We start from the raw sequence: 288,358 nt of genomic DNA on the forward strand, positions 1-288,358 counted from the left end.
TGCAGTCATTCCTATCTAAGCCCACTGAACATTGTTACTTTGCATAGGATTTTATTACTGAAGAATGAAATAAGGGATCTTTGGAACTGCTGTTAAGAAGGTAGTTTACTCTGTGCTTTTCTGCAACCATTTGTGGGTTCAAGAAGATATTAGATGCAGGGCCGGATTGACGGGGGGGCAGAGGGGGGTAGTCTGCCCCTGGCGCTGTCAAAGAGGGGGCACCGGGCGCAGCTGCCAGCCGCTGGGAGCATGAGGGCGGCTGAGCAGAGTGCTGGGAGCCCGCCTGCGCCATTTGCCTGCCCCAAGGGCAGGGGGTGTGCGGCAAGCGTGCCGCCCCATCAGCGTGTTGCCCGTGCAGCAAGCTGGCTGCCCCCTCAGTGGGGTAGTCAAATGGCGCAGGCAGCCTCCCCGCCACCCGCGCTGCTGCCGCCAGCTCTGGGGCACACCAGCTTGCCGTGGGGCGGCGCGCTCTGCCCTGCATGATGATGTCACGGAAGTGACATCATCACGCAGCACCAGGAGTGCACACTCACTGTACACATGTGGGAGGGGAGCAGACTTGAGTTGTCCTGGACGCTGGCAACCCTAGATCCGGCCCTGATTAGATGAATCCACACATACCGGCATAGCACTAAACTGTTGTAATGCCAGCATCTTCCTAGCGCGATTTCTGACGTCATCACACCACGATACTGCTCTTGTGGCACGATGACGTCAGTTTAGAGCTATGCGGGTACGTGTGGATTCAGCCATTATATATTTGCCAGACTTTGAAGTTGAGAAGAAATGGGGAGAAGATCCTGGATAACACATGAGGTTTCCTGTTCTTGCATGAAAATCCTTTATGTTCCCTGTGCCTTACGAAAGACTTTGTTAAATAATTCAGCTGACCCAAGAACTGGATGGGCAATATTCCACAAAGGACTTTCGGTCCTGGAGGAACATTAAAGCATATTAACTCATGAGCTAATATGAACTTTGCATCTTAGGAAGTAGGACAGTTCGTGCTCTAATGCAGCACAGAGATTTCTTTCTACTTCTTAATGTTACAAGGATACTAGAGAATCAAGAACCTCTCTAAATATCAGAGATATGGTGCTTAATAAATTTGTAAAGCGGTTAGGAGTTTGTTTGTTTTTAGATATCTCTTTGGTTTTTTTTTTGTTATACAGGTATGTAAACAGGACACAGATTTTTCATGCACTAATTTAAAAATCTACATACCTCATGTGATTATATATAACTTAAGTATCAAAGCAATAATACACGGAAGTTTCGCACTCATTTCAAACAGGGACAATTGGTCATTTTTAAATAATCTTCTTGTTTAAATAATCTTGATTAACACCCAGTTAAAATTCATGATGTTCTCACTTGCACTTGGGTTCTGCAAACACTATATCTAAATTTATCTCTTTGGGAACTCCTGTTTTTACTAAGTTTCTAAGAAATCTCTTTTGAGGCCTGACTGGGCAGAGAAGCCTGAACCAAAGTCTGACCAAGAAACAGGCTAGGAATAGGACAGTTTCTTGACACCTACCTCGCAGGGTTGTTGTGAGGAGGATAATAAGGAGGAGACCAATGTAAGCCACTTTGGGTCCCCATTGGGGGGGAAAGAGGGGTCTAGATGAAGTAAATAAAATAATTACCCATCCCATCCTCCACATCTTTTTTAAAATAACGTACTTGTAATATCAATATAGAACGTATCATTTTATATTTATTTGTTTTTTTCCCATCCAGTAGCTTTTCTTCTTTTAAAGTAAAACTTGGCCACCGCTCCTTCATAAATCAAGACAAACTATTTAAAATCAGCTAAGCTACTTAGGTGCTGCTTTTGTGTCTTTGTAGTTGCTGACATTTATCAGCTGGCATCATTCATCCTGCTGGGGATGGTCAGAAACTACAATTCCCAGGTGGCAGTATAAGAATGTGGAAATACAACTTCTCAGGGCTTTTTTTTGTGGAAAAAGAGGTGGTGGAACTCAGTGGGTTGCCCTTGGAGAAAATGGTCACATGGCTGGTGGCCCCGCCCCCTGATCTCCAGACAGAGGGGAGTTGAGATCACCCTCCGTTCCACCACGTTCCAGCTGAAAAAAAGCCCTGCAACTTATACAAATGAATATGCTCGGCTTTGGGAAAGGCAGGGAGGCAAAATGGGCAAGATTGGAGCACTAGACAGACAATTAGGGTTGCCAGCCTCCACGTAGTGGCTGGATATCTCCCAGAATTACAGCTGGTCTCCTAGGGTTGCCAGTCTCCAGGTAGTGGCTGGAGGTCTCCCGGAATTACAACTGGTCTCCAGGCCACAGAGATCAGTTCACCTGGAGAAAATGGCTACTTTGGGGGGTGGACTCTATGGAATTATGCCATACCAAGGTCCTTTCCCTCCCCAAACCCCACTTTCTCCAGGTTTCTCCAGATTTCACCCCCCAGATCTCCAGGAATTTCCTAACTTGGAGCTGGCAACCCTACAGACAATCCATGCAGCCCCCACTGTTCAGGTGGACCTAGGCTTCTTCCTGCTCCAAAGCCTCAGGCAAGTCACATAGCCTGACTTCGCAGGGCTGTTGTGAGGATAAAATGAAGGAGAGGTGAACCATGTAAGCTGCTTTGGGTCCCCATTGGCGAGAAAGGCAGGCCCACAGCCCACCCTGGCAAAATCTAATCAGTAACCAGATGGGCCACATGAGAAGGCAAGAAGAGCCCTGCTGGATCACCCCAGTGGTCCATCCTGTCTAGCATCCTGTCTCACAGTGGCCAACCAATTATTCTGGCCAACAACAGAACATAGAAGCTGAAGCCTTCCCCCAGTGTTTCCTCCTGGGCCTGGTATTCAGAGGTTGACTGCCTCTGAATGTGGAGGTTCCCTTTAGTCACCATGGCTACTAGCTGCTGATAGATCTCTCCGCCATGAATTTGTCTAACCCCCATTTAAAGCCATCTGTACAGTCACACACACCTTAAAATATTTATTGTATTTTAATATGTTGCTTTTATTGTATTTTGCATTTTAATATGTTGTTATCCACCCTGAACCTGCTTGCGGAGAGGGCGGAATAGAAATTTGAAATAAATAAATAAATAAATACATCTTCTGATGTATATAAAATATCCTTTCAGTATCTGTTTCAGGATCACTTTAAAAAATGCAGTGGCACATGCCAACTGGGTTCCTGGCCGTTTTCACACGGCCAGGCGCCGGGAAGATGGCGCAAAACTCACGCCATAAAAGCGTCTTCCTAGCGCAATTTCTCAGCACGTTCCCATTTAATGGCCCTTTTTCTGACATCATTGGGCCATTAAAGGGGATTGTGCCGGGAGATGTTGTTAGGAAGACACTTCATGCTGTGAGTTTGTGCGATCTCCCAGGGCACGTGTGAAAACAGCCCTTGTTTACTTATCTGTGGAATTCCATGTATGCTAATTATTATAGTTGCAGTCAAAACACTGACCAATGTGACCCACGGAACATCTCAGCTGAGATCACAATGCATCACATAAAGCATGTTGCTTACCCAATATCTAATTTTTAATATATTATTAGGAGCCAGCATTGTGTAGTGGTTTGAGTGTGGGAACTGGGTGGCCTTGGGTCAGTCACACATTCTTGCCAACATCCAGGTGGGTTATCCTATCACAACATGCTCCATGGAATCAACACAAACAGAAGAAGGACTCAAATCCTCCGTGGATTACGGATCAGTAGAATGTGAATCGTATATCTTCATTTTTAAAAATCTATATATATTTATAATTTATAAAGTGCTGAGTGGTCAATGGTGAATAATATGCCACACATTATATTACAAACAAAATGCAATAAATATGCATACAATATTAGCTATTCCAGCTAATAAGCAAGTTAGCAATAAATATACACTATCACATGAATAAATATACTCTATATTAGGGGTGTGCACCTGAAAAAGATTCAGGATAACCCAATTTGGTTTGGGATTCGGATGTTTAAACGCTTTGGTGTGCTCCATACGGAGCACACTGATGCTCAAGGCAGCACTTTTTTTGCCGTTTGCATACGGCAAGAAAAGTATTGCTTTCAGATTTCCCGCCCCACCACTTTTTTCAGCAGATGGGAGGTGGAGGAGGGACCCTGTTCCTCCCCCTCCCATTGGATGACAAAAGCGGTGGGATGGGAAGTTTGACACTTTGAAAGCAACACTTTTCTTGCTGCTTGCAAGCAGCAAGAAAAGTGTTGCTTGATGGGAGGAGGAGGAGAGACCCCCCTCCTCCCCATCCTATCGGCAGAAAAAAGCAACGGGCATTTGAAAGCAGCAACCCTTTTCTTACCGCAGTTAAAAACCTGAATTGGGACGCAAAGCGCACATCCCTACTCTATATAATACTCCGGGACCAACATGTTCATAAAAGCACTTGTCTTCCAGCACTCTTAAAGATATACAGATGGGGCCTGGAGATCTCCTGTATTACTGAACTCCAGATGACAGAGATCAGTTCCTCTGAAGAAAATGGCTGCTTTGGAGGGGGGATTCTATGGCATTATACCGTACTGAGGTCTCTCCCCACCCCAAAACCCACCCTCCTCAGACTCCATCTCTGAAATCTACAGAATTTTCTTAACCTGGAGTTGGCAACCCTACACGCTCAACGTAATTTCCCTCACAAAATAGTTGTGAGGACAAAATGGAGAAGAATGATGTCAGCTGCTTTGGGTCCCCAGTAGGAAGAAAGGAGCAGTATAAATGAAGCAAATAAAAATGTTTTATTTTATTTAAACATATATGTAAGAAAAATCATGATGCTCTTTTTTTCTTCCTCATAAAGTAAAAAGAAAAAGAATGCAATTCATCCTTGTCCGCTGTCAAGCCTCTTGAAGTTAGTAGTGCTGTACTGGTAATCAGAAGCCTAAACAAGCATTTTGCCACTGACACGTGAATTGCTACGCTCTGGATCAAAGCAGGTATAGATAAAGGACGCTGTGCCATTTGCTCAAAGTGTACAGCTCCTGACACCTTTCCAGGAATTACAAAGAACCAGGTATTACCAGATAAAACACGTTTTTAAAAATGAAAAGGACCTAATAGCTTTCAAGATAACATATGATTTTGCAAAAAGCAATAAATAAGGTTAATCTTAACCTGAAGAAGGTACTGGTCCAAAGTTTATATGTAGGACATTGGAGTCTGTGAATCTAGGTGCTTCACAAATTATGTGAAGGGGAGGGGCAGAAACAGTGCTTTGGACCTATGCTTTTTCCTGCTCCAAAACCCATTTCTTGCTGGGTGACCTCAGGCTGGTCATACATGTTCAGCCTAAACTACCCCACAGGGTTGTTGAGTATAAAATGGAGGAAAATTGTATGGCCTCCCCACTTCCTGTCTGTGTAGCTCTCTTGGGGGCAACCCACTTTGGAGCAGCTGGCACAAGAACTGGGCTTTGGTGCCAGAAGCATCATAGGTCCACCTGCAGGGCTGAGTCCCCCAACCTGTGGGGGTGTATGATATGTGGTGGAGTAAGCCTCATTTGGGGGGGCAGAGGGCATGTAGCTGTTCCAGTTTCTTATTCACACCTCTTTCCAATACAACCTTTTTGGAGGCAGCTCACATAAAGCATCCAGTAGCATCTTTAAGACTAACCAACTTTATTGTAGCATGAGCTTTCGAGAACCACAGCTTTTTTCGTCTCTGCATCAGACAAAGAGAGCTGTGGTTCTCAAAAGTTTATGCTACAATAAAGTTGGTTAGTCTTAAAGGTGCTACTGGATGCTTTACTATTTTGCAACTACAGATGAACACGGCTAACTCCTCTGGATCTAAGCTCACATAAAAGCTCTTTGCACCAGAAACAGTGTTTGGGGCAACACCTGTCTTCTTGTAAGAGACAGTCTCTGGAGTGCAGAGCTATGTAATTTGGAACAATCTAAAGATTGATTTGGGGTGCAGCTTCCTCCCCCTTTCTGCCTGTGCACCCTACTTTGAAGCAGTTAACACTAGACATGGGCACGAACCGCAAAAAACTCGAACCTGTGGTTCATGGTTCATAGCATTTTCATGAACCAGGAACCACGAACTCCCACGAACTGCAGTAAGTTCACAAACCAGTTCGTGGTTCGTTGGGTTTAAATGCCCCTTTCTGGCTGCTTAGAAGCAGCAGGGAAAGGGGCATTTAAACCCCCAGATCAGCTGCTTGTCGGAAAGATTAAACAGGGGCTGTTTAAATGGCCGCTCCCAGCAGTGGGGAAATGGCAATTTAAACAGCGGGTGGGGCTTGGCTGGCTGGCTGGCTGGCTGGGAGTCCCCGGCCGGCCAGCCAAACCCCACCTGCTCTTTAAATGGCCATTTCCCTGCCGCTTGGAGTGGCGGTTAAATGGCCATTTAAACTACGGGTGGGGCTTGGCATGCCCGTCGGGAACTCCTGGCCGGGCAGCCAAGCCCCGGTGTTTAAATGATCGTCTGCTTGTCGGGGATCTCCCCGACAAGCAGCGGATCCACGGGGAAGCGGCAGGGAAAGGGGCATTGCTGTTTTGAACCAAATGAACCAGTAGACCAGTTCGTGGAAATTCATGGAAATGAGCTTCCACGAACCAGGCTAGTTCATGGGTTTTTTTGGTTCGTATTCAGGTTTGTGCCCATCTCTAGTTAACACAAGAACTAGGCTTTGCAGCAGGACCCAGCATAGGTCCACTGGGAGGGCAGAGTCCCCTGAACATGGAAGTATATAATACGTGCCCCTCCAGACCTTGTTTTGGAGTACAGAGCTTTTCAATTTTCCTCAATATTTGTGTTTGGATTTGTGAATAAGGAACTGGGAACTACGAATAAGGAACTTGGAACCAACTTCAGATTCATCATGAGGAAGCAGTATGAAAACATGTATGTACCAAGGATTTGCAACGCTTTTGAAACATCTGTTTTTATTGCATTAACTTCTTAACACAAACGTGACAGATGAGAGACGGGAATGGGGAAAGCGGTTTGCCATTTGTGATCAAACTGCAATCCAAACAGAGGGTGCCAGGGTATCCTTGCTTTTGAGTTGTGTTCCTAATTTGTGCTGCTATCCTAAACAAATTGCTGTATAAAGAAAAGTCTGTTCTATTAACCACCTCCAGTGTGGTAGCTGCTCTGCATGCTGATTTCCGGACACTGGGGCCTCGTGCAGAAGGGGCTGTGCGAAAGCTGCGGATGTCCTGTGTAGAACTCGGAGTGCTTAGCTTTTTATAACCCCACTGCAAGAGTGGCCTTTTGAGTGCCGTCAGCAATGGTGTAATAAAAACAAAAGCATTGTGTGTGTTGAGCCAGTTTTTAGAGCACCGCCTCCCCGTATGGCAGTGGTAGCTATGTTGCAGAAGCCAGTAGACTTAGAAGGCTGTAACTCTGCTTGGGATTTCACTATAGATTCCAACTTTGGAAATATCGGCTGATGGTATTTAGGAACACTGGCTTAAGGCTATGAACCCAAATCTGCTGTGCTGATCGATGTGTTGGCTTTGGGCATGCAGCCATGAACCAAAAAATGTCTAGTCTCAAGGAAGTCTCTCTGGCCTGGATCCAAAGAGCTTAGAAACTAGTGATGCATTGCTAGGGGAGCTTGAGTTCTGTCTTTTGGAGGAGGACCCCGCGTGGCCCCAGGCAAAGAGGAGAATGCCACCAGCAGTTTGGAAGAGGGCATGGAGGAAGGTCTGCCATTCAAAGGCAAAAGAAGTAAAATATTTACTAGGCATGGATTTGGGGTCCTTGCTGCTGTGTTCATGGGGGCTTAAGAATGCACCTTTAATCCATTGCTTGACCATCTTGATCATGAAATGAAATCTACCTACCGAAGTGTACACTCAGTACCACGCTCATTTTAGGTTCCTAACATGCAACCTCATGCGTCACATTAAAGTTAAAAAAAAAACCTCACTATCATCCCCATACAAATTAATATGCAAAATTATTTTAAAAAAATCAAATTTGAGGTTGTAGAGAGAATAATACCACAAAGGATTTTTTTGGCAAATATTTTTCTCGATTGTTATATTACGTTTGTGTCATCATATGTCACTTATGATTTTATTATTTGTAGGCTAATGGAAACACAGTTAAGGGAAACCATATCCTGACGACAGAACATCTTGTAACTTGTCACTGCCAGTTTTCTATATGCCTTATATTTTTGTCACTCAAGCTCCACTGAGGTACTGCAATGATTAATAGTAAATGGGGCGGGGAAATATTTTTAATGGACCTCTTTCTGAGATCCTGTGTTACAAAAAAGGAAAAGTTCCCATGGGTGTAGTGTAAGTTAGCTTTTTTCAGGAGAAAGAAAAGGAATGAATTACATTTTTCTTCTTGTCCTTTAAGTGAATAGCATAGTTTGGGTGAAATTATCAGGCAATTGCATGCCTTTTATGCAGATAATGCTATTTGATGAAAGCAGTGTTTTGATCTGCTAAGGATAATACAGATCCAGGGTTGGATTCATTGGTAAGAGTAAAGCTGTCTTCTGTGATAACTTCATCTCAGCATGAGGTCAGACGGGGAAAACTGGGATGGGGGATTAAAAAATGACACAGTCGGAGCAGTATTCAGTTCCCTGCTGTGCTCCTGGCTGCACACTATAGCTTATGTTTCTGATCTGTTATGGTATTGTCTGCTTTTCTCTCCCAGAGCAGAAAGAGATTGCTTAAAACTTTTCTTTTTTCAGCTAGAGGGATTAGTTCAGTGCAGCTTTTTTAATTAAAGAAACTGTATCTTTTTCAAGGCAATTTAAGGCTGCAGTGGAAGGCCATCAGCATTCATAACTTAGTACTATTAAGTATAACAAAGAGTTGCCATATGTTTTAACTTTTAAAATAGGAGCCAATCTGTAGAAATTTAGGATTCATAATTGCTCATACCCAAATAAGGAGGACTGAATGAATTTTTGTCTGCAGCTAGCAGCTTCACATACGGTGTGTTCCATTTAGCTAAGCTTCCTTTATTAAGTCCCCATAATGCAAGCAGAATATTTTAATTGTATAAATAAGCGACAATAGTTCTGAATATTTTTCTCCTTTTGTTCAAAGTTTTAAGAAAAAATTCTGCATGTTAAAAAATGCACATAGAACAAACCTGCAAAAATTATGCAATATCAGGAAATATAATTTGAAATGAATTTGCAGCTCAATTTAACAGAGGTTAATAGCTGGAAACCTCAGATATTTCAAATAAGGTCCATATGGCGATCATCTTACAAAACATACAGGGATGGTGCTTAGGTTGCAACATACACATCTCCAACTAAATTCCATGTCAGATCAATTAGAAATGGTTCTCCTAGACAGACAGAAACAGTACATGTTGCCACTATACTGAGAGAGTATAGACATAAAAGCAACAAGACTAACGGTGCAATCCTAAGCAGAGTTACACCAGTCTAAGCCCATTGATTTCAATGGGCTTAGACCGGTGTAACTCTTCTTAGGATTGCTCTGTTAGTCCTACGTATTTTATAATAAAATCTCTCAAGAAATTAGGAACACAATTATGTATTAATGTTGCATGTAGCCAATCACTCTATAATCACTTGAACTCTACTCAGAATAGTTTAGTCAGAATGGTATGTTTTGTGTGGGATGCAACAACTTGAAACCAGAGTGTTACACTTTGTTTACATGATTAGCAATGCAATCCTAAGCAGAGTTAGGCCTTTCTAAGCTCATTGACTTCAGTTGACTTAGAAAGGTGTAACTGTGTTTAGGATTGCCCTGGTACTACCTCACACTGAGCTGGTGCCTGAAAAGTCAAAGGGCTTATAGGAATATTGGAAACTTTGACAAATCTGGTCAGATCAAAGAAGAAATTAAATGTTAAGTAGGTCTATAAGCATCTTTAGGCTACAATTTCAACCCTATTTTTAATACAAACCAAGTAAAAATTAAAAGATCGTAATAACTTTATGAATTAGATATATACCAAACTGATTAGATACTAATTATGTATATTGATGTTAATATTACATTTTAAGTTGGAAAATATTTTTACAATTATTGTATGAAAACTTGCTAAATTTCTGGAATGAAATTCTTCCCCAGATGTACTTTTTGAAAGCACAATGCTTAGATAAGTGGCTCTATAACTTCTTCTTTTAGGACATGTTGTCATCTCTACCTACAGGGGCCCCAAAGCACAACCACTCAAAATGTACAGATTCCGCCCCCCCAACCCAAAACTGTACCCGGGATATAAAAACCACCCCAGAAAAAAAGATTAAACTGTTTTGCAATTGTTTTCTTTTTTAAAAAAACAAAAACCGGACAATGTAAACATATTGGGGACACTGGGATTTAAAAAATACCCCATATTTTTTTCCCAGAGAAGTGAGAAGCATTGTTTAGTGCTCTGGAGAGATACAGCCCCTGTTTCAGTTCACAGAAAGATGACTAACAACATTCCACAGAACTGGTATGAATTTTCAAATGTGCAAAAAGATGGCTGAACAAAAAAAAGTGTGTATCAAAGTGTGTATCTGGGTGTTCAAAACAGGCTTTGAAAGATGTGAAGCATCCTTTCTTTGGCCACCAAAACCAGACTTTTTTCGTTTGGGGGCACTTTTTCATACATTGGGATTGGGTATGAGGTAGTGAATGCACCCCAGATACAATTTGTGTAATTTTTTCATCCCACTGTCATAGGATTTACAACAACCACTGAACCACGGTGGCCATATAAGTATCGATATATTATATATATTTCAACACAGCCCCATTTTAGATATTGAAATCTAGATGCTGGAGCCATGGACAGACAAGACAGATCTTTCTACTAACCTGAAAGAAGCCACAGGTTTGCAGAAAAAATTCATATATTTAAAAGTATATTGGGGGTTAGTACCCCCCAAATAATAGAAGCAGTGCCTGTAGCAGGCCTTTGTTAACATCCATATTGCTAGCCTTTCAGCCTCAATAAGAAGCAGGGGGAGGGGGCAGGGCCTTTTCCTAGGGAAGTCTCATTGTGGCCAGACCTGGCAGCCACCACTGGGCAATTTGCTGCCACCTGACTTGCATGACTCAGCCAGGCCTGGCTGCTTGCTACTATTCAAAAGTAGCCACCCCCCAAAAGCCCATGCTGTGCAGTGGTTAGAATTTTGGATTTGGATCTGGGAGATCCCGATTCAAATAATCACACTCCCAGGGAAGCTCAGTGAGTGATCTCAGGTCAGTTACGCAGTCTCAGCCTAACCTACCTTACACAGTTGTGGTGAGGATAAAATGGAGAAGAATGCTGTAAGTTGCATATTGTGAACAAAGGTTGGGTATAAATGAAGCAAATAAGCAATAAAAATAGCTGAAGATGTGGGGGGGGGGCAGATTCAGTCCTCTGATTCCCAGTGTAGACTTTTTGGTGGCCTTGCCTTTTTCAGCCCTGGAAAAATTGGTTGGATCCTACCCGAAGTGTGTAGCTATATGCATCTTTTCTGAGGTCATTGCACCCATGCCTGTTTTACAATGGTTTGATATGCACCTGAAGAAAAGAACTGTGGTTCTCAAAAGCTTATGCTAAAATAACGTTGGTTAGTCTTAAAGGTGCTACTGGACTCTTTACTATTTTTGTGACTACAGATTAACACAGCTAACTCCTCTGGATCTAAGAAAATGTACATTTTCAGTGAAATCCTAAGCAGAGTTACTCCAGTTTAAGCCCTTTGAAATCAATGGGCTTAGAATTTCACTATTTATGCTAAAGGGAAGCTATAAGTACACTATGAAGGAAAGAATTCACAAATAAGTCTACTATGTCTGAAGTCATTGGATTAATCTAAAGAAACTTGGATTTTATTAAGGGCCAGATGCTTGTGCTCCTCCAGGGCCTGGATTCCAGGGTAGCCAATGTCCATTCAAAACGGAAAGTCGTTTCTGTCCATTGCTGCATTATCTGACAAAACCTTTTTTGCACTTCGCAGACCTTAAACCACAGCCTCATCGTCAGCGCTAATAATGTTTCATGTAGATAAGCGGAAGGTTGTCATTCTGAATTTGTTTTCAAAAGTAACCTCTGAGATCTCAGGTTTCAGTTAATGGGGATGAAAGGAAGAGGATGGCAAGTTCAGAGATCAACATTATACAAGAGTGAATCATCCAATTTCATGTTATTCCATCCCTAATTCTGCTTGCTGTCCTTGGGAACTTTATCTCATGTTTTACTAGCATTTTTTTTATTTTAAAATTCTTTCAAAAATCAGCAATTGTATAATAATAGTGTGTTAGAAGACTGAGAACAATATAGCTTTGAAGCATCTAAAATGGAAATGGCAGAATCTCCCCCCCCCCATATTTATGTGTAAACCCATAGGTGTGGTAATTAATTCTTTTTTGCCGAGACACTATAATCACTGCTAATTACTGCAGCGTGCTCAATGAATGATGCTGAGGCACAAAACCTAGCCAGTTGTTTCAGTTGACTGCCACAAGTAAAACAGTGCTGCCATCTGCAAGCAAGAAGAGCGTTTAGGATCCGTCCCACTTCCAAGCTTTGTGCAGACTCTTGTCAAGTTGGCTCCTTTATGAGCCAACAGTCAAGAGGGTCAGTGATTGGGTGAAACTAAAGTACCTCACTTTCACCAAAGGTTGACCTCTTACAAAGCATTGGTTTATGCGGTGGAACACAAACTAATGTAGCAGAAAAACATGACCCCCATTTAAAAGTTGATTTGTATGATAATTAGTACATTCAGTGGTTCCAAATAGATATATGTAGGACCCTAGTTTGCTTTAATGAAGGTAATTAAGACATATTTCCCAATGCAGACGGCTATTGAATTTTACAGCTGTGTCAGTGATCAAATAAGAATATTAGTTTTACAGTTCTACCATAATTCAGCTGCCAATCAGAACTAAGTCCCATTGTGTTTGATGGACTTACTCCCAAGTAAGTGTGTTTAGGATTACATTTTAAGATTACCCCTCTCTTCTCCTTATGGACTGCAGGGAAGGGTGAAGGGAACCCCGTCCTGGGGTACTGGGAACTTGTAGAGCTTATTTTTATGCCGCTGAATCTGATTTTTACAGTTATCCAATGTTACTGTTTCATCAATGTATTTTTATCTGTATGTTCGCGGGGAGGGCAGACTATAAATTTAAATAATAATAATAATAAACTCAAAGAATCACTTCCGACAATTGTAGATGTAAATTCATGTCTGGTTTGGTTGGTTACTTTTTAACTTTTTAGGCAGGACATCCCGACACCCTGAAATCCACCAGGGTAATTCTGCTGTGTTTGAGGTGAACACCAAAAACTTATTTTACTGGAGCAGGGATACAAACTATGTGTCTAACTTACTGATGAGTTTCTCACACTTCAGAATCCAGGTTAGGTGGTTTGTATTTAAAGTAATTTTTTCCCAAATTAACTGGCTTAAGTCTAAATACTTCGGTTTCGTGAGGTTGTGGATTAGTTCGCTTTGTTCGTGCTTCTCTTTATCGGTTGTGTCTGGTGACGTGGACATTCTTTCCCATTCATGAGTGTTCAAGTCGCCCCAACTCATTCTTCCTCTTCCCTCCTTTAAGCAGAGGCAAGTAGTTTTCTTTTCCGATTGTTTCCCTAGAATTTTGGGTCGGTGGGTGGGAGGGGGAGCCCAGTCAACAGCACCTATTGTCCATAGCAAGATCTTCTGGCAGCCTGAAAGATTTTTCAGCTGCTAGGAACCTTTCTGTCATTAGGTGTAAGTGGGTACCCATGCGGTCTCACAAATATTTTTTTAAAGTAACACTGAAGTACAATTAGAAAGTCGAAGGGGGTATCTTTGGAGAGCCTTTGAGAAACCTGATACTATGCTGATCTGAAGGAATGCTCTCAGACAGGCCTGGCAAACATGCCCAGAGAGGGTAAAAGGGGAGCTGGGGGGGGGGGGAAAGACTCAACTCGGCTATATTTTCCAAAGGAAGTCCTAAATAGCTGTTAACTCTTATCCAGCTCAGAGATGAAAACCATGAAGCTAATTGTACCAAGAACAAATGGGAATTGTAACTGTCACATTACGGTCAGCGAATAAGATGGATGGAGCAACTGAAACAAGCTCCCCCTCTTTCTCTCTTTTTTTTATGGTGCTTTATCCTTATCCACAGTAATGCACATCGCCTGCTCTCTCGACCCACCCAGGCAATCTCTTATCTAACTGTTCTCAACCACAATCTTGACGCATACCCCCAAAGCAAACTTAGTGGTTAGAAACAATTTCCTCCGATACCAGTTGTATTTCAGTGCCATTTGACAAGCGATGGGATCTGTTGCAGGCACTTCAGTACCTTTAGAAACACAGAGAGCAGCCAGCGCAGCACGGCTTTCAAGCACACAAGAGGAAGCAGCATTAACATGCACATCAAAAAGGACACATTAGGGCAACTTTACAAGTCTGGAAAGTGCATGCCACTGCCTGGAATTTTCCTCACCTCCCCGGTTTTATGAGTTGCTTCCAGCAGGCAGGAGCCAAAATGTCTTGCGTCCAGGTACAATCCTGCTGTTTGCTTTCAATTATCCCTCGGATACACAGAGAAGCCAAAAGGACCGGGAGGCTTATGGCCATTTTAGTGTTCCAACACATGCAACTTTCCCCCTAGTCTGGCACTACAAAATAAAAGTTTATTATCTCAAGGGGGGGGGGCGGTCTTAATGTGTAGGCTAGACTGTAAGGGTTCTTTTTAAAATCATTGTTATTGCTATTATTTTAAGTTCAGTCACGTCCCGTGGCAGCCTTTGCAAAGCGATGAGGACATTAGCCAGATCGGATTTGAAAGGAACGTGACTTAACGCACTTCAAATTAGCTTAAAGGCTAAAGCGTAATTAAACCGCGGTAAGCTCCATCCTCCAGGATTCGGCTCACCCTTCCATCCCCAACGCGTTGCTTCGGAGCGAGCCCCAGAGACAAGTCTGCGACGGGGGGGCGCGCCCCGCAGTGCGCTTATCACCAGTTTCCACGGACTGAACGTGTCCTGTGGACTCTTAAGCCAGGAGACCGGCGAGGGCAGGTGTGCCGGAGGGAGAGGGCAGCTCTGGTCCCTTCGCCCCTTTGTCGCCTGTCCCCCGGCACGTCTGGCCGTCGGTGCCTCTTCTATCACATCCCTCGTCTTCTGCCTCCAAACGTCGCCTCCCCCTCCATCTCCTGGACTCCCCCCCCCCATCTCACTGTCGCAGGCGAGCCTTGCTCTGCCCCGCGTGGCCTTGCAGGGCAGCCCGTCAAACACTCGCCCGCGTCGAGTATTTGGCTGCGCCGAGGGCGCGCCCAGCCGCTTCCGGAGAGGGCCCGGAGAGGCCTCGCCAGCCAAGCGGCCCCCGTTTCTTCCCCTGCCGGTTCAACGGGCCGCTCTGCTTTGCTCCAGCCGCCCCAGTTCACGGCCGTCCTTCCACGGCCCGGGGCCCGACGAGACTTTCTTAAGCCTGCCTCCGCTCCCGCCCCACACCACAGAGGGCCGCGGGGCTTTTCGAACGGGCCTTTCTCTTGCAGGTGTCTCTTCCCTCGCGATCCTTTCAGGAAAGAGACACAGGGGCACGGTGGGGCCTCCGGCACTGGAGGGAGAGCGAAGCGACTGGCCGCAACAGCCGGACTGTGTGCCAAAAAAGGGGCATTTTTAGTTAGGGGCAGAACAAGGCCGAGGCGGGGCTCGAACATTTGGCCAAGGGGCTTCCTCGACGGAGCGGTTTCCCACCCCGCCCCCTTTCTTCTGGAACGTCCAACCGGGCGCTCCGGGACCCTGGAAGCGCCTGCCTCGCGAGGCCACGTGACAAGTGATGCTTCTTAGCGGGGTCCAATCGGATCCCGTTCTTCTTTGCCCCCTTGACAGGTGGGCGCTTCCCCTGTTGGCTTTCGAGTCGGGAAAGTCAGGAGAAAGCCAAGGAGGGCTCTCGGTTCGGGGGCTGGGAAGGTGCCGGGATCTCAGGCAGCAAATCCCGCCCTGCCTTCAGGTGCAGCGGGACTGTTCACAGCCTCCCTCGGAATAATAATGATGATGATGATGATTTTTGATTGATACCACCCCCCCCCTTTCAGGACAACTTAACGCCCACTCAGAGCGGTTTACGAAGTATGCTATTATTATTCCTGCAACAATCACCCTGTGAGGTGCGTGGGGCTGCGAGAGCTCTGAGAGAGCTGTGGCAGACCCAAGGGCTCCCAGCTGGCATCAAAGAGGAGGGGACTCCAACCCGGCTCTCCAGATTAGAGTCCTGCCGCTCTTAGCCACCACGCCGAACAGTTCCAACTAAGCAGGTCTACTCAGACTCCTACTCCTGTCTACTATTCAGGGGGGCTCAGTCACTAGCAGGGAAATGTCCTTTGGATGGCACTGACACGCTTTAGTCCAGGCGGCTCTAGAGTAAAGCGGACAGTCGGCGTCCTTTCCCCAAGTCCAGCTGCAAGCGCTGAGAGCCGGCAGACGGACCGGGGCGACGAGAAGCCAGACAAGCGCGCCTGCTTGCAAAGGACTGCCGCCTCGTCCGGCCTACAGGTGCCTGTCCACACGCGGTTTCCCGCTCGCCGCCGCTTCCCGGGCCAGCTTGCCTAACGCGGAGTGGGCCGTTTGCCTTGCGGCAGACGACCCGTCCAAGGCGGGCGTGAATTACGCGCGCGTGGAAGAGCGTCCGCTTGCTCCGCAGCCTGCTCTCGCCTAAGTTGGAGAGTGACCCAAACCTGCCGGTCACTCCGAGGCCGGCTTGGGAAGCCCCGCAGTCGGCTCCTGTCACCGGCAGGGGCTGACTCGCAAGCATCCCCGCGTCTGACTCTGCAGGCTGAATTACAGCCCTCGCGGCTCGAGCCCGTCACCAGCCTCGCCTCTCACCCACCCGCGCGCCAGGGACTCAGCTGCCCTGGCACGCCTGCCCCGACGGGGTGGAAGTGGGTCTTTTAAGCCCCCCAAAGGAGCAGCCCCAGCCTCTCTCTCCCCTGGGTGTCGCGGGCCCCTATCAAGCGCCCGGCCGCCCCTCGGAGGAGTCCCAAGCCAAGGCAGCCCCCCGGCCCCGGCGAGCGCGCCACGCGGCCCCGTAAGTTCATTAGTGTTTGCAATCAGCGCCGCGCCGCGCAGGCCCCCTCATCAGGGCAGAAAGCCGCCGAGAGCCATTCATCAGCGCCAAGTGTCGTTCACGGCTGACCCCTAAATCACGGCGCTCGTAGTAGATGCACTGATTGGACACAGCATGGGAGCCTCGGCACTTTACATTCGCCGGCGGAGGCGGCGGGGGAGAGGAAAGGGGGCGAGGCGGAGGTGGTTCAGTCCGGCTGGCGGCCGAAGGCGGCGGAAGGGGCGCCCCGGGGGCAGCAGCGCCGCGCGGGAGAGCGCCCGCCGGTCGTCCGATGCCGCAGCAAGGGGGCCGGGCAGTAGCGATGCCCAAGCCCCTGCCCCGCGCCCGGGCCGGCCGAGCGGCTCTCCCCGCGTTGCATGGTAGGCGCCTCTCTCCTGCGTGTGCGCCCCCTCGCTTCCCTTCTTTAGCCAGGGGAGGCAGGCACGGAAACGGCTGCCGCCGCCGCTGCGCCAACTAGTCCTTTGGGGTCCCCCCGTCCCACCATTAGACCCCCCCCCCGGCTGCGGCTGCCCCTCCCCCCTCCTCCTCCTTGTCGGGGGCTTCTCTCTCGCGTTTCCCTCAGCAAAGGGGGGCGAAAATTAACCGCCCGCCCCCTGCGCGCGCTCCTCGCCAAGGGAAGGCGCCGCCGAGAAAGTGAACTCCGCGGGGCTGGCTGCGCGCCCCCCCCCCCACCTCAGGACGAGGGAAGGAACTTGGCGCACTCCCCCCCTTCCCTCCTCCCCCCCCCCCCCCGCGGTTTCGTTGGCCAAGTGCGCGGAGCCGCGGCCGCTCTTCTCGGCGCTGCTGGGCTAACTGAGGAGCGGAGGAGAGTCCGGGCTGAGGCGCCCCGGGTGAGTCGCTTCGCTTCGCGCTCCATGCCGGTCCTAGCGCCCGCGGGTGAGGCCGGCGGTGTGGAGGGGGGTTTGGCAGGCGGGGGGAGCAGCAGAGCCCCCTTCATCCCCCCCCCGGCTGTCTGTGAGGGGAAAGTCTTTCGCTTCGGCCCCGACCTCCCTCGGGCGGCGCTTCTCTCCCCCTGGAGTCGGCTGGAAACTTTTGGGGGGTTTCCCTGGGGCTTTTGTTCTTTCTCTCGGCCGGCGGGCCCCGGAGTTTGGCTCTCGGAAGAGGACGCCGGGGGCGGGGGGGGGGGGTGAGTGCCTCTGCTGCTGCTGCCTCGCGATGGCACCCGAAGTGCCCCGTGGAAACGCTGCTCCGCTGCTAAATATAGGCTGCGAGTTGGAGGCGAGGGGGAAGGAGACGGAACTTGAGAAGGGCGGCCGGGAAGGCGCGGGGAATAGGCGGTGCGCGCTTGGGCGCAGCTCTCCCGCTTGAGCTCGCAACTCCTTTTGAGTTCGGAGCGCCCAGCTCGCCTTGCAGGCGGTGTTGCAGGCTTCTTCCCGCATCCTTTCCTTTCTAAGAGCAACCGGGGCTCAGTTGGCCTCTTAAGATTCAGCAGGTTGCGCTTTGCTGGTTTATCGACCTTTTCCAGTCACGCAAGGTGTACGGAGGTATCACTTATCCGAAAGACTTGCCTCCTAAACTAGCAAAAGTCGAGCCATCCCGTATGTTGGACGCATTTGGGGGGGGGGGGGCGAGATTAGTGCAACAGGATTTCATTCTTCCTCCTCTTTTGAAGTCGCTGCATTAGTCCGGATCTCTCTTTGTAAGTCTAATGGAACCTGAAGGAGTGCCTTTCCTAGGATAACCTGGTAGACTTCTGCATGGTTTTTGTTTGTGTTAACTGTGGTGTGTGATCTGTTAAGCTCGTTTCTTTTCATAACACTGTACTTCTGACAATGCATTTGACAAACCTGTGTAGGCAGTGAGAGAAGCCACTGGGTGGTCTGTTCACTCTGGAAGTAGACCTTCAGACTTCACCTAGTTCTTCTGTTACTCTGCAGAAAGGAAAGGACAGGACACATTTGAACCACTAATTTTGATCAATGCTAAAAACTGCAGAAAATAAACAAGGAATGCATGCTGGCTGAAGGTCTAGAGGATAGTGGATTTTTATTTCTTAGCACAACTGTAACATTTTCAGCAGGAAGTTACTCTCTTTTTTACATTATGCAATCTAAACAGTGTTATAATAATTTTTAAATTAACAAAACAATCTAGATCTTTTATGTTGCCATGGTAGAACAAAATACCAACGTTGTGATCGCATTGTGATTTTCAGGATTTAAGCAGTTCGTATAATGATTTAAACATATCATGATAAGGCATTTTGTTTTGGGACCAAGAATGTTTGTGTTTTATTCTAGGAGTCTGTTTATACTAGGTGTCTTACTTACAGCATGTCCTAATGATTTATAGTCAGGGGACTTATTTCCCTGATACAATTTTATGATTTTGGATGCTTAATTTTATTTATTTATATGAAGATGTATATATCCTTACATTATTGTGTTATGGAGATACCTTAGTGTATTTGCATGTCATAATAAGGAGAAAAATGGTCAGGCCACTATAGGAACTCTTGACAACATGTGCAAAGCTTATATAACTGCCTAGGTAATCTCATGAGTTCTGTTATGAACATTGCTATTTCTATTAAGGTAGGCATCCTAGACAGTATGTTTGATAGTCCAAATCTAATCTTCCGGTTGACTGTGGCTACTGGTTCTAAGATAGTGGAGACCCAATGGAATTTAGGGAATGCCAGTTAGCTTAAATAGGCTTAACTGTGAAGCAGATTAAGTAGTAGCTTTCATAAACCGGAAAAATGAAAGTGTCTTCTGTATGCTACATTAAAGTTATTTGGGAACCAAATAAGTATTTTCCTATACCTGAAGAAATAGTGAAGCTACTCTTGGACAACTGATAGATTGCCGTAGTTAGAAGTGGGATGTGAATGTCCTGAAGAAATTCTGTGCACCCCAGAGAATGCCGCAATCACAGTTTAATGCTGTTAGCAAGTTCACGCAACTACTTCATCTAAGCTCTTTTATGCAAATAGCAGATACTTGCGGCTCAAATACCAGTAACATAGTACCTCTCTGAACAAAATGGAGCCAAGTGTTGAACCACCATGATTTTTTTAAAAAACCTGTACACATAGAAAGAAATAATACAAACATCAAAAAGATTTCTGGGCACTGGATTTAGCACCGCCCCTAACAGAGTTGACGCATAGTGATGTTTCATATCCTTGAAAATGAATGCATCAGAATATAGCATCCCTTATCCATCACATTATTTTCTTCTTGTAGCCCAATGCAAGATCCCAGTAGTGTTAATGAACTACTTTTTCTGATTTAAATAATCTTTGGATTAAGTGTCATAAATGTTGAGAGATCACAGTTCCTGGAAACATCAGGCGTTGCTTTTTAAGGGGTAGTTCACAAAGAAAGGAAAATTATGGCAGTGGTTTGGACCAATGTTACCTTTCCTATGTCCATCATGAAGACATAAACTTAAGCTTTTTAAAAAAAATTGAGAGAAAATTGTCTTTAACTTAATATCAGGTGGTCACATTGATTTAAACAACTATCATGGAGAAGATCCCTTTCATATTATGGTGGAATAATATAAAAATGTTTTTAAAGGTCTTTCTGTAACCAACTATTATATTTCAATTTCTGGAAGTAAGTAGAAGATCAACTGAATTCTCAGGCTTAACACTTTTATGGAAAAGGCATTACTTTTTAAAAAATTAGGTGTGTTACTATGTATGTGTTTTGTTTTAGCAGGTATAGCTATATTGAGGATCTTAACATTTGTTATGCAAAACACAGAGCTTCTGTTACTTGACTGTGTTGTTTGTTTAACGAGAGCTCCACCATGTCATGTGTTTGATATACTGAGAGATGCTCTCTTTTTCCAGACAACCTCTATACATGGGAGGCTGCAGTTTTATGTTTCTCATTTTCGTAGCTTGAAAGTGGCAAGTGGCAGACATACAGTGGCAGACTTTTAGCTTTATACTGCATTTTGGTGTTAGAAATAATCATTTAAATGTTATTTTCTCCAGCCTTTAGGTAAGTTGCCTGTTAATATAAACTTGGTATTGTCAGATACCAGTTTTTGAGACATTGGACTTTGAAAGTAACATTTTTTTTAAAAAAATCACAGAACATCAGAAGCCTTCAACCCCCCCCCCCTTTTCTTTCTTTTTGTCTGTTTTGGTACTTGATTATGTCTTATAAAATTTGATTTATTTCATACTTTCTTCATAGCAGGCATTACCACTATGAAGCTTTTCTGATAATTGAGATTAATGTTTCTGAGCAAAGTAGTGGTTTGGAGGGCTGCATTCATTTTGAGCGCTGTTCTAATCAATTTTAGATATACAGCATTTCACAATGTATCAGTCTGCATCCAAACCTGCCTTATTATGTAGAATTAACTTGTTGATGATTGATAGCAGCAGTGCTGCATCTTGAGAAGTCATTTGTTTCAAAACAAGTGTTAGGGGTGCTAAGGTTTTTCAGAGAGCTGGGTCACACAATTCTGACCTCATTGTGGCCTGAATGAAGCATGCTTGAAGAGCGAGAGAGGAAACAAGACTCTCTTTGAAGAAGTTGAAGCATGTGCATGCTTAACATTTATACTTAAGCTGAAGCACAGGAGAGAGTTGTACATTTATCTGAACCCAAAAATGATAAGAGAAATTTCTGAACATACTATTTTTCCAGTTTGTATCTTCAAGAATTTCCAAGATTTATTTTCTTTTAAGAAAATCAATCTCAAGATGAGTTGAATTAACTTGATTTTAATATGTAACTTGATAACTGAGTAGTAGTTCATTGCATGATATTAGGAATTACTCTAAAAATTGAAGGTTTTAAATTTTTTTAAACCAGTAAGGATAGTGGATATGCTAAACTGCTGTGAAATTTGCATTATGTCTCTATATCAGCTCTGTCAGTATTTTTTTTCCTAGCAAAAGGTAAATGTTTGTATTTTACTATGGGCGTGATACGTAAGCACACTTGAAAGTGCTATTTGGCAAGAAAGACTGAAACTTGTAAAAATGTTTTAAAAAGTAGAATATTTTACTTCCAAGTAAAACAAGGGGCATTAAACTACACTTTAATTTGGCAATGCCATTTGTGTGAGACTGTTTATATGCCTGGTTCTAAATATCTTACTGTTCATTTTCCAGTTAAAAATGTTGGAGAATATTGTTGGAATATTCATTTTGAACAATTGAGTATAAATATTTTCAGAAGTGATGTTTGAATCAATCATGAAAATTTCTAAGTTGTAAAATTCTTGCTGAAGAACTTTAGCATTCCATGTCACTTTATAAAAAAGACCGTGTTCTACAGATCTGTGGCATTGCTTTGTTTCCATACTCCCTGTGTGCATACTGTATTGAAGCAGAAGCACTTGAATCCCTTCTGTTTTTTTAAAAAATGTGCATGAAAATATTTAGTCATTCTGTAAACAAGACTCTTAATATAAGAGAGATTTTTTAATGCAAAACATTAATGTTGACAAATTTTATCTTTTTATCTCTTACTTACTCACACACACTCATACACACGGGATTGGTCCAGAAAAGAATTTTCAGAGTGAAGAGAAAAATTGCTTAGTTGTTGATTGAGTTCATGCTATGGTGAAAAGTAAGGAATATTTGTTCCTATTATGTATATTTGATATGAACTCTTCAGACAAGGCAGGTTGATAGCTTAGTTTAAAATACTGTGGATTTCATTCATGTAACACTGTTCATCAGTGCCGATATACTATTAGTTTATGGCCTGAAGAATTTATAGGTATTAATTTTTAAGTTGAACTCAAACATTTTTAAAAAACAAAGTACAAGTGATTGGAAGTGCTTGGACTTTGAACTTCCCCTATCTGGACTCAAGATTATGAGTGGAATCAGATGGATATAAGAAATTTCTGCGCTTCCTAGGTTACAATTTGTAAAGATCACTATATGATGTGGTATGTTTTTTAGAGTTGTGTTGTGTTACGCTAAACTTGCTTCTATAAATGAGGAAGGAAACGCGGTATAGAAAGTATATCTACCAAATCAAAACCTTTCATTTTTATAATAGTCCAAAGGCAAAACATCCTTTTAGTAAGTTCTCTTTAAAAATGCTATTTTGTAGAGTAAGTGAGCGCTATTTCTTTGCGGCATAACTGTACTTGCATAGTTTGGAATCTGTACAGTAAATACTGTGTTTCTTTTTTTCTTCCATCCTTCTGTACTTGAAACATAAGAAGAAATTTCAACTTTCAGAAATATACCTGCATTATTCTGATGTTTTAATGGAAAATAGAGATAGGATTCATCTTCTCTTGGCACAGACTTAGAAAAGAGTTGCATCAAATCACTTTGTCACAAACAGTTTTTGTTAGAAGAAACAGGGCTAGGCTAGAGGCACAACTGTTTGATTGTAATATAACATTTCTGAATATTGTAATGGTACAATACGGCTACCAAATAGTAACACAGTATTCACTTAAAATTACTCTTAAGAGTTCTATACGTGTTCACCAGGGATGGAAATATTTTGTGTATGTAGAGAAAGAGCTGTGTATATGAACTAGTACCATTTTCTGTTTTAATGTAGATTAACAAATAGCCATACTGGAATATTAATATATACAGGTTATATATTTTCTCCCAAATATTAGATGAGATGTAACATTTGTCATCTTAAGGCAAACTTCATTAAAAAAAATAAGCCCCACTGAACTTAATGAGTGTTGTTGTTGGCAACAGAAGTGTTGAGTGTTGTTGTTTGGAGTTTTGCAAGTAAGTTCAATCACGATTGATGGGATTCCCCCCTAGTGAATGCAATGAAGTGTTTAAATTTCCATTGATTTTTTAAAATGGGAATTGAGAATGCTAAACTGTGTGTAGGATTGCAGCCACATGTGATAGAAATGGCCTGTTAAGACACAGCTGGATTGTAACAAATCATTTTGCTTTGTGCAATGCAATTTGGATTGACAATCATAAATTATAAAGAAAGGAGCACTGTATTTTATTGAAGCTTTTGCAGATCCTGTCCCCTTGAGAAAATTGTCATGGGTTGTACCTGACAGTGATATTTTTAAAGCTGATTATCTCCTGATAAGAAAAAGGGGGAAAAACTGATATAATCAACATTTCCTAAAATAATTCACAGTTGGGAATTATTTGGGGCCACAAAACTGAAAGTTAATGTAACATGGTGGTTAATGGTGAGCAGTGAGTTATGAAATGCTTGGTTCAGCTCTTAGCTTATCCAGTTACTGTAATAGAGAGAGGAGTGTTGCATTGGTCCTCTAAAGCCTGGAATTACTAGTAGAGCCTGCTGACATTGGCAGGGCATCCCCCTCAGTCTTGGGTCCCTTTCAGATGGGCTCTTTAACCTGCTTTGGCTTCTGAGGTTTCTGCAGTTTTAAGATTTCACACACCTTAATGGTACAACCTGCTTTGACCTCCGCAGTCAGTACTTTATTCCAGGTTTTCTCAAACCTGTTTTGATCCAACTTTTGTTGTTGTTGTTTATCCTTAAGTTGTGATTCCTTTTTTAAAAAATCTGTTTGCCTCCAAAAGCCAAAGCAGGTTAAAGCGTCTGTATGAAAGGGGCATTAGAGTAAATGCCAAAGACAGGTCACCTAATGTGCTTTATAGGTATTTGGATTTTCAGCTTCTGGTGCCAAAATGCCATGTGCTGGTCCTGACTATTGAGGAATACATATGAACTGTTGTCCTGAGTACTTGCAACAGTGTCATCTGAACGTTAAGCATTTTGTGAATGTTAGTACCACTTCATCAGAAGAAATAGTGACATTTCATGTGAATTGTTCAACCAACAATATTTCTGGTTTAGTTCTAATAGTTGCTGTTTTAAAATTAGATATTTGCTTTTGTGTGAAGCACTATGGAAAGATACATAGTGCTTTCTAAATTAAATTGATGGATTTTACCTGCAGATGTAGTATATTAATCTGAAGTTACTGGCAAAACTAGTGACATTTACTTCAGCTGTGATAGTTTTTTCTTTGAGTGTGTTATCTAATAAGAGGAGGCTTAAAAACTGAAAAACAAGAGTAATAATGAAATCCTAAGCAAAGTTACTGGCTGAAATCAATGGGCTTAGATTAGAGTAACTTTGTTTAAGATTTTAATATGTCACTCACTATTTCTCCGAAGTGTCATTGAGCTGCATTTACTTAAATCTCCTATGAATTAGCACACATGGAAACTTTTTCATATATGAATTCTATTACTAACAGTTTTGAGGCTTAAATTAGTATCAATTCTATGCACAATTTTGGGATGGTGCTGATTTGTTGGAATACAGATTCTACTACTAGAGTGTTTTCTCAGGTTATTATTACTTGCTATAAATTTGGTTTGCAGATCTAACCAGATATCTCTGATTTTTCTAAATAGTGTTTCAGTAATTACTGAGGCCAAGGGGTGACATTTAACTTCAGGAGTAATTCAGCATAGTAGTAGAAATTGTTTATTGCATGTGCTTTGACCTGCTGAATGTCAGTGAAATGTACATACCTGGAACTTGTGTTAAGTGAGACAGCAATTCTTACATTTAATAGAGCACTTCCCTCTTTTCCGATTTTTCTAATTTTTGTTTTGTATGAGAGTGCATTTACAAACAGTTTTTATAACTCTTGAAGCAAAATTCAACAGACAAGTTCATTTTTTATATCACTGCGTGTATATAATATAAGATCTCTTCACACAACTGAAAGCTGTTAGTCTCCTGTGTGTTGCTTTTCAGGCTCAGTATTACCTGAAGTGTAACTGCCTAACTGGCAAAGAAATAACAGTATTTGTAGTGTAGTAGCTGAACACAGGAGTAAGATTCTAATGAGAGGGGGTGAGGAGGCGGAGAAAATGGTGTTGAAGCTCCATTGTTCAGTGACCAGCCAACCACATTGCGAGCATCCAGCTGTTTGTTTTTTAGTTCATAAGGCAAGTACGTAACCCCACTACTTGAAAAAAGCGGGGGCCATTGTAAAAGATTGCATCCATTCTGAGAGCACTTTTTGTAACGGAATGTGGGAGAATAAAGCTGAAATTTTACAAGATGGTCTGTAAAGCTTCAGGTGAGGTTTCTGTTTTGATTTTCTTTCTTTCATAATTGGTTAGAAAATCAAAAATTTGAGGCAGTTAGCATCCTTAAGAGTACAATCTACTAATAGCTTTATTGCGCCTTTCTGTTATTTCAGTAATGATATGAAGTCTCAATTTTTGAAAAGTTGTCCTAGAAAGTGTTAAGATCTTGATTATATTAATAATAGCCAAGGACATGCAGTATTCAGCTGGGGTAAAGTTTATGCTGTTGCTTGATTGGATCTGATGAAAAAAGTTAATAAGCTTAATAATACCTTATGAACACAACTATGTATTGAGCCTGTCAGCAATAATGGATATGAGCTGTTTTTATCAATTAAGTGACTTGGTTGAATATCTTGCTTCCCAAAAAAAGGCTTTTTAGAAAAAAATTCAGAACTGCTTTTATCTGATAAAATATCTTTCAACAAAAGAAGTAATAGAAAATGTTGTGATATTATATACTTGAATTCAACTTTGAGTGAAAAGGAATTTAGGCATGTTATGGCTCTATCCAAAGTAAATAGCAGTGCAATCCTGTGAAGAGTTATTTCAGTCTAAGCCCATTGACTTCAGTGGGCTTAGACTGGAGTGTCTTTGCATAGGATTGCACAGTAAAATATGTTGGACATTGTCTTCTGTACAACTGTGTTCCAGACATATTCAGATAATAGCAGTGCAGCATTTTAAAATATAAAACAGCCATCTGAAATTATAAAGCGAGCCTCTCTCTTTTTTTAAAGGCTGCTGAAGTACAGTGTGGAAACCACAGGTAAATACAATGCTTGGGTTGCACTCCTGTTTCCAGCGTGCTTAAGAGTAAGTCCCATTGAGTTAAGTGAGACTTCATTGTGAATAAATATGCATAGGGTTGGTCTTAAACCAAGTGAGTTCCAGCCAGGCTGCATATAGTATGGATCTTATTTCTAAAACTGAATTTTGATTACATACTGTAGACCAATATATATTTGTCTTGGTTATTTGCAGAAGGTGTCTTAGTAGTGTTTATTTAAAATTATCTGCTTTTTAATGTTCACTTCTCATTATGTAGACACTCAGTGATGTTAGAAATGAGACGTTTAAAGGTAGTAAAGCAGAGGACTTTTTAAATACACCATCAGTTCAGTACACAATAGATGGTGGCAATGGCTTTATCTGTTTCTAATATGTCCCAATCTGAGGAAATAAATAATGTCCTAAATAATGTATTCTTTGTGAGTAGATTGTTTATTTGATGATAAAATCTTAGTACATTTTATCGCATCAGGCTTTCATTTGTAATTGTAAAGATGTTAATTGTATATAATATTTATTGAGCTGAAGTTCAATTTATTGTAAAGGAGTTAGCAGTACAATTAGAACTGTGCCCTTCTAAGCCCATTGACTTCAGTAGATTCAGAAGATTGTATTTGTTTATAACTGCACTTAGCATGCTAAATTATTTGCTACCGCTGTCCCTCTTATTATACAAATAATTTCAAGAAAAATGAAGCTTGGAAGTTGCTCATTCTAATAATGTATGTACTTGCTCTTTAAAGGTTTATAGGAAGACAGATGTTCTTGAGTTATGGATGATAGCTTTGCAGGAAGCACGCTTGTGAGTACTTATGTGGCTTATTCTTGAGCTGCTAATATTCCTATGTTATGGCATTCTTCAGCGTATTATTTTGAAATATTTACTGTAGAGTTACTTTTGCACTTTAGGGCGCATTCTGATTTAGGCAAAGGGGTAAATGTGGTCTTGGTCCTACACTAGAGTTATTTCTAGACTGTCATGGCTAGGCTGCAATGACTGCAATGGCAGATAGTTTCAGGTGGGTAGCCGTGCTGGTCTGCAATAGAAGAGCAAGATTCAAGTCCAGTGGCACCTTGAATACCATCAAGATTTCTAAGATACAAGCTTTTGAAAGACAGATTCTGACAAAGAGCGTTCTGATTCTTGAAAGCTTATACCCTGAAAACCTTCTTGGTTTTTAAAGTGCCACTAGACTGAAATCCTTCTGAATAGTGGCAGAATTTGTGTCCTGTGTTTTAGGAACAAGTGCTTCATGGGTTGGGAGGGGCATGGAGACATTGTCTACATAGCTGAGTTCACTGAGTGAGATTTTTCAAGAAAGCAAAAAATAGAAGTACCAATACCACTGCTTTTAAAAGATGCTGCACTGTTCACAGGAGCGCTGCAGGGGGCTCTTTTTGTGTGGGTTAGGCTGTCCATGCAGGGAGAATTGTGGGTATTGGCTTATCACATAATTTGTTCTTTTGCACATAGTTTGTCTCTATACTATTACCAACATTTTGAGGCAGTGTCTTGCAACCATATGAATGCAAGTCATATGGTGGATTTTGTGTTGTAAGAAGTATTTTGGTGCTTCTGTCTTTGCTGGTTCATACATTACAGAGTACACAGGTATCTCCTTTAACGTGCAAGTTTTGGGTTCTTATCAGAGTGTCTGAATTTGTGGATTGCCCCAATTTGGATCACAACCGTGGTGTGCATGGAGTGCCTGATTCAGGTCATAACTGTGGTGTGCAAGAAGGCACTTAACCCCCCCCCCCCCCCCCCGCATTTTCCTGACCTGAAACTGTACTGCGGAACACTTCTTGTTGTGTTGGGGAAACCCACAAGTATACATATGAGTTTTCCCAGTGGGTCAAATAGCACATCCCTGGGAACATTAAAGATTGGGAAAGCAGCATTTGAGGCAGAACTGGAGCTACTTTTCCATGCACTGCACATTTGTGATCTAAACTGGGAACAGTGCATACAGAAATGGAGAACAACCTGCTACTGGTATGTGATAGTGACACAGGGCACAGGGTGGGAACCCTGGACCCAACCTGTGTTGTCTGTAATGTGTAAATTGGCCCAAATTATGACAGACTGCTTGTATCCACAGTAAAATAACCTAGAAAACCTGTATTTTTTTGTAATTTTATCTGTCTTCCAGCATATGGGGACTTTTACAGGTTTGAAATGAAAGTTTTAATTTACACGTAGTATTTCAAATACACTTGTAATTGCATAATCTATAGAAAAGACAGTATTTGATTATATAAGAAAAGTTTATAACCAAAGGTAAGCTGTCTTCATTTTGCCCCGATCAGTTTTTTTTAAATCTAGCCCATTAGTTATTTATTGCTAATCCTTGTACTTTATGTATTTGGTATGTATAAGGCAATATTTTAAAAGGATTTTCTGTGCAGCACAGACTTTTTTTGTGGTGAGTGCAGTCTTCTGGACGTACCAGACCCGGTACAGCAGATGCCCTCACTGACTGCATTTGAGAAGGTATGTAAAGTTGTGAAGGATAGAGTTCCTTGGCAGATTTGGTTGTCTGCATAATTTTAATCTGTATGTTTTTAGACCTTGCATTGCTTTGATCTGTTAATGGGCTATGTTCAATCAATCATTTATTACCTCATTTATGTGCTAGAAATAATATTACGGCTTTTATTAGTTGCCCTCTATCTAAGGAGATAAGGGAGGTTATAATATTTTACATAAATAAATATACATAGTAATTTTGTGATTGTACCAGTAGACTTACAGGCAGAACAGCTTCTTGAGTACCTACATATTGGTTTATAGAGTTGTGTCTTGAAATTCCAGTTTTATTTTTGTGGTTAAAACTTAAATGATGTCAACCCCCCCCCCCCAAATCTTTTCACCATATCTCAGTTTTATAGCAAATGGAGCTGAATGATAGTGAATGTGTATCCTTAGATATAAAACCTATATGCATGTTATTTTGTACTCCTTAATGATGTCACTAGGATCGAAGCCCTCAAAACCAGTACCACAATGCCACTGTTTTCTTTGGCTAGAGATCAGAGAGCTATTTAGGTGTGTCTTAAGAATTTGGGTGTGTCCAGGGGGATTCCCCCACTCCTATAATGGTATACCATCATTTAAAATTGAGTTTTAAAATTGCTTTATGTAGCAAGAGGCTGTTGCTGTTTGAGAAATAAAAGTCTAAAGCACCTTGGGAACATTGAACATAATTACTCATAGAACTGGATATAAAAAATGTGTACTACCAAGTATTTTGCTCACATACACACAAACAATATGATTTGATAGGTAGGCATGATTTGGAATCCAGTCCTATACTGTTTAGAAAATGGAATTGGTTCATTTCCCTTTGATCCAACCTTAAGAGTTCTGTGCTAAGTGCTCTGTTGGTTGGTGTGTAGAGCTTGCAAGGCTGCAGTCAGTACTTTGCACTTTATGCTAAGGCTCGCAAAATGTGCCACAAGTTGGTCCATTGCTATTAGATATACATGAGGCCACCTTATACTGAGTCAGAGCTCTGGTTTGCCAAGGTCAGTGTACTGTTCACTCTGGCAGTGCCTCCTCAGGCTCTCAGGAAGATCTTTTTCACAGCACCTACTACCTGATTGGTTTTGCTTCAGATGCCAGGGATTGAATTTATGATCTTCAACATTCAAAGCAGTTACTCTGTTCCTGAGCCATGGCTTCTCTCTATTTTCATATAGTCTCTCAAAAGAATTGGTGATGGTGATGGTTGCATCCAATTATCTAATGATGAACTTGGTTTCCGTGTATATCAATAGACTCCGAGAATGGGGCCAGGTTTCAATAGGGGTATTCATCTGCAAGTCTTCAGAAAAATTGAAAACTCTCCCCAAATGGGGAGGATGTGGCAGCTGGAGCTGCTACCGCATGCGCTAGAAAGGTGGACACTCAGAGAAGCAGGAGCGACTGCCATGCCAGCTAGCTAGGTGGGCAGTCAAGAAAGGAGGAACAGGAAACAAGTGCTTCTTCTTCCCTGCTGTTGACGCAGCCAGGTGGGTGGCGGTGGCACTGGTGTTGGGGGAGAGAGAGGGGAGCAGGAGCTGCCACTGTGGGAGCCAGCCAGGTGGGCATGGTGGCACTGCAGGTAGGTGAGCTGTCCAGTGAGTGGCCAGCTGAGCAAGCCAGGGGGAAGAATGGGATTCTCCCTCAATTCTCACAAGTCCACACTTATAAATTGCTGTTGCTGATATCAGACACCTCTGATCCTTAATAGATTAAGCTGCCCATCAGTTGGGCATGCATTTTTTCACCATGCTGCAAAATTTTGTATGTATGTTTGAGCTGTTTTATTAACAATTTTGGGACATATGATGGAAAAACTTTTGTAGATTCTAGTGATGAGCTTCCTTATGAGCCTTTCTTTTACTGAGCACAAAGCGACAAGTGCCAAGACTAGGTGGTGGGGCTGCCTTTTAAGGCACCTAGCCCCGTCTCCATCACATGACCCCCCCCCCAATGAGGCCAGGGAAACGCTGCCGCTTATCCTCCGTGGTGGCAAATGCAACCCCTGGCTTCAAGCCTTCGCCTGCCAGCCGGGAGGGCTGGCTTGGCTCATGGATAGTATTGGATATCAGATAAGACAACTTCTGTTAGTATAAAGGGGACTGTAGCAATTTAGGCTAGCCCTAGTGTATTACTGTGAAGTCTCTTCAAGGCAAGAAACTAAAGTGCTATTGAGGGATCACAAAGGCACTGAAAGGTGGACTTCATGTATCCCATATACTAAAAATGGACTGTAAAGATTATTTCTTTTGGACAGTCATTCTGGAACATGAACCTTCTACTGCTGAGTATAATATTTTAATACACGGTGACAAAGTTGTCAAGTAAAAAGGGTTTTTTTTAATTAGAGATAGACACATGTCTGTGTAACCTCCATGAGTTAGTTGGTTTAGCCAAGTAGGGTGGAGTGAGTGTCTGGAGCTGAGCTGCTAAGAAGGCTGGTTAATGGGGAGCTTGATAAAATTTTACAAGCTCTTGTCACCTTAAATTTGAATAAGATTAACTGGAAAGACATTGTATGTGAAAATAATGAATAAAAGGGGGAAGGTATTAAATTTAGTCTGGTATTATTACTGGAATCAAGTTGTTATTGCAGGGCTGTAGTTTCTAAGTGGAAGACTGAAGCCTGAGTTCCAGTTTTTTCCTTAATCAAGAGGACTGTATCAAGGGGCTCTGGAAGTTGGTGGATCCTAAAAGTTGGACTTTACTCAACATGAAGTGGTGTCAAGAGACAACCAGTTACTTGGCTGAATTCAGAGACAGTGTTTGCTGCAGTGTTTCTGTTTTGTTACACCTATGCGTTCAGTTATAAAAATCTAGTTGTATTGTTCTAACTGGCCAAAGGTTTTTAACTTAAAAATTTCTTAATTCCTTGTATTGCAAGTTCAGTTCCTTATCTGCATAATAGATAGTTCTATTATGTTCAGTTCTATTATCTGCATAATAGACTGATAGATGAATTTTGGGGGAAATGGAAGGATTTCTTTGACTATTTGGGAAGAAATTAACATTAATTAAGGTAAGTTAGTATAAAGACAAGAAGATAAAATATAGAGACTTGAGGGAAGGAAAATAGAAGCTGATATTATAGTTTGTATAAGTACAATTATCTAAGGAGAGAGATGGAGAGCTGTTACACAATTATATTTAGTTATGGCAAATTTTGAATGTATTCTTCTACTAGTTCAATGTAATTTTAAATGCAGTGCTTGTATAAGTTTCCAACTAATTCCAAATATACTGTTTATATAAGACTGTATAAGTCTCAACTTCATTTCCAATGTAGTGTTTGTATAATCTTTTACTATGCACTTTCTATTTTTTAACATCGTTTCTTTTAAAATAAAAATTCTTATTAAATTTTTTAAAAAGTTTAGTTCCTTATTTAGTGCCACAGAATCCATATAGAAAGAGGTTATATCTGCAATGTACATGACAGGCAAACAAGCATGTTTTAAGTAAGACAGCATCAAAAATGACCCAAGCCCACAGGGATGTTACAGGGCAAGCTGTAGAGAGGTCCTCTTGTTTGCTGTATAAAATGGTGTGTATTTGGTGCAGTGTTCCCATTTTCAATATTCTTCCCATCTTCCACATTGTATCGTAACATTTATTTTAGAAAAAAATAATGATTTTAAAATCAGAATCTAAAAAGGTGGTCATTTTAAGAACAGATTGTTGGAAAAATTTAAATAATGATTTATTGCAAAAATGTTCTTATATAGAAGCAAACTATTAAAGTTTGTATTTTAAAGAGTTTCTATGAATTATTTACATCTTGAAAAATACTTAAACTGTTTCCGTATTCATATTATTACTGTGTTACGGTATATATAGAATGGTGTTCAGAAGGTTTTTTTAAACTTTTTAAAAAGATGCTAATATTGAGTCGTGAACTCTGGCGAATGTATAAAAGAACAGATATATGAAATGAGTTCTGCGGGTTCACATTTTGTCATAGCAGTAAAGCTCTAAAGAGTATTTTGCCATAGGGCAGCCTAGTTTCAAGAGCTGTGCCTTAGGTAGCTTAGCTGCCTTGTATAAGTGGGTGAGAGAAGTGACTGAACACCCTGTTCATGCTGATGTGCTTTTGGATCAAATTCAGTAACTGTTTTCATTAATGTAGTGAGAGTGAAAATACACTAAAATTAAGCATTATTTATTCCTTCAGTCTTTATTGTTCTTAATTCAGTGAGTAATATAGCACCAAGCCTTTATGGTATGCAAGTGTTTTAATGGTTTGCTGAAACAATGAGAGAAACAAAAGGTCAGAATCTTTGAAACCATTCCAAGTTTACAACTTGTCAAATACACAGTTCTTATTGTCTCATATTCATTTCATTAGGCATGACAAAATTGGCGAAATGGTGTCACCAGAAGCAAAATAGGACAGAGCTTGTATAAAGTGGTATGAAAGGCAATTTTCACTGGTGTTTTTTTCTTTTATTTCCCCAACCGTTGCGGCAAAGAAAAAAACTTAACTGGCTTTTAAAAATATAGGAACCTTATCTTCCACCTATTTGGCCACATAGTGTAAAAACAAAATAGAAAGGGCTTGCATGCATCTGACGAAGGGAGCTGTGGCTCTCGAAAGCTTATTCTACAATGAAGTTGGTTAGTCTTAAAGGTGCTACTGGATTCTTTACTATTTCACACCATTCTTAACATTTCTGCGCAAGTCACAATGCTGTATTAGTCACAAAAAAGGAAAGGTTAGATGAAATTATATATTACAACTTTATGGTGATATATTGTATGCATTAGAATATAACAAAAGGTTTTCTTGCCATGCAGTCCTAAGCAGAATTACTCTAGTGTTAAACCTATTGATTTCAGTGGGCTTAAACTGGAGTAACTCTGCTTAAGATTGCACTGTAGAGCATTTAATGTCCCCTCTGAAGAGCTTTTACCTACCTCGTGAGATAGGAAGTTTAGATGTATGGAGGAAAATATGTCTATTTTTTTGAGATTAAAGAAAGACCTGGTAGGAAACCTATATGCTCATCTTTGACCTTTCTGTTTATCAGCAATCTAATGAGACGTCTCTGCTGTAATAACAATTTTCAGTGTTTCTTGCACTAGTTCTTGCTAACAGCACAGGCCCTGTCCATTGGGGGCTAAGAATATTTAATCCTTTAACGCTGACATATACAACACATAGCCATGTCAGCTACAGCTGTTTCCAAACATCAGTAACAAAATTATAGACAGGTTTTGAAGCTTCTGTGGTGGAAATGAATACATCTGAGGATTCAACTTGCTGACAGTGTTTATGTAATTTAATCTTACCATCTGGAAGAAAGTAAACATTTTTTAGAAAATTAAAGTTAAGGAAATAAACCCTTTGTGGTTTTTAAATTTTGCTAAGTTCATTAAAATGTACAATTGCAAGTTCACTGTAGCTATATATGAAAATTATTATTCAAAAGCCACTGGGACGTCCAAGTTGTTTAAAAACATTTTTTTTGGCAGTCTCTGTGGACTCTCTGGAAACCGCACTAACACTTGTCTGTTGTTACTGTGTACCTTAATTGTGTCGAAAATACACTGGTAGCTGAGCGATAACCTTACCCAGTATAATGTAAAGTCAAATGGGGTAAATATTTGTAACTATATGCAAGATAAAAAATGGGCTTTGACTGAAGTAACTCTGCATAGGATTTCACTGCAAGGCTACAATCTAGAAGCTGAATTAGTAGGCATTAAGTATGCTTAATTCTGTGTTGGACTGTGGCCATTAATAAAGCTAACCGTGTTTCAAATTTGTTTGTACTTTTGGCTCATTCACTAATATATTCAAGCAGTTTCAATTTCTCTTTTTGAAAGCTCTTTCACTTATTACATCTGTTCTCTTCCCACATTCTTTTTTTAAGAACTGTAACAAAAATAAAAAGATTTGTGGCAACTTAAAGAGTAACATATTTATTGTATTGACACTCCTCCTCCGATATCTAGACTCTCTCTCTCTCAGAGGTTTCATATTGTTGTTAAAAAGCACAAGCTTTCGAGCCACTATAACTTAATATTGAGCTCATCGCTATCCTGGTTTAACCTCAGCCTCAGAAAGACAAACTAAATAAAAAGGTTTCTGAAAGAGGCTAAAATTAGGCTTTGGATGTCTCTAGTAAAGGGGAATCCTGAACAAGGAGTTATTAAAGGGGAGCTTTTATTTACACTGTAAGTTTGAGAGGTGAGAGAGATAGAAGAGCACATTTCAAACTATGGCATCATCTCCCCCTGTACGGATATAGCTTTTAGACAGCTCTAATCGCACCTGTCAGAATAGCTAGATTTAAGATGTGGCTTTTTTGTATTTGTAAAGCCACCTTTTGTGTTCCATCAAACCGTAGAAAACATCATTTCTAAAATAAACTGAGTCTGTCCAATAACTGAGTAGTCTGATCGGTCCCAGCCATAAGAAAAAAATATGTTCACAGCATTAAGAGAAAAATACCTTATCAGTTAAAAGGGGATAGTTGTATTTCTTGAAATCAACCAACTTTAGAGTAAACTCTGACCTTTGTTTACTTCTTTAACTGAGAATATTTAACCTCATACCAACCTAAGGGATGCTATTTGAATAGTGCTGAATTCTCAAGTCAGGATAATCTCTTTGTGCCCTCCTAAAAAAGGACTTCAGGTATAAGCGAAAAATGACACTTAGTTTTCTTAGTTTCTGAAAGCTCCTTCTTATAATATTGACCTCTGTAGATGCCTTTTCACAAATTATATAGTAGAATGTCAGTGAATTCTTCATTTATAATTGATTTTCAAGCAGTATGTGTTACTGTATTTAGATTAGACAAAATGGGAATCAGAACTTAGAAACACATAAAAGGAAAACTAGACATAAAAAAACTCAAGCTAGGATTAAAGTGCATAAAGCAAATTACCAAAAACTAATGTCAGTTTGATATTTATGAGGTGGGGCTGCAATTAGATGTGATTCATCTTCATATGCCAGAAATGAATACTAGCTAGTGAAGAAATGACTCACTTAGCTTAAAAACACTTATTTGGCATGTCAGTTTGTCCAGGACCAGACTATCCTATATCCTTTGGTCGAAAGTGCTGTCAAGTTGCAACTGATTTATGGCGACCTTGCAGATTTTTAAAGGCAAGACACATTGAGAAGTGATTAGCCTTTGCCTGTCTCTGTATAGTGACCTTGAACTTCCTTGGCGATCTCCTATCCAAGTACTAACCGAGTTCTGACAAGATCAGACTAGCCATCCAGGTCAGGGCTAACCTTTGATACCATGATTGAATAGCAGGGTGGTAGTCGGTGAATTTGACACTGACAGCAGTAGATGAGAAGGAAGAGCCTGGTACATGAGCCTTGTCTCTTGCTTTGCTTTTAAAATGCTGAATGCTACTGGGCCCTGCTTCTTTAATGGCATTTGGAACATGAAACATCTGATTCCAAAAACCACAAACTGAAAAAAGTGCCACGTATGGATGAAAATTCAAGATTCATTACAACCCATCAAACGTTGTACTGCATTTGTTCTCTCTTTGCATTTTAATAAGGACATGTCACTGACTCGAGCTCTAAAGGCCACCCCCTATGTTCTCACTCTAAAGGGTTTTTAAGTCCATAGGTGAACACCCCTTGTATTTTATTTATTTATTTATTTTCAATTTTTATTCCGCCCTCCCTGCACACTTTAAAACAGTTTAAAACAGCAATACAATATATAAATATTTAAAAGAAAATTAAATAGCGGCAGTCATCCAGTCAGGGGCAGTCAGTCTACCACATAAAACCATCATTAAAAAAGAAGCTAGTGGAAGCCTATAATAGGGAGGGATCCCGATTTCCTCTATTCGGCCAGTAGGGGCCCAGCTCAGCCCCAACCATATGCCTTGCAGAACGCTCTCTTACAGGCCCAGCGAAAGGGTAGTAAATCCTGCCAGGCCCTAGTCTCATTTGACAGAGAGTTTCACCAGGTTGGGGCCAGGTCAGAAAAGGCCCTGGCCCTGGTCAAGGCCAAGCATGTCTCCCTGGGGCCAAGGACCACCAATAGTTGTTTATCTCCTGATGGGAGCATCCTCTGGCACATTTGGGGAGAGGCAGTCCCGTAGATACACCAGTCCCCGTCCACTTAGGGCTTTGTAGGTTAATACCAGAACCTTGAATCTGATTCGGTACTCCACTGGTAGCCAGTGCAGCTGGCGCAATACTGGTGTTATATGTGCACAGCTTGGCACTCCAGTGATGACATGCACCACTGCATTTTGAGCCAGCTGCAATTGCCGGATCAGACTCAGGGGAAGCCCTGCGTAGAGAGTGTTATAGTAGTCCAACCTGGAGGTGACCATTGCCTGGATCACTGTAGTTAAATCGCGGGTCAAGAGGTAAGGGACAAGCTGCCTGGTCCATTGAAGATGGAAAAAAGAGGACCTGGCAACTGCTGTGACCTGAGCCTCCATTTTCAAGGAGGCATCTAGAATCATCCCCAAGCTCCTGATCTTCAGAACTGGCGTAAGTCACGCCCCATTGAGGGCTGGAAGCTTGAGTCCCGAATCCACACACCCACAGCTCAAGTACAGGACCTCCGTCTTCATGGGGTTTAATTTCAGCCGACTGCTTCAACCATCCAGCCACAGCTTCAAAAGCATGCTCCAGGACATCTGGGGCTGTGCCAAGCCATGCCTACGTCAACAGATATAACTGGGTGTCATCATATTGGTGACACCCAAGTCTGAAACTTCGCACCAACTGGGAGAGGGGGCGCATATAAGAATGATGATTTAATTAATTGTATATGTCCATAGGCCTCGCATATAGATATTGAACAATAATGGGGAGAGTATTGCCCCCTGTGGCACACCGCACACCAATGAATGGCGAGGTGACAACTTCTCCCCTAGCGTCATCCTCTGTCCCCGACCATGGAGAAAGGAGACAAACCACTGCAAGGCCATCTCTCGTATCCCCACATCGGCAAGGCAGTGGGTCAAAAGACCGTGATCGACTGTATCGAACACTGCTGAAAGATCTAATAGTATCAGCAGTGCCTAGCCACCTTGATCCAGGTGTCTGCGAAGATTGTCTGTGAGGGCGACCAGCAATGTCTCCATCTCATGTCTCGGGCAGAAACCGGACTGAAAGGGATCCAGAGCCGACGTGTCATTCAGGAATCCCTACAGCTGTTCCTCATCCGGGAATATCTTGTCACTTTTTAAGACCCTTAGAAGTGTGGAAGCTATGCAGTAACTTTTTAAGTGATATTATTATTGCTATATATTCTAGGAGGTTTGAAAAGAACAAGTGTTCTAAACTAGTTATCAAGCATTTCATCTGAATGAGGATAAGATTACTGTTAACAAAATGTTTAATTGTAGCAACTGATAGCTGCTCAATCTAGACATCTTGAAATTTAGCCCTAAATTAATGCAGCGGTATATTAAAGACAATTACATTAATCAAAAGCCTCTCAGAAATGTTTTCTTAACATTTTATTTGGATTCTTATGTGTAAATGAATTTATTAAAAGAGAAGTGACAGGCTTTAAAAATCAGCCAATTATCTACAGCAACTGTAAAACTGGTTTAGGCCCTGCTAGTATGCATTCCTATCACTTTATAAAACAAAGTGATGCACAAATTTTGCCAAGTTCTAACTTTATGAATCTGACCTAGACAGCTTGGTTGAAATAAATACACAGATGAATAGGTTCTTAAACATTTATAGTTGTGCCCTGTGTTAAATGAAAAGACCATGTTTAATGTTGATGCAATAAAAATTAATTAGTTGTCAGTCAGGTTTTGCTTCAGTTGTAATTAGTTTAGTGCATAATTATTATATTTAATAGCGATCTGAGATCTGCAAGCATTTTGATCATATTCCAACTTTTTAAAATAACACCTCGGTTAGATTTATAACATCAATAGCTATAATAAAATCTTATTAGTCAACCATATTATAGAGACTGTATAATTATTGAGTGGCTGAAACAACTTCCTCATTGATGTTGGTCACGTACCATCTTAAATTATTATGGAGAAATATTTTACAGTGGACATGTTTTCTTTACTTAATTAGAAAAGAACTAATCAAACAAAGCTTGGGTTTTCATGGGGAAAAAGGCTTTTTAATGTCAGCTTCCTACTGTACATGCTATGGGAATCTTTTAAAAAAATCCTTATGTATAACATGACCTTTAAAAAAAAAACCCTCTTGGCAAATACCTTGTGAAGTTTTAACTTTATGGCTTGAACCTTAATGTCTGTTGAAGTTCATAGAACAGAAATCACACACACTCTTCTAACAAATTATTGATCAGTGAAAAAACAGCTATAGCTATTGTTGATATGGAACCTGTGCTGGAGAGGCATCTTTTCCATATTTTTTCCCTAGACGCGTTGGCTTCCCTGTCTTCCCTGAATTCTCCTTTTCTCTGTCCTTTTTTTCCCCTTTCCCACTGCGAGTGTCTGCATAGCATAGTTTCTTTTCAAGTTGTGCTGTTTTCCTCTTTATGAATGACAATTTCAGAAGATTGACGTGTTAATTGAGGAACTACCTTAACGCAGGTTGGTGTCAGGATTTTAAAACATTTCCTGCACAGAATTGTGCCAAGCGGTATGGCGCTCGATCAGTATCCCCCACCCTCCCCCATTGTCATACAGCAGCTCGGGGTTCAATTGGACCGACAAGCACCTCCCCTTGGCTCCCCTGGCTGTACAGGTAGAAAGTGGCTGGCTTCGGTGAACTCTCTTCATCAATCGATGCCCCAAGGTGCTTGCCAAAATTTCCTGCCTATCCCGTTAAAAAAAAAAGCTATGCATTTATAATTTTAAAACTTTACTTTTTTTTTAAAAAAAGTCAAAAATACAAGGTTTATTTTATTTTGAAATAACCCCAACTCTGATGCAATTTGCTACCAGCAAGTGGCCTAACAAAACAAGTGAGTCCACCCAGGCCCCAGACTTGGCCAGCAGTATTGCCAGCTTCATACCTTCCACCTCAGTTAGAATCTTACCAGGTCTAACCTTTCTTTCCCCTGTTGTAAAATTTCCCAGAGGTAGCATAGGAATTGCTTCTTCATGGTGAAAGCATATCCTAGTGAGCAGCAATCAGACTTCAGATTTAACCATGGTTAAGTAAAAAAAATTATGTACCAGGCTTGTCTAACTCTTTCCTTCTTACCTGCCTCTTTTCACACAGAATGGGAAAGAACACTAGTTAGAAACTTACGAAGGCTTCTTGGCCTGGATGCAAGGATGGGGGCCAGTCTGAGATTCTAACTCCTGTAAACCCATACATTTTCATTTGAATGTAATGGGTAGCACAAGTGAGTTTCTAACGGGATCCCACTCCTCCTTCAAGAGGGAGGAGTATAAGCCCGGTAATAAAATTGGTTTGTGTGCATTTTAACTTAACCGTGGTTAAATTTGCATTCTGAATGCAGCCCTCCCTTTTGCCTCTGAATACTGGAGTTAGGTATATGATTTCTTACCACCTCGTGATTCCCCTTCCTCCTGTGAAGGTAGCAATTTATTAATGGAGGACTTGTGTTATTGAACCCATTCATATGGTTTTTGCAGTGAAACAAATACAGCAGTGATGAGGGATCTCTCTGGAGAAGAATCTCCCAAACTTCTTAGTGATATGTGTAGATAGGGCTATCAATTGCTCCATATTTGCATGCAAATTTCCCAGCAAACTGTAGTGTGACATGCCAAACAGTGATGTCACGGGGTATGCCTTTTAAAATAATCTACCGGTTTAGACTATATTTGCATTTTGTCACTAGTTGTATACACACCAAATTTAAGTTAGCATCAGAGGTTCACGTTTCTCAGAACTTGCAGTCAGCAAGATGTAGATGGGATTAGTGGGAACACTTTAGGCTACCCAGGGGTGTACATTTTTAATATGAAGATTTATTCTGGGTTAGATTTATGTAGGAGTTTTAAAAAGGAGGTGACTAGTTACACAGCTGCTTTAGTTGTATGCGGCGACATGCTCAAAGACTGATGAGCAACCTAATGAAATCATTATAGACACCTGGCTGCTGTCAGTCTGCAATAGTGTAACATTTGTAGCAAACAAAGGTGAAAAATCAGTATTCAGGAGATCTTGTGTATATATTTGACTAAAGACCATAAAGGGGGAAATATGGCCCCATTGTTGTTTTAGCAACTTGAATTTTTAAAAGCAACTACAAACAAAATTCATGACTCTTTAAAAATTAATATAAAAACAGTCTCTTCTGTGATGATGCTTGGCAATGTATTGTTGAGAACTTTTCAGCTCCAACGAGACTGTTTGAAAATGACATATCATGAAACAGAAGTGCCTTGTATTCTTTATAGATGAATGGAACTTTGAACCTTTTTCAAAATTCGATTAAAATAATGGCATAGGTACTTATAAACTTTTTTCTTATACATTTCGCACAATGATAATAGTGAATCTTAAAATTTAGAATGATGACCTATAAAGTTAGGAATCAGTTGAAATCTACTTTCCTAGAGGTTCCCCTTCCGTTATGCATTATCCTGACTAGGAGCTATTGCTCCTTGACTGTACCTAGCTTTAGCAGCTAGGGTTAAGCAGATGGGGAAAATTTTTTATCTGGTTTTGTACATATTTGCTGGTTGGGTAGTTTCCTTTTTGTAAACTGTGATCCTTGCATGTAGATATTGTTAATCTGGACACCTAGGTTAAAAATTGAAGTGGAATTTAAAGAAGTAAATATGATTCTTTCTCTAGAGTTACACTAGTGGCCAAAATTGTGGAAACCTTTTGGGAAAAGTGCATTTTTGAGGTTTGATGGCTCATAAAACCACTTTTTTTGGAGTAATACCATAAAATTATTTATCAATGGAAAGATAATTTAATCAAGAATGTAATGCAACAAAGTTTATTCAGTTATCTGTATTTTATCAAATGTTACAGCCAAATAACCAGGAAAAGGAAGCACAACTTGCCTAGGTTGATATGAAGTAGCTTTCCTTCATTTGAATGTAGCCAATGAGCATGAATCTTTAGAGAGCCAATAGAGAGGTGTCATCTTGATTTGGCAATGAGCCAATCAGGTCACAGTAGGATTCAGCTATTGATGTCATGTATTGGAGCTGAGAGGAGGTCATTTGTCAGTGTGTTATGTGATTGCTATCAAGTTGGTTGGTTTGTTTTGTGTTCTTTCATTTAGTGAGCTTGTAAAACATAATAAAATTAAAGAAATGGCACAAAGAGTTGACTGGTCACCCAGAAAGCGATATAAAATAGTACTATTAAGTGAACAAGGCTACAGTTATGAAGAAATTAGAAGAAAAATTGGTGGAAACTTAACCAAAGGTGGCATTTCTAAATTTTTGAAGAGGTATAAGGCAATTCAGTCACTACAAAACCAGACTGGTAAAGGCTGGAAAAGGTGCACACAAGCAAGGGATGATAGAAGAATTGAGAGACTGAGCCTAGGAGACAGAAGAAAATCATACAGAACGAAATGGCGCAATCATACAGAACGAAAATCATATAGAACGAAATGGCGCAATTCAATGTGAAGTTGAGTGCAAGGACTGTTCGGCGCAGACTGTAGGAATTTGATCTTAATGCTAGAATTCCATGAAAAAAAACATTGTTCTCTCTCAAACAAAGGTTGAAAAGATTAAACTGGGCTAAAACCCATGTTAGCTGGACAGCAGGTCAATGGGACAGTGTTATTTGGAGTGATGAGACCCAAATTTCCCTGTTTGGTAGTGATGGCATAAAATACGTGAGAAGAAGAATCAGAGAAGATTTGCATCCTGATTGCATTACACTTACTGTGAAACACCCAGTTAGTGTTATGATATGGGGTTGTATGACATCAAAAGGTGTGGGCAGAATTTGTGTGATAAATGGCAATATAAATGCCCCCAAATACATAAATGAAATACTGAAGCCTTCCACACGTGATCTTTTCCAAGATGATGAAGCATTGATATTTCGATAAGATTCAGCTCCATGTCATGTTGCTGCAGTGTGCAAAAAGTGGTTTCAAGATAATCATATTCCACTGTTGGAATGGCCTGGGATTAGCCCAGACCTTAACCCCATCGAAAATCTATGGAGCCGACTAAAGAAACTGGTTAATGAGAAGCAACCCAGCAATAAACCGCAATTAATAGAAGCAATAACTCAATCGTGGTTTCACATTATAACAGCTGAAGAACTAAAAAACTTGGTTCACTCCATGGGAAGGCGTTGTAAGGCCGTAATTAAAGCAAAAGGTTACCCAACTAAGTATTAACTGACATGGTGAGAATTGTTGTATAACTCATTTTTTCTGTGTGTTTCAATTTTCTTCTTTGTAACTACTGTTCTAAAAAAAATTCGTTCATAAAAGTTATTGCATTGCATTCTTGATTAAATTATCTTTCCATTGATACATAATTTTATGGTATTACTCCCCCCAAAAAAAGTGGTGTTATGAGCCATCAGACCTCAAAAATACACTTTTTCCAAAAGGTTTCCACAGTTTTGACTGCTAGTGTATGTTCAACATTCAGAGTAGAAAGATTTGGAAAATGCAATCATCCAGAATTAAAAACATCATTTACATAAGCTGTGTTTGGAAGCGTCATAGTTCACAACAAGCACCCTTTTTAAAATGTTTATTAATTTCTGGTGTTTTGTCAGCAGGAAGCACATTTTACCCTAGGTAGTTTGACAGATTTGGCAGCCAAATGATGGATCTTCTAATCAGGGTATTACCCTAGGACAACAGATCTGTGCGGATTAGGCAGTCAAGTGCTTTGAAGACATAACATCTACTGTGAGTGCTCTGCCTTATAAATGTGTAATGGGAGACATGCTTACTGTGAAGAATCTCTTGGGATAATGCCCTTTTGCAGTCTTCAAATACAGGCAGAGACTGAGAGGAGCTTATGCTGAGGAGGATGAATTGCAGTGTTTATACAAGGGATCCTTGAACAGCCTTTATTTAGGGCCAAGTCAAGGTATTTTGTGACCCTGTACAGCCTCCCCCTTCCCAGTTGGTGCCTAAACTGCACAACATGCATTTGTGGCAAAGGAACGTTCAGTTTCTGTGATGCAACTTTTACTTTTTTATTTCTGTTATATTAAATATATAATACTAGTTAATTCATTGCAAAGGATCATATTCTGTGACAGAATACACTACTGGGCATTACAACTGTTCTAGCCAGCGCCTTCATTGCTACGCTCCTTTAAGCAGCTGCTTTTGTGGGTTGGGTAGGGACACATGACAGTCAGCCAGTGAAAGGGTGAGTTAGTTGAGTGAGGTGAATAAGAGGATGCATTTCCACATAACTGGGAGAATGTTCTGGATCATAAGTGGAAAAATGAGATCGAATATAGTAATTTTGAATTCAAAGCACCTCACTGTTCTGGTGGCCACCTCTGTGCTGGTCAAAGGTGAAATAACGCTCTGGGGGGAGAGGGAATATGAAGCTGTGCTGCCAGAAAAGAACATGGTCGCCTGCCTTGATGCATGGAGGTGCTTTTCATGTTTGAATTGCCACCAGAATAGGAAAAAAAGAGATTTGTGATATCCCAGATCCGCTAAGAGCTTTTTATTTGCCAGAAAAGTTCACGGTATTGGTGTTTTCTGCCTGCATGGTTCAGAGTTCCTAGAACGTGCTTGCTTGTTCAGGACAGAAGACAGGGTCTGCCATGTAAGGCGGGGTTGGAATCCAGAGTACATAGCAGAGAGAAATGCAGCAATAAGACAGTGTGACTGACCACAAACTGGGGTGGGTGGGTGGAGATGAAGGCAGCTTCAGAATTATATTGTTGGAGGGCTTTTTCACACAGGCAATAGGATTGTGCTGTAGGGAAATGTTTAAGAGAGATGTGTGGGAAAGAGATAGTGACTGTAGGCTATACTACTGTGTACTGTCGGTTGCTCTAAGTATACTCCTACTAGATAGTTCCGCATTGTGTAATATGTTATGTCAATCGATTTTCAGCTCTATATCAAATTTATGCTTGTTATCAGATTTCTGAAATCCTTACTGTACTGTATTGTTTATTAAATGGCCCAGCCATTGATAGTATTGATGGTCACTGTGTAATCCACTGCAAATCTCTGTGAGAAAGGCGAACTACAGCATATTTTTTTAAAGATCCTTTTAGCTCTTAGTACCTCAGCTTGTTAACAGGGGTCATTTTGTGGAAAAAGAACTGTAGGAACTCATTAGCATAACTCATTAGCATAACTTATTAGTATATGCCACGCCCCTTGCCATCACCAGAAGTGTGTCATTGGCTTAACTGATTTTCATATGCCATGCCCCCTGACATCACTTTATCTCCCTCCAGAGTGCCCTTTTTCTCCCTCCAGAGGAATATAGATAAGTATCCCTAGGGCCCTTCTGGAAGATGACAATCAAGAGATAACAATTAAAAGATATCAATAACAATCAAGACAATAAAAAAAATAACCTCAGAGGAAAAAAGTCACTACATAGTGTAGTACACACTAAGGAACAATCCTGTCCTTGCAGTGGCAAAGATCAAACTGAGGGAGAGGTCCCTTCAGTGGGCTTAGACTGCAGTAACTCTGCTTAAAATTGCACTGTAAGTCACTTAACTCTACAATCCTCTCTAATAGGCCACCTTGGGCACTTGCTAGGCCAGCACAGAGCTTTCTAACACAGTTCAGACCTCAACTGCTTCTCCTGGGCAACTCAAGAAGGAAAATGGCACGATAGGCAGATAACTGAAGCAGTACAGCTGAGCCTTCGATGAATTTGAGATCTGTGGATATTTGTATTCATGATCTGTGGATTGATTTCTCTCTCTCTATATACTACCACTCACTCACTCACTCACTCACTCACTCACTCACTCACTCACTCACTCACTCACTCAATCTCTCTCACACTCCCACTCCCACTCCCACTCTCCCCCTCCAGTCCACACACCCACACACTTTCTCTCTCTCTCCCACCCCCACTCACTCACTCACTCTTCCTCCAGTCCACACACACACACTTTCTCTCTCTCTCCCACCCCCACTGTCTCTCCTCCTCCAGTCCTCCCTCTCTCCCTCTCCCTCTCTCTCTCTCTCTCTCTCCCACCCCACTCTCTCTCCCCCCCCTCCAGTTTCCTGCTGCCTGCTGCTAAAGACAGGGGCAGCAGGGAGGCTGTGGGGAGGAAAAGGAATCACGTGGGTGGGGCCAAAACGCACGTGATCTCTTTTCAGATCTACAGGAACGCCATTCCGGCGCGATCCCCCTCCAAATCCGGGTCCTGTGGCTTCCTCCTGTTATAAACCATATTTATAGCTTTCTCAGTGGAAAAATACGACAATTGGAAGTATTTAAATGTTTGCTTAAAAACCCAAGGTATTAGGTAGGTCACAATTGGCAGGACTGTAAATATGAAAATTCAGTGATACATAGTAAGAGGTAACTCCCCCACCTCAAGCTGAGTCCGACACATCTCTCTGTTTCACAGCATGCTAGCAGCTATTCCAAAGCAATCTGTTTAGTTAGTTCTGTCCTCTGTTTGCCTCCAACCTTCAAGGGTTGAACATGGCAGCATATTAGATATGTGCTTCAAAATCTGCATGATGACTCCTTACTATCTTTCAGAAATCTGTAATTTCTAAAGCCTTTTATAGTTTGGTCTACTGTATAGTTGAAAGACTATTGGTCTGCTATGGAAATTTTTGGAAAATTGTGGCTGTTCCAAAGTTGTCCCTTGGAAACTCGCTAAACTTTAAGCCTAAGATCCGATTTGTATTGTTACAGTGTGTTATCTATCCGTAACAAGTAATCCCAATGGAATGGCTTGGGGCTAGGGGGTAAAGTGAAACATAACCTAGGTTGCAATCCTAAGAACACTTCACTGGGAATAAGACCCAATGAATAGACCCATTTATCACTGCAGTTCCAGTAAGCCTGTGTATAGTATATAAACATTACCAAAGTAGCATGTGAGTTAGCTATGGAATGTGACTTTGTAGTGGCAACTGCACCACAAAGATAATCTGCCTTAAAACATTTATTTGAGAGGGCTTTTAATTGCTGGAATTAAACAATTAAGGGAGAATTGTAAATATGATTTTGTTAGACCATTAATGAAATGCCAAACATATATTAACGTCTTGTTATCGTCCACAAAATCTTGGGACAAATAGATTAGAAATTTAATAAAACAAGAAAGAATTGCTAGCCTTACTAGTTCATGTAGAACCTCCAAATTATCTGGGTACCTTTACTAGCTGTTTTACACTATTGTGCAGCACCAAGTTTGAAGTGCGTGCGTATGTCTATTTGTATATGTTTACTGAGGACTCATGTTTGACAGCACAGTCTCGATACATGGTCATGTGCATGACCTCATTAATAATGTTGTATTTGGGTATTTCTCTTACGCTGCATATACCTTATAGTAGAAATGCCTTGTAGAAAGGTCAGAAATGTTTTATTTACTTATTTTACAGTATTTCTTGCCTTCCTTCCTCCCAGAGGGATGCTAAAATAAAAGAACATTCTAACCAGAATGTAGAACACCGGCAAGACATAGGAGAGGCCAAATATTGACAGTAATAGAGCAGAGTACGTGCATATAATAAAAACTGCAGAGAATATAAAGAAATAATAAGAGAACAAGAAAAACAGTGCCACTTCGTAAATTTATGCAATTATTTCTTTTATTACACTATCTTGTATACGTTTTTCCTTTGTTTGGCAGTAAAATAGAAAGGAACGGTCTATATGCCAAGAAGATTATTGAGAAGCAGTGGACACAGTTTTTTTTAATCAGATCAAACTCTGCCATTAATTATTGCAGACCACTTATTTGCACCAGTGACAGGTATCTTCAATGGCATTAATACATTCCTCACACAGCGTGACATTTATAACTCAAACTTTTTAAGACCAGAGCCTCTTTATTCGGCTTTTTTAAAAAAAAAAATTAGTGAGTGTTAAATTCAAGAGGCTAGAGATCAAGGATAAAATGCCAATGAAAGAGACACACATTTCAGAGCTGTGGCTAAAAGCATGTTTTTTTTCCCTGCAAGCTTCTTAATGTATCTTTTATTCGAAGAGTAAAATAGTAAAAGCTTTGATATTTATTGGGTTGCTGGACTGCAGCAGTGTATTTTACTTATCTATTGATAATTGAAACAAACTTATTAAAGGCTGCTGAGCACAGAATCTTTACAATAAAGCCTTGAATTTAGTTTGTTTAATTTCACTCTGTTCTAACAGACCTTTTACATGTTCCCTTGGTGGTCTTTCAAAAGCCAGGTGTTTGGGATTGTCTGCAGCCTATTCAAAAACCACCCCAGGCCATGGAGCTGCTTTTTATTTAAGTCTGCCCATTTACATAATGCCTGTTCATGGAACGTACAGCCAAACTCTTAGCTGGTCAGTGGTGCATGATCTTGTTTTCCATGGAATTAAATTTTAAACTTGTCCTTGCCCAACTGGAATTGATAGGCACACACAAGATATGCAAAAGCATCTCTGAATTTGTAATGTCTACATATACGTTCTTTAAATATCTTTACCAATAGCTATATAAAAACGTGAAAGCAAAGCAATGCGTTGTAAGTTGCACTAAGTGCATGCGAGGGTAATTGTGATATCAGAATTCTGGATCTACATAAGATTAAAATAAAAACTGGCGTGACTCCATAAACCTCAGAGTACTTTATTTACTATTTCTTAAGTTGTCCTGAATATAGAGGGCCATTGTAAAGACCAATGTTTATGCGTAGTTAGTCAAGGTAATTTTCTTTTCTACATGCAATGCCCAGTTCTTTGTTAAATTATTGATGAGGTAAGACACCGGTTTTCTTACAATTAATCTAACATACAATGGATTGAATAATATAAAAGAAAAAATTCCCTACCCATTGAGCATGCTATGTTATTAGGTTGTCTTATACAATTCTTTACTTTAAAAAACTCCTTGGACATTGATATTTTTATTCTTGACTGGGTTGCATTGCTTCTCCTATTCTAGATCTTCAAATTAAAATAAGTAGATAAGGTACGCACTAAATATTTGTTCAAGCCATTTATATTAGAAAACTAAATTTACATATAGACTGCGCTTTACGTAGCCTGTTGAAGAAAAGCCACAGTTATGTGTACAGTTTTTGAAAAGCTGACTACAAAAACATTTGTTTTCAGTGAAATAAAGTTAAATCATTTGAATGGAAAATATATTTAACAATTTAGGTAAGTGAAACTGTTGCTATGGTGACTGGATTTTCCCTTTTGTTGAATGATAAATTAAGACAAAAATTCTGACTCCTGTGGGCTGCCATTGACTTCAGTGGGGTCAAGCTGTCATCCTAAGTATAAATACATTTTAATGAAAAGAATCATGGGTTGGATTCAGTGGCTTGCATCTCTGCATGGAATTTGCAGTCCTTTCCAATCCCTGGAAAGACCATATCCTGGGGTTAAGGGACTCCTTCTGCAAGTGAAGCTGTGTTGAGAGGAAGGAGTGATTCTATTCCCTTGTCCTCCTGCTCTTCAGCCTCTAACTGAACATCTGTTCTTCCATGCACGTCCTGTGACTCAAGAAATGATCCTTTCATGAAGGGATAGTTGGATACAAACCAGTGGATTCTGTTTCTCACTAAGTAGAAGGCAGTAATTGGATCCTCCAGATTATTCCCCTTCTACATGAGGAATTTTTCTTTTGGAAAGAAGAATGTTCCAATGGACCCATTGAATCCATTCCCTTGTTTGTTTTTTTAATCAGATTTTTGTGATGTTTAATTTTTAGCATGCGCTTGCCACTTGTTTTCTTCAATAAGTGAATTTTATTCTTTATTGAGCTACCTTCTATAGCAAAATGTTAAGTATTTCCAATCCAAAAAAACTGGGCTCCTGTACTAAACCAAGTTTTTATTTTAAAAGTTGTCATTCAATTAAAATAGCTTGTGTTTGGATACTAAGTAGTTCAAGCAGGATTGAAGTAAATGAATGCAGTTAGTCTCCCCACCCCCCAGCTGCATGTTAAGTAGCTTCCAGAATTGTGCTCTGGTGGGTCACTAGACTGTTGGAAACAGAACTGGGGGTGGGGGGGAGGCAAAGTGGGAGGGGAGAATTGGAGAAAAAATTGTCTTCCAATCTATCAACAGAGATGCTGCTCCATTTGCAGAACTGGAGTTGTACCTACAGAATAGCAATTTAGGGGGGGGGGGAAACCCCATGATGATGGAAGCATATTTTTCAGCAAAACAATGATTTTAAGTACCAGTAAACCACACATCAACATTATAAATGTATGGACTTTTATCAGGGTAGTGATCTATGGTAGCCAAGTATGAGATGTAGTGCAAGGAGGGCATAACTCTTTGATACAATAGGATATGATAGCAATATTGTATATAGCCAAAGGCCCTGTTACAAACAAACAGAGAGACAATAAAATCAAATCTAAAGATACTCAAACTGTTAAAAAAATCACCTTTCAGATACGGCTTTTGCTTGTATTTTCTTGGCTGCCAAAGCAAACAGCAACATTTTGTACGAAATGAGCAAGTCAACACCTAAGAAAAGGAAAATCAGCTTCTCTGCAAGAGGAAGAGCATTGCAAGAAATTTGTTTCTAGGCTCTGTGTAAAGAGAGCAGAACAGAACAGAATAGGATAAATCCTATGGAACTGGAGCTCTTGCATATACGGAAACACACTAGTGACCATAAGGGAAAGCTGTTGCCATAGTCTGAAACTGGATAGATCTAAAGGCTATTTTGACTGAGATTATGAAGGATCTTGTTGGACAAATAGGACACTCTGACATGGCCCCTTTTAATCAGACTATACTACAGGGGAAATTTGGATCTGGAGATTGTCATATCTGTGGCAGCTTCACACTTGAACATCCAGTCACAGCTATTGATGCTGGCCCCAGGGACATCCTGGGAATCGTTTGAGATGGAGTAGCTTTGGAAAATATTGTTATAGCATCTTTCTGCATCATCATGAGAGATTGCCCACAGAATAGACTAGCAGCCATTCCTTGTCCCTACCTCCCCAGAGTCTAAGCATGTTGACATGTACATAGGACCTATCAGGAAGGCAGCAATAGGACCTGTCAGGGAGGCAGCAATATATAGGTCACACAAACAAAGGGAGGGTGTTCTCAAGGTAAAAAGCCTGTGTAAAGTAGAAATCTTGATTTTTTTTTTAAAGGTTCTGCCTACATCAGAGCCTCTGAGGTGCTTTGGGGCAGGGCTGAAATTCTTTTTAGAAAAAGATATTGGATGGATTCCAGTTTCATGATCATACCAGCCCCAAACCTCTACTCCATATAGAAGTTGTGCGACAGACTTACTCTGGTATAACTGGGCCAGTCCAACCCCCATCCCCTAAGTACTGTAACATTTCCAAATATGGTTCTTAAGACTTTTAGATCTGGTTACCACCAAATGAGCCCTCTAAGACAGTGTTTCACTGAAGGTTACCCCATAATTCTTTCAGAATTGAATTGTAATGATTTCTTCTTTTAAAAAAAAAAACCTTCAGCCTTTGGACCTTTAATCCAGCTCCTGATATTACCTTAAACTTATACCTCAGGAGAGTCACAACCAACAGTCCTTTAAAAAAATCAAGTTTTCTACTTTACACAGGCTTTTACCTCGAGAACACCCTCCCTTTGTTTGTGTGACCTATATATTGCTGCCTCCCTGACTTCCTCAAAATGTTTCTGCTGCCAACAAAGGCTTTCACCTTAGAAAGGTGAAATAGGTTTAACTGGTTATATCGAAAGACCAGTTATAGATGGCATTGTGAAGAACAGTCAGCATGTGTAGGTGGTTGTGAGGTAAATAAGGGATCTTTTTTTCCTAAAGAAAAGTAGAATGTATGTTTTAGGTATATAAGCATGATAGTTGCAGAGTCTTGATAAGTGTATTGGTTTCAGAATAGGTTCATAAGTTTGGTATTTTAAAAAATCTATTTTCTTAAAGATCTATTCACAGACTCGGTCACGCAGACTATTTTTCTACACATATCTTCACTAATAAAATAAACTCTCATCCACACAAACGTAGATTCCCAGGTACAGCTACTGTCCATTCACCTATAGAGCCCCCTCCTTCTTTCCTGAGAGACCTGCATTTAAACCCACAGTAACAATTTTTTTAAAAAAACACACACATTAATAAGCATAAATAAAATCCAAACAATATATATGCAAAACATTACATGAGTTTTATGGAATAATCCCATATCAGTGCAGGTAATAAAAGCGGTGTGTACTTGGAGATGTACCTCAAAAGCATTTGATCCCCAGGAAAAGCCCCAACCTGATCCAGCAGCTTTATAGGTCTACCAGGGTAGGGCAGGTCTGGGTGGGCAAAGTTGATTCATATCCAGAAATGCGGCATAACAGGGAACCTTCTTGCCTGCAATGCTGGATGGTTGCAGGTAAGTATTATTCTGGATAATTATAATAATTGTTATGTAGACTAGCAAAACACAGATCTCAGTTCTAGTCCCCATGTTTCCAGGTGCATCTGATTCTGGAGTTAAACATTCTTAGAAAAGATTAAGAGCTACGTGTATTTCTATGAGATTTGGAATAAAAAAAATCAGTCCAAGGTAATTATATCAGATCTCAGTTGTTTCAATGAATGAAATGGATTTCGTAAGATAGCAAATTTAGCCTGTTTGACTTCCTGCCGCCCATGTGGAAGTTGGAAACATCTAATAATTTAAGGAACAATGAGAGAGATTTGTTCACATTTCTAATAGGAACACGTTTGATAAATTGTGAAGTAGTAACCTTTTAGTATTCTCACAGCTGAGAGAGATCAGAAATACTATAAAGCACATGGAAGAGATTATCTTTTTGATAACAGGTATGTTCTGTACATCTTATGTAACATTTTAGGAGTTATGGATTTTTACATTCTGTTCATTTAAAACATTTCTATTCAGCCTTTCCACCCAAATAGGGTCTCCAAGGCTGCAAACATCAAACCTTAAAACATCTCATCATTAAAAACATTTACACACACAGAGTAATTCATTAAAAAACATATAAACACATTTAACAACAAAAACCAGGAAGGAGACCAACAAATTTGGGGGCTATGCTTGCTTGCAGAAGACAACACTGGAGACAAACAAATCTCCATGAGGATGGAATTCCAAAATGTATTGGCACCACAACTGAGAAGGCCCATTGTTACCCATCTAGCCTCAGGTGGCAGGGGTACCTGAAGCAGGGCCTCCATAGATGACTGGAGTGGATGGGCAGGTTCATATGTAGAAGGTGGTTGTTGATAGCCCTTCTATTGCTACCCTTACAAAAATCTCTCTTCCTCAGGTTCAGGATTCAGGTCGGTAAGGCAGACACAATTTGCTATCTCTGTAGTTTCTGTTTACTGGATCGAGAGTTTTGACCTTACTACACCCATTTCTTCCCAGAGACTTCTCCAGGCAGGGCAGCCAGTTCCCTAATTCACTACACCTTACCCAGCTACTGCCCAAAGTATTGGAGTAAAGTAACTCAGTATTGATTTTCCTCATACACTGCCATTTAGTTAGAATGATTGGGATGTGTGCTGTATTTCCCTGAGCGGACCTGCATCCATCCATCCTGGTTTAAACAAGGGGGGGAAATTAGCAGTTGAACAACACAGGAGTGAGTGAGTCAAACACGGATACATGGTTCTTAATGTGAAGCCATAATCCCAAATTCTTATAACAGTGGAGGCTTACAATATAATGGTTCATGAAAGCCAGCTATCAAACAGGCTGTTCTTTCATCAGCACAAAAAGCCTCCTCCTTCCCTCTAACAATTCTAATAAATCTCAGCTGACAGCCTATCCCCAACATTCCATCAGCTTCCATTGGGAGAGGCAGAACTCATGTTATCCGTCACAGTGGTCTTTCAGGTATGCGTCAGCATTCTGGTTGCAGCATTCTGAATCCACTCCAGCTTTTAGACAGTCTTCAAGGGCAGTCCCACATAGAGCATATTGCAGTAATCTAGATGTTAACAGGGCATGCACCTATATGTAGATTATTATTAATATGAATGCCTTTGTTAATTTTTCCCATATTTAATACAGCCAAAATTAGAAAACAGATATACAAAAGCACAATAAACATAAAAAATTAAAACAGTATTTAAAATAGAATGTCATACAGTTTCTGAAAATACGTGTCTTTTGGTTTTCTCCTTCAGTGTTATTTAGCAAATGAAACTAATGGTTGAGTATTTTATTAAGAAAAAACTAGCTAAAATAGGAGCTAGAAGATTAAGAATTCAGCAAATTTAAGTTTTCTATATCACCAAATCCACCTTATATACAGAATAGCTTACACTAAAACATTGATAACTGTAACTATAGAAGTCCTGCTTATAGTTTAAGGGAGAAACACCAGTGAAATATTGAAAATAACTTGACACTCTATACACATTTTGCAGTAAAACTGGATAATACAGTATCATTATGTTTTTATAGGTACCTTTCAGATATGTGCAGCCGCAGTCAGGGCCCTGAAGAGCAGGCAGAGAAGTTTGATTCTGCCACCCCAGCATTCGCATTAGCTTTGAAAGGCAAAAAGATGGGTGACTGTTCTTCAAATTCATTTCAGCAGTACATTCATTTATTTATTTATTTATTTATTTATTTATTTATTTATTTATTTATCATTTGCAGTCCGCCTTTCTCACTGAGATTGAAGGCCGATTACGTAGTGTGAGATCAGTACAATCAGTAGCAAGGACAAGGGTAGGCATTTCCATACAGTGTCAAGGACATTGCAGCTGACACACAAATATTGACTTTAATTGTATTTATTAGCTGTCTCTCTAGAAATGCTCAAGGTGGATTACCACAGATTTTAAAGCGATCTGAGCCTTAATTAAAAGAAACCCCTAAAATCAGCATGAGAAAAAAAATGAACACAGCAGCAAAAAGACCTAACAAAAACCAAAGTATAAACAAAATCTACATAAAAAAATAAAATTAGGCCAGCTAAGAAATAAAATCAATGATAATAAAATTGTCAGAAAAAACCCCTCAAAATCCCAGGCAACACAAAAGCAACCCAAAGCTCAAGATCTTAGCTTGGAAGCAGGATGGTGTGGGAAAAAGTACTCCAAGTCCAGACCTAAGCTTTTTAAGGCTTTTAAAATAAGTACCAGCACTTTAAATCAATCTTCCTCATCATGGCACAATAGAAGTTTACCACCAAAATTTCACTGTTGACGTGCCTATGCTCTTCTAGAGTTCTTGTCTGACACTCGGGCCTGAGATTGCTGAAATCATCCCATTCTGCCAATATGAAGCTGGAACAATCCATTTCTAGAATACTTAGGGTGGGAAACAGATCACCCCAATTCTAAACATTATTTAATAAAAATGGTAAAAGACAGCAAAAATTGAGTACACCTTACATTGAAAGTACCTTCTGTAAATTATAAAGTAACTCATTGTTAGCTTGGCTTTTTGTAGAGAAGCATACTGGTGTTTTGTATTTCAGCACAGAATGTGTTTGTATATATAAAATGTGTGTGTGTTTGCGCGTGCGTGTTTATAATGTTGAACCCAGGAATATTTACAAAGATGTGAAGATTGAACAGAGGCTGCTTTACATCTTTCATACAATTGTCTATTGTGCACTGTATCACAAATCTGCTTATAGGCATGGACACTCATTCAGCCTTCAGCTTTTGTAGGACATAAGGTCAGAATTTCATTGAAAGCCATAGACAGTAAAACTATGTTAAGCTTCACTAACATAATACAGTGTCAAACGACTACACTCTATTTCATGTTTGAGTAATTGGAAAAAGCGGGGCACTAGTCAGAATTCTATCTTTACTTTTTCAGGTCAGTCCTTCAGTATCTTTGAAGTATTATTGCACTAGCTTGTATTAAACAACTTGCTCCTTCATTCAGAGCAAATGAAAATACGTAACTACAGAAGCAGGCTTCAAGGCTGTTTCCTTTTTCACCATAGAAATAGCTGCTTTTCACAGGGAACTGATTCACTGAGTGAACCTGTGCTTGCTTTTTATTCCCAAACAGAAAATAGTATTTTTGTGAATCTATGTTTTTTGTGTTTTTTTTTAGAATGGACTTGTGCAGACTTGATGCTGCCTAGTCAGTCTCCTTTCTATACTTAGGAGATTGGATGTGTTCTGTAGGCTTGTTCCACTTCAAGCAATATCACTCTGGCTAAAAATTCACTATAAGCCAAAGGTCCTAATACTCTTCCTTCTGGCCTCGGACCCCTATCCCATTTGGTCTATACAAATTCTTAATAAGATTAAACAGATTGGTTTAGTCCCTGAAGATCTCTTTCATGGACACCTACAAATGGCAAGAACTTCCATCACACAGAGACTTCTTGATATTGAATTACAAAATGAAGAAGCTCTGCTGCCCAGGAACTTCAAGTGTCTACAATCCAGCCCCAGTTTTACTGCTGCTCCTTACCTTTCCAATATCACCCATGAGCCTTACAGATGGGCATTCTCCAGAGCCAGATTTGAGGCACTTCCTTCTGCTGTATTGCAGGGTAAATTTGCTTGTGTGCCAGTGCATGAACGCCTATGCCCATGCATGACCAACATGGTGGAATCGGTCACTCATGTTCTCTTCTGCAAACTATATCAAGAGGAAAGGGCTTGTCTTATACTGCCTCTCTTGTCTAAATTTAACCCCTTGCAGTCCTATCTCAACTTTAGGCCAGAAATCTTGCGCAACTCCCTTTTAGAAGACACTCAGAGCTCAGTGACTTATGCTGTGGCCAGATTCTGTTCCTTGGCCATTAAGAAACACAGACTCCTTTTAGCTGAAAATGTGGTATAATTGCTTTTGCCATTTTTTCTTTTATCTTCATTGTTTTTATTTCATCAATTCTTCCAGCACTAATGCTCTGATCTTATTGTTATGCCCTGATGTAATAACTTATTTTTTATTGCAGATTTGTTTTGTTTTACTTGCTTTTGCTGTAATAAATGACTGACTGACTGCTTGTTCCCATTGAATGACAACATTCAACATTCATTTTCAAATTCAAACAGATTTTTTGGAGCCAGTAGTGGCTATGGTTACATTTTTGCAAATCAGTGTGAGCTCCAAACTAGTATGTAAACTTGCTTTTACTTATGATTAGAGACATAAGTTTGGTGCTACTCAGGGTTGGCAAAAATGCCAGAATAAGTACAATTTAAAAAAGATTAGCAAGCATAAGAAACAAAATGGAGGAAGATATAAGAATTATCCACAAGCCTATGGGGTAGTCAAAATTTCTTAATCTTTGATACTGGGTAGTGTTATACCTATCTGGTATTGCCTATCTGGTAGCGTTCCCAGATCCCTATACCCTCCTGGCAGGAGGAGGGGACTCGGTACTTACTAGGAGTGGTTCTTCATGCACGCATGCTCCTGGCCTCAACGTGATGATGTCCTTTCTTTGAGAATCGGCCCATTTGGGCCAAAATCACTCCCAAACATAGCGCGAAAGCAATCCTGCAGCTGGCTCAGCATCATTCTGGAAATGATGTTGTTGCGTCCACTAGGAGTATGCATGCTGCGCATGTTCCCAGGCTGCCTGCCAATGGCAGGCAATCTCTGGGTGGCTCAAAACATCTCACCAGTTGCCAGTGGGAAGCAGGTAAACGTCCAGGAGATTGCCCACCACTGAAGGGCACCTGGGATCTCTACTATATGGCCCTTTTGAATTTTATATAACTTTTCACAGATGTTGCAAAGGTCTTATGTGTGGGGTTTTCTATGTAAAAATCATGGCTTGAATAAGTAACTTCCAGGAACAGAAGGGATTTCTGTCTGCAGAGTGCAACTTCTTTATTTTCTTATTCCCACTGCTGCTGAAAATGCCTCCCAGAATTCTGGTCCTGTGGTGGTAGTGGTAGGGAGCTGGAGGTCTCCAGAGGACAAGGAAATGAATGAAAATTGTCCCCTTCCATCCATGGAAGTCCTTCATTCAATTCAAGCTCATATTTAGATCAATATAGTGTAATCAGTTGTATTTTTTTGTTTGCACAATTTCTGCTTAAGTCATGACTATATACAAAACTGCATTAGGCTACAGTTTTACAGTGAGCATACATATAGCAGAACAATTTGTGGGGCCAGCTCAAAGTCTTAGGGTGCTTGGGCAGGTTAACAAATATGCATGAAACACGACATGGAGGGAAAAGGCCACAACTTTATTGGTTACAGTGATAGGAGCATTGGCACAGTGTAGGGCACGGATCCTTGCATCCGCTGACCTGCCTGCTAGCCAGTGACGCCTCACCCTTCAGCCCGCCTGCTCAAAGGGAAAATTTATGGGATGACAGTGGGTTCCAAAATAGGTGGCAGTCTCTAAGTGGTTCCCCTGTCACATAGAAGCAAGCATGTTCTGGCAGCCCCCAAGCTGAGCTTGCCCCTGCCTGGTCCAAGATCCCTTATGGGGAATCTCCATCTATGAGGAAACTGTGCACGCAGGCCCTGTTTCCCCCAAAGGGATCCGTGCCCAACGCCAAAGCTGCCACACAAACGTTATGCTAAGCTTGCAGTAGATCCCAACCCAACATGTAAACTGCGTTCCAACCAGTCGAAAAACTCACTGTCACCCAAAAGTTGTGACAATCAATGCAATATTACAAATCAATTCAGAACCTTTGCCAAGCTTCAATTAACAGTTATAAATAACAGCAGAATAAAGCCTTAATGTAAATTATAAACGCAGCGGTGGGTGGAAGAGATTGTTGTTCGGAGCCCAACTGCTGCATGCTCCTGACAAGCTCCTTCTAAATAAAAGGAAGGTGAACCTGAGAGAAAACTTCTGTCAGGTCGGGGACAAAGTCCCTGCTCTCCTTCTCCCAGGTGGCAGCTCTGATTGGCTAGCAGGGAACTCTGTGGTTCCCTGCACGGCCGAGGGAGCTGTATCAGAGATGCCAGCCAGGAGAGCTAGACTGCCCTCCCCTCACCAGTGGCCCGAAAACTCTGGCCCCATTAAGATCCAGGCCAGAGGCTTGTGTACTTTTAAAAGCATTTTTATCACTTTCAATTCACATAATATAGAGAATCCTGGATTCAGGACTACATGTTTAACTGTCTGTATAAAGCTCTTCTTTGCAAATATGGAACTCTTTTGATCCATATTTACCTTCCCATCATCTTAAACTCACCAGTAGCAATCATTTTAAGGGGTGGGGGTAATTTTTCTTTCTAAATGGAAGCATCAGTTGTGTGGGAAACTTCATATTAGAAGCATGTTCTGGAATTGAGCTATTGATGTCATTACAGTTCATAAGTACCATGTAAGAATAAGAAGAGTCCTGCTAGATCAAGCTGAAGGCGCATCTACGTCATCTTGTTTATAAATGTCAGACACAAGTCTTGAAGAAACCTTCAAGCAAGGCGTTGAAAGCAGCTACTGTCCCCCGTATCTCATAATACAAAGATATAGTATCTCTAAAGCTTGTTCCATTTAGCTGTAGTGGCAGATAGCTGGTGATAGAAAATACCTTCCATGAACTCGCCTAATAATTTTTAAGTTATCAAATCTAGTGCCTATCACCACCTCTTAAATCAGTGAATTTCATAAGTTGATAATGCATTATATTAAGAAGTATTTTCTGTCTTGAATCTACTGCCAATCAATTTTGTTGGCTGACCTGAAATTCTAATAAGAGTGAGCTTTTTATGTAGGAACGTTGCTTCAGTCTCTTATTTTGTTGCCTTTTCTCCTCTGTGATATCCTTAATTGGCAATCACAGGAGTGCAATATTTAATCATTTTCCCCCTCTAAAGTAGAGCAGAAACAGCTTGCTAGCATGAATAAAGGCGCCTAAGAAACAGTGTAATCCTAATAACGCTTTCCCTGGAGTAAGCGCCATTAAGTAGACTTCAGGAGGATTCTGACTGCATCAGCTTACAGTTTCACTGAAAATGTATTTTTAAAAATTATTCATACAACTATCCAAGAGACTGGAAGTACCCCATGGACATTTACAGCGTGTGTGCAAATTCTCCCTTCATGGCTCAGTGCAGATAGTAAGAATGTGGGTTAGGTGCTTATTGAAATATAGCCAGTGCTCCCACTTCTGTGCGCTTAAAGTCTCAGCTAGAACATAGCAAGGACCAGAACACATAATTAGTGTACTAAGATATCTTATACAGCTCTGCTGTAAACCCATTTTATATGCTTATGCTGCTAACTGCCTATCAGATCAAAATAATTTTATCCATATAGATACCAGAATGTAATTTGAATCCGATTCATAATCAATGTGTCATCATTGGATTCTTCTGTGCATACGTGGAACTCCATACTGACAAACAAGGGATGTGAAAATGTTCCATGGGGCAAAGATGTTCCATGTAAATGACGAGATCCGTTATATCAGAATGACAGTGCTCAGTGGAGTGTATATAAATAAAATGATGGTGTAAGACTCGTTGATTTTCTATAATGACATACAATGGTAACAAAGGATATACAGAGAAGTGTTAAGGTAAAATTCTTGCTCTCCTTAATGAGTTTAGGGATGAGTTTAGGAATAGAGGGAGATGCTTTTGACTTGTGACTTCATATACCACGAAGTGTAAAACAGTTGAAAATATTTTGGCTCAACAAAAATTAATTAGGAGGAAATGGTAAGAGAACAAACCCAGTTGCTTCAGCGTGCACTAGCAGCTGTAAAACGAGAACTTGCTAGCACATTTGTTAATATAATTATATAAAAAGACACTTTTATATTTCCCCATTCTAGTATTAAGAAGAGGTTTTGTCAAACAGTAACAATTTATTCCTTATGGAAACTGCTCTATTATTGTCTGATGGGCATTTTACGTCCATAAAGCGAAATGGATTAAAGAAAATTAAACAGTATTTTTAAGACTTTGACAGTATGTGGTATGCTAACAACAATCTTTATCTAAAGAGGTTGTAAGAAGGAGATACTTAGTTTTGCATTTCAGTACTTAACTAGATTCTATTTTCCTAGAATACAGATCATTTAGCAGATTTTTAGTTCAACTCAACACTCATAAGACAGCCTAATGCAGAAATCAGTTAAGTCTGAGTGCTTGGAACTTAACATAGTATTTAAATCAATTAGAGTAAATTGGTTTAAATGCAGATAATCTGGCCTCACTGGTTTTGTGGATCACAGCCCAATGATGCAATTATTGTAGTCTACTTTTAGCATTTAATCTGTAAACTGTATCTTTAAGGAAGGTGTGTATGCATCTTAAAATCTCTTCTATTCTGCATTGCTATTTACAAAGGACATGACGTGACATCCTGCAAGTATGTCAATAAAACTTGACATATTGCAGTCTTTTGTTGCTTTTATGTTGTCTAGGTAACTTTTCTTAACAATTGACGGTTACTTCTGATGCCTTTATTAACTTGTTAGTACTTATATAAGTTGTTGCACCTTTCCTACTGGGAAAATAAATTTATAAATTATAAGGTTTTTGTATGCGACAGTTTCCAAAAAGAATAAATTATTACTACTTGACATAGCCGCTTTTTCACACTTGATGACTGAAGAGGCTGTCAGGTGTGCCTTCCACATATTGTTCTGGATGACTGTGGTCAGGCCAGATTCAGAGATAGGTGTACACTTAAGAAGCTCTGAGCATCTAGTTATCTATCTTATTTCAAATCATTTTACTCCAGGCAAGAGGTGCACCACAGATGTTTTAGGTTTGTTACTGGGTATTGTACACAAGTAATACAATTACAGAATCTCTGCTTCTATTCTAAGCCTTTGTTATTACAACATGATTACTCAGCATTTTTAATATTGTCCTAAAGGTAAAGGTAGTCCCCTGTGCAAGGACCGAGTAATTACTGACCCACGGGGGGACGTCGCATCACGATGTTTTCTTGGCAGACTTTTTATGGGGTGGTTTGCCATTGCCTTCCCCAGTCATCTACACTTTACCCCCAGGAAACTGGTTACTCATTTTACCGACCTCGGAAGGATGGAAGGCTGAGTCAACCTTGAGCCGGCTACCTGAACCCGGCTTCTGCCAGGATTGAACTCAGGTCATGAGCAGAGCTTGGACTGCAGTACTGCAGCTTACCACTCTGCGCCACGGGGCTCTTTCATATTGTCCTAATCAACAGAAAATCATCCGTTATAACAACTACATAGATTATTAAAGGAGAGCAATTATATGAGTCCAAAAATGTAACTTATCCAAAGATATAAGCAGATCACAGAGAAGGAGCTGCTTTTAGGAAGACGCTCCTGATCAATCCAGCTTCTCATATTTATAGGGTTTCATAACTATCTCTTTACAATAACCCACTGTCCTTCAAAGGACCCACATGCTTGGCTAACTTATAACTTCAAACACCAAAGTTATATTTGAAACATCTTAAAGTATATAAAAATTGTTAGTTCTTGCTACATTTTAACAGTTGATGTAATATTAGTGATTACAAATTTCTCAGACATATGAATATTTTTGGCCCTCTGTCAATATATATATATCCTTGAACAATATCTCCGACTTGTGTGAAGTTAAACATTTCTGCCATTCTCATATGCTCTCTGCACCTGGGCCATAATACATTATATATATATTGATAAGAATTAGAAAGCTATTCTAATCTACACAAGGACATACAACTGTGGGACTCCTCTGTTTCGTGCCCCCATCCTAGGTTGTTCTATTCCAGGCCTCTAGACTTCCTTTGTAGCATGTCTAGTTACGGGGCCAGGCTAACCCTGTTTATGCAAAGGCATCTACTATGACTTTCTTGGTCGAATCCAGCAACTGTTAATAAGAAAGAAAATACAGTTTAGAAGAAGTGATCTATTTTAACAACTTTTGAGATGCAAATCCCATAGTTTAAGAATTAGTGCACAGAATTTAGCCACTTGACATGTAATCATAACATTTTTATCAGATAAAAACCAGTGAAGCCTTGCTTTCTTAGTAGTTATATGACCAAGGATCATATCAAATACTGGAGTAATAAATCTAAGACAAGCCTCCCTATAAAATGGACACCTAAAAAACATATGCTCTACAGATTCAACCTCTCCTAAGGGGTATGAGCACAACCTTTCTAGGTATGGGATGTTGTTATACCTGCCTTTGATAACCACAGATGGAAGAGCAGAACACTTGGCTAGAGCAAACACCCTTCTGAAACTATATACTTCCACAGAGGCCAAGCACGCTGCTGGGAGTGGTGTGATTTGTCCAACAAGGATGAAGAAAAGATGAAGCAAAGAGATTTATTTATTTATGTCATTTATCACTGCCTTTGTCACTGAGACTCAAGGCGAATTACATAGTGTGAGATCAGTACAATCAGTAGCAATGACAAGGGTAAGCATTTCCGTCAGTGTCAAGGACATTTCCATAAACAATGTCATAGGGTAGATGAATACAAGTTTACAGACACATAGCATTAGCAAGGATCCAATACAGGGTTGAAGTATTACTGAAACAGAACATAATCTGTTCTAGGATTGACATTAGACAACATGAAGCACAAGTGGTATATATGAGTACATATTCAGAGCAACAGATAATACGTAAAGCAACATAATGGTGGAGCCCATGGTTCCCAACTCATCGGTGAAACATCCTAGACCCTCTCCCTACAATACCGCCCTCCTATCTGAGTGAATAATTTTTTGAATAATTCAGTTTTGCATTGTTTGTGGAAAACCAAGAGTGGGGGAGCTCTCCTGACCTCCTCAGGCAGGCTGTTCCATAGAGTAGGGGCCACCACAGAGAAGGCCCGTGTACAGGCTGCAGTTGATTTTGCCCATGGGCAGGCTGGCACCTGCAAGAGACCCTGTTTGGATGAGCGAAGCTGCCGTGGAGGGACATAGGGAGGAAGGCGGTCCCTTAGGTATGTCAGGCCAAGGCCATGAAGAGCTTTGTATTATTATTATGATTTGATTTGATTTGATTTCTACCCTCTCTCTCCACAAATGGGCTCACAAATAGGTATGTAATAACCAGTACCTTGAATTGAGCATGGTAGCTGATAGATAGCCAATGGAGTGACTGCAGGATGGGAGTGATGTTCATGCTCCTGCTTGCTCCTGCTAACAGTCGAGCTGGAGCATTTTGCATCAATTGGAGCCTCCTAGTTAACTAAGTTGGAAGATCAATATATAGTGCATTACAATAGTCAAGTTTTGATGGTACCATAGCATGGATCCAGGTGGTCAGGTCGGCTGTGTAAAGATCAGAAGCCATCTTCCAGGCTAGAGTGAGATTGTAGAAAGCATTTTTTTTGCAGCTATCTTAACTTGTTTTTCTAGTAGTAGCGCTGGATCCAGAATAACCCCTAGGCTCTTAACCGACTCTACAAGGGTCAGACAAACATCGAAAGTGGGGAGTACAATGTCTTTCAGGATATCCGACTTCCCAGCAAGCATCACTTAGGTCTTGTCTGGGTTTAATTTTAATTTGTTATTTTTCAAACGTTTCACTACAGCTGTCAGGCAGTGATCTAAGATTTCTGCTGCATCCTGTGGGGACCTGGATAGCGAGATACAGAGTTGGGTGTCATCCGCATATTGATGACACCCAACTCCATAGCTGCGAATGAGTTCTCCTAAAGGTTTCACGTAACGTAGCGGTTGAAAAACATGGGAGATAGGATTGCGCCCTGTGGAACCCCACAAGATAGTTCCCATTCTGGAGATAGCTGATCTCCAACGGCACCTTTTGAGTCCATTCCATGAGAAATTTAAACATTTATTTATATGTATGTACATTTTAGTGTTCATCAGGAGATTAGGGTTCAATTAAAGTACTACTTGCAGATTCTCCAGTGGCAACCTCTTCTGGAGTGGATGGATGGATTCAACTATTATTGCACGTGCCCATGTGTTCTTTAGAATGCCTCCAGACATTAACTAGAAGTTACAATTGGTTCAAAATATGATGGTGAGCGTCTTAATTGGGATTACAGAGAACATATATGTTCAGCAGTTGCACACAGTCTATGGAACACCATTCCTCATAGAATTGTCTGATTTACTCACCTTCAGATACGTGGTTAAAAAAATTCAGTTTCCAAAAGCATTTGGAGATATCAGAGTTTCCTTGAATGGCATCTCTGTGCTGGTATTTCATTGTTTACTCTGGTGAGCAGGTTCTGTTGTATAGTATGCCATAGACTTGCCATTAGGGCTGGCGCCAGAGTTTCTAGTGCCTGAGGCCGGGGAGGGGAGCTTCAGGACTGCTCCTACCCCCTTGTGCACATGTGCGCACCCAGACTGCGGGGCAGTGGTCGGCTGGGCGGGAGGGCTGACATTCTCCCAGCCCTTCCGCTCCGTTGCTCCATGCACCGCCCTGGACGCCTGCCACACCTGGCCCACGGCTGCTGCTCCTGGTGGAGGGTGCATGTTGGTGGCAGCAGCAGCGCGGGACAGCTGGGAGGGTGCAGTAGCTGTGGGCCATGCGTGGCAGGCGGCCGGGGCGGTGCACAGGCAGCTTCCCATCTCTCCTGGTCAGCCATCTGCACGCTGCCAGGTCCGCAGTGTGTGCCCCCAGCCCTGGCGACCCCTCCGGTGCCTCAGCGTTGGAGGCAATCGCCGGGGTTGCTTCAATGGAGGCGCTGTCCCTGCTTGCCATGCTGATTTGTTCCCAGCCAGTTCCCATGGTCCTAATTTAGGAATAGAGATGAGTGGATACTGCACAGTATTGTTATGCATTCATACAGTCATAAGCAGACAATTATCACATGTCACATTTATGCCCTGTGCTATAAATTACCCCTTCCATGTAAAACTCTAGACACCTCTCATTCTAATGATATACTTTGGTAGTTAAGCAACTAGCAGGAAAATCAAAGTGACATGAGGGAAAAGAGGGCTGAAATTCTCTACAAAGGTAGCAGGGAGTGTTTTCTTTTAAATAATGTGTGTGTGTGAGTGAGAGAGCAAGGGTCAGCTGATAGTTTGGTGGGATAAAAGGAAGTTGCCATTGATATGAGAACATTCTTGGATTTCATAGAATATTTGACCAGTCAATCGACTAGGATCCCTTCCATATTTGAAATGTATAACCTACTAATAATTGGCATAACAAAATTCAGTTATAACTAGAAAATTAAAATACCCAGAGTAGTTTAAATTAATGGTAATATCACGCATATGGACATATGATCCAGTTATTCCTAAAACTCAGCAAGTTGGGATGTGCATATTTGCATGTGAGGCTTATTCTTTTTTCTGAAAAGAAATTATCCACACAGTAATAGGGATCAGCTGTTTCGAGCACTTGAGTATTTCATTGCTTGTAGAATGGAATGCAAAAGCTCCTTCACTTACACTGAATCATGGTGCACAGCTACAAAAATACCTGTGTTTCTGGAACAATATAGTTTTTTTAATAAAAGTACAAGAAGCATCTTCAGGAATGAGCTATACTCTAAATACTTGTTAGAATCCACTGAGCAATGTTGATGACCAATTTCCCTTCATTTCAGTGGAGTTTGAATGAAGGTTAAGGAGCAGTAGAGTAGAGGTTAAGCTAGCAGCAGCCCTTAATGGATTGCCTCTACTTCAACCACAGCATCTGTTGCTGTTGTGCAAGGAAATTCTTCTTACTATTTTGATGTTAAGTGCCTTTTATCAGGGAATTTTTGTCTGAAGTGAGACTTGCCATTTTATTAGAGTTTCTTGTAAAGATTTTATTACAGCTTCTTGTAAAGGATCTCTGTGAAAGGCCATAACCTTAAAATGTCTATATGAGCAGGTGCAGGGCCCTTCAGGCAACCAGAATATCACACACATTTCTATCTGGCTTTGGTTGAAATATATAGCAATGACCTAGTTGGTTGATACAGCACATAAATAGTTAAATCTAGAGCATCCTGGGTACAGAAGCAACCTTCTATGAGCATACTTTTAGCTGGATGAGTTATCATGTACACTAGGAGCTGAATATATAGACCTGTTTCCTGATGTCTCTCTTACCTACCAAGAAGATTTTTACTGAGCCGTAGCTTCCAAACCTATTTCATTGGGTCAGGGCATTCTTTTTTTCACAGTCCCTATATTAAACCAGTTTGAGACCGAGAGAGAGAAACAGTTTGGTGTAGTGGTTAAGAGCAGCAGGCCTCTAATCTGAAGAACCGGGTTTGATTCCCCAGTACTCCACTTGAAGCCGGCTGAGTGACCTTGGGCTAGTCACAGCTCTCTGGAGCTCTCTCAGCCCCATCCACCTCATAGGGTGATTATTGTGGGGATAATAATAACATACTTTGTAAACCACTTATTAGTGAAGAAGTGTGTGTCTATATACACCCACACAGCCACATATTTGCTTAATTCTAGAAATAATCTGATTGTAAGGGTAACATCACACTGATAAATGCACAACCATATTTAACAACTTGTTCTGTAAGCCTGTGAATATCCAATGAAATTCCCCTCCCTATTAAGACAGAGTGGTAATTTGTTTTGATTCATGACCTTTTGATAGCTTATGTTTGTGTATTCGCTGTTGAGTTTTCTTCTTCATTTCGCGGAGGAAAATCCTTACACTTTAGTGATTGTTTCAGTGTATGAACTTGGTTATAAAGGGACTTTCAGAGATACTGTACTATCAGCTGCACTTGAACAGGTTGTGGTTTGAAGAGGAACTTGGGATAGGAGTATTTTAACTCCTGTATCCAATATTACCAAATGGGATATAGAATTAAGAAATAATTTCATTTTATCTTTTGAAACATTGGACCATATGTTTAGGATTATTTTCTTGAATGCATGTACAGTATGAAATGTATTAAAGAAGCAGTATTTTCATTTACATTCTAGAATGCTGCTATTCTTCCACCTTCACTTTTCTAGGGAGACATTGTAAAGCTTCAGAATAGTACAGTGGGAGAAGCCTGCCACTTTAAAAAGAAAATGTATGGATTATGAGAATGTACAAGGTATGCGTCTTGCTCATACGTACAAATGATCCTCTGAATATACAGCATATTTAAGATTTACTGAAAGTGGTGCTTAAAACATTGTTAAACAAAAAAAAATCAAAAAAGTTGTTCTGGTACAAGTCAGCATTAAGGATATTGTGTAGTTAAAGAACATGCTGATTTCCAGTGATCTAGGCTGTTACCTTTCACTAATGGAATACATTTATCTTCCTTAAAACAAGTCTATGGGACACAAGAAATCTGAACTGTATCTTGTGAATTTGCCTAGATAATATTATTATAGTCATGTGAATTTAGCTGTGGTAATTTAGTAATTGAGTCATTCAGTAGATACACATTTTCACTGTTACTGTTCTTAGTTTATCTAATAGAACTATAATAAAGAGAGAACGCAATTTATTTCAGATTCTTGGAATGTAAGGTAGCAGAACTTGGTAGGAAAGTTTATTTACACACACTCTTGTAAACTTACTTTGAGTGGCAGGCATAGAATATGTCAGCGATATTAATGTGTGCAGGTTTCATTAAACTGTTAGTTAAATAATGTATTCTGATTGACTAGTGTTTCTCAGTGTTGACATCACCTATTATGTGTTGGGAGTAAATTAAAGCTGGAAAACCTTTGTCAAAGTTATAATACTCAAACTGACATCCAATTCCCCCAGACAATAGGTACAAGTCTGCACTCTGCAAGCTTCTCTAATTCTTTCCAGTCTTTACATTTATTGATTCTTTTGTAAGCCTGTTCCATCCAATCTGTTACAAATGGCACCATTTAAAAGTGTGAAGTTTATCACATTTGACCTGAGGCACATGAAAAACAATGGGTTTCTAACATATGTCCCATGGATCCCAGGGTTAATTTTTTAATCATAGCAAAAAAAAATTGTAGAGGTTGTTAGACCAGTTTGAGGTCTGCCTTTATTACAAAGACTGACATGTTAATTTTTGTTCTGACCTTTAATCCTCTATGTTAAAAAAAAATCTCTTTCTGATGTGAACTCAACATCGCTAGCATTTGTTACCCTAGGCTCTAAATGTTTTATCAGTTTAGTTAGGTTCTGTGCTGCAGTTTACTTTGATTCAAAGCTTATTTTGCCATGTCTTTGAAATACTGTTTTGCATATTGAAATGAAATGCTTTACGCACAGTGTTTGTGAACGTGAGTGAAATATCTCCTCTTCATAAGATGTTTTGTGTTTCCATGTTTAATAAAGAAATTCTACTGAAAAGGTTTATATTTCTAATCTCTGTGTAGATGTATCGGTAGAGTGGGTTTTTTGGAATTAACTTAATATAACATTTTTATTATACACAGTTCTTCAGTATTATTCCTTTTCTGCATATCTTGCACTGTAAAACATATCATATAAATAATTAATAATAAACAAACAAATCCTACTCCCCTCCTCTCTCTGTTCTTCCTAGAATTTAAGGCTTTGAAGTTTAGTAAATAATTTATAGTACTTATTAGAGTAGACGAATCAACCATCCTTGATCCTAGTTGTTTTTTTGTCCTTGTTGTTTCTGAGGAGAATTTCTAAGTGATCTCTCTTGATTGGTAGATAAACAGGATGATATATTACAGAATATATTGCAAATACTAGAAGCACATTCATTTTGCTATGATGAAAATTAAAGTAATTTCTATTTGCACCTGCACATTTATATGTATAAAACCTGCAAAATTCCTGTACCTTTTAAAAATGGCAATGTACAATTTTTTCATAGTACATGTGAAAGTAAATTTTGAGACTATGGCACTTAATGGTATGATGGAAATTTTTTCCAATATGAAGCTGTAGGGGGAAACTCCTGAAGGCAGATTATTGAACCTACCTTTTGCACAGATAAATTCACAAGGTTGTCAGGAAACCATATTAAATACTCCTCAAAGTCCTATCATGGTTATGAGATTGGAAATAAAATGTGGCTTGATGTAGAAACAGAGTGAAAAATTATAGAACAAATACTCTAAGCATTTGGCTAAATAGATACCTTTTTATTCTACTTACTCACACTGTCAGAAGTAAGATAAGGATTACTGAGCTCAATTTACTGGGACTTGCAAGTGATAGATATTTGTACTCTTATATTCCAGTTTGTCTCAAGAAAATATGTTCTGGCCCAAGTGCTAAGGTCAAGTTTATGAAACTTTCCCCCCCTTGTTCCTAATTACCTTCAGAGCCAGTTTCTTAAGTGATGCCCAAGATTCCAGTTGTATTCATGTAACTATAGCCTTTTCAGGTTTCTACCTTTATTGTTTCTACAGCCTGAATGTACATTTTTGCGGGGAGAGGACTAGGAAGAAATTGACAAATAATTTTTAAAAGAACACTGAAAAAAATTCTGCCCCTTGGCCCACTCAAATTCCTAACGTGGCTTAAGGTTGGTAAATCTCAAATCTAAGCAACCTGTTTTGTGTATTAAGAAAAATAGCATGTTAATTATATAAATCCAGCCCATTAATTGTACATTTTCTAATAACTTGTGTTTTGGCTGATCCTAACAAGTGTCACAAAAGTGGAATGGCATAGTTGAATGACCTTTTTACCTAACCTTGGTTCGTCTCATTTGTCGTGTCTGCCCGTCTTCTTCCTGAACACAGCCAAGCGAACGGGGGAGAAATGCAGCATGTTGCTGCATTCTACCATTCCTACTTTTGATGCTCCAGTAGTAAATAGTTCTCTCTGAGCTTCAATTAAAAGTGGAAATAGAACTTGAAAATACAATGAGAATTCTTTGTTTTTCTTCTGTCTGGCAGCTGAGAATTAAATATTGTCTATTAACTTCCAGAATGTAACCTGGTTTGGAAGGATCATAGTGCATCCTCATAATCAGCAACTTAAGATGTGGTACTTGTACGCCTACTTGGGTAAATTCGATGCACTTCAAAGGAAATTACTTCTTGGAAAATATGTGTAGGAATTGCAAGTTTAAATCTAATCCTAACTATGTTTACTCAGAAATAAGTCCTGCGCAATGGGATTTATTTTCAGGATGTGCATAGTATTGCACTTTTAAGTGACTAGAATCTAGTTTTTATGGAGAGTGTTTTTCCCCCTCTGAAAACACTCAAAAACTGAACACAGGAATAATGGAATTAAGGTGTCTGAAATATCACTTCAAAAAATTGAGTGAGTCAGTTGCACAACAAGCAATGCTATCACATTGTTCACCATCCCTTTTAATATTTGTACGGAGACGGTGCATATGAAAGGAATTCTTCTTATAAACAATGCCTAGTTAAAACTTACATTGTAGATCCATCATGGAAGACCATCATTTGTTTGTTATTTTACATTATTTTTAGTCTACCTTTCTCACTGGGACTCAAGGTAGATTACACAGAGTAAGTCAATACAGTTGACAGGATGGGGCATCCAATAAACAATGTATTGGATATGAGTTGTAGAAATTTGGAACAGAGCTGAAGTAAATCACAAGACTTGTCAAATGATGCAAAAATGCCATAGTAGAATTTCACTATATATGTCTTGTCATTCTTGAGTAAAGTGGGGGGTTTGTTTCTATTATGGTGGGATAGAGATGTCAAGGCCTGGGAGAAAAATGCTAAATGCTTTTTTGGAGGGGAGTTTCCCTTTGATTTCAAAATTTCTGAAATTTGATCTCTCTGTGGTGGGGCTCACTTTTCTTAGGATTTAAAATATGAAAGATAGAACACCACTGTTCTACACTACATTACTGCTCAAGATCAAGGCAGAGAAAATTAATTTAAAATACACAAGAAAATCTACACTCATATACAAATTAAATTTATAGATTTTTAGAAAAAGAGAGTAACAAATATCTTGTCTACTAGCATATGTTACTGAAAAATATTTAACAGCAGGTGGGCAACAAGAATCCGTAACAAAAAAAAGGAGAACTGCTTGCTCAAACTGTGTTATAAACCACAGTTGTTGTTTTGCCTTAGGACAAAAAGAGTACAAACTGAGAATGGCAGAATTTGAAGGGACCACTGGACTAGCCCAACACTACCAAAAGGGACACATGTAATATGAATTATTGCATAATATGACTGTGGCAGAGGCATAACTTGGCAGAGGTGCCTGCATAACTTCTGCAGCACTAATATGCTCCCAAAGGACTTTCTGTAGGGACATCTGCCAGTGGACAAGCCCAGCCAGGCACAGACAGCAGAGCAAGCTCTCCAGTATCCGTAAAAATACCAGCAGCAACCACCAATCACATAACAGCTACTGTTGACAGCTCTGTGAGCGGCAGCTATTGGCGCAGCTGCAAATGTGGCAGCTGCCTTTCAGTGCTTCTCTCCCCCACCCCCGAGAGCCAGCAGGCAGAGCCAGACTAGCAGCAAAAGCACCACTCACTTGCAAACACCCCCCCCCAAGCCACATCCCCCCTTCTCCAGGGAAAGTAAGAACAGAAAGGCAAAGGGACCAAAAGACCTAGACCAGGCTTGAACCCACATCCCCTGACACTGAGGACCAGCCCCTAGTTCCAGGGCCAGGAGAGGAGGTTCCCAAGGGACATACCAGAAGGCAACTCCGGTGTCATCACCAGACACACTGGGGAGGCCAGAGAGTATCACCGATCAACATGGCTCGGTAGAAAGGCACTGAGATAGCATGGCGGGGCTCCTGGTTCAAATCCAACATTGACACGATGGAGAGGCTGGCTAAGGCACTAAGTCTTAACCCCCCCCCCCCAACTGCAAATGAGGAAACAGGATGCCCCAGAGATCCATCATTTTAGCTGGGACTCAGCTGCACAACTCCTCTTTTGCTGTATCCATGGCAACAGAACCCTTGCTTCCACCTTGGCCCCCCCCCCGCCCATGCACTCACAATCTGCATCAGACACAAGCAATGTTGTGGGAGAGTGTGGGGGTCCCTCAGAGACACCCGCTTCCCTCAGAGACACCCGCTAGTATGTGTGAAGGAATATGAGGAGGTAGATGAGGAGGAGAAGTTGGGGCAGAGAGGGGCATGAAGCTAGTGTCATCTGCACACAAGCAGATGGGGAGGGAGTTGTGGAACAACCCAGACTTTATTGAGCTGCCCAAAATGAAAAGGTTGCCTGAATAAAGGTTGCCAACTCCCTTTGTCCAGTATGGCAACTGTGCCTGTGCGTGCTGTTCCCAGCGGCCTTTCAGAGGCAGGTTAAGCCATCCCTTGCACTACTTGCTCATGAGCAAGACAGACTTGCAGGTTGAACAGCTGCCTGAGGGAGAATACTCCTGAAGCAGGGCTGGAAATGCTCTCTTTCAGGGGTGTAAGTGCCAAGTGCTCGCCCACTTTTGCATAGTGCCATGTTTGTGCTTTTCCTGATGTCAAGATGCCTTGTGCTCTAAGGCTGCAAAGCAGGGAGCTCTGAGACAGACCCCCATGCTGCACCCCCTTCTTACTGAGTTCAGGATTTATGTGGCAGGATGATTGGGTGCTGGGGAGGAGCCTGGCTGCCACTAGAGTATGAAGGGATTGGTTGTGGCTCCAATCATTCACTAGGGCTAGAGACTTGTCTTTTGGTCTCACAGCTAAGGGTTAGTTTAGAGAGAACGATGATGGTTCCTGTTACTCGAGGTGAAGATTGACTGCGCCCCACCCCCCAGCTTTGAGTGCTTTGCTCTTGACTTCCACTCTAGCCTTCTTGTGGAACAAGGGAACCATGACACCCAGAACCTGTTCTTTGGACAAAGGTCCTTGAAACATATGAATGATAAAAAGAAAGTGGTGCGTTTGAATGTAGCTTACATGCTTTTGGAAAGAAAGAAAGAAAGAAAGAAAGAAAGAAAGAAAGAAAGAAAGAAAGAAAGAAAGAAAGAAAGAAAGAAAGAAAGAAAGAAAGAAAGAAAGAAAGAAAGAAAGAAAGAAAAAGAAAGAAAAGAGTCCTGCTGTATCAAACTTGGTGTCCACTTGGTCTAGAATCCTGTATGCTACAAGTGTCCAATCAGATAATCTAATAAGCTGTGAACTAGGGCGTGCAATACTACTTTCCCATTCTACTGCACCCAGAAAGTAGTACGTACTGCCCCTGACAATGAATGATTCACTTAACTGACCTGATCAGCCCTGAGCCTGCTTGCGGGGAGGGCGGAATATAAATATGATAAAATAAAATAAAATAAATAAAATCAGTCATGATGACTAATATTTATTGTGTATAACCATAGGTCATCACAATTTAAAATATTCTGGCAATAAATTAAACATGGTCTAGGTCAGGCACTATCCGTTGAAGCTTTTGGGAGATGATGTCCATACTGGTTACTATCTGACTGAATGTAGACTGCAGCTGAAGGATCCCCTGAGGAAGCTCTGCAAAACAGGCCACCTGCTAGCAGCCTGCTGGGGGCAACTTTGAGTATTACAGCTTCTTCTGGACCTGGTGTGATCTACAAAATAAGAAAATTATACAATTGTTATCAGGACTCTCTTAGATGAAATAATTACTTACCTCAGTTCCAGGTCATAGTATTGTTTACCAGCTCAAGAACTTTGTTACATTGTACCTCCTTTTAGGAATATACATTGTAAATAGGATTATATTTATTGATACTTAATGCTGTATCTTGGCCGTCATTCATCCTAGTGATTTATCTATATGTAACTTTTGAAACTGCTATTTATTGTTTTTTATTGTACTAGGCACTTTGCACCTTTGCACTTTAAACATATTCTTTTTATATCACAGTGTGAATTATTGTATACCTTGGGAGGTATCCCTTCTGTATTTTTGGCTAGGTCCCACTGAGACCATCTGTCCTTATATACATTCATTCACCAATGTAGATCAGTTAATATACGTATAAGTGCTATGGACTTCTTTTAGGGCTCAATCTCTTGCAAGGTGGCCTCTACTGTCCAGAGAAGCCTTCCAGAAGAAGTCTCTCTGGTCCATAAATGCTGAGTTTGCAAGACTGTCTTGTTCTGAAGGGCACTTTGTTGGGAAGTGTTATGAGATAGCATTTTAAATTGTGCCCAGAAACCAAATGGGCAACCAGTGCAGAATTTTCAGCGCTGGGGTGATATGATCCCCATATCCTGCCCCTGCCAATTGCCTGGCTGTTGCATTTTGGACAAGCAGACCATTTTCAATTACAGCCTTACTTAAAGCACATTAAAGTAAACTAATCTGGATGTAATCAGAGCATGGATTATTATGGCCAGATCATCTGTTTAGAGGAACAGCTGTATTTGGCTTATAAATCTAAGCTAATAGCCAGTTTGATGTAGTGGTTAAGAGCGCGGGACTCTAATCTGGAGAATTGGGTTTGATTTCCCACTCCTCCGCTTGAAGCCAGCTGTGCAACCTTGGGTCAGTCACAGCTTCTAGGAGCTCTCTCAGCCCCACCCACTTCACAGGGTGTTTTGTTATAGGAATAATGATGACGTACTTTGTAAACTTCTCTGAGTGAATATTAAGTTACCCTGAATATATAAATAGGATGTTGTTGTTGTACCACACAGAAGACTGGGACCTCTAACAGTAGGTCAGGATCCAGCGGTAACCTCAAGCTACAAACCTGTTCCTTCATTGGGGAACAAACCCTCCAAGACTGATACTTTTTTCCTCAAGCAGCTTTGTCATTGACTAGCAGCACCTCAGCCTTGTCTGGATTAAACTTCCGTTTATTAGCCCTCATCCACTACCACCTCCAGGCTCTTGTTCAGGACTTCAACAGACACACCTGACCAGGATATTAAGGAGAAGTAGATATGGGTACCATCCACAAATTGGTGGAGACTTACTCCAGATCCTATGATGATGTCTCAGTGGTTTCATATAGATGTTAAACAGGATGGGGGAACAAGATGGAATCCCATGGGACTGCATAGCGTAAATGCCATGGGGCCAAGCGACAGTGCCCCTCACTCCCAACTCAACCAGCATCTTCAGAAGGATACTATGGTTGGTAGTATTGAATACCTTGGAGAGGTCCAAGGGAATCAACAAGGGCTTGCTCCCTGTCACTCATCTGGCAAAACTCATCTGTCAGGTTGACCAAGCATTTACATCACAAATCTGATCTTAATCCAGATGGAAATGGTCTAGGTAATCTAATCCATCTCCTGCAAGATCATAACCCACTCAAGAACCTTGTCCCACAATAGATTGTTGCCACCAGGCAGTACATGTTCAGGTCATTTCGATCTGGGGATGCCTTATTCAAGAAGGGTAGCACAGCTGCCGTTTTCAAGGTGGTTGGAAATATATTCTTCTGCTGAAAGACATTTGTTACCTCCTGGACTCATTTAACCAGTCCAGCCTGGCTCGATACCAACAGCCTCTAGATGAGGTGGACTGCAGTATTCTGAGCAGGTTGTCTACTTTATCAGGCATCAGGTTTTAACCTTAAAAGTCCTGCGTGGTCTGGGATCATCATTCCTGAAAGGACCAGCTCTCCTGCTGTGATTCCCCCACAAAGTCTGTGTTCTTCATCTCGCTGCTTACTGGTGGTGCCTGACCCTCGAGAAGCTTGTCTTTTTTCCACAAGGTGGTCCAGGGGTGACTGCAGGACTTGACCTGCGCTGCTAGTTCAGCCCTTGCCAGCTTTGAGTTCTTGTTACAGTTAATGTTGTTGCCCAATAAAAAGTGGCCCTTTGGTACCTAAGCTCTGTGTCTGCCTCTTTATTCTGAATGGGAGAGGGCAAATAAATCTTTATTTTTTGAACACTTGTACTGACATTACTTAGGCCAGAAGTCTGGCATTTTTGGAACAAAGACCGTGCTCTTAACTGAGACAGTATGTTGACTTCATCATCATCTTGTGGTCTTCCTGGAAGAATTTTGCTGGCCTCTATTGCTATTTGCTAACAGTTTTTTTGGACAAGATAGATACTCAGTTTGATCCACAATCTGCTTGTTTGGTTTTTTTCACCATTCGTCGTAGTAGAGATGTTTCCTGAACTCCTAAACAATAATGTGTGTTCTATAAAGGAACACAGCCTTTTCCAAAGGGAAGTGATTGAATATTATTATCATGATAGATATTACAAGTCTTTTATTACAGGTTATTCAATACTACAAGATGTATAAAAATCTGAAGTTGCTCTAAACAATCCCCTCCACCCTCTTAAAGTATATTGGCATAAAGCAGTAATAGTTCTGTGAAACTCAAAAGCTAGCTCACTGTTTAGTGAAAATTCAAATTGTCAATAGAGCCAGTTTGGTGTAGTGGTTAAAAGTAGATATGGGCACGAACAGAAAAAAAAATGAACATGGTGTTCGTTTTTGGTTCCAATCAATGAACAATGAACACTGATGAACATGATCCTGTCACGAACATGTTCATTGTTCGTGGGGGCCAGCAGGCTCTCCTCCAGCCATCAAGATCCCTACTGCACCACTCCCAGAAACCTTACCTGAGCAGGCAGCAGGAAATGTACTACTAATAAATAATAGCTTGGCCCCAGAGCCTGGCAGTAGCCCTGGAACTTGAAGGGGTAGATCCCTACCGCACCACTCCCAGAAACCCTACCTGAGCAGGCAGCAGAAAAGGTACCAATAATAAATAATAGCTTGGCCCAGAGCCTGGCAGCAGCCCTGGAACCTGAAGAGGTAGTTCCCTATCCCACTACACAAAGAAAATTCAAGCTTCAATGCACTCACCCTCTCTCTCTTAACAGCAGCTGTCCCTCCCTGAAAGCCAGAGCTGGGAGCCCCCTCCCCCCTGGTCTTTTCCTCTTGTAACAAATTTGGAGCTCCAGTCCACACTTGGAAGGAAGACCTGCCTATCAAGCTAAATTGGGCTTAGATTGGGGTTTCCAGGGTAACAGCAGGAGTTCAGACAGAGTTCAGACAATCCCTGCCTGAGTTGCCATGGGAATTGATTGCAGGTGCCAGACTGTCTGGCTTGACAAACAGCAACAGGCTTGCAAGGACCACCTGTTTGTTTAGAATGGGGCCTCACGAACAGCTTGTTCGCAAACAGCAGATTGGGCTGTTGGTGGTTTTTTTTTAGTTCGTATTGCTGTTCATGCCCATCTCTAGTCAAGAGTACAGGACTCTAATCTGGAGAACTAGGTTTGATTCCCCACTCCTCTGCTTGAAGCCAGCTGGGTGACCTTGGGTCAGTCACAGCTTCTAGGAGCTCTCTCATCCCCACCCACCTCTCAGGGTGTTTATTGTGAGGATAATAACAACATACTTTGTAAACTGCTCTGAGTGGGCATTAAGTTGTCCTGAAGGGCAGTATATAAATTGAATGTTATTATTATTATGTTACTGTTTCTACTTGAATTTTTTTTCTAACGTATTTCTTGTTGGTCAGACGTATTCAGATTCTTTTTCATAAATTAACATAAAAGACTGGAATTTTATACAGCATTTAGGAAAACACAGGTATCTAACAAAAGATTATAAGACAAGTAAAATCATAGAGGCAAAAGGGGAGGAAGTCAGTAAGTCAGTTGAATTGAATGGAGCGTTACATTGTAAGAAGATCCTTAAGATCTCTTCTCTTTTTTTATACTATTCAGTTTTATGTTAAGCTGCAGCCTAGATTGATTTAATTTATGCTGACAGAATTTATGTACAATCCCCTGCCTCATCAATGGATATCAATAAAAGAGATACTAAAAGAAGTCATAGTTATTTCACTGTATTTTTGGCAAACGGAACTTGTATTTGAATAAAAAATAACTAAACTTGTAATGAACGTGCTAGTGCCATTTTAAGAAGCGACTGTCTCTTTCCAGGAAGATCAAATGACTTTGGAACACTTTGGAATAAATATGCTATCAGCAATGAGACCAACAAAGCAGCTCAGCTTTGAACAATGATTACCTGATGGAGTGCTTTACTCCAGCCATATGGCCCATAGGCAGATTCGAAATCCCTGTTATGTCTTTATCTTTGCGGATAGAAACTGTGAAGCCAAACTTGGCATCTGGACAAACGTGGATAGTCCTGCTTTAACATTTGTTCGCAGATGGGGATTGTGCCCTGATGAAGCTACGTGAAAACAGTAAATGAAAAGGAGAATCAAAGGTGAGAAGGAAGAAGGGTGGAAGTAATGAAAACAGCTTAACACTATTAATGAATCTTTTGGGGGCGGGTTGTGGCAGAGGTTGGGCTTCTGAGAGCTACCAAGATTTCCTTTGAAATCTCTGGGACCTAGATACCTAGTCATTATATGAACAATCATATGACTTTCTTAGTTCTATGAGCCCTTAGGGTTATCAGGACCCACAGAATTTTCCCCACTACTCCAGCAGCAATGTAACTGTATACAAAAGAATAACATATATGAAAAAGATAGTAGAGGATCACCATGAATAAGAGAACTGGAAACTTGTACAATAGTCATTGTTCTTTGTAATAATTGTTTGCTCCAGTCTTTTGTTTTACATTCAGTTATGGTACAGGTTAAGAAGTTAATGATACCAATCCAAATATATTAACAAAGTATTAGGGACAGTTAAGTGCTAATGGGAAAATATGCGGTGTGTGGCACATTTGCCATTGATTTGCCTACATCTTATAGGACTTTTATGAAAGCCTATGAGGTGGCAGTGAAAGCAGCAAAGAGGGATTTCTTTGCTGCTTCCATTGCGTCCGCTAGCTCATGCCTGGCTCAATTATTTCGAACAGTTCGGTCCTTGGTCTCCCTCTCTCGGGGAGACCACCAAATTCTTAATTCAACTATTGGTTGTGAGGCTTTTGCGAGCTATTTTGCAGGCAAAATCTTGTCCCTTCGCTGTGGCCTGCCACCCACTGTTGATACAGTAAGGGAACTGGAGACCCCTTGGCCGTCTTCTGGGTCCGTATTAGACCATTTCAGGCTACTCTCTCAGGACGATGTTGACAGGATCCTGCAGGGGATGAGGCCAACCACCTGTCCTCTGGACCCCTGCCCATCCTGGCTGGTGAAGGCCAGCTCGGAGGGGCTACGGGACCATTTGGAGGCCATTGTTAACATCTCCCTGAGCTCTGGGATTTTTCCAGGAGCGTTAAAGGAGGCGGTAGTGCCTCTTTGGACCCCACCGACCCATCCAGTTACCGCCCAGTGTCGAACCTCCCGTTCCTGGGCAAGGTGATTGAGCGGGCGGTGGCGGTACAACTGCAGAAATTCCTGAATGATGTTCTAGCCCTGGACCCATTGCAGTCTGGCTTCCATCCTGGCCATGGGACAGAGACAGCCTTGGTTGCCCTCACAGACGACCTTCGCAGGCATCTGGATCGAGGCGGGTCAGCGCTGCTTGTGTTACTCGATCTCACAGCAGCGTTTGACACGGCTGACTATGATTTGTTGGCCAGCCGCCTTGCCGATATGGGGATTAGGGGGACAGCCTTACAGTGGCTGGTCTCCTTTCTCCAGGGTCGGGGACAGAGGGTGGCACTTGGGGGAGATCTATCGCCCCATCACCCTTTGGTGTGCGGGGTTCCCCAAGGGGCGATACTCTCCCCGATGTTATTTAATATCTACATGCGTCCCCTCACCCAGTTGGTGCGGAGGTTTGGGCTGGGCTGTCATCAATACGCAGATGACACCCAGCTTTTTCTGTTGATGGCCGGCCGGCCAGACACGGCCCCAGACAATCTGGCCAGAGCTTTGGAGGCTGTGACGGCATGGTGGAAACAGAGCAGGCTGAAATTGAACCCAGTGAAGACGGAGGTCCTGCAGCTGGGACAGGGGCTGCCAGATGTTGGGATCCAGCTCCCTGCCCTGGATGGGACACCACTGTCAACTTTGCCAGTGGTAAAGAGTCTGGGCGTGCTCCTGGATGCCTCCCTATCGATGGAGGCCCAGGTCACGGCCAAGTCTGCATTTTTCCATCTTTGTCAGATCAGGCAACTTGCTCCCTACTTGACGCCCCAGGACCTGGCTACAGTGATCCATGCAACGGTCACCTCCAGGCTAGATTACTGTAACTCGCTCTACGCTGGGCTACCCCTGGGCCTGATCCGGAAACTACAACTGGTCCAGAATGCGGCGGCACGGGTTCTGACTGGTATACCTTACCAGTCACGCATCACACCTGTCCTGTGCCAGCTGCACTGGCTTCCGGTTGAATTCCGAATCAGGTTCAAAGTGTTGGTTCTTACCTTTAAAGCCCTGAGTGGGTTGGGACCGGCATATCTTTAAAGCCCTGAACGGGTTGGGATCGGCATATCTCTCCCTGTACGTTCCCCGGAGATCGCTTCGATCAGCGAATAAATATTTACTTGTGGTCCCCGGCCCTAAGGAAGCCCGCCTCGCTTCAACCAGGGCCTTTTCAGTCCTGGCCCCAGCCTGGTGGAACGCTCTGTCAATGGAAACCCGGGCCCAGCGGGACATATTATCGTTCCGCCAGGCCTGTAAGACAGCTGTTCCGCCAGGCGTTCGGTGATTGAAGGGGGCGGTGCCATGTCGGCCTCCCACCTTTGGGGTGGGGGAGGGTTCTCCCCACCACTGCACTTTGTTAATTTGTTTTATTGTTTGTATATTGATTTTAGTTCTTGTTTTTATCGATTTTAACTGTTCACCGCCCAGAGCCCCTGGGGATGGGCGGTATATAAATTGAAATATAATAATAATAATAATAATAATAATAATAATAATAATAATAATAATAATAATAATAATAATAATAATAATTGTTCAAGGCCTCCATCGCTGGTCTAAATAAATACATGAATTTCAGCTATTTATATGCACTCTCTTCTCCTAATCAAACCAAGAACCAAGGCAGATAATAAAATAAAACATAGTAAAACCATATAAAATTTCATAATTTAAAACATTAAAACACAGAAGTAGTAAAATGCATTACAAACCACAGGGTAATAGCGCTATCTTGTCAGATCTCAAAAGCTAAGGAGGGTCTGTACTTGGATGGGAGACCACCAGGGAAGACTCTGCAGAGGAAGGCAATGGCAGACCACCTCCGCTTCTCACTTGCCTTGAAAGCCCCTTGCTGGGGTTGCCATAAGTTGGATGGAACTTGAACACACACGCGCGCACATACATTATAAACTACTTTAAAAACACCCTATACACATATTGACTTTGGCCCTGACTTGGACTGCCTCTAAAGTTCTGTGGAATGGTTCTATTTTTACAGCTTCATTGAAAAGCCAGGAGAGTGAGAGCCCCTATGATCTGTTCTGGGATGCTGTTCTACCGGCATGGAGCTGCTTGCCACTTAAAAAAGCCCAAGCATGGGCTTTTACATTGGGCTCCCTACAAAGAGTGGCATCACCAATTTTCCATACGAAGATATAGCCAATAGGGCCATCTGGGAAAAGCAAACACATATGAAGACCCAGTTCCTCAGGTATTTGGGCTTCAAGTTATGAAGGGCTTTAAAGGTGAGCACCAGCACCTTGAATTGGATCCAGAAATGAATAGGTGGCCAGTGAAGGGACTTTACAATATGGTCTCAATGGCTGTCCCCTGATAATGTTTAGCACTAGCTAAAGTTTCTAGATCGTCTTCAAGGGCAGTAAAAGAAACATAGCTTCTAGAATACTTGATATTTTTCTGTTTTTATTATGACATTACATAAAAATACTGGAGCAAATAATTACACAGATGGATAACCTGAAATCATACTTAATTGATTTGTTTCATAAGTCTTTCAGCCCCACTCTGTTATTTTGTGTATGAATTATTTCACAGCATGTTCTCCTTATTACAAACTAAAAGGAGTGCAACAATGACTATCTAATGGTCTGCAGAATTTTAAGCACACATTGAATTAAGTATTATAATGAGGACAGCATTCTATTATGAGCCAGATCTATGGAGACATCTGTGTTTTTTAAGGACAAGACTAATAAAAAGAGTGTCTCAAGGATAAAACTCTATTTTTCACTGCCAGCAATTTTGACTGTGGAGTGGGGCTTTCATGTTGTAGGTACATTAGGCAAAAGGAGCAAATGAAAAGTTGATCTAGTTTTAGGATGCTTTATGTGCATTCAACTGCAGTTGGCAATCTGTTTCATAAACCGAGTTCCCTGATCAGTAATGCTGTGCATCTGCCAGCACTTGGAGATGTAGTGTGCAAAGGACTGCTGGTACGCACTGGAGTTGGGACCAGAAGGACAAAAACGCAACTCCAAGTCGAGTAAAAGTCTGAAAGCCATCTTATCTTCAGTAGCCTCCCTGTTGCGGGGAGGAACAAGGAAGCGGCTGTGCAAAGCCAACTGGCCAGCGTTTTACCCTTCAGCACACATGCCCATGGCTTCCTTTTTCTGTACGAGAGGATACAAACAATAGGAGATGATCTCTTCCTGTCTTCCACACAACTGATTAATCTTCTTTATCTGTATTCTTCAGTTATGGAAAATTAGTTTTTGGCTGTGTTACAAAAGGTCTTGTGCACACAGGGTTCAAGGACAGGAGTTATCTTGGGGAATTCTCTGCTTTGCTAATTCTTTTCTCTCCAGGTATAATGTTAGCTGTGAAGGCAGATGTTTGTATTTCTCCCTGTTCCTTACTTGATTCTTATCTAAGTATGTAAGTAAAAAAAAAACTTGGAAATCTGTTTGCTAAATCATGTGGTAAATAGTCTTGCTGATGACTGCAGCGTTGCTGTGGGGCTGCTGTTGTTAAGCACTTATTACAGGAATCCAACAGGGCAAATTAAGAAACCTGTGTGTTTGCTTGTTATTTCAAGACTTTTTATGCTTGGCTTCTGAAGAGGCCCTTACAGGACCTCGTGACCTAAAAAAGGCTTGCTGTTCCTTAGTCAGGGATTGCCTTGTGAAATCGGAATCACTGACCTGGCAACAATGAAAATGATTACCTCCAAGGGAGAGTTTAGTTTTTGTTATTTTTTTTTTAGTGCAGCATGTTCGAATGTATAGTATTAAAAATGAATGCGTAAAATAACTATGTAGTCTTCAGTGCTATTTCATAGTGCCACGTTAACATATACACATAATTTTTTAACAATCTAGCAGATTAAGGAATATTCATTTAACAATACATTGCAAATAGTTAATCACATACTTTGTTATTTTCAGTGATGGTAGGTTTTCAGCAAAGTTATTCTTTGCCCCTACTTGACTTTTCTTGATCTTTTACTATGAAGATATTTAAATGCTTGAAAATGTTAAGGAATTTGCCAAAACACAAAATACTATATTTTATTATATTGTAGTAGGTACAGGCTGCAGTCCTCTTTCCTGGGAGTATGTCCCACTGACTAGACTGCTCTGAATTGTATGGAAGTCTGTGGAAGAACAGGAAGTTAGTTTGTCCATCCTATAAGGCAGCAGGCGTTACAGCAATCCTCCTCGTTCCTCTCCTGTGCCATCAAAACTCTGGATGTGCAATAAACTATTCTAAATGATGAAGGGAACTTTCACTCTCGAACGCGTATACTCTGGAAATCTCACTGGTCTTAAGATGCTACTGAACTCTTGCTCTTCTATTGCAGACCAGCGTGGCTACCCACCTGAAACTATCTGCTTGCCCCCTCTTCACTTTGATGCATTTCATTTGGATTTTGGATCTTCCTAGAATCTTAAAGCCCATGGAGATAGTAAATATAAATAAAGCAGCAAAGGTGTGGATGTGGCGCAGAGCTCTTTCCGAGCAAAAGGAGTGCTTAGGCTGTGTCTAATGCCGACAGGATAGACTGCAGAATTGAAAGGAGAAGCCAGCTTCATGCGGTCAGCAGTTCTCTTTAGCAGAGGGCCATTGTTAATGAGGCAGTGGTGGGTGGTTAAGAACCAAGACCCTTGCAAAAGACCTGCAGGAGAGCCCAGTCTTTTCTCTTATTAATTGGGAAGCACACAGAGAGAGGGAGACTGGAACACGACCGCGGTAGGACAGTTCCGTTATTTGCACATCCAGTCCGAATTCACCTTAAGGAAAGCTAAGTGTTTAGATAGAATGGTTTCTTATTAAAATGACATGCAATTTCTTGACTAATTGCTTTATTTATTTATTGCATTTCTAGGCCGCCCTCCCCATTAGACGGGCTCAGGGCGGTGTAACAACATACAATTTATAACATACAGTTTAAAAACAATAAAAATATTATAAATAAACATTAAAACACTATTCCACATACAATAAAATTTCTCGATTGGTGGAATCGCCAGTTAGTATATTAATATAATAGAGCTTTGAATATGTTTCTCTTCATGCAATCTAGTTGGTTTATTATTCAGTTAGGAGAAAATTTATCCTTTGCAGTTTAACCTTGCGTATCAAAACCTCTTGATGATAGTTCCTGGTTTTAACATTCACCCTGTTTTCCTTTATTAAAAAAATTCACTTTCAGCGTTTAGATATTTATTTAAAGTCTATTATTATAGGCACCTCTGCACAAGGCTGTGTCCTTCCTTTATCTATGGATGTACTTTTCTTATTATTTTGGAAGGGGCAGTATAGATGAAGAATGCTTTTGCTATGGGCTAGCTATTTTAGAAATCCTAACTCAGAAAACTTGTTAGTTGATGTTTGCAGTGAGGTTTGGTCATGGTGTCAGTGCTTCGTCACTAACGGCTGAGAAAAATGCTGCACTAAAAAGCATGGATGTTATAAGCATGAAGGACCAAATTAATTTAAAGTAATACACACTAAAAAGTTTTTACATGAAGTATTACAAGGGATTACAGACTGTTTTGTAACTTTATGGAAGTATACATTGATAGAAGGGAAGTTTTTTTAAAAGGAATGCTTTTATTAGCTTTAATGAGGGAAACAGCTTTTGGAAAAAGATACAGCACATTTCCTGTGGTGAAAGAAACATATTTATCTGTAATAGGTATATGACAGGACTAAATGGCACTTTACTCACTCAGTCACTCTACATTTCCCTATGTACAAATTTATAGTTCCAGTGTCTATTTTCTATTTTCTTTTTACTGATAGTTGTGGTTACCTAGCAATGACCACAACAGCTGCTGAGTTTCTTAAAGCTTCAGTTACTGCTTTGGCTAGCCAGATTTCCTCATCTCTTGGAAGCTAAGCAGAGTCCGCTCTGATTAGTACTTGGTTGGGAGACCACCAAGGAAATCCAGGGTCGTTATGCAGAGGCAGGCAATGGCAAACCACCTTGGAACATCTCTTGCCTTGAAAACCCTACAGGGTCACTACAAGTTGTCTGAAACCTGATGCCGGTTTCTGAACACTAACTCCCCAATGTGCTTTTTCAGATTTTCTTGAAAACCTGGGTCTTTTTTCTAGTTCATAGTAAGATCTGTCTTGTCTGTTACTGGCTCCAGTCTCTTGATTTAAGTACCTACGGCTGTGGCTGTGTTGATGTATAGATATTGAGGAGTTAGCCGTGTTAGTCTGTAGTAGCAAAATAGAAAAGAGTCCGGTAGCCTTTGAGAATCACAGCTCTTTGTCAGATGAATGGGACGAAGAGAACTGTGATTCTCGAAAGCTTATGTTACAGTAAAGTTGGTTAGTCTTAAAGGTGCTACCGGATTCTTTTCTGTTTTGATGTATAGATATGTACTCGCTTTGGCAGCACATATACTAAAATTGGAATGATACAAAGATGTATTGATAAATATCCTTCTAAACAGTGAAGTAGACTGCAGTCTTATCTAAAACATGGGAGCAACATTGGATGCACTATTACCTTTAGAAAAGGAAGTTAGGGAAGTGGCCAAGAGTGTTTTATGTTATTATATTGAGTGCACCAACTGGCTCCCTATCTTGATTATTGTAATGTGTTATATGTAGGGCTGCCCTTGAAAACTGTTCAGAAACTTCAGTTGGTACACAATGCTGCCATAAGATGGACTACTTTATGCCTATGTGATTATATTAGATCTGTGCTTCAGCAGCTTAACTGATTGCCTGTTTATTTCAGGACACAATTCAAGGGGCTGATTGTTATCTTTGAAGCTCTTAAGGGCCTGAGAAACTGAATATCTAGTAGATTGTTTTTACTGGTTGCCGGATATGTTACAAAAAAGCTCCCACATTCTCTATTCAATAAAAGGTGCAAAGTGGAATTATTTCAACATACCTTTAGTTAAGTAGTATGCAAGAAAGGAGGGCAATGGCACAGAGGGCTCTTTTGAGTCAGAAAAAACTCTATAAGAATATTATTCAACAGAAAAAGAAAGATTATGTCTGAAGGCAGTGGGAGGACCTTATCCAGGCTGTGAGATAAAATAACTCTACCCAGTTCTGGAGACTCATTAATGTAAGGAAGGGTAAAACCTCTTCCCCCCTTGATACGCATATTGCTCCAGATAGATGGACTTCTTTCTTTCAGAGTTTATATGACGATCATGTACAGATTACTTACCCTAAAATAACAGAGGATGCCCCATTATGGCCACCGGTTAGTTCCCAAGAAATAAAAGCTCATATAGCTAGCTTAAAAAACGGGAAGGCTCCGGGATCAGATGGTATCCCCCCTGAAGCCATAAAAGAAAACTCAGAATGGTGGGCACAATTTCTTGTGGTCCTGTTCACATATATTGACCAATCTGGCCGTATTCCCAAGCAATGGGGGACAGCCATTGTAGTTCCAATCTTTAAAAAGGGCAATAAAAACGATCCAGCAAATTATAGGCCTGTTAGCCTTTTAAACATCATTAGCAAATTATATACGAGGCATCTACTGGATAAACTGGAAATCTGGATAGAGGGAGAAGAGATTATTCCAGTAGAACAGGCGGATTTTAGGACAGAAAGATCTGCAATAGAGCACTGTTTAGTACTACAGCAGCTAATAGAAAAATATTCAGCCAAAGGACCAACCTCTTTATATGCTGCCTTCATTGATTTGAAGGCAGCTTTTAATTCAATATCACAACAGAGACTATGGCAAAAATTGGAGTGGTCTACTATAGATAGACCACTATCTATAGCAGATATAGATCCATATAGATTGGCTCTTATTTGTGCCCTCCACGACGAATCTTTTCTTAGGGTGAGGTATAACAGACAAGGGCATCTCAGTGACCCGATAAGAACCTATAAGGGAGTCAGACAGGGCTGCCTTTTGGCTCCCACTTTATTTAACTACTATATTAGTGACGTAGTTAAACATATGTCAGACCTTAAATTTCATCCACCAAAACTCGCCTCACGCCATCTACCAATTTTGTTGTATGCATATGATGTGGTACTCTTATCAAGGAACCCTTTGGGGCTTCAGAGAGCATTGGACAGTTTTACCACCTACTGCCATAAAGAACACCTGACAATTAATTTCAAAAAGACCCAAGAGATGGCATTTGCCAGGCGCCCGAAAAAGAAGGCTTGGTCAATGAGAGGGAATAAAATTGAACAGGTTAACAGCTTGGTATACTTAGGAGTAGTCTTTCAGGAGAATGAATCCAAGACAGCCCATTGTAATCTGAGGGCAGAGTGTGCCGAGAAAGCTTCACTTGCGATTTTGAGATTCTACCAAGCTAAAGGTGACTCTTATGTACCGGCGGCGCTGAAACTTTTCCAAGCTAAAGTCATTAACCAACTCCTTTATGACACCTTTTTGGGCATCTCAGATCGTGGTGTACATTCTCTGGAGAAAATTCAATCTAAGTTTCTCCGATCCATCTTACAAGTTCCACCCGGGGTGCCCAATTCCCTACTCCGATTAGAAACGGGAAAAATGAGAATGGAGGCAAGCATTTTTCTGGCCTCGGCTCGCCAATGGCTTAGGACACATAAGAATCCAAAAGGCCTTTTCCATTTAATAATTCAGGATGGCTACCAGTCAAAGTGGCTACAAGTTTTAAAAAGATGGGCTTCTCTCTTGGAGCTCTGTTGTCCCAAAGTTTTGATGCTGCAAAATTACAAATAAAACAAAGGGTATGTGACATTGAGCGTCAGCAAGACATAATAAAAAATCCTAAATTTAGAGCATCAGAGGAATCCAGATACCATATGAAGATGGCCCAATATCTAAATAATTTAGAATTCCCTCCCTATAGGAGGGCTTTCACTTTAGCGAGATGTGATGCCATGCCATCCAAGGTAATGGAAGGGAGATATAAGAAGTTACCGTATGCGCAAAGGCTTTGCGTGTGTCCCCTTGGAGAGGTGGAAACACTGGAACACGTTTTTTCACTGTCCCTTCCAGAAAAGGACTAGAGACTTGACAATTCTTCCCTTGTTATCTGGTCTGGAGGGGTTACCAGATAACATATCCTTGACAAAACTATTGGCTGACAAAAATCCAGCTGTCACTAGAATGACAGCGAAGTTTTGTGCCCAGGTGATTGCACAAAAAAACAGACCAGCAAATACTGGAATGGCCACGAGGGAGTCCCCTCATACTGATTAAGTTTTAAAGACTTCTGCCTAATATCGCTTTTATATCATGGGAATACAGTGAAACAAAATTCACTCAGGATTTGGTTTAGCTTACCACTATCTTGCTGTATTAGGATGTGTTTTGATATTTTATTTGAAGTATATGAATTTTAAACAATGTATTTTATCTTGTTACATTTTGATTTATTATGTATAGCTGGTCTAAGGACCGTTACAATAAATACCTACCTATCTACATACCTTTAGTGGAAGTGACTAATGGCCGCTTGGGGGGATATATGTTACAGGAGTTGCAGTTAACTTAATGTACATTATTTTGTGTATCCATTTTGTGTGTTTATATTTTGTAAGCCAGCTTGGGCGTTATAGAAGGGTGGGGTAATATTTTAAATAAAGGAATAAATAAGATGAGCTGAAGACCACAGGCATGGTCAGTTGATGTGCCTTCCAACTGACCTCTGTAGATTGAACTTGTATATGTTCAGTCCATTGCAACATCCACTGCCTCATTTGGAAAAAAGAAGAGATAGTATTGAGCGTTACTGACATACTGATAACATTAAAGCAGTATGTTTTATGTAGATGTTCAGTAGTTTCATTGAGCCAGGCATTACAGTTTAAGAGGTAGCTTAGATTGCTGCAATGACTCCCCCTCCACGCCTCTTCATAAAATAATGGGCTGTTTAAATCCAGTTTTATATTCCTGCTCTTTTTTCCAGAAACTTCAGTTTGGGTTCTCTTGCTAATGCTCTTAGATGGAATGCAGTGGAATATTAAAATATAAGTTAAAAGTTCTGAGTTTTCAACTGTGTCCAGGAATGTAAAACATTATTCTCTTAGGAGTCCCAAGCCGGTGACTTTCTTTGCTTTTAAATCAGTGCTTGGCTTTTACTTGTGTTATTAAGTTTTGATGTTCTATGAATCACTATGCTGTGATTATGCCTTTGCAAAAAGCCTTTGGAATATTTAAGTCTCTGTATACTATAAAGTCTTCTCATATATTTATTATTGTTTTTCCTTGGCCTCAGAGATTTCTTTGGTTGTGCTGAAAACGAATGTTGAAGTTCCATTGTGCATTCATTTATCTTTCTTTGAAGCTAGCTCTATGTAGTATCACATTATTTCATATCTCAAAAATGTGCTGGAGTTTGCACAGGTTGTGTGGCAAATTTCGAACATGGAATTCTTCCTAAAAACATATAGGACCCAAAAAGGAAGCTCTAGAATAAGACAGCAGATATATGTGTAGTTCATGTTACAGAAATAAATACATTTTTTCCCTAATATATAGGCCTCAAGCCAGCTAAGGGGCTAAAAATAATGAAATAGCTATTGAAGGTAAAGAAAGTATCCACAAGGCACAGTCATCTATCATGATTATGGGAATGGAAGTGTCCTAAAAAATAGCATCCATCAGTATCCTTTGAAGAAATGGGCCGAGGGTAGTGAAAACAAAATGCAAGTAACCAGAACTGTCACTGACTGGTAGGCAGAATTGTAAATGATATTCTCATGATGCTTAATGAAGGACAGGGTGAAAAATTAGTTCCGTTGACAACTTCCTAGTATGTCCTGCTAAAATTGAGGTACTGTACTTGTTTTGGAGAGCAAGAGTGCTCAGCAGTGTATGTGAGTGAGATAGAATATGAACTTCCTTGTAGAATACATACAAGGCATGTGGGTGTTCTAAAGCAGTATATTTTAGGAAAGTGCAATTTTTTAGTTTTTGTTTCAAAAAGCATTACTTATGTTTGTTATGCTCATTATCTTTTCATTTTCATTTGTTTTAATAGGAAAGACATGTTTGTGCTTGTAAACTTTTCCTTCTATATTTGGATAACTTTCAAGAATTGTTTTTTTTTAATTTTTATTTATTAGTGCAAGACAAAAAAAGAAACAAAAAGCTAGCAATAAAAGCAAAGCAATGTTGGCAAATTTATATGTATGTTTTTAGAAAAGGTTTCTAGGTATCTAAATACAGGTCACAATGGTTGTCTGTATGCAGTATCAAATGTTGATAAATGTGTAAGGTCCTTATGACATTCCCTTGTCCTTAAACAATAGAAATGGTACCAGAGGCATTTTTAAAATTCCAAAAATAACTAACTCATTTATTTACTTTAGAGGGGAAAGGTCAGGTGAAATCAGGCATTGAAATACACACGTACACGTGTGCGTGCGCGCACACACACGCATCTCTGAGGTAAAATCAGAACTTGCATGGACTTCAGTTCTTATGCTCTTCATAGATACTTAAAGACTTATATTTTGAGGCTTTGGTTCTCTTGGTTTTCCCCAAACACTCAAGTATACTTTCTTTTAGTTTTTTCATTCTCTTCTGAAGTTAGGAATGCTGGTACCCACTTTCTAGTACCCAAATCCCACTCTCTTCACACACCTGTGCTGTCCTTCAGTCATTACGTGAACCTGAAAGTCTCCACAGGCAGTTTCCAACCACACCTGACCAGGGATCTCTTCACTCCCCAGAGCTACCTCCCTGTTTGACTGGGTAGGGGAAATCTCCTCTCCTTAGAAGATCTCTCCCCTTTCTTTGGCCCAAATCGGAGTTTGCACCTACTTCTAAAACCTTCTTGCCAACTTTCCCCAGTTCTCCTACCAGTGTTAAAACTGCTCTCCATTAGGATTCTGTCTCCCAACTCTTCAAACTTGATTCTTCTTAATAGCCCTGCAGCTGTGTGTACAGCACTTCCAGGCTTTTTAAAAAACGTGCAGTCCATCACAATCATCAGTCTGCTGAATTAAAGGAAGTGGGCTTTTGTCTTTCCAGTGTCCTAGTCTTTTAGCCACTGAAAGGGCACAGAGGGTCCATTTCCGCTAACCATCCGTTAGGTTGCAATTATGCTAGCAGCCTAAAAAATAAATGAGTATTCTAATACAGAATTATGGTTAATGATTTACTCCCAAAAAGGCTGAATGACAAAAAGCTTAAGAGATGCATCTTGTAAATTAAACTGCCGGTGTTTCCGGTTCCTCTTAGACTTTATGTATCATATTTTATGTCAGTCAATAAATGACATAAAATATTTGTAGATAGATATTTTAGATTTCATTTTCTGTGTTGATTCAGTAAGAGTTTCCAAAAGTGGTGGAGATTCTCAAGCACTCAAAACAGCTGGGCCGTATTTAAACACCAACAAACATTTCATTTGTAAATATTGCCCATTCAGTAGAAGTTGACAAATCATATCTAGACTTCATCATCATCAGCCCATCAGTTGATAAAAAACCCCTTGTCTGTCCAAGCCTTCTATAAAAAGGATTTCCTCCCAATTTTTAAATCTGTATTGGACCATAATGGTAGTTTAGCATGCTATTATGCACCATACTTCTCTAGCTGCAGAAATTGCAGGAGAAACAAAATCTCTTTTTACATAAGTAGTCACTAATGCATTCTGCTTAAAAAGTAGCTTGGAAGAAGAAACCTCCAAAAGAGCCCAAGATGGGTAATCCAGCTGAGATGAGTGATCTCAATCATTTGTACATGTTAACCAATATGCCTGATGATAGGCACTAAGGTCCAGAAAACCAGATCCACCTTCATTAATGGAAGGTTTCATCCTCTTTAAAGAAATCTTAGGTGGTGATGAACCCCACATAAATTTCCAAAACAAAGTATTAATTTTGTGAATCTATCTACAAGGTATATGAAAAGGGACTGAATGCAAAACATATATAATTTGAGATATAATTTTCATTTTAAATGTATTTACTTTATCCCGTAATGACAAATTTACAGTTACTCATCTGTCCAAATCCAAAGATATATCCAAAATCAACCTATTAAAGTTTAATGAAATCATGTACTTAATATTCCTTGGAATGAGTATTCCAAGATTAGCATCTGGGCACCATTGAAAATACCCACCAGTAATTACACTTAGGGGTGTGCAGGAGGGGGTTGATTTGGGTTTCCTGCTTTGGGTTTACCCGAAGTGGGGAAAAATTTCGGAAATACCTTAATTCCGAAGCGGCAAGCCGCTCCAGGCCGTTGCAGCCTCGTGCCGCCTGAGCCTCCGGGGCATTAGGGAAGGCCGGAGCTGCCTCCTCTGGCCCTTCCTGCCCCTCAAATGGCTGCGGTGCACCAGTGCCACAGCGGCCATTTGAGGGGCAGGAGGGGCTGGAGGAGGCAGCTCCGGTGTTCCCCAACACCCCACAGAATCAGGCGGCAGCAGCTGCCGCCAACAAGGTAGGTGGGGGGTGGAGGGGGTGGGTAGCATGATGTTTAAAGGGCCCCACCGCTGCTTGCAAGTAGTGGCGGGGGCCTTTAAACTCAGCCCTGAAGCTTTCTGAAGCCCTAATTACACTCTGTGATATGTCTCCCAATGGCATCAGTTCTGATTTTGTCCAGTTAATTGGCTAACCAGACAAATCAGCAAAAGTATTAATCAAGCTCATTATTTAGGGGATGGAAGACTGAGGCGCTGAAATAAATAAAATAAGATAATCTGCATATAAAATAATTTTGAATTCTAAAGAGTTTTATGTTAAGCCATGTATGTTATTACTTTTTCTAATAGCACAAGCCAAATGTTCCAAAAATAGATCAAAAATAAGGGGACAAAGAGGACACCCTTTATAGTATCCCTTTCAAGAGGAAATGGTGCAGAAAAAATACCATTGCTTTGTACCTAGCATAGAGTGAAATAGCAGCTTGATCAAATCTCTTTCTATTTAATGCAATCAGCAACCAATCTAAGATTATCAGAACCCTGCCTACCTTGTATGAAAGAATTGTACATCTCAGTCAAAGAATCCTTCCTGCCAAATCTCAGGCAGATAGGAAAAAATGCTTCAGTTTTACACAGACTGACATTTTTTGCTCGTACAGGTAGGTAGGTGTTTGGCACTCAAAGAAAGGAGAAGTAGTGCAGCAGAACAAGAAAAGCAGCTGGAATTTAACCCAAGGAAGCAGTCAGCATTGCAGAGTAGGCAGAAGGAGGCATTTGTAAATCAGACATGATAACCACCTTCTTCCTTAAGGAAGCAAAGGTTGCAGAACAGGCACAAGGAGGCATTTGACAACCTACGATAGGCAGGCAAAGCTACACAATAGAAGATGCTTTGTGTGCAGCTCTAAAGAAGAAACATGCAAGCAGTACAGGGAGGGCAGAAGTCCTACTTCCTTTGTTCTTTGTCTTTTGGGTAACCCACGACAGGTAAGGCAGTAAAACAGAGCAGACATTATTGGCTCTTAAGAGTCTACATACATACAGGTATCACAAGGTAATAGTGAGCAGAGCTGGCATACTCTAGCCAATTGCTCATTCTCTGTCATACACAACAGGCAGCAAAGCGCTAACCAGAACCCCAAATGCAGTTTCTAAGAGGATAATACTAACACAGGCAAAGAAGGAACTGGTTGCTTAAATAAACTGGTTGCTTTTGATGTAAAAAGACCTCCCCAAGCCCCCGATGACTACTGGAAATACTGTGGAAAGAAGAATCTGCACAGTGCCTTCTCTGCTGGGTCCATGCTGTTTGGCTGATCAAAATCTTCTGTGTCAGTTACTCATCTCCTGCCTTTGTTTCCCCTTTTTTCTGAGCTTCTGTAACGCTTTAAGTGAGACCAATTTAAATAAGATGCAAAGGGGTTCCGCATGCTGCTTTGTATTTAACTGTGATGCAACCTCTCCAAAGCAGCCATGCATGCTTGATGTGCAAGTCAAAGACCCATAGCCATTGCAGATTTTGTTCTGATATGCTTAACTAAGCAGGTGTAGCCATTTTGTATGGAAAGCAATACAGTTTAAATGAGGAATATTTTCATTTTGGCACCTGGATCTCTTGGACATGATTCAGAGATAAAAATATTACCAAATGTTGTTTTCCTTATTCACCTTCATATAACAATATTGCTTTAAATGAATACACAATCACTAGTATTTTTAATGCAGTCCTATTTAGTGAAGAAATAGAGGTTGAAGCTTGAAATATGTCAGAATGGCAGAAATTTCATGTTAATGTACTTGTTTTTGACACTATTTTGGCAAACAACAGTCTTCTGGTTATCCCACTTAAAGATAGCATGATACAGTCCAGAGTATTGTTACACTTTTCAGTTGTACTGGCTCACTAGACCAAAGTCTTGAAAGTTGGCCTTAGATACTAGATTTATTTTTTTCTTGTTTAATATTGCTTAGTCTTGCATTTGAAACCAGAGATACCTTGCAAAGTTTCTAGATCAGTACTGAATGCATAAGTACATTATCCTGTTGGCTAAGGTAGTAAGTATAAAATTATGCACACGAGAATAAAAAATCCTAATCTATACTGATCAGTTCTGAACTGGCTAATGGAAAGAGATTTAGGGATTATAGTGGACAGGTTGATGAAAATGTTGACTCTGTGCCGCAAAGGTGAAAAAGGTAAACTTCGTGCTTAGGATTGTTAGGAAAGGGAAGGGGGGGAAGGGCAAATATTGTAATGCTCTTGTATAGAACAATGATGCACCCAAATCTGGAATACTGTGTGCCATTGTGGCCATTGTATCTCAAAAAGGATATTGCAGATCTTGAGAAAGTACAGAAGACAGCAGCTGAGATAACTGAAGAATTGGTGCACTTTTGCTATGAGGAAAGTCTGAAGAGCAGGGGACTTTTTGATTTATAAAAAAGAAGGCTAAGGAAAGGCACAGTAGAGGGATATAAGATTATACATGGGATGGAGAAAGTGGATAGACACATTTTTCTTCCTCTCCTATAATAGTAGCATTTGAGCATTATGTACAGGACAGACAAAAGGAGGCATTTCTTTCCTCAGTAAGATTGTCAGGCTATGGCAGATAGACCCCTGTACCATTACAACAAGAAATCCACGTTCTTGGTTAAGAGGTTTTATTCAGGAATCAGATCATTTCCACAGATATGTCTATAGGATTACTCAGAAGCAGGGTAAGCAATGAAGCAGTAACAGCAGGTTGACAAGAATACTCAAATGTTTGAAAATCTTTCTATTATAGAACACAATTACTCCTTTCCCCCTCCCAATAGTAAAACACAGCTTTTGGTGCGAACCAGTCCTGAGAACTTCTCACATGTTTTACCTATTGAGTCTAGACATAAAAAGGCATGAGATTAAAACTGAAACACAGTAATTCATGGGAGTGAGCAGTGTACAAGGTCATAAGCACTGAGAACTTCAAAGTGTTAGATAAGACAGCTGCAGCTGCAGAGGCCCTGTGAAAGCAAGCTATGGCATTAGCAATATGACATCGGGGTACAGCAACAGTAATGGTTCAAAATATTAGACAACATTAGACAATAGCATGGCTGTATGGGTACAGACATGACAGAGCTAGATCAAGATGAGTAGCTGTGTTAGTCTGTAGCAGTAGAAAAGAGCAAGAGCAAGAGTCCAGTAGCACCTGTAAGACTAACAAAATTTGTGGTAGGGTATGAGCTTTCGTGAGTCACAGCTCACTTCTTCAGATACAGCTAGAACGTGAGTCCATCTGTCCTTATATCATCACCAGTGCTGATTTCTACACATCCGCTGCCCTTCTGCATACCCCACCCTATCCAGTCACACTTGCTATTACAGGCTACTGGATTCTTGCTCTTTTCTGCTTTCCTCAATGAGCAATTAAGTGGTGGAATTCACTGCAAGCAGACATAGTGAAGGCCATGAACATAGATGGTTTTAAAAGCCCCCAGGATTCATTAAGGATTGAGCCGTCAATGGCTACTACCCATAGTTAGTAAAAGAAATTTCCATATTCAGAGGCGCTAAACCTCTGAAGCTCTCCCTTGAATTGCCCAGGTGAGACTGATGTGGGAAGCTAGGCAGAGTCAGTCTTGAATGGGAGACTTGCAAGAAAGACCAGGGTCATTATGCAGAGGCAGGCAATGGCAAATCACCTCTGTTAGTCTCTTGCCTTGAAAACCCCAGGAAGGGGGAGGGGTCACCATAAGTCAGCTATGACTTGACAGTTCTCTCCACCACCAAATCTTTGAAACCAAGTGCTAGAAAGCAACATCAAGGAAGATGTTGGTATCTATGCCCAGTTTGTTGCCCTTCTAGGGCAAATTGTCTGCCACAGTGTGAAAGAGGATGCTGGACTAGATTGACCACTGGTCTGATGCAGCAGGACTCTTCATGCTCTTGTGTTAGCATTTAACTGTATTTTGGATAAATTTTATGTTTTTAATTGATCGTTGCCACCTGTTGAAGGGAAAAAAATCTTTTGAACAGAAGCACAGGCCTAGAAATAACTACACGTACAGTGTTGAATTACTCCAGTCTAATCCTGTCGACCTTAATAGGCTTAGAATGGAGTAACTCTGTACAGGATTGCACTGTTAGTTGCGAAGACCTGATTACAATGATGTATAACATCAGTGTAGTCACACCTCAAAGGTCACAGAGTCTCATCTCTGCACTATCCAGAGAGTTGAAGAGGAAGTGGCTCACAGGAACCTGTGTTTTATATTCTTTATCCTACTCGTTATCATTTAGGTAAGGTATTTGGTATTTGAGATGAGGTATTTGACTTTTCTCATTAAAAGCCTTGCTCCTCCTTTCCATCCAGAGACAGACAAGCTTCAGGGAGATCCAGATGCAGATACATGAGGTCCTGTTCCAGATAATGGACGTTCGTTTCTGTACCACAGTGGTGGACTAGGACAGAGAGAGAGAAGGCGAAGGAAGTATACATGCCAGAAACTTGCTCGCCTGTCATACTGGGTTCAGAAATTAATATGTGACCAGGCTCAAGAGTTTCTGAATTCCAAAACTGTAACTTGCTTCAGATTTTCACAAATGATCCTTGTCCTGGTTTCCCAGAGTGGACAGATAAGATTCACGAATACGCTTCAGTGGCCAACTTGACTGCCCTTACAAAATAGACCAATAACCAAGTTCTGGGGGGAAAAGTGGAAGGATTTCTTCAATTACTTAGGCTGAACTAATTGATATAGAAGCTTAGAGGGAGAGAGGGAAGGAGAGAAAAGGAGAAACGTTAATGTATTTAAGCTTGGGGAAAACAAATATCGAATGTTTTGTTTATCAGGTCAAAGAAACTTAAATGTATTGCTTGTTTTACTCCCAAAACTATTATAACTGTACTGTTTATATACTTATTGGTTGTATAAGATTGTATAACTTTTAATTTAATATCTAATTTAGAGTCTGCATAGCTTTTATACTATGCACTTATTTACTTTATTTTCTTTAAATAAAATTCTTTTTAAAAAGATTTTCACAAATGATCCTGGCAGTTAATTAAAAACACATTTTATCTATTTACTGGCTTAGAAAATGATACAGTAATTGACACTTAGTATGCCCTGTCTAGCTCATTGCAGTGCCTGGATTATCAAGAAAAGGAATAATACAGTTGATAGTTAAAAAAAATGTAGGAAGAAAAAGAGTGACTGTAAATATCATTGGATTTATCTGGCCTTTTGGGGTTACTTGACATCCACCCAGATGAGTCATATACTTTGAGGTTGTCTGTGCTGCCTCTCCAAATTGTCTTACACATTAAATTGGATGACTCCTCTAAAAGACAGAGATATTACTATCTCTGCATGCAACATGGTGTTATTACTGTTTCACAGTAATATAATTCTGGCTTTGTGAAACAGCTTATATCAAGGAGTACTTTTTAAAATCCTACATTTTAGGGCTTCTTTGCCTTTTTTGATAATTCTCTTGTGGAGTAAAAAGGACTTTAATGTTTTGTACTTAATTATTGCTTTCGTTGGTTCATTTTTAGTTTGATCATTTTTTTTCTGTCACTGTTCACTGTTTCTCAAGTTGCTTGGAGTTTACTTGGAATCTTGATAAGAGTGAAAAGTCTCCATTAACCCTTATCAGTGAATCCATGCAAGAGACTTGACAGTGTAATCCTAAATAGATTTTCATCCTTCCAAGTCATTGGATTTAGAACATGTAACTCTGCCTAGGATGGCACTGTTGTACACATAAACTATCCAGATTTATGCTATTCCTCATAATTAGGGGTGTGCACTGGAAAAAGATTCATGAAAAATATTTGGGTAAAAACAAAGTGGGAAAACAATCTGGAATACCCCTAAACCCAAAGCGGCAAGCTGCTTTGGGAATTGGGCATTGCAGCCACTTCTGTATGCTCCGTAAAAATTCAGAGCATACAGAAGATCAAAGCAGGACTTCCCGCCGGCTTTTTCACCCGATGGGAGGGGGGGAACAGGGACCCCCCTCTTCCTCCTTCCCATTGGGTGAAAAAGCCAGCCTGGAAACTTTCAGAGCTCAGAGCAGTGCTGAAGAGTGCTGCTCTGAGCTTTGAAAAATTCCACACCAGCTTCTTCACCCAATGGGATGAAAAAGCCATCCTGGAACCTCAAAGCTCAGAGCAGGACTTTCTCTTGGTTCACTTCCACTTGTTTGAAATGTGGCTCAGCTGCAGGGTATCGGCTACTAAAGTGGATACCAGTAGGACAGTCTGGAGCTGCTTAATCTGTGGAGGGGGCTTAAAGACCTCTTTTTGCTTCAGCTGCAGAAAAGGAGGTAATGATAGACCAGAAACCAAACTTAGAACCAGGTCTTAGCGGCTGTATAAAACTGTATTATATAGGTACAGTATTTTAATTTTTTAATCTACTGAACACTGGGCAAAGCTCACACAGGGCTGTCGGATCTACACATAAAATTAAAGTATAATATGACTTACCTGCTAAAAGTGTGCCCCAAATATTATATGGGATCCCTATCTGGATTAGCAGTTTTAACCACCAGCTGGAGCAAATTCAGGCAATGTTTTTGAGGCGTATCTTTGGGGTTCCAAATTGTGTTTGTTACGCAGCCATGTGTCTGGAAACTGGGCACTGCTACCTTGAGACCTGTGCTTGGATCTCAACGTTTAAATTCTGGCTACACGTCCATTTTAGGGCTGAATCCATGAGTTATATTTATTTGATGCTCACATCACATCACATCAAAGGCCTTTACATCCAAATGAGCCTTCCTGATTCAGAGGAAACTTCAGTCTATAGGGATCTCCCTTGATTCCCTTCTAATGTTAATGGAAAACCAAGCTTTCAGATTCCTAAACCAAAGACTGCTAGATATTGATAGGCAAACCCTCTGTTCTCTGGCACAGAAGACCTGCTCCCCATTGGAGTTTGGAATCATCCCTAAGTATAAAATCCCTGCTGCTTATTTCTCATCGCTACCTTTCTCCCGCCTACACCGAGCTTTTATGCTCACACGTTTTAATGTTCTACCCTCTGAAATTCTGTTTGGGAGATTTACAAATACACCCTACCCCAATAGACTATGTCCTTGTGGAAGGATGCAACCCAAATCTGTAACTCATGTTTTAATTTATTGCAACTTTTATGTTCACGTGCGGGACTCCTTGATTAGCCCTCTGCTGATCAATTGTCAGGGTCAATCTGACAGAGGATTAGTTTCTTTCTTACTATCAGATCATTGTTCCCACACTACACATACGGTTGCATTGTATTTCTCAATTGCCATGTAGATTAGGGAGTACATGGTTAATTCTGTCGACTGATTTTGCTGTTTTTTGGTTTCTGCCCTGCTCGGTGTACATTGTTTTATTGAATGCCAATAAAAAGGTAGCAAGAAGAAGAAGACTTACCTGCCCTACTAAGATTCCTATTTCCCCCCCAGATACCTTAACAGTCCTGTCTTAGATACAGCATTTCAGTTTAGGTATCTATGTAGTTTCTAGCTGTCTAATTGTTCATCATTATGTCTTCTGTTCGGTTCCACATAGGATCTGCACATGCACAGGCCAGCTGTGGACTTTCCAAAGTTCCTAGAGGTGTGAGATGCTTGCCTAGACTTTTCATTTGCTTTTCCCCCAGCTGTGGCTATAAAAGGTGGGGTGAGCAGCTCCCTCCCTTGGTTCTTTGCTTGCCACCACAGAAGAAGGACGTCTCCTTTCTACTCTCCTTGAATCCATTGAGTTGTATGTGAGTCAGGACCTCTGGATCCATGGCATTGAAGGCCCTCTTTAAGAAGTGTTCCCATTGTGGGGTGAAGATAGCCCAATCAGATGGGCATGAAAAATACCTCTTCTGTCAGGGCAAAGGCCATGACATTGCAGCTTAAAGCAGTTGTTTGGGAGTCATCCCTGAAGGGCTCCACTGATTCCGATCACAATGCCACAAATAAGGAACTGCAGTGCCCAGAAGGGGCCACCTAGGTTCCACAAGGCTATTCAGTGCTTGACACGGCTCAGAAGGACCGGTTGGTTCCAGCCACATCCTCATCAGTTCCAGCTTAGTGCCAGTCAAAGCCTCCTGCTAAAAAGGCTAAGCTCAAGTCGAAGCATATCAATAAACCCTTGGCATTGAAGGCAGATAAAAGGAAGAAATCCTCATCATTGAGTCTGGCTATCTTGGTTCCATCAAGTGCATCCAGGGTTTCGAGAACTCCATCACTCTGCTTTGATTCCATCTGTCTGAGGGTTACCCAAAGGGGTCTACTTGTGAGTTGGGAGACAACTCTGAGAATCAGCAAGAGGAGTGATAACTTAGGGATCTTTTAGCCTATGTATACAGGGATCGTCCCAGCTAAAGAACTCCTTCCAATAAACAGGCAGATGTTCAATTTAAAAGGTTTCTTTATTTAAAATAATAAATATTAATTGCACACATGACACACAGCATACACAACACACATTCAGAGCTAACCAGAAAATGGCAAAAGTTGGACAGAGTTTGAGAGATTGGGCAATATTTACCTATCCAGATGTCTAGAATAGAAGAGCAGCATTGAGTGGCCTGCGCTTCAAGGCAGGAAGGACTCGAACTCGAACCGAGGTTTGAGGGTGGATGCTGGATCCAAAGCATCCACACAGTTTGGGATGATGGGCATAAAATAGACCATGGATCCGACCTTGGGCAAGAATACATCTTCTACCCCCAAAACAAAGGCTTAAGTGTTTGGTCCTGGGGTGGGACAAAGGATTGCAAAATTGTCAAGACAAAGAGCTGGTGAACTGTCTCCAAAGTGGGACAATAAGCTGGTAAACCATCTCCAGAGTGCAATAAAGAACTAGGAAGTTTTGATTAAGTCTTCCTGGTTGGAGCTAAAGTTATCAAATTATGATTGACAACCTGCCAGGTGGATGGGTGAGGCTATCAGTTCTCTGAATCATTTAAGAATGGCAAAGCGGTTAAGGTGAGATTGATAGGGCAGGTTGTGTTGATTAATTCAGGAACTCCAAGAAGGTCCTATTGTATCAGGATCTTTAGGATGCCTACAGGGCAAGGGAGGGGGTCAAGCTGGCCTCGCCGGTTTCTTTCTATTGTTTGCACGTTCCATCTCCCAGGTGGAATCTGGCTTGCCTGCTTGCGCAGTGGCTTCCATATTTTCTGCCTGCTTGGGCAGTAATTTTAGTGCTGGAAGCACATTCAGAAAAGGGTTTTATGGCATATCCATAATCATAAGCCTTCTAATATTATGGGGGTGGTTCTGACCACTAACAAGAGGGTGAAATTCCTGAAGTCATCAGACCATCTACAACTCTATATCCGCTGCCTTAAACTCCAGTACAACTTGCTGAAAGGCATAGAGATTCCTCTGTTCCGTAGGCGTAAGGCAAAATTTTTTTCGGTTCATCTTATGGTTGCCAGAAGGCAAAATATGAACCCTGTCATGCAGTCTGATGTCAGCTCAGATTTTGCATTGGGACCATCTCCACCAGAATTCCTTACTGAGGACTCTGCTGTTTCTCCAAGTGAGGATCTCATTCTATGAGGGCTCAAGCCAGCTCATCAAATTGGGCATCCCTCTAGTCAACTTGTGCAAGGTAGCCACCAGATCAATGCTGTCAACGTTCATGAAGCACTGTATCAATGACGTGGACTCCAGACAGGACACAGCTGTTAGTAAGTCAGCCCTGAAAAGTCTTTTCCAATAAAAGACATGCACATTCTACTCCTGAGTAAGTTAGCTTGCTAATCTCTCATGTTGGACTGTATAGAAGACACAGCGATGAAAACAAGGTTGCACTCACCTGTTACTGTTGTTCATCAAGTGGTCTTCTGTGCAGGCATGCATCCCTCCCTCCCTCCTTCCCCCAGTAAACTCTTTTTTCTTCCTTTCCTTTTGCTCCAGCAGCTTAGAGAACAGAGAGAGGGAGCCACTCCACCCCACCTTTTATAGCTGTACCTGGAGAAAAAGCATGTGAAAAGGATAGGCGAGTGTCTTGCACCTCTAGGAGCTTTGGAACTTCTATAGCTGGTCTGTATATGTGCAGATCCTATGTGTGCCTGCATAGAAGACCACTCGATGAACAACAATTATAAGTGCAACCCTGTTTTAACTGGATTTTTAAAGATTAACAGTTGCATGATTTCAGACTACTTACACAAGTGGACCCTATAAAATATGCCCGTCATGTGCACATCAGGTGAGCTTGATTAAGCAAGGATGCATTTCTACTCCCTACCACAAGAATACTGGAGTCTAAGTATTGTTAAAGTAATATGGTAATGTAGTTTTGGAAGGAAAGCACTGAAGAAGAAGTAAAATTTACAGTTTGTAAATAATTTTTAACGATATCGTTTATCTCAGATAAATTCTCCAGTGTTGTTTCCCAGGAGCAAGTATAAGGATTTCTCTATAAAGGAAGCTAAGTATCTACATTCTCCATTTATACACATTCCTAGGCCATGTAGAATAATTAAATGTGCCAGTTTTTAAAATGAAACCCGATGATGCACTCTTAAGCTCTTAGAGACAGCATTAGTTGCTGAATGTGAGAAAAGTACACTTATAGTGTGTGAACCCAGAGAATTCAATATACAAAACCATAAACTAGTACCTTTTATTGCATAAATATTTATACAACAGCAAAAGAGAATATAATCTTTCACATTGTATAGAACTAAAATTCATACAATTTTACCTTTTTGCCGTAACACTAACACAGTAGTTGATAATCACTGGGCTTTTGGTATGCTATACACGTAAGATCCATGAGAGGATCATGTGGTATAATGGATATACTCGGTCAGGAAGATCTCGGTTTAAATCCTGTTAAATCTTGAAGTTCAGTGTGTGACCTTGAACGATTTTTCTGCTTAACCACCGTAGAATAGTTTTGAGGATGAGGGGGTCCCTTATATACCTCCATGGAAAAAGCTTTAAAAATACCTCTCATGATCAGTTGAAATCATAGACACATAATGTTGTAAATTCAGTATCATCGGGGCTCATGCGGGTGAATTAAGCTTTTTATCGCACTAATTATCTATTAGTATAATTTATTTGTTGGTGCTAAGTGTATTTTTGTGACTAAAATTTTTGTGTACATTTTAGTTTTTGTACATCTAGAGATTAAAGGTTTTTCATTTGGGTAAATTCTCCCATGCAAGTTCATCACCAGCACCAATATCTGCAAAATCATGTGGTAATTTTCCTTATGAAGCAAAACTGTAGCCAAACTTTTATACTGGTAAAATGTACGGCAGTTCACACATCCTATTGTTAGTCATTGAACAAGTATGTAAATATAAAACCCCTTTTTACTTGTTGAAGGGTTCATGTAACAAAAGGTTGCATCATGTTTCGCCAACAAACTTGCTGCCTCGCAAAAGTTTTCTTACTGTTTTGTTTTACTACTAAAGCTCTTTCTCATTGCACTTCAAGCAGTCTTTCTACATTTTTATATTTCATCTCCACTTTATCAGTTTCGATTGGCTCCCATATTTCTCACAGTCTCAATTGCTCTACAGATTATTTTTCCTCCCCCACCTCCAAATTGTACCACCTTCATTTCATTTTTTTTAAATTTTAGATTTAATCATATAAACAATGATACAAACCAAAGGGAACCATAAAACCATAAGATACAGAGAGGGAAAAAATCATAAAATTAAACCATGGGAAGTAGTAAAAGAAACTACACATCACAATCTTTTCCAAACCCAAGAATCACAATGGACAAACATCTAAACTTTTGTTTCATTGAAGGAATTATACCTTTAGCATGTATAAAATCCAGAGCTGCTTTCCATATTTTATCATACTCAAGTAAAGGAATTACCATACGCAAGTCCCCAAAAAACAGATTATGCATGTTTAAATTACATGTATTCTGAGTAAGGAATGAAATTCTAAAATTTAAAGTGAGCTGGAAGGCAGTTTCAGAGATTCTCCAACAAATTCTGGTGTCTGAACCCCAAGTCACTGTGTTTCCATCTATCTGAATCTTTTTTTTAAACCTTTAGCATTACTCTTCTTTCTACCTGTATTAAATGAGTGACTGAATTAGTTTAGATCAGTTATGCTGTCTGGAAGAAGCTAGAGAAGGAATTGGAAATGCACCCACTGTATCTCTTACGTAAATTATGTTTTTGATAGGTTTGATGAGGGATAATCGCTTAAACATGACAGTTAAATTTGTTTTGCATCCCCACATAGAATCTTCAGAGAAAGTATATTACCCTGTATGTTGCTGGTGTTATATTTTTCTTTACTTTATACTACTAGTGGCATTTTATCTAGAATATAATTATGGTAGCCTTCATGTCTTACACTGTAATGTGTGATAATAGTTTTGTTCAGTCAGGTATTTAACACACACACACAGAGACACCGCAGTTCAGAAGAATGAGGCAATGGGGCAGCCACCACTTTTAGATCTTCCACCTCACTGCAATGGCCTCCCATTGCAGTACCTGAAATAAGAGGCCTCATCTTCTCTCTCTCCTCTAGTACGTCCCCTGAAAGGACTTGATCCCTCTGGAGTTGTTTAAATCCTTCCCTGATTGGTGGGTGCCCGTCTATGCAAAGTTGGTTACCCAGATCAATTGAACTGGTGCTTTTTTGTCAGGGTGGAGAGAAAGCATTGTGGTACCGGTATTTAAAAAGGGCTGCAAATCGGTCCCCCAAAATTATCAACCAATTAGCCTGCTGCGCATAGCCTCCAAGCTGTACAGCAGATTTTTGCTGCACAAACTGGAGGACTGGGAGATCTCTGATAACATTATCCATCCTGAACAAGCAGGGTTTAGGAAAGGGGTAAGCAGTACTATTTATCACTGTTGGACTCTTTATTGGCTGGCTCAGCATAGCATTATGGCCCCCACCAAGACTATGTTCGCAGTTTTTATAGATTTTACTGCTGTGTTCGACTCAGTAGATTGGAACTGACTATGGATGAAACTAGCAGGCACTAATATCGATAAATGCCTATTGTTCCTGATTCAGGAATTTCATTCCTATATATCTGCTGGAGTTAAAGTAGACCCCACAGGCTCTTTAACAGAGGAGATTCTAATTATTCTGGAATTCAAACAGAGGTATGTTCTTCTATTTAAATGACATAGTTCCAAGCTTGTCAGGCCCTGAGATCTTTCCACCATTGGGGGGGGCGGGGTCAGAAAGTATCAGTTCTTCTATATGCAAATGACATAGTGTTGGTGTCCCTAATTTGAATCAGTTAAAGGAGAATGCTGAACAAACTGGGTAGTTTCTGTAAGGGTGAGGCCTTAAACATCAGCTTTGCCAAGACCAAAGTAATGTCTTTGGGGAGAGACCTCAATGATTTAAATGGTCAATAGATGGCAATTCCATTGAACAATGTGGGACCTTTAAGCATCTTGGGGTGACATTTAGAGTAACCATCTCACAGAAAGCCCACCTGTCCATAAAAACCACTGGGGCCATCTTTACATTTTACACCTTGAAAGGAGGATTTTTAGTTGAGCCAGCCTTGAAACTGTTCCAGTGTAAGGCCCATCCCACAGCTTCTAAAATTGCAGAGATCTAGGGTTGGAATGAACGTTTGACCTTGAACCTGGAACTAATTCAAAACCTCTTTTTAAGAACTTTGTTTCCTGGCACTCCAGCAGCTTTAGTGCAGGCTGAACTTGGATTACTTTCTATCAGCGCCCTTGGCCTTATTTAGATTCTGGAAGAAGCGAAGGAATATCTCTGCTAGTCTGCTCTTAAGGCAAAGCAATGTACTTCTGCATTCAGATGCTGGCTTTAACAATATCCTCCATCGTTATTCCCCGGTGAATGATTTCCGGGTATCCCCTTGTCCATCCTCAATACAGAAGCACTACTCTCTGTTCCAAATGTTCTCCCTGGTTCAAGTTGTTGACGAGGGACTGTGGCAGAGCTTCTTATTTGACCAAAATCACCTTTCCTAATCTTAGAATGGCTTTAACTTCTCTGAGGTTTCAAACCATACCCTCAACTATTCTAGATGGTCGTCATACACATATACCAATTGCTGCTCAGTTTTGAATTTGTGGAACTTCAGTCCCTGAAGATCTTCCGCACTATAGTTTGTTCTGTTCTTTGTATACAGAGCCCAGAAATAAATTTTTGAGGGAAATCTTAAAACACATTGATTCTTCCCCTGTGGTGGAAAAATTCTCCTTCTTTCCGACCTGGATCTACACATCTTTTATAGAGCAGCAAAGTATGCCCTGGCAGCTAAGAAAATCAGGGCTCGACTGTGCTTAATGATTGAGTCTTCCTCACCTATGTATAACAAAGTGCTTATGTGTTTTAAGTAATTTTATGCCCCTACTCTGTGGAAAGACCTACCTGAGGAGGTCTGGAGAGCCCCCGCCCCAGCTTTCCGCAAACGATGCAAAACCGAATTATTCAAAAAGGCTTTTGTATTGTAGGGAGGGGGGTCTCAGATGCTTCACTAATGAGTTAGGGACTATAGACTTCACCACTATATTGCCTTATGTGCTATCTGTTGTTTTAAATATGTGTTCCTGTGAGCTATTTGTGCTTCTTGCTGTCTAATGTCAGCCCTCAAATTGCTTATGTTCTGTTTCAGCATTTTTTCAACTCTGTATTGAATTCTTGCTAATGTTATGTCTTTGTAAACTTGTGTTTATTTTTCCCCAAAGGAATTGTTTATGGAAATGTCCTTGATATTGACTGTACTAATCTCACACTGTGTAATCTGCCTTGAGTCGCCATGAGAAAGGCGGACTATAAATGAAAAAATAACAGCTTTATTATTTGGTGTTTATATATTCCTTGTGTGTTTTATTTAGTTTCATTTGCTTGATTGTGATGGCCTTTGGTCACCTGCAATAAACATTCCGAATCTAAATAGTTTTCTAAATTTTTAAACTAAATTTTCAGCTAATATAGCTCTCCCAGAGTTAACCATGTGCTTACTTTCTCCCATCAACACCAATGGAAGTAAAATGTAAAATCTGTATTGTGCCCAAATTGTATAACTTCTATTTATAGTATACGAAAATTTCCCAAGAATTAAATTTCAACTTGTTATATTAAAATATAAATCTCTTCTTTATAAATCATGTGATTTATTTTGTAAGGTTAAATTTTATCTGATAACATGTATACACAGCAAAAATATTTTTAGTAACATTGCTCTTTTATCACAACACAGTGTAAAATACTGGGAATATAAAGGCATACAGCATCTGATGGGCTGTTAATATGACAGCCAGGTAGTTTAGCCCCAGTAGGGTTGAAACCCAAGTCATGTCTGTCTTTGAGTATTTTATGTGATTGATTTGTGCTCTAAATAAAATACTTGATTACCTGGAAAACCCAGACCAAAAGTGTTCCGTAACAGCGATTTTTTTACAGGTCAGTGACCTGTAATTAAGTTAACAAAGGAACTGTAACCCCTTAAAGCAGCTTTTACAGTTTTTTTATTCATTCCTTGCTTGAAATGAAATGTGATTTTGCATTCCGCATGAGAATTGTGTCCTTACATACACAATTTCTCACCTAAAGCTATCCCTTTAGCACGAGTCTCCTCAGGTAACTCAGAGCTATCTGTATATTATTAAGATGATTGCCACTGGTGAAATGCAGAAGTAACAACAGTAGGAGCAGTTCTGATAGTAGCAGCAGCAGTAGCAGCAGGTATAAACCAGCTAAAAATCATTTCAGGGTAGATATAGAGCATGAATACCAGAAGAACTATTTCTGATTAAAGACAGAAAAATGGTAGTGTAGCTAAAGCTGTATGCCAAATGTTATGTATTGGGCTAGCTTCAATAAACGCTAGGCTCCTAAAGTCTCCAATCCTATTAGTGGTTTCTTGTTGGCAGCAGCCAACCAGTCCTCTTGAATAAAGACCAATCACAATCTTGTAAATATGTTATTATGTATATAGTTAATGCAAATTAAGGATTCTATTTATGTGTTTTCATTGGTTGTTACATAAAGAGAGGGCATGGCTTATGTGTATATATTTGGCTCCTGTGAGCCAGGTTTGTGTCTCTTCTCCTGGCCTTCAGTAAAGATGTTGTTATGAGCTGATATCCTGACTAGCTGAAATCACTATGAGCAGAAATCACAATACATAATATTGGTGACGAGAATGGGATACAAGGCAGGTAGGCAGTGTCATGGGCTCTGATTCCTCTGAGGAGGATGACGTCGTGGAGGACGACAGGGGATGGAGTATGCCAAGCTCCTCAGGAGTCAGGCACGTGGAGGACCAGCAGGAAGTGGAACAGCAGGCGCCCGTGCCAGAGCAGGCTGACGAATCCTTGGCAGAATCAGAGACAGAAGCTGTTCCCTTACCTACATCAGCAGTCGAGACCAAGGCAGCATCTCCACCCAGTTCCCCTGAACCTGATAAGCAGTGTAGGGTGTGGCAGCATCTCGCTATACAGGAAAGGAGATGAAGTGCAAGGCTTCAGGCACTGAAACAGCGGCATAGTGACCTTGAGTCCTAGCAGGATGAAGCAATACCTTGGAGGCAATTGCTTTTAAGCCAGAACGCCCTTCCCCTCGTTGCAGAAGCACTTGCACAAAGATCCGCCCGGCTCTACTGCGACTCTGCTATACCTGCTCTCCTGGCTTTGACCCTTGGATTCAGCATTCTGGACTACGTTTATTCTCTTGTTCGCTGGACGGTTTTTGGTGTACTTTGGACTGAAATTCGGTCTGTGCTTGTTTTCCTGCCTGTGCTCTGCACAGAGTGCTTCTGCCTCATAAATCACTGGCAGCTGACTTCCCTCTCCATTACCATGGAGATAGGAGACGCGGCAAGCCCTCGCTGGTCTGGCTGCTGATAACCAATATTTACAAGGTCAGGTTATGGCTCTTGTGTTGGAAAATCAAGCGTTGCAGCAGCAAGTCCAGCAAGAGTCTAATGCACTGTCAACTATGCAACAGCAGCTAGTGGCACTGGGTTCAAGGCCAGTGGCCCCTCCCTCACGGAAATGCCCAGTCGCATTGCCCGACAAGTTTGGGGCGAAACTAGCCAACTTTCCTCTGTTCCTTGCTCAGTGTAAGCTCTACATGAAAGTGCGTCAGCAAGTTTTTCCTGATGACCAAACGAAAGTCTTTATCTTGTGTTTGTTAAAGGACCATACAGCTAAGTGGGCCTCACCCTTGCTGGTTGCTGACTCCCCCATGTTAAACAACTATGAAGCATTCCTGACTCAGTTCCAGGCTGCTTTCCCTGACCCTCAGAAGCAGGGAAGGGCTAACTGACAGCTGCGACAACTGCAGCAAGGCAGGATGTCAGTGGCAGCCTATACCACAGAGTTCAAGACTCTAGCTCTGGATTTGGTCTGGAATGATGGGGCCTTATGTGACCAATACATGGAGGGCCTATCAGAAGAAGTGCTGGACGAGTTAGCCCGGGTGGAATGGCTTGCCACCCTGGAGGACTTGATTACACTAAGCCTGCAAATAGATGGGTGTCTGGAGGACAAACTCCAGACTAGAAGCAGCGGTCAGAGTCGGGGGACTACCCTGCTCTCATTACCCCCAGTGGAGACCACAACCCCAGTGACCTGTCTACCAGAAGACGTGGAGGAGCCTATGCAACTTGGGACTGCAAGACCATGCCTCACTCAAGCGGAGAAAGACTGGAGACGCCGAGCCAACCAGTGACTCTATTGTGGGCAGCCAGGGCACTTTGCCAGGACCTGTCCTGAGAAGCAATGGAAACCGGGAAATGCTAAGCCCCAGGGGCCTTTGGCCCTGGTTACCTGGGGCAAGCAAGGGGGCTCAACGGACCTGGTGGTGGAGGACCCCTGCACATCCTAGTCCTGATATGGCTGCAAGCACCAAAGCGGACTTGGACCCTGACCCACACCCTAGTGGATTCTGGAGCCTCCCACTCTTATATGGATGTCACCTTTGCTACTCAGCATCAAGTGCCACTACAAGACAAGACTATGGCGATCCAGGTGGAAGTTATTGACGGACAGCCCTTGCGCTCTGGACCAGTTACGAAGGAGATCCAACCCTTGACTTTATGTGTCCAACAGGATCAGGAGACTGAGTCTGGACATTGCCCATATGCCCTGGTTCCTGCTGGTACTGGATATGGACTGGCTGATTTTACACAATCTGATAGACTGGACAGCGGAAGAGCTTGGTTTTTGGGATCCCTGTCCCCACCTAGGCCACTGCTCACTCTTAGGAACAACTGAACCGGCTGATACCCGGTCTCTCCCTGCCCCATACGCAGATTATCAGGACGTATTCAAGAAGGGAGCAGACCAACTTCCCCAGCACCAGCGTCTCTGGACGGGGGTCCTGAGGGTGGGATAGTGTCATGGGCTCTGATTCCTCTGAAGAGGAGGATGTCGTGGAGGATGACAGGGGGCGAAGTATGCCAAGCTCCTCAGGAGTCAGGCACATAGAGGACTAGCAGGAAGTGCAACAGCAGGAGCCCATGCTAGAGCAGGCTGAGGAATCCTTGGCAGAATCAAAGACAGAAGCTGTTCCCTTACCTACATCAGCAGTCGAGATCAGGGTAGCATCTCCACCCAGTTCCCCTGAACCTGATGAGTGCGAGGCTTCAGGCAGTGAAACGGCGTAGTGACCTTGAGTCCTAGCAGGATGAAGCACTGCCTTTGAGGTGATTGCTTTTAAGCCAGGACGCCCTTCCCCTCGTTGCAGAAGGACCTGTGCAAAGACCCGCCCAGCTCTGCTGCGACTCAGCTCTCTGCTACACCTGCTCTCCCGTCTCTGACCCTTGGATTCAGCATTCTGGACTATGTTTACTATCTTGTTCCCTGAACGGTTTTGGTGCACTTCGGACTCAAGTTAGGCCTGTGCCTGTTTTCCTGCTTGCGTTCAGCACAGGCAGCCCCGCAGCACCCAGAGCTGAATCACTCCAGGAAGGTAGGCAGCCCCGCGGTGCTTAAGCTGAATCACTTACTAGCAAGGAATTATCACCTTCACTGTATATCATTTGCTCAGAGCAATAGACAGTACGGCCATGAAGGGCCAGTTCAAACCATTTGATGCTGCTGCTGTGGACTGGGACTCATATATGTCACGGTTCCATTTTTACCTCAAGGCAAACGAGATTGCTGGTGATGAGCGGGAAAAGGCAGTCTTCCTCAGTGCCTGCAACCGCTCAACATTCAAAATTGCCCGCACTCTCGTGGCACGAGAAGTACTGGAGGAGGTGCCACTCTCCACTGTCAAGGCAAAAGTAAAAGAGTACTTCTCGCCACAGCCATTCAAGATCGCAAGCCACCACTCCTTCTACAATCTTGATCAGGCGTCAGGTGAAACAATCACCACTTTTGGCGAGGCTTTGCGGAAGTGAGCCCAACTTTGCGAATTCGCCAACCTTGAAGAGGCCCTCTGTGATTGGCTAGTCTGCAGTCTTTGGGACAAAAAACTGCAGCAGCGGCTCTTCACAAAGAATAACTTAGACTTCAGAATGGCCTACGAGGAGGCCATCACAGCAGAAGCAGCAAACCAGTCCACGAAAGATGTGCAACAGTCGTGGAGTCCAGTGTTACCAAAGAATGTAGAACTAGTTCATCATGAGAGCATTGAGGGTGAATCCGAGGAAGAGGACAAGGTTCACCAAACGCAAGCAGTGCGGGCCAAGCGTTCCGAATGGCAGCCATATTGGGGGTCCCCATGTGCCAGCTTTGGGGGAGACCAAGAGCTTAGATCTTGTAGATTCCGCAATGCTGAATGCCGAGCATGTAGAAAAAGAGGCCACATCGCACAGGCCTGCAGAGCTGTCAGGAAGGGAGGCTCTCCACTGCAGTCTCCAGGCCTCGCTCCACGCCAATGACAGCCAGCAGTGAAGGGGTCTTCCCAATCAGAAGAATGCCACTCCTTGACAGGGAGTTCCAGCACAACCATTGTCCTGAACACCAAAATGGGCACCAAAGAAAAGATCCGCATAACACTGTGCATTGAAGGATCACCATGCATGATGGAGATTGACACCGGTCAGCGCTCTTTATCATCTCTATGGATACCTTCAACCATGTGTGCCCCTGGGGGAAGAACCGACAGCTCGAACACTGCGATCTCATCCTGACTGACTTCCGGGGTCGTCGGGTTCCAGTGGCAGGAGTTGGCTGAGTCACAATTAGCTATAAAGACTTTCACGGTCCCCTCTGTCTAGTTGTTGTTAAGGGGTGCCTCACTAGCTTGCTGGGACTTGATTGGTTTGAAGCACTGGGCATCCAAGTCACCGGAGTCTAACAAGTCAACCAATCTGACATCAGTGCAGTTTGCGCAGTTTCCCGTCATGTTCAATGGCTCATTAGGATGCTACCCAGGGCCACTCGTCTCCTTCGACCTTGATCTAGCCGTGCTGCCAATTAATCTAAAGGCGCGTTGAATTCCCTTCGCACTCAAACTGTGCATCAACGAGGAGTTAGAGCGCCTGATCGCCAGGGAGTTCTCAAGCCTGTATTGCACACCTGATGGGAGACACCAGTCGTCACGCCCATCAAGGCCAACGGGAATATTCGAATTTGTGCAGACTACAAGTGCACAATTAACAAGGCCCTACAGCAGCACGCGTATCCAGTACCAGTCATCAGCCATCTCCTCGTATCTCTAGCAGGAGGGAAGATTTTCTCCAAAATCAATCTGGCACAAACATATCAGCAGCTCCCTGTGGATGACGCCACTGCGGAAGCGCAGACCATTGTGACCCACCGTGGAGCATTCAAGGTCAAGCGGTTACAGTTTGGGGTCAACGTGGCCCCCGGCATTTTCCAGGGACTTATGGAAGGATTGCTAAGGGGAATCTCAAAAGTCATCCCCTACTTTGATGACGTCTTGATCGCGCGGACATCCTCCACCGAACTCGCTGGCTGCCTTTGAGAAGTTCTCGGCCGTCTCCAGGACACTGGGCTTAAAGTTAAAAAAGAGAAGAGCCAGTTCAATGTCCCTGGGTGGAGTTCCTAGGGGTCCTCATCAATGCCAATGGCATCCACCCAACGGACAACAAGGTGCGAGCTATTACCGACACAATGCCACCTCTCTCAAAGCAAAAGCTACAGGCATTCCTGGGACTCCTGAACTTTTACCATGTGTTCCTGTCACACAAAGCATCACTAGCAGAGCCCCTGCATTGCTTGCTAGAAAAGAATGCTCCATGGACCTGGGGCTGGAAGCATGCCATCATGTTTGCAGCTGTCAAAGAGCTCCTATCCTCCCACTCTGTGTTAACTCACTTTGATGAACAAAAGCCGCTCATCCTTGCTAGTGACGCTTTGCAGTATGGAATTGGCGCCATCCTGAGTCACTGGATGCCAGACAGGTATGAGGCCCTCATCGCACATTTTTCCAGGACATTATTGAGAGCTGAACACAACCACACACAAATTGATAAGGAAGCCCTTAACTTGGTCGTGAGAGTGAAAAAATTCCACGAGTACATCAGCATGTGCCCATTTGAAATCGCAACCGACCAGAAACCTCTGTTAGGCCCCTTCGCATTGGACCACGAGTCATGTCCCCTTGTATGCTGCACTGGTCGGTATTCCTGTCAGCCTATGACTACCAGCTCTCCTACAGACCGGGCAAAGCCATCGGGCATGCCTCAGCCAGGCCCTGCCACTGACCCCTCTCCTGCACACGGGGTCATGCAATTAGAGGAATTGACCTTCCTTGCATCAGACATTGATGCGTACTCCACCAACTTTGTCTTTCTAAACAACTCCACCACACCACTTTGTCTTTCTACTGTGGGGAAGACTTCCACACCGTAGAAACACAGTCTACTACACAAAAATAACACAACTCACTTCACATCAGAGAATCACCCAAACACAATTGCTGTCAAAAACGGTGATGTGAGTTGTGTTATTTTGTGTAGTAGACTGCTTTTATTCCCTGTTGTGCCCTCCTACTGTGTAACCTAAAGCAGTTAAAGAAATAAAGTATTTTTGACAGCAATTGTGTTTTTGGTGATTCTTTAATGTGAAGTGAGTTGTGTTATTTTTGTGTAAGATACTGTTGTTATGCCGTTTGGTGTGCCCCCCTGCTGTGTTACCTAAAGCTGTTGAAGAAATAAAGTGTTTTTGACAGGAATTGTGTTTTTGTGATTCTCTGATGTTATGTGAGTTGTGTTATTTTTCTGTGTGGGGGACTGCTGGTGTAATGTGTCACAATGCTTTGCCTACTTGTACTTTGAAAGTGAGAAAATATTTTTTTAAAAACTTTATTCAGTGTGTGCTTGTGTTTTATTCTTTGTTGTGCAGTTGGTTCCCATCATAGGGAACAATGGGGCTGGCCGGCCAGCCATCTCTGTAGGTGGTGGGGGAATTTGGGGGAGGGTGTCTGTGGTTCAGGTGCTCTTTCACAGGGACAAGCTCGCACTCAGGAGTGTGCCCACCATTGTGGCACCCCTGGGCTGTGCATAATTGCCCTGGGAAAGAGAGTTTAAAAGTTCCCATCACAGGGAACAATGGGGGACGGCTGGCCAGCCTGCTCCTGGGGTAGTGGCCGGTGTGGGAATGTTGAGGAGGGTGTCTTTGGGTCAGTGTGGGGCTGTGGGGGGTGGATTTAAAAGGGGGACTGTTCCTGTAGCCATAGATGCCACATTCCGTGGGTTCCTGCTGTCAGGCTATGGCATTCCAGTTGGCTAGAGTCTGCCTTCCTCCCTTCTGCAAGAAGACAAGGTCTTTTTGATTTCAAAAGGTTTTATTAGAAAGACAGCATTCAGGCCCAGATGTCCACATTCCAGGACCAAGCAGATCCTGGCTTAGCAAAGCTTTGTTAGGAATGAGTTACAAAATGAAAGTTGGTACACTTCAAAGTCTCAGATCCCAGCCTGCCCCCAGAGTTCACATAGCAGGCAGCTTCTCTGTGGGAACACTGGTTCATCAAGTTCGTCTCAGAAGGAAACAGATAAGACACAGCATCCTCTCCCATGAAAATGTACTTGAAGGGACCTAGAAGGGAGAGAGACTAAACAACTACAGAAATTAATATGGTGTTACACAGGATACATTTCCCCAGCATGGCAGATCCTGACACCTGCTGTGGGAGATTTTCCCATAACAGGAATCAATAGAAAGTGGCTGGCCACGGGGGGCGTGGCGTCGCGGCGGAGAGGAATGGACGCATGTTAAGAGCGCTCCGACCCTCCCGACCCTAAAACCTCGCTAAGACACACTACGAGGGGAAATAAATCAAGGAAAATAATGCTCACGAACTCTATCAAGAAAAAGAAGAACAATCCGAAGGCGGTGAAAAACTTACAAGCATTCTTTGTGGCCTCAGGAGAGCCGACGGGGAAGGAACGCGGCAGAACGGAGGGAAAAAAAATGGCGGAAATCGCGGCAAAAGAAGGCGCCACTGAGGTAACCTTACCAGAAAATTATTTGGATCCCCAACTAGTGCAACTAAGGCAAGATATTATAGACCAAATGGCCAAACTCATTAGCCCGATCACAGCACAACTCACAGATATAAAACGTGATCTACAATCAGTTAATTATACAGCGGAAAAAGCTATGGAAGTGAGTGTGAAAGCTCAACAGGAAGTCACCGACATGCAAAGTATAATTACAGAACAACAGGACAGACTAATGAAACTCGAACTGAATGCCAGACAAAATCAGATTAAAATAAGGGGGATGGATGAACAGCACACATATAACATAGATCTCACAAGCTTCATTGCCAACTGGCTAGCTAAACAATTACAGCTTGAGGAAGGAGTCTACCCCTATATCACAAAAGCCTACCGAGTGGGGCCCTATCACCAAATTAAAAATAAAGAGCGTCCGAGAGATATAATCATCGAAATACCAGATCAAAGGACAAGAAGGAAGATAATGGAAGAAGCCAGAATAAGGGGATCATTTAAATATGAAAGCAAACTGATATATATTTTCGCTGATCTTCCAAAGGAAGTGCTTGCCAAAAGGCGTGAACTTAAACCAATCTCTGAGACTCTGCACAGAGCGAACAGAAGATATAAATGGCTGGATCAATGCAAACTTATGGTCTTTCACCAAGGCAAAAGGTATATAGCAACGAATGTTGACACGGGACTAGAGCTACTGAATGCAGTTGGACTGGAGACTCCAATGGAGACGACCAAGCAAAACCAGAAGAGAAAATCCTCTGACCTACTATCTCCTCAGAAAGGGAGCAAGATCCCCATCAGAGACACTTAATTTTTTTTTTATCGCTGTCTCTCAACGTGCTGGTAAATGTTCGTTAGTATAACAGATTGATTGCAGGAAAAGTAGTGTATTTGTAAATAAAGGTAGAAATTTAGAGGTTTGTGGGGGAGGGAGGGGGGCTCTTAACTTAGCTCATATAACTTTATTTAGCTCTCATAAGTGGACGAGGAGGGAGGTTGAATTCCACAACCGGTGAGTGAAGTTAACCCACCAGTTTGAGAGAGTTAAAATTGAATAAATCTTAAAGGGAAAACAAAATAGAACATTGATTTTATAATCCACTAAGTGGTTTTACTCAATTCATTATAGTACAAAGTGGTCTTAGGAAGGGTGGGAGGGAGGAAAAGGGGAAGGGGGAGGATTTTGGGATAGTTAATAAACGGCATATAGTAGACAAATAGATTTATATAGTTAGTAATTCCAACAATAAGACTAAGGAAAAATAATAATAATAATAATAAAAAAAACTAAACAAAAAAAATTAGTACAAGGGAAAAAATAAAGAAAAATTATATAAGCATATAGATATATACATATGTATTAAAAAAAAAAAGTATTTAAAGTTCACATTTTATAGGTTGTTGTTAAAACTTACTAGCATAGAAGGGGAAAGAAGAGAGTAAAAGAAAAGAAAAGGGAGGGGGGTTGGGGTGGCTGTAGGGAGGGGGAGGGGGAAAGGATAAATTCAAAGCAGATTGTAGATCGCAACAAAGAAAGAAAGCTAAAAGAAGGGGGGGGAGAAGATAATAGTAGGAAAGACCATAAAAGGGGGAAAGAATAATAGTACAAGGTGTATATACGGCAAGGAACCGAATCAGGATTAGGAGCGGGAGGGGTATAATTGGTACACCTGGACTGTACTCTAAAGATCTGAAAGGTTCATAGTACAAGAAGAAAGGAAAGATGGTAATGTATGATAGCTATAAATTAATTTGAAGAGAGTGGTTAGACATAGTATTTTTGAAATAACATATTAGGGAAAACATAGTGATATCAGTAACATCTTGTTAATAACTATAATACAATACTTTATTAAGAAGTTACAAGTTGTGTTACAACATTAAACTATTGATTGATCTTTTAAGGTCATTATTATTAACCGTTATACTGTCTAAAAAGAAAGTAAAAAAGACATAGATATTGTACTTTTTACTTGAGAAGGATTAATCAAAAAAACCGGTATTATAAAGAAAGACTGCATATAATTGGGAAAACTCAAATTACAATAGGGATTATAAAACTACAATGCCAAATCGGAATCTTTAGAGTGGTACACTAGTAATAGTAAAACAATAATAATAATAATAATAGAAATAAATAAATAAATAAAAATAAAGAGTAAGACACAGGTAATTATTACAACCCAATTCAGAAATGTGTTCTAAAATCAAAGCTGTAACTTTTAATGTCAGAGGTTTGGGGAACCCAATAAAAAGAAGGAGAGTAATCTCAAACTTAGCCCATACTAGGGCACAAATTATTTTTCTACAGGAGACCCACTTGCGGCATAACAATATTGATTCACTTAAAGCTAGGTGGCTACAAGCACAATATCACGCGACTGGCAACTCCAAATCAAGGGGTGTAGCCATTCTAATTACAAAACACATACAATTCCAACACACCAAAACTCTTAAGGACAAAAAAGGCAGATACGTCTTTGTTAAAGGGAAAATAGGGGAACATAAAATCACGCTAGCCTCGTTGTATGCTCCAAATATAAATCAATTAGACTTTATAGAAGAAACATTACAAAAATTAACTACATTCCAGGAAGGAGACTTGATAATCGGAAGTGACTTAAACTACATAATAAACCACCAACTAGACAAATCGAACTTCAACAAACTACACACAAAAAACATTCATAAAACAACAAAACTAGCAACTATTTTAAAGAAATATCATCTAATAGACACATGGAGGCACTACCACGAAGGAGAAAAGGATTTCACATATTTTTCGCAAAGACATAACACGTATACAAGAATCGACTACATATTAAGCTCCAATACCACGATAGACAAAGTAGAGGAAACTGGAATAGGAAGTAATACGATCTCAGACCATGCATGGGTAACAATGACATTAAACCTGGATGACAAAACTCAGTAAAGTAAACAATGGTGCCTACCAAAACACTTATTATTCAACCAATATGCAACCAAAGAAATTGGGAAAATAATAGAAACAGCTATCGCAGAAAACTTATCTGAAGAAATTGGCATGCATATACTTTGGGACACAATCAAGACAGTGTCTAGAGGTCACATAATAGCCCTTACAGCTAAACTAAATAGAGAAAAACTGAAACAAAAGCAAGAGTTAATAAGCAATATTAAGACTTTAGAAATCAACCATAAACTAACAGGTAGCAAAAAAACATATAAAGAACTTTTAACGCAAAGGAAAATCCTAGAAACCTTGGAAAGTCACGCGATATGTAAACAGTTGCTAGCGGTCAAACAGTCGCACTGGTCCAATTCACCAAAAACTCTTCGCTTATTAGCATATAAAGTAAAACAAAGAAGATCACAAAATCATATCAACAGAATCTATAACAGTAAAAATGTACTACAGAATAAATCACAATCAATTCTTAAGGTCTTCAAAGACTACTACACGCAATTATACTCTACAAAAAACCCTGACCAAGCTAAAATAACCCACTTTCTAAATTCACTAAAAAGTCTAAAGAAATTAGAGGACATACACCGAAAACTTCTAGACAAACCCATCACTATTCAGGAAACAACAAACGCAATAAAAAATGCTAAAAATAACAAAGCTACAGGGCCAGATGGCTATCCGGCAGAATTTTATAAAAAATACACAAATCTACTGGCAACGCACCTAACTAATCTGGCCAACTCAATTCTAGACAAGGGTAAAATGCCACCTACTTGGGAAAGAGCTGACATCATTGTAATCCATAAGCAGGGAAAGGACCCTCTGAAAGCTGCATCCTATCGTCCCATATCATTGCTCAACCACGATTATAAAATCTTCACTTCCATCATAGTGAATCGTCTAAACACATTTATATCCAACTACATACACACAGACCAGTCAGGATTTATACCAAAAAGAGACATTACAGATAATATTTATAAATCCCTAAACCTTATAGATCACTGTAATCACAAAAGCAGGGAGGCTATTTTGTTATCATTAGACGTCGAAAAAGCTTTCGACTCGGTAGAAATATCATACCTCTTAAAAACACTGTCACACATGGAATTTGGAGAAAAATTTCTAAATATAATTAGTGCGATTTATCATCAACCAATAGCAAACATCAAGATAAACACTATGTACTCAGAAAACATATACATTAAAAGAGGCACGAGACAAGGTTGCCCCTTATCTCCCCTATTATTTGCACTTGCTCTAGAACCCTTCGCAGCTGCCCTGAGAGAAAATAATCATATAAAGGGAATAAAGGTTGGCTCCACAGAATACAAAATCAGTTTGTTCGCGGACGACATGTTACTCTACTTGACTGAACCACTAAATTCGTTGTCCCACCTTTCATCTCTTCTTATAAATTTTGGAGCAATATCAGGATTAATAATCAACCAAACAAAATCCTACTACCTTACTATTAATATCCATCACAAAATGACCCAACAAATAAATGAATTGTATAGTTTTCAGTGGTCCCCATCACATTTAACATATTTGGGTGTTAATATCTCTCCTAAATTGAACGAATTGGTAAAATTAAATCACCTCAAATTAACAAACCAAATTAAATCAGACATTGCTAATTGGAATAAATTAAAACTCACGTGGTATGATAGATTTCATTTGATAAAGGCTTTTATATTACCAAAATTTCTCTATGTGTTCAGAGCGATCCCTCTCACTATAAACAGATCATTAATAGCACAATGGCAAATACTGCTCAATAAATTCCTCTGGCAAAACAAGCACCCGAGAATTGCCTTTAAAACTATGAGGAGGAAAGCAATAAATGGAGGTTTCAATTACCCGGATTTATTTTTATATCAATCAGCAGCAAGACTAGCCAATCTCCTACAAATGTCATCTAATTCCACTCTGCCGGATTGGATTAAGATCTCACAATCCTCTATACAACACTGGGACCTCATGGACATAATTTGGAATAAAACGAATAATAGACCACAAGATATCAAAAATAGTTTTATGCTATCGTCTATATTGAAGACGTGGGACCAATTTAAAATCAAAATTATTCCAAAACTGTCTAGATTTTCGACATTTATAAATCAAGAATGGTTCTCGCCGGGGTGGGATCAGTCACTCATTCTGAGTCTGCGACAGGCAAAAGTTACCAGACTAGTTGATATCGCCACACAGTCGGGGCTAATAGAGAAGATAGAAATAGAGGAAAAACTAGGACAAAAATTACAATGGTTTAGCTACTTACAACTTTCACACATGACAGAGAAAATAAAACTAAGAAACATCATGAAAGAACCTCTGACAGAATTTGAACAAATACTAAACTTGTCTTCATATCAAAAAAAAGGGATGATAGCTAAATTGTATAAAATACTGTTAAACACAATGGAGAATAAACATCTCAGCTGCCAAAACAGCTGGAGCAAGGACTGTTCCATTGAAAAGTCCCCAGAGGTTTGGAAGGAGATATGGTCATCCGGCATATTTAATTCAAAAGTCATTGTAACTAAACTCCAAACTTTTAAAGTGATACATAGATGGTACCTAACTCCCAAAAAGCTAGCACTAATATCAACTAGATCGTCCCCTAAATGTTGGAAAAACTGTGGTGAGGAGGGAACCTTTGCTCACTGCTGGTGGGAATGTAAAATAGTTAGGCAATTTTGGGAGGAGGTGTTAATGAAAATTAAAGATATCACCACTTATGGAATTCCTTTTGAGCCGAAACTGATTTTTTTAGACCTATGGGGAAACCTGAACATTCCCAAGATTAAAAAGGAACTCGTTGCTTCACTCTTGATTGCAGCCAAAAGTGCTATCGCGACAGTTTGGAAAGCAAAGAGACCACCAACAATTGAGACTTGGTTTTCCAAAATTTGGAACCATTTTATTATAGAAAAAATAAGTAACGATATACAAAATGCAGAACATTTCACAGAAAATACCGGTTTTATTGACAAATGGCTTCCTTTTTTGGAATATATAGAAAAACACAATCTGCAACCCAACTCAAAAATATTCCAAGTTGTGACAAACAATGGTTACCTTTCCTTCTATTAAACTAACAGCATAACTGAGTTGTCATAAGGATGCATCAATGATATTCTTCAAAATACAAGATTTATACTGTATTGTAGATTGGATTTTTGACTTGACTTGAAAAATGCTTTTGTTTGTAAATGATATGTTGCAACAAATGTTTAATAAAAAATTTATTAAAAAAAAAAAAAAAAAAAAGAAAGTGGCTGGCCACAAGACAGGGGAGGTTAGGTTTTGGGGAGGGTGTGTGTGGTATTTGGCAGTTTGGGTGCAGGTGGACTGTGGCTGTGGCCATTGGCAGCCCCAATCCCATGTGTTTCTATGGTGTGGAAGTCTTCCCCACAGTAGAAAGACAAAGTGGTGTGGCAGGAAAACCACCTTGGGGGGGCATAAAATGCCCCCCCAAGTGGGATCAGCTTGGGCCTTGGTGGAGGGTGGGAGGACAGGTAGGAGATGGGCCCCTGAAGGTTGGGGGCATTTTGCATGCAAAATGCCACCCCTAGCCAGACAAGCCTCTCTTATTTCCCTTATAGGAAATAATGGAGAAAGGGGGGGGCTAAGAGCAGCATCTTTGGGAGGCCATAAAATAGCCCCCCAAAGTGAGATCTGCTTGAGCCTTGGTGGAGGGAGGGAGGACAGGTAGGAGGAGGTCCTCTGAAGTTTGGGGGCATTTGCATGCAAAATGCCACCCCTAGCCAGACAAGCCTCTCTTATTTCCCCCATAGGGAATAGTAGAGTGGAGGTGGATAGGGGCACCTTCTTTGGGAGGCCGTAAAATGGCCCCCCAAAGTGGAATCTGCCTGAAACCTGGTGGAGGGTGGGAGGACAGGTGGGAGCAAGTCACCTGAAAGTTGGTTGCATTTTGTTTGCAAAATGCCACCCCAAGGTACCTAGAAAGATGACTTGTTTTTTCCCATAGAGAACCATGGAGAGTGTAGGATGGGGGCACCTTATTTGGGGGGCATAACTTGGCCCCCCAAAGTCCAATCTTTCTGAAACTTGGGGGGTGGTTAGAGGGGAGTCCGGAGAAGGTCTCCACCAAGTTTGGTGTGATTTGGACAGAAAATGCCCCCCCCCCAGACTCCAGGAAAGCCGGGAGAAGGTTTTCTCATTGAAAACAATGGCCGAATCGTTTCGGCAATCTCTGTTTCAGTATTACCGAAATTTTTCGGTATTCAGAAAAAGTTTCGGTAATACTGAAAAAAACCAAAACAGCCCTGATTCGGTATTTTTAACCTAATCAGAATACCGAGTTGCACACCCCTAAGTATAAGTAGAATATATTCAAATTATTTACTCTTAGAAAAAGATGCTTTATTGCTTTTATTTTTAATGGTTTTAAAAAAATGTTTAATAGTAGCAAATAGAAACAAAATTGTTATTAATACCCCAAGTCCCACAAGTATATAGTACTCAACAGATTTTTCCAAGAGAGAGAGAGAGATCCTTTAATCATTATCAGTTAGTACACATAGGGCAATTTATCCTGGGTAAAGAAATCTTTTGGATTGGTTCCCTAAAGGCTACAGAAGAGATTCCAACCCTCCTACTTCATAGAGTCTTTAACTACCTGAAGGTAGTTTTGAGTAGCCATGTTGGTCTTTGGTAGAAGAGCAAGATTTGAGTTCAGTAGTGCCTTCTAAATGTATCTGAAGAAGGGAGTTTTGACTCTCAAAAGCTTATGCCCTGGAAATCTAGTTGGTCTTTAAGGTGCTACTGGACTCGAATCTTGCTCATTAACCACCTGGTAAAAAGTTGTTCTACCACCTCTGAGTATGAATCTAGAACTTTACCTGACTCCCAGAGTAGCCAGTTAGTCTTAATACCACTGCAATACCAGCAGCACAAATGGTAACATTATTAAAACTGGTCAATGATAGGAGAATTCAGTACTTAATTTTGTAGTATTCAAAATGAAAAGCAAGTTTGTAGTGGCAAAGAGTGATAGTAAGGTCTTGCACAAATCAGATGTGCAGTGGTCACAGGTGCTGGAATTATTTTATTGATGTTAACTTCAGTTAAAATTACATGACTGTTACACTATTACTACATGTAGACAGTTGTAAAAATGGAGCTACTGAGCTTCAGAGGAACCTGTCATACATCTAATTGTTCTTTGACCATCTGCATTAATAGATTTACTTTTCCAGGTGTGCCTTGTCTCATAGGAAGATAGCTGTTGTTGTTGTGTGGGTGACACATGTTATTTTCATATAGCAAAGATGCCGCGAAAAAGCTAAATATATGACTGCCTGTGCTGAGGCTTTCACATGTGCTTTTTTTGCTTAGAAATCTGTCTTAGAAAATAAAATTGTAAGATGTTATTTCTATAAAATACAATTTAAATAGCCTCTAGCTACATTAAGTTTTATGTACTTAAATGGCCTTCCGTCCCCATTGGTTTTAATCTGACTATAAAGCTACCAGTGTCTGCTGTCTTCCTTCCTGTCCCCCATCACATGCCTATCGAATTCCAGACCTCTGTATCATATTGAGGAGTAGTCCATTTGTTCTTGGAATCTCATGGTTAAGGAAAGGAACCAAGCTTGGCATGCTTGTATGGGCGACGATTGAGGGTGGTGGTGGCTTCCTGTCAACTTGCAATGCATTCAGACAGTGACAGGACAATGTGTATCAATCGTGTTAGAATGATATCAGCATGGCTGTGTAATTCACTGTATGTAGAGTACAAAATTCAGTTATGTGCTGTGATTGGTCCAATGTGCTTTTAATCTGTTCAGTTGTTCTGCATCTTCCAGGGATTTTGTAATAAGCACAGATGTCTTCAGATTGTATGTTCCAATGGTACAATGGTAGCCACAATAATTTATATAATAATATAAATACTATAAAATAATTTATACTAACTAGGGCTGACTGTTTAGCTTCCAAGATCTGATGAGATCGGGCTAGCTTGGGCCTTTCAGAGCTGTCTAACTCCACTTACACAATATTCTGCTATTTAAAGTATAGGTAATCTCAAATAGATACCTAGTTTGTTGAAGAGTGTCAAATATTTTCAGTTAAATTGATATATAGGTCAGCCAATTCAAGCTGATTAGGAAAACATGGGGATAACTTGGTGTCAATCCGAGTGTAACATTTAGGCATCAGTGTTAACTTATTGTTGATAAGATCTATGAGCTTCTACAACCAATATCACATCTGATGTGGGGGTTCCTTAGTGATTCCTAAAATCCTTACTGTTATACTCATCAATACTTGATGAGTCAGTGCATATTAATTATAATAAGGTGTATGCACCGTAGTACCAGCAGAATGTGAAGCCATTTAATTATTTAAAATATTTCTCCACAGTTTTTCTCTATATTGACAGAATTTATAAATAACATATGATACAATACAGAATTGCAAAATAGCAGCATAAAAACATCAAGCAATAAAACTGCCGTGTAAAATGTCATATATCAGGACATATTTAAGATAAAACCTGTAACAAACTTCCTTTTCCATAAAGCTTTTAGACCAAAAAAAGCAGTAGCAACTAGTAAATCTTAAAAAATAGAAGCTTGAAACTCTTGGAGGGCCAACCCTTCAAATAGATTAGAAATCTCATACACAGTGAAATATGCTAACATAAATGGTTACAGTCAAGGTAGAAAGGAAAAATAGATCAATGAGTGATGAATGTACTAGCTATTTCAATAAAACAAACAGGATAAAATTTATTGGCACTTTGTGGGTGACTAAATCTGTCTACTACGATTTTCTCTCTTTTTCTGTGTTTGCTGTTTTTATGGGTTATAATAGAATTGCCCTAGCAGCAATGACCTTGAGCTTTCTGGTAGTGGCATTTACAATTAGTGGCTTTATTAATGACCAACGAAATAAATAGTTTTACCATCTTGAATACTATAATTATTATCAAATGCATGCTAATATGGGAACCAAAATTTGTTTCTACAGTTTAAATGAGGAAATCCTGAACATTTGTGCTTATTCCTATAATGGTAAATGGCCACTTCAGACTTTCCTGATAACATAAAATTAATAAATGTTCACTAACTGTTGTACAACTGGCAAATTAAGCTACAGCTCAAAAATATTTGACAGTTTTATTGATACATCAGCTAACAAGCATGGAACTCTCATAACTTCTAACTTGGTCTTGTTAAGGCTTTCAGTCACTTATAAAATATGCACCCCATATTCAAGTGGAAAGGGAGCTGGAAAATATCTGTCAGAAAGTCCTTGTGGGCTCCGTTAAGTTGAATATTTCAATTTATTACTTTTAAAAGCGTGTTTCTAATTAAGTATTTGAGTAGCTGTGAACTGTATTTTAACATTTTACAGGTAAATGCAGACCTGTAATTTACTCAGTGGTAACTGAATACCTACTTAATAGACCACAGAATTAACTATGAGAAATAGCTGTTGCTGGGATCTTGTTAACTTTTAAAATGTTTTCCTGAATGTTCCTGTTTGGGTTGTTTGTTTTAAATATTTGGTAGAAATTCTGCTATACTTGACAGCAGGGTCTTCAAAAAGATCCAGGATGCACCTCTTGCAAATAATTCACCTTACCTCCCAAACTGGGCTTGGGAATCCGTACTGCGTACGGATTTGTATTTGTATTTAATGGATAAACAGCATAAATTCTTTCTGACGATTTTAGGTGATTTGTCTTATCTGGTTCTTCTCCTTGTTTCTCCTTTGAGAATGATATCTTCATTTATAATTATTATACAATTTGTTTCACAATTCTAACAAGATATTTTTTTAGAATTAGAGAATATATTATGTTGGAGAACCATTGTGGTGTAACGGTTAAAGTGTTAGTCTAGAATCTGAAAGATCCAGGTTTGAATCCCCACTGGGTGACCTTGGGCCAGCCTCACACTCTCAGCCTAACATACCTCACAGGGTTACTGTGAGGATAAAATGGGTCCCCGCTGGGGCAAAAAACAAGGTATAAATGAAGAAAAATAAAAAAAATGTTTTGCTGCTTTATCAACTACATATACATTACTTATTCAATCACAGCTTTCCATAAGTTTCTAGTATTAAAAGGAGGGTGAAGGGTTGTTGAGTGTAGACAGGCAAAAGGATACATTCCAGATAGCATTGAAATCCATATTCCGTTGATTTTTTTTTTGCTAGCTTAATTTGATCAGTTAATTTTTTCAACAAAACTATATTCCTTAAATGCTTATACCATGTATTAATTGTAATTCCTGTTGTGGATTTCCAATGCTGAAATGTGATGGATCTTGTTGCTAACAAGCAAAAAAAAAGAGAGATTTATGTGCCAATTTCTTGTAAACAGATTTAATAATAATTACAAATGTATTCCTTTGTTTTTTAAAATATATTTGTCTTTTGGGGTCCCCCCTCCATAGCTCCAGAATTTCAAGAAGTGTTATATATCATGTTCTCTCTGACATACCGAGCCATCATTGACCTGATACACCCTTCACTGTCCTTTCTTTATGTCCGAGGATAGCTCCTCCCCTGCATTATTTATGATACTCTGTAACATTCACAACTTTTGTACCAGGCATGCAAGTCATTATGTTTTCAGAGTAGCCATTTATAGACCCATTTCTTTATATTCCTAAGGACTGGTTCTTACTAATCCTGCAGTGGTATCCTCAGCCCTTTCACTACACATTATGAATCTATTACGTGCCGTGATATTATCCTACTGATTGTTTCTCCACTCTGCTAGCTGATGCTACTGCATGATGGTATCATTCAGGACGTATTATGGAGAAGGAAGATGCAGTCTTGACACAGGGCTGCTTTTTTCAATGGCATCTCTGTGTTTATTGTAACATCACGCTCCACGTATAATAGCTTTTAAAAACAGTAAAACTTGTATTTTTAAAACTGGAAATAGTTCATGAAATGATTCACAGCCATGCTACCTTCTGCATGCCTGTTGATTTAAGTAAGAGCCAACACTTAAGGGAAACATTTGAAAATAATTGCCATAATCCAAGCAACAGTTAAAAAATAGATTGACTTGAGCTGCAATCATAGCGGCCCAAATACTACGGCGTTACTTTATCACTGTATCCTTTTTCAGAAGGAAAACTGCCAAGATCACTGAGCTGCCACCTGTTATTATCTTGGAATCAATACATCCTTTGTAAAATACCGTACTTCCTGCCAGAAGAGCACATGAAAATGGATAGTAGAGAACTGCTATTTTTAAGAACAATTAAAATGTGTACCTGACAATATAATCGCTGCATTTTGTACAGTTGAATGGGGCTTAAAGCATTTAATTAAGGAATAAGCTGGGTTGTTTACTTCATCTTGGGGCAGGAGAATAAATGTTTTCTTTGTCGAATTTAGTAAGGCTATACTGAGAAGAAAGAGCTAGGGGTAGCTTTTGCCCTACCCTTCATTTTTTCCAATGCTTATCTCCTCAGGATCGCAGTGGAAAACTATGTACAAGTACCATCTACATGTGGCTTTTCTGGTTAGTAGGGTGTTCCTACTTGGACTGGAAAGTGAGAAAAAGCAGCATGAAATACCAAATAAGAGTAGCTCAGGGAAGCAGATGTGTGGAATTTCATGTAATTTGGTGTAGCGGAGCCAGTTTGGTGTAGTGGTTAAGAGTGGCAGGACTCTAATCTGGAGAACCAGGTTTGATTCCCTCACTTCTCCGCTTGTCTCCAGCTAGGTGACCTCAGGTCAGTCACAGCTCTTCCAGAGCTCTGTCAGCCCCACTCACCTCACAGGTTGTTTGTCATGAGGATAATAATAATACACTTTGTAAAACCGCTCTGAGTGGACATTAAATTGTCCCAAAGAGCGGTATATAAATCTATGTTGTTGTAATTTCTGCATCATAAGTAATGGCGTAAAGAGAAAAAACATGGCTGCTGGTCTTGAAAGGCTACCCTGTTTTATCCATGCCCATTTAGCACCATCTGCTTCCATCTCTATTCAGACCTCTTTGTTAAAGAAACCAATTTGAAATATTTTTTTCTTGAGAGATTGTTGCAGTGCAGACCCTCTCCCTTCTGCCCTTCATTTGAAACTTGGGGGGTAGGTTCCAGAGCCACAGTTGAATTCTCAAGAGAGATACCTAAAGCTAGATTGCTTTAAGTTTTTAGGAAAAGTATCAAGACTTTCTTTTTACGATCTGAACGACACTGAACTGTTAACCAATCATTTCTTAAAGTGGCTGTTTGGATTGTCTGTTGTTAAAGCTTATGGAAGTCTCTGTTAAATGTACGTCTGTACTTAGTTTCTGCCTATACCTAGGCAGGTATGCTTGTAGGCCTAGTTGTATATTACACAAACACAGAATGTGAAAATTTGAAGATGCAAGTCAATGTGCATGAAGGATATGCAAAGAAAGTTGTAAAGACTAAACTAAATTACATAATAGAGCTGGGCTTGTTTCCCAAATAAGGTTGTAAGGGTTATTTCTACATTTTGCATTGAACAGATGCCAGCATTTAGGCTGTTTCAGACTGTATTATCTAACTCCATTAAACCGATACACAGAAGTATTTTGAGCCACAACAAAATGCTGTCTCTCTCAGTGAAAACCTTGCAGAAAATATTTCCCCTCAAGCTCTGATATAAGCTACAAGAGATGCTGCCCATCAAATATTGAGGATAGTATGTCATTGCTGTGCTAGCACAATATCACTCGTCATAAGATTATGCTGCCACGGCAAAGACAATGTATATGGATTGCAGACACTTTGAAAGAAAACATTTATGGTTGAGGTTAGTAAGTCATCCCAGCCATTGAATTATCAATTTATTGCTACCCCTATTAATATACCACTGTAAAATATACCTCTGTGATATTTATAAACAGCTTATTTAAAGGACGTTATTCTCATGGTAATAAACTGCATTATACCTGGTCACAGGCAGCTAAGGCTTGATTGGAGACACATAAATAGAACATCTGTAATGTGACATCACTGGCATATCAAATGTTACGGAAGGGCGTTCTGAACCACCACCAGTTAAATCCACCCACTTGCTGTATCTGTAGTGTTGTGAGATTGCAGAGTATTGATTCTTCTTCAAGGCTCTGCCACACCCATGTTTCATTCGTTTATGCACCAGTAGAAATCACCAATCACAGTCCTGCAATATAGTCATAGGCTAGCAGCATAGCATGATGTAAGTAAGCCATGCTGAGCAAAATGGCCACTTCCACATGTTCCTTTGGGGGGGGGGTTCTCTGTCCTGAAGCCGAGTCTTCCTTACCCACTTTCGGAACTCACCTTCCACGTTCAGCATCCTCATGTGTATCTTGTGTGTGTTCGTAGTGGGGGAAAAAGGTCCCAAAACAGAAAGCGCATTCTTTCTTCACCTCGTCACAAATGACATTGGTGCATTCCTGCCCAACTTTTTTTTTTAGCACGTGGGATTGTGCTATATTATTTTCCTATCTTTTAGTTTCTGTAGAAACTGGGCATGCATAGTACTCCATTCTCTACCGTTGATTTCCCACTCAAAGTTTTAAATGCAAAATGTCTAATAAATATGCAAACAGTAGAGTAGAGCAATCACACAATTTCATATCCTACTATATAAAAGGCAAACCATGTTCCCAAGCACTCCTTATCCCTGTGGAGGCATGTTATGCAGGGATAAGAAGCAAGTGAGGGGCAAAACAGTTTGCCTCTCCGCTGCCTCCTTGGGGTCTCCAGAGGCCCCAAGGAGGTCACCTAGCTGGCTCAACACGGGCTGTGGGAAGACTCAGCATGGTGACGAGGCCCTCCCAACATCCCACAGCAGCAGGGGTGGTGGGTCATGCACAAGCCAAATGGTGGCTGAGGGATTGGAGGATGAGGGAGCCCCTGCTCTCTTCCCTGATCCCACCCTTACCTGATGCCATGGGAAGAGGCGCGAGGATGGGAGAAGCCCTGCTAGGGGCTGTTGTATTTTCCAAAACAACAGACTTTAATGCTAGTTTGAAATAAAATCAGAAATGGCATTCTATTCCCAATGTTGTTCCTAGACCGATAGTCTGATTACTGAGTGATCCAATGTAGCAAGCACTGCATCGTAATAGAGAAAGGACCATTAAAATAAGTTTAAAAGGGTGGGGAGGGATTATACGATTGTGCATGCGAGCCAGACGCTTCTGTAGGAGGGGTAATAGCAAGAGGAGGGGTTGGAGATTTGTGAGAGGGCACTTCAGAAGGGCAAAAAAGCCCCCAGATGCACTGATACGGTAATCACTCGAAAAAATGGCATCAAAAATGAAAACAGAACAAAACAAGTTTCACAAAAAACACTTAAAAACCAGGATCATCATGACTTGCTCGCTCATGGGAAACTATGACGTATGTAATGAGTGAGATAACCTGCCCAAGTTCTGATAGCAGGCCATCTCATTAAGGATGTGTGGAAGCGACGAACGAGGCTCATTCCATTGTGAGTGATTGTAGGATTCAATCAATCATTTATTACGGTCAAAGACAAGCAAATTAAACATACATTACAGAACAATTCAAGGAGTGCATATATAATAAAAAGTAAGATAAAATACAAAAATAAGAAATATAATTCACTGAATCAGCGTTGTACCTTGGTAGACTCTGGCAGCTGCAACAGAATCTCATAAGTTTGTCCAGGATTCCAGCCTCAAGATCAGGTAGAAAAAAAGAGTTGTATCGTTCCTCCTACCTTCCTGGAATTTTTTGGAGGATAGGCCAGATAAATGAGTGTCTGAGGTTGTCGTAAAATGGGCAGTGCAGCAATACATGTCCAACTGTTTTGATTTCCTCAGTAGCACAAGGGCATAAACGCTTATGAAACGAGACACCACAATATCACCCTTCTGTTAAAGTGGATGGAAGAACAAAGAGACGGGTCAGTGTGAAAAATCTTCTGTTCTTGGAAATCAGTAAATTAGCTAAATAATTTGACAACACCAATTTCTTGTTCTTAAGGTGATGGTATTTTACAGTAAAACTTAAATGGTGTTGAAGTTTGATGTCTCAAATCCTTTAATTAATTTCTGATTTGGATTTTAAATTACCCAACGCTACTAAGCTGCTAGGACAATATCCAATGGATCACAATTTCTCTGAAAGGGACCTTTTCCATTTTGACAGAAAGGTGTATATTAATGTCAAAAGCGCAAGACCCATGGGAAAGAAAACAAGCTTCAACCAGTAGTTAATCCTGTGTATCCAGGCATGAGCTTCCAGAGAAATTAAGCCTGCTTCTAGGTGGAAAACAGCGTTAGGAACACAGCGGGAGACTGCAGTTATGGCTCTGAGAAATTTAGTCTGCATGATTTCAAAAGATCTGTAATTAGTGTATGTGCATAGCTGAGAGCCATATAGCAACTGTATAATAACCTTGGCCGCAAAGACACATATAGCTGAAGGATCATGTTGGCTGCCTCTAGTGTAAAAAAAAAAAATCAGAGTAGAGACAGTGATTGTAGGATTGCACCCTGAACAACCATCCCATTCATGCTTCCGGTAAAATAACAGCTCTTCTGATCACTAGTACTACTTACATCAGGGTACAATATATTGGTTAACATTGTTTGATACAGACAATCTGTTTGTTTGTCGTGTTCCTTTTTTTAGATGATACATGAATCGTGTCATGTGATGAGTACCGCTCTGTGCAGAACAATTAAGAGCAAGCATATAAGGGTACTATATTCATTGCTTTGCTTATTTTCTCAACTGGTTCTTCCTTTCTCTATCATCTTCATAGAGTCTGCAGGTCTAGTTACATTCTGAACTGCACTATTTGCCAGAAATCATAGTGTGAGAGCTGTTGATTATATTAGTCTGATTTACAGTTTAATCATATTGTGGGGATCAGGGGTGTCCATGCACAGGTCAATGGCGAGAAATTTGTTAAAGGGGCAAATGAGCATAGTGGGAGGGCAGCCTATCGTGTATCTGTACAGAAATTCTATGCTTATTTTTCTGAATAATTAAGTCAAGTGGTGTGTTGGGGTGAAGCCCATCATTATTTATTTATTTATAGTCTGCCTTTCTCCGAGAGTCAAGGCAGATTATATGGTGTAAAATGTTGTAATCAAATAGCATGAGAGGTGCACAAAATAGATCAATAGTACCTAGCTTACATTGTGGCATATAGTCCTGTTCTGTATTGCCCCATTACCTTTATTAAAATGCTCTCTGAAACAATATTGTTTTATACCGTTTGCAGAATTACAGAAGTGTGGGGGCCTGTCTTCTTGTCTTTGAAACCAGAAACTGTACATAGAACCTCCCTTTCTCTGTCCTTTGTAAATTTTGTGCAAGGGAAACAGAAAGCTTGAAACAGATTATTTCCAACCAAGAATGCCCATCATTCCAGCTATAGCTAGAACTCTGCCTGGTACATCCAAATTTTGTTTTGGTGTACAGGGTTTTCTGGTCTTAGGTCTGGAGGACAAATTGCTTTACTTCCCTGAAAACTCTACTGCAGTTCTACACTGGAAACAAAGCAATTCTTGGTGTCCAGTTGTAGTTACGCACCTGTCCGTTTTTGGACAAGAGAATAGAGAATTTATTAAACTGAATGGCAAGTTAGACACCTAAGGGGAAGTTGTAAGCTGAACACAGAACTAAATCATTAACTCAAACCTTTTAAAGGTGCCGCCCTGCAAATGGGTAAGATCAACTACTGCCTATACAGATGTATTTTCTATTGTGGCTCCCACCTTGTGGAATGGCCTGCCTGAGCAGGTTAGGAAGGCTCCCATACGTCTGTCATCCTGTGTACTATGTAAAGCAGAATTGTTCAGGAAACCATTTCTGTAAAGGCAATAGTGCCATACTATAACTGAATGGTTCAGAAAGTTGCTTTTATAAGGTGAACATGACTGGACTATATGTTGCCACCCCAGATGGAAAGAAGAGACATACACAAGTGTTGGAAACTAATGGGTCATATTTATTTGGCAACAACATATCATTTAACATATATACATGGCAAGGGCCTAACTAGCGGTACAGGTCAGGCCCTGGGGTCACCTCTGGACCTCCACCCTGACCTGTCTGGGTGAGCCCTACTGCCCTGGGTGTGAACCATCCAAGTGCATGGTTGGGACCCAGCTGGCCAGGCAAATGGTTCCCCCCTCCAAGCCTATAGCACCTTGCTATAAAGCAGGGGGACCCTACTTGTACAAGGGGAGCCACACGGCAGTCTGCCCTCTCAGCTGGCAGCCATCAAACGGTATCAGTGATCCTGACAGACCCCAATCCCCCCCAGATGGTGATGTGCCAAGGATGCTCACCGGCCTGCTCATTTCTCCCCCTCCCTGCCACCGCTAGGACCAAGCCTCTGCTTAGGCCCTCACACCCCACAGGTGGCCTATTGCCAACCGAAGCCCTTGTCACAAATCTTCTAATAAAATGCCATTGCCCTTCATCGAAAGGTGGCCCCCATCCCCTCTGTAGAGGTCAGCAAATTCGGCCCTTATTTGCAGGTGGGGCAGATAAATCCCTAGCCCACCATCGAATGCCTTAAATAGAGCTCTATTGGCCCTTCACCTAGCCCTTTGGATCAGGAGGCCAGGACATTGCTTGCCTATCACTGCAAGTCTGCATGTGCCTACAAAGACTGGAACCAAGGTCATTACCGCCCAGATAAATTACCACACTTGAGATGGAGGACCGCACCTCCCCTCAAGCCATCAGCCCAATACCTGCCTAAGCGCTGCAAGTCTATGTGAGCCTGTAAGGAAGGGGCCATGCCCTGCGAGCCAAGGTCATTACCATGCGATGAATGACCAACATAAGGTGGAGGATCACACCTCCCCTCGAGCCATCAGGCCACTACTTGCCTGTGTGTTGCAAGTCTGTGTGAGCCTGTTATGGAAGGGGCTATGCCAAGCGAGCCAAGGTCATTACCATGCAGTGAATGACCAACATAAGGCGGAGGACCGCACCTCCATTCGAGCCATCACGCCACTACTTGCCTGTGCGTTGCAAGTCTGTGTAAGACTGTTACGGAAGGTGCCACGCCCAGCAAGTCAAGGTCATGCCCCCTCCTTAATCCCTGGATTGGCTGGGAAGCTGTCTGTCAGCTCTTCTTCCTGCAGGGAGGCAAAAGGCAGCCTCCGGCCTTAAGCAGCTACACTGCTGGCCGGGTGGACCAAATTATGGATTATCTGTTTGCCATATGTATTATCCTACTCTTTCTGCATTGCTTTCTACCTCTGTAATACAATTTTCTGCACTGTTTGACCTACCACTCGTAAGAATTTTTGTTCTGTTTAAACTTTTGTAATCCTTGTCCCATTTGCTTTGCTTATTAGATGTTTCATCCTGTGCTTTGAGTCTCAGTGAGAAAGGCGGACTGCAAATAAAATAGATAAATAATATGCAGGGCCAGCGCCAGAGTTTCTGGCGCCCGCACACTTCTGACTGCGTGATGACGTCACGTCATCATGCAGCGTGAGATGGATGGGGTGGCACGCGGAAGCTTCTCCATGCTCCACACGCCGCCCCAGCAGCTGCTCGCAGCTTCTGTGCCCAGCTGGGGCGTGTAGGGGCAGAGGAGCGCACAGCAGAGCTGGCATGGCTGGCTGCAGCAGTAGCTGCAGCCAGCCAGCCCCATGCCACTGCCACGCGCCCCAGCTGGGCGCAGAAGCCCCGAGCCACTGCTGGGGCAGCGCACGGAGGCTGCTCCGCGCGCTGCCCCAGCAGCGGCTCGTGGCTTCTGCGCCCGGCTGGGGCGTGTGGGAGCGGAGGAGCGCGCAAGCCAGCCCCATGCCGCCGCCGCTGCCACGCGCCCCAGCCGAGCGCAGAAGCCCCGAGCCACTGCTGGGGCGGCGCATGGAGGCTGTGCCCGGCTGGAGCGTGTGGCGGTGGTGGCGGCGGCAGCAGTAGCTGCAGCCCAGTCATGCCAGCTTTGCTGCACGCGCCTCAGTCCCCAACACCCCCTCCAGCGCCCCTCCAGTTCCCTCACGCCCAAGGCCACCGCCTACCTGGCCTCCATGGGCACACCAGCCCTGATAATATGCATAGGAACAGGCTGTGGGTAGGATTGTTTTCCAGATGAACATGCACAGGCTAAGGCAACAGCAGCATTATCCTAGAGATGCCCAAAGGTGAGGGATCCCTTCCCAGCATCTTTTCATCTTCAGAGAAAACACCACAGCCCTCCCCTGTGAACACAGATTCCTGTAGGTAGTATATATTTAGCAAAAGAAGTCTTGTGCTAACTTACTTCTGAGCCTAAACTTCTCATTATTTGTCTCTTGTCCCTGTCAAAAATAATTCCCCCAACATAAGAGGTCTGCAGGAATCTTGTGAACACTGTCCTGTTCCTTTTTTTCCTCTCATTTTTTGCTTTGATTTGAATCTGCTACCTCTTCATTCCTTAGTTAGCACCTCTCTTTTCTTCTCCCTCTTTCTCTCTCTCTTTTTCTCCAGCATGATTTTACTTCCCACCCCTTTTCTCCTGCAGTCTTTTAAAATCGGGGCTCTCTAGTCATGCTAATTACTAATCCTGTTCTCATCAATTACAGAGAGAATTCACGCTTGGACAATTTATGACAGAATTCACATCTTTGTACACCAGCTCCTTCCTTTTCCCATTGCATAAACTTGAAAAGCTGATACTCACTGAGGAGGCATGCTCCACTGTAGCTATGGGCCTGCCCATGCTCCTGTTTTCAGTAGGTCCCTTGTCTACCATGTCCTTTTCTGTCATGTTGGGGGCTTGCAGAGCCTCAGAACTGGAGGGAGGGTTGTAGCCCCTGGTTCTTCCTCTTCTCTGCTGGATCTTTCTTAGTCAGCCACTTCCTCACTGGCTTGGTTCACTGTCTCTTATGAGGCCAGTCAGTGCAGCAGGCGGCACGCTCTCAACCAATTCCCCTGAAGCCTTGTGAGACCTCAGGGCCATGCAAACCTGCCGACAGCTGTTGGCAGTGACTGAAGTGGGGCTTTAAAAGGCCTGTATTGTGTTACTGCTGTTGAAGCATTCCTCTTTGTTGCTGCTGTCCTGCGGGCTTCCCTATTACTTGCATGGTAGGTTCTCAAGTGCGCATCCTGCAGCTCCTGGATAAGTCCAAGAGCGGCAATGGGGGTGGGCCTGAACACTGACATAAATATATATAAAATACTATTATTGGTAATCCCCATGGAGCATATTCGTTAGAATTTGAAGAGTTAAAATATATTCACCAACTTTTCCAAGTGCTTGTATACATGTTTTCATATATAGAGATTATCTCTGAAGGCATTTTCTTTTTTACAGAACTGCCATATTTTATAAGACAGAATATATAAGCTTGATCTCATTTGAAGACTTCCTCGAGAATACTGGTTTTGCAGACTGTGCCACCTAAAATCTAATATACTAGCAACAAAGCCCATTGTGTGAAAAAATACAATGGGCTCTAGAAAACGGTTGTTGGTCATTTTTTAATTTTTCATGAAACACAGCAGTCAGTCATCAATGGTGAAAGATTTCTTTGTAAGCAATGTTTTTTGTAAAGATTTTGTAGGAATTGGGAAGTAACTTGCCATTCTCTGGTCCATAGACAATAGAGCTTACTCTGAGGAAACTGCTTTCAGGATTGCATCCCAAGTACTCCTCCCTGTACCTCCCCTCAGCACCCTCCCGCTCTGGCCTCCAGGCTTCTGCAAAGCGCCTTCTTGCCGCTGGGAGGAATGCTCAGGCTGTTGATTTGCCAGTTCCCCTCTCGGCGGCAAGCCAGCGCTTTACAGTGGTCTCGAGGCTAGAGTTGTTGGCAATGCGCCTGCATGAGAATAAAAAGTGAGTCATCGCCAATATGGCTTGCCTTTTATATAGTAGGATAAGAAAGAAGACTATACCTTTGCACAACACATGCTCATACTAAAGACCCCAGGTTCAGCCCCAGGGGATGATTTAAAGGTACAATGCACAGCAACCTAAATAGGTATGGGTTTGGTAAGTGCCTGTGTAGAAGACCTCCTGGATATCTTATTTACTCCACCTTGACTTCTGTGATGGAAAAAGGTGGGGAAATATTTTAATAAATTCATCCCTGCAGACTCTTAGCCTCCTTGTCTTCCAAAGTAACTGCTGAATAAAAGATAGTGCTCAATAGAATATAAGTACAGAAATAAGTACTGCATTTTTGGATATTTAGTTTTATCTTTAGTTACTACCAACACTGATGTTGTATTCATTTATACCATCTAATATATGACACGTTGTAGTATGGATAATTTTGTGATCTTTATTCCCCTCATTCATTTAAGCCTCTAAATAAATTGCTATATTGTGCTTAATGTAAAAAATAAAATACAAGTACATACTAGCTATGAATCGTGTAAAATCAGGAAGCATGGAAGCATGGAGAAATTTTTTTAAAAAAATAAATCAAAGGCTCAAGGAAACAAAAAGAAATTTACCTGGCAACCAAAACTACCCAGATAAGGTGCTAAAGCAAGCAGCTATAGGGAGGTAATTCCAGACATGAGGCACTTTTGCAAAAAAGACTTCTCATAACCTCTCACTTTTAAAAAAGAAAAATAAGCCTATTAGCAGTATCAACAAATACTTTGTCTTTCTCTTTTGTCATGATTTTCTTAGATTTCATCCCTTACTTTTGTTATACACATTTGAGCACATACATTTATTACTAGCTACAGCATGTTTCCCAACTCAGTCTGCAGAATACAAATACTTGGGAGCACATTCAAGGAACTCCATCCGCTATAAGCTGAAGTCATCATGAGTTTGAAGTCTCGGAAACCTGCGTAACTATTTCCTGTAAATCTAACATCATTTTGTTGATATGAGCCTCACTAGCTAGCCGTTAAAATGTTATGAAATGTTTCTGCCCTTCCAAACTATTCAGCATTCAAACTTGAGAGATAGATTGAGCTATATATACGTTGTTGACGGGCATGTGTGTAGCGGAGAAGAAAGCAGGCAATAGGAGAGAATGTACGAGTGACTGTTACGTTTGAAATAGTATGAGAGTTGTATGGGAGGAATGGGAGCATATGAATTAATACTGTCTTTGAGAGAGTTGAGGTGAGGATAAGCAGAAGGAAGTATAATACACAAATCTGTTACTATTTGCAGTTCTTCACTTGTCTTTATCCTGGTTGTGAACTTGGTATGTCGACATGACTGAAGTGACAATTTGAGTCATTAATACAAAGCAGTAAAAAGCAGTAAAGATGATAGTGGCTTGTATCCAGGTTGTATCCTGCACTTCTGCCTATGAAGTGCAATTTTCCCATCTCCCTCCTCCGTCAGCCTGAAAAGTCCTCTGAAATCCTGTTCTTGCACAAGTTGGGACTCTCCGAATTTTGGAGTACATCTTGGGCTGTTGCAGGAAGGGGGAGGCAGGAAAACCATGTTCTATAGGTAGAAATCCTTGCACCTGGGGAAAGGTTAGTCTGGATCCAACATACCATCTGCTTTTACTGAAAAACGGGGTCATTGTAATACCACCCAAATAAACATTATGTTGACTTTTTAAATAGCTCTGTACTGTGCTGAGAAACAGTACTACGTTGTGTATAAAGTAGCTATTTTGTACAATAATATAAATAACAGCGTTGTCTCTATATTGCCTGCTGATTGTTTGCTAATTTAGTGTTTTATACTTTAACTGAATTTACTATATCGGCTTTCTAAAAAATGTCATGATTAATAACTTATAAACATTTTTCCTTTAAAAGGAAGCATTTATTATATATTTACTACACTTGGGAGAATATTTACTACACTTGAGAGTATACACCTAAAAGAGTAGATACCTAAGTATATTACCTAAATAATAATTTATAAACAAGCCTGTAAAAAATACTGAATGCTCCTATCATGTACCTTGCCTGTTTTGAAGCTGGTTGATGCCTACCTAATTCTGTGTGGCTGACATCATTTTCAGAGGGAAATGAATAGTTGGATATAGTGAATACTGCCTATTACTCCAGATACTTTCCATCACCAAATTAAAGGTTGAATAACAGCAGTTTGCATTTGTTTCCTAAAAAAGCTCAAAATAAATATCAACACTACAGTCTTCTGGTAACCAGGATGCCTGTCAAATTTCCCTCCACCCCATGAAATATAGCCCTATTATGTTTTAATTATTTGAAATACCTTTGGAAACCTGAATGCTGATACTGAGTTTCTAACCACTGAAATCTGTCACTTTATTGTGCACTTATTTTCCATACGTTAAGTTAAGTAGACTAACTGCTGGTAAGAACCTGTCAGGGAATGCATGTCAAACACCAGGGGTATCATGCAATCAGACTGGTGTCAGGGTGGAAAAGTCAGTGGCTTGGCGAGTAGAGGAGCCTGACCTTGTTCTCTCAACATTGCCTTTACACTGAATGAAACAGATGAGATTCTGAATTATTCACAACACTGAAAGCTTATAATTGTTAGCATTGGTGGCAGCAACAGAGCACGGAGACAGATTTATTTTTTGTCAAAATGTCTGACCTGGTAACACATCAAAGGTGCTTTGCCTTCTCCATAAAGCTGTCTTTAGGAATATAGCTTCTTCCTTCTTTTATTGAAAAGTATTTACATATAGAATTATTGCCACTTTTCTTTCCTGTGAAGAAATCTAGGTCAAACAGGAACAAGTTAAAATTTAGTAGTGATTTTAAAAAATTCAGTAACCAGAGAATTTATTGTCTCAGATGATAATTTTTCACAGATTGGGGTGCAAATGGGTGCAACAAATTGTCTGAAACCATAATTTGATTGTTATCCTGTTTTTATTAATATTATTTGTATTAATAAAATATTATATGAATAACTTACTGATTACTGAACATTAACAATAGCATGAATTACAATCATGCATATTTCCTAGTCTGACTTGACCCCCTTCTCCGTGCCTGAATTTTATGGAGGGTATTGTTTGCTTGGTTGGTTTATAAATCTTTATTTTGTAAGAGAGTTTAATTCTGTCTTTAAAGAGCAGGTTTATATAGATAGATTTGGGGAAATGAGCAGATACTTAGAATGTAACATACAAGGTTGCTAAATTCGGATGGTTGGCAATGAAGAGCAGGAGACATTGAGTGATTCCGCACACATTGGATAATGCACTTCCGATCCTCTTTATAGATCATTTGGAACGGATTTTTGTGTGTGCGGAACAAATAATCCACTTCAAACGATTTATAAAGTGCATTGAAAGTGCATTATCCAACGTGTGCGGAATTAGCTATTATATTATTAACTAAAGGGAGTTCTAATTTTCTATTTATGCTGGATTAGGTTTTACGTAGTATTGTGTTATAAAATAATTTTAATGTGTCATTTTACTATACTGTTTTAATGTCCTGCTGTTTTACTTACCCATCAGTTTTACTATGTATTGTATCTTACTTGCTGGTCTATGACCGTAATAATAAAATTTGGATTTGATTTGATTTTGATATTTAGAATGTTCAATGAGTAACCACAAATAGATAAACTTGTTGAAATATAAGATTTGGGTACAATAGCATCTTAAGGGCTAACTAGGTTTCCAGGAAAAACTTCTTTACATTAAGAGTAATTCAACAGTGGAATTGGCTGCCTGGGGATGTGGTGGGTTCCTCCTCATTGGCAGTTTTCAAGGAGCAGCTGGATGAGTATTTTGGGGGGATGCTTTAGGCTGTTCCTGGATTGGGAAGGGGGTTGGACTAGATGGTCTGTAAGACCCTTTCCAACTGTGTGATTCTATGACATGATCTTCCAAGAGTCAGAGCTCTCTTTGTCACTATCAATATCTTGTAGAAATTCTTTCCTGGGTTTGGCGTATGTGTGATTGTTTATATATGTGTTTGATCCTCAAATGGATGGGTTTAACAATAAAAACTATTCCTGAAAACCAGTGATGGATAGGAGGCTTGTTGAGGAAAATGTATTATCTAATTTATTTTTTATGTATGCTGTTTATCGTCCTCCTTTCTCACTGAGACGCAAGGCGAATTACACAGTGCATGTTAGTCTGTACCGTCAATGTCAAAGACATTTCCATAAAATGTAATAGGATATATACATGCAAATTTGCAAAGATTTAAAAGCAGCAGAAATTCAATACAGAGCTGAAGAAATGCTGAAAAAGAGCGTAAGCAATTCTGACATATTAAACAACATAGGATCATGCTTACAGCAATAGTAATAAAGTCTATAGTCTATCATATATATAGCAGTAGTAGTGAAGTCTGTAGTCACTCCCTATCTCTTTACAGACTGTTTCCCTATATAGCAGAGCTCCTATCTGATTAAAAGCCCATGAAGAGCTTTGTATGTGATACTTAATACCTTGAATTAAGTCCAGTAATTTATAGGTACCCAGTGGAGTGTTTGCCAAATGGGAATAATATTCGTGATTCTCTTAGCTACTGATAATAGCCAAGCTGCAGCGTTCTACACTAACTGGAGTCTCTAAGTTAACTTAGAGTGGAGACTTATGTAGAGTGCATTATAGTAGTCAAGTCTCAGTGTTACCATGGCATAGATCCAGGTGACCAGACCAGCTGTGTTGAGGTAGAGGACCATCTTCCAGGCTAGACTGAGTTTGTAGAAAGCATTTTTTGCAGATACCTTAACTTGTTTTTCTAACAGTAGTGCTGGATCCAGCATAACTCCTAGGCTCTTAACTGTATCTGCAAGGGTCAGACAAACTACTACTGAGTCTGCAAGGGTCAGATGAACTCCATCAAAACTGGAAAGTACAATGTTCTTCGAGATCTCTGCCTTCTCAGCCAGCATCACTTCCATCTTGTCTGGATTCAGTTTCAATTTGTTTGCTTTCAGCCGTTTGACCACAACTGTCAGGCTATGACTCAAGATCTCTACTGTATTCTGTGGTGATTTGGATAGTGAGATATAGAGCTGGGTGTCATCTGCATATTGATGGAATCCAATTCAAAAGCTATAAATTATTTCTCCTAAATGGTTGGATAACTTGGGGGATAAGATTGTGCCTGGTGGAACCATGCAAGATAATTTCCACTCTGGAAATAGCGGGTCTCCTAACAGCAGCCCTTTGAGTCTGTTCCACAAGAAATGATTTAAACTAGTCCAAGACACATGCCTTGATACCACGCCTGCCTCAATAAAAAAGCATGGTCTGCTGTATTGAAGGCTGCAGATAGATCCAGGAAAATATTTGCATTTCTGCATCATTTTTTTTCTTTCACGCTGTATGTCAATTGGTCTCATTCTAATTCTCAGACCAAGTATCAGCTGCACATTGCCCTTCTTGCTTTAGGCATTCAATTTGAAAAATATCAATTACATCTGGATGACTGACAATGCAATCCAAAGCAAAGTTACATCCTTCTAAGTCTGTTGACTTCAGTAAAAGGGTTTAACCAGTAGTTATGCTGGAGTCAAAATTGCTGGTTAGAATTGGCAGTGATGGGAAGGATGAATTCCAGTACTTGGGGGGGGGGGGTGTCACGGAAAGAGGAAGGTGCCAATCAAAGCTGATTTTAAAAAAAATCATACCCAAAGATAGGCTGCATTCTATTAGTTGGGGCTTTTAACGGAATATACTACATATATCTTTTAGGGGACAGGGGACTTATTTGAAGTTTTATTTTATATTGTATATTTTAACTTGTTATTTGTAAGCTGCCTTGAGCCACGAGGAAAGACAGAGTGTAAATATTATAAATAAATAAATGAATAACATTGGCTTAATTATTTAGGTATAAGAGCAAGATTTGGGTCTAGTAGCACCTTAAAGACCAACTAAACTTGCTACTGAACCCGGATCTTGCCCTTCTACTACAGACCATTTAGGTATAGTTAACAGCAAATGTCATTTGTGATATTATAATGAATTGAATGCTAGACATTGAATAATAAATTGAAGCTAGACATTCTTGATTTCATCGACCCACTTTACACCTTTACTGAAAACAAACACAATCCAAGTAGACTTGAGTCTATATACTTTGGATTCATAATGATTTGACTGCCAACTTTAAATAGAAGACTGTAAACTTTTGTTGGGCTTTTTAAAAATCTTGTCATCTCTCTCTACTCTCTCTACTGTCATCTCTCTCTACTTTTTATCATGCCTTTCCTTTATGGAGTTCAAGGAGAACTACTATGAATATCACATGTTAAATATTAATGCAATATATAAAGGTAAAGGTGCAAGCACCGAGTCATTACTGACCCATGGGAGGACGTTGCATCATGACATTTTCTTGGTAGACTTTTTACGGGGTGGTTTGCCATTGCCTTCCCCAGTCATCTACACTGTACCCCCAGGAAACCAGGTACTCATTTTACTGGAAGGCTGAGTCAGCCTTGAGCTGGCTACCTGAATCCAGCTTCTGTCAGGATCAAACTCAGGTTGTGAGCAGAGTTTGGGTGGCAGTACTATAGCTTACCACTCTGCGCCACGAATGCAACATATACCTATGTGGTAAAATATAAATGTCTATCAGCTGCTCAGACTTTAATTATCTGAAGACACAGGTCTTCACACACATTCACACATGTACTCTTTGGCTGGCCACATGGAAATATTGTGTGGGATAACTGAGTCTGCAGTTCCTTGAGCCAGAATTTCTGCCAGGAGTGAGCGCTCCTGCAGCGGGACTGCACCTACATTGAGGGGATTATGTGGTGAAAGGGGGGAAAGCTGCAGGAGGGAGCTTTTTGTGTTGCTTTCTACTAATCTTCTCTAACTAAACGAAAGAACAGAATAGATAGATGAGCTCGCAAGGGAGAGATATACCAGAGAAGCATTTTAAGGACTCTTTCAAAAGGTCCATCCACTATATGACCATTTCAGATGCATTTTGGGATCTGTCCTCTAAACTAGGATTTAAAAGTTATATCATGCAGTACTTATTCTCCATATATTAGTCTTCAAGAGGTAACGTTCTGTATTTTCTGTACCTCGCAACAAAACTTCATCAGAAATTTCTTCAGGTCAATGCTGCTGCTGTTGTTTTTTTCTCCCATATCCAACATTGGCTTTTAAAGTGTTGCTGATGGTATTGTACATAGATGTTGTTAGGACCTTGCAACCCTATATGTATATTTCATTCAGGATATTGTATTGTTCCAAAAAAAAATCCATTGGGAGATTTCTTATGGTATGGGTTTTGTACTCAAAAGCTGGCAAGTAAGCCTCATTAATGTTAATGACAAATTTTTAGTCAATTATAGTAGGTATTTTGGTTTAATCACAGAGATTGTAATCCTTTATGCAGCTAAACTGCTGAAATACCATTGATTTCAGTGGAATTAGATATTATCCTTGCAATCTTTCTGTCCACGATTACAACCAAAATTTATTTATTATTAAGATATTTTTATCCTGCCGTTCCTTCTGGGTTACAGATGGTGTAATTTTTCTTTCTTAACTTGCCTTTATTTGGCAAGATTGTGAATTCATTTTATAGCATGTCTTTAACCTACTATAACTTTCTACTTATGGAAGTGAGAATTAGAGGTAAAGGTGGAAGGGGTGATGTTGGAGGAAACATTTTGCTACAAAAACAAGTTATTTGTTTTCATAAGCATTTTTCTGACAGAGTTTGTTCAGAATTTGCTGGTGTCTAAGTGCTTTCTAGTTCCAAAGCTAGGTCCTTTGCTGTAGTGTGGCTTCATTTTTATCATCGTCTTAGTATTATTTCCTTTGTTATGCTATAGCATTTCAATATTATTCTCCTTCACCCCTGTACCAACTTGCATTTCTTCCCACATATACCTTTCAATACTCACAATTACAATTCTCTTTCAATGATAAGAGTCATTTCATGCCACTACTTCAATAGTCGTCTCTCTATGTCAATTTTTCCTATTTTAAGAAAAGATGCTTTCCTTCTTAGACAAATCTCCCTTGTTAAAAGTTGAAGTCAGAATTCATTTCTCCTCTCTATGAAAATAACTCTTCACAGTAACCTAGGAATCAAATTCTCTTCAGTAAACGCCTTACTACCCCCCTACCCCTGAAACTATTATCAAATAATCCCAGAATGTCATGTCAAATTATCAGTTTCTAGGTGTTCCTCTTCTCCATACAACTACCTTAGAGACTGTTCCAGGCTATAAATTCCAACGAAAATGTTTCGCTAATTTACAATCATAGTAGTTAGAAGATTGCGTTACAGACTAATTCTCAAAACAGCTTTACATAAGTAAAAATTGGAACACAGGTGGACTTACATTACATAACACTGTGTTTAGCATTCATTTTTGTGGGTTTGTGTGATTGTTACTGAAGCTTTTGACAAGTAGTTTCATAATTTTTTGAAGTGGAACAACTCAGGCAAAAGAGTTCAGAAAAAAATAAGAAAATCTATTGATCGTATGTACTGAACTGTGTGGAAAACATGTCGACTGATGTATTTGCTAGATTAATTTGGATTTGTTTGCTTTTCTGGTTTTAAATCTTAAAATTAAGGTGTGTGCAAACTTTTTAAAAGAAATGCTTGACATTTAATTCCATAGTGATTTTTTAAAAAAAAACTATTAATGAACCAGTACTTTAAGTTTCTGAATGAGTAGGTATTGAGGTTGCCAGGTCCAGGTTGGGAAATTCCTGGAGATTTGGGGGGCGGAGACTGAAGAGGGTGGGCTTTGGAGAGGGGAGAGGCCTCTGTGGGGTATAATTCCATAAAGTTCACCCTTCAAAGCAGCCATTTTCTCCAGGGGAACTGATCTCTGTTGCCTGGAGATCAATTCTAGGAGATCTCCAGCTATCACCAGGAGGCTGGCAAACCTAGTAGATATAGAATATCCTAACACCACCAAACTCTTGGTTTTCTTGCTACCAGGGATGAATTGGCCCTTAAGGCCACTGGGGAAAGTTCTAGAAGGCTGATGACTTGGAGGGCTTTCTGTCTGATGTGGCAAGTGAGGCAAGATACTCTTCCTTCAAGGTTACCCTGCAGGAGGTGGTGAGAGCTATTGCCACCCCAAGCTAGCAGCCGTCATTTAATGCGAGACATGCACATGCACCACAAGCTGGCAGCCCCTGGCCTTGTGTGAATTGAGTGCAACTGCCACTGTGAGCCAACTGTGGTCCTTTTCCAGGGTCATTTTTTCTCATCCCAATCTTACCTTTCTTGCCCTATAAAATTGTTAATTAATCAGATTAAAATATTACTAACTTTGTCTACTGTCCAGTGAACTCTCACTAGGTAAAGCTCTTCTAGACCTGTATCCTTTCAGATTGTGGGGCAGGATCATATTTCATGGTTCTTACATGTATTAAAGAACACAAAATGCCTTGTGCAGAGAAAACTGTCCATCAGGCAGAAAAAAAACAATTTGCAAGCTTTTCTTGGTTTTTGTTTTATAATTTGGGCACTTCGGATATGGTTGAACAGTAAATTCTGCAATTCCACATGCAGATTCTGAAGAAATAAAATCTAGGAGTTATACCACATTATATTTCAGAATACATGATATATGATTATTTGAAGTCATAAGTCTTCCATGTTATATCCCAACAATGCTCAATTTATTTAAGTCAAACAATTATTTATTTTATTTATTTATATTTCAATTTATATACCGCCCATCCACAGGGGCTCTGGGCAGTGAACAGTTAAAATCGATAAAAACAAGAACTAAAATCAATATACAAACAATAAAACAAATTAACAAAGTGCAGTGGTGGGGAGAACCCTCCCCCACCCCAAAGGTGGGAGGCCGACATGGCACCGCCCCTTCAGTCACCGAATGCCTGATGGAACAGCTCTGTCTTACAGGCCCGGCGGAACGATAATATGTCCCGCTGGGCCCGGGTTTCCATTGACAGAGCGTTCCACCAGGCTGGGGCCAGGACTGAAAAGGCCCTGGCCCTGGTTGAAACGAGGCGGGCTTCCTTAGGGCCGGGGACCACAAATAAATATTTATTCGCTGATCAAAGCGATCTCCAGGGAACGTACAGGGAGAGGCGGTCCCGAAGATATGCCAGTCCCAACCCGCTCAGGGCTTTAAAGGTAAGAACCAACACTTTGAACCTGATTCGGAATTCAACTGGAAGCCAGTGCAGCTGGCGCAGGACAGGTGTGATGTGTTACTGGTAAGGTATACCAGTCAGGACCCATGCCGCCGCATTCTGGACCAGTTGTAGTTTCCAGATCAGGCCCAGGGGTAGCCCAGTGTAGAGTGAGTTACAGTAATCTAGCCTGGAGGTGACCGTTGCATGGATCACTGTAGCCAGGTCCTGGGGCATCAGGTAGGGGGCAAGTTGCCTGATCTGACGAAGATGGCAAAATGCAGACTTGGCAACCGCCGTGACCTGGGCCTCCATCGATAGGGAGTCTGGGACCCAGACTCTTTACCACTCTTTACCTGCCCTGGATGGGCAAAGTTGCCCATCCAGTTGCCCATCCAGGGCAAAGTTGCCCATCCAGGGCAGGGAGCTGGATCCCAACATCTGGCAGCCCCCGTCCCAGCTGCAGGACTTCCGTCTTCACTGGGTTCAATTTCAGCCTGCTCTGTTTCAACCATGCCGTCACAGCCTCCAAAGCTCTGGCCAGATTGTCTGGGGCCGTGTCTGGCCGGCCGTCCATCAACAGACTTTTTTAAGTCAACAGACTTTTTTAAAAAAATGATGTTTATTTGTGTGTTTTTATTATTTCACACTCAGGGAAGTGTAAATCTCTCTTCCCACTTTCTGGATGTTAATTAGACATGATTGGAGTGTTTTGAACCAGTATCTTCCTGGTCCACTTCATATTCACAACATGTATTACTTAGGCATTTTTAGGAGCAAAAAGGAAAAGAGTGCCACTGACACAAAACTAGTTGTAAGGGAATAGATCATATGCCAGTTTGTATTTGATTAATTCTAAAATGTTGGGGTGGCTGATGGTTTTGGAGGTTTTCTCAGATTTTGGCTTCTAAGGGGCTTGTCTGACGGGTTTGGTTTTTTTTTGTTCAGAGTGCCAAGATCAGAATCATTCTTCATATTCTTGTACCAGGAGACAGAATACTGATATTAAGATTCTAGATATGATGACCTGAAATATCCATGTATTAAGAGTCATCAGTTTGACTAATGGTAGACCATAGTCACAGATCATCTTAAGCACCTCTTCAGAGTGTCATTTTTCCAGCTCAGTTGATTTCTGACATATCTCACTTTATCAGTCACTGATGTGGAAATTCCATCACTTTCCTATGTGTTTTGAATTTTTCGGAGTGTTTATTTGTGATAGGTTTTATGGATGATTAGTTATGTGAATTTGGTCATTTTTATGGGAATGGCTGGTGCTTAATTTATTTTGTAAACTGCAATTTGTATTTAGACGTTTCATTTTAAAGTGGCTATAAGGTTCGTCTTGTTGATTTTGTTTTCCTTTTTTTACATTTAAAATTAGCTTTCTGTTGGTGGTCCGAAATAACCATTAAAAATGGTTTATGTCATCAGTTCTCTGACTAGCAAATCTAGGACCCTTCCTTTTTTATTTAATTTTTTTGTGTCCGTTACAAGTGCCTGCCACATGCAAGACAGCCTATTTCTCTCAGAAATAGAAGGCAGAGGTTAATTTCCACCCTCTTCCTCCTCCTCCATCTCTAGCTCATGTTTGCTTGGATAGGAGGCGGAGCAGTATTTTTCAGATACTTCCCCAGTTCATTTCACAGTACATGCATGAGATCCAGGGTTCTTGAGGGGTTGGACGCCCGAGTAACTGCTTCAACTGCCTTCCCAGGCATTTCTGTCCAACCACTTTTTGCCATGGGAGACAACACCCAAAATGTGAGCAGGTTCTCCTACTCTGGTGAGATGGTCAGACTTGACCTGTGGACCCTAAATTAAAAAAAAGCCTTCTATGTGATTATTATGAACATTTGACAATGCTATCTGAGAGCAGCCTTAAACAGAGAAGCACAGAGCTGGACTACCCCAAGGGTCATCTAGTCCAATCCTCTGCACAATGCAGGAAATTCACAGCTACCTCTACCCCTCACCCCCCTCCCTCCCAGTGATCCTAGAGGAAGGCAGAAAGCCTCCAGGATCTCTGGCTAATCTGGCTCTGATGAAAATTCTTTCCTGACACCAAAGTGGAGATCAGCCACAGCACAACAGTACCCAGTGCTATGTTTTTAAGGCTGCTGGTCCCCCGGCAGGGGATCCCTTGCTCCCTGCTCCCCCCTGCTGCCACTCACCTGGCTGGTGAGGGGGAAAGGCTCCAGAGGATGGGACCGGGAGGCCAAAAAAATCCTCCCAGGCCAGTGCACACCAAAATGGTCCCATGTGAAGGGCAGGAGGATGCCTGCCGCAGGGCACTCCTAGAAGTGACATCATCGCACTGGGAGCGCATGCGCTATGCTTCTTCAACGGTGAGTGCCAGGTCCTCCCCTTCCTGCCAGGAGAGTAAGGGAACCTGGCAACCCTATATGTTTTTTTTTTAATGGACAGAGAAATGCCACGTATGCTTCCACTCCTGGAGCATTTCTACTTAAGATTACTTAAATCTGTTGTAACATATTTTTATTTCTCTCTTCCTAGAGAGAAATGTATTGGTAGTAACAACAACAACAACGTTTGATTTATATAGCACCCTTCAGGACAACTTAATGCCCACTCAGAGTGGTTTACAAAGTATGTTGTTATTATCCCCACAACAACAATCACCCTGTGAGGTGGGTGGGGCTGAGAGAGCTCTGGAAGAGCTGTGACTGATCCAAGGTCACCCAGCTGGCTTCAAGTGGAGGAGTGGGGAATCAAACCCGGCTCTCCAGATTAGAGTCCCATGCTCTTAACCACTACACCATACTGGCTCTTTGGTATACTTTTGATTACCAGGCACTATACATATAAAATTCAGCTGTGTACTTATTTTAATAGGAAGTTACAAGACAGCTTGATCTGTTACTTGGTCACTCCGTTTTGAAACCCATGATGTCCATTTTGAGCTAGCTAGTTAGTGTACATTTGCTGTGTTGCTTCTCTCAGGCTTTTAAATGTATAAACTCACCAGTGTAGTGTAGTGATTAGCCCTGTAAGCGGAAACAGAGATAAGAAATTGACAAGTGTGTTAGAAAATATTCCCTCAACATCAGAAGAAAATTTCTTGTATGCAAGTCTGCAATCCTAAACCACTACCCTATTCTAATCCCACTGACTTCAATGAATTTAAATTGTCTGTTTGTATTGTATTGTATTGTTTGTCTGTTTTCTTGTATCTCCATGAAATTTGTTTATTTTAAATAGGTTAGAAATGAAGGTCCCCTTTTCTTTTTAGCAACAGCTGATCTTTATTTTACAATCATTATTTTGATTTTAAACCATTTCTTGATCTTGTCTCTTTTTTTTGGCATTTCTAATTTATTTAAATGTCTCCTAAAAAAGAAGAGCTAGATATGAGAGCTAGTGTGGTGAAGTGGTTAGAGAAGAGTTTCATAAATAAATGCATTCCTATCCCTATCAATTTTAAAATTTTCAATGGAGAAAAAAGGAGAGGAAAAGTATGAACACAGACTTTTGATAGTTTATATGCATCTCATAAAAATATCTGAAGTGTAATACATCACCTCTTTGACGTATTACACTTCAGATATTTTTATTTATTTATTATACTTCATTTATACTCCACCTTTCTCCTCAATGGAAACCAAAGGTGGCTTATATCATTCTCCTCTCCTCTATTTTATCTACACGACTACTCTGTGAGGTAGGTTAGGCTGAGAGTGTGTGTCTGGCCCAAGGTTGCCAGGTAAGCTTCCACGACAAGGTGGGGATTCAAACCTGGTTCTCCTAGATCCTAGTCTCACACTGGCAATGTCATTTTCAGATAAATTGATAGTATTGGAATCAGGGCTATTGTGACATCACCTCATTCATTTAGTGCAATGTCTCAGAAATCAAGGAGGTTTGGGGCAGTGGGAGGAAGAAAGTTAACTCACTGATGTCAGCCACTAGGCTTGAATACACAGTAAGATTAATATATATTGTTTGAAAAGAAATGATGGGTTGGTGCTTTTACACTCATCCCATGCTAAAAGGTTGTAGAAAGAACTGCTACTTTCACAGTCAACACATATTACTTTTGTACCAATTTTCCATCAAACTTCTAAGCCTGAGAATCCAACCTCTATTGAGAACCATCACTGTGAATTTATCTCATTGATACAGTATTGCTGTCTATGAATGTGTTCTGCTAACCACAGATCTCACCTCTAGCAAATGAAGCTTCTTATTGTGCCAGATATCTGCAATGTCAGTGAGAGTCCTAGGATACAACCCATAGTTACTAATGCACAGGGCTTTTTTTCTGGGAAAAGAGGTGGTGGAACTCAGTGGTGGAACTTAAGACTGCACAATGATGTCACTTTGGGTCAGCTGGAACAAGGGGGAGTTTTTTAAAGTTTAAATTGCCCTCAGCGAAAATGGTCACATGGCCGGTGGGCCCTCCCCCCGATCTCCAGACAGAGGGGAGTTTAGATTTCCCTCAGCGCGGAGGGCAATCTAAACTCCCCTCTGTCTGGAGATGGGGGGGGCCCACCGGCCATGTGACCATTTTTAAGAGGTGCTGGAACTCCGTTCCACCGCATTCCCGCTGAAAAAAAGCCCTGCTAATGCATATTCTTGTTTTCTATATCTAACTTTAATTTTAAAGGCTGCTTTTCTCTGGGTTTGTATGGCTTTCTTTTTTTAGAAACCAAGGTTGTAAACTGTTGCTAGTTGCCTTCCAAAATTAACCATTTTTAACAATTCGAACCACTAGTATTATTCTCTTAAAGCTGCTCTAACTAGGAGTTATATATAAAGTACAACATGGATGTTGCTGGTGTTATATGCATTAGTAGAAACTGGCATCATGTTGCCAGAATGTCATAATCTCTGAGGGAATTTGGGGGTGGAACTGTTCTAAAGTGAGTGCGGCATTTTTTTTTAGCAGTTTAGAAGGCCTGCAGGCATGCTAAAGCCCTAGCTAGCTGTTTCAGTTAACACTCCATAAAGTGACCCTAAAGCCTAATTTACATCACAACAATTAAAATATATGCTGCAATATATATTTACAGCCCTATGTAACCTATATAGAATTTTTCTTTTGAAAAATCAACAAATTAAACCCATTATTTTACCTCTGTATTTCCACTCATGATCTTTAATTTCTGTTTTAGTAAGTAGAATTGTAGATAGAATAAGTTGTACCCTTTTTTTATTTAGCTATTAATTAAGGCCCAATAAAGATGCTGGAGTTACCTCTGGAGTAACTCTGCATACGATTGTAAAGTTTTCTATAGTGTGCTGGAAATTTTAAGCATCCTTCAAAATTCGGATGACAAATGTTTGTCAAGAAAGCTAGGAGTTGAAAAATCCAGTCACTTAATTTGTTACTACTTAACATGTTGTATCTTATAGCCATAATAAACACTAACCTTAAAAAAAAAACTTTTCTGTTCTGTTGAACTATTTAATGAATGCTGCCATCATTTGAGTTAAACATTACATTTTGAACCTAAGGAGTGACTGCATGTTGCACTTAACAATGAGTACAATTTGAACAGTTTGTTTAGGGATTTTGAATTACCTCTCCAGAGTCCTACTCAAGGCGGAAATGGTGAAGTGTCCTCAAGTCATAGCTGATTTATGGCGACCCCTAGTGGGGCTTTCAAGGCAAGAGACTAACAGGTGGTTTGGTATTGCCTGCCTCTGCAACCCTGGTCTTCGTTGGAGGTCTCCTATACAATTACTAACCAAGGCTGACTCTGTACAAGGAAAAATTACTATAAAATTGTATTATCTTCACTATGAACCAAAAATAATAAATATTTGTCAGTAATTGCAATATTATTAGGAATTTTTAAAATAATTGAAACAAAGTAATCAGTAGTTTGTTCATATCATCGCCAAATCCAAAGAAGTTTAGGGAAGTAGTTGTGGCTCATGTATATAGACAGTGCTGACTATCATTGCTGGGCAGGATAAGAAGAACGGAGGCGATTAAATGTAACATTATGTCTCTTATTAAAACATTTCCCACCCATAGCAGCTTCAGCTGTTGGATTAGTAAGAGACAGCTGCATTTCTAGCACCTGCAATTCCACATTGAAGTTGCATATAACACCAAACTGCAATGTAAGCCATTTATTTATTTAAAATTCTTATAAGCTCACCTTTTCCATAGATAACTGACTCTCAAGGTGGGTAACAACAATACCAACAGTACAAAAACTTAATTCCAAAAATAACATTTTTAAAAAATCATCAGAAATAGGGGCTTACGCCAGAAGAGACATACATACAGGTATGTATGTGGTCATGAAGGGCTTTAAAAGTAAGGAGTAGAGGTGGGCGCAGACCAGAAAACAGACTAAAATTTGACATTTGCGAACAGCCAGGTTGTGGGATGTATGTTTTTCACAGACGTGACGACTTTTGGGGTGGTCTGGCGGTCCATGAAACCAGACTTCCTGGTGGCGATCAATCAACATCCTAGGCAATGAAGGGGGTGTCCACAGACCTTCTCTGGCTGTCAAACAGAGAGCTCCCATTCTTCTCTATGAGAGCAGAAGGGTTAAATCCACACACACACACACACACCAATCTCTCAGGCAAGTGGTTTCAGTTTCCAGCAGGCAGTAAGACCAGGAGAAACTGCAGGGTGGATTTTTCAGTCACAGAAGGAGGTATTGAAGCTTTTGCTTGAGATTCTGGCTGCTTCTGTTCCACAACCAGGCTCAGGGGTTAAGCCTGTGACTCAAATTACTGAAGGAACCAGGGTCTGTTGATATTTTTTCGCAATTTGAGAATTGCTAAATGGGCGAGTGCTCTGAACGGAGACCAAGTTCTGCCCGTAGCTAGGCCGCTGGCGTCCCTTTTGATAGAGCTAGAACACGTTTCAGGAAATTTTTTTGGATTATTTCCAAGTTGCCAAGTGTTGGTTCTTTCCATCCCCAGATCTCAATCCTATACAGTAAATGAGTAATGACTTTGGAAACACAAAGCTTTATAGCTGGTGCTATCAGAAAACCACCCCTAGAGTAATAGAATCTCATTATTGCTTCTGTTATCTTGAGCGCTGAGGCTTTTATAAGCTTTAAATGGGCATCCCATTTCAGGATCTCACTAAAAGTTAGACCTAGATACTTATACGTCCTACACTGTTCAATTGGGGTGCCTTGTATATTCCGATGATAATTTTTTGGGCTCTTCCTAAATACCATTGTTTTAGTGTTTGTGTAGTTAATTGTTAGCTTCTCTTTAATTCAGTCCTAGTTAGAGAAATTAGGGCCATGTTATCAGCATATAACAATACTGATACTTTCTGGTGGCCTAAGGTCAGCACAACAAATTCTGGTCTGGATAATTTCATAATTCATTTATAAATAGATTAAAGATTAGAGGGGCTAGGACACAGCCTTGCTTTACACCCTTCTCGGTTGGGATTTCCTTGGTAAGGGAACTTGATATACCCACCCTACTCCGATATACCCACCCTGATTCATACAAATGTATCAGAATATAGCTTGCATATAAGAAGTCTGATCCCAGCTGGGTGAAGGTGGGGGATGGGCATTGCCACCTCCTCTGCTCCTGATCCCAGTTGGGTGAGGATTGGGGGTGGGCATTGCCACCTGTTCCACTTGGATCCCAGCTGGGTGAAGGGGGGCTGGATTGCCACCTGCTCCATGTCTAATACCAGCTGGGTGAAGACAGGGGGTGGGCATTGCCACTTGTTCTGCTCCTGATCCCAGCTGGGTGAGGACAGGTGGTGGGTATTGTCACCTGCTCCACTTCTGTTCCCAGCTGAGGTAAGGCAGGGGCGGGCATTGCCATCTGCTCCACTCGTGGTCCCAGCTGGGTGGAAGTGGAGAGCAGGGATTACCGCCTGCTCCGTGCCTGATTCTGGACTGGGCTTCTTGCTGAGGTGCGCTTTAGGTGGGATGGGTTGCCTCTTCTGGGCTTCCCTCCATGGCAGCACCCTCTGGAGGCACACCAGTGTATGAAGGAAGTTATCTGAAACACGGTTAGCCTTTTATATGGTAGGAAACATTAGCAGTATCATTATTTAGATCACTTTTCCTGGCTCGGAAGGTGCCTGGGTGGGTCAGGGCTCTTGACCATCGCCTGTCCTTGCCAAGTCCAAATTTAATCCCCCATGGGATATTTTAACTTTCTTCCCCATGGGTCTTCCCATCCCCATATCCACCAGTTCGTGTCACCCTCTGGCTGCATCCCAGCAGAGGGACTTGTTGTCCATAGCTGGGTTCATTCATGGAGGATCTGAACCCCCCCCCCCTTTGGGGAATTCCTTGCCACTAGATCATGTTTTTGCACCATGGTGGTGCAATGAAACAGTGAGTGCATGGGTTTTTTTGGTGCAATTTGTGGCAATAGACATGATATGGGATTGTGTAGTGGATTTTGGGTGGCCCCATGTAAATTCAAGAGGATTCATGAGGATCCGTGCTTTTGAAGCATGTTTTTGCACTGTGGCAGTGCCACAGATCGGTGGATACGTGATTGTTTTGGTGCTGTCTGTAGACTAGGACATGATCTATAATATGATGGATGGCCTTTTTGTTTCAATAAAAAAATCATATGAATTCCTGAGGATCCATTTAAAATCATCAGGATCCGACTTTTACCCACTCTGTTCCTAGAGACCATCATTCCACTCTGGTGGCTGTCATTCCAGCTCCAGAGCAGTTTAGCTGGTGACAGCTGGTGGCTGTCACTGCACTCGAGGGGGTGGTGGGGGGGAAGTCTTCATTCCAAGCCCAGATAGGGTTGCCAGCTCCAGATTGGGAAATTCCTGGAGAATTTGGGGGCGAAGCCTGACGAAGGCAGGGTTTGGGGAGGTAAGGAACCTCAGCAGGGAATAATGCCATATAGAACTCCCTCCAAAGCAGCCATTTTCTTTGGATGCCGAGATCTCCAGCCACCACCCGGAAGCTATATCAGATACCACAGGCACTGCTGGTAAAAGCTGACAATCTATCAGAGAGGGAAACCCTCGCCAGGAGAAAAACACACCAATTGTAATGCTATCTATTCAACCTCAAAGAAATATTTATCAAAAGTAAGATTCCAAAATGTTAAAGTGCTACTCGCAACAATGTCATTGAATACATGTAATATACAAATTCTCAAGTGATACAAACTATCTCATCATGAATAACACTTCATACAAATAATAATTCATACAAATTCATACAATTATTGCATCTCCAATTCAGAGGTATCATGACAATAAATTCGGGGGGGAAATCCAACAGGTAAGTCTCTTATAACAAACACAGACAAAGGCAGGGTTTGGGGAGGTAAGGAATCTCAGCAGGGTATAATGCCATATAGAACTCCCTCCAAAGCAGCCATTTTCTCCTGATGAACTCATCTCTGTGGCCTGGAGATCTCCAGCCACCACCTGGAAGCTGGCAACCCTGGGCCCAGAGCAGAGCAGTGCATTTAAGCTTGTGCAGAAATAACAGAGAACAATGCCTCTGCAGAGCACTTTCCATTCTCAGAGGAAGATTCTCTAACTCCATTCCACATTTTCATTGCAACTTTTTGGTGCTGCAGTGTATCTCAATGGAGCCAATGCAAGTCAATTGGCATTTGCGGCTCCTATTATATCTAATGGAACTTTCCTGGGGGCAGCCACTTTGGGACATCTTGGACATCCCAAATCCAGTCTTCACCTAACTTTGAGGGTGGCTGGGGGAGAGCCTGCTAAAGACCCCTTGCGGGTTTGGCATCTCTGAGTGTGAAGGGGGGTGTCTTAGGGTTCCTGGAAATGGCGGACTATGGACCAATGAACTGGTCTGCCAATAGAGGCAGGTCCATGAAAAGTTCGTGGTCCATGGTCCGTGAAATGTGACGGACCACAGACCAATGGTCCATGGTTTTTTCCCAGTCCATGCCCAGCTCTAGTAAGGAGCATTACCTTAAATTGCTTTGGAAACCAATAGATAACCAATGCAAGGATCACAACCAATGCAAGGATCACAAAATAAGTATAATGTGACACATACAGCCCTCATATGATAATAGATTGGCCAACACAATATATACTAAATGAAATTTCTTAATAGTCTTTGAGGGCTGCCGCATGAGGGTGTGACAACACGGTACAAGATGCACTGCTAAATAAGATAACTCAGTAGATATGAACAGAGATTTAAGAACAGAAAATGAAACCCTCATTAAAATAAATTTCAAAGAAGGTTCCACTTACCTAGACTTTTATACCAAGGAAATGCCTCCCCCCCGCCCAGAATATCACAAACAATATAATTATGACATGCGCTTGTTCTACAGTTGTCATGCCATAGAAGGTTTGGTCCATCCATAAAATATTTGATTTGTACAAATAAATTTCTGAAATAATCACCAAAACAAGCATCGTTGCTAAGTCCCAGTGCTTTCCAGTGCTGGGTGTGGAGGCACTCCCTGTGATCCTGAGCAGGCCAGGCACGGCAGAGCTTGAGGCGTCCTAGTGCTGGCTGGACACAATGGGGCCCAGCACTTGCTGGGATTTGTGCTTCCCAGTGCTGGTTGGGCATGGTGGCGCTCTGCGTATCCCAGCGCTGTCTCCCTTTTCTACACGCTGGCCTGCTGTGTGTGCCAAAGAACACCACTGTGTGTGTAGGGGGGGGGATTAGTTTGTCCACCATCCTGGCAGTGTCTGGATGCTTCCCTTGGCCTGAAGAGCATGCCGATGCTGCCTGAGCCTTGCAGGGCTGCTCCAGCACATTCTGTAACAGCAGGAGGGTAAATTGTGCCTGTGCACAGAAGGGCTGGTTTGGTTTGGGGAGGGGCCTTTTTGTACTTTTCTGCAACCTTGGAGGGGTTGCTCTAGGTTGCAGAAGCCTCTGTTTTGTTTCCAAGTGGCCCCAATCCACAAATTTAAGTATCTGCAAATTTGGGGCTACTTGGCAATTAGTATATAAAATACTATTACTTAAGAGAGCAATAATACTTGAAACTGAAGGAAAATGTGAGTATAATATGTCATAAAGTAGTTTTAGTTCCATTAGATTTTTAAAAATCTAATTTGTAAAAAAAAAAAACCCTATTAATATATCACGTTCAAATAATTCTGTTCCCTTGAGTTTATATAGTACACTTAATGGTTCATAGCAAACCGAGAAAGATAACCAGAGCAATGGGAAGTTGTTCTCATTACAGAGATGATAAAGGAAATGAAAACATGTTGAAGTTTAACCAAGAGATCGTTTATGTTTTAAGTCAGCAAATGTGTTATTACTTAAAAATTACCTTTTGAGGTAATTTTTGGCTGTGAAAAATAATCAGATTTATAAAGGTACATCCTTTTGCAGTTTATTTTCCATTGGTTTACTGTGATGAAAAAGGACTTTGATTTCTTGATGGGATGAAAAAAGGCTTTGGTTTTGAAGTTCATAGTATGACAAGGTGAAAATGTCATGCAATAATGAGAAAGCATTGTGGTAGTGAAAATATATTTTTAAAAGCCAACTGTTCAAGAAATTCAACAGTGAAAAGCTAGGAGCACCCTTTATTTTTTGACCTGCTTTGCTGACTGAAAATCTCAATGTTTCAACATTACATGCTTTTCAAAATTTAGCTGAAATGCACATTTTGTAGTCGACGTCCTGTTCTGTACTTTTCTAAATATGCAAAAACATTTATGAAGAAAAATGCAGAATTTTTAAAAAATACTCTCCTCTAGAAAAGCCTGATTTTCTCTGTGTTGAAAGTTTGCTTTTCTTCATGAGACAGCATTTAACTGGTTTAGCTTTCAAATGAAGAGCATACTGCTAAGTAATTCTGTGAGCTGGACCTTGTTTGCACAGACATGTGCATACCCCTTCTCATCTGTCACAAGCTGTGCTCAGGGCAACACATCTTCACCTCCTTAGCCTTGTGAACAGGACTCAGACCCAGGCTCAAACGGGAAAAACGGAATACCTGAGTGCTTAGATGTTTGGGATCAAAATGAAAAGTGACAGAGCTCCAGAGCAGATTGAAAAAAGGAAAAGGAACGCTGCGAGCAGTCAAAATAATCAGAGACAGTTCATTGCATAGAATCCAGGTTGAGAGCCAGTTTGGTGTAGTGGTTAAGAACACGGGACTCTAATCTGGAGAGCCGGGTTTGATTTCCCAATTCCTCCCCTTGAAGCCAGCTGGGTGACCTTGGGCTAGTCAGGGCTCTCTGGAGCTCTCTCAGCCCCACCCACCTCACAGGGTGTTTTGTTGTGGGGATAACAATGACATACTTTGTAAACCGCTCTGAATGGGCATTAAGTTGTCCTGAAGGGCGGTCAATAAATTGAATGTTGTTGTTGTTATTAGGCAAGTGTTCAGAACCATACTTCAATACATTTCAGCACAAAAATACCGTAGCCCAGCACTACCAATACCTGATTCTTTACCATCCTATTAGTTACCCCACAGAACAATGAGTACCTCAGAGAATAAGAGGAAGGGAGCAAGAAGTAGTGTAGAGATATGAGACAAAAAAAAGCAGGGTAAGTTTTACTTATCCTTTTCTATGTTAGGAAATCTTGGGAATAAAAGGAAGCGTAGGGAGCGATTCAGCAGGAATTCCAGGCAAATAAATAAATCCAGAGTGATGAATACATGGCAGGGTTGCCAGATCCGGGTGGGGAGCCTGGAAAGGGTGGGGTTTGGGAAAGGGAGGGGCCTCAGTGGGGTATAATGCTAGAGAATTCACCCTCAAAGCTGCCATTTTCTCCAGGAGAGCTGATCTCTGTGGCCTGGAGATCAGTTGTAATTGCGGGAGATCTCCAGCTACCACCTGGAGGCTGGCAACCCTAATACATGGTATGAGGCTTGGTCTGATAAGTGTGTCAGAATCCAGAGCACATACATAGGAGGCAAGCAAGTCCTTGTGCATGCACAAGTGCTTGTTGGCATAGGGAAGGAAGTTCGGTTCCTGGAATCAAACACAATGGAAATCAAAAGTTGACTTTAATCGGTTTAATAGAAGGTAGCAAAAGCATGGGACTCTTCTAAAGGCTGGCATACCTTAGCTCTTTTTGAGCATTGTCACAGGAGGCTCAGATTTGACATATAGAGTGGCTAGTTTCAGCCTCAAATGCCTTTCTCCAGCCCACCTCCATTCATGTTGACAGATTTCTATAAAAATTGGCAGACCATTCTGGGTCTGTCAGGGTTGATGCTAACCAAAATGGTAGGGATTGATGCCAACAAAATGGAAAGAATGACACTCAAGGAAAGACAGTAAGATTATCTAAATCCACCCCTTTAGACGATCCTAAGAACAATCTGCTTTGCTGATTGGCAGCTTCTTCCCAATTTGGAAACAAAAAGGCCTTCCTGTCCCACTCCCACGGATCATCTGTTTGGTAGGAGAAAGAAAGAAAAATATGGGATCAGAATAACAATACAATACATTAGCAGAAAAGCTTATTTTAAGGTTACATCTTTTCAGTTTCATTTTAGAAATGCTTGTTCTTGAAGGTTTTTAAGATAGTTACTAGTTTTATCATTTACCAATATTTTATTTATTTATTTATTTATTCATTTATTCATGTATTTATTTATAGTCCACTTTTCTCACTGAGACTCAAGGCACATTATACAGTATAAGTCAATGTGATCATTGACTGGGACATTCAGTAAAAATTCAATAGGGTAAGGATAACAGTCATTTGGAAATAAGCAAAAATCCGATACAAAGCTGAAAAAAATTCTGAAACAAATTTATATGACATAGATTGAGAAAACATTAACAACATGGAAAAGATACAATCAGAGCATACTTGCAGCAACAGGCAATACACAGTGGTATACTACATCTCTCTGAACCATTTACCAGTTTGGTGTAGCGATTAAGAGCGCGGGACTCTAATCTGGAGAGCTGGGTTTGATTCTCCACTCCCCCACCTGAAGCCAGCTGGGTGACCTTGGGCTGAATGATTTGAGAGTCACTGCAGTGGTTCTTTGGACCAAAGATCATCAATGAGAGCCAGTATGGTGTAGTGGTTAAGAGCATGGGACTCTAATCTGGAGAGCCGGGTTTGATTCCCCACTCCTCCACTTGAAGCCAGCTGGGTGACCTTGGATCAGTCAGTTCTTCCAGAGCTCTCTCAGCCCCACCCACCTCACAGGGTGATTATTGTTGTGGGGATAATAATGACATACTTTGTAAACCACTCTGAGTGGGCGATAAGTTGTCCTGAAGGGCGGTATATAAATTGAATGTTATTATTATTATTAAAGCACAGCCCTATTACCTGTGTATGAAGGCCCTCCTGAATAATTTGCTTTTTTATAGTTCATGAAAAGCCAGGAGATTGGTGGCTTTCCTCACTTCTTCAAACAGGCCATTTGTAAAGTGGTGGCCAGTGCAGATAATGTATCCTGTTGATTTTTCCTAACTGCAGAGTGACACCTGCAGAAGGCCCTATTCAGATAAGCAAAGCTGTGAGAGTTGCCAACCTCCAAGTAGTGGCTGGAGATCTCTCGGAATTACAAATGATCTCCAGACTATAGAGAGCAGTTTCTTTGGAGAAAATGGCTGCTTTGGAAGGTAGAGTCTATGGCATTATACACCACTGAGGTCCCTCCTGTCCCGAACCCCACCCATTCCAGGCTACACCCCCCCCCCCCAATCTCAAGGGATTTCCCAACCTGGAGCTGGCAACCCTAGAAGCTGCTATGGTGGAGCGTAGGGAGAGAGGCAGTTCCATAGATATGAGGGGCTTAGGCCATGAAGGGCTTTCTATGTGAGATTCAAAACCTTGAATTATGCTTGATAACTGATGGGAAGCCAATGGAGCGACTGCAGAATAGGAGTCATATGCATGCTCTGTATAGCTTCCAATAATAATTGATCTATGGCTTTCGCACCAACTGGAGACTCCAAGTTGACTTTCAGGGGGTACCTATGTACAGCGCATTACAGTAGTCAAGTTACCATGCTTTGGTATTACAGTAGTCAGTGTTACCATGTTGTGGATCCAGGTGGCCACAGACAATGTCCAGGTGAAATTTAGAAATTATCAGAGGCACTTGGTTGTCTGCACTTTACCAATAAATCACAACTGGCCTTCTAAAATGTTAAGAATAGTTAGCAAATGTCAGTAGTTTACATTTCAAATAACATACATTTTCTTTTGTAGTCACATATACAAAGAGCTCATTCTCTATTATCCACAAATACAAATGGAAGCAAAGAAGAAGACTACTTTTTCCTAACTCGAGCATACAAAAGCAGCATGGAAAGTAGAGTTGCCAACTCCAGATTGGGAAACTCAGAGAAATTTGGGAGTTGGTGGCTGCGGAGGGCAGAGTTTAGGGAAGGTAAGGAGCTCAGCAGGAATGTGACATCTTCCAAAGTAACTGCATCCTCCCGTGGAACTGTAGTCTGGAGATGACTTGTAATTCTGAGAGGCCTCATTTTTGAGACTGGTAACCCTAATGGAAAGAGAAAAGAAGCATCCTGTGCTCTTCTGTACCCAACCTTAGCAATAACTTATTCCTTGGTATGAATTGCTTGAGGAAGTGCTCTTTAAGAGTCTTTGTAATGTAGCAACAAAGAGAACTCAGTTGCTCCAGAGCTTCCTGCTGTATTCTGAGTTTCCATGTATAATAAAGTGAATCCTTTCTATCAGGAGGATGACTAGGAAAGAAAACCACCTTTGAACAAATAATCACTGGAGAGTTAAGACACCTATGAGGAAAAATTTATAAAATGTTATTGCAATATGACATTGAAACAGAACAAGTAAAAAACTGTATAATAAAATGGATGTAAAACTTTGGAGTCCGTGGGAAAATTTATGGATGAAAGAAATTAGGTCTACTAAATGACAAATATTAACAGAGAACTGCTACAAAATGATTTTTAGAAGGTATATTACCCCTAAAGTTATAGCAAAAACAAGGACTGTAATGAGAAGTGTTGGAAATGTTGGAATATTGATGCAACATTTTATCATATATGGTGGACATGCAAGGAAGCAAGAAAATATTGGCTAGAAATACATGAAGAAATGCAAAAGATATTTAAATTCAAGTTTCCGATGGATCTGAAAAATATGCTATTAAATATTTTACTGAGTGAAATTGCAGTGAACTGTTTATGTGGTGATGGTGGCAAGAGAAATATTCACAGAAAATGGAAAGCAGTGAAATGCACAGACTTGAAGAAATGGAACAATACATTAAAGGAGTATGCGACAATGGCAAAATTAACTTATTCATAATAGATTGACCTTAGAATTTTAAGATAAATGGAAAGCTTTTTTATTTATATAACTGAAAACTAAGAACAAAATTAAATTAATAAAGAGATTGATAGAATGAACGGGTTAGATAATACATGCTTATAATAAAAATATTATTAGTTGATAAAATTATATCTAAAACTAATAATATTATTAGTTTTAGATATGAAGACATGGTAAAGACAGAATAAGATATATTAAACAGAAGTGAAATATCAAAAGTGGGTTTAAATAAGTTCCCCTTAAATGTATGTATGTAGTTTTTATTTTAGGTTTATAGGATTATAGTGTATAATTTATGTTCATATGTTTGTATATTTGGTAATTGAATATATATCTATATCACACACACACACACACCCTCTCTCTCTCTCTCTCTCTCTCTCTCTCTCTCTCTCTCTCTCAAGTTAATCCCTTCTATCCAAGACTTTCAGTATCTCCTAGCTGACTGGTGAGATGGAAATAAGTTCAGAATTTAACAAAGGATTCCTTGCCATCGTATATAGTGTAAACAGATGGCAGTACTTCATTTATTATGCAGCACAAAAACTGTATATTCAATAAGATAAAATTCTCTAGGTTCCTCAAATTTCCTGTCTCAGGAAACAACATTTTGGGGGAACTGATGTTTCTTCGTGTATAGAAATGTTCCACATATATTATGCCAGAAGCACGCGTAGCTTCTCTTACATGTACTTGTTTATGATAAATTTATCATTATTGTCAAAGTATTCCAGTAATAAAATTCTCTTAAACAGCTTGTAACTTCTAACCTTCTTGTTCTTAACCAAGAGAGGCAATAGATAATCCGGAAAACTGCTTTTGAAGTGTCTTGAATTCATTGATTTCTATGAAAAGGGAATCAGTAGTCACTAACATTACCACATAGATTAAGAATGCAATCCTAAGAAGAGTTACTCCAGTCTAAGCCCATTGATTTCAGTGGGCTTAGACTGGAGTAACTCTTCATAGGATTGCACTGTAAATCATTGTGGTTTTTCAGCTATGCACATTAATATTATTTATTTTTAACTTGAAATATCATATAAAGAACTGTAAAAAAATGCTACAGACTAGAGGTGGGCATGGATTGGAAAATGGACCTAAATTTGACACAAACTGGCCTAGTTCAGTGTTTATGAACTGGAGGGTTGTGGGATGCCCGTTTTCCATGGACTCCCATGAATTTTGGGCTAGTCCATTGACCGTTGGGCGGGGACTTCCCTGCCTGTTAGCTGAAGCAAGGCGAGGGGTTTAAAGCACCTGCCTTGCAAGCAGCACAAAAAGGGTCCTTCCTGTGCTTCAGGTGGCCCACAGAGGGGAGTTAATACATAAATTAATACAGATCTGGACCCTTATTGATTGCATGGCTGTATAAGCGCAGGTGGCTTCGAGATTCACCAGACGACTGCCCAGGAGGAAGAAATACGAAACGGGTATCGGAAAAAGTTGCTTCGCAGCATCCCGTCGGCAATTATGCCCATTGGCTTTATTATTCCCTATATGGGATTGGACTGGTGACTACTCTAGATCTCTACCTGGCTGCGCTATCTTGCAAATTTATGTATTAACTCGTGAGCTTCAAAAGTTCTTGTATTTAGAAAGGCGTCGATACAGTTTATAAAATCTATAGTGTGTATTGTATTATAATGGTTGTATGAATTTCCTATTGTATTGTTATTTATTGCACTTGAGCACTTTGCACTTATGAACAATATAAATTGATTTTGTATATATTCCCCTCCCAGTTGTGTTTTTTGTGCTGGTTCCTGTTGAACTGGGAGGCTCCCTTAGGTCTTGTGCTACTTCAGTATATGACAGGATAACTGTATAGTCTGCATATAAGAGCATAGAGATGGGTCTGTTTGCAATGATTGGAGGATGGAAATCCGGATTAGATAGGGACTGTGTCATGGAGTTGATATAGAAATTGAACAATAAAGGAGCGAGTATGCAGCCTTGTTTCACACCCCTCTTAACTGGAACCCTATGAGATAAGTGTCCTTGTGGGTTGCATCTTACTGAAAGTTGGTTATCATCATAAAGGGCCCTTACAAGGGCCAGCAATCTGCAAACAGAGACAAACTTTCAAATACAATGGAGTTAACAGAAGAGCCTCCCTCTCAGGAGACAACTCCTCATAAGGAATGGCTCCCATTTGGGGCTGTGGAACTTGATGTACAATTCCAGTCACAAAAAGACTTCTTGATGAAGTTCATAGGGGACCATTATCCACTTACAGAGGAAACAGTAATAGCCATCTTCCAAGGGCTAAATAGTCTGACAGTCTAGCCACTGCACTACATTGGTGGTATAAAAATTAATGCCAATTTGGTGTAGCAGTTAAGGGCGGCAGGACTCTAATCTGGAGAACTGGGTTTAATTCCCCACTCCTCCGCCTGAAGCCAGCTGGGTGACCTTGGGTCAGTCACAGCTTCTCAGAGCTCTCTTAGCCCCACCCAACTCACAGGATATTGCGAGGATAATAATACCACACTTTGTAAACCGCTCTGAGTGGGCTTTAAGTTGTGCTGAAGGGTGGTATATAAATAGAATATTATCATTATTTAAAAATGACTTGCATCAAACAAATAGAGGCTTCAGACAAGCATTCTGATCCTTAAAGACTCAATTTTAAAGAAATGCATGCACTATCCAATCAGATATATTAAATATCCTATTGATAAAGCATCTAGAAATTCTTTCTGATTTTTTTTGTCACCAATGCAAATTGTTTGCTTCTATAATTCTTATCTAGGAGTGCTTTCTAGACCATTACTGACTTTATTGGATAAAGGTATCCACTTGTTCCTTGCTAGGTCAGACTATTTAGTCTAGCATTCCATTTCCCGTTACAACCAGCCAGATACTTCTGGGTGGTCATGGGTGTGAAGGATATGCCCATTCTTTGTTGTTTCTTGCCAAGATATGTAATGGGAGGCATACTGCCTTCTGACACAATGGTCTGAAGTCACTGGTTTATAAATGCTCTGTGATTTTGTATTTTTTAAGCTATCTAATCTAGGGCCATCACTAAATCTTCTGGTAGTAAATTCTGTAAATTACTTCCTTTTGTTATCTACTACCAGTTAGCTTCATTGGGTCATCCTATGGTCTACTGTTACAAGAAGAGAAGAAAAATCCCCCCCCCCTCTCCACAATGGTCATAAAATTGTGTTATGTGCAGACAGAAGTTTTTGTGCTAATTGACTGAATTGTTGGATGTCATACCAGTGCTGTTAGATGCAAGAAGCTTTCCCCCAAAACTGAAGCGGATACATTAACACCAGATAATGTGATTCTCTTAGGGTCAGTGCGTCCCTCTGATATTAAATGTTCACTTTGCAGCATTCTGTTAAATGTGTACGTCAGCAACAGAGAAGGAGTGAATTAAATAACTACAAAAATATATCGTATACTTTATAGCAGACAAAGAAAAAGTAGCCACCCACAACTGGAAATTTTAAAACATTTTCCTACTTTTTGAATAAGTAGGAAATATTTATACTTTATACTTATTATAAATCCTTATATAATAACCTTATAAGCAGAAAGTGGAGTCCACCAGGAACTGATTCTGTATGACTTTCCATCATGTGTGCTGGGGAGCATATTAGCTCTGCTTGGTAAATTGCAACTTTAGTAGTATGTTCTATCCTTCTGTTGTTTGCAGTGATTTCTCAACTAATCTACAGGTCATAATGCTGAATAAGTGCCCTATTTTGATCTCACTGAAAAATCTAGTTCAGTTGTTCAAAAGTCAGCTTTGTGTTTTTTGACTAAGGCTTTTTCTTTCTAGTAATTACATAGCTGCATATGAGCATACGTGGTGCTATATAAGTATATAAATACATAATACATATAATCCTCTTACAGGTGAACTTAAATCGAATGTAGAAGAGGCTTTCAAATAACCCTGGCCTGATGCGCATACAGAAGGAATGAAGTATGGATGTGAAAGAACGCAGACCTTATTGCTCCCTGACAAAGAGCAGAAGAGACAAGGAACGGCGTTACACAAATTCTTCAACAGAAAATGACGAGTGCAGAGTGCCTACGCAGAAGTCCTACAGCTCAAGTGAAACCTTGAAAGCTTTTGATCATGATTCTTCCAGATTGCTGTATGGAAACCGGGTAAAAGACTTGGTCCACAGGGAATCCGATGAGTATAGTAGGCAAGGTAGGCATAATGTTCTAATGCAGTCAACATAACTAGATACATTTTTCATGTGACCATGTGCCATTTATATTCTGGGAGGTCCATACCTTCATATCAGTCTTTTAAAAATGATTCAGGAATGTTATATTTTGCTTATCGTATTAATTGCTTCATTGGCCTCACACCACAGTGAGGGGTGGGTGGCTCTGAGCTTGTTTGTTTCTGTTTCAAAGAAGTTCCTGATTCAATGTCTATGGTCAGATGAGAATGCTTGCTTTGCTGTCTGTGTGTCAAGTTGATAGGCATACTTGGGAACATTCGCAAAGTGCTTATTTGGGCTATAATCAGATATAGTCATCTACATGCTTCTGAAACGTCAATCTTGGTCCTTCGCCAAACCACACAGGTGGTAAGACAACTGCAGAACTTGGCTTGGTTTCCCATATTGTTGTGGGGCTGTTGCAAGGAAACAAAGTTGCTGTACTTTTCTTCCACTTAAACTAGTAATTTGTAGTGCCCAGACAGGAATACAACCAGAATGAACAGACAAGCTCTGCACAACTGTTTCTCTCTCATGAAACTGTGTTCCCTTTGAAATTTGTCAAAATTTGATTATCTAGGTCTTTGGTTCAGGATAAACAAATGCATTTTAATTATGGTATATTAGCTCAGGTTTCTAAAGAACTGCTCATCTGTGAGTAATTAGCAAGTTTGACAACTTTTATAGTCTCCTTGGTAATTAGAGAGGTGGATAGCAACTAAAATAAGTATAAACAAATTCACATTTTTGTGGGCCAGTAACTTCTATGAACCACTTGAAAGGCTATCTTACTTGAATGTCCTTTAGCTGATTATCTAGCACAGTGGTACTCAGCCCATGGCTTGTGAACAGCTATATTCATGGTTTCCATCAAGCAAAAGTGCCACAAAACTCCTCTATGCCCTGTGTGCTACCACATCAACCACTAGTGTTGCCGGATCTCCTGTTAATGTGGAAGATTTTTTGCCAGCAACCTACTTTTCCTGCTACCTGCTGTAAGAGAGTTTTTAAACAAACCACTATTATTGCACACAACATAACATCACTTCCAGGGAAAACTGGAAGTGAAAACCGAAAACCACAGTTTCTGGTGATTCCTAGAGTGACATGACATCACTTCCAGGTATCACATTCTGCATGATGATGGCACTTCTGTATTCCCCAACCCCCATCTTCTGCAGGATGTCAGTCATCAGTTGGCAGCCCTACCAAACACACACATTCAATAATATAACTATTAATATATTGTCAAAGTACTGGTGTGTATGTAGAATGGTTTCTCCCCACCACTGCTGAACCTTAATTATCTGGAGCGAGGGGAGGGCTTCCCTTTCGGTCTTCCTGCTCTCTCCTGAGCATGAGGCAGCAAGTTGAATGAGAAAGTGAGATTTCCAAGGTACCCAGAGGATGGTCTGCTCACTATGGATAAAAGAGAGTAAAATCACCATAACCTCACTGTGGCCAGCTTGCTCTTTTCCTAGGTGGCTGTAGTGGTGGCTGTTTTACTCTTCTTTCTGGCCAGCTTGCTGCCTTGCCACCATCCACCTCCAGAGATTGCAAAGTGCAGAGGCTGCTCAGAAGGGCAGGGAGTCATTTGTTTCCATCTGTGACACAAAGCTTGCAGCTCAGGATGGTTAGCAACTTACTCTTACTCTAATCCCTCCAGCAGTGTTTGTTTCAAGGTAAAAACCATTTGACTACACAAGCCCTACTGGGCATTGGCCTTGCCCACTTGGAACACAGGGTGGGTGCCACATTGAGAAATGGTGCCTTAAGAGCCGCATGTGGCTCCACAGCCATTAAGGGAGTCTCACTTGTCAAGCTGTTCTGTATATAATCAATATTACTGCCTTTTGAATTACAGAGCAGCAGGAGCTCCTGTATATCGAATGAGTTTCACTATTAAAAGGCATGAGAATTCTGTTTTCTGTAAAACTTATGATTTATGCTACAAAATTTTGACTTTAAGGTGCAGCAAGACTCTTCTTTTGCTGCAGTAGACTAACAGTTACCCTACTGTGATAAAACAACGGATATCCATTATTTTGAACAGAGTCATGATTACTTAAAATAAAGAATCTTGCAGCCATAATGAAACTGCATTGTCGACGTTAGGCATGTTTGAGCGGTATTAACTTGTCATTTCTTAGGGTGCACTTAGATGAGAGACTTCTCTCTTCTTAATTCAGTGTTTAAGTTCTAAACTGGAACTGCAGAAAGTAGAGGCAGCTTTGTTTCTCGAAAAAGCAAGGAGATATTCCATCCTTGAATTAAGATTGCAATGCAGAGTATGTGGTCCATGCTGGTTCAGTAATGTTGTTGCTTGCAGTGTTGAAGGCAAAAGAGAGGTTGGTGACTAGTGTGAATTAAAGTCAGTATATAAATACAGATAAGAGAATACTACTGCTGAAAATGATATTGTTATTGACACTGTATCCTACAGCAGCCTCACTAACAAGAAGTGAATAAAAGGGGGTCATTGTGTATTGGAAACACACCTATGGGGTGTGCCCCCCCCAAAAGTAAATCTGCATTAGTAATACTATTTACTGAAACCCTTCCCAAAATCCAGAGTTCTTGAATACTGAATGGATTCTCTAATTTGGTTTGGTTATATAAGAAAAATTATGTAAAATTCAGCCATTGATTCCTATGGGAAAATCAATCGGAGGCTATCCAGTGGGCCGGAAGTGACATCTTTCAATCAAACCTACTCAGGAACCTACTCCTGACTGTCCTCTAAAGACCTCCCAAGTTTCAGGAATGTTGAACCCAGAGGGCCAATTCTGTGAGCCCCCCAAAAGGTGGGGGGAAATCAAAGCTGACTCCCACTGCAGAAACATACTGGGGCAAGGCTGCCACGGCCAAGGTGCACTCCCAAAGCAAATGGAGCTCATCCCAGAGAAAGCTCAACAGAACCAAACTGTAGTACAGGAATCCCTCCCCCCCTCAACCAAAATGAAGAAAGGGGACCAACATCAAACCAGAAAATCATATCCATTCCACCCAAACCAAATTGTAGCAAGGTACACTGTTGCAACTTAGCCCAGCAGAACCCATATCTGTGATAAAGTCAGGAACTGCGGTTTCTTTGCAGGGAAACTACCAAAGAAACAACCAAGCCTTGTTTAAAGTTCAGTAACACAGTTTAAAGGTAAAGTTCAGTAAACAAGGTTGCTATCAACCTTGTTTACTGAACTTTACCTAATTAATTTGGTTAAAAAAAACCAGAATACCTGATCTATTTTAATCTGAATATTGAACTGAACTGTGCTCTCCTAAACATACCTGCTGTCTTTAAGATTGCCATGCAAACTCAGATTTCCTGGTGTAAGGCTTAAATACTGAATGGTTTCAAAATTATAAAACACTGTTTGAGTACAAAGAATGTAAAAACCTGAAACTGTAACTTTCCAGTGTTTTCCAATAGTTTTAGAACACTGTTTTAGACACTGATTTAGGGTTCATATACCCAGAGTATTTTTGGACTCTTACTGTGGTTCAGCAGCATTGCATTAATTGCTTCAGAAGGTAACAGCAACTTGTAGGGCCAAGCTACAAGTGACGAATGACACTTGAACAGCAAGTGTATTTCTCCCTGTTCACTTGCCCTCCACTCAATCCACTTGCCGTTCAAGAGTCATTCGTCACTTGTAGCTTGGCCCGTAGATTATCACCATTTTGTAATCCAGAGGCAATTTGGTCAGAATGTCAAAGGGATCACAACTAGTTCCCCTGGTAATAGAACTTGGAGATTATCAGCATATAGTATAGCTCTTTGTTCAAAATAACAGAAATATTAGAAGTATTGACTTGAACAATTGCATAATTTTGTGATTTTTACTGAGAATTTAACAAGGATCCAGAGTCAGGCAGCTTTAAATTCCTCACAACTTTAGACTGTTCCTTTAATAGTGACTCTCAGTGTGTCACAACCTGCTTGTCTTTTTTAAAAAGAAAACTTTAAAGCCAGACTTTAGTGCAGTCTAGGATGCCACCATTGGAAAAAGCAAACAAATGTCCCTTTCCCTTATCTGAGGCTGCATTCAGTGGTCATTATTAATTGTGATTTGTTTAAACCACTTTATTAAACTATCTGCAATTAGTGCAGCAAACACTAATTAGCTCAGCAAACAAAAAGTATCCAAAGTCTACTTAGAAATCCCATTTTGTTTCTGTGAGAACTGACTGCAACGTGAGCAGTAAGATTTTTTTTGCCACCCTGACGTTTTGACTGTATACGCTGGGATAGTGCTACTGAGTAAGACAGGGTTAAAATGAGGATCCTGTATTTAGACCAGGGTTTCTACAAGCCAGAATGAATAAGCCAAGATATAACTCTGGTTAAGAATCCTGGTTTGTAGTCTTGCTATCAACCAATTAAGGATTCAGGCATCGTGTTAAATTGGAAATTAATCAGTAATTTGAGTTAGTGTAATGTCTGAATGCTTTAATCATGCCTAAATGTTTATTTGAAATCCTTGATTAAATGATTGTTTTATTTACAATGGGGTTTATTAGAGTAATGTAGCAGAATGTTTTTATTTTGCTACTTATTGTTCTCTTCATAAAAGTGCATTATTTCAGCAGTCTCTAGACAGCCAGTATATCAGGAATTGGGGCAGCTGAAGGACTGAAATGCCAATTCCTGGAATGTTTTTTATAGTGACATATGGTTTACTGGTTGGTCTTCTAAAAGCATTTGGTATGGCCTATTGGCTTCCCGTAATGCTTGCTGTTCTAGCAGCTGTGATTGCTACCTGTAGGTTTGATAAAATTCAGATTACCCTCAGCTTGTTATGCATTCTTGGATGGTGACTCATCATGAATTAAAGAGAATTTCTTCACATTGTCATGCATGGGTATTTATTTTGTCCAAGGTCATAGAACACATTTTAGCAAAAAATAAAAGTATAAATCACTCTAGCATTTAATATTAACCCCTATCTTATCTTCTGTTCAGAAAAATTGCATTTTGTGTATTATGTAAAATGTAGTGAATTGAATTACCAAGTTGCAGAGTCTTAGCAAGTAAATATGATAGATGATTTGTAAAATTAAAATATGTAAAAACAATTCTGTTATCTCATTGTTATTTACACACACATAATGAAATACAAAGTTAGTACCTGAAGTGCTACAGTACATTTGGCTGTAGGTCTAACAAAAGCCCTAATTAAATAATGGTATTTGGATTAGAGATGGGCACAAACAGAAAAAAAAATGAACATGATGTTCGTTGTTCGTTTCCATCCACGAACAGGGACGAACATTTACGAACATGACCTGTTCACGAATATGTTCATGGTTGGATGTTTGTAGGGGCCAGCAGGCTCTCCTCCAGCCATCATCCAAGTTTAGTCAAGATCCCTACTGCACTACTCCCAGAAACCTGACCTGAGCAGGCACCAGGAAAGGTACCAATAATAAATAATAGCTTGGCCCCAGAGCCTGACAGCAGCCCTGGAACCTGAAGGGGTAGATCCCTATCCCACTACACACAAAGAAAATTCAAGCTCCAATGCACTCTCCCTGTCTCTCTATCGAAATGCCAGCAGCAGCTGTCTCTCTCCCTCTCCACTGTCTGCAAAGACTGAAAGCCAGAGCTGGGAGCCCTCCTCCCCCCGGTCTTTGCTCTCTTTTAAAAAATTTGGAGCTCCACACTTGGGAGGAAGACCTGCCTATCAAGCTAAATTGGGCTTAGATTGGGGTTTCCAGGACAACAGCAAGAGTTCAGACAGCGTTCAGACAATCCCTGCCTACATTGCCAAGGGAATTGATTGCAGGTGCCAGATTGATGAACAGCAACAAACAAGGCTTGCAGCGACCACCAGTTAGTTTAGAATGGGGCCTCACAAACAGCTTGTTCTCGAATAGCAGATTGGGCTGTTCATGGCTTTTTTTTGTTCACATTGCTGTTTGTGCCCACCTCTAATTTGGATTACACTTGGTAGAAATCTGGGATTCTGGAACTATAATTTGATCTCCTAGTTTGGTTTCCATTCTTAGAACTTTTAAATTGTGTCAGAAATATATTTAAGTTGTAATAAAAATGATACACAATTATTTACACATCTATAAATACAAAGACTCTTCCTTTGGGTTTTTTTTCTGATTCAAGTATTTGGATTTTCATAAGATTTACTCTTAAGATTTAAGCAAGCATGCAGTGGCTGACACAAGATCTTGTGTGTCAGACTATCATCCTTTACCATTGCTGGATTAAACTTCCCTTGCTACAAATAATAATAATAATAATAATGGAATGTGAGGCTGTCATTTTATAGGACTGCAAAAGTTTAAAACATTAATCGGAACTTCAGTGTTTAATTAATGTGAATCCAAAGTTTATTACTATTTAAATATTAGCTACTCAACATGATTCATTTGTAGAGCAAAATTATTAATCTTATTCAGCTGCTATAAATGTCAGCTGTAGCATGAAAAGATTTAAATTGCCATGATTTTCTTTCTTTTAAACTTTAAATTGTCTGTATTTAAACACACCGGTTAAACATATCTGTCGTATTATTCTTATATATAAATTAAGCTTTGCACTTACATTCCCTCACTTACCAGACTAATGATTTACATCTTACAGCCTCTTAACCACTTATTTAAAGCAAGCCCCATAGATTTCATAGAACTGAATTCTGTGTTTAGATGTGAGCTTTAAGGATGGAAAGCTGAGAAACTGGCAGTCAACGGTAAGAGTATTGACAATAAATAGTTAAAGGTATAAATAAATAAATAGATAAATAATGAAAACCTTTTTCTCTTTGATTTAATTCTTAGTCCTCAAATAGCAGTCAATATACAAAGACCTTGTATTGTAACGATGTTCAGATTTAGAGTTAGCTTGTTGTCCTGAGCAAATTTTCTATTTGTGGCTCAGTCGCAGCAGTTTCTACTATTCATAATACCTTTAAAGCAGTCTTAATGGTTATAATGGAATGTATACAGAAGAGTAACTTCTAAAGTATACATGGCATTGAACATCTTAAATTTTGCTAGGCAGGCCTTTTGTGCAAACACTGTGACCTTTGAAGCACCTGAAGAAATACCATAGCCATGCCTCCTTAGCACAGTTTCACCCTTTTTAACCTTTTGACTTCCATGCACTTAGAATGGTATAATTCTGCTTAGGGTGGTGCAAAGGCTGTGATTTTAAAAGCCATTTAAACATAGGTAGTGTGCTACATAGTTTGTCCAGAGTGGCCTCTGCCTCAGCTTTCTACTGACAAACTGAATCTAGGCTTACAATTCCTGTGCCACTGATCAGCTGGCTGGCGGGGGGGGGGATGGCAGGATATGGGGCAGAAGGGACATCAGCAGCCTCAGGATGCACTGATGGCAATCCCTGTGCTCCCAGAACTGATGTCAGCTGGGGAATGCTGAAGATGCTCTGGTATTTAGGCAAACTCTATGACTAAACCATAGAGATATGCCCAAATAACAGTGTGCCCCTGACAACATGTTGATTGAACTTCCAGTTTCACAGATATTTTCAGCATGTCAGCAGTGACAAGCCCCCCTCCCCAGGTGACCCAGCAAGTCCCTTCACCCCCTGCTGGTTGCTAGGGGGACCTGGCAACCCTAATTGAATGTAAGTGACTTTTTAAATGCAATTCTTTCATATAAGACATCAGGGGAAGAGGATAAAAACAACTTTTATTCACTACCCAGGAAAGTAGAGATAAGAAGTTTCAATAAGGAGGCTTAAAAATAGGGAACACAAAGCTTTTGTGGGGCACATTAGGTTAAATATTTCAGATGTTAACTCTTGGGTGCACGAAACAGCCAAGATCATATTCTTGTAGTGAACATTGGCCTTCCCTCAAACTCAGGATTCTTGCATTGTAAATGAGAGATTCTTTCAGAAACTACAAACAATTAGACAGTTTCCCTCAAAAACTGGGTTCTGAGACAGCCACAGTTGCTTCCCAAAGGATTCACTATGCTAGCCTGTTTTCCCACAAGTCAGACATGTAAGAATCCTGAGACAAGTTCTCTCCCGACCCCCTTAACACTCTAAAGACTCAAATCCTTTCTCCACACATTCACTGGTTTAGCCTACTTTTGCAGAAGACAAACTCTGAGACAGGATCCTTTCAGGCTTTCTCTGAAGGTTCAGGCCCTATCTGAGCTAAGCTGATACTATAACAGGTTCCCCTCCCTCACTCCCCCCTGCCATCTGGCTTTGTCAGCCATCCAAGGACACTGATTGGTTGTTAGCTGTTGTGTGTGCACATACACCAAAAAGGCACCCAGGGGATTGGTAACTGACAGAAAAGGGCAGGTCCTCTGTCCGTCTGTCACATATAATAATCATTACCTGTTTTTCTACCAAGTATGCCTTAAAAGACATTAGAGCAAATGAGCAGTGTTAAGAAAAGCATAAATAAGAAAAGCTAGAACTTTCAAAAGAATTGTTATGTTTGTTAAAATTCTGTAGCTCATAAAATAACTCTTCAAAAATTGACTGATACTTATCACATTCAACTTGGAAGCCAATTAATTTCTGGGTGGTGGTGTTAAGGGGTTTATAAAAAGGAATACAATAGTTAGATTGCTTTTATCTTCAAGTGCTTTGTAAATTTAAAATAATTAATTTTCTACACTCCTGTGAGGTAGGCAAATATTACTAAAGGTGGTGGTGTTCATTAATATTTATTTTTGATACCTAGAAAGGAGTCTTGTATAGCCTTCTAGGGACCATAGTCTAGAAAATACCACTACAAATATTTTTCCGTCTCTATGTTCTCCCAGGCTAGTATTATGGCATGATGATCCTGGTTATTTAGGCTATAAAGCAGCACTTTTGCAGTAGCCAAGGATAGAAGAGAGCCAGTTTGGTATAGTGGTTAAGAGCGGCAGGACTCTAATCTGGAGGACCGGGTTTGATTCCCCACTCCTTCACTTGAAGCCAGCTGAGTGACCTTGGGTCAGTCACAGCTTCTAGGAGCTCTCTCAGCCCCACCCACCTCACAGGGTGATTGTTGTTGTGGGAATAACAATAACACACTTTTTATACCATTCTGAGTGGGCATTAAGTTGTCCTGAAGAGTGATGTAAATCAAATGTTATTATCATATTATGGCATGTCCTGTAGAATGGCAAGGTGAGTCAAGTAACAGAGTAGGAATCCCAGCAGCTGTCACGCTCAGGGCTGGCCACGACAGGCAGGTGGCTCACTGGTACTGCAGATGGTCCCAAGGTTAGTTGCCAGGAAGTCAGTAGCCAAGGAGCTGGCAATCAAGAGTCCAGCAGTCAGGCCAAGTGTCAGAGCCAATACATCAGTCAGAGAGAAGAGCAGGCCAATGTCAAAGCCCGTTCAATCAAGAAGCCAGGCAGGCGCTTCCAGGCACAGAACTCTGGTCACAGAGAGTGCAAGCTGAGTTGCTTCCACAGTTGGCTTCTTTGGCTTCTCTCTCTTATACTGTCCTAACAAGGAGCAGGTGTTGTCTCCTTGCTTGATAGCCCCAGCCGGTGCTGTTCCTGCAAACGAGCACTTTTTCTCCTCTCCAACAGAGCTGCCTTTGCTTTATTTTTCCTCTTCTCAGCTGGCCTAGGGAGCTCAGGTTTCTCTTTTGCTCTGGGGGAGTCTTTGTCTCCAACAGCCTCTGCAGAGGCTTCTGGCTGCTCCTGCTGAGTTTCCTCCGGAGCAGCAGCTGTCACAGCTGGCTCTGGCTCCAGAGTAGACCCTGCTGGCTCTTCCATGGCTGGCTCAGGCTCTAGAGTAGCCCCTGCTGGCTCTTCCTGCTCATCCTCTGAGGAGGACTCTGGGGCAAGAGGTAAGGAGGCCAGTCAAGGCTGAGGCTGACTCATGACAAGAAGAAGGTTTACCAAGAGAAGCAGAAGGAATTGGCAAGTCAAGGACTGTGAACGTTTACAGCAAAATACAGAAAGCACAGTGCTTTTGTAGGCAGCAGTCAAATAGTGGGAAATGGGAAAGTTCTGGAATTGGGGCCTGGCTATGGCCTTCGCTAGCTGTATGTACTGGGTGATGGCTGTTAGGGCAGAGCTAAAATTTGAGCAGTGATGGCAACACCAAGAAGCACTCTTCCGTAGGCTTTTAGTGCCCTGCAGCAAGATAAATTCAATGAGGAGGACAGGACTCAGTTCAAGAACTTTATGACTAGGTGGATTGAATACTCACTCCTTCCTCAGCTGCTGGCCACCTCTGGCACCTGGCAAAAATACAACCCCACTTAGGTGTCCTCAGTTGGTGTGGTAGTGCACATGACAGAGGCTGCTTGTGTGTCTGTTCTCTCTGTGAGACTTGACAAATGGTAAGGCCAGATTGGATAGTAGCAAAGAACCCATAGTACTAGTTGAAGGAGCTTCAGAATCAGAAGAGAGTTGTAAGTTCCTTGCTCAAAGAGGGAATCAAATTCAGTTACATATTAGGTAATCTAGTTCTGTCTGCATTTAAGAGCCAGACATATGTGATCTCGTCTTGGTCATGTACAAAGAATCTGAAGGAAAAAATGACTCCGATGATAGAATAATGATGAGAGAGGTTTGCTAATTTTCTAAGCAATCTGCATCTTTCAGAACAGGAAACAATGGGTTAATACCAGGGCTTTTTTTCAGCAGGAACGCGGTGGAACGGAGTTCCGGCACCTCTTGAAAATGGTCACATGGCCAGTGCCCCGCCCCCTGATCTCCAGACAGAGGGGAGTTGAGATTGCTGCGGCACAGAGGGCAATCTAAACTCCCCTCTGTCTGGAGATCAAGGGGCGGGGCCACCAGCCATGTGACCATTTTCGCAGAGGGCAACCCACTGAGTTCCACCACCTCTTTTCCCAGAAAAAAAGCCCTGGTTAATACTAAATTTGACTCTGAGAGGTAGATACTCTCAAGTATAGAACAATGTTTTTAGAACTTAGACATCATAGCATTTCTCACTGATGAGAGTACAAGACAAGATCTTGGTTGCAGTTTTGCCACTCACATGCTGTTCAGTAATTGGCAGACATACCAAACTGACTTTCTTATTTCTAAAATGGAAGTTTTTCCTGAGGTGTGAAAGTCTTAATCAGCTAATGCTGGTAAAGTGCTGTGCCTTGCTGGGTTGACAGTGTTATCTATGTAAGTGCTAAGGATTACTATCAATATAATTACATCAGAAGGTGCTGTTGGACTTTTGCCAACAATCTTTGCTTACTTTTTCAATTTCCCCCCCAGTATATTCTAAATTTGGAAATTATAAGTATTGCATAGTTTACACAATATTGGGTCACACCAGATGTCTGTGTCGTGGATCTGTTATTGTTAGTCCTTTCTTTTGGCCCTTCAGTGTCTGTCTTCATTTGTTTTGTTTTTGTATAAAGTGTGCCAATCTCATGTTCCATCATGAGAATGAGATCCTGTGCTAGAGGGGGGGAAAGTTGCTTGCAGGTAGTGACATCTAATAAGAGACTGGCACCATTCAAAATCTTTTCATTTACTATTGCGCAGAACCCACTGCTGGGACAGAGAAGTGATTGCTGTTCTACATCCTATTCCTGTTTGGAAAAGAAGCATAGTCCTATCTGTAGCACTGTGTTACTTCCAACTGGGAAAGGTCTCCATTAAATGCTTAAATGTACCCCCATAAACAAAAAGCTCCCCATCAGTGAATCTTGGAATGAAGCTTCACTTCAATAAAAGTGGACAGGGAAGACCACATCTCTGGCCTGTTGCCTCTAATTACACAGCAATAACCATTTAAAAGAAGGTACAAAAGTACAAAACAAAAACACAAGTGCCATCATAGAAGCTCTCCTATCACCAGTACTGTCTCCTGGATTTTTACTGCCATACACACACTCTCCTCAAACACCAAGAGAAGGGACAGATGATTCTTGGATTTAGAACTTTCCATACTTCAGTCCCACAATATCAACTTTTTATCTTCAAAAGGGTTGAAACCCATCCCTGTGTGGGTAGCAGAGAAAAGTCTTAAGTTGACCAGTGGCTAGCTCAGTCCAAGGATTCAGAAACACCTAAACAAAGAAGGACTAGTTTTCATGGAAGACAAAAACGTTGCAGCTGAGTCTAGGCAAAACTCCAGTAGAGAATCTTTACCTTAAGAAGGACTCTGAAGAAAATCTGGTAAAAGTGTCAGATATGGCAGGCTGCTTCTCCAAACAATTTAGAATGGAGCCACAGCAATGCAAGATGAACTAACCAAAGGAGTCGGAGGAGAAATGAACTTATCAAAGATGTCAACAGACAGTATGCAAGGGCCAAATGGCTTACACCATGTTTTCCAACTTCTACTATAGCTTGTGTGTCCTACAGCAGATGGAATACTGCATTTTGGGTGCCACCTGGTTATCAAAGCTCTTAGTCTTCAGAAATTGCCCCTTGCAGTTGCTCTTATGGTTTATGCTTCCTGTACAGTTCCTCTCCAGAGCCGTGACTACTTCTGTGTTGAACTTAAAGTTCAAATCAAAGTACATTCTAGCTACAGCTACCTTTGAAGGCAAAGGATTCTGTTAAGAAAGCCACTTCAATATGTCACAGTAGCACCCAAAGATAAGAAAAAATATTTCCTTATCTTGTAGCTCAAAAAGAAACCCCCAAGAATGGTGTCAGCTATGCCTCAATATCTCATTTCATCCCCAACACTTCAATCCAGCCCTAGTCCAAGTTCAGATCTTTGAACAGCTTGTACCCACACTAGGGGAAAAATGAGTACTTTTAAATGTAGCTTGAGGTTGAATTTTTCAGCAGGAAATTGGTAGAGGAAGAAACTATTAAAGGAGCCCCACTCCTTCCATCCCTTCCCTCTATAAAGGCAGCATTTCGAAAAGAAAAAGAAGTGTTTAAATGATCTTGTAAAAAAAAAACATGTGATCTGATCCTAAGTCTCTTCTCTCCTGTTGTATTTCCAAAGGCTAACCGATACTTGCATCAACCAGTATGTTAAGACAGTTATCACTGTAGATATATCACCAAGATGGAACCAGTTTCCGTGTATTCTGCAAGCAGTGATTGATTTATTCCACCGGATGGACTTGCTTGGATAGCATTTTCACAGTTTCCTGAATAACGGAACTAAGCCATCTGTCGAAGGGCCAAAGAGAATAATTCTTGGACTCAAAAGTTTTCTGATGGATCATAGGCAGCATGGGTCAACTGATATTGGATCTTTTAAATCTGAACTGAACCGCTGAATCAGATTCCATGTTAGCTGTTCTTGCACAACAGCGCAAGTCTGAAACACGCAGCAAGGCAACTAGTGAAACTGCAATATATATTCCATTCCCCCATGTTCTTTTTATCTTCCTTTTTTATTTTGTAGAGAATCAGAAATCTCAGGAAGGGGTGTGGTGCAACTGTTCCCATAGTTCCTTACAGGCGACAATGCATCCTATTCATTTTTTAAATCTGTCTGTTGGGGAACTATGACATTGCTCTGTTATCTCAGTGCCCAATATTCCACCACAAATCAGCGTGGCGGTAGAGGGGCAATATACATGTTACGTTTTATAACTAGCTGGGTCTGCATTCCCCAAACCCAATTTGCTTTCACCATCATCTGGATGATGGTGCAGGGGGGAGAAGACTCCTGCCCTCCTCACCACCCTATTTTCCCTGAGCTAAAGCAACCAAAAGGAAATAATTTGACCATAATTGGAGCTGCATGTGGATTATTCAGAGCACATGCGGATCCATAATGGACTCCCCCGCCACCCATGCCCATTCAGGCTCCTGAGGATTTTAAAAAAAAATTCTTCTCACAGCTGCTGTGTGGCTCAACTCATCAAAAATTGTAACATGTAGTTGACACCCAGGATGTCTGGGCAGCTGGCTTTAACATCTGTGACTGGGTGTTTCACTGTGATTCTGTATTAGATAGGCAGCCAATCTCCTACTCTAAATTCTCCCAATGGTTTAAACTATTCAAGAAGGATCATGTTAGAGCCTCCTATCAGGTTAATATCCTTTCCCACAACCTTAGAATAGATTTTACCTCAATTCAATTTCAGACTACGCCAACAGCGCTGTTAGCTGGATGCTACTCTAAAACACCTCAAGCCCTTCGCTATTGCATTTATGGAGCCTGAGTTCTAGAAGATGTACCACGCTGCTTATTATCCTGTTCTTTTCATGCAGAGCCAAGATCTAAATTCCGTGTAGAGCTTTTAAAGGGTCTAATTTTTTCTTCAGATTCAGAGAAGCCGCTTTTTCTCCTCTCAGACACTGATCCTTTTGTTTCTTATAGAGTCTCACTTTTTGCTTTAGCAGCCAAAAAAAATTGGGCTAGAGCTGTATCCAGAGATAGTAATGCTTTTATTTGATCAGCATTTCCTGTTTAGATCATTTTAATTGTTGATATTTGTATATATGATTAATCATTGATACTTGTATAAATGATTCACTTATTCATGTCAGATTGTTTTTATGTGTTTGGATTGTAACGGCCTTTGACCATAGACAATAAACTCTACTACTGCTATTGTAACATGTAGTTTGGCCCTGAATGGTGCACTAGCAGAATTTAGCTATTCTAACAAGGTTGATCTTAATCTTCTATCATCTTACAAACTGTTCACTCAGACAATTTATGGAATTGCTTGGAAAACTGTTTCTTCTCTAATCACTAGTGGGGGGTCTCAGATATTTGGGAATTGCTTCAGCTACAGGCTTCTGAGATGGAGGTTGAATATACTGTTATATTCTTTTACAGCACTTCCATTAGAACCTATGACTAAAGTTCCCTTAAAGGTTTTTTTTCACTAAATAATTTTCTCCTAGTGGAAGTATCATCAGCCCACAGAAGTAGCATCCGTGTCAGATTTTTTAAAACCATTTATATGTTTCATCACCTCAAGGTAATTATCAGAGCAGATTAGATGTTTTTGTTAAGGTCCACTCTGTCTTTCATTGGTCTCATGGAATTGTCTTCTTAATGTCCAAAATTAGTTGGAAGAGCACGGCTTAAGTTTTGGGATGACTACATAAACAGAATAACTTTAATAGAAAAGCAGGAAAATGTTGTGAAGTCTGACATGAGTATATAAATTATAAAAATTTGGAGGATGTAGGATTCTCCCAGAAGCCTTCTTCAGGGGTGACAACAAGTGCTATGGTGATGTATGTGAAGAGTGAAAAAAATCATGTTTTAACTCATTCAAAAGCAAGATTGTGCAGTGGTCAGAGATACGGGAAATTTCAAATCGACTCAGCCATGAAACTCTGCCTTTGGGCTAGTGACATTCTCTCAACCTAATACACTTTGCAAGGTAGTCATGAATAGAAAACAAAGATAATAGAACCATGTGCACCTCTGTGATCTCTTTTGAGGAAGGATAGGGCAAAAATATAATGGGTAATACAGAGTCCTCATGATCATTGAGCCAAAGCTCTATAATAAAATAACTTCTTTTATCTATTGTTTCCCTTCTTTCTTTGAGTTCTCTGATAAGCTTGTTTACCCCGTCTCTTGCATTTTGAATCCAAAGACAGGACTTGTATACAAAATGGAAAAGATTTAAGCAAATCTCATCCATCCATCCATTACTTCATGATAAGTTTGCCTTCTTCCCTTTTTGGTTCTACAGAATGACAAATTCAGAATGCAACACCACAGTGCACTGCCACAGAAGCAGATGGTATGTTTTAGCTGAGCTGATAATCTGACCCTTTCTCACTTGCCTTGTTTTCTGTTCAGCATTACACTTGCTTTCTCGTCTACTGAATGGTGATCTCAGAAAGTGATAAATCAATAAACTGGCTGCTGCCTCTGAGGTGTACATTTTGGCCATGTTAATGGATCCGTGGCTATTGCAGGCAAAGGCAGAATAAGGGGAGCCAACGCCAGTAGCATCCAAGGGCAAACTCACTCCCTACATAAACGCAGTGCAGGCAACTGATGGGATGCAGAAGAGTCTGGCCCACTCTGTCTGTGCATCCCTGTATTCTGTATTCAAAGCCACCCTGGCCTTGAGCCCTGACCTGTTGAGTTGTAGTGGTAGTGATTGAGAGGAGGTACACCGTGGCCTTTCTACCTACTACCCAACTCCACCTGCCCTTGATAGCCTCAAACAGACTAAAGATCACCCTCCTCAGAAAGGTGGACTCCATTGCCTTTGTACCAGTGAGGCAGGTAATGCTTAATGCTTGGGAGTGCAATAAAACCACCCACCGAAACCACTCCACACCTCACTTCCTCATTCACCTCTGAGGACAATAGTTGGAATGGCATTCTGTAGGAGTTTTTGACATGATATAGGAAGTATATCGGGTTTTTTCCACTGTAGTATTCAGTGCCTCCTTACCCCATCCCACATTTACTTATTTTGTTAAAAAAAAACCCTGCCATATGCTGATTTTGAAATATTCTGAATCAACCACTTCCTGACATTATCATCTATAGATACAGTGCATGCTGTTACATGGGGGTCCTGTTTGGTGGGAGATCCCCTCAGCTAAGGTGCATGCTATTGTCATCCTAATGACTACTCAACCAGTGAGGAAGTGCTCTCCACATGCTCCATCCAGTGCTGCTGAATAAGGCTCAAAACCTGCAGGGCAATGGGTCCCAGGGTTGCTTGTCCAGCTGATCCACAGAACACAGCTGCAAGACCCCCAAACCCCAGTTCTGCCCTGTCCCCCTCTTGAGGAGGACTTCCTGGCAAGTGAATGTGCTTCCCAATGTGGGGCTTTAAGCATCCCTGTCCCATCCCGTCCCCATTATAGGCAGCTCTGCCATCAACACTTTCCCAAGTGTATGCCTCAACATGCTATTGAGCATACTGCTGGGCAGGTTTGGCTTGGGTTGCCCATACACAGACACATTGGCCTTGGTTATGGGAGCCAGCATTGTTGAGGTGGCTCCTGGTCTCATGAGAAGGGAACGGGGTAGGCATGTGCAAAATCCTGGGCCAGGGCAGTTGAATTCCCACCCCTGCTTAACTATCAGTGCTCGGGCACCCTTTTGGCTTGAGGGTCTGGAGATGTGGCACCTGTTAGGAGTCTGAAAAGAGATACATTAGCCACACAGCATGAACTTTGCTCTACCCCTTGGGTGTTCTCCTCCATTGTTGGTGCTTCACTCTGTGCTTCTCCTGCCATTGAGGTGCAATGCTGCATACTCTGCATGGCAGTGAGCTCTGAGACAGAGTCCCATGCCACGTGCCCTACCTACTGACCTGTGAGGCAGCCTAGCTGGAGCTTATGTGATGCTAGGGGGCAGTAGTTAGGCGCTCTGGAGGCGGGGGTTGTCTGCCATTGAGGAGGGGGGTGATTGGCTGTGGCTGTAATCAACATCCTGTGCTCTGTTGTGGCTTTGGGGAGGGGCTGCAGCCATGTGAGGGCAGTTGGCCTTTTCTGTTGTAACAGTGTCGATGGGCTTCACCATGTTTTTTGCCCATGTAAGAATTTACTGGAGTTGGGGAGGCGTTCCCATGCTACAGTGGCTTCAGGACCCATCCAACTCCAACCATGCTCCTGGGCCTACCCCTTCCCATGCTAGTAAGCTAATGTCTCACCAGTAGGCAACCATAGTTGGGGCTGCAATGGCAGCCAAGCCCAGCATGACAGTGCTGGGCAACTGCACTGAGACATGATTATGCCAGTGTATCTTGGAGATGCACGAATGCAGTGGCTAGTCAGCTCCCTAAACACTTTTGCTGCTTTCCCCCTGCCTCTCTCCAGATTGCATGATAAGTTGAGAGAAACAGAATTTACCTTGTAGAAAAATTTCTAGAAACACGGCTGGCATATATTCACTGCCAAGCACTACAGTCTGTGGGGAGGATGATCCCAGAGGGTTTTCACAGCAAGAGACTAACGGAGGTGGTTTGCCATTGCCTGCCTCTGCAACCCTGGTCTTTGTTGGAGATCTTCCATCCAATCACTAACCAAGGCCGTCCCTGCTTATCCTCCGAATTCTGAAAAGATCAGGCACACCTGAGTTATCAGGTCCGGGCAACGACTATGATAGTTCATTCTAAACGCAGGAATATTTTTCAATGACTGAATTTCACTCATGACATATGACTATGCAGAAATCCCTTCGGTTTCAGTCTTTACACAAACATTGATAAGCTACATAGAGTGATTTTTATTTAAACAAGCTCTTCTACCAGTTGATGTGTTTACTGATTCATCCTTCCTAATGGCCTTCACGCAATTTACTCACCAGTATGGCTATTGACTGCTGTGACAGCTGCCTTTCCTCCCTCCATGCATTTTTGTTCTGTTGTTTATTCACACAACTCAATGATAAGTACTATTTGATTTGTAACTAATTGCAGCAACTGTTTTTCATTATTTATGAGTGTCATAGTCAGAATCCATTTACAATTCTGACTGTGTGATAAAACTGATTGGAACAAGTGATATGACCACAGCAATAAAGTAATTAACTGGTACACTTGAAAGCTATGAAGGTCTGGGGGCATTAACTCTTTTTGTTTTCATGAACCATACTTTTTTTGTGCGTGTGTGTGCATCTAGATCTTCAGTTGCTCTGTTTTTGTTCTGTTCTTTGCTTTTTTTGTTTTGGTACTTTTGAACAACACATAATAATAATAATAATATGTTTATTGCTTTTCCGGCCGAAGCCATAAGCCATACAAACACCAAACACATATTGAAGATTCCCACAATTACATAGCGTGTCTGCTGGGAGAGGGGGGAACTTTTGACCTTCAAATCCAGCTTGTGAGGATTCATAGTATAGGACTCCGTTGAAATGGTTGGAGTGAGCATGGCAGTTATCTATACATCATGAATGTGTGACTATAATTTTCAGGAAATAAAAGCAAACTTTTTCTTGACTAAACCAATAACTTTTTCTTGACTAAACCAATAACTTTTAAGTTTTATTTTTAAATTATTGAAGTAATTTAGCTTTATTGAAATGAAACCTTTCCCTCAAGTCATAGTTGACTTATGGCGACCCCTGGCTGGGTTTTCATGGCAAGAGACTAACAGGCGGTTTGCTATGGCGTAGACACCTGGTTTATTCACTTAACTTGTTTGTTCTTCAGTTATGGCTCTATCCATTCCTTCAACGCTATGCATTATCCATTCTTTCTGAAAAACATACATTTTTTAAAAAAATGTCTAATTTACACTTGATTAGATTAACTTACCATAAAAAACTGAAAATTTAGGAGCAACAGTATAATTATCAATTGGTCGTTTGTTCTTTTTAAAAGGGCAGGATGAATCTCCTTATGTCCTTTTAGGGATTCAGTGAACGCAGGAAGATTTTAATAAAGATGAATTAGCCCCTGTTAATCAACATTATTCTTGAGGGAAGCAAAATTTTAGAAATGACAATGACAGCTGGATGGGAAAATACTCTATTGTTTGGGACTTAAGCCAGGACAGAAGGTGATAATCCTAACAAATACTTGTTGTTGCTTTCACACTTTCATAAAGTAAAAAAGGGCTGTCAGTTAGAGTTAATCCTTTTTATATGCTGAACTAGCTCTTCTTCATTTACAGGTCATTCTGTATTTCTTTTATACCTTAGAGAACTCCTGATGTGCTTAAGTAGTTGACAAAGAATGGCTGAGATAGAGAGAATGAAAAGGTTCACGGGAGATTGCTAGAGATAAAAGGATCTACTTGACCATAGCTCATGGAGTGCTTAACAAAAGACCTTTGTATATACCTGGGGGGAAAATTGTTCAGTTAACGCATGTTTATTTTAAGCATTTTATTTTCTAACAAAAATATATCCTTATATTTTGTTGTCTTTTTCTTCCCTAATCAGGACAGAATTTTACACTAAGGCAGTTAGGAGTTTGTGAACCAGCAACTCGAAGAGGACTGGCATTTTGTGCTGAAATGGGGCTCCCCCACAGAGGTTACTCTATCAGTGCAGGGTCAGATGCTGATACTGAAAACGAAGGAGTGATGTCTCCAGAGCATGCCATGAGACTTTGGGGAAGGGGGGTCAAATCAGGCCGCAGTTCCTGTCTCTCAAGCCGCTCCAACTCAGCTCTCACTTTAACTGATACTGAGCATGACAACAAGTCTGACAGTGAGAATGGTAAGTCTTTTTTTGCAATACGAAGAAATATTTCAATGGTCATATTTTACCTAACGCTTATTTGCTCAATATGACATGATTCTATTAGCAACTTTGATTAATAATTTTTCCAGGAAAAAGCAACATCCATTATTGATCACTTATTGCACAAGCAATCTTTAAAATATTTTACCAACTATGTAAAAAACTTAGATAGAGAAGATTAGTTGTAATTTATCTTAGTCCCTATCACCCCACAGAAGAGCAAAGAAGCAAAGTGTAGTCCCCACCACCCCCGGGCTAACTTCTGTTCTTTGTAAATTCCTGTAAGACTTCTAAAAGAAGAATCTTAAAGTATATGAAGAAGCACACAGAACAGATTATTAACAAGGTAAAGCAAGTGAAGAAGAACACTGATCATGCTTTATATTTGCTAGTTGATGAGAGTAGTTGTAAATATGGTATGGAAAATGTACCCATTTTCCTTGAATATTCCCTTCTTTTTTTTTGCAGATATGATCCAGGAATCTTTAAACAAAACTCTAGTGTATTGTGAGAAAATAGATTTTCTGTATGAAAGTTCCTGCCCCACAGTTAGTTATTAAAATATATATATTAATCTGGATGCTGTGTGATCCTCCCAAGGTATCATATATGATTTCAACTATTTTATTCAATGATAGAGGGTTGCAGTTCCATACCATACATGTTTTGCTCGAAGAAGGTCCTGCTTAGACAATATAAGCTTAGTCATAGAATCATAGAGTTGGAAGGGGACTTATAGACCATCTAGTCCAACCCCCTGCCCAATACAGGAACAGCCTAAAGCATCCTGTGCTCCATACAGACTTCAGGCATGCAGCTGTATCTTGCTTTTGGGTTGCTCCTACTTTGCCCATAAGCTGAGGCCCTGGACTTATTTTCCACTATCCGGCCCTGATATAATCACTGACAAATATGTTTCATCATTTAAGAGCATTTGTGCAGGAGATCTCCCTGAGGAATTGTACACATATCTCCAGCCTGAAGGTACTTGCTCCTAATTATTTAGCCATTAATTTAGACATCTAACTGATCAGAAACCAATTTTTCATTTAGGTTCCTCACCAAAATAATATCTAGAACTTGTGATCTTCCACAATCACTTAAAGCTCACCCATTCCTAAGACCTGATACAACTAGCTAGAGCTCAAAATCTAAGCAGGGTTGACCATGATTAGTACTTGGACAGGAGACTATCAAGGAAGCCCTGGGTTTACTGTGCAGAGGAACCCTGAAAACCCCATGAAGGTCACCATGAGTTGGTTGTGATGGCGCTTAATTGTTATTGTTGTTATGTGATCTTTGTAACGATTACAAGTCATGGTTATAGTCCTAAAACAAGCCATTCAAGAATAGGTTTACCTTGTTCCTTTATAGTTATAGTAGCATTAGATGAAGAACTACAATTGATAAAGCTTTTCCTGGCATAGAGATGAAGTTATGAAAGAAGCTTCACCTGTAAAATTCTGTCTGTCATGCTACATAGTAAAAACATGAGACAGAGCCAGTAATGAAAGTTGACAACTCTAATATTAATAATGGTGATTCTAGTGATACAATTAATGCTTCGTGGTACGCAGATTTAAATGTAACCATAGAAAGAGATGTGATTAAATACTCGTTTCAGGATGGATTTGCATCCCTGATTGTAGCCAGGATTGTGTTGTATCACAAGCAGATTTTTCTGCAAAGCTGCTTTAGCACTGTGTGTGAGTCCAGGACATCAGTGTTTAGGCAAAAGAGCTTATAGATACTTCTGACTAGTGACGCTGTGAGGTTGGACTTTGGGGCAAAAGTCTAGAGCCCCAGCTCATGGGTTCAGCAAGGCTATCCTGAAAGCAGTCTGTACCTTTATATTGGATGTGTCTATTCCGACTGGGAACAGGGTGAGGAACCATAAAACGATGGCCCAGTAATCATTTAACTGCACCATTGATTCTGATGTTTTGTTTGGACTTGAGCCAGTTGCTAGGGCCAAAGCAGATTCACCTGGTGTAGCCAGCCTTCTTAATCATATCAGCTAAAACAAAAAGGATTGTAAGCTTTTGTGGGTTAGAGCATGCTTTGTCATAGCCCACGAAACCTTGGGTTTCTGTAACAGTGCCATCCCTAGTAAAATTACACCCTTCAAAGTCCATTGAAGTCAGAGAGCTTAGAAAGGTGTAATTCTGTGAAGCTTAGAAAGGTGTAAATCTGCTTCTCTTTAAGATACTACAAAATTCTTTCTCGTTTATGTCAGGGCAAGAAGATAAGGCAGGAGTACTCAACTCTTAACAGTTACTTAGATCAGACTTAACCTTAACTGGTCAGCTAAGTGGCTGCTTTATGGAAAGATTGTGACAACATCAGGCCTGCCTTATGTCATCATCAGACTTTGCTTCATGAGTCTTAGGGTTTCAGATAGAGGCAGGCACAAACTGAAATATGACCTGAAGGTCACAAACTGGTGGTTCGTGGGAGTTCATTTCTCACAAACCATGACAAATTTTAGCCCCATTCATTTGGTCCGTATTTTGGTCCGTACTGCAGACAGCCTGGCGCTGGTCAATCAGTTTCCTAGGCAACGGGGGGGGATAGGCTCTCTGCAGACCTTCTGCTGACCAGGAAGATACATTTTCAAAAACTGAACAAACTGGTTTGCGAACTGGGGCAGTTTCATGAAAATTTATGGTTCATGAAGTGTGATGAACCATGAACTGCACAGTTCCGAATTTTCCCGGTTCATGCCCGTCTCTGGTTTCAGATACTGTGGATTCTGGCAACACTTAAGTTTCAAATAGATGCAATGAAGATCATATGTTTCTTCCATTCATAACATATAAATAATTTGCTTGTACAAAGTCAGTTTTTCCTGAGACTGTTCATTGAGAGGGAAGGTTTTATACTTTCAATTTCTACTATTTTGCTATTCAAAACAAAGCTTCCTGCTTTAATATTAACATTTTAAAGGGGAAAATGTGTGTTATTTAAAGAATGCACCTTTTATCTTGGGAACTTGTTTGGGAGTTGCCATCCATCCCTTTTGGTGTTGCTTTATCGGTACCCAGCTGTCAGTGCCAGTGAACGGTCCCATACACGCCTGCTGCTAATCAGGGGCTTGGATTCAGGCAGTGCCTGCCAAGTCACCAACTTGAGAATGGGGCACAAGGGGCACACCCATTGTGTTGGTAATCTGTACATTTCTGGGATAAGGAATAATCTTCCTTTATTTTGGTTTCCCTCTTTTGCAAAACAGTTAAGAGGTTGGAAAACTTCTATAAGGAAAAAACCAAAGTATTTAAGACTTTTAATGTCGAGAAAAGGGAGAGGGGTCAATAGAAGAGGGGTAGTATTATGGGTAGTATGGAAAAGGTGGACAGAGAGATTTCTTTCTCTCAATGGAATAACATGGAGGGGGGAGTACCCCATTTAAACTAGCTTGCAGTCGGAAAAATAAATTACTTTTTATGTAACAATTATTGGGTTCAATCGCACTAGCTTTTCCACTCAATCTCACCCAGTTATCACCACAGCTGACTAACTGGCAGTGTAATGTTGGTGTTTTGAATCATGTATATTTGGGAGTAGATAAAAGTCTGAATGAAATGATTTTAATATCTTATTGTCATGCAAGTAAACATCTCCCGTGTGACATAATGACAAAAGTAGCTTGAAAACGTTTTCTTTGAAGTCATACATGTTTGAGTTTTTCCAGAGAGTGCCTGTCTAACCATGTGCCTTAAAGACATTGTTACTCTTCAAAAGCAAAGGTGTGGACTTACTGTGGCAACCAACAAAGGTTTTGTGCATCTCATTATCCTTTAATGTATTTATTTATTCAAAATATTTCTGTGCCACCTCTTCAGAGTCCTGTTTGGGGAGACTTACAATTAAAAATCACAGTATAAAAAGCCATTAAAAAGCCATTAGACATAAGTATCATAAAAACTATCCATAAGAAAAAAGCTGACAAGATAAAACCCGTAATTAAAAGCCTGGGTAAAAAGATAAGCTTTACCTGGCACTTAAAAGAAAGTGGGCACCAGGTCAGCCTCAAGGGGGAAGATGTTCCAAAGGTGAGGTACCACCACAGATTTTACCTTCTCTCTAGTTGCCGTTTGCTTTACTTCTGAAGGTGGATGCACAGAGGGGTAAATCTTAAGTGGCAGACCGGGTGCAACGGGAGGAAACAGCCCTTTAGGTACTGTTACCCCTAAGCCATTAAGAGCCTTAAAGGTAAGAACAAAAACTTAGCATTCTCCTCAGCAACAGACGGGTAACCGGTGTAGCTCTTTCAGCGTAGGTCTGATATGATCCCTTCAACCAACCCCTGGCAGTAGCCAGGACACCACATTTCAGACCAACTGAAGTTTCCAAAATGTTTTAAAAGATTTATAGAGTACATTGCAGTAATCTAACTTGGATTTAATCAGAGCATCGATCGAGTAGTACCCCTGAACTACAAATGTGCTTCTTCATTTCATTTCATTTATTTGATTTTTTTTTGTCTGCTCTCCCCATGGTGGCTCAGAGCGGAGTAACAACCAGGTTAAAACATATTAAAACATACATAAAACACATAAAACTCACTTCATACATGTTGGCCCCCAAAATATGCTCTGCCCCATTAACATTCAAGGGGCAGGAGGTGGAGAGAGCAACCAGTCTGATGGAAAGCTCGGAGGGGGTCACATGGAGAACCTGCTTCCCCATGGAGAACCTGCCTCTCCATGGGGAGTGCAATCCTCTCCAGGACAGGCTGCTTTTCAGTCTCCAAAGCTTCTTCATTGACCAACAACAACTCAGTCTTGTTTGAAATGAGTTTCAGTTTATTGGCTCTCATCCATTCCATTACCTTCTTCAGGCACCTATTCAGGATTTCCCCAGCCATTAATTGTTTTCTTTCAACTATTTAACATTATAATTATCATAAATATAGGAGCCTCGATAAAGCAAGATCTTATTTCATTATAACTGTGCAACTGTTAAACTTAGTTGTTTACAGAAATCTTAATGTCTTTCCCTGAAGTAGCATTTTGGATGGGAAAATGTGATTTTTCTGAATATTCAAAGACCAAGATAGATTAATGTGAAACGATAGCTGTAACCATTAAACTGCCTGTCATTGCCAGTTACAGATTTTCTGTAGAATGTGATTCTTGATATGAGCACACACACGTGCACACACACACCTGATTATCTCTTCTTTATATGTTGTAAGACTCCTTTCTCTTTCTCCCTCCCTTCTGCTTGAATATTCCCACCCTGAAAGCTATATTTTTAAAGAGTAGGACTCTTTAAAGAGTGCCAAAAAATAAGTTTTGCTTTGTCATCTGAAAAGGCCCAAAGGTAAAAGTCTATATCAGAACCATGGATGAGCTTTCTTGTCCTTTACTGTTAAATCAAGTTGAGGATGAAGAATAGCAGGAAGTTGTGGATTGATAAAGGGTTGATATCTCAGAAGGAAAAGTTCTGTTGACATATGAAGCTTTATCATGTTGGACCCGGAGAAGAAATTGATACTAACATTTCAAAAGTTATGAAAGAGGTTTTCCTCGTCCTTTTTTCTTTTCCTCGTCCTTTGACATTGTAAGACTTTAGATTTGTCAGCTGTTTGTTTCAAGTTGTTTCTCGAATTGTTAACTCTTTATGCTGTGTAGTTGTCATTACATGATTACATCTATATAATCAGCAGTCTTAGAAGAATGTAAGGATTGTAAATTATGCAGCCAACTGTCTGATGTTTCAGGTACCAACTTCAAAGAGAAATTTAGCTACTAAAACATACTTAATTTTATTTATTGTTCAGGAAGAAAATGGTCTAGCTTAAGAAACTATTAAGAGGTGCTTTGAGGCAAATTTTTTCTGGTTCAAATATCTCTTCTGTGTGAAAATGTAAAAACTGTCTGGGACACATCCCAAGCCTTAGCATTGTTGGAAATGCAAAGTAGGTTGTTATAGATACATCTTATCTGAAATTCTGCTATAACAATTACTGCATAAACCATATAAGACTCATACTAACAAATATAAATGATAATACAAAATCGGATATTCTATATAATATATACATGTTGGACTATACAATCTAAACAGGGCTATGTTTAAGAAGTGATTTTGATGTAAAGCAAATTTAATAGAAATTGTAAAATCTCAACAAAAATAAATTAATAGTTTGTATCTCATGCTCATTAATAAATTTCTCAACTCAGTGTACAAAAAGGTAACTGCCTTTGATGATAGGCATGGCTGTATAAATATAAGAGTATTTTATGTAAGCTGTGCACAGACTTGATCTGCTGGGAAGCCCTCTGTTCTTTACAGAAATCTCAATAAAACGGACAGGATATTGACAGAAAGGAAGCCTCCTGCCTCCTGCTGTTCCAATCACTTCTACTTAAAGATCCGCATGGTTGTCCTCTAGTTTGCCATCAGTCCTAGGTGGAAGCATCCAAACTTTGAAATAGAAGTTCAAAACTTCGTTCTTATTCGAAGTTTGCTGCAGTCCACTTCAGTCATTATACTACTCAGGAATGGATAACCAGTGCAGGTTGCCATAAGAGCTTCCCCTGGTAGCATATTTTATGTATTATCTGTTAAGACACACTCTTTTTAGAGGCCAGCAACCTCCTATGGTTTGGGAAAGTATTAAATTGTCCTCTCTGTGTTCTGGATTTCGTTTATCCAAGCTATTCACTCTATGCTTTTACATTGGTATTCTAGTGTTTAAGGTAGTATGAAAAGTAGTATGCAAAGTTGTTCGCTGTTACAATGTTCCCTTCTCCTTAAACAGCAGAAATGGCACCAGAGGCATTTTTAAAATTCCAAAAATAACTAACCGGTTTATTTACTTTAGAGGGGAAAAGTCAGGTGAAATCAGGAGTTGAAAATTTTGAGGTAATCCAGACTTCTTTTCTTATGCTGTTCACATATTCTTAAAGGCTTCAGTTTTGAGGCTTTGGTTCCCTTGGTTTTCCCCAAACACTCAAGTATACTTTCTTTTAGTATTCTCTTTTTCTTTTGGAGTTAGGAATGCTGGTACCCACTTTCTAGTACCCCAGTCCTTTTCTTTTCACACACTAGTGCTTTCCTTCAGTTGTTAACTGAATCTGAAGGTCTCCACAGACAGTTTCCAACCACGGATCTCTTCACTCCCCAGAGCTACCTCCCTGTTTGACTGGGTAGGGAAAATTTCCTCTCCTTAGAAGATCTATCCCTTTTCTTTGGCCCGTTTGGGAGTCTGCACCTACTTCCCAAACCTCCTTGCCAACTTTCCCCAGTTCTCCTGCCGGTGTTAAAACTGGTCTCCGTTAGTACTCCATCTCCCAACTCTTCATATTCAATCTCTGTTAGGACTGAAAACAGACCCTCCTCTTTCCAGCTCATGTTACTCAATTAGATGCCTTGGAGTAGCCTGTCACTCAAAGCTCTCTGATTCGGTGAAGGATTAATAGCTCTGCGGCTGTGTGTACAGCACTCCCAGGCTTTTTTAAAATGTGCAGTCCATCACAGCTGTTAACAACCAATATTTACTTTCATTATTCCCAAGCAATGCTAAAAGGTAGGGTTGCCAGCTTCCAGGTGGTGGCTGGAGATCTCCTGGAATTACAACTGATCTCCAGGTGACAGAGATCAATTCTCCTGGAGAAAATGGCTGCTTTGGAGGGTGGACTCTGGCATTATACCATTCTGAGGCCCCTCCCCTTACCAGACCCTGCCTTCTCCAGGCTCCACCCCCCAAATCTCCAGGAATTTCCCAACCTGGATTTGGCAACCCTACTAAAAGGTGAGTGACCAATTTTAATTTATTTTATCTGGCATACAATCAGGCCTTAGTTTTAAAGAGGTTTATATATATATATGTGTATATATATATATATGAGTAATTAGTTTGCATAGCAGAAAGTCAGCTTCATAAGTATTAAAAAACAAACTATAGAAACTATGGCATGAAGAATATTTGTAAGATCCATAAGTATGTGGTGTTAACCTTGCAGTTGCAGAGATAACATTTACAAATTCAGCTCGAGTGTTCCAGTGTATGTGGCTTTCAAAAAAACGTAACTTCCTTTATATGAAATAAAGATAACTTGCTCTTGGCGAAGTTGTTCACCCTGGCAAAAATTTAAATGTATTAATTTTGCTTGTTCATACACCATTGTGCAGATGTTAATAATTTGGTTCCCCACATACATTCTTCAATGTTTTTTCTTACCTTCAAAGAGAATACCAGTTCGCCAAAGATGGTGTGTTCATTATTCGATAGCCATCCCAATGAAGACATATTGTAAAGAGCAGACACATCCAAAAGCAAATGAAAGCTAAGAGAAGATATAATAAGGGTTAGTTATTTTGATGACTCCAAGGGGAAAACTTGAACAGTTTTGTATGTAGACTGGGTGGACTGCCTGTGTTCTGTTTTATACATGGTAGAAGAGTAGGTTGAATGCCTTTTCTTCCACCATGCTAATGTTTGTTATTGCACAGTTAAGTGATTAAATCAGGTTTTGTATTTTTTTAGTTCAGCTAAAGGATGTGTAGAAAGGGTCTGCATTCATTTCTTAGTTACTTTGGAGAGATGAATTGGCTATGTATATGTAGCAATACTATCTGCTTCAGATGCAGTTTTGTTTTGTTTTTACATTAATTCAAATACTATTCTTTGTGTAACAGGCAAAACTAGCTTGGAATTGAATCTATTACTTATTTATGAGGCCTTTTGTAACGTCAGTGTTATTTCTGGAATGCATATTTGTGGATACTATTTTAAATTTAGGTTTTGTACAGTGTGCTGGGAGATGATAAAATGCCAAAGGTAATCTTCTGGCATTTACTGATTCAAAACCAAACTGCTGCCTTGCAGAAAGTAACAAAGATGCTAATTAAATTGCTTATAAACACTTTTTACAGCAACAATAATTTGAGATTGAAATATATGTATAACACATTTCATGCAAGATGATACTTACAGAGAATTTTTAAGAATGCTTTTACCGGAAAAAATATTGCGTATATTGAGGAAAATAAAGGCTGTAGAGCCTATTGCTTTGGAACTTACTTTAATATGAGCATTTACATTTAGATTCATTCCAAAGTAATCCATAAATGGCTTCCAAAGATCTTTTTGCAGATTTTGCCTTTTCTGAGTATACTACAAAAATTTACTACTCAGTTCCATTGGTTAAGCTGTGCTCTTGTATAAGTGCTTGAACAAAGAAATCTTAACACAATATATGATGTCTTTTCAAATTATAATTTTTTTCCTTATTTTAGGTTGAAATCAAAGCATGCTGTGCAGATATAAGAACTGATGATGTATGCTGTTTTGATTTTGAACGCATTTTTGATGTCCTTGAAAAATCACAGTGGTAGCAGTACAATTGTTTTAATTAATGAATCAGAATGCAACAAATCTGCTGAATCAGGCCTATTGATGTAATTATCACTGGGACAGAAAGGAAGCAAAATCTGGCAGGATAGCTTGTTGTCATTTGAGAAATAGTTAAGTACCTGGGTTATATTTCATATGCTCTGTTTTATAGAAACTGTTTTCATTTGAAGACAACTGAATATTTGACCTCTGATTACCATAATTTTTTATACAGCCATAGTTTCTTTACAATGTAAATATTTCTATTACAGAAAATTAGTTTCATTTTTGTTTTCCATTTTGCAAGTAAATAACAATTCTGTCATTCTTATCACAAATATAAAGATTCCTTCTGACTTTCATTAAGTAGTTTAAGAGGTCTTGCCTTCGTAATTATTCTATGAACAACACAGCAGGCATAAAAGTGCATTTTGTGAAGGGTTGCAGAGTTCTAATAACTGTAACGGAAACAGCTATACAGAATAAAATTGTTGAATTTTTCTGGACTTGTTTGCCTGTTCCTATCTCTGTGAGACTTCAATACCTTGCTAGATATTACAACTATGTTTGTCTGGTCATTGGGCCTGGTCAGCCAGCATTCTCTCCTTCTTTGCCATCATCCGCAGGATTATGCCTGAGGAAACTGGGAGCAGCCCACCTTTCCTGTTTGCAGGGCTTTTTTTCAGCTGGAACACGGTGGAACGGAGTTCCGGAACCTCTTGAAAATGGTCACATAGCTGGTGGCCCCGCCCCCTGATCTCCAGATAGAAGGGAGTTTAGATTGTCCTCTGCGCTGCGGCGTGGAGAGCAATCTCAACTCCCCTCTGTCTGGAGATCAGGGGGCGGGGCCACCAGCCATGTGACCATTTTCTCCGAGGGCAACCCACTGAGATCCACCACCTCTTTTCCCAGAAAAAAAGCCCTGCCTGTTTGTAACAGGGAAATATATTTAATGAACAAGAACAATCCGTTATACCTCTGAATGAAGGATCCCTCTGGTACTGATAGAGAGAGAACGCTAAAATCCCAATCCTATACATGTTTAATTGAAAGAAAGTTAAATTTTGTTAAATGAGACTCCCAAGATACATGCTATGACTTTCCTTCGTCCTTAAACAACAGATATGGTACCAGAGGTGATTTAAAAATCCCCAAAATAACTAACTAGTTTATTTACTTTAGAAGGGAACGGTCAGGTGAAATCAGAGGTTGAAAATTTCTGAGGTAACTCAACATACATATCATTCAACAGTCAACATATATATCTGCGGTAAAATCAGAACATGCACAGACTTCAGTTCTTATGCTCTTCGACAGATACTTAAAGGCTTCTGTGTTGAGAGCTTAGTTCTCTTGTTTTCCCCCAAGCACTCTAGTACGCTTTCTTTTGGTATTCTCTTTCTCTTTTGGAGTTAGGCATGCTGGTACCCACTTTCTAGTACCCCAGTCCCCCTCTCTCCACACATGCTTTCCTTCAGGCAGTTTCCAACCACACCCAACCAGGGATCTCTGCACTCTGTGGAGTTACCTCCCTGTTTGACTGGGTAGGGAAAGTCTTCTCTCTTTAGAACATCTATCCCATTTCTGTGGCCTGTTTGGGAGTCTACACCTACCTTCATGCTACCCAATCAAATGCCTTGTAGTAGCCTGTCACTCAAAGCTCTCTGTTTCTGTGAGGGATTAACCCTTAACAGTCCTGAAGCTGTTTGTGTACAGCATTTCCAGGCTATTTAAAACGTGCAGTCCATCACACATACATATATGGCATTAAGTTGTAGTCCTTTGCATTCATATTTGAGAATAAGTCTATTAGTTTTTGTTAGGCTTGCTTCTGAATAAACATGCATAGAAAGAGGATATTTGTTTCATAGGTAAGCTGGGTAAATCATGATTTGCAACATTCTGAAATAACATCCTTTATTGTAACAGTTTGAGAAGAAGCTGGCTAAGCTTGCATATAAAGCAAGATATTGCTGAGATATGAACCTAGCTGACCTTAAAATCCTTGAGTATTGTAACTGTGTAATGATTTTATGGAAATATTAATGCCTTCTGATTCTTTGTATGTCAATAACAACTGTACCAAGAATTGAGTGATGTTATATACATCCTCTTATTTTGCTGTTGTCTCCATGTTCTTTCTGTTGTTTTCAAGGACAACAAACCAACATCAGTTCCTCACTGATAAGGGGGGAAAATCAAGAAACACACAAATACGTTTGAAACTTTATATTTTTAGTATAACTCCTAATGGAGGGAATTGCAGTCTTGAAACTGGGACTGGTTGACTGTTTCAAAGGTTAATAATAATATGAACACCAAGTTAAAGTCCTTTATCAGATCAGTCATATATATTCCCTTTTCCTTGTGATGATCCTGGAAACTCTAAGACATGGCAGTATCATGCATAAATATCTCCTCTGGACCACTTTCTTCTAGAAATATAGCAGAAACAAAATGGTGATTCAAATAAAAAACGCTTTCACGTTTTCACCTGGTGACTTGTAACTGGAAATCAAATGCAGATTGACCCTTCAAAGAACTCAAGATGGGAGAAGGTCCTGTGAAGGTGCTTTTATGAAGGAGACCTTGTGTATAACAAAGGCCAAAACATAACTTTGAGTAATTGAGCTGTGGAGGTGGCAGTGAAAGAATACCATCCAATCAAATTGGGAGGTGATAGTGGAACCAGGCAGTATCCTACTAACAGCTTACATGCATGGCAATCAAGGTCTCCCAATGAAAGGTTGTCTCCCAGCTCCTATATGGTTCCCAGCTAGAGATGGGCACGAACTGAAATACGAACCAAAATTTGTCACGAATCTGGCCGGTTCGTGGTTCGTGAACCAGCAGTTCATCAAAGCCCATTTCTGTCAAACCGGGACAAACTTTAGGCTGGTTCATTTGGTTCGTTTTCGGTTCATCACTGCAAACAGCCTGGTGCCGATCAATCAGTTTCCTAGGCAACCATATATGAGCTTTCTGCAGTAGAGGTGTGCACCCTGCCACTTTTCAGCTGATGGGAGGGGGATCCCCCATGAGCTGAAAAAAATGCCAGCATTTGAAAGGAGCAACAGTTCTCTTGTGTGCAGGAAAAGTGTTGCAGCTTTCAAATGCCAGCTGGAACTTTAAAGCGTTTCAGTATCTGCTCTGCTTCCCATGTTTGCAGAAGTTTGCTTATTCCCTGCTGGCTTTAAAAGCCACGAAAGGGCTAAATGGCTGGTTTTCCCTTCCTCCTTTGGGGTATGCACAAACGCTCTCTCTCTTTTTTTTCAAAGGCAAGAAAGTGTAGCAACGTAACATTGTAGCATTGCAACACTGTAACATCCTGCACTTTCCTCCTGGCTTTAAAAGCCAGGAAAGGATTAAATAGCTGCTTTCCCCTCTCTCCAAGGCATGTTTCAGGCTTTGCAAAGAGAAAAAAACCCAAGCGTTTTGCACAGCCCTTTGGAAACAAAGTGGCAGGGAAGTAGCAGCTTCCCTGCCATGTCTGTTCCCAGCTCTGCATTTAAAAAGAAAGGCAGTCACTGGAAGCAGTACAATCCAAGTTCCTAGGAACAATTCTTGGAGTTCTGTGCTGTAGCCCAAATGCCTTTCTTAGACTAGAGACTGGGCTTATCCCCTATGTGGCTGCTCGCATCTACCTACTGGTTAAAACTCATCTTCCGTCCAGTGAGTCTAGTACCCTTGATCCTTGCTGATAGCCACTGTTCAACCTGGCAAAGAGCAATTGAGGGAAAACTCCAGGAGCATGGCATCTCCCCCCAAGTTCTGCTGCATCTGCTGTACCAAAAAGCAAAAGAAACAATCAAACAGCAGCTCTGGGCTAATGTCCTACAATCAGATGGGGCACAGATACAGAAGTATCCAACCACTCCGCAGTATGCCAAATGCTTTCAACCAGCAGATTATCTAAGATCCCTTGAGATTTCCAAATGTTGGAGGATCTTTATTCTTGCACGCTTTAATGTTCTACCTTCAGCTCTCCTGGAATGCAGATACCATCATGTCTCACCCCCTCAACAGCTCTGCCCATGCCATACAGAGAAAGTAGAGTCTATCGACTATGTTCTGCTGCTCTGCTCATTCTATAATGGTATTCAGTCCCAGTATATAGTTCCTATCTTGTCAACTTTACCAGGAAGATCTGAACAACTTTGTTTCCATCCTTTTTGCAGATTCGTCCCAGGAGATAACTAATAAAGTTGCTAAATTTTGCCTTTGAGTGTCTGGGATACACAAGCAGTTGACTGAATCTCAATAATTTTATCCCCCCCATTGGAGGAAGACATCACCTCTTCATCTCCCTACAATTTGTGCTCACTGTTCTGTGCTCGTCACACCACATGTGCCCTCCTTAATTTATTTTGCCTTTATTTTCTTATTCCTTTTATTCTTATTATTACTGTTGAGTTTCTGGAGCCAATTTTGTATCAAAATAAACTTTGTGAATGTGCATAAGCGAGTACTTACATGCATGCTAAACTTCTTATTTTTTAGTGAAATAATAATCTATTTGTCAAAGACTCTCCAACACAGAATTAGAATACTACATGAATACCCGTTAGAATAACCTCTAAATAGTTACAGAAGAGGTTATTCTAATATTTTATTATGTTTTATTGAGTGGGAGAAGAGAGTTGCATGAGTAGAAGGACCACTCCTAATTCTTTGTTCCATTACCAGAGTAATATTTATAACTGGAACACGTTTAGTTACTTGTTGATATACAGAAAACATGGTAACATATGCATGGATTTAGTACCCAGATGTTTGTAACTAACATAGCACTCAATAAATACCTTTCATTTCACGTTTGTTATTTTCTGTGGTCTTTCTTCTTTATCATATCAAATGTATTGATTTTATGAAATTGCTAATAGGCTTTACTTTGTGTAGAGTGGCTTTTTCCTGTGATTAACTTTTTACAATTGAATTGTTTCATCCCCCATGGGAGATATCCGAATGTTAGGCAAAAATACATTCAGAAGGAGTCTCTTTTTTTGATAAAGATTGTAGTTTGTCATTTACAGAAAATTCTAGATTAAATACTGTACAATAAAAAGTGATAAATTATAACAATTGCTTGTGTCAGAAGGCGAATGAATTCTATGATACACACCAACACACAATTCTATGATACACACCAACATGCATTAACATTAGTAAAGAAACATAAAAGTAATTTACACATATGTATGTAAATAAAACTGTTTTAAGCCTGGATGGGGTCTATTAATTTCAAGAATTTCAGAAGGAGTCTTGATAAAATATTCCTTTTAAAAATATGATTGCAATGTGTATGTTTCTGTAATAGTCCGCATCTGTTTATCTGTTTGAGGGACAAAGACAAGGGACAGAAAGCATCTCCACAGATGGTGTCCCTGTGGATTGTTTCTGCCATTGTTAAGGCGTATGCAGTGGCAGGGTTGGAATGTCCACTGTTGCTTAAAGCCCACTCTACAAGGTCTCAAGCAACGTCATCTGCTTTCCTGAGGGGTGTCCCAATCAGTAGCATTTGTAAAGCTGTGACGTGGTCATCTGCTGAGACATTTGTAGAACATTATGCCATGGATGTTAATGCAGATCAAGATGTTGCAGTAGCGAAGGCGGTCCTTCACTCTCTATTTTCCTTTAAAAAAAAATTGAAATTAGACTAATTAAGTCAGGGTTAATTACTTAAGTGGTTAATTATTCCTACAATTGGGAATGATGCTCTATTGGTGTATAAGTTATTGAGCATGTTGCTCTCACTGATCGTTTGCTGTCGTATGCCTTCATTTTTACCTTGTCATCATTACCACTGATGATGGTTATATTTGAAGTTTAGTCTAATAAAATTGAGTCCCCATGTGTGTCAGCACAGAAGAACTCGATGAACAATAGTCACAGGTATGTCAACCCTGTTTTCTTGCAAATACTATATATCTGTTTGATTTTTAGCAAGATGTCTAATGCAGGGGTAAGATTGCACTCTATCACCCTCTAGTCTTAAATAGAACCAGAAATGGGGGAAAAATGGAAACATACAAAGTATCTACTTGGGGCACGCAATGCTATCTAAACTCTAAGTACAGTCATAAGCTCACATCAAAAGCAGCCAGTGTGAACAGATCTTTTTCGGGGGCTAAGTGAAAATAAGAAGAATCTACCACAACCCGATTACTGCTTATATTGTTATATCAAAATTATGAAAATGCTGACTTGCTTCTCAAGAGATCTTTCAAGAAGCATATTAATCCCTTCCACAATCAAAGATAATTTTTTCATACCTGCAAAGACTTTACTGCTAAGTGGTTCCAACTGTATTTATAAAATATGGTTGTTAATAGGAGTGGGTGATATTATTTGTGAACAATATTACTTATGGCTGCATGTGATCAATGATGCTGTCAAAACTGGACTTTGAGAAAGCCCCTTGGACAAAAAGCCATGTGATATGGAAAGGAAACTACAGTGAAGGAGGGGGCACCAGGCAAAAACACTTTCTCACTAGTTGAAGAGGCAGGAGTAATAACCTACGCAGTATTTTGGTTAGAACACAGTTAAATTTATAAATTTCACGAGGTCGTAAAATCAATGTTTCTTTCATCCCCCTATTCTTAGACCAAGGTCTTCTTGAACAAAAACTAGGAAACTAAATAAAGCCTATATCAGTCTATTCACAGAATTGCATTACATGAGCAGTTTTGCTTTTCATAGAGGATAGGTCCATCGTTGCGAGGATGGCTGGCTAAAAACCTTTTTAGAAGTGTAGCTGTGACGACTAGGTATTGGGAGGAGGCAACAACATAGTGGAGGCCATTGCCTTCAATTCTTGCTTTCATTCTGTTTGCTTCTCAGAGTGGCTAGAATGCTGAATTAGAAGCACATTTTGGTCTGACCCAGCAAGGATTTTCTGGTGCTTTTATGCCTCTACCACTTCATTTGAACTGTCACATTAATACCTACTCATTTACATAGTCATTCTTAATATGACAAACAAACAAACAAACAAACAGAAGCATATTTCAACATTTCAGAGCTTCTCCAGGGATTTAATTTGGATGGGTTCATGATTTCCTATGAGAATTTGTGAAAAGGTTTATTTACTTTACATTTGCCCGTGTTTAGGGCTGGAAAGGTCCTACTGTAACATTTTAGCAGGAATGCTCATTTACCCTTTTAAAATTTTTGCCAAAAAATCCTTTCTAACTAGCATGACTATTGCATCAATCCTTCATACTTCAGAGGATTATTTTCATTGTTTCTTTTGTTCTAAACCACTAGCCCTCTGCAAAAACAGTCAAGCAAAAAATAGACAACGCTCCCAGCCTTCCAGTATATCATGGCTGTTCTTGCTGGTAAAACAGGTTTTGCATGAAAACTGAATTGCATGGAAATTGGATACTGAGCTTACAGTAAAAATTGGAAGAGAGTCTAATGGCTAGTTGTATTGGCTCTGGGATAGTGATACTGTAGCGCCAAGACTAGAACCTCCATCCCCGCCCCAGAAAGAAAGAGAAATGTCCAGATGCTTTTAAAGGTGTGAGAAGAAGGGTAGTGGTGAAATTCTGGAATTAGCTTCAAAATGAGCTTCACTACATCAAAAGACCATTTGCCTTTGGCATTTGAGTACTTTAGGCTCTTGAAACAAGTCTCGAATGTAGGCAGAGCCAGCACAGTTCAGGAACTTGTATAGGAACAATGCCATCTAAGATTTTAATCCCCCGCCCTCCAGGCAATCAACGTAAAGAATGTAGGGTCAGTGTAATATGAGTGCAGTTGCCTAAATCAGTAAACAATTGTGCTTGTCATGTACTTAACAAGCTGCAAGTCACAAAGCAGTCAGGGCTGGAAGTCCATATAAGAGAGAATTAGCACAAGAGAATTAGGATCATGTGTCAACAATAGCCTGAGACAAAAATGTGTGCAACTTGCACCAGTTACACAGCTCAAAACAGTATCTTTGCAACCCCACCCAATGACCAGAACTTAGGAGGAGAAGCATTTATTTATTTTGATGTTTTTAAATAACCAAAAACATAGAAGTGTTTTTACATAAACATTTTATTGTGCAGTAAGGGCTGGCATTATGTATTAGTGTAATTTATTTTTAAATATAATCTCAGTACATGCTCACTGAAGATGTAGGCTTGCATTAATTTGTGATAAATGGCCTTTAGATATTGTAGCTCCAACTCTTACGTAATGTTGTCTTTAAAAATATATTTTGGAAATGTCTAGTTGGATATGGTCCAAGCAGAAAGTGAAACCGTTTTTGTTGACTGCTGTGTAACATTTTACCAAAATACTGCTTTATCACTGTATTCAGGTAATTGACTTTTTACAAAACGTGGCAGGGTTATAAATGACAGAAGAACACAGTAAGAAAATATATCTTAGCCACAGTTTTACTGTCCTATGAAAAAAACACCAAAGCCAGTTTACTGGTCCTGTAAGATATACATTTTCTACTTTCACAATAGTGAACTGAAATTAGTACTGTATAGAAATGTTGAATATAAATGGGCCCGAGCTCTTAAGGGATGTGCAGTAAAAAAAAAATTCGGTTTCAGTTTCTAATCTGGGGTTTCGGAATGAACTCTGTTCCATTATTGGTTTGCTCCAGGTAGGCCGGTGCCGGTTCAGATCTAATCCATTTGGGATTTTTCATTATCGTGAGTTTCGGTCCGTTGTGTATGTGTAAGGCAGGTGTCGGCTGTGCATATGCAGATGCACACTGTTCTTTGCACTGGGGGTTGGGGAAATGAGGCTCAGCTGGTTTTGCACTTAATGGCACCAAAATCTTGTAGAACACAGTCCTCCTTCCAAATCATTGACTCACCGAGTTTGAGCACACACACACCAATGGAGTTTAATGTTTACGGACCCTGAAGAATCATTGGGGAAAGATGTCAAGGCGAATGTTGGGTGGCTGCATATGCACAAACTATTCTTTTTAAAGGGGGTTTGGGGAATTGAGGCTTTATTTGCACTTAGCCAAAACCACATTGTTCTCAACCATCAGTCCCCCCTCCTAGTCCGGAAACCCATTGATCCAACGAGTTTCTCCTCAAGCACAAGACACACACATGTAACACTGGACCCCAAAGAAGATGAGCATTTGCAATAGGAAACTGGTTGGCAAAGCGGTGAGAGTTGGCTGGACCCCAAGCAGGAAAGTGCTCCATTGCCAATCAGTGCAGCACAGTGAGAGTTTCTTTTAAAAAAATCCTACACAGTGATAGTGTCAATAGATTATCTTTGTGCCCTGCTGTTTCCGGTTGATGCCATATTTTCCTGTGCTTTGTAGTTGTGTTCCCATAATGAGAGGTGAATCCTTCCTTTCAGCTCTCAGGAGGAGTCACCTACAAGAGTCGATGCAGGTGGATCTGACTGAGCTCCGTCCTGATTGGAACTCTGTAACCGAAAAGCCTGGAAAGAGCATTGTAGAGCTCTTTTCAGGCTTCAAAATTAAAAGCAAAGTGTTCCCATAAAGGCTTTAATCTCAGCATCAGACCTCTTGTCACAATGGACCACCTTCACAATAGAGACATCTGCTGGAACTTTGACTGGCACTTTTGAGGCCCTCAGCCTGTGAGCACCTGTTGTTCTTCGAAAGTTACTGTGTTTTTGACCAGAGTAGACCATGCATACCACATTACCACGATCCTTTGTTTGGCACTCGATCTATCTTAATATCACCAAAACAAGATAAAGCACTGGCAGAGAAATGTTGGGGGTTGCTGCCGTGCCATCAGCACAGAAATCTGTGCTGTGTTTCACTCAGAACCTCCTACACCAGTTATTTTTCTCCTTCCTAAAATAGTCCACTACAGTGAAATTGGGAGTGGAAGGGGGTCCTTTGGTTTTGTTAATGGGACATTGAGGGAATGTGGGGTGGCTCTCTTTTCTCTATTTTTTAACAATAGGCAGTAGACTGGGCAAGTTGCCCTGTCTCTGTTTTCTGGACAGGGTGAAGTTCCTCTTCAACCTGTTATCTTCAGGGGACTTCTTTAGTCACATTGGTGGTAACCTAAACAAGGGACAGCAGCAGAAGGCTACTAAATGATTATCCTGATCCACACATGCCTGGGTCCTCCTCAGTGCTGCTCTCCTTTAATAATTCTTTATTCTAATTTTACCCAAATCTGCATAACATGAGCCTTTTTGGCAGCCCGGGACTTGGAGGCTGGAGGAGACCTCTCCATCTTCAACACTGCATGTGCACTCCTGCATGGGCATTGGTTGCTTGCTTCCTAGCCTTTCCTTGCATTGTGTGTAAAAACACACAGAATGGGATTGACGAGTGATGCCAGTGGGGCTGTCCCGTCTGCTGCTCCCTTCCCAGTGTAAAGCAAACCTTTTGAGAGTTGATCTCTACGGGCCACTTCCAATACTAATTCCATTGCCCAGGAACTGCCAAAGACAAAATGCACTCATGTGCAATGCTCACATTCCGCTTCCCGCCAATGGAGTTATGCTGAGTTAGGGCTCAGTCTTTTTCCTTGGGATCTGGTTGATTGCTGTTAAAGAAAACAAATTACAGATGCTGCTGCCTGCCGCTGCCGGCCCAGTGCCTGCTGGCTTGTGCTGCTGCTGAGTGGTAAGAATTGAACTGAAACACACAGACTTTTCGGTGGGGGGGAGACACTAATAGCTTTGTTTCCTGAATTTGTTTTATCATTCTGGAAGCTGCTTTAATGAACCCAACCAGCAATTTCTGGGTGTATTTCCAGTTCATTTGTTTCATTTTGCACACCTTTACTTTGAACTACACTTGCTATGGGAATTATGAATTTTAATTTTTTATTATATTTTATTCAATGTTTTCAGTAATTTTTTAAAACAACAATAACAAATTAACAATGTAGAATATTACATACAACAATCAGAAAAGTACACCTCCTCTTACATGGTTCAGTATTCATTATTCAGTTATTTGAGTGGCTGTTGTGTTACGAAGATATATAGGAAAAAGCTCTGTTAAAACAAATTTTTTCCAGGTTTGGTTACTGCTTAGTGATGATCATATTATCATATTAATGTGCCAACCAGTATCGTAAGTATGCTAGGGAATAGTAGAGGTCATGTTTCCTGCTTGCATTGTCATATTTTCATCTTTTGTTAAGTAATCTAGAATTGGGGACCATTGCTCCAGAAGGTGGGATTTATAGTTTTGGTTTTCTCTTTGGGCAAGTTGATCCAAAAGTTTTTCCATTATAAAATGGTCCCAAATTTTGGCTTGCCAATTAGGGATTGTTGGTGTGGATTTTTGTTTCCAATTAGAAGTTATAATTAGTTTTTATTAGTTGCATTTACCTTGATTTCTATACACAGATATCCTGCTGCCAATGAAAAAGTGTAATGAGGGCAGCAGAAAGAAAGACTAAATATAATTTCTTAGCACCTGGTATAAACTTGTTATACATACATATGTATGGGCAACTGGAGTTTGTTTGAAAAGCCAGGAGTCTTAATTGTACTCCACAGAGAAGCAAAGAATGGGGAGAAGCAGTGATGGGACTGCACAGACACAACCATGTTTCATATCTATCACGGCAAATTTCAGTTTAACTACAGCTTGTGCTATCATCTAAATGCAGTCAGAGACTAAAAATGGGTTAAGTAGACTGGGACTGGCATATCTACAGGACCGCCTCTCACCATTTGTACCCTGGAGAGTGCTTAGGTCAGCTGATGAACATCTGCTGGTGGTCCCCGCACCAGAGAGGCTTGACTGGCCTTGACCTGGCTCCAACCTGGTGGAACACTCTGTAGATAAAAATACTGTTTAATTAGGAGCAACCAAAAATGAACAATTCATAATAGGATTTTAGGAGGTTATAAATTCATAGCAAGGGTATGCAATCTGGATCCCGGATTCAGGGGAAAAGTTAAATCTGGTTTTCCTGAATCAAATCAGAGAATCCTGGATCCAGTCTGGGAACCCAGATCCAGATGCCCTGGGTAAATCAGGGAAACATGGCTTCTCCCACTTTTTTCCAAGAGAGGAGGAGGTGGAGGGGGTGAGACGAAGTGGGAGGAGTGAGTGGCCAGTCTGCAGAGGTCTCCTTGTCTGCTTGGCTTCCGGAGTGACACTGGCTCAGTTGAATTAAGTTGCAGCAGTGCCCCTTGCTTCCGTTTGGGTGTAATTCTCTCTTTTGACATGATTTTCTGGTTTGTGTTTGTCCCTTTAATTCACTTTTGTTCTGGGGGGAGTTTCCATGTATTCTCTTGCTTAAGTTTGGTGCTTTTGGGCTTTCTCTTGCATTTGGGAGTGTTCCTTTGGCTACTGGCAGCCATGAACCTGTGAGTTTCTGTCTGAGAACCTACTTGGAAATGTTTTTCCCATAGGAAACAGTTGAGGGTGGCTGGGGGACCTTCTTCAGCGGCCCAAAGAATTGGACCCCAGTGTTCCTGAAACTTGAAGGGTCTTTAGAAGACTGTCAGGAGTAGGATTCGTGTAAATTTGATGGTTTTCTTGAAAAATTCACCCTAGCTCCCTGAATAGCCCCCAGTTAATTTTCGCCATATGGAATAACAGCTTAATAAATACAGAATTCTCTGATCTTTCTTATTTGGATCAGAGAATCTTTCCTGGATTTCAGGAATCCTGTATTTTTTGGGGATCCCTGAAACTTAGATCCAGATTTTGTGTGGGGTTTGGGGTTTTTTAACCCCTTATTCATAGGGTCACCACAACTCGGAAGTGACGTGACGGCACATAATACACACAACCAAAAATGACAAGCAGTGAACTAGATTTTGGACGTTGCAGAGCTTCTTTACATTACAAAGAAAAAAGGAGAGTGGATGAGATTCCTGGTAGAGAATATTATGGAATCCCAATGTGTCATATGTTACAATCTTAAAATAGAAATTTAATCAGAGAATTTAATTAGAGAGTATCAAGCGCTAATAATCATAGGCTGCCCTGAGGTATATTGGGAGGAAAAGAAACAATGGGCTTTTTCTAAAATTTATATCCTGCCATTGTGGTGAGAAGAAGGATGTTTCTAACTGGAAGGACAATTTCAACCCAATCCTACTGCCTTAGTTTGTGCATGGTGGCCAACAGTGTCTCAGACTCCCCTACCCTGCTGTCTGTATCTTCATGATCCTCAGTCGCTCTTATTTATTAGGGCTTAACTTGGTTCCAGAGTTTTATATATTCTGTTCCTGCAAGCAAGGTTCAATCCTGAGGATACAAGAAGAGAGCTGGAGAGTGGTGTCATTCATACTCTGGTTAGCTTTCTCACTGATTGGGCAGACTGAGAGCGGAACTACAAATGGCAAAAGGCACAGGTTGGACCCTTGTCAGCTTCCCTCAAGTTTTGATGGGAAATGTAGGCAGCTTGGCGGAATGTTGGACAAGTGACAGTTGAAAAGTCCATCGGACAGCAGTCAGAGAGCCAAGCTGCAAGACTAGGATGCCTACATTTCCCATCAAAACTTGAAGGAAGCTGACAAGTGTCCAACCTGTGCCTTTTGTCACTTGTAGTTCCGCTCTGAGACTGTTGTTTCTGTGTTCTCTGTTGCACTTCCACCTTCCAGTTTATTTAAAGAATCAATAATATGTACAACAAAGCTGGCATTGCTGGGGAAACTTCCCTTAGGTTCTGCTTTCTTTTGTTTGCAGCAGGTCAGCAACAACGTTCTCAGTACTTCAGTAAGATATTGGGCCAGAACTTAAAATGGTAACAATGCAATCTTAAAACACAATTATTCTTCTTAGTCGATTGAACTCATTGAGTTCAGAATTTGTAACTCTGCACAGGATTTATTTATTTATTTATAATGTTTATTAGCTGCCTTTTTACCTTACAGGAACTCACGGTGGTTTACAATATAATAATAGCACTATAATTCCCCATTTTGTTCACATCTCACAGTCTTTTAAAAAGTATGAAATAAAAAGCTTATGTTTAAAAAGTGGTCCTTGAACTTCAGTTTTCTCACATCAGTAGATTTTAAAGGTTAGTGATTGTTGGTTACTATACTGGTATTTAAATGCAATTTCTGCTGAGAATATCATGTGGAACAGTTTAGACAAAGCTAAGGACATATTTAAAAATTTAATATTGAAGAAGACTATCAAGAGGAAAAAGTTACTAATCCAGTCCCCTGTGCTCCCATTAATTTGTATATTATCAAGGACCTGGTTATGAATACAGTTACTGAAGTAGGCATGTAATAAACAGAATATAATTGAATTTTCAGTCTTGTGCCATGGGGGAATAATTTCCTTACAAGACCTCTGCTCTATCTTCCTGCTAATTGTGAGTAGTTATTCAATATTGCCACATAAATGTCATCAAATGCTGCAAATTCTTCCTCCCCTGTTCCTTAAAAAAAAAAAGATTATATTTAAGAATGCGTGGCTCTACTCAATAGTATTTTAATTATTTTTCTTGTACATACCTTCACACGGCCCATTCTAGACCATAACAAGAAGAAATGTATTTACCATACAAGTATTACTTATGCTTTTTTCACAGATCTTGTGGGGGAAAAGTAGTGTCTATGCTTTTCTTGCAGAAGATTCTAGATTCATTCCTTTATGACTCATTTGACCAGGGTTTTTTTCTGCGAGAATGCGGTGGAACGGAGTTCTGGCACCTCTTGAAAATGGTCACATGGCCGGTGGCCCCACTTCCTGATCTCCAGACAGAGGGGAGTTTAGATTGCCCTCTGCGCCGCTGGAGCGGTGCAGAGGGCAATCTAAACTCCCCTCTGTCTGGAGATCAGGGGGCGGGCCACCAGCCATGTGACCATCTTTGCCGAGGGCGATTTAAACTTTAAAAAACTCCCCCCTTGTTCCAGCTGACCCAAAGTGACGTCATTGTGTGGTCCTGAGTTCCACCACTGAGTTCCACCACCTCTTTTCCCAGAAGAAAAGCCCTGCATTTGACTGAATAGTACTTCATGCAAAAAAGCAATCCTGTGCATAGAAGAGTAGATGTCTGGAGAAAGGAATTCCATTGTAGTATTCCTGATATATCTGTTTTTTATGTGTATTTTTTATATGTGGGAAGAACATTTAGTCATGTGTGACTTTCACTTTAATCCTGAAGAGGTACAAGCTACATACAGTTTTATCATCTCACTTTTTTGGGGTGAGAATTAGGCCAGAGCTATTACCAGTTGTTGTAGTTACTGTGCTAACTTTGCTACTGTTGTCTGTGGAAATGGATTCTTCATTCAGAGGCTGAAAGTTTCTTCTTGAGATTGGCTATTCTGTTGCCTCAGTTGTGGGATTGTTTTCAGGCGACCATTTCAGTTACTGCATCCATTTCATAAACTGTTTTCATTCACATCGTATGACTGGTTCAATAATACTGCTACTGTATTGGTTAAGATGAACATGAAAATGAGGATATTATAAGAAACATACAAATTAAAATTAATTATGAAAAACTCAAGGATTTCGCCCTCCCCTGGCCAGCAGCATAGCTGCTTTGGGCTGGGGGCCGCCTTTTGCCCCCCCCCCAGAGGAGGAAGAGATGCAGCATGCTCCTTTTGACATCCAGGGATCTGGGGAGAGGGTGGAGCAAAGTGCTTGAGTGGTGGCTCTGCCCAAGCCCTCCTCAACACTTTGCCTCATGCTCCGCCCACCCACCCACCCTGCAGTAGTGTAGGTTTAGCTGGTCGCTGGTTATCAGGGCCAGGTAGGAATGTTTTCTTCTTTCTCTAATTGCTTGATAGAGTTCTGATTTTTGTTTTGCCTACCTTGCACTTATTGCATGGGTTGTGGTAATTGGCTTTGTGGTGATACCATAAATAGGTTTTCCTTGGCAGGATAGGATTTTGGAGAAACGAGTGGGCTGGTGAGCACCGTCCAGCACATCCCCATTTGAAGGGGATTTGGGGTCTGTTAGGATCGCTGGTATTGTTTGACGGCTCACAACTGAGAGGGCACACTGCCGCATGGGACCTCCTGTACAAGTACAAGTACGGCCCCTCATGTTTGACGGCAGGGGGGGTTATTAGGCTTGGTGGAGGTTCCATATACCTGGCCAGCCAGATCCCAACCATGCCTTGGATGGCTCGCGCCCGGGGCAGAAGGGCTCACGCAGACAGGCCAGGGGAGTGGTCCAGGAGTGACCCCAGGCCTGACCTGTACCACTAGTTAGGCCCTTGCCGTATTATGTTTAATGTTATGTTGTTGCCAAAATAAAATGGCCCATTAGTTCCCAACACTTGTGTCTGCCTCTTCATTCCATCTGGATGGGCAAATTCAAGAATTTTTAAAATCTGTTTTTTATAAACAATTTTGAAAAATCTACGTAGTGAACCAGATTAGAAAATCCATTTCGGAGCGTGTCTTGGGTGATTTGTGAACTTCCATATCCATCAGGCCATTTGTACCAGGAAGTAATATATTTTTTGTGTTCAGGTCGTGCAGTCACCAAACTAAGATTCCTTCTGATATGTTAGGAGCCCCTTTCATACAAATGTCTCCCCATACAAAACTGAGTACCACAGTCTATGTATGATGTTGTCAGTAGATCAATAATGCATGAAAGCATTAGCCCTTAAAAATCTGCAGTAAGGAACAAGGTACATTACCTGTTCTGAAATAGCAGGAGCAGCGAACTCTGGCAGAACATAGCTGCTGTTAGTGTACAGATTAGTGCCAGCTATGCCTCTCCGATTGTATTCCTTTACTGAATCGACATAGGATTGCTGTTGATTAAATGGGCACGTGATCCCTTCACATCTTGCAATTGCCTATAAAAATGCACCTGGTTAGGTGACTTGTTAGTCTCAGTATTTGCATTTGCGTGTCTGTTGGCCATGCCAGGAAAACATATCTGCATAGCATAATTGTTTAGGAAGAGATGGTGGCACGGCTGTTTAGTGAATGGTATGTTTTCAATTAAACTTGGCCACAAGTATTTAGAATCCCCAAAACCAGTCCTTAACAGGAGTTCTTAATTTTATAGCAGATTTAAAGCTGATGAACACACACATACATGTCTGTGTAAATCTCTGAAGCCTTTTATTGATTATACATAGTCTTCATCTGTTGCAGAAATGAGTTCATTTTCTTTTACGTGCCTGCTGAAATCAGGATGCTATCCAAAGTGCTAACCTAATGCTAAAAATAGAGGCATATGAGGTACAAGACAACCCTAAAGAGGAGAAGGCAGATGAAAGTACTGGTTTTGTGTTTCCATAAACCTGATCCATTCAGCCAGCTGCTCTTTCCACCTGCCCTGTGAATAAAGGGCTCCCCAAAAAATCATGTTTAAAGAGCACTTATCAAAGCCAGGCCCCTGTTGGAGTCAGCTTAGAAGAATGAGCCAGTTTCACATTTTTAGTATGTGAGAAAAAAGGATTAGGGGAAGTTGCCAGCTAGTGAAAATTTGATTTCAAAAGAAAACACAGCAGTTTTCAAATTTGTGATTTCTATTATATGGATGCCAGCTGTAATAAATTTAAAATTAGTTCTGTATAGTAAATGGCAAATGCCTCAGCCTTAAAATCAGAAATCTAAACGTTTACCAGAGAATTTGTGAAACCAGGTTACATTTAATCACATGCTGTATTACAAGCAAATCACACATTTCAGTTAATAGATTTTTGTAGTCTCACAAGCTGTAATTACAAATCTCAATTCCAAAGGTGAGTCTGTTTCAGCTCATTGTTGTCGCTGCTTTTATGGTATGTTATGTACATACAGATTTTGATTGTATTGGCAGTATTAAACACTGTGGCCAGGCTTGAGTCAAATGGTTTTAATGTTTTGGTAACTTGTTTTTTTGAGTTCTTTTTGAATCCGAGGGAATAGCAGGCCTTTTTCTTGCCCATTTTACTGATGTTTGTTTATTACCAGCTACATTTCCTTTGGGCTTTATTAGTGTGGTGTCCTTGAGTTCTTGCAAAATCAAAAGGAGTCCAGTAGCACCTTTAAGACTAACCAATTTTATTGTAGCATAAGCTTTCAAGAATCAAGTTCTCGTCAGATGCATGGTACAGAAACTGGTCAAATATAGAAGAGGAGGGAGGAGAAGGGGAGGAGAGAGAAGATGCAGTTACGGGGGGAGAGGGAGTTCTTGAACACCATAAAAAAGCTGAACAAGGTATATCCTTTAAAAAGGTATAATCCTCTTGTCACCACTCCCCACTCCTGCCCTTGAAACCAGCTGGGGTGACCTTGGGTCAGTCACTGCTTCTTGGAGCTCTCTCAGCTCATCCCACCTCACAGGGGGACTGTTGTGAGGAGAATAATAGCTCACTTTGTAAACCGCTCTGAGTGTGGCATTAAGTTGTCCTGAAGGGCAGTACATAAATGGAATGTTGTTGTTGTTGTTGTTGTTGTTTTTATTTTAAATAAAGACAAGAGAAATAAATGAGAAACGTAAGATGTCCTCTTAGACATCTGTTTAAGGACTTGCTTTGGGTTTGGTCTTTCTTTTTTTTTAAAGTCTTAACTTTGCTACTCTTTTGTGAATTCTGGCAGATTCTCCTTTTTTAAAACTAGTATGGATTATGGTTCTGTACGTTGGATGAACAGGGAAGCTGCTGCTGTTTTCTTTCTGTTTGGGTTACCTCTTCTGTCCATTCCTGTATGATGAACCTTCCTGGGCTTATTTTTCACCCTCCCTATATATTCGCCCTCTTCGTGTTTGCAAACTTCCTGCAAAGGCCGCTCATTTTGAACCTTTGAATTGTGCAAGTGCAACCTCTCTGTTTCACCCAAGTTTGGTTTTATCCTTTAAAAACAAAAATGTTGCAACATCCCTGCAGAATCCCCACCGTCGCCAGTCACCCAGCCCTGCCCTATCCTTGCTCATTTTGATACGTTACACATCTGCACTGAGCATACCTACTCTTTTAATATAGGCAGTGATATTTGAAAACCCAGTGTGAATTCTGTTGGTTTATATTATTTATTGTTTGTTGCTAAAAAGAAATTATGACTCTCCTTAAAGTAGATTGCAAAAATAAAAAAATTGCACACTAAAATTAATAATAATTATATAAATCCAATGTGTCATAAGCAACTATATAAAATACAATTATATAAATTCCATATAACCACAGTTGTAAACTGCAGAGCTAGATAGAGTCACCTGCTTCTATACATATCTAAGTATCAAATACTTGAACAAACAGAACTATCCTCATTAAAAGCAGTGAGACGTGAATTTGACCCATTTCAATGGGCAGCTGGTTCCAAACAATCCAGAATGTATGTACAGAAGTGGATCTGTGGGACCCTGCATGGTATATGGAGGGAAATGCAGGATAAATCAGATCAAACTTGGCATAAAGCTCCCCCCCTTTTTTTAAATTAATTTTTTTATAACAATAAACTATTAAACTATATACAACCATGAATTTGCAGTCATACAAGAAGTTAATACTAAAATCCGTTAATAAATACATACATCAAAATTAATAAACACATAACTTGTCATAATAAGTAACAATTGAATGCATATTAAAGCAGTTTAGAGGGTTGTATCTCAGCATATATCTGAACAAATATAAGGAGAAAGTACTTGTAAATTCTAACATATTAAATTGACAGATTACTTATATATTTGCATATGTATGAAAGAGTTTAAGACCAGCCTCTTTGAAGGTCCATGCCCAGGTTGTGATGGCTGTGAAGAAATTCAGTAAACCAAGGCCAATCAAATGGCATTTATTCACTTACTTGCAAATACTATTCCTATAAAATTAGTTAAACACCCACTTCACAGGGTGATTGTTGTTGTGGGAAATGATAATAATAACATACTTTGTAAACTGCTCTGAGTGGGCATTAAGTTGTCCTGAAGAGTGGCATATAAATAGAATGTTGTTGTTGTGGGTGGCATATAAATAGAATGTTGTTGTTGTTGTTGTTGTTGTTGTTGTTGTTGTTGTTGTTGTTGTTGTTGTTGTTAAAAAAGAGCCTTAGAGAATGACCTTCACTAGCAGGTTCATACAGGGTTGTTGTTGTTCTTTTATTATTATTATTATTATTATTATTATTATTATTATTATTATTCTACCTTTCTCACTAAGACCGAAGGCAGATTATGTGGTGCAAATGAAATACAATATAATTAACAGCCAGGAAATTCACTGAGAAAAATACAGTAAGGAACAACAGTTGGGACATTCAGTGAGCAAATACAATAGAGAACGATAGGAGAAAATTTGAAACAAGCATAAAGTCAAGCACAGACACAACATTTTTCTGAAACCAAAGCATAACTAGTTAGCATGGCAATGTTTAGCAACATGGAAACCCTCCCTGTCCCTTACCAAAGTATTTCTTTATTTCTTACGACGCAGCCCTATAATCTGAGAAGAAAGCCCTCCTGCATGATTGAGTTTTGCTTAGTTTGAGAAAAGCCAGGAGGATGGGAGCATTCCTGATCTCCTCAGTTAGGTCATTCCAAAAGGTGGGGGCTACTCCTGAGAAAACACATGTGCAAGCAGCTGTTGATTATGCCATCTGCAGGGTGGTATCCCTTGCCTTAGACCAGTTAAAGACCACTTTCGGCGAGTACTTCCTAATGAACCCAGAAGCGAATCAACAGCTTATTCTTTTAAACTCATTGAGGGTTGTTCCTTATAGGCCAGTCAGCAACGTGGGGCTTCAGCAGAATAGCTGGGCCAATGACTCCTTCTCTAGAGCTATCTCGGAAAGTAAACCTTCAAGGGCTGCCAATCATGATGGACTCATCAGTTCTGCGGAGGTCAAGACAAACCAAAATGGCCAGCCTTCACCTGTGATCTGACAGTGACATTCCCTTACAGAGTAATGTACACATCCCTCCTTTTTTTTTTTTTAAAAAATTTTTTATTGGGTTAGAATCCATTATTTTTTACATTACATTCAATTATCCCCAATTTTTCATTTCTAACCCCCTCCCTTTCCCCCCCTTTTATTGACTTCCAACAGCTTTCCAACCCCTTGTCCCTTTTCCCTTACTTCAATTTAATTTCTCTATCTAAAACAAATATATATTCTCCTTTATTCTAAGCAGTACATCCTTCACTATTTTTAATATTCTATGCCTAAACTGTAAGTCTAGTTTCCATCTTGGATAAACAATTTATCCCAATTTCTATAATTCAGATATTTCTATAAACCATGTAAATCATACATTCATTTAAGTCAAACAATTTAACTTATACTCCATATATTGTTGTCTTCTTATAATAGTTCTTCAATATGATTCAATATGACTCTCATCATATAGTCAATCAATTTGACTCATCTTTAACCTTAGACATTCAGTTTGGCATTATACAGATCATACCAAAGAAAGAAAATATTATTGGTTACTCAATCCTTATATTTAAACCTTATAATTAATTATTTTCTATCAATGTTCTATTTGTTAACCTTCATATATCTATATATATATCCATCTATTAATCTAACTGCTTATAAATTCACTTTTATCTCTTCTCCCCCCCGGTAAAGTCACCCTCCTCTGCACTTTGTTATACATCAGTAGTTCTCAAACTGCCACAGTTTTCCTCCCACCTCCCATTTCTTCTCCAAATATTGTTTCAGCTTCTCCCAATCTGTGTTAAACTGCCCTGAGTCCAGATTTCTCAGTTTTCTTGTCATCTTGTCCATTTCGGCCATATACAGCAATTTGTAAATCCAATCTTCAGTGGTTGGTACTTCTTGTACTTTCCATTTTTGCGCGTACAAAAGTCTAGCCGCTGCCGTCATATAAAATATCAATGTCCGATGATGGGCTGGAATTCCCTCCATTCCCAAGTTTAGTAGCAGGAGTTCTGGGTTCTTATTAATTTGAAATTGTAAAATTTCACTCATTTCCCTTATTATTTCCGCCCAGTACTGCCTAGCTACCTCACACGACCACCACATATGGTAGAGGGAGCCCTCATGCTTCCTGCATTTCCAGCACTTATTAGAAGTGTTCAAATTCCCTAGCGCAATCTTCTTTGGTGTCATGTACCAACGATAAATCATTTTGTAAATGTTCTCTTTAATGCTAGTACATGTCGTTGTCTTCATTGTAGTCTTCCACAAGTATTCCCATGCCTCCATTGTTATTTCTTTGTTAAAATTTATAGCCCATTTCACCATTTGTGTTTTAACTGTCTCATCCTCAGTATACCATTTCAACAGTACTTGGTATACCTTGGATATTCTTTTCTTGTCCTCTTTAAGAATGGTCTGCTCTAGTTCCGAATTCTCTATTCGTATGCCTCCCTTTGCAGAGTCCGAATTATATAAGTCTCTGATCTGTCTATACTGGAACCAATCATAATGAGGTGATAGTTCCTCTTGCGTCTTTATTCTGAGTTTAGATAGTTCAATTCTAGTTATTTCTTTATAAGTTAAACATGGTTGTTCATTATCAACAACTCTCGGGTCTATCACCTCATATGGAACTACCCACAAAGGAGTTCCTTCTTGTAAATAAATTCTGTACTTCTTCCAGATTGTATATAGACTTCTCCATATATAATGATGCAGGAACATCGAGTTGACCTTTACTTTATCGTGCCATAGATATGCGTGCCATCCAAATATTTTTTTGTATCCCTCTAGGGCTAGTAATTTCTTGTTCTTTAATGTCATCCACTCTTTCAGCCACACTAGGCAGATTGCATCGTGATAGAGTCTCAGGTTGGGCAGTTGCATTCCGCCTCTTTCCTTTGCATCTTGTAAAACTTTCATTTTCACTCGAGGCTTCTTGCCTGCCCATACAAAATCTGATAATTTCCTCTGCCATTTTTCAAGTTGTTTAGAGTCTCTGATGATTGGTATTGTCTGTAGCAAAAACATAACTCTTGGTAACACATTCATCTTAACTGCTGCAATCCTACCCAACCATGACAGATTCAGTCTATTCCATTTAATCAAGTCTCTCTCTATCTGAATCCATAATTTTTCATAATTGTTTTTAAATAAGTCTATATTCTTTGCAGTCAGTTCAATTCCCAAATATTTCACCTTGCTTGTTACTTCACAGTCCGTTATTTCCGTTAACAATTGTTGTTTCTGCTTAGTCATGTTTTTACATAATATCTTTGACTTCTTTTTATTAATATAGAAACCTGCCAAGTCTCCAAACTCCTTAATCTTATCAATCACTTTTGGCATGTTCTCCAGTGGGTCCTCTACGATTAACATTATATCATCCGCAAATGCTCTGACCTTGTATGAGTAGTCCTTAATTTTTATTCCTCGAATTTCCTCGTCTTGTCGTATTTGTATCATCAGGATCTCCAATACTAAAATGAACAACAGTGGAGACAACGGGCAACCTTGTCTTGTTCCTTTACTAATAGTCAATTTCTTAGTCAATTCATCATTCACCACAATTGCTGCAGTCTGGTCTCTATAAATTTCCTTGATTGCTCTGATGAATCTTTCTCCCAGTTGTAGCTTTTCCATAGTGGCAAACATAAAATCCCAATTTAAATTGTCAAACGCCTTTTCAGCATCAACAAAGAAGAAACCAACCTCTTTGTCACAACGCTTATCATAATATTCAATAGCATTAATCACTGTCCTTAAATTGTCTCTGATTTGTCTGTCTGGCAAAAAACCTGCTTGTTCCTCCTCTATGATTTCCGAGAGCCACCCCTTCAGCCTCTCCGCCAGTATCTTCGCAAAGATTTTATAATCATTGTTAAGTAACGATATCGGTCTGTAATTTTTCACATTAGTCAAGTCTTGGCCCTCTTTTGGGATCAATGATATATTCGCTTCACTCCAGGTGTCTGGAATCCTTTGATCCCTTAAAACTCCATTGATCACCTCTTTTAGGAATGGTGCCAGTTCATTGGCCATTGTCTTATAAAATTTAGCCGTAAGTCCATCTGGCCCTGGCGCCTTTCCTAGATTTGCAGATTGTATTGCCTTACTTATTTCCTCATCTGTTACTTCACCGTTCAGTTTATTTCTCCAAGCTTCCGAGATTTCTGGAAGTTTCATTTTCTCCAAGTATAACGCTATTGATTCTTTCTTTACTTCTTTCTTATTGTACAGCTTAGCGTAGAATTTATAAAAGGCTCTACTAATGGTAGTCTGTTCCAAATACGTTTTGTTGTCTTCACAAATTTTGTTTATTATTTTCTTTTCCTTTCTCTTCTTCAATTGCCATGCCAGGTATTTCCCAGGTTTATTTGCACCTTCAAATGCTTTCTGATTCAGTCTTTTAAGGTTCCACTCCAATTCTTTGTTACTCATTGCTGTCAGCTGTTCTTGAAGTATTTTAATTTCCTGAAATAGTTTCTTTTTCCCTGGTCTCTTTTTTAGCTGTATTTCTTTGGCTTTTATTTTCTCCTCAATCTCTTGTCTTTTTTCCTCTTTTTTCTTTCTTGCTCTGCCGTTTAAGTCCATTAGTATGCCCCTTATAACCGCCTTATAAGCATCCCAAACTTTGTCAGTTGGTACCTCTTTGTTCACATTATACTGTATGAAGAACTTTGTCTCTCTTCTCAATATCTCCATGTTCTCGTCTTCTTGTAGCAAGTCCTCATTTATTCTCCATGCTTTCCTTTTTCTCCTTTTCCCTAATTTCCACATAATTGGGTTGTGATCTGAGCCTATCATCGGCATTATTTCTACCTCCTTAGTCCATAACGCTAAATCTTTTGAGGCCCAGATCATGTCAATTCTCGATAATGTAGAGTGCCTTGCAGAATAAAAAGTAAACTGTCTGCTTTTGGGATATTCTCTCCTCCATACATCTTCGAGAGTCTCTTGTTGAATCAACTCAAAAAAGAGCTTTGGTAATAATCCTCTTTTCTTTTGTGCCGTTGTTGTCTTTTTATCCAATTCCAAATCTGTCACTCCATTGAAGTCTCCAGCAAGAATTATCTGATCATATGAGAGATCGTCTAAATGCTTCTTCAAGTCCTCAAAGAAGCTCTCTTTTGCACCACTAGGTGCATAGATTCCGACTACCAACACTCTCTTTAGGTTCCAAATACATTCCACTGCTACAAATCTGGCTTCCGCATCTTTCATTACAAATTTTGGTTGTAGCTCCTCTTTTACATACAACACCACTCCTCTTTTTTTCTTGCTTGAGGCCACTACAAATTCCTTGCCCAATTTTCCCAATTTTAAATATTTTACATCCTGCTTTCGAATATGAGTCTCTTGCAAACAAACAATGTCACATTTTTGTTTTAATAGCCAGTGGAAGATATTTTTCCTCTTATTCGGTGAGTTTAGTCCATTTACATTCCAAGATAATACTTTACACTCCATACTCATAATCTTGTTGGTAAGTCTTTTTCATTGTCCCTTATAAATCGCTCCATCTCCCGCTCAGATCTAATGCGCTTCTTGACACCTCCAAATTCAAAGGACACACCTTCTGGAAGCTCCCATCTGTACCTGATTTTCATGTCCTTCAACATCTGGATTAGCGTTTTGTATTTTTTCCGATCTAGCAACACTGATCTGGGTAATTCCTTCATTATGATAATTGTCTTGCCATCAATCTCCAATGGATCTTGAAACTGTTTAGTCACAATCTTCTCTTTCATGTTTCGTGTTGTAAATTGCACAATCACATCTCTTGGTACTTTCCTCTGGGTTGCAATTCTCGAATTCACGCGATATGCCACATCAAGGATAGCCACAACTTCCTCCTCCTCCTTCCCCAGGTATTCAGCTAACACCTCAGTCATCTGTTCTTGCGCTGTCTTTCCTTCTATCTCCGGCAAACCGCGAAATCTGAGCTGCTTTTCCATGTGTTTACTTTCCGCAATCGCCATCCTTCCCCTCATCAGTCTCATCTCCGTTTGTTGCGTGTCTGCTAAGTTCTCCATCGCTCCTTCTACTGTTTTAACTCTCTGCTGCGTCCCTTGTAATTCGTTTTGTATTGTTTCCATACCTTTCTTCACCTCTGACAACTCCGATTTTACTTCTGACAGCTCCGATTTTACTGTCTGTTTAACCTCTTTAATCAGCTCCAATTTCATGTCTTTAAATTCCTTAATCACCTCTAAAAGTTTTTTGTCCAGGTTTTCTATTGCCGATTGCCACTCTTTTTTCGACATCGTGGGGCTTGCTTTAGCTCGCTCCCACGAGTCCGCTCTCTTCCTTAACTCCGTGGCGTTGAATTTAGTACCTTTTTTATTTCAAATGTCCCGGTCTTCTTGCATAAATTAATTTTAAAAGGTCCAAAATGTAATGTACACATCCCTCCTGACTTAGCCAAAGACTGGACACATACAGATATAGAGCCATAATTGTTACTGCTGTTCATGTGAAAGCAACCTCAGTGTAAAAGTTGAAACCCTCAAATACAGAACTCTGCAAGATCTTGGCACCAGTTACAAGACCATTTTGGTTGGCTTAATTAAAGAGGCTGTTATATACCAACAGGATCTGTCTTGAGTACACAGCTCCAGGTATATGCACAGAATATAAGGTGAATCTCTCACAGACAATTCAGCCACCTGCTAATGTGCATCATTGCTGTTGGTTAGGTTGGTCCAACAACAACAAAACATATCCTCTGTGATGCAACCATGAATGAGAGGACTGGCATGCTCTCTTATGAGAAGAGTAGGATTTTACTTACCTTTCTGTAATACAGTGTTGGTTAGTATAGCCAGGCAAGTGGTTGTGATATTCAAAGTGATGGCATAAGCACAATGAATATTCCAGATCAGTAACATTAAATGTTGAATTTTTAAAGTATGCTTTTCAGGGTTAATATTAGAGCTGTGCAAATATGCCTTTGGAGAAAAAATGGAATATAATACAATAGAAAACTAAGCGTAGAATGTAACAGATTTTTCTAAGAAATTTGGTTGACAGACAGAAGATGCCACCTGTAATAGATGGAGCTTGTGGTCTTGATAGCTAAGATGAGCACAGTATCCCTTATAGATTATACATTGAAATGAATGTGACAGTAACATTTCATTCATAGGAGAGCCAGTTTGGTGTAGTGGTTAAGAGGAGCAGGACTCTAATCTGGAGAACCGGGTTTGATTCCCTGCTCCTCTGCTTGAAGCCAGCTGGGTGACCTGGGGTCTTAATTATACTGGAATTGGCACTTCGCCTAGTTCAAGATGTTAGTTAGGTGGGTAGCTGTCTTGGTCTGCAGTAGAACAGCAGGATTTGAGTCCTGTGGCTCCTTAAAGACCAACAAGATTTTCAGCGTGTAAGCTTTAAAGAGTCAGAGCTGAAGAAGGGAACTCTGACTCTCGAAAGGTTACACTCTGAAAATCTTGTTTGTTTCTAAGGTGCTGCTGGACTCAAAACTAGACATGGGCACAAACAGGAAAAAAACTAACATGGTGTTCGTTGTTCGTTGCCATCCACGAACAACGAACATTGACGAACATGACCTTTACACGAAGATGTTCATTGTTCGTGGGGGCCAGCAGGGTCTCCTCCAGCCATCAAGATCCCTATCACACCACTCCCAGAAACCCTGTCTGAGCAGGCAGCAGGAAATGTACCAATAATAAATAATAGCTTGGCCCCAGAGCCTGGCAGCAGCCCTAGAACTTGAAGGGGTAGATCCCTACCGCACCACTCCCAGAAACCTTACCTGAGCAGGCAGCAGGAACGGTACCAGTAATAAATTACAGCTTGGCCCAGAGCCTGGCAGCAGCCCTGGAACTTGAAGAAGTAGATCCCTATCCCACCACACACAAAGAAAATTCAAGCTCCAATGCACTCTCTCTGTCTCTCTCTCAAAATGCCAACAGCAACTGTCTCTCCCTCACTGTCTGCAAAACCAGAGCTGGGAGCTCCCCTCCTCCCTGCTCTTTGCTTCCTTGTAACGAATTTGGAGCTCCACACTTGAAAGGAAGACCTGCCTATCAAGCTAAATTGGACTTAGATTGGGGTTTCCAGGGCAACAGCAGGAGTTCAGACAGAGTTCAGGCAGTCCCTGCCTCCGGGTGCCAAGGGAATTGATTGCAGGTGCCAGATTGTCTGGCTTGACGAACAGCAAGGAACGAGGCTTGCAATGACCACCAGTTCGTTTAGAATGGGGCCTCACAAACAGCTTGTCCGTGAACAGCTGATTGGGCTGTTCGTGGCTTTTTTTAGTTCGTATTGCTGTTCATGCCCATCTCTACTCAAAACCTGTAGTTCAAGATGTTGTAGGAGATACTGTAAAAAATGTTCCAAATTGTTCCCAACTCCAATTAAACCTAAAATTTGATTTGCTGTCTACCGTAAAGGAATGTTTTCTTAGGACTCTTAGTTGCTTACTTAGAGGTACTGCAAACATTTAATTGTGTTCTATCCAGCAGATTCAAGAAAAGAAACAACATGAAAAATGAAAAGTATTCAGACAGTAAAGCAGTAAAGCAGCATTGTTTGTTTATCATTTTTTATGATTCAGTACAAGTTACCTCCGAATTGAATACTGATATTTGCGTGAAGTCTTGTTCTAACCCTACTTAGATCTCACCTTTCTCTCCAGTGGGGACCAAAACAGCTAACGTAATTTTCCTTTCCTCCATTTTATCAGAAGAACCCTGTAAGGTAAATTTGTGATGGCCTGTGGCTATAGCCAGTAAACTCTGCAACTAGTCAACCCTGTAAGGTACGTTGGGCTGAAAGTGTGTCACCCAACAAGCTTCCATAGCAGAGTTGGCATTCAAACCTGGGTCTCCCAGATCCTAGTCCAAAACTCAACTACTACACCCTCTTACTTTTGCACATTTGTGTGCATGTGTGTGTAAAGCGCCCTCAAATTGCACCTGACTTACAGTGGACTTTCAAGGCAAGTGAGAAGCAGATGGTTTTCCGTTGCCTTCCTCTGCAGAATTTTCTTTGATGTCTCCGATCCAAGTACCGACTCTGCTTAGCTTCCGAGATTGGATGAGATCGGGCTATACCAGGCTACCTTCCCTCTGCAAAATTTTGTAGAACAGTTCAAAGTAATTATTGTGTTCCACTTGTAGTTCATAAGATCAGAGACAAAGAATCTCAAGCAAACTGTAAATAAGAAAATAAACTGTAAATAAAAAAAATACCAGGAAGCAGGTATTCTAATGGCCAGCTCATTAGAGAGATGTAGGCGGTTTTTTGTGTGGATTTCACACCGTTTGGTAACTTCTGTAAAGATAAACTACATGGACCAAGTGAATAGCATGGTTTGTTCCCATGTCAGCACATAAGAACACATGGGCATCTTTTTATAGTTGTTACCAGAAAACTATGGGATCCAGCCATGTGGAAGCACCTCCTGTACTGGTCTAGTAACATGAGTAGCTTTCAGTGTCAACATCTACACACTTTTAAAGGCCATGTGTAGCTTTAAGAAATTATTCAGTTTACTTTATTTATATGAGTCTTCCTATGCATAAATGTAACGTGAGGCTTCAGTATGAATGCCGACTTTCTAGAAAATAGTCTGGTAATAATTCTTTGAATGATGTAAAGAATGTATGATGTGAATCGTTACTTGTTGTGAATCATTACTTTCTGTCGGAACAGAAAGTTGCCAGCTTAATGTACCCTTTATTGTTGCGCATATGTATATGTTATACTGATTCACTAAATAATGCATAATGCAACTATAACATAGACTTTTAAAACTGTGTAAACAAGTAAAAGCTTTGAAACTAGGTCCTTGATCCTGAAAGCAGCTGAAGCACTGAAATTACAGTACAACAGTCTCCCAAGATTATAGGTTGTCACTCTGTCATAATAAATTCACATTTTTAACTTAACTGCAGTTAAGTAAGATATATGTATGTCTTGTATAAGATATCTGAATATCTGTGCATAAAAGAGAAAGAGAGAATAATGTGGATCCTTATGAGGAAGTGGGATACAGCATATACATGTTCACTTGTAAATTCTAAGGGCTATATTTGAAATCTATTGAAAATTGTTTTTCCTTCATTCGTTTTGGTATCACCTCTTAGACATACAGGCTGCAATCCTAAAGACATTTGCCCGGGAATAAGTAAGCCCACTGAATAACTATGTACTTTCTTCCAAGTAGACCTCTTTAGGATTTCTCCCATATAAATATCTCTTTCTGCCTTATTTCCCCCTGGATTGTAAAATGTGATTGCATTACATTTAGAAAGCAGGTTTGGGATACATGGGGTTAGATTAAAAGTAGAAACAAGCTATTTAATGTGTGTGTAATCTGTGTATATATTCTTTTTCTTTGTCATTTAGACATTTTTTATTTCTCTGAAAGCATGTTTTTCAAATTTCATTTCACGACATATCCTGGTATTTTATCTGAGACTAGCATTGTACATTTTAAACACTAATGTTTGATACATTGCAACTTAGAGGAATGTTCAATTGTTCATTGATGATGTTCATTTTGATATTTCTAAAGTACAATCTTCCCATGGGAAATGTAAATGAAGATACACTAATGAGAAATGTCTAATCAAACTGTATTATGCATACAAATTTCCCCTCTATAATATAAAAAATGTTAGAATTAAGATTAGGTTGATGGGATAGAAAAGAATAAAGGATCCTGCCCCAGAAATAGTTGTGTAAAATACGTATTTTTGGCATGTGTACACAGGGTAAGAAAAGATGCATTTTCAGAAATTTCCCATTCTGCCTAGCTGTTAAGACTCCTGTTGACCTTTTATCTGGTCACGTGGCTTAGGATGTCCATACTTCATAACACTGTTGCAAGAGAGGGCCAATATTACTGCCAAATAGTGGCCTGCAGCCAAAGTTTTGGCTACTGAATTTTAATCCCAAAGACTTCACAAAAGTCCTTTGCATGTCCACCTATTGATGCCAGCTCTTCAGAACTCCTGTCCTTCATCTGTCTAGGTTACTTTTCTTTGGCATCATTTCCTTGATGTCCATTAATTTATTGCCCATGCGCTTCTTTCAAGGCATACATTTGCAGGACTAGCTCAAGGGGTGGAGATAAGGGCAAGGCAGCAGAAGTCACAGAGACATCAAGTAGAGTTTAAAAGGCTGCAACTTTATTGATTGTAGCTTATTAGAGCCTTGGCACAGCATGGGGCATCGATCCAAGCACTGGCTGATCGAAGCACCTGCCAGCCAATGACCTCCTTGCCCCCTCAGCCTGCCTGCTGAGGGGGGAACCACAGGATGACAGTAGGTGGGATTCCATATGGGCGTAAACCTCTGGGAGCGAGCAGGCCCTGACAGCCCCCTAGCTTGGCTTGTCCCTGCCAAGCATCACTCCAAAGATTCCTGTAGGGGACCCCCAGCTATTCCCCCTCACACTGATCTACTTCACAAAGACAGCTGCCTGATGCCCGAGATGCATTCTTCATCCAATTTCTGATGAGTAGCATCCCTCTCAGTGCACAATACTGTGCCCTAAGATCCAAATTGACTTGTGGCACTCTGTAGGTGCTACAAACAGAATGGATTAATGAGAGTCTGAGGCATATATAAGATTTATATGTGTTTGATCTCCATTTTACCACAACTCAGCTATGGGAGGTAAAGGTATTCCCCTGTGCAAGCACCAAGTCATTTCTGACCCATGGGGGGACGTCACATCACGACATTTTCTTGGAAGACTTTTTACAGGGTGGTTTGCCATTGCCTTCCCCAGTCATCTACACTTTACTCCCAGGAAACAGGCTACTCATTTTGCCAACCTCTGAAGGATGGAAGGCTGAGTCAACCTTGAGCCAGCTACCTGAGCCGCCAGGATCAGACTAAGGTCGTGAGCAGAGCTTGAGCTGCAGTACTGCCGCTTACCACTCTGCGCCACAGGGCTGCTGTAGCATAGTGGTTAAGTAGTTCAAATCCCATGACTGCCATGATAATAATAACACATGATAATAATAACACTAACGTGTTTACCACTCTGGGTGAGGTACTAATCTGTCTAGAAGAGTGGTATATAAGCACAGTTATTATTATTATACTAAGAGCCCCATGGTGCAGAGTGGTAAGCTGCAGGATTGCAAGCCCAAGCTCTGCTCACGACCTGAGTTCGATCCTGGCAGAAGCTGGGTTCAGGTAGCCACTCAAAGTTGACTCAGCCTTCCATCCTTTCGAAATTGGTAAAATGAGTACCCAGTTTCCTGGGGAAGGCAATGGCAAACCACCCCGTAAAAAATTCTGCCAAGAAAACGTCTTGATGCGACGTCCCCCCATGGGTCAGTAATGACTTAGTGCTTGCACCTTTACCTTACAGATATGAGAAGAGTGAAAGCAGAAGGGGCTACCCCAATTCGAAAGTAATGGGCCACAAATTCCCTTGCTAGCAGGCCCACTGCATCCAAAGAGGACCTGAGAATGCTGTCGAACGGGAAGTGTGTGAGGGGAGAGCTGTTGACGTGCACCAGGAGGGGCCCCCAAGCAGGCCAAGCAATGTTTGCCATGTGGGCACCCCAAGCAATCCTTTGCTGCCCGATCTAGGAATGTACTGAAGGCCTCAGAGGCTGCACAAGCCACGAGCACCCCATAGACCTTGTCAACATACCAGCCAGCACCCATCCAATTTGAAACCCAGCAGGCAATTAATCAAGGAGTAATGGCACCAGCCAATTTGGCCCCAGAGCTACAAGAAATGACGAGTCAGATATCCTGATCAAAGTATATGTACCTGACTGAGCAATATTCTGGAGGAATCGCCTCATTCACAAAAGATCTCTCAGAGTATAAAAGATTATGAATTAAGCTTTGTTTGTTGTTATATTTAGTTCTAAAATTGTGTCCAACATAGGGTTGCCAGCCTCCAGGTAGTGACTGGAGATCTCCCTGAATTACAACTTGTCTCCAGGCCACAGAGATCAGTTCACCTATAGAAAATGGCTTCTTTTGGGAGTAGACTCTATGGAATTTTGCTATGCCAAGGTCCTTTCCCTCCCCAAACCGCAGTTTCTCCAGGTTTCACCCTCAAGATCTCCAGGAATTTCCCAACTTGGAGCTGGCAACCCTAATCCAACACCATGAGGAGGAAGCATTTTTACTCATTTCCACTGCTCAACCACATTTATGGTAGTTTGTATTTGCCATCCTAAAACCATTTGGCAAACTTAAAATTTTATAGCATATCCTATATGGTCTCTCTTAACCCGCTAGCTCAAATGGCAACCATTAAGTAGGTGAAACGGGTCAGCTCTCTGAAGTTTATTTTTGTTTGTTTGTTTTCAATCATTTGCCATAATGACTGAAAGCAACAAAATCAGTGTTTCAACCTCCCTCCCTTTACATTAAACAGTAAAGTTTTCTTTAAACTGCCGGAGAACTTTCCCTTTGAGCCCACGACAACCTAATTCAAAATAACAAGTACAAATGATATCATAAAAAGTGCCCCCAAAGTCACAATACTATGTTTTCCCTGCACATATGTAATCTCTGTGCAGAAAATGTGTATGATTTGTATAAAGGGCAGTGTGTGTGCGTTTCCTTCTATGGGGCATAAATCAGATGGACATAACGGCCTGCAGGAAGCTCAACTTAGATAATGCTAGCTTGATAACAGAGTCAGAGTTCAAGGTATAAGAAGATCACTTGAATTTATGTGGATCGATTCCAGCTGGCAACCCATTGATATAAATGGGTGCTCTTGGAATGGTGTCAGTGATCAGTTGCTAACTGGATCTGTGCCCATCCTGGCTTCTGAAGGGGAGTCAGGAGAATGTGAGTATTTTACTGAGTGGAATAACTAATGAAGAAGGCACTGTGCAAAACTGGCCTTCGACTTGAAACTGGTCTTTTCTGTTGATTTTTGAGTTTATCATTTTGCATTTAGAATTCTTCATATCCTCTAAAAGTGTATCTGTTACTTTCCTAAGAATGTTCAAACTTTGGAATTTACTGCTTCCTTAGTACAGATATAGTACAGTTCATTAATTGCACACTGATATTAGGATCAAATAATCTTCTGTACAAAGGCAAGATCTGTGAGATATTACTTTAAAGACAAAATGTGGTGAATTTAAAATCAACCACTTGCTAGTGATTCCATGTATGGAATAAGTATGCTTATTTTTTCACAAATTCTCTAACACTTTCTTTTAATCACCTGGCAGGAGCTCCTTAGAAATGTGGTTGTGGGAAGTAAAATTGATTTTTCATAATGGCCTTTGTTTTAGACCCTAGGTATGCTGAATTGACCTAGCATATTGTTCAGTCATAAGCAATGGATTTCCAGTCTGTCACTTGGTACTTTGCTAATGGGGCATTGATCAAATCTACAAATCCCAAACTCAGGAGAAGTGATAGAAATATTAGCCATGGGAAGCACTACATGCCCCAAAGATAAATTGTTCAGGATGTCATTTTGCAAGTTGGAGGTCACAATTCATTCATCTTGTTACTTTGTTGTATCCCTTTAGTAGCTTCAATTGCAGGATTAAATATTGAATGGTGGCAGATCATTCAATATACGGCTCTCCTATGTTGGCATTAGAAGGCTTTTCATGCTCAGAGTAGAACTCGCTGCACATAGGATGCCAAAAGTAATCGTGCTGATGATCTATTTTGTAAGATTAATTCAACAACAATATTACCAGGCAATTCTTAACATATTGATTTATCTCCGATACGATATTTCTAAAACGAACAAATGCACCAAGCTTTTTAGAAATGGGATTGTGAGTGGAACCTTTTCTAAAATGCACCATCAAAAATTAATCAATTTGAGAGGCCTATGAAAAATGCTTCACTATTCTACTCTAAAATGCTCAGAATGCCTCCAAAAGTCAGAGGCAGAGCAAAAGATACCAGAACAGCCTCTACCTGCCAAAACCTTACTGGAGTTTTGTCTGGATTCAATAACTGGTATTTATCCTTTTAGTTTTAATAGTTTCTATAATGCTGCTGTGACCTATCTCTTAGTTTCATTTATTGGATAATATGATTTTTAAAATTTCCTACCTTGGTATAATATACAACAGAGGCTATTATAGGACATTTCTTTAATTGTAGAAACAAGTTCTTGAGGTAAAATCAGCAGAATAATATCCTAGCTTTTCTATGCATGCATAAAACTGGAGACTGGAGCATGAACAGACAAGATACATCTCTTTACGTACCTGAGAAAAGCTTCAAATTTGCAGAAAACAATGAAATCTAAAAAATAAACAAATCACTGGAGGTTAAAAAAACTCAAGTAATAGAAGCAGTGCCTCTTGCTTTAAGAAACAAATGCCTTCTGTAGCCATTGCTGGGCAACCGCACAGTATTGCTAGCCTTGGTCTCTATCAGTAACAGTTGGGAAGGGAGCAGGGTCCTTTCCAGGGCTCTTTTGGTGGTTGAGGAAGGACTTACGTGGGCCAGGGTCAGCCTCAACTACTGGGTGAGCTTCAGCTACTCTCTCAGGCCTGGCTGCTTGCTACTGTTCAACAGCAGCCACAACACAAAAGCTACTGTGGTGTAATTTCAGAGTAGGATCTCAGAGACCTAGGTTCAAATTCCCAGCCTGCCATGGAGGTTTGCTGAGTGACATTAGGCCAGTTAACACACTCAGCTTAATCTACTTGGCAGGGTTGTTGTGAGGATAAAATAGAACAAAGGAGAATTATGTAAACTGCTTTCGGTCCCCTTTGTGGAGAAAGGTAGGGTATAAATGAAGTAAATAAATAATAAATATAGCTGAAGATAGCTAAAGGGGGCAAATAAAAAGTAGGGTGATTAGTGGGTGGGAAGAAGAGAAAGAGGCAGGGAAAGATGAGGATATGGGCAATGCCATGAGGAGGGAAAAGAGAACTAGAGTGGGGAGGAAGCATACAGGGAGAAATGAGGTGCCTCTGCAAGTTCTTATGGTTTCCCCATGACACAACTGGGCCCAGCCTGGTGGCAGGCACCATACAACTTGGCCAGACCAGGGAAAGGCTGCCAGGGATCAGGAAGGAGGGAAAACTGAAGTGGGAGCAGGGAGGGAAATAAAAGTAGGGTGGTTGGTAAGTGGGAAAAGAGAGGAGGCAGGAAAAGGGGAGAAATTATGGGGAATTTCAGAGAAAGGAAAGAGGAAATAGTGGGAGAGGGAATATGAGATGCCCCCTGCAAGTCCTTGAGGGTCCCCTGCTTGTTGTATCTAATTCTGAACTGGACCATAGAGTATGGATCAGTAAATCCAAACCATTGGTCCAGGAACCAACAGGGAGTATTTTTCTACAAGCCTGGCCGAAGCCTTGTGTTTGCCGAAAAATATGAAATATATTTTTAAAATGAGGGTTAGAAAACCCCAAAAATCATAGAAGCACTGTTCTTCAAGAAAAATATGCCACTGGGATCTTGTGAGACTGCATAGTGAGATTTTGATGGCCATTTTGATGGTGGGAGAGGGGGACAAAAAGGTAAAAAGGGGAAGATGAAGATGGGGGAAGGGAGCGAAAAAATGGGGAAGAGAGAGGGTTGCCAGCTTCAGGTTGTGATAGAGATTTGGGGTGTGGATGATGGAGAGGGTGGTGTTTTGGGAGGGGAGAGATCTCAGCGGAGTATAAGGCCATAAAGTCTACCCGCCAAAGCAGCCATTTTCTCCAGGGGAACTGATCTCTCTGGACTGGAGAGCAATCGTAATTTTGGAAAATCTCCAGCTGTCACTTGGAGGTTGGCAACCCATGGGAGAGAATATGACTGTGACAGGAGGAGAAACAGAATAAGATCTGGAAAGTGTTGGGAAATTTTAAAAAAGGGAGAGGCTTCAAGTACTGCCAAGGAGAGGCTGAGAGGAGAGGGAATAGGGAATTACTGTTTCCATATTGTTCCTGCATGATATCATAAATATATTTCTGATATAAATCCATTTCTGTTAACAATCCATTTAATCATAATTTAAATTATTTTTAAAAATGAACATGTAGAGTAGTTGTTTGATGGGAGTGATTTTGTTTAGAATATTGGCAATTAGATATCAGAGTAATAATTCTGTGTAGTTTTATCTTTGGTTGATGGCTGTCACCATTTACCCCCTAGAATTATTCAACGTTTCCTTTATAGTATTCACAATGATATCTTTCAGATTCTGTTTGGACTTCTAGATCATTCCTATCAATTTGTTTAAAAATAATATTCTGTATCTGAATTCTATACGTTGAATAAAGGCTAAGTTATTCCAATGGCCTTCCATTTTGCTAGCGACAAGCACAACCTAAAGCTTTGTCAGTCATGGCTCTTTGCCTGTTTTTTTATGACTTCTAAATTAATACAGCTGTGAAGTATGTGCCCCCCCCCAGGTTCACAATCAGATTCCAGTTGCAGTGCCATTATAAGTCCTGCTGCGTGGGAGGGAGGAATGAATGACGCTCATTAGGAAGTGCTTTCAATACATTTTCTTCTCTATTGCTCAAATCCCATTTTTGTGCAGTAGAAACATTCTATAACATTTAATGCTTCAGTCGGCTGAGTGTTTTTTATATGTCATTGTGTCTTAATTTAATGAAAGCCTACTTAACCAGGGTTTTTTTTGGGAAGGGGAGGTAAATCGCACTTGTGGCTATTATCAATAGCATATATTTTCCACTGTTTCCCCATTATTGTTGGATATCAACAGTTTATGTATACATGTTTACATAAATACAGCTTGCTCAAGAAATCCCACTCTCATCCAGTGAAGGTTAATTCAAGTGTGTGAAGGGCCAATGGAATTCCCAGGTCCAGTATATTCTATCTCCCATATGAAAGTCATCCTCTGTGTTGGAATATTGTCTCCTATTAACACTTCAAACTATGGTATTCCCCATTACCATGTATGGATGTGAAAGTTGTATGGTGAAGAAAGCTGACAGGCAGAAAATTAATTCATTTGAAACATGGTGCTGAAGGAGAGTTTTGCCGACACCATGGACAGCCAAAAAGACAAACAAGTAGGTACTATATCAAATCAAGCCTGAACTCTCCCTAGAAGCTAAAATAACAAAACTGAGGCTATCGTACTTTGGTCACATCATGAGAAGTCAATATTCTCTGGAAAACTCAATAATGCTAGAAAAAGTGGAAGGCAGTAGGAAAAGAGGAAGACCTAAAATGAGATGGCTTGACTCGATAAAGGAAGCCATGTCCTCCAGTTTGCAGGATCTGAGCAAGTCTGTTAATGATAGGACATTTTGGAAGTCTTTCACTCATAGGGCTGCCATAGGTCAGAAGCGACTTGATGGCACATAACACATGCACATATTAACACTTAAATATCATGTGAGTTTTGACTAGTTGACTAGTGTAATGAGAAAGAAGGAAGCGTTGTGCTAGGAAACCAAGTTACAAATTCAATCCTAGAGGAGGGGCATCTTCAGTTAAAAGAAACAGGTGCTAGGTGATGTAAAAGCCCTTGTCTGAGATCCTGAGAGCCATTGCCAGTTAAAGCAGACATTTCTGAACATGATATACGAATGGTCTTGCTCAGTTTGTTGTCACAGCCTGCATTCCTGAAGGACCACCTACTATGTTAGGAACCTTCCTGACCACTACAGTAATCTTCAAAGATTCTGGTTCAGCCTTCTGAGATTAGATGGCTGGCAACCAGGGAGAGAGCCTTTGATCATGGCTCCAATACTCCAAAACTTTGTCCCCAAGGAAATTCATCTGTCCCCTTCTGTTGCCATATTCTGCTTGCGGATGAAGACTTCTGTTTCATTTGGTGTTCCCTCAGTGATTCTTCTTCCCCTACCCCATGTTTTAACTGTTTTTATGACTTTGTATGTATTTTAGTTCTGGTTTTAATTGTTTTAATGATGTGTTGTTCTTTGTCTTTGGTTTTAATGGTTTTAAAATGTGATTTTATTTTGTATGGTTTAATTTATTAGCCATCTTGGTTGCCCATGTAAAAGCAGGATGTAAATTTTGTAAAATAAACTAGAAGTATCTTATACCAATTTTTAAAAATCTAGTAAACATTGCAGTACCCTAACCTGGATAGTCCAGGCAAGCCTGATCTCATCAGATCTTGAAAGCTAAGCAGGGTCAGCCTTGGTTAGTAGTTGGATGGGAGACATCCAAAGAAGGCCAGGGTGATAAAGGCAGGCAATGGAAAACCACCTCTGTTAGTCTCTTGCCTTGAAAACCCCACAAGGCGTCGCCATAAGTCAGCTATGACTTGACAGTACTTTTCGGCACACAAGCATGGAGTATTGAGTATATTTTCATTTATTGACTGGAACATTTCTTGAATACTTCTAACTTACTATGCTGAAAGGATAGATATACCAAGTTCTTAAAAGACTAGCTAGTCATCAGTGTTGCTTCAAGCATCTCAACTGAAGGTCTTTTTTCACATAGTTTTAGCAACAATTTGCCTGTGCGAAAAGGAAAAAAATGATTGCTTAACATAATCTTGCTAACGAGTGCAAAACAATATTAACAGATGATCACTGTTTAGAATAACATGGCATATTAAACACCTGCCATTGTCTGAAATTTCCATTGATACCAAGTTAAGTATTACATGAAGATCAAATTCCTAAAAAGAAACTGTGAAGATTCAACTACATGACTTATGTTCACCTAGATAAAGGTGTGGGAAGATTAATTAACAGAAGTGCAACAACACCATATTGAGCACTAACACAATTTAAACAGCATGATAGTGTGCATCATTAACTAAGTTTGCTGTTTTCATCTAAGAGAAAATTGTATTGGAGAAGATTCTTACTAATCCAAATAGACTACTTTAAAGTTAAAACATGATCTGCAAAGGCACACTTATCTTCAGAGTCAATAGAACTTACTTACAATGCTTAGTCTTAATCCTGGTTTTGTATGTGTATTGAATGGGTATGGAGATCTCTGTGAGACCTGAGAATCTATCGTCTCTTACCAAGTCAGAGAGCTAGATTTTGGGGACAATATAAGGCTGTGTACAAAGGCAAGACAGAGACAAAGTGGAAAGAAATGAAACAAAGCGAGGCAGAGGAAAGGAAAAGCAAGGCAGATCCGTGGTAAGGACAGAAGCCATTACTGGGCTCATACCTTATCACATTACTTGATATGTAGCCCTACTGTTGCCATTCAAGAGGAATTCTTTGCTGGTTTGGCTAGCTTCTCCAACTTTTCCCCCTTTGTTTTACAGACTCACATCTTAAAACCCAGGCTAAGATCAAGATCTTTCAGTATTATCCATTTTAAAGGGATATGGAAAATCGTGAGGCAGTTTCTTCTGCCTCACGATTTCTCATATCCTTACTTTTGCATAATTTCCAAGCTTTATCAGTAAGTGTAAATTTTCCTTATTTCTCAATATTTTTAACTAATTATGACCTATGGTACCTTATTGATGAACATTAGAGGTGTGCAATCTAGATCTGGGATTCAGGGGGGAAGCTGAATTATGGCCAGTTAAATCTGGCTTTCCTTTCTCAAATCAAATAAAAGAATCCCAGATCTAATCCAGGAACCCAGATCCAGACGCCCAGATAAATCCAGGGAAATCAGGGAAATGTGGCTTCATCCTCTAGATGGCTTCTTCCTGAGCTTCTCCTTTTTTTCCCAAGAGGGAAGGGAGAGGGAAATGAAGCAGAAGCAGAAGGGAGGGGGAGGCAGGCAGGGAGAGGGGAAATGAGTGGCCAATCCATGCAGGTCTCTTTATCTACTTGGCTTCTGTGAGTGACAGTTGAGCTGAGTTGCAACACTGTCCCTTGCTTCACTTTGGTTTGGGTGGAATTCTTTGTTTTGATATGATTCTCTGGTTTGGTGTTGGTCCCCTTACTTTACTTTGTTCCTATTTGGTTTGGGTGGAATTCAATCTTTTGACGTGATCCTTTGGTTTATATTGGGCCCCTTGCTTTGGTTCTGGGAGAATTCCATCAATTCCCTTGCTTCAGTTTTTGATGAAACATGAGGTGACAGCTTCCCTGTGGTCCTCTGTTCTTAAGATGGAACAGACTTCTTTAAATCAAAGAGGGGGGAAAGGTAAGCAAGTGAATCTAGGAAATTCTGCATTTCTGCACAGGCATGCATTGGTCAGAGTAGCTGAAGGGAACTTCTCCTTTTTTTAAAAAAGAGAGAGAGCTCAAAGAAGCTCAGAACGGTGCTGCAGGGGAAGGAAAGGCTCCTGCCCTCCCCCTAATGCCATTTTCTTGCATGAAAATGCATGTGAGAGAAGTTCTTTAACTGATATTGCAGCTCCACATAGAAAATCTGTGCACAGATTTTCTATATGAAGCAGCATAGTTGACAAAATACTCCCCCCCCCCATATGCTGTTTTTGTGCAGGAAAATGAATTGGGGAATGCCATTCTGAGCTTGTTTGAGCTCTCTCCGTTTTTTTAAAAAAGAAGCAGTTCCGTTCCGCTGATGTCTGACTGTAGGGAGCACCTTAGAACCACTGCATGCCAGTGCAGAAACGTATCGTCTATCTAGACCCTTAAGCAAGGTGGATAAAAATCAATGATTTTTTTTAAAAAAAAAAAATCAGATTTTTTTAATTTAAATCGGATTTTTTTATTTAAATCGGATTTTTTATTTAAATCGGATTTTTTAAAATTTAAATTGGATTTTTTTAAATAAAATGCTTTTTGTGGAAAATATATTACCATCCAAAGGTTATTCCATCATGAAATAAAGATTAGTTTTTAATTATGTAGAATAAGGCTGTATATGTTTAATTTTTTTGGTAAATAAATTCCATTAATCCATTCACAATGTCATGCTCTTCCAGAGGTTTTTGTAAGATTATTGGGCAGTTTCTCTGCCTACAAGATATTATCACAGGTGCTTGGTTTTGCAGTTCTCAAAACTGAATTTGTGTCAGCTCAGCAGAGAGCACATGCCTCTTCTTCACAGCAAAAATGTTATAACATGAACAGAGTTGAGAAAAAGACCTTAATCCTATTGTTCTACAAACCTATGAAGACAGAATCAACCCCTCCAGTGCTAAGTTTCAAGAAGTTCAGTGAATAGAAACAATATTTTTCTGATTGTTTGGAGTGGAATAGATCTGCACAAGAAGAAACTAAGTGTGAGGAGGGAGGGGCAAGCAGTACAAAATGAAAGTGAAACTTTTTGAGCACAATACTGCACAAGTCTTTGGATCTTTTGTGTGTATGACCTGAGGTTTATCACATTCTTTCCTTGGAGGAAAAAACCTATAATGGCAGCAGGCCGTAAAAGAGACCAAGTTTGGGAATACTTTAATGAAGTTCCTTTACCTATCGGTAAGGCAGGCATCTACTTGCATATTAAAGTTATACCAGCAAGAATTAGTCTTTATGTAGAAAACTATGATTTAAATCAAGCCTTAATGACTAGTGATTTAAATCGTGATTTAAATCAGTTTGATTTAAATCAAATCCACCCTGCCCTTAAGAGAATCTGAAGGAGGAATTGAGAGCAGACCATAAGTAACAGGAGAAGAGAAGGGATCCAACAGTACAATGAAGCAAAAGAAGCAGCAAAAATGTTTAAGCAACCATGTTAGAAAGATCCACAGAGAACTGATATATGTAAGACACACACACACCCCATGAGGTGTCACAGGACACCTCAGGCTCTCAGGTACACACCTACAGTGGCTCATTTCTGTTATTTCTTTGCTTACCTTTAGTCACACAGAGAAGATCCTTCTGTTGTAGTGGTAGCTGCTACCAAAGCTGTTTTTAAAATTTGCACAGCCAATCAGATTTTAGTTGCCAATCAGTTTTAGTTGCCCTGCCAAGCAAAAGCCTAACTGGGCATGCCAGCTTTCAAAAAACACTTGGCAGATGCCATGAAGGGTATTGGAGGGTGCCATGATGTAACTCACAGAAATGTTCCAATATTTGGCAAAACTAGATTGTTACACCCTGGTTTTGACAGGGTTTTCGAAGAGACTTCTGTCCTTATTTTGTATGCCAGGTTGGTTCTCTTAGTGTTCTCTTAGTGGTAGAAAGCAAAACAGTAAAAATATATAGCTTTGGCTTCTGATAACTACAAATGCAAAATAACACTTTAGCTGACCCATAAATGGCCCCTTATTGTTCTTATGGAGGAAAACTTAAAGCTAGAATATTCAGGTTTCTGCTCCACTGAATTCTACCAGTGCAGAGTTGTTTTGATTATAATTAGTTATTAGAGCTGCCAACCACTGCTAGCAACCAGCTTTGAGGACCTGAGGGGCAGGGACAGATGCACAGACTCACCAGTATGCAACATCATTTTTGATGAAAAACCAGAAGTGACATCATTACCTCAGGGGCAATGCTCTAGAATTCACCCAAAGGTCTGTGGCCATTTGGGGTGAATCCTAGAGCATCATTATGACGTAGGGTTGCCAGGCTGAGTCTGACAACTGGTGGGAGGGTCGGGGGCTTAAAAATAGGGGCAAGTAACATTGGATGTGTTGTAGCATGCTTCTAGGAGGAAACCCAGATGGGACATAAGGTAGCTATAAGATCACTCTATGGTAAAACCATAGAATTTCTGGCAATTCCTAGAGCTGCTGAAGTCCTAGTCACTTCAGCAGTCTTCCCAGAGGTGACATTTTCAGCTTCCACTCTGAGCATCAGGGGGCAAAAGAGGATGTCAGCAAGAGGTTTGGTAACTCCACCACAACACCACTTCTCCCCTCTCTTTTTTTTTGCAGAAGTGTTATCATGCTAATGCTACCCTGGTACTCCCCAGTTCCTTCCTGCAGGACTTGGAAGCACTGGCAAGGATCAGGGGAAATTGCTTAGAGGTCGCTTATTTGTTCCAGATAAACTGATCTGCAGGGTTATTCAGGGTTTCCTTTGGAACCTTAATCTTTCATGAATGGAAAGGTGATTTGTAAATGTTGATTTCCTCCCCAGTATGAAACAAGAGCGCCATATGCTGTGGAAGCATTTGAAGTCTTTTTATGAGGAAGCACTGCTTTGAATGTTCTGTTTATATTCAGTTGTCTACAACTGAAGTCAAGCAAATAGTGGGCCAGTCAAACACACAAGAATATATACTACAAGATGCATTTTTGTATGAAGTCAAGTGGTACTTCAAACCAAGATAATTTTATTCTAAAAATTCCTGTATTTATATGCTTGTATGTATTGCATTCAACACCACTCATGAACTCTGGAAATCAAGAGCTATCTTTATTGCTATTTGTAATAGTGCTCCCAGAGTAATCAAAATATATAATAAATTAGTATTGATTTTTCTTTTTGCATCTGTAGCAGCTTAGTTGCATCACAGAAAAAAGGAAAGGGAGTGAGTTCTCATTGAAGCCTGAATGCTTTGTTGCAACAAGTGAAATACACAGTTTCAAGGCACGTTTGCACATTATACCAAACTTCCATTCTCCCAGTAGAGTTTTTTTCTATTGGTGCATCTTGTGAGAGTCATCCTGCAAGAGAGTCATCCTCCATCCCAGAAAATGGAAGGATGAAATTGGGGATTCATGAATTTATAACCCAAACCCAATGTCTGTAAGATGGTTTAGAATTGAATTTCACTGGCATTAATGAATGATATCAAAGTATTCAGCTTTAGGGAGCTGGGTATCCTTCTTCCAATATTGTCAGGTTTGTACTGGAGCTGAAGAACAAAGTATTCTGTTTTGTTGTGAATTCTTATTTCATTTCTGTTACGAGTATGCTTCGGTTCCCTGTCTGGGCATATCGAAGCTATCTAGAGATGAGTAGTTTATTTTGCCACTATGAGGTCAGTATATAAAGATTCAACACAGATTTAATTTTGTAAAGCAATCCCTGCAGCTTTGTTAAATCAACAACTAAGCAAATCCCTAATACATACAACAATCAAGCCACGGAAGAAATCATGATTAATTATCAGATTGTATCACAGTGAGGCAAAACAATATGACCTAATTGAGTGGAACTCCACCAAAGAAACCAAATGGCGCTCACCAACCCTTTCTCTGATTGATTGATTGATTAATCATGTAACATCTGATAAAATAAAACCTTGGATCTGGGCTCATTAGCAAACTCTGTCCTCATATGTCTTAACGAACTATATAATTCTTTCCCCACCAATCCCCATGCAATATATACAGATTTTAAATCTGTTTTTTTAAAAGCTCCATGCTGAATCATTCTCGTATTAATACCATTTTAGCATAATGTTACATGCTTTGCTATTGTGAGAGCTAAAACATTGTGGAAACACAGCTGCCTCTGACCTTTATTCTTTTCCCAAGTAAAAGCTGCTTAAAGTTGTCAAACCTTTTCTCATTTTTTTTGTTTACGGTGAATTGGACAAAACATTCAAAATGAAACTGAAATCAGCAAAGATATTGAGATTTAAGCTAATCACAGTTTTGTATAATAAAAACGTTGCATCTGTCAATGTAATATTATGAATAAAAGCACTCTGTACTACTTTAGTTGAGAAGATGATTACTCCAGATTTTGTGTGTGTGTGTGTGTGTGTGTGTGTGTGTGTATGCACACACTTAAAGGCAAAGGAAAGAGAATAATATCCATATATAATGGTTGTACAGCTGTAAAAATAAAACCTGAAATCTAAATATGAACATCTGGCAGAGAAAAAAGTAAGGGAAACTGGATCCAAAAGTTAAGGGGGTTTGGATCCACTGAAACATTTTTGTACAGGGTGTAGTCTATACTGAAGTATTCAGTAATTTCTAGTGTACCAGCTTAGTCACAGAGTCAAGTTATATTTTCTCCTCAGTGTCACATTGATGCATTAAACTGATGAACTAAGAGACCTATCCTTGACCTCTGCCCTGCTTCTATCAGATGTTGAAGTTTGACTGTTAAAATTGATGTTTTTATAGCAAACATTTGTTAGCTAGAGTTTACTAACAGTGTATGGTTTTAATATATTTGCTCCTTTCCTTGTAACATACCTTTGGTTGTATCTGAAGAAGGGAACTTTGACTCTTAAAAGTTTATACACTAAAAATCTTGTTGGTTCTAAGGTGCATATCTTTGGTTGTGTTTCCTAGTACATCCGTCCTAGAAATACAGTTCTGTTTTTCTGAGTTCTCATTCTTAATATCCTCCTGTTTGTGCAATACCATCACTGATAAGTGTCCTCAAGGGAGCTTTCTGAATTCAGGAGGGAAAAAACGTACAGACATGCAGAGATTTAAAAAAAAATGATGGTTGGGTGTGCTGAATTTGTACGTTCAGCATTTTCAACTCACAGAAACAGCAGAGAGCACCCCAAAGCGCATACCTAATTTTCCACCCAGCCTCATCCAGAACACCTTCTCTTGGTTGAGAAACTCTCCATCTTCCATTTACGAACTTGTGAGGTTTCATGTTGTGGGTGTGATGCTTAGATAACTTTCCGTATCAGAAAAATTTGGTTCTGATCTTAAAGGAGCAACAAGTAGATATGCAGAAAAGAAAATTAAAACTTCACACCACAGTTCATAAATAGATGCAAGGGCAGATCTGGTTTCAAGATATTGAAAAGAGCATGTGTGAAGTGTGTGGATTCCCAGAATAAGCTATATGGAACATTCCAAACTGAAGGAGGATGGCAGTTGTGCTGACTGATGTTTAACGGGACATCTGGTAAAAAACTCCACCCAAATAGCTTTGAGTTTCTTCTGTGCGGATGCTTTCCTTTTCATTTGGAAACAAGCCAAAAATCACTAGCATGTCCATGGCATGATGTCATAACACTCTAGGATTCACCAATATATCCTAGACCTGGTGCTGACAGCATGACATCACTCTTGGGTTAGCCTCAGAAATGACATCACAGCATCAGTCAGCTCAGCAGTGCTTCCTGGTGCCCCTGTCCCTCCCAGTTTCCTGAAAAAGTCTGTCCCTGCAGGGACAGGCTTTTCCTGCCCTTGAAACCAAGCTCACCCACACCGGTATATTCGTGCACTGGGCAGGAAGCTGTCCTTAAGCCTCCCTCTGAGTCTAATTGCTCAATGAATCTGTAAGAATCCATTAATGTTAATGGATTATCTTAGAGGAGGGAGAGGAAGGAAAAATGGCTAATCAGGGATTCTCTCAAATGGAGAAATTTTATGGCTATTACAGCCCAATGAACTCTTGTCCTATCTCTTTAGAGCCTCAATTTCCCTCCCTACTCAGAATCAGGCCTACAGTAGAGTGACTCTGAGGTAGTTTTTTTTATAGATGCCCATTTCACTCGGGACATTGTCTGCCCGTTTGACTGAGGCAGCCATTTTCTTTTTGTAAATGGGGAAGCTCCGCAGTGGAGAATTCATACAGTGAAATTTTTCTTTAGCACAAATGTCTCAGTGGGTAGGGGGGATGTCTGCCTTTCCATAGGTTTGTGTGGTCAAAGAAGTGTGGTCTTTTAGGAACTCCGTTGTTGAACTGAAAATGAGCTTCCCCTTCCCCCTAAATATAGCTTCCTTGCTCAAAGAAAACCAGTCTGCAATCCTATGCACACTTGCTTGAGACCAAATCCTATTGAATACAGAAGGATCTGCTTCTCATTAAATATGCATTGGCGTGCACCATTAGTGGTAATTTGAAGGCACTCTATACATGCTCTCAATCATTTTGATACCAGAACTTCTTTTAAAAAATGCCTTCTGAAAGGAATGGCACTAGGGGCCTTAGAAGTCTCTTTTCTGAAACCAACCATGTTTAATTTGGTTTGACCTGCTTGTATGTATTTAATTACCCAACTGCGAGGGAATGCTTTTGACTTCTTTAGGTGGCACAAAACCTCCTTACTTTGTATTACTTACACCATGCAAAATATGTCCTTGAGATAGGGATTTGAAGAGTTTTGGATCAAACTGAAAACTGTCTCATAAACCTTATTCTTTTGATCTCTGTGTTAGTGGGCTTTAAGAAAGAAGGGTAGGTTTCCAACTCTAGGTTGGGAAATTCCTGGATATTTGGGGGTGGAGCCTGGGAGGGTAGGGTTTGGGGCGAGGGGGACCTTGGAGTTAAATTGCCATACAGTCCACCTCCAGTTTTTTTCTTCAAGAAGATAGTTTCAGTTGGGTTAGACGTGCTGGTCTGCAGTAGAAGAGCAAGATTTGAGCCTGTTTGCATCTTAGAGACAGTATTTTCCAGGGTATGAGTTTCCAAGAGTCAAAGTTCCCTTCATCGGATTTTCTCCAGGAGAACTGATCTCTGCCATCTGGAGACCAGTCGTAACTCCAAGAGATCTCCAGGCCTCACCTGGAGGGGCACATGGCAGAATTATTTTTCCTGCATTATATTCCTACTAAAATGCAATCACAGCAAAAGGCAAAGTTGTATTGTGTTGGCACATGCATGGGTATCAGTTAAGTATTAAGGAACTGTACTGCCGTGCTTATGTTGTGTCTTGTGTGGGATTTGGGGTGTGTGTGTCATTACAAGAGATGATGATAAGGGGAAACAGATATTGTTGGCTCTGGCTCTGCCTTATGTTGACTGCCCTTCCCTGTGTCTCACTAGCTGCTTGTAGAACCACCCACCACTGATGGGAGGTACTCAACCCTTCCCCCTATACATTCATTCTCTGCATGTATTTTTTAGTCCAGTGTTATTTGCAACAGGCTTGTATTTTCCATTTAGGTAATGAACACATATAAATGACCTGAGCAGACTTTTTACTGGTAAATTTTTAAGTGTATACAAGCAGCCCCAGCGCCAGGGTTTCTGGCTCTGGAGGCCAGCCTCCTGCCCCGGACTGCATGATGATGTCATCACGCAGTGCCACCAGTGGGTGGCTGGGGCGGAGCAAGGAGGCCACATGCCGCCCCAGCCGCCTGTCGTTTCTGGCCTGTGTCTGCTGTGGCCGCCCAAGGGCAGACAGCGGCGGTGGCGGCAGCGCGGGGCTGGCCGGTGGCGCAGGATGCGTGCCTCCGCCCACCGGGGCCCCCTCTGGCACCCCTGCTGGCCCTGCGGCACCCACGGCCCCCACCTCATGGCCTCAACGGTGGCGCCAGCCCTGTATGCAAGGACTTGGTGAGAAATATTCTAGGTAAAGGTAGTCCCCTGTGCAAGCACCGAGTCATTACTGACCCATGGGGAGATGTTTTCTTGGCAGACTTTTTTACAAATTGGTTTGCCATTGCCTTCCCTGGTCATCTATACTTTACACCCCGGAAACTGGGCACTCATTTTACCAACCTCAGAAGGATGGAAGGCTGAGTCAACCTTGAGCTGGCTACCTGAACCTGGCTTCCACCAGGATCGAACTCAGGCTGTGAGCAGAGCTTGGGCTGCAGTACTGCAGCTTACCACTCTGCGCCACGTTTGACTGAGGCTCCTAAGAGATATTGTAAGAGGAATAAAATTAATAATTGCTCTCTTGCTGAAATATAGTAGTTCATGCATGGAGTGTGTGGAAAGGAAGGAATACCTTTTCAGTAAATAAAATAAAGTGTTGTTTAATGTATCTATTTTAAACTATTTCTTACTTCTGTTCCTTACTATTTTCCTCAGGCATATTGCATGGTAGGAAATCTTTTTTTATCGGTTAATATTAAAGGCACAAGCAATATGCTGGGTATGAAATAACATATTCCTTTTATTTTGGTTATAAACCAACTTCTAATGTGTTGTACTCAGGTTTTCCCCCCAAAAAACTTGTATGTGTTATATGGAATAAATGAGACCTATGGCATCATAGCAATTATTTGTTTCTCTTTGCCAGGATGCCATGGAGCATTAAATAAAAATGGCATTTACCACTTTTAAAATTCCTTCAATTTCCAAGAAGGTCTAGTCCCTCTAAATGCAACTTTGATGTTATGGTTTTCTCAACAGGGACTTCTGCCCAGCCTACCATACGTTGGAATACTGCATATCATGATGAGGATCTGCTCCTGATTGGAGATCCTGAATGCCACCAAAATACAAGTAAATAAAAGTAAAGATAATGCTATAATACAAATCAATAACAACCATTTCCTACATCACATGTTTTCCAGAGCTTAGTGAACTTGAATTAAGTATGGTAAACATGGGTTTCTGCACACAGACTATTGGATATCACAACAATGATACCTTCTTTATTAGGAAATTACGACAAAGTGATATACGTTGCAATCCTCCAGTGTAAGCATATCAAAATCAGTGGACTGATGGAGTAACTCTACACAGGGCTGTTCTTCTAGTAGGATAATTTAGTTTTATAAGGCCCAGTTTATAAGGTCACGCTAGACTATCTGAAATTACTCTTTGACCACCTAGTCAACATCCTTGAATTTTAGCAACATTGACAGAATCCAAGTCATACAAAAATGTAGGATTTGTTATTGGAAAAAGTTATCTTTATTTTGCATTCCTGAGGAGAAGGACACACCCTTTAAAGTATTTTTGTTGTGATATACCATCCAGTACAAGCACAGAAGCACAGAAAAGTAAATTTGAGAAATATTATTGCTGTACTTATTAGTTAGTTCTCAATCAATTACTACATTTTATAGCAAAAATTAAAGACTCTATGAAAATAATACATATGATGAAAGATTGGGAACTAAAGATATAAATGTGGAAATTTGAAATAACGGAGTCCTTTGGCACTAGACCAAAGATAATTAAGATTGGGTATAAGTAGTCTCCAATTAAAATGCTGCCAGAATAGCTAGAAACAGGAATGCATTTCCACTTAAGAGATAAAAAAAAGTCAGGTTGCAGAAAGATATCTGGAGGTTAATGATTAGGAAAACATCTTTAAGCATAGAAAAGATTCAGCACTCACTTACTTTTGATGCCTTTTCGGTGTGTGTGTTCAGTCTTCTGGACCTTAAGCTGCACTGGCCTCCACAAATACCCCCCAAAGGGTTGCATTGAGATTTCTAAAAGCTGGTTTGTTGATGTCAGGCTCTTGGTGGTCTCAGTGGCTTGGATCATACAGTGTCCGACAGTGCAAAGAAAACAGATGTTTTCTGCATTCCCCTCCTCCCAGAAGTCCCTTCTTATTCCAGGGAAGTTGATTCCCGAGGTCAGTAGGTTCATAGGAACTAATAACCTTGTGGATCAGGATGCCTGAAATGAGGAAGGGAGGAGGGGGAAATAAGACAAACACCTTAGCAATCCTCAATCAGTAGAGCTGCCTTCCCCCTCCTTGCTACTCCCCACCCCACCCTTGCATGTGACGATTAGTCCTGGTCGGTCCCAGGACCCCAGGAATCAATTTTCCCAAGGTCAAAAAGGTGGAAGAGAATGTGGCAAAACCCCACATCCACATCCTCTGATAGACTGCTGGATTGAATCCAGCGTGTGTTCCTCTGCATCATTTTAACGTTGTTGCTGGAAGTTAGCATGGACTGAATTAAATATGGTATTTTCACTTGTTAAGAGAATAGATCTCTTGACTAGGGGGAAGAAACGCTAGCTTGAAAAAATTAGCTGAATAAAATTGTTCTTTTTTCATAGACAAGTGGAGGGGGGATGCAAGATCTTTCTGGTGGCATTTCATTTTTCCTTTCCGTTTCCTGAAAGCCCCTGTGTCCTCTTGCCTTTCCCTTCTTCCCTTCCTCTGGAAGTCTCTCCATGGGAAAACTCTCAGCTGGGCCAGGCCCAATTGCATGGTGCTGGACTACCAAGCTGAGCCAAGTTTTATAGTGCTGGCTGCTAGGACAAGGTGGCACTTTGGTTTCCCCTGTATCCCCTTCCCCATACTATTCCCTCTTTTTTTTCTCTCTTGGCAAATCCCATATCCTCCCCTTTCCATAATTTGTTTTCTCCTTCTCACACACCAACCAACCTTTCATCAACCCCCTCTTTAATTGTGTTTACTATTTATTTACTTTATTTAAAGCCCATCTTTCTCCCTAATGGAGGCCAAAGCAGCTTACATTATTCTCTTCTCCGTCATTTTATTCTGAGAACAATCCTGAATGCTTGAAGTTGGGCGAATGGAATTGTATTGTGTGCACAAGCACAGACAACGCTTCCCCATGGAGGAATTTAACCCCTCTCAATTTTTAAACATTATCATTTTTTCTGCAAACCTGGGGAAAATCTGTTTTCGATCTCCATGGCCCCATTCCATGGATTTAAATATCCACAGATGGGGCTATGTTGAGAACATGGATAATATTGTAAACTTTATAGCCAGTTTGATAATTTATCAAGTTATTAAAATCTCAGAATTTATTTGCTTAAAACTCCATTATCATTTTCTTGAGTCAACTTTTGTAGCAATTATGTATCAATTAATGTTTCGTCTTAGTAGAAGGCATTGATTTTTGTAATTTTAAAACCTGCATTGCACTCCTTAGCTTGTTTTTTTCTAAAGTCGTAGCGAAAAGCAGTTGCTCACAAGGAAAGATTTGTCTTTTTGACTCTAGGAGGTTGATTTGGCTGATAATATATTAGTGTCTTTCAGACTGCACTCATGTTGTTACTACCTGATGCATGTTTACTTGAAAGTAATTATTAACAAGGAACAGGTTATTCATCTTCGTGAAAAGACACCTGTGCTCAGATGATGCTCAGCTAGGTTGTGAGATTAGCTTTATTACTGCAAATATCCTATGCGTGTCTACTCAGAAGTAAAATCCAGTAGGCTCAGTGGGGTTTATTTACTGGTAAATATGCATAGAATTACAGCCTTAGAATATTAAGAACAAATTTATTTATTTATTTTAGTATTTATATCCCACTTTTCTCCAAAAAGGACCCAAAACAATTTACAAGACACTACATAAATAAACTAAGAAACATCAAACAGCATCTTCCCCAGCAACTATATCTCAAGGCAGTCCTGGGTGCAGTGGAAATATTTCTGATTTTTTTATTAAAAGCCTGCTATTTTCTAAGTATCATCTAAATTTTATCTGTCACGTCCCACTGTTAATTTTGTCTGTGCAAATCTGGGGTGAATAAAGGACAAGTCTTCCATAATAAATCTCCTTTTTTAAAAATAATGAAATTTGTTTACATGAGAAAGGGGGGGTTCATATCTTGGAAGAGCTGCTGAGAGGGCAGGATGAGGAGGGGGCAAAATCTAAGGGCCCTGGTTATCCTGGTGGGGCATGGAGCCAAGAAAGTCATATTATTTCGTTTCACGTGATGATTGATTTGAGCCTGGTTGGTAGTGAGGTGTGGGAGCGTAGCCCGGGGAATCTTTGCCGATAGAAGGGGAATGATGTTTTTTGGAAGCCATGCATCTCCATTTACAAAGGAAGTATTCAGATTGGTGGACTAGGAAGAGTTAGTTAAACCTCAGGATAAATTAGGAAACTTCGGGTATTAATGGAACTGGATCCAAAAATAACTTTTGACTCTCCGTAATTTTCGTCCCACTCAGTGTATACAAATTCAGTGTTCTTCTTAAAATAATATAATCAAAGAATCTGTAAGCAGAAGTCTAGCTTGATTCAAATGAGTTATTTCCTCTAACTATATAGCTACAAAAGGCCTCGTATTTGAAAAAATGCTGGCCATTAGCTGGCAGACATTACTGAAATTTTCTTTAGTCTGGGACTCTGATTTAGGGATGTAGAAGAATCAAGGTTACTTTATGTATCAAAAAAGATTGCTTAAAAATCAACACATGGATATACAGTCTCTTTAAATCTCCTTCATGTTAATGGAAATGTATCCAGTAGATGCTGGAGATATAAGTACCATACAAACAAAGTGATAAACCATAGTTTGAATATGCCTAGATGACTTTCAGGCTTGCACACCTTCCAAGCTCAGCCTGATTCAAGACTAACAAAGTTTTCAGGGTATTAAGCTTTCAAGAGTCAAAGCTTCCTTTGTCACATACCTTGATATCTATCTAACGAAAGGGGCTTTGGCTCTCAAAAGCTTATACCCTGAAAATCTTGTTGGTCTTCAAGGTGCTACAGAACTCAAACCTTGCTGTTCTATGGCGCAGCTACCCACCTGAGGCCCTCTCAGCCTGGAATTAGAATAACATAAACCATGGTTTGGACGTAGCAATAAACTGTGATTTTGCACAAAAGCAAAAGATTTCTGTTGGCAAGGAAAAAAGGAAAGGGAGTACACAGGCTGAAAGATAACCCAGGAATGTTCATGTAGTAACAAGCCATAGTTTATAGTTATGCCTGTACAGTGGTTTTGTGGAGGTAGAAGGGCTTATTTCTAAGTGTGCTAGAAATGTTTTGGAAGGTACTTCTTGATTTGGGTTGCCAGAGACTTGCTAACACTGGCATCCCACATCCTTCCCCATTTCATTGGGCATTGCCTCCAGATTATAGGGCATTCCCAGCTCACATAGACATGAGTCCTTCTACACTGTACTAACCGGTGTAGAGATTCTCTATTAAAAACCGTGACTGAATAAAGTCTAGAATATTTTTGAAAACGGAGTGGAAAAAACTCTTTGTAGAGAGTAAGTAGAAATCAGGATAGAGCATCAGAGCTTTTGTTTATTTATTTATTTAATTTCCTTTTAATGAGCCGCCAGGACATTTTGACTGTGTTATGTTTTATTTCAGCCCCAAATTTCTATTATTTCTGTAGATATCCTTATATTTTTAATGTGTTCTCTAGATTACTTATTCAAGAGAGAAAATGTTTATTGGGAGCTTCTCTTTGTATATTTTACTTGTTTTATAAAAAGCAAAATATTAAAATACAGCATTCAGAGTAAAATGTGCAAGAAAAACAAAAAACCATTCCCTACCTACACACTGTTAAGTCCTGAGAGCGTTTAAAATGGTGCTGAAAATAACATTTTCTTTCATTTAGGGTCTCTTGTCTCACATTTGTTGTGTGCTTAGTTGTACTTGTATGTATGCTTCCAGATGATTGGATTTTGTGCAGTACAGGAATCTAGGATTGACTTTTCACTTTTCATGTGTGGTATTAAATATTACCATTATTAATTAATGTAGTGTGGGAATCTTGTGTGTATGTGTGTGTGTGTGGTACCCTCAAGTCAGAGTTGACTTACGGTGACCCCCCTGGTGGAGTTTTCATGGCAAGAGAATAACAGAGTTGGTTTGCCATTGCCTGGCGCTGCGCCCCTGGACTTTATTGGAGGTCTCCCATCCAATTACTAATCAAGGCCCACCCTGCTTAGCTTCTGAGGTGTGACAAGATCAGGCCCACTTGGGCTATCCAGGTCAGGGCATGGGAATCTTATAATATATAATCTTATTTACCAGATTTAGCATACTTTGTAAACCGCTCTGACTGGGTGTTAAGTTGTCCTGAAGGGCAGTATATAAATTGAATGCTGTTGTGGTGGTTGTTGTGATTGCCATCCTAAGAACAATTATGCTCTTCTAAGCACATTGACTTCAATGGACTTAAAAGGGTGTAACTATAAATCCTGCAGGCCAGGGGATCCCAATGTGGCATCCGTGGGCACAATGGCACCTGCCATGGACAGTAGGTGTGGACAGAGATCTGATTGGCTGTGCAGATATTTTAAAAGTTGCTTCAGCAGTAGGTGCCATCAGAGCACAAGGATCTTCGTTGGGTGACTGAGGATAAGGTGTTTGTATGCAAGAAAATATTTTTAAACAATATCTTCATTTTAAAGGCATCCTGTTAAACAGAGCTTTTGTTTGAAATGTTACAGTTACTATTAGAATTACGCATGATCGCGCCCTCTGATATCTTGTGGTTACTTCCTCCTTCTGGGGCAGCCATTTTGTGGTTGCACTAGAGTTGCCAACTAGGGGGTCTGGAAATTCCTGGAGACTTGGGGTAGAGCTTGGAGGTGAGAGGGAGCTCAGCTGGGGTGTAATGCTATAGAGTCCATCTTCCAAAGCTGCCATTTTCTCCAGGGGAACTGATCTATGTAGTCTGGAGGTAAGTTGTAATTCTATGAATTCAAATCATAGAATTATACAATCATAGTTGGAAGGAGCAGAAGAAAGCACCATACTGCTCCACAGCCAGAAAAATAGACTGGAAAAAAGGCACATGATGAGAACTTTGTAGTTTTGGTTCAAAGTGTTTTGTTCTAAGTGCTGCTGTGCTATTATTGTCTGTAGATCTGGTGAGTTCCAAATGTGAGGGTGCAAAGGAGGGGAGGGGGCTCTCCCCTTGTGGTCCCCATTGACTTTAGTGGGAATGTTTTTAGCTTATATCATCTCTTTTTCAAGAATAATGTTACATTGTAGCAGGGCTTTTTTTCAGCTGGAACGCGGTGGAACGGAGTTCCGGAACCTCTTGAAAATGGTCACATGGCTGGTGGCCCCGCCCCCTGATCTCCAGACAAAGGGGAGTTTAGATTGACCTCTGCGCTGCTGGAGCGGCGCGGAGGGCAATCTAAACTCCCCTCTGTCTGGAGATCAGGGAGCAGGGCCACCAGCCATGTGACCATTTTCTCTGAGGGCAACCCACTGAGTTCCCCCACCTCTTTTCCCAGAAAAAAAGCCCTGCATTGTAGTCAGAATTGGACTGACTATAGTTGTGTAAATCAGAGATAACTATATATATCAGAATATATAAACCACAAAGTGTTTCTCCCCTCCATCCCCGTACCTACTTATATTAAAATACATTATATTCAACACTTTATATTCAACATTTGAAATTATGATTTGATAATTGATCCATTTGACTGATAATTGTACTTAGTTTCTCCTAATTTTCAGCTACATAATCAAAAAAACTTCCCATTTTTCCCCTGAAATCCTAAGATTGGCCTTTTATGTATATAAGATGTTAATTTTGCAATTGACACATATTCATATAGTTTATTCATCCATTTCTGTCAAATCTGGGCAGGATTCTGCCTTCTATTTTGTTGCATATACTACCCTCGCTACTGTCACCATATATTTAAATAGTTTTCTATGTATTTTTACAATGTTACTTGGTAAGATATTTAATATTTTGTTTTCTTTTTGTATAGTTTCTTGTTACTATTTTGTTTTTCAAAATAAATATATTAGATTGAATTTTCTTTTTCTTTTTTTAAAAGTATTGGACTGACAAGTAAGTGCACATAGAATTCTTCTTTTCTCCCATCACAAAATCCACGTAGTTCCCCCCCCTTCCACTGGTGGAGTCCCAGAACAAAAGGTTATCAGTATGCCAATATAATTTTTCCCTGTCGATGTAGATAGCATTGGTGCAAAGAGATTTATTATCAGTCCTATATTGTCCAGCGATCATTAGCTCAAGGCGAAGATTGGGAAGTCTTGCTGTATCTGAATCATTCCATCTAAGAATATTATGGTATCATTTAAAAACCATTTATAATAGAAAGTAAGTTAAAAAGTATTTGGAGTTTTCTAAGCTGTTTCGTTCCTGACCATTCGAGTTATAAACTTTTTGTCACTGCCTGTCGGAGAGGCATCTTTTAACATTAATTGGTAGATCAGCATGTTATTGCCAAAATATTCAACAGATTTATTTTTCTGCATTGCCTTGTTCTTTTCTTTTAAAACATGGATTCCCGCCTTTATAATTCAGAAGGATGGGCCAGCCATTTCAAACTACAGAGTGAAGCATTCTGACTATATTAATTTTAATATTTAACAGCACTTTTCACTGCTAGCATTGTTGACTTTGAAGCTAGTATGGAATTTGTGATTTTTTAAAAATCTGAAATGAGTTCAGTTGGTTTATTAAGGCACAATATAGATTAGTGCTACTCTCAATTTGCAATTGCCATTGACCAAAAGAGCCACAGGACTATCATATGCAGGGTCTTCAGGGGGCAAGATGGATGAAGTGCCTGTGTTTTCTCGGCAGAGCCCATTCATTTGGATATGGACACCAGCTGCAGGAGCCTGCTCTGCTGTATGCTGGGAAGAAGGGAAGAAAGCAGAGATAGAATTAAATGCTAAATTAAATTAAAGGCTTCCCATTACAGGAACCTGCTTGGGTTATGTTATAGCTCCAAGCCAGGGAGTGATATTATCACCGCTCCACTTTGGCCAGCTTGTTCTTTTCTTGAGTGGCTGCCATGGCAGTGATGGCTGCTTGACTATTCTCTGTGGCCAGTTTGCTCTTCTCCAGGCAGCTGCTGAGGTGTTGAGATGAAAACACAGAGGCTGCAGAGAAGAGGTGTGTGTTGGAGATTATGGGCCCTTTACTTCTATCCAGGGCTTTTTTTCTGGGAAAAGAGGTGGTGGAACTCAGTGAGTTGCCCTTGGAGAAAATGGTCACATGGCTGGTGACCCCACCCCCTTATCTTCCCTCTGTCTGGAGATCAGGGGGTGAGGCCACCAGCCATGTGACCATTTTCAAGAGGTTCCAGAACTCCATTCCACCGTGTTCTTGCTGAAAAAAAGCCCTGCTTCCATCCCTGGCACAAGGTGTGCGGCTTACCTATCCTCCAATCCCTTCAGGGACAACTGTTTCATGGTGGAAATCACCTGCTAAGCTCCACTGGGCAATGGCCATGCTCACCTTCCTGAAACATGGAACTAGTGCCACATTGGGGAACGGTGCTCAGAAGATTCACAGACAGCATGTCAAAGATCCACATGTGGCTCCTGAGCCGCTCAGCATTACTGATATAGATAATAGATTGGTGAAATAATTAATGGTACTACTCAGTGGAAATGAGAGAACATGTTGCATAGGATTGGATCTAATTATGTGGTCATGCAAGAATCACAGACCTTCTCCATCTTCCCCCAGCAGTCCTCTCCCCTACATGACCCTGGGAAAATTGCAGGGTCTATGTGTAGCAACAGCCACACAGGTCAGTGAGTTGCATGAGGAGGGAGAAGGGGAGGGGGATTGCTCTCTTCTCCTTTATCAGCTCAGCTAATACCAGAGGAAAGAAAGGTAATCCTCCCCGCCTCCCACCCTGTAGTGTTTCAAATGTATGAAGGAGATTTGTGGAAATGATCTTGCCAAATAGCTTAATTAAAAGATTTGAAACTGCTGCTAATGTTGTTTAACGAGATGCATCCCAGCTCAGATCCCTATGAGTGGTCTGCATTGCAAACAGAGCTTGCAATTTTGTGCATGTATCCCCCTCTATATGCATTGCCTTGCGAAGCAAACGGGCAAGAACTTGGATGCAGAGGACTCCACGCATCTATCAAAATTCCACATGCATCTGCAGGACATACGTCGACTGAGGCCATTAGCTTAATTTCCAAGTACATGCCATCCAACAGTATTGTCTGTGCTGTGATCATGTCCATCTTTGACAGGACTTTGTCGTTTATAGCATAATATTATTGTTACAGCGTTGAATTGTGAAATAGCATATATTTTATATTGTGCCGCAAGTAATTTGAATAATTGCATGATAATTTGAAAGATAAATAATTAAAATGTTTTTTTGTGTTTTACTAGGAAATCTGGGTCAAATCATAATTGTAACAGCAAGCCATATTAAAAAGTACCATATCTTGCCAAGATTAAGTCTAGAAAACTCCTCTTCCATGCATGGTTGTCCTGTGAAAACAATGTTAATTCATTTGAGCCTGGCACAGTTGATGCCTCTATATATTAAATACCTATTAGGTGAACTTTAGCTCGCTCAATAGAATGATTGCGTACCCCTTGAATCATTTGTCTGCCAACCTGATACGAAAATACAATTATTGTTCCAACGGTAGAGCACACGATATAGAGTGTACAGTGTTGTAGCTTCAAAAAAACATTTTTTTTTACTGGGCATTGTAAAAGAGAATGTGCTTTATTCTTTTCGGTGCATTTGTAAACTTTTCCATAATGCCTGCTTTATTTTCAACAGCTGCTTATATGTTCAGTTGTAAGCATGGTTAAGATTAGTCATATAAAGCCTTTGAGACAGTAGGGAACATGATATTTCTGACCAGCTGCAAAAATTGTAACCTCATAGAAGAAAAATGAAAAGTATAAAGGAAAAAAGCCTATTACTGTATCGGTCTTTTTTCTTTATGTTTTTTTAATTTCTAGAAACCTATAACAGAACTCTGCGTTGAACCATTTTATCATGATCCAGCTGTTTTAAGAGTGTTTTTATTTTAAATTTAAGTTTTCTTCAGTTCAATACATTATTTGTGACTGTATTTATAGGTTTAACTCTGGCATAATATAATGTTCAATAAATCATGATTTAAATTATTAGAAACCTATTATAGTTGAAATAAATGAATGTGACAGAGTTAAAAATAATGTTCAAAGTCACAGGATATTTGAATGCTACTTTTAAACAACTGCCTAAGAATATTCATTCTTCTCTCCCTCTTTAAGTAATATAAAGTAGCTTGGTGAAAAAAGGTTGCTACATTTTTGCTTGATAGGAAAAACATCATTGGTTCTCAAACTTTTTGAAGTGGAGCCTGCTTGCAAAGTAACGCCACATTACTTTCTCTCTTCCCAGTATGAAACCCAGGAATCTCACCATTTATAATTTTATTTTTTAGTTTAATATTTAGCATTACTAAGCAGCAAGGTTTATCTCATGGCCATTTCACACATTTGCCATCAAGCCTTCTCTTCCATCTTACTCTGTTCCTCCTCCTCCCTCCTGGCCTCGAGATCAGTCAACCTACTTTAGGTCCCAACCCAAAGTTTGAGTACTACTTTAACTTAGAAGATAGCCACTTTGTTTTCTGACTCTCGAAAAGGTAGGCCATAAATATTAAAATACAAAGAACAACACATGAGGCTCTACCAGAACATTCCTTTACTTTGATTTGATATCGAAGTATTTTTTTAAAAAATGTGTCAGCTTTGCATGGAGTTCAGGGATGAATATTTCATAATATTTGATTAATGAGCCTTTAGAAGAAAATGAACATGGAAGCATTATTTTTCAAAAAATTAAATATGTGTGTGGGTTAGGGATATCTGTGGGTTTCAATTTAAACCTGTATGCCAAAACATTTTGTCTTTGAGGTTTATGTTGAGAACTAAGAAAGAATAAAAATTATTACTAAAATAGATTTTAACGTAACAAAGGATTTGCTACAAACATATCATCTCATGTTCATTTTTTTAAAATGGTATTGTGATCCAGCCTACACGGATTAGTGGTTGGATTGGCAAGCTCTGAACTGGGAAATTCCTGGAGATTTAGAGGGGTAGAACCTGAAGAGACCAGGTTTTGGGTGGAGAATGGCCTCAACAGGGTATAACACCTTATAGTCAACCCTCCAAAGTAGCCATTTTCTCCAGGAGAACTGATCTCGATCATCTGGAGATAAGTTGTAATTCCGGGAGATCTCCAGCCACTACCTGGAGACTGGCAACCCTAATTAGTGGTAAAAGCTTTTCATCACCATGTATGCAGCCATCACTAGCCAATCCACATTACACCATTTGCTAGACACCCTGTTAGAGCATACTAGTAAAAGAACTACTGACTTTGCAAGTAAATCTTCTTCCCAGTTATTGCAGCCTGCCTACATGGATTGGGATAGCTTATGTTTCAAACATTTTTTTAATTACAAAATCTGTCGTTTGAGTTTTCCAGAAAAAAATTAAATCAGAGAATTTTCCAACAAATTCTCTGATACCCCGAATAGAGTGTGATTTGATTTAGCATGTTTATTATTTATATTTAGTATACAAAATGTGTACCATGTGTTAATATTACGTTCTGACAGCAACAAATACTGAAATACCCAATTGAGGGGTGCGGGAATTAAGTGTGGTTTAAATGTTCTTAACAAACTTAAGCTTTATGTGGGAATTATTTGTATTAAAAAAATACTTGTAAAAATGTAAATTCAATACAGCATGTACTTCTCTTATGTTGTTTAAATTTGCGGGTGGGGGGAATAGTTAAAAAGCCGATTCTAGCATACCCAAAGAACTATTTATATCACTGTCCACTTTTCTTTTTTCCACAGAATTTAACTCTTTCTGTGGAAGTCATTGGGACAACACAGTTTCACTATGAAGATCTGTAGCATCAAACTGTTTTTAGAAATGGAAAGGCCTGGAAAAGACTAGTGTCTTATCTCTTTTCTTTAGCTCTAGTTGATCAGGTTGTGACCAAGGAGTTCCAGATTATCCACCCCCATTTCAATCCAGCAGTTGGCCGAGGTTCAGGTCTGAAACTGCAGTGGTCACCCCGATTGATGGCTTTTGCCAGAGCAGAGACAAAGGGAAGGTGACCCTGTTGCATTCTTTGGAGAAACTTGATGCCACTGATCATAGTATCTCTTTGTGGACTGAGAGGAGGGGGCACGGATTTGCAGAGATTCATTTCCTACTTCACTGGCGGATCCCAGAAAGTGGCGCTAAGAAAGCAGTCCCAAGCAGGTCACCTCAGAATCCCATTCCTAGGTGCATACTCCCAGGAAATTGTTCTTAGGATTACACTATGAGATACTTCATTTAATTGTAGTTGCATTGAACCTTGACAACAATCTTGTAATGAAAGCATTTTAACCATTCCATCAAAGAACAACCAATGTTACTGTCATACATATCCAGTTTTGTCCTTTAAATACAATGTTCTCTGTTGACTTACTTTCTGATTTGTATTAATTGTTAAATAAATTATAAAAATTTCACTGATACAGCAGTAGATTATAATAGTCACTAGGTGTAACAGATGTTTCACTGAGTCATTCTCAGTCAAAAACTCCAACCCAGGAAACCATTGTTCAGTAAATCAGTATTTGTAGTTTGATAATTCTGTTTGCGCATAGGAGCCCTGTGGCGGAGAGTAGTAAGCTGCAGTACTGCAGTCCAAGCTCTGTTCATGACCTGAGTTCGATCCTGGCAGAAGCCTGGTTCAGATAGCCAGCTCAAGGTTGACTCAGCCTTCCATCCTTCCGAGGTTGGTAAAATGAGTACCAAGTTTCTGCGGGCCTAAAGTGTAGATGACTGGGGGAGGCAATGGCAAACCATCCCATAACAAAAGTCTGCCAAGAAAACATCGTAATGCGACGTTCCCCCGAGGGTCAGTAATGCTTGTACAGGGGACTACCTTTACCTTTACCTATTTGCACAATCTAATTCAGTAAGCTTCTCCATGATAAAGTGGTCGCAAACTCGGGTGAGTCGATTTGAAATTGATGGAGTTGGTTTTTCTTTCCAGAATTAGGCTATTACTGACTTAGCAGCTGATAATAAGGTTGCTATCAAGTTTTTGCGTGGGGTCAGAATTTAATCATCTTGCCAGTAGTTAAGGAGAATGGTCTCTGGTTTCATAGGGACTGTATAATTGGTCATTAACTTAATATAAGTTAGCCCAGAACTTTTGTAATTGTACACATTCCTACCAGCAGTGAATAAAAGTTCCTTCTTGCCATATTGTTTCCAGCAGGGTTTATGTGCTATAATTTTGCTGGAGTTAGTTGGGGTTTCTCAGTTGTATTATTTCATTTTTCTTACTGCTCTCTGTTTTGAAAAAATATATGAAATCAGTCAAATACAAACGGCAGCAACAAAAATAGCAGTTTGGAGCTGCTAGATAAGGAAACAAAAGCAAAAATGTTTCATTTTTATATACATTTATACAAAAGCATTATGATAGTGGAAATTGTATTTTCAATCCCTGTCCCAATTTCCAGTAATGAGTCTGATTTTTTCCCCACTACTATTGGACAACATATTTGCATTTTCATTGAATTGTCTGACATGGCTTCTTCAAGAAGTCTTTGCTGGGGGGGTCCCAAACACTTGGAGGACCCCATTGTTGACTTTCCCCCTTTTTGAGAATTGCCTGTTTATTTCAACCTTTGTCCTGTTTTTAACCAGTGACTGATTCATAAGAAGACTTATCTCATGAATGCTAAATTTATTCAGGAGACTTTCGTGAGGGATTTATTTAAAACTTTTGGAAGTCCAAATATGTGATGTTCATGAGATCATGCTGTCTATGAGCTTGTCGATACTTTCAAAGAATTCTGAGAATTTGCTGAGGCATTTGGTGGCCCTTGATGCCCCTTGGACTTCTTTGCATCCTTTCAGATAAGGTATAAATCTTATCTGAGACTCTTCAAATGACTTTTAACAACTTCCAATTTTCTGAAGGAGATTTCACCCTCTTGATTCTTCCTTTCAACTTCCTTTTGGACAATATCTATTTTTTGAAAGATTTCCTCTTAAATTTCCTCTAATGTCCACCAGTACATCTAATCCTTAATGTTGACTCACCCATCTGTGGATACATAAATCTGGAGATTGGAGCCATGGATGGAAGACAATTTCCCCAAGTTTGCAGAAAAATATGAAATCTTAAAAATGCATTGGGGGTGGTGGTAAAACAACAACCCTAAATCAGAAAAGGAGTACCTGTAGCTTTAAGAAACAGATGCCTTTGGTGGCCATTGCTAGGCTACCACAACCAGGGGTCATTTTGAGGGGAAACGCATAGGGATGCAGTTTTGGTAGTTCTCCAAAAAGGTCACATGTCAGGTGGCCCCGCCCACCTGACTTTTTGGCCATTTGGGGCCTGTTTCGTCCTGGATCGGGACTGAAATGGCCCAATTCAGGCCCAAAATGGCCAGGATCAGGCCCCAAACAGCCAGGATTGTTCCTGAAACGACCAGGATCAGGCCTCTGATGGGTGGTGGATCACTCTCCTGCTCAGCAGTGGCCCAATCCTGACCATTTTGGGCCCCTTTTCGGCCATTAGAACCCCCTTTTTGCCATTTTGGGCCCAATTTCGGCCCTGAATGGCCAGGATTGGGTCCAAAACAGCCAGGATAGGTGATGGCAAGGGGCGTGGCATATGCAAATGAGCTGTGCTAATGAGTTATGCTAATGAGTTCCTGCAGCTCTTTTTCTACGAAATGACCCCTGACCACAACAGTAGTCAAACCTTGATTTTTGTCAGGAAAAGGCAGGGAGATGGGGAGGGACCCTTTCTAGGATTGTTTTGGTCTTTTAGAGAAGACCTCATCTGGGCCAGCAACAGACACTGGGCAAGTAGCTACTGTGCAACTTGCGTGGCTCACCCAGGCGTAGTTGCTTGTGACATTTCAGCAGCAGCCACACTGCAAAATCCAGTGTATTAGTTAGAGTTTCAAAATAGGATCTGGGAGACGCTGTTTCGAATCCACACACTCTGCTTTAGAAGCTCAGTGGATGACTTCAGGCCAGTCACACATGCGCAGCCTAACCTACTTCACAGGATTGTCGTAAGGATAAAATGGAAGAGAGGAGAATAATGTGAGGTGCTTTGGGTCCCCATCGTGGAGAATAACAGGTTATAAATGAAGTGAATACATAATAAATATAGCTAAAGATGAGGGGACAGATAAAAAGTGGGAAGGAGAGAAGGAAGTAGGGAAAGGTGAGGATACAGAACTTCCAGCAGGAGGGGAAAAGGAAATAGTGTAGGGACAGGGATACAGGGGACAGTAAGGCGCACCCACACACACACACACACGCGCGCACAAGTTCTTGCTGGTTTCAGTTGGGGGCCATGCTCAGTTGGCACTGTGCAGCTTGGCCAGAGTTTTCCTGAGGAGAGGCTGCTGGGGGAAGGAAGGAAGGAAAGCTGAAGATGGGGGCAGATAAAGGTGCATGGAAAGATAAGGAAACAGGAAAGGGGGAAGAAGCTATATGTCAGATTTTCCCTTCAGGCCAGTTTAAAAGCCTTTCTGTAATTTTTTATCTTGAAACACCAGCAGTTCTTTTGGTTCTGTTTTGGATCAATGGACCCTTTGTTGTAGTGGCTTTCTTTTCCTCTGTGCCAAACTACTATAGCGCCTTCTTTGAATCTTTCTACGCGATACTTTTGACACATGTTCTTCATGCGTCGGGCGACATAATGTTAGCCGGAAGTGTACTTTTAAATGACAGAGCCAGCAGTGATCACTCTGGAGGGGACAGATTATCTCACCTCCCTCCGCCACCTCTGATTATCTCACCTCCCTTTCCGGAGCCTTTGCCCTGCCAAGGCTCGGTTAATTCAAAATTTTAAGCAGCAAAGGTGGCAGGGTAAAAGCTCCAGAAGGGGAGACAGTCTGGCATGTCAGAGGTGGTGGAGGGCAGTGACAGAATCCATCCCCTCCAGAGCGATCTCCGCTGGCTCTGTCTTTCAAAACTATGCTTCCTGGCTATCATTGCATCTCCCAACACTTAACAGACACGTACCCTGGCATCTCATGTAGAGAGACTCTTTCTGACACCTCTGCCTCATCTATGCACTGGAATTATACCTGTGTACGTCCTGTATATGCATTAAGTAGCATTTCCAAAAATATTACCTAGCAGTCTAAAACTGGCTTCCTGAATTTCTCTGACGGTATATTAATAGTGCTGAAGTAGGCAAAGCCTGGTTGCCCTTTGCACCAGGTAGGCTGGTCGACATGCTTGTCACAAAGCTCTCGTTCCATATTCCTAAAACTGTTAATGACAAAATGTATGCATTCACATTTCTGTCTAGATTGCTGAAATTCCTCATACCTTACAACTAATCATGACTACCAGCAAAATTAATTATCGTAAGAATTTGTTTCTCATTCACACTGATAAGTATTGTGAAATGTTCACTGTAGATTGGGGAATCCGAGAGTTCATGGCTCAGGAAACTAATTTAAACCTATCAGGATTTACTGAGAATTTCAAAATAGTCTCTTCTAGACAGTCCTAGATATTCTCGTGGGTTTAATGCCAGACAACGGCTTAGAAAATAGCATTCTAAAACCAATGTGATTCTAAGATTGAATTCTGGTTTAACACAAAAACCAGCCTAATTGTGTGCATTTTCTCAATGCATTCTTGGGTGAAATGTACGAAGTATGCTTTACAATATCTTAGTTTCTAATTTTTTGTATGTTGATTGGTTGATCTTGTGCTTGGTGCTTTCAAGGAGAGTGTGCCTGGACTAGCAGTAGGCTCTCAAAGTCATTGCAGTTTCACACATGAATTCAGAACAGATGATGAAAGAGAGGCTTTGCATTACAAGTCAATATAAGGCTGTTTCCACACGTCCTAAAAAAGAGCGCCCCATTCACCGAATGCTGGTGGCTTTTGCATGGGATTTCTGACGTCTCCGTTTCCAAAACGGATGCAGGCAGTTTTCATGGTGCTGTGAAAATGGAAGCAAAACTGCTTGCATCCATTTTGGAAATGGAGACCAGAAATCCCACGCAAAAGCCACCAGCATTCGGTGAATGGGGCGCTCTTTCTCCCCTAATTTTACAAAAACATTTTTTAAAATTGTAAATGTAACCAGAACTTCACCGGGCAGAATTTATTAAAAAAAACAATAGTCTCTCACATTTACGTTTAGTCTGGGTTTCTAGTCACTGTATATCTGAGTATTAAAAACCATTCTTAGAAGGAGACACCAATTTTACAATCTTTTATTTAGTGTACTTTAGACTGAGAATGTTGCTTTTCTAAACTTCTAGCATACAAAACACAAAGGAGAAATTATAGATTTATTTGAAGTCTTGTTTAATGCAGCAGCTATTGTGCTGACATAAGAAAACGTCTTTGTGCAGGATTTTATCAGACTGGAATACATTAAATAGCAAATTTTAGTTCTACAAGTCACTTCATCTTGCTGTATTCTATGACCTTAAGGAAAAATATAGCAGGATTATCAATGAACCACAAATATGTTTTTAAAAAGTTTCCATTTATAAAAGCATTTCAGTACTAAAAGAAACCATATGGGAATGAAAAACGCGTATAGGTAAACAAGCTAAGAATATTAATTCCAATATGCTTTTTCTGGTTGCGTGAATATTTTTTCTTGTACTTTATTTGGTTGAAAGACAATAAAAACTAAATTTTAAACAAAAATGTTGAAAAACTTGAAGACAAAATGAAAAACCAGTCCCAGTACGATAATCAAGCTATGAAATCTATCCCTGCCTGTGGCAAGATGAAAGAGTTTAGAACACATGAAAATAGCTGTAAAATAATACTCTCATACATCATATTGAAATTATTTCAGTATGATAGTTTATCAGATTTAAATCAAGAGCTGGCTTGAACACTCAGTGGAAAGTGTGTGTCCCCCCAACCATACTCATTAAGGAATGTGTGATGTGAGGAGCTTGTACATGCAACCACATGTGTCTAAGCCAGTACATACATCACCTTAAAAAACTGAGGAGGGTGAGATGGAGATTTGCTAATCATCATACATGCATACAGTTGTAAGCACAAAGCATTTACATCACACACTCCCTCCTGTGTGCATTGTGGCAAAGAAACTGCTGCATATTTGATAGACTGGGGGAGTGTAAACTTGGCAAGATGAGAGAGCTCTGTAAGTAGGTTAAAACTAGATATGGCTTCCCCCCTCTTCATCTCATTCTGTTTGCTGCTGCCTGTCAGGTACCAGTATTAATGTGCCAGTGCTCTTGGTGGAGGTGATATCTGTATACAGGGCTTTTTTTCTGGGAAAAGAGGTGGTGGAACTCAGTGGTGGAACTTAAGACCGCACAATGGCGTCACTTTGGGTCAGCTGAAACAAGGGGGGAGATTTTTAAAGTTTAAATCACCCTCGGCGAAAATGGTCACATGGCTAGTGGCCCTGCCCCCTGATCTCCAGACAGAGGAGTGGCATGGAGTGGCAATCTAAACTCCCCTCTGTCTGGAGATCAGGGGGTGGGGCCACTGGCCATGTGACCATTTTTAAGAGGTGCCGGAACTCCGTTCCACTGCATTCCCGCTGAAAAAAAGCTCTGTCTGTATATACTGAAATACTGCTATCAATTCTGAAGGAAGGATTACTTGCATTTTTTTAAAAAAATACCAGACTTTTCTGCAAACCTTAAGCTTCCCCAGAGTTCTGTATGCTAAATTTATAGCTGTCCTGGTTCTCTTGTAGAGGTTTGCACAGGGGCCAACTCTTAGTAGATATAGCAGTGTTAACATTGCTTTCCTCTATGAATGTTATCAGTAATGCAGAACCAAATATACCATACAGATTAACTGAAAATTCACAGTTGATAGCTCACATATATTTATCAATACATATAGTATCACCATGAAATGGAGACCAAAACCTTCTGAAGTCCTGTGTAGAAGGAACATGGTTGTTTCCACATGTCCCGGCATAGGGCTAAACAAATTTTCAGACATCATCACGCCACAATCCCGTTGCCATCCTTAACTTCTCTCCCAAACAGTCTCTCTGCTGTCCAGCAAAGGTTGTAGGTTGGAAATTCTGCCGTTAATAGCAAAAGCACTAGCTAGCTGATGAAGCCTCAGCAAACATTCAGTTTTGTGCAAAATAGAGAATTTACAGTAATAAAAAGATTTTCTATTCATTATTGCTGCCGAAATTCTGTAAGTAGGTTCTGTATCTTTTATTGCAGATCAACACAAAGACTTGTATTTCATTTGGGAAACATGCACTTGTGTGCCTAGGGTTGCCAGCCCCAGTTTAGGAAATGCTTAAAGATTTGGGGGATGGAGCCTGGGGAGGGCAGCATTTGGGGAGGGTCCAGAGCTCAGCAGGATATAATGCCATACAGTCCAATATCCAAAGCAGCCATTTTCTCCAGGGGAACTAATCTCTGTTGTATAGAGACAAGTTGTATTTCCAGTTGATTTCCAAGCCCCACCTAGAAGTTGGCAACCCTGTGTGTGCCTTGAGGTACAAATGTCAAGGTGTGTAGTCTGTCAGGGTCCTATTTTATGGAACACACTAACATATCCATGATGATCTCGTAGGGCCCATGGATTCTGTAGCACATCCATATAGGTTACCTTGTTTTCTTCAAGCAAAAGTATCCTGCAATGACATATGAATGAACATGGAGTGGAGAAGATGGATATCTAGATCTATCTTTCACTGTTAAAACTTAATACATGTCTGCATGCATGGAACAGTTACTCTGTACACACAAGACCTTGCTGCCAATAGCCTATACATTTTTATCTCAAAGGGTTTCAGGCAACTTTAATTAAGGTCATATGATGTTCATGGTTCTTTATGCTTTTCCCTCAGATTAGGGCTATTTTTTACAGAGAGAAAGTTTTGTCAGTGACAGCTAAGTCATAGTTATTTAAATCTGCTTTTCTGCCGTCTTGTCCCAAATTGTTTTAATGGTTTTGCCTAACCAGCTGCATTCTAGAAATCATTGCAAGTGGATTTTGAACAACAGTCTCTACTTTACAGCCCCTACTGTAAAGTAGGTGAAAAAAAATCAACCGAATAATTGACCAAACTGTGGGATAATAGTAAATTCATTATTAGGAGTTCATTTGTGTTACTTATATATTCTAAATTCTGATCTGTTCTGAATCATGTTAACCTTTCTGTAAGGATCACAGATCTTCAGATCTCCTGCATCTTTGTAATCTACTTACTGTCAAAACAGGTTGGAAAATCTCAATTAAAACATTCAATTTAAGGGCTTTGGGCTACTCTGGAACTTTTGTTTGACGTACTGGTATGCCCTTTGGCTCACTCAAACCACCCACCCACCCACCCACCCACCCACACACACACACACACACACACACACACACACACACACACACACACACACGGTCACATCAGGAGTAAAGAACGGCTGAAGTCTTCGTTCCTGATCCAAAGCAAAAATTTCCTCAGGGCATTTAATAAGGTGGGTACTCTTGTCAAAATTGATTCCTGATTCATCAGTACCAATTTGCACTTCTATTTTAATATGTTTCTTTGCCAGGATATTAATTTTTAATTATAGAACTAGAGGGTATCTTGCTGTTGTTCCTACACTTTCCAGGAGAAAGGAGGGTTGTACAATATGTGCACTGCTTTTTAAATGAATTTTATATGGATGTTTTTATATCCTATATTACCCCGTTGATTTTATATTTTTTTTGTTGTAATCTGCTCTGAGCCCACTTGCAGGGCGAGCAGAATATAAATCTTCTGCTTCTTAACAACAACAACAACAACAACAACAATAGAAGGCACTAAAATGGGATAAGCTTACATTTATTAACTTTTTAAAATAGCTGAACTACTGTTGATGATATACTTAATGATATACTTAAATTAAGGGAATCTAATCCGCATTAGAGCCAGTTTGGTGTAGTGGTTAAGAGCGGCAGGACTCTAATCTGGAGAGCCAGGTTTGATTCCTCGTTCCTCCACCTGAAGCCAGCTGGGTGACCTTGGGTCAGTCACAGCTTCTCAGAGCTCTCTTAGCCCCACCCACCTCACAGGGTGATTGTTGTGAGGATAATAACAACACACTTCGTAAACTGCTCTGAGTGTGGCATTAAGTTGTCCTGAAGGGCAGTATATAAATGAAATGTTGTTGTTGTTATTAATCCAGCCTACCCTTAGATAGGGCCCAACTAATATGCAGCTAAGAATGACCTAGGAGGAAAAAGTTACAGAGCTCTATGCACTTCTACATGCATTCCACCAAAGAAGATGCAACCAGGATAGGAAATTCATCCCAAGATCATTTTTAAATACTCCAATTTTTATATATTACTTGCAGGCATTATATGTATTAGCGAATAATAGTGATTGTAAACCCACTGTTCATCTTCGTTCTTCTGTGCCTCCACACATGGGGACTGCGCAGGCGCAGGCCAGCCGCCGGAGAATTTTCTAGAGCTTCCATGGCTCCGAAGGGGCCGTTTGTCGCGCGCCTCAGCGACCGTTTTCCCGCCCAAACGGTCACGTGATCCTCCAGCGACCAACGGCCCCTTCCCTCAGTTCTCTTCTTGCCGCCGCTTGGAGAGAACGTGAGCTTCGTTGCTCTGTGCTTTTTTGTGCTTCGTGCTTTATTCTGACTGATTGCTTGGCTTTTGACTTCGGACTTCGTGACCTCGACTATTCTTCGGATCTCGTTTTGGACATTGTTGTGGACTCGGTAATTTGACTCGGACTGTTTTTGACCTTCCTTTCGCGTGCCCCTGAAGATGGCCTCAAAGGCTCTCTTCAAGCATTGCCTCCAATGCCACACGAAAATGGCCAAAACCGATGGCCATGAACTGTGCCTGTTCTGTTTGGGAGAGACCCATAATGTGACGGCCTGTAAAATTTGCCAGGGCTTCACCAGCAAGGCCCGGCAGGAGCGCAAGGCCCGATTGAATTCCTCCCTGTGGCAGAAGGTCATGTCCGGAGGCGCTCCGTTGCCCTCCTCCAAGGCCGGCCCAAGCCCCTCTGCCGAACGGCATTCCAGAGCTGGCTCAGTGGCCTCCGCGAGGTCGGGGTCGAAACCGCGTCCCCCGAGTACCTCGGCGTCGAGAGCGGCCTCTCCAGCGCAGGGACCGGTGCGGCCGCCCCGTAGCGCGTCATCTACCAGGTCGGATCCGAGACCAGCTTCGGAACCGAGGATCCTGGTACCGAGTCCCCGGTCGGAACCGACGGTCGGATCGGTTCCGATGAAGCCTAAGAGGTCGAAGCCGAGGTCCCCTTCGAAGGCGAGGAGCGCGTCGGTTCCGAGGTCTTCTTCGGAACCAGCGAAGAAGAAGAAAAAGACCAAGCACCATCGGTCACCGCGTCCCGCTCCTCAGGAGGAGGTCATCGTGCTTCCTCACACGCCTTCCCCTCACCTGGGCTCCCCGGAGCCAGAGGACATCTCCGTGCAGGTGCCGGATCCGATGGCCTTCGAGACGGTGCCGCGGAATTCTCGTCGGGGCCGGAGCCGAGCCCGCACCGTCGGAGCCGACCATCGCTTGCCCTTCGGTCGCCGAGGCTGGAACCGAGCCCATCTCCTCGTCGGAGCCGTCCGTCGCCTGTCCGTCCGTCTCCACCTCTGGTCGGTCGTGAGCGGCATGGTTCCGGGGACAGTGTCCGGTCAGTCCGGTCCACTGCGTCCCGGCATCGGCAGGCTTCCTGCCTCCCCTCGCCATACCGTTGCCAATGGGAGGGGGCACCTGCGGGCTTCTCCGTGTCGGAACCGAGGCCTTCGACGTCGAGGTCGGCGTGGGCTCCCCCTCCGCTCCAGGTTCCGGAATCCCAGCTCGGTTCCGATGAGGAGGATGTCGAGAGCTTTGGCGGCTACCAGTCGGAGTCCTGGTCCGAACCATCGCCAGCTGAGGAGCTAGTGCCATCTGCGGACTCGCCATTTGAGGACCTCCGCATCTACGCCGATCAGATGGCAAGGATGGCCAAGGCTCTCGAGATGGACATCTCTTCGGCACTTCCCCAGACCAAGGACAAGCTCCTCAAACGTATCTATGGAGATAATCCGGCGTACGTAGGCTTCCCCATGCTCGAGGGTATTGAGGAGATTGTGGAGAAGGTGTGGCAGGTGCCCTGTGATCAACCTCCAACGTCCAAGCGCATCGAGCAGCTTTACAAGATCAAGCAGGGCACCTGGCCGGCGTTGGTGAAACACCCTCCACCTTCCTCCTTGGTCACAGAGGAGTTCAACCCCCGACGATCGGGTCACTCCTCGGTGCCTGCCGATAAAGAGGGCAAGAAGCTTGATGCCATGGGCAGGCGCCAGTACATCGTCGCTTCGCTGGGTCTGAGGATTGCCAACTACCAGACCATCATGGCAGGGTACCAGCTGTACCTCTGGGAGAAGTTGGCATCCTATACCCGGGACCTCCCTCCTGAGCAGAAGGCTGTGGTGTCCCTGCTACAGACGGAGGCTGTGAGGCTGTCTAAGCAGCAGATGAACGCTGGGAGCCACGCTGCTGACACTGCTGCTAGAGGGATGGCGTCGGCGGTGGTCCTCAGGCGCCACTCCTGGTTGCGGTCTACGGCCCTGTCCCAGGAGGTGCGTTCCAGGGTGGAGAGCATGCCCTTTGAAGGGGACTCGCTGTTCTCCAAATCGACCGACGAGACCCTGAAAAAGAAAAAAGAGGACAGGCAGACGGCGCGGTCCTTGGGTCTGGCTCCAGCGGACAAGCCCTCCTCCAGGTCACGGTACGCTCCCCGGTCCGGCCCTTACCACTACCAGGGCAGATACCAACAGCAGCGGCCGGGCTATCATCAGTATCCTGCCTACCAGCAGCGGCCCTACCCTCCCGCACAACAGCAGAGGAGGCGTCGGCCCTTCAAGCCTCGTCAGGCACAGCAACCGGCCCTGCAGAAAGACCAGCAGGGCGCCGGGAGGCAGTACTGACAGGTCGCGCCAGCCGTACCCCCGAACTTTTCGGACAGACTTAGTCCACTCCTCTCTGAGTGGGAGTCAATAACATCTGACTCATGGGTCTTAACTATTGTTGAACTGGGGTACGGGCTGGAGTTTGTTGAGCTGCCTAGATGCAGTTCACCCCTGACAGCTGTCAATAACACTATGGCCGAGCTGGATGCGGAGATCGTGTCGCTCTTGGCCAAGGGTGCTGTGGAAGAATTGCCCTATGACGACTCTGTAAAGGGTTTCTTCTCTAGGTTCTTCCTGGTCCCTAAGAAGGATGGGGGCTTACGTCCCATCTTAGATCTGAGGGGGCTTAATGCCTTCCTCAAGGTGACCAAATTCAAAATGGTAACGTTGGCGGCTGTGATCGCCTTGCTGAAACAGGGGGATTGGTTTGCGGTTCTTGACTTAAAAGACGCATACTTTCACGTGGGCATACGGAAGGAGCACAGGAAATACCTGAGCTTTGTTTACCGGCAAAGGGTTTTCCGGTATAAGGTGCTCCCCTTTGGCCTGTCCACTGCCCCACGAGTGTTCACTAAATGTGTGGCCCCTGTGGTTTCCTTCCTACGGGAAGAAGGTTGTACTATCTTTCCGTACCTCGATGACTGGCTCATCGTGGCTGACTCAGAGTCTAGGCTGGTGCAGGACATTGGCTTGGTACTTAGCACGTGCCAACGCCTGGGGCTCCTGGTGAACTTGGAGAAATCCAAACTAGTGCCCAACTGCAAGGTGTCCTACATTGGTGCACTTTTGGACTCTGTGGAGGGTAAGGCCCTGCTCCCCTTGGAGAGGGCTCGGTCCCTAAGGGGTCTAGTGTCCATGTTTAAAAGGAACCGGTTCCAGTCTGTGCGCGCTATCCAGTGCTTACTAGGGCATATGGCAGCAGCCACCTCTGTGGTGCCTTTCGCTAGGCTGCGTATGCGCCCTCTCCAGAACTGGTTTGTGCGGAGGTACGATGCTCTACTGCACCCTCCGTCCCTCAAATTCTCTGTCCCGAGGGTCATCCTCTCCTCCTTGGACTGGTGGCTGTCTGATGACAACTTGTTTAGAGGGACCCCTTTTGGGTATCAACACCATGACATCACGGTTACCACTGATGCCTCTCTGATGGGATGGGGTGCTTACTGTGGTGATGTGGCTGTGCAAGATGTCTGGTCTGACAGGGAGAAGACCCTCCATATCAATGTGCTTGAACTAAGGGCCATTCGTTTCGCACTTGTGTCTCTTACAGCACTGCTGAGAAATCGTCAGGTGTTGGTGCAGACGGACAACACGACTGCCATGTACTACGTGAATCAGCAGGGGGGCACAGTGTCCATGGCCCTGTGCAGGGAAGCCACACTCACTTGGCAGTGGGCTATCAAGAACGGCGTGTCGCTCCGTGCTATACACGTGGCTGGGTCAGACAATGCCCGGGCAGATGCCCTCAGCAGGGTCCCTTTACTGGAACACGAGTGGGAACTGAACGTAGAGTGCGTTGGGCCGATCTTCCAGATGTGGGGTCATCCAGTGATAGATGTGTTCGCCACTGCGGCGACCACCAAGGCCCACACGTTCTGTTCCAGGGCAGGGAGCGACCCCCTCTCTATTGGGGATGCCTTCCAGTTTACGTGGACGCAGGGCTTGCACTACATGTTTCCTCCGTTCCCCTTGATTCCCAGGGTCCTGTGCAAGATAGAGGAGGACGGGACGGACTGTATCCTAGTGGCCCCCTTCTGGCCACGGCAGGTTTGGTTCCCGAAGCTCCTGCGGATGTCCAAACGGACGTATGTGAGTCTGCCTCCTCGGCAAGACCTTCTCCTAAACGGGAGCCTAGTCCACCACGATCCCAAGCAGCTGCACCTAACGGCTTGGCGGATCGTTCCTCCCCGATAGGCTTTACTGACGAGGTACAAAGGGTCCTCCTGAATGCTCGTCGGCCATCCACTAGGCGCGCTTATGCGGCCAAGTGGCGCAGGTTTGAGCTCTGGGCACTTGCCAGAGGGGTGGTGCCTGACAGCAGTCCCTTGGGGGTTGTATTCGAGTATTTGTGCCACTTGCGTGGTATGGGCTTGAAGGTTTCCTCCCTCAAGGTCCACCTGGCAGCGATATCAGCTGCTCACACCCGAGTTGAGGGTGCTACGGTGTTTTCTCACCCACAATCCCGCCAGTTCCTTAAGGGCATGTACAATCTTTACCCACCTGTGTCTGCGCCAGTGCCTCGGTGGTCACTGTCCTTGGTGCTCTCACATCTCATGTTGCCTCCATTTGAACCTATGGCTACATGCCCCTTGGATATGCTATCCTACAAGGTAGCATTCTTGGTGGCCGTCACGTCGGCCAGAAGGGTCAGTGAACTGTCTGCACTGCGGTCTGACCCTCCCTTTCTTGTGTTTCATCCCAACAAGGTGGTCCTGCGTCCCTGCCTTGAGTTCCTGCCCAAGGTGGTGTCCGCCTTCCACCTCTCGCAGGATATCTCACTGCCTGCATTCTTTCCTCAACCCTCCTCTAAGGGGGAAAAGGCCCTCCATACCCTAGACTTGAAGAGGGCCCTAGCCTATTACATGGATAGGACGAAGGGATTCCGCTCCAGTCCTCACCTGTTTGTATGTTTTGGGGCCAAGGACAAGGGTAACAGGGCTTCCTCACAGACCCTGTCTAGGTGGATTGTGACGGCCATTAGCAAGGCCTATTCCCTGGCAGGGGTGGCTTGCCCGCTTCATGTCAGAGCCCACTCCACGCGGTCCCAAGCATCCTCTTCGGCACTCCTCAGGGGGGTGCCCCTGGTTAACATTTGTAAAGCAGCCACATGGTCCTCTGCAGACACCTTTGTCAGGCATTACGCCGTTGATGTCAATGCGGAGCAGGATGTATCTGTGGCCAAGGCTGTCTTGCACTCCCTCTTTTCCTGAGGGAGTTTTGGTATGACTTTCTTGACGTACCTGTTGGGTACCCTTGAGTGAAAGTGTGTATATATGTACCTGGGGGTGTGTATATATGTAAATATTGAGTATTTATGTGTCCTTACACAGTATTTTTACATAGATGTATATATGCATATCTATTTATTGTTGTTCTTGTTTGCTTAATAAAATTGTGTTGGACTTCACCCCCGCCTTCCTTATTGTGTGAAGCTTGGTACACTCCCATGTGTGGAGGCACAGAAGAACGAAGATGAAAACAGGGTTAACATACCTGTAACTTATGTTCATCGAGTTCTTCTGTGCTGACACACAACCCTCCCTCCTACCCCGCTGTGAACTCCAATGCACAATACTGTGTTGGCTGTAACGGAAATTGGTGTTTTTAAGGTGTTATGGCTGAAGTGTGTTGGTCAAGCGGCGGCAAGGGAGAACTGAGGGAAGGGGCCGTTGGTCGCTGGAGGATCACGTGACCGTTTGGGCGGGAAAACGGTCGCTGAGGCGCGCGACAAACGGCCCCTTCGGAGCCATGGAAGCTCTAGAAAATTCTCCGGCGGCTGGCCTGCGCCTGCGCAGTCCCCATGTGTGTCAGCACAGAAGAACTCGATGAACATAAGTTACAGGTATGTTAACCCTGTTTTTTTCATATTTGCTATTTAAACAGCCTACTATGTTTATAGACCACACTGCTGAATTTCCGTGCTGAAACAGTTTGGCTAAAATAAGAAGAACAGAGACAGTGAAGATCAGATTGGCAAGAAAATTTGAGTCTAAAAGCAGAGAAAAGTATCCAAGAATAGTCCTTAAACATATTGCAATCATTATGAGCAGCTGTGTGTATAAGGAACCATTCTTTATTCCACCTACCAAATCCAATATTACCATCTTTATGCCACTTAGTTGACCTTTTAAAGCCACAAAAAACAATTCATACAAAGAGCTTATAAAATAATTGAGAGGTTGGATATTTAAAATAAGGGACAGATGCTGTGTATTTTTTTCTTTAAATGCATGTGTTTTTAATGTTTTATTGAGAGGCCTGCCCTGCAGTACTGCCGCAAGAACATCTGCTAATGCCAAGTTAAACATGATATGGTCAGGATCCTGTGCACTTCCAGTCAAAAAAGGAGATAACAAAGCAATTCTACTTCTAACAAGAGACATGTAACAAAACTAACAGATGTTCCCAAAGCAACTCTGCCAAGGCTAGGCAATCCCTGGTACTTGAGCCAAACAGTGGCACACCAGACTATCTCGCTGTGCCAACAAGGCTAATTCTCCATCCAAGCAACAGAGGCAAGTGCCTGAATTGCTGGAGCCAGCAACAGGGGAGACGGAGTCAGGCATGCGTCATGCCTGTCGTCACCTTCCTAGGGTTGCCAGGTTCCAGGTTGTGGCTGGAGATTTCCCAGAATTACATTGTATCTCCAAGCCACAGGGAGCAGTTCTCCTGGAGAAAATGGTCGCTTTGGAGGGTGAACTCTGTGGAATTATACCCTGATTAGATCCCTCCCCTCCCCAAACCCTGCCTTCTCCAGGCTCCACTCCCAAAACCTCCTTACCTGGAGCTGGCAACCCTATCCAAGACACACACAAATGGGTCACATCTGAGGTGAACTTCTAAGGTGTTGACAGCACGGTAATGTGTATGCTTGCTCCCCAGAATCTGGCTAAGTATAACCTTGGCTTCCTTCTCCCTTTTGTCTGCTTGCACAGTGGTAACTTCTTCACAGGTAACATCGTCTCTCTTTTTTTGGCACTCAGGTAGAAAAGGCTTTTTATCTCAAAACCATGCAGTATCACAGCCCCTCATAAAACTATGCAATATCACACAACCCCTCACAAATAATCACATGATCTGCTAAGGATGTGCCTTACTATTCATGCACAGAAGGTGTCAATCAAGGTATCACAGCAGCGGCAAAATAACATCATCATCTTATCTTGCGCACACCTTCAAAATATATCTCAAGTGATACCACTGTGGTGCAGCCAACACGAGGCCAGTTCCTGATAGCACAAACACAGCCTTCAAACACACAGTCCCTTTGACAGACGAAGAACAGAGGAAGGAGAGTCATTCCCATGACAGCACCCAGCTATCCCTATTGGGAAGAAGCAGGCATAGTAACCCACTGGGTTCCCAGGAAAGCTACAAGCAGGGCCCCCACATGGGGGAAAAAGGATACACTGGGGTACGGAGGTCCAGAGGGGCTCAGGCCAGGCTGCAATTCCTATTATCGTGAGAAAAAAACATTGAGGATAAACTTTAGATCGTGTCTGAGATTATTTATAATAACTTATTTCCTTGTATCCTTGTTGGAGAAGGAATCTCAAGCAACATTCTGAACTAGTCTTGGCAGGTACACACTGGTGGCAGGAAAACTCCTGGCAGTTTGCTCCCCTCTACCCATTGATAGCTGGCAATTGGCGGGAGGAGGCAGACCGCCCAGCAACCACCTGCCATTGGCAGGCAGCCCAGTCAGACATCTGCACACACGATCCTGCACCCCAATTCTTTAAGAATTGACCACTATGCTCCAGAAGTGACACCACCGTGCAGGGTGGTAGGGGTGCATGGACACGAGGACTACATTGAGTAAATGCTGCCCCACCACGCCTCTCAACTTCTCAGGGGCTTCCAGGGTGGACTTGTTAACTGTATCCAGAACTTCTGGGCCTCCTAGGTCTATCATATTAAACACAAGTCACAGAGTTCCATCTGCATAGGCAGGAGGGAGGGACACCTGGTAAAAAGGGCAAAGAGAAACAGTGTAAGACTCCAGGAGCAAGTGCTGCTGTTTCTTCTGGAAGGATTTTCAGGCCCAAAATATATGTGAATGTAGGAGAAAAATGAAATGAAAAACAGCTATGATGATGACTTCACTACGAAGGGTAGCTCTAGGAATCACTGGGAACTCTACTTGCTGATGTGACATGCACTGCCCCTTGTCCTTGGCCTCCCTTGGAACTCGGCTATCAAAAAGAATCCAAATGCGCCAAGGTCTGGGATGCCTTTGCCATTCAGGTGATACCGATCTTGCTTGCTGAGACCTCTGTGGCATCAGAGTGCCTCATACAGCAGAGCCCTGTAGTTAAACCAATTCCTGTATTCTCCTGCATGGCATAAGTGAGAGGTAATCTTTTATATATACCCCATGAAGGACGGCTAAAAAGTATTCGTTCATTTGCTGAAAATACCACTGTAAAATTTCTAGTTCTGAGCATTGAGGAAGGTAAACAGTACATTACTCAAGACAGACAGCCATCCCAGGATAAGAGGAAATGGAATGAACTCTACAAATAATTCAATTTCCTTTGCCTCAGCTGCAATAGTATGTCATGATGAATCTCAGTGAATTTTTTTGAAAAAAAGCTTTTAGAGGATTCTAGAGTACTCTGCATGTATTTCTCTGAACAGACTTGTGTATGTACTTCTTAAACTGGTGGCAAAGCCAGTAATAACAATCTCATGATGTTACGTCTTAAGAAATATAAACACTATTTCCCGAAATAGTCCAGCTACAAATAGTTATGTAAGAAGGGCAGAAGAGTAGAGATTGTTCAAAAGACTATTCCCCCAAAGTCAAAAGACTGTTCCCCAAATGTCTTAATCTAACTAATAGCATTCAATATAATGGGGGGGGGAATCTGTCACGGGCCAATAGGCTAGGGAAGTAGGGTTGCCAGCGCGAAGTTGGGAAATTCCTGGAGATCTGGGGGAGGGGGGGGTGAAACCTGGAGAAACGTGGAGAAAGTGGGGTTTGGGAAGGGAAAGGACCTTGGCATGGCATAATTCCATAGGGTCCACCCCAAACGTAGCTGTTTTCTCCAGGTGAACTGATCTCTGTGGCCTGGAGACCAGTTGTAATTCCAGGAAATCTCCAGCCACTACCTGGAGGCTGGCAACCCTATAGGGAAGACTGTTGCATTTTCTGTTCCTTCGTTTCCTTGTGTGCATTGTTTCTCTTGGTGGCCTTAGCTGTTTGTGTCAGTGAGTAAACTCTCCTACTAGAAGTTACAGGAAGCTTGTCTGAAGGAACAGGTCTGTAAGTGTATTAATATGCAACAAAATTCTTCAGGGCATGCGGTCAGTGCACCGGTAAGGTGCATTACAGCTCTCAGCCTTGTGTCTCAGCCTGTCTAAAAATACATTTATCACTAGGCTGAAAACATACCTATTGAATGTTAGCTTGATGTAGATGGTTCTGGTTGCACAAGAAGTAGTAGCTGTGAAATACAGAATATTTCCTAGAGTTACAAAGCCTTTTGCATGGAAATAGAAATAAATTACACATTTCACAGCAATCCATGTTACATTTTGGCCTCTCTCTTCTTTTAGTAACTAAAACTAGGAGTATCATTTTAGTTGATTTTTCCTTCTCTTATTTTTTTAAACCCCCGTTTTGCTATAATGAATTTACTAATTTTAATGAATGGGAGCATGTGCTTTGTATAACAATATAGGAGAAGTGTGCTGTGGCAACTGGGTGGGCAGCTGAGGAAGAAGTGATTCTGTAGTGCCATCCTAAGCACAGTTACAGCCTTCTAAGTCCATTGAAGTTGGTGGGCTTACAATAGTGTAACTCTGCTTTGAATAGCACTGTAAATTGCCAAGGACTGAGAATTTTAAGTATCAGGTGCTAACTGGTATAATACTAGCAAGGCTACAGATAAGCGCAACCAAGGAATTTATTGGGGTGCAAGCAGTAAGATATTGTGAATTGTGGAATGCCAGGAAGGAAGCAGAAGGAGAGGAGGCAGAGAGAGAGAGAGAGAGAGAGAGAGAGAGAGAGAGAGAGAGAGAGAGAGAGAGAGAGAAATCAGGAGATGGTCATGGTGTACCAACAGGTGAAAAAGGGGTTTTGGAAAATGAATTGAAAGTGCATAAATGGGTTTTAGAAGGGTATCAATCCAAAAAAAGAAAACAGGGCTGCATTCACACATAATTGGATACCAAAGCACTTCTTCACCTCCTGGATTGTTTTGTCTACATAAGAAAAGCTGGTCGGAAATGAGAATTGATGTGTGGCTTTAGCCATAAAGCTCAGGGCATCTTTGTGAGTAATAGAAGTTATTCCAGCATAAGTTTTCAAGAGTCAGACCTCACTTCATCAGATGCATAAAGTATACATTCTTTAGCTTATCTCATTTACATATATAACAGGAAGGTGGAAGTGGGGGCAGGGCAGAGGTGTTACAAAGAGAGGCTATGTTCAATAATGAGCATAGCAGGTAGCAGAGAAAGGTATTACATGATGATGGGCAGAAGTGTTTTAAAAATTGAGAATAGTGTGAATTGAGGAATCTAGACATTTGTCGTAGTCTTTTATGCATCGCAAATAACCCAGATCGTCTTGTTTATGAACTAATGAAGCAAAAGTTGACAATAATGCTGATAAAAAGCAATGGGCAGGTGCTCAAAGTTCAAAGAACTGAAACTTGTCACCAAAATGATGTAATGATCTTTCAATCATCTTTGGTGTAACACAGAGACAAAAGATAGGTTTGAAGGACAGCAGCAGCTGAGTCCAGAGATCCAGGACATAGTTTCAGTAAAGATCAGAAGAAAGAACACCCGAGGCCAGAAATATGTCAAGCATTTTCCATGGGAATCATAAAGAAAGAAATTTGTTTCATCTTGTTTACACTCTTGTAAAGTAGCTTTGAGGAAACAAATATTTTACTGTCTAAATTGTACTGAAACACAGATGCTAGAGAGGTCCGCTTCCTCATTAGAGAGAACAGAGCGGACATTTCGAATCTCAGAGAACTTTTTCTGTTTCGCTGATAGGACTGCTGTGTTGGTGGTCTTGAACAATCCTTGTTGATTTACTACAACATTGTTTCTGCAGGAAAATCAGTGCTCTTTGCCAGACCGCTATACATAACCGTATATTGCTTCAGGATGCCTGCAGATACCTTGATCTGGGTGGGATTTCACTCAGTTTTGTGCAGACAGCTTAGTCTGCGTCTTCTTTATAAAACTGTTCTTTTCTTTCGTTTGGAACCAAGTCCTTCCTTGCTACAGAAGCATTAATTTCAGATTACCGAGTATGTTTCTCAAGCAGGAGTAACTAAGCACTGAACATACAAGAGCCACAGTATGTCCAAGCCTCTTGGTCTGTCAGATGGTGTTGTATTATGGAGATTAGACAGCCAGTCTCTAGGATGGAAACAGTCCTGGCCTTAGTTGTATAGGGAACTGGTTCTCTGCCAGATAAAAGCCAGCATGCAGCAGCTGCCAGCAGACAGGAATGTGCTTTTTGCTCTGCAAAGGATTTAAAAAGGGGGGACTTCCCCTCCAAGGTGATAACCAGTTGTGTGATTTTTCCTCCCTTTAATGAAGCAAACATATTTAAACTGTAATTTGATTTTAATTGAAATAAATGTGTTCTTGATTGCAAAATGAGATAATCTTTGTTCATTAGGAATTACCACATCTGTTTTAATATTTTAGCTAGCAATTCTTAATTTAAAACAAGGGAACCTCACACAATTTTGAATCTTTCTAGTCTAAAGTATTTGTTGATATAAGAGACTAATACATAGACTCAGGAAAATGATTTGTCCTTAAGCACTTAAACAGCTGTACTGTTTCATGGTCAAATACAGCAACAACAGTATGTGCTTCATTTGTTTAAGAACTCTCTCTTGTATTAAAAAATCTGATGCTTGTGAGCCCTTTTTGTCTGAAGCCTACTGATTGACTGATGATATCTAGAGCTCAGTGCCCAGGGATGATTAACTAATTAAAACTCTTTCCAGACCATAAAAAGCATGGCTTGTTTGAGTTTTCCGTGGAAAAAAATTAAATTTGGGATCCAAACAGAACGGGTTCTTGGTTTCCTTCATACAGTATATGTCAGTACATTATTTTTGTCCTTGGAATGTGCGTGTCTCGATACTTTATCACTACTTTCCTCGTATTTCAGTGTTCTGGATGTCATATAGGTACCTACTGTGATTCCTTCTGCTATTCTACAATTAAAGGTACTGGAACTGTGTGTCTAATATACTTTAGTGGATGTACATGGATGTATGTTGTGTTAGAACATAGATTTCAGTGTGCATCGAAGGTTGAAAAGTTATCAGGACAATGAAGATACTCCAAACCCCCTGGACAACTTACCTTTCTTTTGCAAAGATCATTATTGGGTCATTGCAGGGAGAGATGGTAGTAGATTTCTGCTTGTCTTTTGTACATAGTTTGGTTAAAGGCCAGTGGTCAGAAATATTTTTTTTTAAAATTAACACAGGGAAATTGGTATGTGAGCTTCTCAACAAGTCAGGTGGACATTTACTTTTGTGTATGTGTAATTTCCACATACATTTTAATTGGTGCAGCAGTGTTCTCCCGCAGCCAAGGACAAACGACAAACACTAATGTGTGTGTGTGTAGGGGGGGGGGATTACCAGTGGACTTTCTGAAGAATCAGACAGAAGTTAAGATATCCAGTGCTGCTCTGAACTGAGCATTTTTGAGGCATGAAGTTGATTAGGCTGAAAGTATGCGATTGTCCCAAGGTGAGTTTCATGGGTAAATGAGATTTTCCACATCTCGGTCTGACACTTTAACTACTGCATTACCTTCAGAAGGATGTACATCCAGTCCAAATAATCTCTGTCCACACTCTGCTCCAAAAAGCTATGAGCAACTGGACTGCGTCAAGGAAGTGTTAGCCTAGTTGAAATGGCGTGATAGATGTGTTTATTCTTTACCATCATCCGAGTAAGCACTTTCACAAAGGGATGCAAACATGGGGGGGGGGGGATCAACAGAATGGTTCTAAAAAGTGTCCCCCCACCACCAATTTCACTTTAAGTCATATTCCATATTCAGCACTAGATGTGTTCCATGTTTTTATTTGCATTCGAAATACAGGTGTGTGTTGATTAAAGTTGCTAGTTGGGAAGATGATCACCCATTTAGGGGAAGCATCAGTACAGATAATAATTGGGGAGGTTTATGGGATAAACTGAATAGTCTTACAGACTAAAGTAATAGAAATGAAATGAGATTTAATAGTTCAAATTAGCGGAATATTAAACCAAAGTCTTTGGGGGCCCTTGGGAACTAATAATGAGCATTTTTGTTTTCTGCTGGGAACTGGAAGCTGAAAGCAACAGGAGAAGGAGAGACCTGGAGTCTTGGTTAATCACGAGATGATTATAAGCCACTAATATGATGCCATTGCAATGAAAACAACAAATTCAATTCTATAGGTTGTTAGGAGTGAAAATTGCCTAAGTAGAAAAATATTAACAAGTCACTTTAGTCTTTATGCAGACAATGTATTGTTTTTCAGAAGAGGCAAAAAAAAACCCCCACATTCCTTCCTTTCTAGATGCCTTCAGAAGGCAAGTTATGTCTGAGGAGAGCCTTCATGTTACCATCTGCCAAAGACACGTGTGTACTAGACATGTGTTTGTATGAATGACACTCACTTTCCAATTCAGACCAAATTTGCTCTTGGGCAGTCTGAGGATGAGGGAGAAACCTTCTTTCCTCTCATTTGTATTATAAAAAGAGCCGCTGGCTTAGATTTTACACATAGCTGGAAGGATATTTCACTCTCACACACCCACTCACACATCCCCAAGGGATTATTTTTTCCAAATAATGAGGCTACTAGGCAAGTTTGAAAAGAGTACTAAGTCCAGATACAATGAAATCAGAAAGAGCTTTTCTTGAGGGTATAATCAGTATATAATAATAACAACATTCAATTTATATACCACCCTTCAAGTCAACTTAACCACCCACTCACAGCGGTTTACAAAGTGTGTTATTATTATCCCCACAACAACAAACACCCTGTGAGGTGGGTGGGGCTGAGAGAGCTGTGAGAGAGCTGTGACTTACCCAAGTTCACCCAGCTGGCTTCAAGCAGAGGAGTGAGGAATCAAACCCGGCTCTCCAGATTAGAGTCCCACACTCCGAACTACTACACCAAACTGGCTTTCAACTATGCTGTAATAGCAACTCATACTTGAATGCCCACATTGAAATGCAAGCAATCCACTCATTACCAGAATGTACCACTCAAGAAGGGAAAGAGGAGGCTTAGAATCAGAAAGCAGAGTCTTTCTGATCATCTGTTGGTGAAGGTTCCTTCAGGTGAGTGTCTACATAGCATATATTCCAAAAGGGAACCCACCTATGACTGCATAAACTGGGAGGGAGCCAGCCAGAGGAGTCCTTTTCAGAATCAGAGTCAAAAACCCAAGTAAAATCTAAGTAGAAATCCCAACAGTGAGGAAAAACTAGGGAAGCATGTAAAATCCGCTACACAGGGTAAGGCTGAGCAAGGGAGCCAAACTCCAGCAGCTTGGATCCCATGAAAGATTCCTTGCACAGATGGGGAGGCGATTTTAATTGACACCCCCCCCCCACCTTCTGTTTTGTACCTCTGACTCCTCTCCCTGTTTCCCTGTTTCAAGAAAGTCCCCTATGGCTCCCACCTTGTGGAATGGCCTCTGCCTGCTGAGATCAGGAAAGTTCTGACTATCCTGGTTTTCCGCAAACTATGCAAAACTGAATTATTCAGGAGAGCTTTTCTGCACAGGTAATAGGCCTGTACTGTAACAAAGTGATTCAGAAAGATACTTGGGTAAAGGGTCAGGGACTGCGGTCTATACTAATATGTATGGTTTGTATGGTCTGTTGCTGTAAATAGGATCTTACTATGCAATTTTTGCATCATTTAACACGTTAACGCTTGCGCTTTGCTTCAGTTCTGATTCAGATTTCTGGTCGAATTCAGATTTCTGCAATTCAAATCCTATTACCCATCCAGTGGATTGTATTAACCTACTCTGTGTAATCTACCTTGAGTCTGAGTGAGAAAGGCAGACTATAAATAACATAAATAAGTAAAATGTGGGGGCACTTGAGGCTGCAGTGGTAGGGGGAAGTGACAGAGTCACAATCTGGATGTCGGGGCTTTTCAGTCGCTAAGGAGGGAGATAGTCAGGACATCCTCCCACAGCTTATATTGAATTCTTCCGTAATTGTTGTGCAAACTTTCTGACTCCCCCCAAGAGTAATCAAAGTAGAAATGTAAACATCCTCTGAAGGATGAATAGCTTTTTATTTAGGGTTATCTTTTCATTAATAAGATTTAGCAAGCGAAGGGGTGGGATTTTGTTATCCTGCTCGTATTTCCCTGCCCCAAGCCAGAAATGTAAATAGATTTAAAATATTATTTTGATGTGGAACTCCTGAGACAGTATGTGTTTAGTTGCACTGATTTTGGGACAAATGTTTCTAAACTGGGTAAGAAATTTTTTCTAGTCAACAACTGGTAGAGGTTTCTTTGCTGTTGCCAATACAAAATCTCCTTGATGCAGCATAATATAGATGCTACAGGAGACGGAAAAGGCTTTGCTGAATCAAAAGTGTTCAAAAGGATTTCATTAATTAAAATCACCATGCTATTTTTTTTTAAAAAAATTAAGTATGTTGAAAAACCTTAGGAGATTATTTCTTTAATTCCATATTTTTATCTAGTGTGTCACTATCATGCCACGACCAAGAGAGCTGAATTTAAAAATGAGTAACTCAGGACTCAAAGAGCTCAAAGGCTCAAACATGATAATTGACATGATCTCATTATTTGTAATTAAAATTTCATGCTTTCCTTGAGAGAAAGAGATGTTGCACTGTGCTTGATAGCCAAATTATAACAATTGGGTCATTTTAATTTTGCCTGTGTATATTTTATAGCTTTGATTATCTAATACTTTTCCTTAACACTCCTGTGTTATTTGGAAACAATCATGAGTATAGTGATTATTACCTTGTAGTGATGACTGTTTTTAGATTATCTAGTTATTTGGTGCATTCAGATCAAAATCAACACGGCTATGGATATTTTCACACATAGAATATTAAACTGGCATCTGGATGTTTTCATCAGAAAAGTGACACACAAGTAAAATGTATTGTTAAAACAAATAGCAAATTTCATCTTCATGTTAAAATTGACTTAGATCTTATGTTTTTCTAATTCCTTTCATGTACAGGCTGGTATTTTGAAATATGTTATCATTATGCTATTGTTTAGCACTTATTTAGTAGTAAATAATATACTTGATTTGGCTCAAGACATGAAACTGAAATACAGCATGCCCATATGTGAGGCAGAAAGGAAAAACACAAAAGGAGAAGATTATGAAAGATTTAAAGGAAGAGAATGGTGCTGAGCTTTTAACTATGTGGAAGCACACCTTGACGATGATGTAGTCGTAACATTGTACAAATTAGGAATAATAAATAATGTATTGGAGGTTTTGGACTGACGAGGAGGGCCACAACAGGCCAAGCTGCAGCAAGAAATTATTGTTGCTTGAACAAGGGGAAAAAAGAGGATCAAGATTATAAATTGAAAATTGTCATTGTTTCAATCCTTTAATCCATTTATGAATCCATGTCCAGATGGCAAGTGCCTGCCGACTTGACGTAGGGAATGCCCTGGGAAAAGGTTGGTCTCTTTCCCCATGGAGCTTCTAGTACTCTGAACAGGAATGCAGACCATTGACAGCTGTATGGACTGGTAGGAGACCAGCCCAGGTTAATGCACTCAGCCCCCTCTGAGTGCAGTCTATACCGAGAGAAGGTCAACGAAACATTGATTTAGCATAGATGGATTTCATCCATTTACTGCAGGAAATAACAGCACAGAAACCGTATAGGTGATGTACCATGAAAAAAGAACAGTAAGGATCTTGGAGGAGAGTGCATTTTGGAAAAGTTTCTGAAGATGTGGATTCTTTCAAGAGAACTATTACTGTGAACCAGATAGTCACCAGCGGAAGGAGGGAGAGTGCAGTTATGTATGTGGATGCAGCTACAGCTGGGCACGCTTAGCTCTGGGAACCTGTATTTGTGCACAATCAGGTGTGAGAAACAGGCCACTGCTTGTCAATTCAGCTGATGTTGTACAGAGAAACTGGTTGCTCTGCTTGCAGGTCATATTATTTGGATCATGGATTGTAGGTATATAAACTCTCCATTCCACCCCTCTTGCCCCAAATAGGTTTGGCTATGCCAGATAAGCCTAGAAGCTTATGCAACCATGTGGCAGGAGATTTTTTTTTTTGAATGAATGAATGAATGCCCTGTGTCAAGGAGGCGAATGGATCTCAAGCACACTCCTGCATTCCTGGCGAGCCCTTAAGAGGCGGATGCTCCGAACTCGCGGTTAAGGCAACCCGCTCGCTGGTTCTGGCGCGCTCGGCTCACCTCAGCTGAGAAGCCGCTGCAGGCAAGAGGCGCCCTTCCAAAGAACCGGCACCGAGTCGTGGCCCTGCGCTGAAGCCAGTTCGATCAGAGCGCAGGCAAGGCGGGGAGGAAGAATGAAGGGCCGGGCCCTTTCTGGCCGGCCCGCGGCTGAGGCGCCCGAGTCCGGCTCGCCACTGCAAGCAAACGCGGAGGTCGAAAGACCTCACGAGCCGTCCGGGCGTGTGCGCGCGGCTCTTGATGCGCGCGCGTTTTGGAACTCAGATGCGGGGAGGGGGGGACCTGCCGCTTTTCGACGCCACCCGCCTGCCTCGCGGATGAGCTCGCAAGGGGCGCGGGGCGCGCGCGCGCGTTTCCCAAGCGCTCCTGGCGCGCGCGCCAAGGCGGCGTTCCGGCCGCCCGAAGACGCGCTCCGTTGCGGCGCGCCGCGGGCCGGCAAGGGTTAAGCGCCGCGCGGCCCGCCCTCCCCGCCCGGCCGGGGTGTAAACAGAGGAGGCTCAGCCTATCATGTCTGCGCGCCGCTCCGCGCCTGGCGAGCCAGCCCGGCTCTGTAACCTGAGCCAGCCGAGACGGAGGCAACTCGCAAGCGCTGCGCCGCGCTCGGCACATCCAGGCAGCGGAGCCGCCGAGAGGTGGGTGACTAAGCGGCCGAGCCCTTGGACCGCCCAGCCGAGCCGGGAGCCGGGGCGAGCGCTTCCAGCGGCACCCGCCAGGTACGGGCAGTGGGTCTCCGCCGCCCCCCGCCCCGGCTCGCTGGCTGCGGGCGGCGTTGGAAGGGGAGGAGGCGCCCGGATGCCTCCCTTGGCATCGGCGCGGAGGCGACGCCGGGGTCTGGAGCGAGGCGGCGTGTTTAACCCCCGCGGGGCCGGAGGGGGCCGGCGCGGGCCGAACTTGGCTCGGAATGCCCCGCCGCCCGGGGTCCGGTGCGCACTTTTGCAGCGCGACGCGTTCCTGAGCGCAGAGGCTTCGCCTGGGCTCCCGCGGCCGCATCCGACCGCCGTCCCTCCGGAGTGCCCCCTTTGGGGCGCCGCGTCTCTTGGCGCTCGC

At 41.0% G+C, this 288,358-nt stretch overlaps 2 protein-coding genes across 2 annotated transcripts; both read left to right on the forward strand.

Annotated features, from left to right (window-relative positions):
• The first annotated feature begins 17,771 nt into the window (after positions 1 to 17,771).
• On the forward strand, positions 17,772 to 203,380 carry LOC129336563 (teneurin-3-like). The gene is made up of 4 exons (XM_054989725.1): positions 17,772 to 17,849; positions 168,947 to 169,250; positions 188,996 to 189,274; positions 202,823 to 203,380. Exons 2-4 carry the CDS (start codon positions 169,019 to 169,021, stop codon positions 202,867 to 202,869), a joined length of 558 nt encoding a protein of 185 aa, XP_054845700.1. The 5' UTR covers positions 17,772 to 17,849; positions 168,947 to 169,018; the 3' UTR covers positions 202,870 to 203,380.
• Positions 110,439 to 110,837, forward strand: LOC129336524 (protein LDOC1-like). The gene has a single exon (XM_054989652.1). It carries the CDS (start codon positions 110,439 to 110,441, stop codon positions 110,835 to 110,837), a length of 399 nt encoding a protein of 132 aa, XP_054845627.1.
• Positions 203,381 to 288,358: the final 84,978 nt, after the last annotated feature.

The sequence above is a fragment of the Eublepharis macularius genome, chromosome 10, assembly GCF_028583425.1.
Source record: "Eublepharis macularius isolate TG4126 chromosome 10, MPM_Emac_v1.0, whole genome shotgun sequence".
In the NCBI taxonomy this organism is placed as follows: domain Eukaryota; kingdom Metazoa; phylum Chordata; class Lepidosauria; order Squamata; family Eublepharidae; genus Eublepharis; species Eublepharis macularius.

What these genes read in the sequence shown, in the direction of transcription:
- LOC129336524 (XM_054989652.1), top strand. Translation starts at nt 110,439, where the DNA reads ATGGCTCTTGTGTTGGAAAATCAAGCGTTGCAGCAGCAAGTCCAGCAA.
- LOC129336563 (XM_054989725.1), top strand. Translation starts at nt 169,019, where the DNA reads ATGGATGTGAAAGAACGCAGACCTTATTGCTCCCTGACAAAGAGCAGA. An exon ending in CGATGAGTATAGTAGGCAAG is followed by an intron (nt 169,251 to 188,995) that starts GTAGGCATAATG and finishes TTCCCTAATCAG; the next exon opens with GACAGAATTTTACACTAAGG. An exon ending in CAAGTCTGACAGTGAGAATG is followed by an intron (nt 189,275 to 202,822) that starts GTAAGTCTTTTT and finishes TCCTTTTTGCAG; the next exon opens with ATTCGTCCCAGGAGATAACT.